A 248,079-nucleotide genomic window follows, 5' to 3' on the forward strand; every position below is an offset into this window, starting at 1 on the left:
AAACCTTTGGTACACTGTAGTTGCACTGTGCTGTTAATATTGTGCCCAGGGGTATAGAGGGAAGAGCTTGTTAGGGTGTGTTTTTGATTTGACAGGGTGAAACGTTCCATGTGAACACACAAGTATGAAGAGTGCAGGTTCCTCTGAAGCAGACAGGTAAATCTGATGCTTCATCAACCTTACCTTCTCTGTCAAGCCACACCCTATCCTAAGGCATGACTTCTATAATGGGATATATCAGGTATTGCTAGATTACTGCACACATAGAATGATTATGAGGGGTCCATTGTTTCATGACTCTGCTCTCTAAGAGGTATGGTCCGTGATCTTGCAACCTTTAGAATGGAGCAGTAGCCACACCATAGACCTAATTGTAGGTTGACTGAAGCCTACTGTACAGAGCTACTCCCATTCGAACTTTGATACTATAGTTATAATCATGCCATTAAATATAGGATAACTCAGAATAATCATTCTATGAGTACACTAAAGGTTATGGTCTGCAAGGGGTATAAGGTCTTACAACCTTTGAAATGTAGAAGGGTTAATAGTATTGGCATACTTGAACACAACATAGGCCTAATTGTAGTAGGTCGACATTGATAATAAAGTTTTTCTACCTATAATCTGAGATTTTAGATGTACGGTCTTTGCATGGTCCCTTGAATACATTTTTGCATAGTAAAATAAATGGGATGCTATTTTTTCAATCCAATGGAGCCAACTTTCCTTGAGATGAGGAGCACGGGGTTTGCATTGTACCAGAGGCGGAGGAATGGGTCTATGAAGGGTCTTGTTTCAAATTCTGTGCTGAGACGCAGGCGGAGTAACAGCAACCACTGGGAAGGAGGATCGGTGGAAAATGGATAGATAGGCTAATTGTAACGTTCTAATGTGCAGGAGTAGCGTTCAAAGTTTAGAGCCCAAGTTTACAGAACAGAAGCTTGGCCATTGTAAACGCTGGACGGTCATGACGAATGAGAATCTGTGGCGATAACAAGGTTTCATCTGTTTCCACTCTGCATCCTTGGATACGTTACGCGCGTGTGGATTCGTTTAATTTCAAGAATGTGTGCGATACAGAGTGCGAGGAGTACTATAGTGCGAGGACCGTAACGACTCTAATGTCCAATTACAATCTAAAGTTGTAAAAATGCACGCAGCTACCAGCCTCTCAATGGTCAGTTTGCTAAGTTTTGGCTACCTATCCATGGAATGGATCAAGCCGAATAAAGAGGAGCACACTCAAAACGACCCCTCTATTACGTTTGAGCCCAAACAACCACCACACATCATATTCATACTGACGGATGACCAAGGCTTCAATGACATAGGTTACCACAACCCGGACATTCGTACTCCAACTCTAGACAAACTGGCCTCCGAAGGGGTGAAGCTGGAGAATTATTACGTTCAACCTATCTGCACTCCGTCACGCAGTCAGCTGATCACGGGCAGGTAAACATAAACCTATACCTAACGTAGCAGACTAAAAATAACCTAGTATAACCTCAGTTTGCGTCAGCATCTGGCTTCAATTTTTGAGCACTTCCTAAAGCCGACTTCAATCTGTCCATATGCACTTGAGCAAGTCACTTAAACATCGTCGCTCGTCGATAAGAGATTCTGCAGAATTAAGAAAATGTTAGTTTTTCTCTTGATCACAACGTTACACTTATTGTTTTATGAAGGCTACATTTTAATCTGTAATTACGGTGTACATCCAGGTGAGGAATTACAATGTAGTTTCCTAATTATACACCTATGTATTGATAAACTACATAAAGTTGTGATGCATCACATCATGATCAAGATGCAGGGTGCGTTTAGAGATAAATATGCGCATGTTAAAATGCATTCCATTATTAGCCAACTGGTGTTCCCCATAGGGCCTCAGAGTCAGAACAGTGCAATGCCCTTACTCACGTAGAGTGCTTATAAATGTCTCCCCCAGCGCTGGAAACAACTGTTGCTATGTAAACGTTCTGCACTAATGAGCTGTCCATAGTGATCTTCATCCAGCGCAACACAGAACAACAGCAGCATTTACTGGAAGTTCTCCTGCTGGCAGCTATAGTCAGTCATAACAGATGAGTTAGTCTGAAGATCATTCATAAGTCAATAAGAATTGTCATGAAATCTAAACAAAGTTGTTTTGTTTTCCCATGGGAAACAGGGTAAATAAACCCTGGCTGACCTGTAAGTCTCAGAAAGCCATTGCACAGACATTGAACCGGGTGTGAATACATATACAATAGAGGTGAGGGATACGCACATATTCCACATAGTCATGCACTTGGTGTACTTTACCAGGAAATAGCTGTAAATTGTTGGGGAAGATAAATGCTGTAGATAACTCACTTTCTACCCCAGGTAGAACATATCCGGCGCCGACAGAGATGGCCGCCTCGCTTCGCGTTCCTAGGAAACTATGCAGTTTTTTGTTTTTTTACGTGTTATTTCTTACATTAGTACCCCAGGTCATCTTAGGTTTCATTACATACAGTCGAGAAGAACTACTGAATATAAGATCAGCGTCAACTCACCATCAGTACGACCAAGAATATGTTTTCCGCGACGCGGATCCTGTGTTCTGCCTTACAAACAGGACAACGGAATGGATCGCATGCAGCGACCCAAGAAAACGACTCCGAAAAGAGGGAAACGTAGCGGTCTTCTGGTCAGACTCCGGACAAGGGCACATCGCGCACCACTCCCCAGCATTCTTCTTGCCAATGTCCAGTCTCTTGACAACAAGGTTGATGAAATCCGAGCAAGGGTAGCATTCCAGAGGGACATCAGAGACTGCAATGTTCTCTGCTTCACGGAAACATGGCTTACTGGGAAGACGCTATCCGATGCGGTGCAGCCAACGGGTTTCTCCACGCATCGCGCCGACAGAAACAAACATCTTTCTGGTAAGAAGAGTGGCGGGGGCGTATGCGTCATGACTAACGAGACATGGTGTGATGAAGGAAACATACAGGAACTCAAATCCTTCTGTTCACCTGATTTAGAATTCCTCACAATCAAATGTAGACCGCATTATCTTCCAAGAGAATTCTCTTCGATTATAATCACAGCCGTATATATCCCCCCAAGCAGACACATCGATGGCTCTGAACGAACTTTATTTAACTCTTTGCAAACTGGAAACCATTTATCCGGAGGCTGCATTCATTGTAGCTGGGGATTTTAACAAAGCTAATCTGAAAACAAGACTCCCTAAATTTTATCAGCATATCGATTGCGCAACCAGGGGTGGTAAAACCTTGGATCATTGTTACTCTAACTTCCGCGACGCATATAAGGCCCTGCCCCGCCCCCCTTTCGGAAAAGCTGACCACGACTCCATTTTGCTGATCCCTGCCTACAGGCAGAAACTAAAACAAGAGGCTCCCACGCTGAGGTCTGTCCAACGCTGGTCAGACCAAGCTGACTCCACACTCCAAGACTGCTTCCATCACGTGGACTGGGACATGTTTCGTATTGCGTCAGATAAAAATATTGACGAATACGCTGATTCGGTGTGCGAGTTCATTAGAACGTGCGTTGAAGATGTCGTTCCCATAGCAACGATAAAAACATTCCCTAACCAGAAACCGTGGATTGATGGCAGCATTCGCGTGAAACTGAAAGCGCGAACCACTGCTTTTAATCAGGGCAAGGTGTCTGGCAACATGACCGAATACAAACAGTGCAGCTATTCCCTCCGCAAGGCTATTAAACAAGCTAAGCGTCAGTACAGAGACAAAGTAGAATCTCAATTCAACGGCTCAGACACAAGAGGCATGTGGCAGGGTCTACAGTCAATCACGGACTACAAGAAGAAACCCAGCCCAGTCACGGACCAGGATGTCTTGCTCCCAGGCAGACTAAATAACTTTTTTGCCCGCTTTGAGGACAATACAGTGCCACTGACACGGCCTGCAACGGAAACATGCGGTCTCTCCTTCACTGCAGCCGAGGTGAGTAAGACATTTAAACGTGTTAACCCTCGCAAGGCTGCAGGCCCAGACGGCATCCCCAGCCGCGCCCTCAGAGCATGCGCAGACCAGCTGGCCGGTGTGTTTACGGACATATTCAATCAATCCCTATACCAGTCTGCTGTTCCCACATGCTTCAAGAGGGCCACCATTGTTCCTGTTCCCAAGAAAGCTAAGGTAACTGAGCTAAACGACTACCGCCCCGTAGCACTCACTTCCGTCATCATGAAGTGCTTTGAGAGACTAGTCAAGGACCATATCACCTCCACCCTACCTGACACCCTAGACCCACTCCAATTTGCTTACCGCCCAAATAGGTCCACAGACGATGCAATCTCAACCACACTGCACACTGCCCTAACCCACCTGGACAAGAGGAATACCTATGTGAGAATGCTGTTCATCGACTACAGCTCGGCATTCAACACCATAGTACCCTCCAAGCTCGTCATCAAGCTCGAGACCCTGGGTCTCGACCCCGCCCTGTGCAACTGGGTACTGGACTTCCTGACGGGCCGCCCCCAGGTGGTGAGGGTAGGCAACAACATCTCCTCCCGCTGATCCTCAACACGGGGCCCCACAAGGGTGCGTTCTGAGCCCTCTCCTGTACTCCCTGTTCACCCACGACTGCGTGGCCACGCACGCCTCCAACTCAATCATCAAGTTTGCGGACGACACAACAGTGGTAGGCTTGATTACCAACAACGACGAGACGGCCTACAGGGAGGAGGTGAGGGCCCTCGGAGTGTGGTGTCAGGAAAATAACCTCACACTCAACGTCAACAAAACTAAGGAGATGATTGTGGACTTCAGGAAACAGCAGAGGAACACCCCTATCCACATCGATGGAACAGTAGTGGAGAGGGTAGCAAGTTTTAAGTTCCTCGGCATACACATCACAGACAAACTGAATTGGTCCACTCACACTGACAGCGTCGTGAAGAAGGCGCAGCAGCGCCTCTTCAACCTCAGGAGGCTGAAGAAATTCGGCTTGTCACCAAAAGCACTCACAAACTTCTACAGATGCACAATCGAGAGCATCCTGGCGGGCTGTATCACCGCCTGGTACGGCAACTGCTCCGCCCTCAACCGTAAGGCTCTCCAGAGGGTAGTGAGGTCTGCACAACGCATCACCGGGGCAAACTACCTGCCCTCCAGGACACCTACACCACCCGATGTTACAGGAAGGCCATAAAGATCATCAAGGACATCAACCACCCGAACCACTGCCTGTTCACCCCGCTATCATCCAGAAGGCGAGGTCAGTACAGGTGCATCAAAGCTGGGACTGAGAGACTGAAAAACAGCTTCTATCTCAAGGCTATCAGACTGTTAAACAGCCACCATTGAGTGGCTGCTGCCAACACACTGTCATTGACACTGACCCAACTCCAGCCACTTTAATAATGGGAATTGATGGGAAATGATGTAAATATATCACTAGCCACTTTAAACAATGCTACCTTATATAATGTTACTTACCCTACATTATTCATCTCATATGCATACGTATATACTGTACTCTACATCATCGACTGCATCCTTATGTAATACATGTATCACTAGCCACTTTAACTATGCCACTTTGTTTACTTTGTCTACATACTCATCTCATATGTATATACTGTACTCGATACCATCTACTGTATGCTGCTCTGTACCATCACTCACTCATATATCCTTATGTACATATTCTTTATCCCCTTACACTGTGTATAAGACAGTAGTTTTAGAATTGTTAGTTAGATTACTTGTTGGTTATCACTGCATTGTCGGAACTAGAAGCACAAGCATTTCGCTACACTCGCATTAACATCTGCTAACCATGTGTATGTGACAAATAAAATTTGATTTGATTTGAGGTACATGAGCACAAACATCTGTTGTTGAGATGGACTGTGGAGAGCTGCAGGGTGAGAGGCCAGTATTGTGAAACAACGGTTAAGGGCTGCTTCATCTGCTCTAGCAAGCAGAGACCAGATAAACACAACCATATGAGCACCAGCTTAGGAAGATAACAACCATATGATCACCAGTTTAGGAAGATAACAACCATATGAGCACCAGCTTAGGAAGATAACAACCATATGAGCACCAGCTTAGGAAGATAACAACCATATGAGCACCAGCTTAGGAAGATAACAACCATATGAGCACCAGTTTAGGAAGATAACAACCATATGATCACCAGCTTAGGAAGATAACAACCATATGAGCACCAGCTTAGGAAGATAACAACCATATGAGCACCAGCTTAGGAAGATAACAACCATATGAGCACCAGCTTAGGAAGATAACAACCATATGAGCACCAGCTTAGGAAGATAACAACCATATGAGCACCAGCTTAGGAAGATAACAAACCATATGAGCACCAGCTTAGGAAGATAACAACCATATGAGCACCAGCTTAGGAAGATAACAACCATATGAGCACCAGCTTAGGAAGATAACAACCATATGAGCACCAGCTTAGGAAGATAACAACCATATGAGCACCAGTTTAGGAAGATAACAACCATATGAGCACCAGCTTAGGAAGATAACAACCATATGAGCACCAGCTTAGGAAGATAACAACCATATGAGCACCAGCGTTGGAAGATAACAACCATATGAGCACCAGCTTAGGAAGATAACAACCATATGAGCACCAGCTTAGGAGGATAACAACCATATGAGCACCAGCTTAGGAGGATAACAACCATATGAGCACCAGTTTAGGAAGATAACAACCATATGAGCACCAGTTTAGGAAGATAACAACCATATGAGCACCAGCTTAGGAAGATAACAACCATATGAGCACCAGCGTTGGAAGATAACAACCATATGAGCACCAGCTTAGGAATATAACAACCATATGAGCACCAGCTTAGGAAGATAACAACCATATGAGCACCAGTTTAGGAAGATAACAACCATATGAGCACCAGCTTAGGAAGATAACAACCATATGAGCACCAGTTTAGGAAGATAACAACCATATGAGCACCAGCTTAGGAAGATAACAACCATATGAGCACCAGCTTAGGAATATAACAACCATATGAGCACCAGCTTAGGAAGATAACAACCATATGAGCACCAGCTTAGGAAGATAACAACCATATGAGCACCAGCTTAGGAAGATAACAACCATATGAGCACCAGCTTAGGAAGATAACAACCATATGAGCACCAGCTTAGGAAGATAACAACCATATGAGCACCAGCGTTGGAAGATAACAACCATATGAGCACCAGTTTAGGAAGACAACAACCATATGAGCACCAGAGGGGGCCGTTAGATAAAGGGGCTCATTCAGACCAAGTGTGGGTCGTAGGAGGAAGGGGCTCATTCAGACCCAGTGTGGGTCGTGGGAGGAAGGGGCTTATTCAGACCCAGTGTGGGTCGTGAGGGAAGGGCTCATTCAGAATCACTGTGGGTCGTAGGAGGAAGGGGCTCATTCAGACCCAGTGTGGGTCATGAAAGGAAGGGGCTCATTCAGAATCACTGTGGGTCGTAGGAGGAAGGGGCTCATTCAGAACCAGTGTGGGTCGTGAGGGAAGGGCTCATTCAGAATCAGTGTGGGTCGTAAGAGGAAGGGGCTTATTCAGACTCAGTGTTGGTCGTTGGAAGAAGGGGCTCATTCAGACCCAGTGTGGGTCGTAGGAGGAAGGGGCTCATTCAGAACAAGTGTGGGTCGTAGGAGGAAGGGGCTCATTCAGAATCACTGTGGGTCGTAGGAGGAAGGGGTTAATTCAGAACCAGTGTGGGTCGTAAGGGAAGGGCTCATTCAGAATCAGTGTGGGTCGTAGGAGGAAGGAGCTCATTCAGATCCAGTGTGGGTCGTAGGAGGAAGGCGCTCATTCATACTCAATTTGGGTTGTGAGAGGAAGGGGATCATTCAGACTCAGTGTGGATCGCAGGAGGAAGTGGATGATTCAGACTCAGTGTGGATCGCAGGAGGAAGGGGATGATTCAGACTCAGTGTGGATCGCAGGAGGAAGGGGGTCATTCAGACTCAGTGTGGATCATGGGAGGAAGGGGATCATTCAGACTCAGTGTGGGTCATGGGAGGAAGGGGCTCATTTGACTCAGTGCGGGTCGTATATGGGAAGGGGCTTGCCTGAAGGAAGTAGAGTGTGTCTGCATGCTTACTGAAGTGCAGACCACCCAAATATCAGACCATGCAAATAACCTGGGCGGCCAGTCAACAGTTATACAGGGACAAGGTACAAGTGTTTTAACGTTGTATAATGTAACTGAAGTACTACACGCTACTAAAAATAGGGAAATGTTCAAGGTTTATGAAAAATGCTATATATTTTTTTATGTAGAATGGTTTGGTATTTCTGTTAGTGGCATCAGCACAGACATCGTAGTGTTTATTATAGTTCAGTAGGGGGCTATACTTGTTCTTCATATTTCTGCAACATTCCTTTTCTCACCCGTAACACTCTTAGAAAAAAATGTGCTATCTAGAACCTAAAAGGATTCTTTGACTGTACCCAGATGAGAACCCTTTGAAGAATAATTTTTGGTTCCAGGTAGAACCCTTTCGGTTCCAGGTAGAACTCTTTTGGTTCCAGGTAGAACTCTTTTGGGTTCCATTCAGAACCCTTTCCACAGAGGTTATCATATAGGAACAGCCAAATAATATTTTTGAACTCCTTTTTTTCAGTGTATCCTCACACAGTATGCCAGTAATGCCCTTCTCCTTCCATTTAAGCAGACTCCTGGCAGAAAACAAACGCTTATGTTTACATGAGTGGTTCCTTAAAGACTAATTGACTTCATTAGTTGCCTTTTATGGCTTGAAAGCTGTAGTCAGGCTGTAAAACAAGCTTTGTCAACCACACTGTAATTAAGTGGTTGGTAGAGCACAAACTACTTATCTGTAATGACAGAGTATCTTCAGTAAGGCTGTTCTCAGCATCATGACTATATTTTGGAATCAGTTCCAGCTGAACGTGTTTTGTACATAATCAATGAGGATGATTAAGATTTGTTATTGGATATTATTTCTCTTTACACAGATACCAAATCCACACAGGCCTTCAGCATTCCATCATCCGGCCTCGACAGCCCAACTGCCTCCCCCTAGACATGACCACACTCCCACAGCGACTGCAGGAAGCAGGGTACGCTACTCACATGGTGGGCAAATGGCATCTTGGCTTCTACAGGAAGGAGTGTCTGCCCACACGCAGAGGCTTCCACAGCTACTTTGGCTCTCTGACGGGCAGTGTGGACTACTACACGTATGGTTCCTGTGACGGACCAGGCCTGTGTGGCTACGACCTCCACGAGGGGGAGACCGTGGCCTGGGGCCGTGGAGGCAAGTTCTCCACCCACCTCTACACACAGAGGGTACGCAAGATCCTGTCCACTCACGACCCGTCCCGCCAGCCCCTCTTCATGTTCCTCTCCCTCCAGGCTGTCCACACGCCCCTTCAGTCACCCAAGGCCTACATCTACCCCTACCGCGGGATGGGGAACGTAGCCAGAAGGAAGTACGCAGCCTTGGTGTCCATCGTAGACGAGGCTGTACGCAATGTCACCTACGCTCTGCGCAAGTACGGCTACTACCGCAACAGTGTGCTCATCTTCTCCACTGACAACGGTGCCCAGCCGTTCACTGGGGGGAGTAACTGGCCCCTACGGGGACGTAAGGGGACCTACTGGGAGGGAGGTGTCCGTGGGGTGGGCTTCGTACACAGCCCACTGCTGCGTAACAAGCGGAGGGTCTCCAAGGCCCTCATGCACATCACTGACTGGTATCCAACCCTGGTGGGTCTGGCTGGGGGTAACATGTCACTGACTGAGGGTCTGGATGGCTACAATGTGTGGCCAACCATCAGTGAAGGCAAAGAGTCTCCACGCCTGGAGATACTCCATAACATTGACCCGCTCCATCGGCGCACTGGCCTGCCCCCATCTGGTTCTGGGCAGGAGGCCCAGCATTTGTGGGACACCACGGTCCAGGCTGCCATCCGGGTGGGGGACTGGAAGCTGCTAACAGGGGACCCGGGCCATGGAGACTGGGTCCCACCACAGGTACTGGCCAACTTCCCCGGCAGCTGGTGGACCCTGGAGCGGAACACTGGAGGAACAGGGAAGTCTGTGTGGCTCTTTAACATTACAGGAGACCCCTATGAACGCAGTGACCTGGCGCTGCAGAGGCCTGATGTGGTCAAACAGCTGTTAGCACGTCTGGCCTACTACAACCGCACTGCCGTCCCGGTCCGGTTCCCAACTGACGACCCCCGGGCCAACCCAGACCGCAACGGGGGAGCCTGGGTACCCTGGGTGGGGGGGGACGAAGACGAGCAGAAATGGAACGGGGTCTACAAAAAGGAGAGGAATAAAAGGAAGAAGAAATGCAAGCTGGGTAAACTGAGATCCTTTTTCAAGAAACTGAATACAAGGATAATGTCCAATAGAATATGAGCTGGGAAAGTGAATGACACTCAGTCACATGTAGCCTTCATCAGGGTTGGGTAGGTAACTTTCTACATGTAATCTGTTACTCCCCAATCCTGACTATACATTTAACACTGCAACAATATTCTGAGCCAGCAATATCCGTTTTCACACCTGTGTGTGCTTGTGAAAAGGGAAAATGATATTTACTATTGTGCATCTCTTTGTCTGTGCCTTTAGATGTTTTTGGATGTAAGACTATTGTGTTCTATGGTATTTGTTAAATGTTCCACTACATCTATACGTAGTGTGTAGCTAAGTGAATTGAACATGCTGCATGTATACTTTGACCTACTCAATTGTGGGTTAATGGACTACTAATTAACTGACCTGTCATGGGAATGTTTTTGAGAATGTCTAAGAAATGAAACAACTTCTTTTTTGTTGTTGTTGATAACCACAGCTAGGGCCTACTCTAGGGTTCCCCAACTGGTGGCCCGCGGAACGAATTTGGCCCGCATGTGATTTTATTTGGCACCCCAAGTATTCTGAGCCCAAAGAAATATATATATATATTTAGAATTTTGTTATCTATCTTTTTACATTTTCTTTTACTGTTGGACATAAAATACTGTAAAAACATCAGACAATCAGCTTGAAGTGGTTTTCATTATGGAAATCTGTTCCAAAGTATTCCAACGCATAATAGAGATATATATGTGATTGTATACAAATGTAAGCAAGGTTTGAAATGTAAATGTTTTAGTCAAATATTATATCTGTCTGGGCCGATTGCGGTCAATTTGCAGTCAAAAAATGATTTGTAATTATGTTCCAACCCCCTGACCCTCCACTCAAGAACAAAATGGTCCCATGACTGAATCTAGTTAATTCAGCCTACTCCCTCTACACACTGTAAATAATGTATTCACCAACCTCTTAGACTCTGCTCTCCCTCTTCAGATTTCCCTCAACACTGCATGACACAAGCTTTCAGGAAGAACTCCAAGAAAACTACTCTTGTTGTCAAAGTATTACAGTGTTACAGTGGCTTTCAAAAACACTTGAAGATTGTAAGAGGAGCAGCTGCAGAGAGACTCATCATCTCAGAAAATAGTTAATGATATCTCTGAATCTGAGGCATCCAAGAAAAACAAAATGTCCAGGAAAAATGCTTGGGCCATTATCTCTTAACTGTTCAGTAAAGCAGATGTTTGTCTCCATACGGGAACTATGGAGAGGGCAGACGTCTCCTGGAATAGAAGACGAAGAGATGACAGACGATCTCTGTCCAGCTGTGTGTGTGTGTGTGTGTGTGTGTGTGTGTGTGTGTGTGTGTATGTGTGTGTGTGTGTGTGTGTGTGTGTGTGTGTGTGTGTGTGTGTGTGTGTGTGTGTGTGTGTGTGTATGTGTGTGTGTGTGTGTGTGTGTGTGTGTGTGTGTGTGTGTGTGTGTGTGTGTGTGTGTGTGTGTGTGTGTGTATGTGTGTGTGTGTGTGTGTGTGTGTGTGTGTGTGCGTGTGAGAGAGAGAGAGGGGGTAAATTGGAGCGGGAGAGAGATAGAGATAGGACAAGTGCATTTATTAAAGACTATAATGCATCTAAAGTGAACCAAGGCTGACTCACTGGCCATTACTACTGTCTGATTAATGACATGGACAGATCTTAATGCACATTATTTGGTCTTTTCACAGTAATGTGAATCTCATAGAGATGACTCTACATAGAGTTAATGGGAGATATTTCCATTTTAGGCCATTTACTCCCCATTCTACTTAACCATGGAGTTTATTGCACTGTCTATTTTGTGCTACCTGAAGAGCTTTTACTATGTGATCTACAATCCTCCCGTGACCTTTACCAGTATGAAAAGGAGCATTGACAAGTGTAAATGTTCATTTTTTAAACTTTAGTTTATTTAGTAAATATTTTCTTAAAACTGCATTGTTGGTTAAGGGCTTGTAAGTAAGCATATCACATTAAGGTCTCCACCTGTTGTATTCAGCACATTGTTGGTTAAGGGCTTGTAAGTAGTATATCACATTAAGGTCTACCTACACCTGTTGTATTCAGCACATTGTTGGTTAAGGGCTTGTAAGTAGTATTTCACATTAAGGTCTACACCTGTTGTATTCAGCACATTGTTGGTTAAGGGCTTGTCATTAGTATTTGAATTAAGGTCTACAGCTAAGAGAAATGTTGATGTGGTAGAGGACATTGTTGGTTAAGGGCTTGTAAGTAGTATTTCACAAAAGGTCTTGTCACCTGTTGTATTCACAATGCATTGTTGGTTAAGGGCTTGTAAGATGATGTCACATTAAGGTGACCTATTCACCTGATTTATTCAGCACATTGTTGGTTAAGGGCTTGTAAGTAGTATTTCACATTAAGGTCTCCACCTGTTGTACTCAGACACATTTTTTACAGGGCTTGTATTTGGATAGTTTCACATTAAGGAACACCTACCTACCTGTTGTATTCAGCACATTGTTGGTTAAGGGCTTTTTGTATTTCACATTAACCACCTGTTGTATTCAGGGCATTGTTGGTTAAGGTGTAAAAAGTATTTCACATTAAGGATGCTGGCCCACCTGTTGATCCAATGCTTCCCACATTGTTGGTTAAGGGCTTGTAAGTAGTATGTCCATTTTGGGTGGGGGGACCATTGTTGTATTCAGCACAGGAAACTGTTGAGTGCTTGTAAAAACACAGCAGTGTTGCAGTTCTGGACACAAACAGTGCGCATTGTTGGTTAAGGGCACCTAACTACCATACCCCTTCAAAGGTCTCCACTTGTATTCAGCAATTGTTGGTTATTTTGTATTTCACATTAAGGTCACCACCTGTTGTATTCAGCACATTGTTGGTTAAGGGCTTGTAAAAATTTCACATTAAGGTCTCCACCTGTTGTCATTACACTGATTAAGGGCTTGTAAGTAGTATTTGACATATAAGGGATCCTAGCCTGTCACCTGTATTCAGCACATTGTTGGTTAAGTCTTTGTCTTGGAAAGAGCAGGTGTTCACCTGTTGTATTCAGCACATTGTTGGTTAAGGGTTTGTAGGGTTTAGTATTTAGGGGTTCCAGGGTTAAAGGTTAGGGCTTGTTGGTTAAAGGTTAAATTCTCAAGCAAGAATTTAGCTAGATTCAGCAATGGTTTGGTTGGGAGGGCTTGAAACTGAATACTATCTCACATTGGCTCCAAGGGTTTGTAACTCACATTGTTGGTTGTTAACCAATTCACCGCCTGGTGATGTCCCCAGACAAGAAAAACTCACCTGTTGTATTCAGTACATTGTTGATTAGATGGTCATGTATTTGTCTACATGATTAGATGCTTCCCACAGTTGTGTAGATTGTATTTTCAACTTGCAGCTATTCAGGAGATAACACTGTTACAAGGGCTTGTAAGTAGTATTTACATGTTAGTTTCATCAGCTGTTGTATTCAATATTGTTACAAAACACAGGTAATAGTATTTGACATTAAGGTCTCCACCTGTTGTATTCAGCATTAGGATTGTTGGTTAGGGCTTGGGTTAGTAGATGTTGACAGTTATTCACCATACCTGTTGTATTAAACCATTGTACATTAAACCATCTACTATTTGTATATCAAATAAAGTGTTACCCAGATTTCTTTCAGATGTGAAATATTGTGTCCAGAGCTAGTAGTATTTCAGGCAACAACAGGTTTTTCACCCACCTGTTGTATTCAGCTCATTGTTGGTTCCCTGCCAGTATTTCAGAGCTTGATTCTATGGTGCACCTGTTGTATTCCCATGGCTGGTCACGGACCCTGCAGAGTATTTCACCCAAAGTCTCCTAATCCCATGTATTCACTCCGTTGTTGGCAGGGCTTGCCTCAGTAGTATCTCACATTAAGGTCTCCACCTGTTGTATTCAAAGCACATTGTTGGTTCTCTGGGCTTGTAAGTAGTATTTGGACCATCAATGTCTCCACTGTTGTATTCAGCCATTGTTGTTAGGGCTTGAAGTAGTATTTCATTTAAGGTCTCCACCTGTTGTATTCTCATTGTTGGTTAAGGGCTTGTAAGTAGTATTTCTGGATTGAAGTGGTCTCTCACCTGTTGTAACAACATTGTTGGTTAAGGGGAACATTTCACATTATGGTCTCCACCTGTTGTAGAAAGCACATTGTTGGTTAAGGGCTTGTAAGTAGCATTTCACATTAAGGTCTCCACCTGTTGTATTCAGCACATTGTTGGTTAAGGGCTTGTAAGTAGTATTTCACATTAAGGTCTCCACCTGTTGTATTCAGCACATTGTTGGTTAAGGGCTTGTAAGTAGTATTTCACATTAAGGTCTCCACCTGTTGTATTCAAACATTGTTGGTTAAGGGCTTGTAAGTAGTATTCACATCCGCTGTCTGTCTACCTACACCTGTTGTATTTGCACATTGTTGGTTAAGGGCTTGTAAGTAGTATTTCACATTAAGGTCTACCTACACCTGTTGTATTCAGCACATTGTTGGTTAAGGGCTTGTAAGTAGTATTTCACATTAAGGTCTACCTACACCTGTTGTATTCAGCACATTGTTGGTTAAGGGCTTGTAAGTAGTATTTCACATTAAGGTCTACTAAACACCTGTTGTATTCAGCACATTGTTGGTGGAGGGCTTGTGGAGTAGTATTTCACATTAAGGTCTCCACCTGTTGTATTCAGCACATTGTTGGTTAAGGGCTTGTAAGTAGTATTTCACATTAAGGTCTACCTACACCTGTTGTATTCAGCACATTGTTGGTTAAGGGCTTGTAAGTAGTATTTCACATTAAGGTCTCCACCTGTTGTATTCAGCACATTGTTGGTTAAGGGCTTGTAAGTCAGTATTCATGGAGCCTGTCTCCACCTGTTGTATTCATGGAGCATTGTTGGTTAATAGGCTTATATCATGGAACCTGGGAATAGTCATATCATGTTGTAACCTGGGAATTGTTGGTTAATCATGGAGCCTGGGGAATAGTCACATTAGGTCTGGAGCCTGGGGTATTCAGTACATTGTTGGAGGGCTTGGGGGATAGTCACATTATCATCCACCTGGGGAATAGTCAGCACATTGTTGGAGCCTGGGGTATTTCACATCATGGAGCCTGTTGGGAATAGTCACATTGTTGGAGCCTTGTGGAATACATTAAGGTCTCCATGGAGCCTGGGGAATAGTCACATTCATGGAGCCTGGGGAATAGTCATATTCAGGAGCCTGTTGGATTCAGTCATGGTCATGGAGCCTGGGGAATAGTCATATCACATGGAGCCTGGGGAATAGTCTTATTGGAGCCTGGGGAATAGTCATATATCATGGAGCCTGTTGTATTCAGCATCATTGTTGGGAAGGTCTTATCACGGAGCCTGGGAATAGTCTTATCATGGAGCCTGGGAATAGTCATGTTGGAGCCTGGGGAATAGTCATATCAAGGAGCCTGGGAATAGTCATATCACGGAGCCTGGGGAATAGTATCATGGAGCCTGGGGATAGTATTCATGGAGCCTGGGGATAGTTATCATGGAGCCTGGGGGATAGTCATATATCATGGAGCCTGGGGAATAGTCATATTGTTGGAGCCTGGGGAATAGTCATATATCATGGAGCCTGGGGAATAGTCATGTATCATGCAGCCTGGGGAATAGTCATATATTTGGTTTGAATAGTCAAATCATGGAGCTGGGAATAGTATATATCATGGAGCCTGGGGAATAGTCATATATCATGGAGCCAGAAAAGAATAGTCAGATATCATGGAGCCTGGGGATAGTCAGATGATCATGGAGCCTGGGGAATAGTGATTTCATGGAGCCTGGGGAATAGTCATATATCATGGAGCCTGGGGAATAGTCATTTATCATTTATTTGGAATAGTCATACAAAACATGGAGCCTACCTAATATTGAATAGTCATGGAGCATGGATTACAAGGTGTATATCATGGATCCAAGCCTGGGGGAATAGTCATATATCATGGAGCCTGGGAATAGTCAAGTCATGGAGCCTGGGGAATAGTCATATATTGGCGCCTGGGGGGACTTAGTTTTAACTGGCTCTCACACACCTTGCGTTTTCCTCTATACAATGCACAGCCTATCAATTGTAGTTATAAAGAGGGCAAAAGATCTGCTCAGACTTGTTAGACCTCAGTTTGAATTCTATCTAAGAGACTTCAATATTTTGTATAGCAAATTCACCCTCTGAATATCCACAAATATCTTTAAACTAAAGTATAAAATTCAATCTTAATAATTTGTATTTCTTCATCTAGAGTTAGCAAAGCTTTTCTAATGTCTTATAACATCTACTGTGCATCCACTGTTCACCTGGACAGTCTTTGTCCAAAGAGTAGGCTGCAGGCATAGAGTCAATTCCATTTTAATTTCAGGGTCAATTCAGAAAATAAACCAAATTCCAATTTGACATTTTCCCAATTGAAAAGCATTGATGAGACTGTCAACACTTCCGGAATTGACAGGTATTGAAATGGGAATTGACCCTAAACCTAGCATTGCATCCTGTCAGAATGGGTTGGAACAGTCTTTGGCAGGTCAGACAAATAGTCAGGTAGTCAGGTGCGATGCAAGTCAGGCAGAGGCAAACTGATGATTGATGGTCTGTCAGATAGCCAAGCAGCTACAGGAGCAGAACTGCAGGAAGGAGCGTTCATACTTTTCCCTGGGGATTAGTTTCATCAGCTGAGACAAAACACTAGTACTAAAAACACTAGGCCACTGAATGTTTGACGACAGGGCCTTTAAGTTTAGATTAGTTGTGGTTAAGTTTTTTGTTAGGGCTGGTTAGAAGATGTTAAAGCAGGGAGAATAGTAGTCTGTATAATCACCATCTACATTTGTAAACCATCCCCTTTGACTAGAATCACCACTGTATCTTACCCAGATTTCTTTCAGATGTGAAATATTGTGGAGGACATTTCAGGCAACAACAGGTTTTCACCCCCTAGCTTGACCTCTGAACTCCCTGCCAGTTCTCTTCCAGAGCTTGATTCTATGGTGCATAAACAAACGTAACCCTGGCTGCACTCACGGACCCTGCAGACAAACTCAACCCAAAGTCTCCTAATCCCATCCATAACCAGGACATCATGCCACAGCCTCACAATCACCCACCATGACTACTGCCAAAGAATATTCTCTGCTCACTAGACTGAAGTCTGGGTTTCCATCAATGTCAGTCACGGCAAACACCCCTGTTGATTGAGAACTCTCTTTCATTCTCCTCTCTCATTCTCTAGAACTCCTCTCTCTGATCCTGCAGGCCCGACCCTAGCTTCTGGATTCCAAAATCCTCAAGACAAAACATGCACTAGTTGGGGAACAAAGGTTATGGCCCACTGGCCTAGAAACATACATTACAGAACATTTACATTACATTTAAGTCATTTAGCAGACGCTCTTATCCAGAGCGACTTACAAATTGGTGCTTTCACCTTATGACATCCAGTGGAACAGCCACTACAATAGTGCATCTATGTCCAGGTGGGGAGGGGGAGAAGGATTACTTTATCCTATCCTAGGTATTCCTTAAAGAGGTGGGGTTTCAGGTGTCTCCGCAGAAGGTGGTGATTGACCCGAAACCCGTCGATTGAGGGAGTTTGTTCCACCATTGGGGGCCAGAGCAGCGGACAGTTTTGACTGGGCTGAGCGGGAACTGTACTTCCTCAGTGGTAGGGAGGCGAGCAGGCCAGAGGTGGATGAACTCAGTGCCCTTGTTTAATGGATCTGACCAGATCCTGGCTAGGCTGGTGGTTCCCTCAGATCCGTAGGCAAGCACCATGGTCGTAGCGGATGCTGAGCTGACTGGGATCCAGTGAGAGAGCGGAGGATCCGGGGTGACGTGAGAGAACTGGGAAGGTTGAACACTGACTGGGATCCTGGCTGACTGACATAACTGAGGCTGTCAACATGGTTGACATTCAAGTGATTTACACTCTTCAGCATCATTACATCATGGAGCCTGGGGGATAGTCATATACATGAGCCTGGGGAGTCTTATATCTGAGCTGATAGTCGGAATCATGTAATCCTGGGAATAGTCATATCCTGGAGCCTGGGGAATAGTCATATATCATGCTGACTGGGAATAGTCATATATCATGGAGCCTGGGGAATAGTCTATCATGGAGCTGGGCAGATAGTCATATATCATGGAGCCTGGGGAATAGTCGTATCATGGAGCCTGGGGAATAGTCGTATCATGGAGCCTGGGCAATAGGTATCATGGAGCCTGGGGAATAGTCGTGTCATGGAGCCTGGGCAGACGGGTAGCTCAGATATCATGGAGCCTGGGGAATAGTCATATCATGGAGCCTGGGCAGAATAGTATATCATGGAGCCTGGGGAATAGTCATATCATGGAGCCTGGGAATAGTCTTATCATGGAGCCTGGGAATAGTCATATATCATGGAGCCTGGGGAATAGTCATATCATGGAGCCTGGGCAATAGGGTATATCATGGAGCCTGGGCAGACGGGTAGTCTTATCATGGAGCCTGGGGAATAGTCATATGGGGAGCCTGGGGATAGGGTAGCTCATGGAGCCTGGGGAATAGTCATATCATGGAGCCTGGGGATAGTCATATCATGGAGCCTGGGGATAGTCATATCATGGAGCCTGCGGAATAGTCATATCATGGAGCCTGGGAATAGCTCATATCTGGAGCCTGGGGAATAGTCACAGCACGGACAGCCTGGGGGATAGTCAGGACATGGAGCCTGGGGGATAGTCATATCATGGAGCCTGGGGAATAGCATATATCATGGAGCCTGGGGAATAGTCATATATCATGGAGCCTGGGAATAGTCATATATCATGGAGCCTGGGGAATAGTCATATATCATGGGAGCCTGGGGAATAGTCATACACATGGAGCCTGGGGAATAGTCATATATCATGGAGCCTGGGGAATAGTCATATATCATGGAGCCTGGGAATAGTCATATATCATGGAGCCTGGGGAATAGCATATATCATGGAGCCTGGGGAATAGTCAGGTATATCATGGAGCCTGGGAATAGACCATGGGCCGTGCAGGCGCACTGGAGCATAGTATCTTGAGGAGCCTGGGAATACCTGGCTCGATGCCCATCATGGAGCCTGGGGAATAGTCATGGAGCCTGGGGAATAGTCATATACCGCATGGAGCCTGGGGGAATAGTCATATATCATGGCGCCTGGGGAATAGTCATATATCATGGAGCCTGGGGAATAGTCATATATCATGGCGCCTGGGGAACCACAGACTTAGTTTTAGGTGTCCTCACACACCTAGTTTTCCTCTACACAATGCACAGCCTATCAAGAGTTATATTAGAGGGAAAAGATCTGCTCAGACTTGTTAGACCTCAGTTTGAATTCTATCTACAGAGATTAGCTCAGCAATAATAGTATAGCAAATGTAGTGAATATCCACATATATCTTTAAACTACAGTATATAATTCAATCTTAATAATTTGTATTTCCAGAGTTAGCAAAGCTTTTCTAATGTCTTCTAACATCTACTGTGCATCCACTGTCTCCACAGTGACAATCTCTCCCACTAAGTAGTTGCTGCTGGCATAGGCTGCTCTCCATTTTGCTTCTCCTGTGGCTCCAGAAAATAAACCAAACATTTGGTCCATTTCCCAATTGAAAAGCATTGATGATTCTGTCAACACTTCCTAATTGACAGGTATTGAAATGGGAATTGACCCTAAACTAGCATTGCATCCTTCATCTGTAGTCAGGCAGACAGTCAGGCAGGCAGACAAAAAGTCACTAACACTGCAAACAGGCAGAGGCACCACTGATGTTGATCTACTAACCTCTAACCAGGACATCAAACACACAGGACAGAACTGCAGGAATAGCCTCAGGAATCCCTGGGGATCCCAATCAGGACAAGACAAAACACTAGTTCTAAAAAGGTAAGACAGCCACTGAATGTCATTAGAACACAGAGGAAGCTATTAAGAACTAGTTGTGGAGTTTTGCTCTTGTTGCTGTGGAACAAAAGACTGTTAAAGCAGGGAAAAGTCGTCTGTATAATCACTTCACATTTGGCCTTTGACCCAATACATGAAGAAACCACAAAATACTTGGACCAGGGAGTGACATTACAGTAGAGGAACAGGCCAGATTCAGGGCACCTGCTCACACCATTTTAATCCAGATAAGAGTAGCACAGCTTTAAGAACTGTAATATCAAATGCTGCTCTGGCTGATTGCCTGCTCCAGATGACTTTTCAAATATCCACTCTCTCTCTCTCTCTGCTCGTTAGCCCACAACATTAGCACAACTTGCTAGGAGGCAGCCGAAATGCACACACACACACACACACACACACACACACACACACACACACACACACACACACACACACACACACACACACACACACACACACACACACACACACTCATCTCCTTAAGAGAGACCAAACAAATTACATAGACATGCATCTTCATATCACTGATAAGTTGCAAGACCTTGGTTTGTTTATTCCTTCCAGGATGGTTATATGAGTCACCCTCAATGAGCCCACACTCTTTGTAGCCCATGTCATATCTTCAATCTTAACCTATCTGATTTTATTGCCAGCCCAACACTCTTAATAGCTAGGCTATCTGCCGCCCTGATCTGAGGACAATGCTTCATGTTGGCTCATGGAGGTTTATTGGCTTCAATTCATTACTCACGAAGACAATTTGAGGGAATATTGCCTTGCTCATACATTTCCATCATGTCATGCTATACATATGACACATACTGTTTCCCAGATCAATCTTGTGATCTTAAGGTGTTTCCATTTACATTCCAAGTTGTGATAAATGAATTAGGCCTAGGAAACCTGTGATCCAATTAGATGTGTGAGAATCATTCATTCTTCAGTGCCTCAGTATTTGCTGAACCGTTATTCAATGTAAATTCAACACATTGATGTGAGTGTCATACCACCTGTCAACACTTGGGGACAGTCATTATCCTGTGTCATATCCCACTCCATTTGTGCTTTGGGTCTTCAACGGGGCAATTATAATGTTTGGTGACGTAATGCACCTTGGAAGTCCCTCTTTTCATCACATGTGGCAAGTTAGCAGCTCTGTGAGATGCATGAATAGATGTGTTCACATCACATCATAAAGAAACATAAACATGAGCAGGTTGTTCTGATTGAGGTGATAGAAACCAACAGGGGATTTCCAGATGAGGATCAACACTGACCAGCCGGTCTCTATCCATCTCTGGGTTAGCTCTGTCCCTGGCTGCAGAGATCTGTCCCATAGACTGGGTCTGACTTCATCCATTGAATGTGGCTCCTGTTGGCTCAGGCTTCCCCAGGTATGTGCATGTGTGTGTCTGTGTCTGTGTGTGTGTGTGTTATTCCAGGGAGACCTGCTGGACATTTTAGATTATATATATGTTGATCCAAACCCTTTCCATTCTCTACAGTTTTCTAATTTATTACTCAGTTTATACAACATTGTTGTCCTAACCAAGTCATTTTTGCAGGTGTCAGTCAAGGAGGAGATTGATGCCTAAGAGTCTGTTGTTGAGATTGTAAAGCATGATACTGTATTCCACCATCTTGTTCATTAGTGAAATATAATGTTTTACTAATGATGCTCATGTTATGGACTGTAGTTGTTTCAGCTCCCAAACAGGAAGGCACTTATGGAAGTCTCTCTAGATGGGAGCATTTGCTAATTGACTGAAATCTAAATGTATAGGGAAAGAAGGCCTACCCCCCCCCCCCCTCCAAGTCTATCACTCTCTGCTTTCTGAGGAGATGCACTCGCAGCCAGCAGACCGTGAAAGCTCAGCCTTGTCCAGGCTTGACAGCAACAAAGCCATGTGGCCAATACGCGGCCTGTTATAGAAGTGAATCACAAAGTCCTGAGCCGGGCTGATACCCTTAAGGGTAGACCAGGCGGTCTGCTGGAGTGGCATTGAGTTACTGACTCAAAGCCACAAGAGGGTAGAACATATTTCCAACGTTGCTAGTTTAGCAGGAGCGTCAGTATACTGTATTTCTATTGGAAGTATGGAAGAGGGGGAAGGGCTGTGATGAAATCTTAATGAATCTCCCAACTCTGTCAGAGACAGACTGTATACGTCAACAAGAAGGAATGACTTAGTCAAGCTTTTAGTTTTTCCCAGTGGGGTGTACAGCTTCACAAAGGGCTGAGTGTGTTAGTGGCTGAATGTGACAAAGGGGCTATGCAGAAATCAAAAGTGACAAAGATCTTAAATATCTTCTTCATGAATAATTAGGATATATTCCCTTTAGGCTATATGTGACATGGTTTCCACTAGACTAGTATCTGGTCATTGACCATGGTGTGTAATGCATTAACCTGCAGGCTATACAGCCTGGTCTCATAGACTACACGTAACATGGTACATGTAAAAACGGGACTCTCAAATTAGCATGATATGATACGTTTGGTATGGTTACATAAGATAGAAGTCAAAAATGGAAGTAGGGTGGTTGGTTGGGGTGGATAGGTAGGCGTATAATGGGAACATCTAGCAACCCAAAGGTTGTGATTTCAAATCTCGTCACAGACTATTTTTGTTAATTAGCAACTTTTCAAATAATTACTACTTTTTTAGTTACTTTTCAATTACTTAGCATGTTAGCTAACCATTCCCCTAACCCTAACTCTTTTAGCTAACCCTTCCCCTAACCCTTTAACTTAACTCCTAAACTTAACCTTAACCCCTAGCCTAGCTAATGTTATCCAGATAGCTAACATTAGCACCTAGCTAGAATTCGTAACATATCATACGTTTTTCAAATTCGTAGTATATTGTACATTTTTTCAAATTCGGGAACATGTTGGACATCCACAAATGAATGCATACCATACGAAATGTAGCATATCATACTAAATGGAGTGTCTCGGATTTATGTACAGAATAATACGAAAATCTCTGAGGTCCAGGTTGGGCTATAAAGTGTTGTAGATGATTCCTCCATGAAGCAGAGCTGACTGTGCTGATAACATGAGGAGTAGGTGGGTGAGTGTGGATTCTGACTTAACCTTCATTGTGAGGGCCTACAGTTGGTTGGTTTGTTATTTTCATAATAATAACATAATAGTACATCAGAGAAATATTTTCAGACCGAAGAAATTAGAGATATTAATGATTCCTTAATCAAAAGTCAAATGACTGGTATCTTAATGTCTTTGGGGCTTGCTTGGTTGCTTGATTAGTTATATTAGTGGATTGAAGTGGATGTATATTTAATCTTTCACTTTGCTAAGTATGTGTGTATGCACATATGTTTACGTGTTTGTGCTCATGTATGTGCTTGTCCATATGTGTGCACTGTTTAAACGCCACCGTGTTAAACTGCCTCCTCCCCTGTCTGTCTGTCTGTCTGTCTGTCTGTCTGTCTGTCTGTCTGTCTGTCTGTCTGTCTGTCTGTCTGTCTGTCTGTCTGTCTGTCTGTCTGTCTGTCTGCTTCTGTCTGTCTGTCTGTCTGTCTGTCTGTCTGTCTGTCTGTCTGTCTGTCTGTCTGTTGCTTGCCTGCCTGCCTGCCTGTCTGCCTGTCTGCCTGTCTGTCTGTCTGTCTGTCTGTCTGTCTGTCTGTCTGTCTGTCTGTCTGTCTGTCTGTCTGTCTGTCTGTCTGTCTGTCTGTCTGTCTTCTGTCTGTCTGTCTGTCTGTCTGTCTGTCTGTCTGTCTGTCTGTCTGTCTGTCTGTCTGCTTGCCTGCCTATCTGCCTGTCTGCCTGTCTGCCTGTGAAGTGTGCGTTTGGAGAGGAGGGGGATGCAGTTGCCATGGCAATGGGGCTGTGTATTCAGGAGTGCAGGCAGAGCTGCGATTGGAGGAACCAGGCGAAGCGGGCGGGCGAAATGTTGGAGCAAAACTGACAGCCAGCATTGCCCCCCTTCACTTCCACTCCGTAGATCAGGATAGTGATAGAGAAGCTTGGCTCTCATCAAGGCTTCCAACCATCCTCTATCTATCGCTTCCAATTGCTTCCGCTCCAAAAAGCACTCGACTAAAGGTCCAGCTGAAACCCTCCACCTCAGAACATGACCACTACCATCTGCACCCGCTTCACTGAGGAATTCCAGATGTTTGAGGAACTGGGCAAGTAAGTTCCACAAGACATTTTTCCTTTTTTTTACTCATACAAAGGGGTATTTGGCATTGCATTTGGGGCCTGTGTGACAATGAAAGATTACCTCTTTGTTCAGTTTGAGTCAGAGGCATTTGTTCACAGCAAGTGAGGGAGTATTGATTAAATATTTGGTGGCAGAACTGAATAATATTACTCTTCTAAGGAAATCCCTTTATGGTAGGAGACCGGAAAGGTGTTTTAGCTGAGGAAATATAACTTCGATGAGAGAAGGGAAGCGTAAAGAGAATGATCAGGTGGGAATGAACTTGTGAGAATGAACGGGTGGGATCAGGTGAGAATGAACAGGTGGGAATGAACAGGTGGGATCAGGTGAGAATGAACAGGTGGGAATGAACAGCTGGGATCAGGTGAGAATGAACAGGTGAGAATGAACAGGTGGGATCAGGTGAGAATGAACAGGTGGGATCAGGTGAGAATGAACAGGTGGGATCAGGTGAGAATGAACAGGTGAGAATGAACAGGTGGGATCAGGTGAGAATGAACAGGTGGGATCAGGTGAGAATGAACAGGTGAGAATGAACAGGTGGGAATGAACAGCTGGGATCAGGTGAGAATGAACAGGTGAGAATGAACAGGTGGGATCAGGTGAGAATGAACAGGTGAGAATGAACAGGTGGGATCAGGTGAGAATGAACAGGTGAGAATGAACAGGTGGGAATGAACAGCTGGGATCAGGTGAGAATGAACAGGTGGGATCAGGTGAGAATGAACAGGTGAGAATGAACAGGTGGGAATGAACAGGTGGGAATGAACAGGTGGGAATGAACAGGTGGGAATGAACAGGTGGGAGTGCCAAATTATTTCTGACATTCCTCGTCTGATAATTATTTCAGGAGTCTTGAGTCACATAGCATTTTCCTAAATGGAGTGCATTTTGAGAGAGTAGTATCATCACTTAGAAGACATAACTGATCTGCCGTAAGTGGCTACCTCTTCACACACTTCAGCTGGAGCTGAAGATGTCTCTCACTGTCATATTGGACCCTAGGTCGAGACAGAGATTCAGCCTGGTGGAATAAAGCGAGAAGACTCGACTTTAATATTGGATATCGGTGCTCGGTGGTTCACATTCATCCTCTAGGTGGTAACACACATACACACACATACACAAAACACGCACATACATTCACACAAAACACACACATGCCTGCCCACACAAAACACACATTGTCCTTCTTTTCCAATATCTTCTGGTAACTTGACAGCTCAATTATTTTGATTGTCTGACAGTTATCAAAGATTTCACACCAGGTAAAATAATATTGAATGGTTCTCCGCCAATCTACATAAATGGAAAAGAGGACATATTGATTTAGCTTACTATATATACACATTCTGTTAATATATAATATGCAATTTAGCAGACGCTTTTATGTGTGCATACATTTTATGTCACGCGTGGATACATTTTAGATATGGGTGGTCCTGGGATTCGAACCTGCTACACTGGCATTACAAGCACAATGCTCTACAAACTGAGCTACAAAGGACCAAAGTACCTGTTTATTGTTAGTTCACAATTTGAAAAAAGTCCTCAGGGGTCTAGGAGTTTAACATTTTAAAGTATGTTGGATTGAAATACTTGATGGTGCTTCATTAAATGTTTGATGGTGCAACGTGAAATGCTTGATGGTGCTTCATCGAACCCCTTGTTTATAGCATTATGCTGTATCTGGTTGTATGCAGTATGTTGTGTATACTGAGGAAGCTGGCTGTATAGTATGTATGCAGAGGACCCTGGCTGTATAGTATGTATGCAGAGGAACCTGACTGTATAGTATGCATGCAGAGGAACCTGGCTGTATAGTATGTAGTGTATGCAGAGGACCCTGGCTGTATAGTATGTATGCAGAGGAACCTGGCTGTATAGTATGTATGCAGAGGAACCTGGCTGTATAGTATGTATGCAGAGGAACCTGGCTGTATAGTTTGTAGGCAGAGGAATCTGGCTGTATAGTTTGTAGGCAGAGGAACCTGGCTGTATAGTATGTATGCAGAGGAACCTGGCTGTATGCATATGTAGTGTATGCAGAGGAACCTGGCTGTATAGTATGTATGCTGAGGAACCTGGCTGTCTGCAGTGTGTATGCAGAGGAACCTGGCTGTATAGTATGTATGCTGAGGAACCTGGCTGTATAGTATGGAGGCAGAGGAACCTGGCTGTATAGTATGTATGCAGAGGAACCTGGCTGTATAGTATGTATGCAGAGGAACCTGGCTGTCTGCAGTATGTATGCAGAGGAACCTGGATGTATAGTATGGAGGCAGAGGAACCTGGCTGTATAGTATGTATGCAGAGGAACCTGGCTGTATAGTATGTATGCAGAGGAACCTGGCTGTATAGTATGTATGCTGAGGAAACTGGCTGTATAGTATGTATGCTGAGGAACCTGGCTGTCTGCAGTATGTATGCAGAGGAACCTGGCTGTATACAGTATGTAGTGTATGCAGAGGAACTTGGCTGTATAGTATGTATGCTGAGGAACCTGGCTGTATAGTATGTATGCTGAGGAACCTGGATGTCTGCAGTATGTATGCAGAGGAACCTGGCAGTATAGTGTGTAGGCAGAGGAACCTGGCTGTATAGTATGTATGCAGAGGAACCTGGCTGTATAGTATGTATGCAGAGGAACCTGGCTGTCTGCAGTATGTATGCAGAGGAACCTGGCTGTATAGTGTGTATGCTGAGGAACCTGGCTGTATAGTACGTATGCAGAGGAACCTGGCTGTATGCATATGTAGTGTATGCAGAGGAACCTGGCTGTATAGTATGCATGCAGAGGAACATGGCTGTATACAGTATGTAGTGTATGCAGAGGAACTTGGCTGTATAGTATGTATGCAGAGGAACCTGGCTGTCTGCAGTATGTATGCAGAGGAACCTGGCTGTATAGTATATATGCAGATGAACCTGGCTGTATACTATGTATGCTGAGGAACCTTGCTGTATAGTATGTATGCTGAGGAACCTGGCTGTCTGCAGTATGTATGCAGAGGAACCTGGCTGTCTGCAGTATGTATGCAGAGGAACCTGGCTGTATAGTATATATGCAGATGAACCTGGCTGTATAGTATGTATGCTGAGGAACCTGGCTGTATAGTATGTATGCAGAGGAACCTGGCTGTATAGTATGTATGCAGAGGAACCTGGCTGTATAGTATGTATGCAGAGGAACCTGGCTGTATACAATATGTAGTGTATGCAGAGGAACCTGGCTGTATAGTATGTAGGCAGAGGAACCTGGCTGTATACAGTATAGTATGTATGCTGAGGAACCTGGCTGTATAGTATGTATGCTGAGGAACCTGGCTGTATAGTATGTATGCAGAGGAACCTGGCAGTATAGTTTGTAGGCAGAGGAACCTGGCTGTATAGTATGTATGCAGAGGAACCTGGCTGTATAGTATGTATGCAGAGGAACCTGGCTGTCTGCAGTATGTATGCAGAGGAACCTGGCAGTATGTATGCAGAACCTGGCTGAACCTGGCTGTATAGTGTGAGGAATGCTGTATAGTATGTATTCTGAGGAAGGAACCTGGCTGAGGAACCTGGCTGAATGCTGTATGTATGGAACCTGGCTGTATGCAGTATGTAGTGTATGCAGAGGAACCTGGCTGTATAGTATGTATGCAGAGGAACATGGCTGTATGCAGTATGTAGTGTATGCAGAGGAACCTGGCTGTATAGTATGTGGCAGACGTATGCAGAGGAACCTGGCTGTATGCATAGTATGTATGCAGAGGAACCTGGCTGTATAGTATATATGGCTGCAGATGAACCTGGCTGTATACTATGTATGCAGAGGAACCTGGCTGCTGTATAGTATGCAGAGGAACCTGGCTGTATGTATATATGCAGATGAACCTGGGCTGTATAGTATGTATGCAGAGGAACCTGGCTGTCTGCAGTATGTATGCAGAGGAACCTGGCTGTATAGTATATATGCAGATGAACCTGGCTGTATAGTATGTATGCTGAGGAACCTGGCTGTATAGTATGTATGCAGAGGAACCTGGCTGTATAGTATGTATGCAGAGGAACCTGGCTGTATAGTATGTATGCAGAGGAACCTGGCTGTATACAATATGTAGTGTATGCAGAGGAACCTGGCTGTATAGTATGTAGGCAGAGGAACCTGGCTGTATACAGTATAGTATGTATGCTGAGGAACCTGGCTGTATAGTATGTATGCTGAGGAACCTGGCTGTATAGTATGTATGCAGAGGAACCTGGCAGTATAGTTTGTAGGCAGAGGAACCTGGCTGTATAGTATGTATGCAGAGGAACCTGGCTGTATAGTATGTATGCAGAGGAACCTGGCTGTCTGTATGCATGCAGAGGAACCTGGCTGTATAGTGTGTATGCTGAGGAACCTGGCTGTATAGTATGTATTTTGAGGAACCTGGCTGTATGCAGTATGTAGTGTATGCTGAGGAACCTGGCTGTATAGTATGTATTCTGAGGAACCTGGCTGTATGCAGTATGTAGTGTATGCTGAAGAACCTGGCTGTATAGTATGTATGCTGAGGAACCTGGCTGAATGCTGTATGTATGCAGAGGAACCTGGCTGTATAGTATGTATGCAGAGGAACCTGGCTGTATAGTATGTATGCAGAGGAACCTGGCTGTATAGTTTGTAGGCAGAGGAACCTGGCTGTATAGTTTGTAGGCAGAGGAACCTGGCTGTATAGTATGTATGCAGAGGAACCTGGCTGTATGCATATGTAGTGTATGCAGAGGAACCTGGCTGTATAGTATGCATGCAGAGGAACCTGGCTGTATAGTATGTATGCTGAGGAACCTGGCTGTCTGCAGTATGTATGCAGAGGAACCTGGCTGTATAGTATGTATGCTGAGGAACCTGGCTGTATGCATATGTAGTGTATGCAGAGGAACCTGGCTGTATAGTATGCATGCAGAGGAACCTGGCTGTATAGTATGTATGCTGAGGAACCTGGCTGTCTGCAGTATGTATGCAGAGGAACCTGGCTGTATAGTATGTATGCTGAGGAACCTGGCTGTATAGTATGGAGGCAGAGGAACCTGGCTGTATAGTATGTATGCAGAGGAACCTGGCTGTATAGTATGTATGCAGAGGAACCTGGCTGTCTGCAGTATGTATGCAGAGGAACCTGGATGTATAGTATGGAGGCAGAGGAACCTGGCTGTATAGTATGTATGCAGAGGAACCTGGCTGTATAGTATGTATGCAGAGGAACCTGGCTGTATAGTATGTATGCTGAGGAAACTGGCTGTATAGTATGTATGCTGAGGAACCTGGCTGTCTGCAGTATGTATGCAGAGGAACCTGGCTGTATACAGTATGTAGTGTATGCAGAGGAACTTGGCTGTATAGTATGTATGCTGAGGAACCTGGCTGTATAGTATGTATGCTGAGGAACCTGGATGTCTGCAGTATGTATGCAGAGGAACCTGGCAGTATAGTGTGTAGGCAGAGGAACCTGGCTGTATAGTATGTATGCAGAGGAACCTGGCTGTATAGTATGTATGCAGAGGAACCTGGCTGTCTGCAGTATGTATGCAGAGGAACCTGGCTGTATAGTGTGTATGCTGAGGAACCTGGCTGTATAGTACGTATGCAGAGGAACCTGGCTGTATGCATATGTAGTGTATGCAGAGGAACCTGGCTGTATAGTATGCATGCAGAGGAACATGGCTGTATACAGTATGTAGTGTATGCAGAGGAACTTGGCTGTATAGTATGTATGCAGAGGAACCTGGCTGTCTGCAGTATGTATGCAGAGGAACCTGGCTGTATAGTATATATGCAGATGAACCTGGCTGTATACTATGTATGCTGAGGAACCTTGCTGTATAGTATGTATGCTGAGGAACCTGGCTGTCTGCAGTATGTATGCAGAGGAACCTGGCTGTCTGCAGTATGTATGCAGAGGAACCTGGCTGTATAGTATATATGCAGATGAACCTGGCTGTATAGTATGTATGCTGAGGAACCTGGCTGTATAGTATGTATGCAGAGGAACCTGGCTGTATAGTATGTATGCAGAGGAACCTGGCTGTATAGTATGTATGCAGAGGAACCTGGCTGTATACAATATGTAGTGTATGCAGAGGAACCTGGCTGTATAGTATGTAGGCAGAGGAACCTGGCTGTATACAGTATAGTATGTATGCTGAGGAACCTGGCTGTATAGTATGTATGCTGAGGAACCTGGCTGTATAGTATGTATGCAGAGGAACCTGGCAGTATAGTTTGTAGGCAGAGGAACCTGGCTGTATAGTATGTATGCAGAGGAACCTGGCTGTATAGTATGTATGCAGAGGAACCTGGCTGTCTGCAGTATGTATGCAGAGGAACCTGGCTGTATAGTGTGTATGCTGAGGAACCTGGCTGTATAGTATGTATTTTGAGGAACCTGGCTGTATGCAGTATGTAGTGTATGCTGAGGAACCTGGCTGTATAGTATGTATTCTGAGGAACCTGGCTGTATGCAGTATGTAGTGTATGCTGAAGAACCTGGCTGTATAGTATGTATGCTGAGGAACCTGGCTGAATGCTGTATGTATGCAGAGGAACCTGGCTGTATAGTATGTATGCAGAGAAACCTGGCTGTATGGTATGTATGCAGAGGAACCTGGCTGTATAGTATGTATGCAGAGGAACCTGGCTGTATAGTATGTATGCTGAGTAACCTGGCTGTCTGCAGTATGTATGCAGAGGAACCTGGCTGTATAGTATGTATGCAGAGGAACCTGGCTGTCTGCAGTATGTATGCAGAGGAACCTGGCTGTCTGCAGTATGTATGCAGAGGAACCTGGCTGTCTGCAGTATGTATGCAGAGGAACCTGGCTGTATAGCATGTATGCAGAGGAACCTGTCTGTCTGCAGTATGTATGCAGAGGAACCTGGCTGTATAGTGTATATGCTGAGGAACCTGGCTGTATAGTATGTATGCTGAGGACCCTGGCTGTATAGTATGTATGCAGAGGAACCTGGCTGTATAGTATGTATGCAGAGGAACCTGGCTGTATAGTATGTATGCAGAGGAACCTGGATGTATAGTATGTAGTGTATGCAGAGGAACCTGGCTGTATAGTATGTATTCTGAGGAACCTGGCTGTATACAGTATGTAGTGTATGCTGAGGAACCTGGCTGTATAGTATGTATGCTGAGGAACCTGGCTGAATGCAGTATGTATGCTGAGGAACCTGGCTGAATGCAGTATGTATGCTGAGGAACCTGGCTGAATGCTGTATGTATGCTGAGGAACCTGGCTGAATGCTGTATGTATGCTGAGGAACCTGGCTGAATGCAGTATGTATGCTGAGGAACCTGGCTGAATGCTGTATGTATGCTGAGGAACCTGGCTGAATGCTGTATGTATGCGGAGGAACCTGGCTGAATGCAGTATGTATGCTGAGGAACCTGGCTGAATGCAGTATGTATGCTGAGGAACCTGGCTGAATGCTGTATGTATGCGGAGGAACCTGGCTGAATGCAGTATGTATGCTGAGGAACCTGGCTGAATGCAGTATGTATGCGGAGGAACCTGGCTGAATGCAGTATGTATGCGGAGGAACCTGGCTTAATGCAGTATGTATGCTGAGGAACCTGGCTGAATGCTGTATGTATGCTGAGGAACCTGGCTGAATGCAGTATGTATGCTGAGGAACCTGGCTGAATGCAGTATGTATGCTGAGAAACACATAATGCTCAACCATCTGAGAGTTGTGACACATCTAGAGTAAGGGTATCCAGAACCCCACTGGCCCCCACCCTCACAGCTTTTCTCTCTCTCTCTCTCTCTCTCTCTCTCTCTCTCTCTCTCTCTCTCTCTCTCTCTCTCTCTCTCTCTCTCTCTCTCTCTCTCTCACACTCACACACACACACACACACACACACACACACACACACACACACACACACACACACACACACACACACACACACACACACACACACACACACACACACACACACACACACACACACACACACACACATCAAGCAGCCAAAACCGCTTACATAATTTAATTTTGGGGGTGGCAATCCAATAGTTTGACATGGACACATTTCATAATGTCATATTTTTTTTGAATGCTTTTCTCCCACAGTTGATGGTTGTACTGAGCTCACAACATGTCTGATGAATGCCCAGAGCTGACATTTAGGATCAGAACAGAGATCTGTTAAGACAGTGACAATACTTATTAAGGCACTGGCAGATTATGAGAATCTTTTCAACTACGGCCTTGTCTTTTTTCACTGATGAGTACTGACAGTAGCACTGAGGAGATACATGATGCACAATGATACAGTGACCAGGGAGAAGCCCAATCTGAACCCATTAAGCAGCACACAATCAAGTTCATGTGTCATTTCAAGACTCACAAGTCATTCCTAGCGCAATAACTCAACTGTTGAATGAAAGAGGCGGCAGGTTTGGTTTGGAACAGAAGCTTGGGCTAGCACTGACCTCATGTCTCTGTGTTTAGTTTGAAATATGGTGTTCAGGCATCAAATCAAATCAAATCGCATTGATCACATACACATATTTAGCAGATGTTATTGCGGGTGTAGCAAAATGCTTGTGTTCCAAGCTCCAACAGTGCAGCAGTATCTATCAATTCACAACAATACACACACATCTAAAACAAAGAAAATGGAATTAAGAAATATATCAATATTTGGACGAGCAATGTCCGAGTGGCATTGACTAAAATACAGTAGAATAGAATACAGTATATATGACATGAGTAAAGCCATATGTAAAATTATTAAAGCTGTAGACCACACTATCTACCTAAATAGTTTTCATCTGTATTTTTTGTTTACATACCACCACAGTCAGAGGCTGGCACTAAGACAGCATTGAATGAGCTGTATTCTGCCATAAGCAAACAAGAAAACGCTCACCTAGAGGTGGCGCTCCTAGAAGCAGGGGACTTTTATGCAGGGAAACTTAAATCCGTTTTACCAAATTTCTTTCAGCATGTTAAATGTGCAACCAGAGGGAAAAAAACTCTGGACCACCTTTACTCCACACACAGATACGCAAACAAAGCTCTCTTTCGCCCTCCATTTGGCAAATCTGACCATAATTCTATCCTCCTGATCCTGCTTACAAGCAACAATTTAAGCAGGAAGCACCAGTGACTCGGTCTATAAAAAAGTGGTCAGATGAAGCAGATGCTAAGCTACAGGACAGTTTTACTATCACAGACTGGACTATGTTCTGGGATTCCTCCGATGGCATTGAGGAGTACACCACATCAGTCATCTGCTTCATCATAAGTGCATCGATGACGTCGTCCCCACAGTAACCGTGCATACATACCCCAACCAGAAGCCATGGATTACAGGCAACATCCACACTTAACTAAAGGCTAGAGCTGCCGCTTTCAAGGAGCGGGACACTAACCCGGCAGCTTATAAGAAATCCTGCTTTGCCTTCCTACGAAATCCCGCTTTACCCTCCCTTAGGAGACTGAAAAGATTTGGCATGGGTCCCCAGATCCTCAAAACGTTCTACAGCTGCACCATCGAGAGCTGACTGGTTGCATCACTGCCTGGTATGGCAACTGCTCGGCCTCCGACCGCAAAGCACTACAGAGGTTAATGCGAACGGCCCAGTACATCACTGGGGCCAAGCTCCCTGCCATTCAGGACCTCTATACCAGGCGGTGTCAGAGGAAGGCCCTAAAAATGGTCAAAGACTCCAGCCACCCTAGTCATAGATTGTTCTCTCTGCTACCGCAGGGCAAGCGGTACCGGAGCGCTAAGTCTAGGTCCAAGAGGCTTCTAAACAGCTTCTACGCCCAAGCCATAAGACTCCTGAACCCCTAATCAAATGGCTACCCAGACTATTTGTATTGCCCCCCTCTTTTACACTGCTGCTACTTTCTGTTGTTATCATCTATGCATAGCCACTTTAATAACTCTACCCACATATACTGTACATATTACCGGTGCTAAACGGTGCCCCCGCAGATTGACTCTGTACCGGTACCCCCCTTTATATAGTCTCGCTATTGTTATTTTACTGCTGCTCTTTAATTACTTGTTATTTTTATTTCTTATTCTTATCCATATATATTTGATTTAGTGTTCCATTATTAAAGTGAGCAGTGAACAGACCGTGGCTCGAACAGACCATGGCTCAAACAGGCCGTGGCTCGAACAGGCCGTGGCTCGAGTGGTTGTTGTACTTGATGATGTTTTTGCACTTCATGTGATATCGGGTGCTGTTGGTGTCCTGGACGGCAGGCAGTTTGCCCCTGGTGATGCGTTGGGTATACCCGCACCACCCTCTGGAGAGCCTTGTGGTTGCTGCCGGTGCAGCTGACGTACCAGGCGGTGATACAGCCCGACTGGATGCTCTCAATTGTGCATCTGTAAAAGTTTGTGAGGGTCTTAGTGGCCAAGCCGAATGTCTTCAGCCTCCTGAGGTTGAAGAGGCGCTGTTGCACCTTCTTCACCACACTGTCTGTGTGGGTGGACCATTTCAGATCGTCAGTGATGTGTATGCCTGCATGGCAATGTTCTCAATCACAAAGCCGAGTAAACTAGTCTCGGAAAACCCAGAACAAAAATATTGCATTATTGCATCAGATGCTTGATTAAACTCTGGGGGGAAACTCTGGGGGTTAGAAAATAATATTTTCTATCTAGACTAACACCATCTATACTAACCAGACTAGTGAAGTCTTCACCCCTCTGAACGTAATCGCTCAGCCAGTTTCAGGCAAGTCTATGGGCCAAAAATCACCTTCTGAAGATGCGAGCACCTGTCCAGCGACGAAAAAAAATCAGCGTACCTGAACAAACTCCTCGTTAGTCAAGGCTTCCCACAGTCTGTCGACAGACGCTACTGACATTTATGTGACGTGCATCTGTTCACAAGAGACTCGTGACCAATCTATCAAGGATCAGGAGCTGTTCTTTAAATATGTTTTACTGTACTACTCAGAAGTGTTTCATGCATAATTGCAAAACACCAGATCAGATATCAATCACAGTATTTTACACTTTTTCCTAAAATATGCTCACTGTGCTATTGTTAGGGAATGGATTTAAGCTATTCATTTTTCAAAATAGACTGTCAACACTTGGTCAACACTTAGCTTGCAGTTTCATTTTGGTCATGAAATGAATGATGCATTAACCATTTTAGTACGAAAACATTACATTCAATTTTTGGAAATCAAAATGAATATTTACTATAACTATGCAGTTCAATATGTATTTTTGTCTCCTGCGCTTCCCAGGGGAGCTTTTTCAGTGGTGCGGCGGTGCCTGAAGGTCCTCTCAGGCCAAGAGTATGCTGCTAAGATCATCAACACCAAGAAGCTATCTGCCAGGGGTAAGTGACTTGCCTATCTCCCAACACCCCGCTTTAAATATGTTTTAACAGTCTATATGGTGGAGACAGTAGAAGTAGGATCCATAGAACAAGCCTCCCCATTCAAGTCAATTATGACATAATGGGTGGATTCTATTTATTTGGTGCAGACAGTAGGGGTTTTGTTCATAAAGATTGTTATTGTATTGTCTTTTGTGAATCCCTCGGTACTCCTCCAAATGTTTCTTTAAGTAGAGCAGTGATATTTCTGCCTCAGTGTTGCCAGAACCCTTTGATGGTACTGACTGACCTGGAAAATGCTGCTGGCTCACAGTTTTGAAATGAAGGTTTGAACTGACTGTTGTTGGTCACAGTTTGATTGGCACATTCATTTTTCAGTCATAAAGTCTTATTTAAAAAATATATATTTCACCTTTATTTAACTAGGTAGGCAAGTTGAGAACAAGTTCTCATTTACAATTGCGACCTGGCCAAGATAAAGCAAAGCAGTTCGACACATACAACGACACAGAGTTACACATGGAGTAAAACAAACATACAGTCAATAATACAGTAGAAACAAGTCTATATACGATGTGAGCAAATGAGGTGAGATAAAGGAGGTAAAGGCAAAAAAAAGGCCATGGTGGCAAAGTAAATACAATATAGCAAGTAAAACACTAGAATGGTAGATTTGCAGTGGAAGAATGTGCAAAGTAGAAATAAAAATAATGGGGTGCAAAGGAGAAAAATAAATAAATAAAATAAAATAAATACAGTAGAGAAAGAGGTAGTTGTTTGGGCTAAATTATAGGTGGGCTATGTACAGGTGCAGTAATCTGTGAGCTGCTCTGACAGCTGGTGCTTAAAGCTAGTGGGGGAGATAAGTGTTTCCAGTTTCAGAGATTTTTGTAGTTCGTTCCAGTCATTGGCAGCAGAGAACTGGAAGGAGAGGCGGCCAAAGAAAGAATTGGTTTTGGGGGTGACCAGAGAGATATACCTTCTGGAGCGCTTGCTACATGTGGGTGATGCTATGGTGACCAGCGAGCTGAGATAAGGGGGGACTTTACCTAGCAGGGTCTTGTAGATGACATGGAGCCAGTGGGTTTGGCGACAAGTATGAAGCGAGGGCCAGCCAACGAGAGCGTACAGGTCGCAATGGTGGGTAGTATATGGAGCTTTGGTGACAAAACGGATGGCACTGTGATAGACTGCATCCAATTTGTTGAGTAGGGTATTGGAGGCTATTTTGTAAATGACATCGCCGAAGTCGAGGACCGGTCGGATGGTCAGTTTTACAAGGGTATGTTTGGCAGCATGAGTGAAGGATGCTTGTTGCGAAATAGGAAGTAAATTCTAGATTTAACTTTGGATTGGAGATGTTTGATGTGGGTCTGGAAGGAGAGTTTAAAGTCTAACCAGACACCTAGGTATTTGTAGTTGTCCACGTATTCTAAGTCAGAGCCATCCAGAGTAGTGATGTTGGACAGGCGGGCAGGTGCAGGCAGAGATCGGTTGAAGAGCATGCATTTAGTTTTACTTGTATTTAAGAGCAATTGGAGGCCACGGAAGGAGAGTTGTATGGCATTGAAGGTTGTTAACACAGTGTCCAAAGAATGGCCAGAAGTATACAGAATGGTGTCGTCTGCGTAGAGGTGGATCAGAGACTCACCAGCAGCAATAGCGACATCATTGATGTATACACAGAAGAGAGTCGGTCCAAGAATTGAACCCTGTGGCACCCCTATAGAGACTGCCAGAGGTCCGGACAGCAGACCCTCCGATTTGACACACTGAACTCTATCAGAGAAGTAGTTGGTGAACCAGGCAAGGCAATCATTTGAGAAACCAAGGCAGTCAAGTCTGACCTTAGAAAGGCAGGGTAGGATAGATATAGGTCTGTAGCAGTGTGGGTCAAGGATGTCCCCCCCTTTGAAGAGGGGGATGACCGCAGCTGCTTTACAATCTTTGGGAATCTCAGACGACACGAAAGAGAGGTTAAACAGGCTAGTAATAGGGGTGGCAACAATTTCAGCAGATCATTTTAGAAAGAAAGGGTCCAGATTGTCTAGCCTGGCTGATTTGTAGGGGTCCAGATTTTGCAGCTCTTTCAGAACATCAGCTGACTGGATTTGGGAGAAGGAGAAATGGGGAAGGCTTGGGCGAGTTGCTGTGGGGGGTGCAGTGCTGTTGACTGGGGTAGGGGTAGCCAGGTGTAAAGCATGGCCAGCCGTAGAAAAATGCTTATTGAAATTCTCAATTTTAGTGGATTTATCAGTGATGACAGTGTTTCTTATCTTCAGTGCAGTGGGCAGCTGGGAGGAGGTGTTCTTATTCTCCATGGACTTTACATTGTCCCAGAACTTTTTTGATTTAGTGTTGCAGGAAGCATATTTCTGCTTGAAAAAGCTAGCCTTGGCTTTTCTAACTGCCTGTGTGTAATGATTTCTAGCTTCCCTGAAAAGCTGCATATCACGGGGGCTGTTCAATACTAATGCAGAACACCATAGGATGTTTTTGTGTTGGTTAAGGGCAGTCAGGTCTGGGGACAACCAAGGGCTATATCTGTTCCTGGTTCTAAATTTCTTGAATGGGGCATGCTTATTTAAGATGGTTAGGAAGGCATTTAAAAAAAAAAAACAGGTATCCTCTACTGACGGGATGAGATCAATATCCTTCCAGGATACCCCGGCCAGGTCGATTAGAAAGGCCTACTCGCTGAAGTGTTTCAGGGAGCGTTTGACAGTGATGAGTGGAGGTCGTTTGACAGCTGACCCATTACGGATGCAGGCAATGAGGCAGTGATCGCTGAGATCTTGGTTGAAGACAGCAGAGATGTATTTAGAAGTTGGTTAGGATGATATCTACGAGGGTGCCCGTGTTTACGGCTTTGGGGAGGTACCTGGTAGGTTCATTGATAATTTGTGTGAGATTGATTGAGTTTAGATTGTAGGATAGCTGGGGTGTTAAGCATGGTCCAGTTTAGGTCGCCTAGCAGCACGAGCTCTGAAGATAGATGGGGGCAATCAGTTCACATATGGTGTCCAGAGCACAGCTGGGGGCAGACGGTGGTCTATAGCAGGCGGCAACGGTGAGAGACTTGTTTTTAGAGAGGTGGATTTTTAAAAGTAGAAGTTCAAATTGTTTGGGTACAGACCTGGATAGTAGGACAGAACTCTGCAGGCTATCTTTGGAGTAGAAACCAAGACTATTATGGTTGCAGAAGTCATCAAAAGAGAGCGCCTGGGGAATTGGAGTGGAGCTAGGCACTGCAGGGACTGGATTCACCTCTACATCACCAGAGGAAAAGAGGAGGAGTAGGATAAGGTTACGGCTAAAAGCAATGATAATTGCTCTTCTAGAACGTCTGGAACAGAGAGTAAAGGGAGGTTTCTGGGGGCGATAAAATATCTTCAAGGTATAATGTACAGACAAAGGTATGGTAGGATGTGAATACAGTGGAGGTAAACCTAGGTATTGAGTGATGATGAGAGAGATATTGTCTGTAGAAACATCATTGAAACCAGGAGATGTCATCACATGTGTGGGTGGTGGAACTAATAGGTTGGATAAGGTATAGTGAGCAGGACTAGAGGCTCTACAGTGAAATAAGCCAATAAACACTAACCAGAACAAGGCATATTGACATTAAGGAGAGGCATGCTTAGTCGAGTGATCAAAAGGGTCCAGTGATTAGTGAGGTTGGTTGGGATCACGGCGATTCAGACAGCTAGCCGGGCCATCGGTAGCAAGCTAGCATAGGATGGAGGTCTGTTTTTAGCCACCTCGTGCGTTCCCGTCGGTAGGATTAGTGGGGTTCCGTGTGGTAGAGGGGATCAATCCAATTCGCAAAAAAAATAGTAGCCGATAAGAGAGCTAACGATTAGCGGACCGCAGATGGGCATTCAGGTAACGTCGCAACGGAGGAGCCAGCTGGATAACTCCCTCGGGCAGATAGCGTCGGTAGTCCAGTTGTGAAGGCCCAGTGGGGCTCCGCGTTGGCAGTAAAAATGGGTCCGGATAGGTGATTGTAGCCCAGGAGTGAATAATGGAACTCTTCAGCTGGCTAGCTCCGGAGTAATTGATGTTTGCTCCGGAATCGACATAAGCCGATAGTCACACGGATAGCAGCTAGCTAGCTGCGAGATCCCGGTATAAATGTCCAGAGCTTGCGGTTGAAATCCAGGGACATGGAGAGAAAAATAGGTCTGGTATGTTCCGGTCCGAGCCGCGCCGTACAAAACTGGCGATAGATTTTGAGCTAAAGGATAGCTGATGACCACAAACCGTGGTTAGCTGAATACTACCGATTAGCCAGTAAAGAAGCTTACTAGCTTCTGGCTTGCTTCTGATTAGCTTCTGGTTAGCTTCAGGCTAGCTTCTGGCTAGCTTCTGGTTAGCTTCTATGGAGGTAAATACGTACATATTTGAGGTAAATAATACTTTCTTTTTTAAAATATAAATTGGTGAGGCGGGTTGCAGGAGAGTGTTTTGAAGATGAGTTTATGGAAAATAAAAAATATATATAAAAAGGTATGCGAAGAAAGTTGTAAATATATATATATACGGGACACGACAAGACGAGGACAAAAGACGTCTGACTGCTATGCCATCTTGGTGACACAATGCTATTATGATGATCTGCTAATTGAATTATAATCTTAACATTATATAAGGGGATGTAAACCAAGATTTGTGATTAGATCCTTTGCTTGACAGCAGGTTTGGAGTAAAATGCTTCCCCAGAGACATCAAACTGCAAGAGCCGTTACTGGTAAATTGAAATGAGACAAACAAGACGTCTTGTAGGAGCAGTGAGTCTTATTGAATAATATTCAGTGGAGCTGAGGCGCCTTAATGTTTAATGAAAGGCTGACATACCAAGTCATTTTGAGGGACCACACACCAGCCAAAAGGTTTCCTCTCTTTTCACTTTTTGAAAATCTGATTTTCTGGTTCTGTTGAGAGATTAAAGACCTACTGTCTGGAGTGTGGGAGGAAGCAGAATGCCCTAAAAGTACAGTAGCAACTCACACCTCCTACACAATGTTCATGTGATATACTGTTCATCAACGTACGTATGTACTGTATCTTATGATATAAAACAGTATAAAAATCTCTATTTATCTTGTGACACTTAAAAAAACAAACACATGCATTGCACACATGCACACATTCATTCAAGTCAAAGGAATCCATCCTAGCTCAATCAAGACATATCATGTCTCCTTGAGATACACTGAATTGCTGTCACGCAGTTGACGTCTGTCTGATGTCTGTCTGTCTGTGTGATGTCTGTCTGTCTGACATCCACTTGCATTCATTCTGCGTCATGCTGGCTGAGCTGAATTGGCCTTCAGGGGCAGCAGCAGAAACACGTTGCCGTGAGCGAAAAGTAGCCTAGTGGTTAAGAGTGTTGGACCAGCAACCAAAAGGTCACTGGTTTGAATCCCTGAGCCTACTAGGTAAAAAGTCTGTTGATGAGTCATTGAGCAAGGCACTTAACCCTAATTACTCCTGTAAGTCGCTCTCGATAAGAGTGTCTAGTAACATGTTGATGTCTCTGCTACAGAGAGACTATCTAAGACTGAGTACAGGAACTATATTTTACGTAAATTACAAATGTACAGTGCCTTCGGAAAGTATTCAGACACCTTGACTTTTTCCACATTTTGTTACGTAACAGCCTTAATCTAAATTGTTTTTATTTTTTATTATCCCATAATGTCAAAGCGAAAACAAGTTTTTAGACATTTTTGCAAATGTATTACAAGTAATAAATATAAATAACTTATTTACATAAGTATTGTGTCGAGGCACAGATCTGTGTAAGAGTACCAAAAAATGTCTCCAGCATTGAAGGTCCCCAGGAACACAGTTGCCTCCACAACTCTTAAATGTAAGAAGTTTGGAACCACCTAGAGCTGTTCTACCATAAAGGCCACTCTACCAATCAAGTGGCCAGGCGGAAGCCACACCTCAGTAAATTAGACTGTAAAAGAGTGGAAGCCTTGGTCAACTTGCATTTTCATTTTGACCATGAAATGAATGATGCAATAACCATTTTAGGTGCAAAAACATACAATTCTAGTAAAAGGAACATGACAGCCCACTTGGAGTTTGCCAAAATATACCTAAAGACTCTCAGACTGTGTGAAACAAGATTCTCTGGACTGATGAAACCAATATTGAAGTCTGGAGGAAATCTGGGACCATCCCTACAGTGAAGCATGGAGGTGGCAGCATCATGCTGTGGGGATGTTTTTCAGTGGGAAACCGAGGGAAAGATAAACGGAGCAAAGTACAGAAAGATCCTTGAAGAAAACCTGCTCCAGAGCGCTCAGGACCTCAGACTGGGGCGAAGGTTCACCTTCCAACAGGACAACGACCCTAAGCACACAGCCAAGACAACACAGGAGTGGCTTCGGGACACGTCTCTGAATATCCTTGAGGGGACAGCCAGTGCCCGGACTTAATCGTCTTGTTTGTCTCTGGAGAGACCTTGAAATAGTGGTGCCGTGACGCTCCCCATCCAACCTGACAGAGCTTGAGAGGATCTGCAGAGAAGAATGGGAGAAACTCCCCAAATACAGGTGTGCCAAGCTTGTAGCGTCATATTCAAGACTAGAGACTGTAATCGCTGCAAAAGGTGCTTCAACAAAGTACTGAGTAAATGTGATATTTCAGTTTTTATTTTGTATAAATTCTGTTTTTGTTTTGTCATTATGGGGTATTGTGTGTAGATTGATGAGGGAAAAAAACGATTTAATCAATGTTAGAATAAGGCTGTAACATAACAAAATGTGGAAAAAGTATTTTTTTTGGTGTTTTCTTTTTGTTGAATTTGACCCCCTTTTCTCCCCAATTTCGTGGTATCCAATTGTTAGTAGTTACTATCTTGTCTCATTGCTACAACGAAAGCCATGCATCCTCCGAAACACAACCCAACCAAGCCGCACTGCTTCTTAACACAGCGCGCATCCAACCCGGAAGCCAGCCACACCAATGTGTCGGAGGAAACACCGTGCACCTGGCGACCTGGTTAGCGTGCACTGCGCCCGGCCCGCCACAGGAGTCACTAGTGCGCAATGAGACAAGGATATCCCTACCGGCCAAACCCTCCCTAACCCGGACGACATTAGGCCAATTGTGCATTGCCCCACGGACCTCCCGGTTGCGGCCGGCTGAGACAGAGCCTGGGCGCGAACCCAGAGTCACAACTAGCACTGCGATGCAGTGCCCTAGACCACTGCCGCACCCCACCTATAGTCTTTTGACCTGGAGTGCCAGGATTAGGGTTTATAATTCTAGTTGCATCATTAGCATTAGCATTAGCATTACTGAGGGAAATTCATGCAGTGATAGACCTACTGTATATTATCAAGCTCCATACAGTGGGCCATAACTGCTAGGCTGCTCAATCAATTCAAAGGCAGTGTTGGGTCAAGTACATTTGTGATTTGGGTCAATAATATAACTTTTACAAACACGTTATAGAGTGTGTAGGTGGTGGAGTGAAGGGAGTGTGACTCCTGATCTAACTAACAACATGTATCACAGAGCTGTATCACGGAGCTGTATCACGGAGTAGTGCACCGGAGTAGTGCACCGGAGTAGTGCACCAGAGAAAGAGACAAAAGATAAGCAGAGCATCAAATATTTCCTCTCCTCCCTCTCTGTGGGCCCATTAAAGGCCCAATGCAGCAGTTTGTTTTATATCAATATCAAATAATTGCTGGTTAACAATTAAAGAAATACCTTAGCTAGAAATACCGAGGCTATGTTTCCATCCAATTGGTGACAGATTTTCTTGTGAATATTCTAAAATCTGCATAAAGAACATCTGAATTCCCATTAGTGGTGTGTTTTCACCAAAATCAAATAAAATTTGATTGGTCACATGCGCCGAGTCCAATAGGTGTAAAATAACAATAATGAGGTTATATACAGGGTGTACTGGTACCGAGTCAATGTGCGGGGGTACATGTTAGTCGAGGTAATTTGTACATGTAGGTAGGGGTAAAGTGACTATGTATCGATAATAAACAGCGAGTAGCAGCAGGGGGGGGGGTGTATCAATTGTTCAATTGATTAATTGTTCAGCAGTCTTATGGCTTGGGGGTAGAAGCTGTTAAGGAGCCTTTTAGACCTAGACTTGGCGCTCCAGTACTTCTTGCCGTTCGGTAGCAGAGAGAACAGTCTATGACTTGGGTGGCTGGAGTCTTTGACAATGTTTTGGGCCTTCCTCTGAAACGGCCTAGTATATAGGTCCTGGATTGCAGGAAGCTTGGTCCCCGTGATGTACTCTGTAGTGCCTTACGGTCAGATGCCGAGCAGTTACCATACCAGGCGGGGTTGCAACCAGTCAGGATGCTCTCGTTGGTGCAGCTGTAGAACTTTTTGAGGATCTGGGGACCCATGTCAAATCTTCCAGTCTCCTGAGTGGGAAAAGGTGTTGTCGTGCCCTCTTAACAACTGTCTTGGTGTGTTTGAACCATGATAGTTCGTTGGTGATGTAGACACCAAGGAACTTGAAACTCTTGACCCACTCCACTACAGCCCTGTTGTTGTTAATGGGGGTGTGTTCGGCCCTCCTTTTCCTGTAGTCCACGGTAATCTCTTTTGTCTTGCTCATGTTGAGGAAGAGGTTGTTGTCCTAGCACCACACTGCCAGGTCTCTGACCTCCTCCCTATCTCATCGTTGTCGGTGATCAGGCCTACCACCGTTGTGTCGTCAGCAAACTTAATGATGGTCTTGGAGTCGTGCTTGGCCACGCAGTCGTGGGTAAACAATAGAAACATAGGAAATATTCCATTGTCTTTGTCAGAGGTCCACATTGGGTAGACATCAATAGAAACATAGGAAATATTCCATTGTCTCTGTCAGAGGTCCACATTGGGTAGACATCAATAGAAACATAGGAAATATTCCATTGTCTCTGTCAGAGGTCCACATTGGGTAGACATCAATAGAAACATAGGAAATGACTCTGAAATAATACAACATTTCAGTTGGATATATTGATTTGTTGTTATTATATGACATGACTATTTTTTATTCCTTAAAGTCATCATCTCATCTCTACTCAGCTTGTAGCACCCAGCCAAACAACCATAACGTTACCTCTGTGCTCCAATACTGTAACGCTTTAGTCATCCTCTCTAGCTAGCCTGCCTGCCTATGCTGCAGAGCTGTCTGACCAAAATTATTGTACTACTTCTTCAAACCCACTATTGTGTTGTCTGCATTCCTCTCTCATTTGGTCTATGCTGTATGTGTGTATCCAGCCTAATGTAACAGGTGTTAAAGTCAATGAATGTATATACTGTATGAAGGTAATAATACCGTTTCTAAACCCAGAGGCGCAACATCGCAGGAACACTTGAGAAACACACCAGGCTGGGGTTTGAGAAGCCAATGAGATTATTTCTTCATTTTCTTGAAATCTAAAAACGCAACCTAGACCACCGTCTTAAGGAGTTGAACATGCTATTATTCCAACCTCGTGAAAGTGACAAACTGACGTTTGAATTTTTCATTGAAAACTCAATGAGTGCTTTTGATTTGATGGCCTTTACATGCGTATTTCGGACGACCGTTAGACCCGCTGACCTATTTCTAAGTTTAGGGATTTCTATTGGAGAAGCAGTTTCTGGCTGCATTCCAAACACGTAAAAGACACACCCTCTCCCCACAGCCCTCAAATGAAGTGGACACTTCTAATGATGTATCATGGCATATGATGAGTTGACACTTGTAGGGCAAGGGGTGAGGGAAGAATCCATTCATTTTAAACGGACCACCCTTGTGTGATGCCAAGGAAAGTTGCCCTATCTAACATTTCCAAAAGCTAACCAAACAAAAACATTATTACTTTTACATAATTACTTTTTGCATGGTAGACTTTACTGAGAATGACTGTGATGACTCAAACATTTGGATGCATTAATATTAATGAAGTAACAATTCCCGCCTTTTCTTCAGTCTGTTGTGATACAGCCCATGTAACAGCCAGCAGAGCTGCTGAAGGCAAGGCTCCTTGGCCAACTGATGGCTCAGGGAAAAACAACATCAACGCTAACATATTTTCTTAAAATGGGTGTACTGTACTGCACTCTTAGAAAACAAGGTGCTATCTTGAACCTAAAAGGGTTCTTCGGCTGTCCCCTTTGAAGAAACCTTTTTGGTTCCAGATAGAAATATTCCCACAGAGGGGTTCTACATGCAACCCAAAATAATTCTACCTGGAAGCAAAAAGGGTTCTCCTATTTTTTTATTTTTTTATTTCACCTTTATTTAACCAGGTAGGCTAGTTGAGAACAAGTTCTCATTTGCAACTGCGACCTGGCCAAGATAAAGCATAGCAGTGTGAACAGACAACACAGAGTTACACATGGAGTAAACAATTAACAAGTCAATAACACAGTAGAAAAAAAAAATGGGCAGTCTATATACAATGTGTGCAAAAGGCATGAGGAGGTAGGCGAATAATACAATTTTGCAGATTAACACTAGGGTGATAAATGATCAGATGGTCATGTACAGGTAGAGATATTGGTGTGCAAAAGAGCAGAAAAGTAAATAAAAAAATAAAAAAAACAGTATAAAAACAGTATGGGAATGAGGTAGGTGAAAATGTACAGCTGCAGCGATCGGTTAGCTGCTCGGATAGCTGATGTTTGAAGTTGGTGAGGGAGATAAAGGTCTCCAACTTCAGCGATTTTTGCAGTTCGTTCCAGTCACAGGCAGCAGAGTACTGGAACGAAAGGCGGCCAAATGAGGTGTTGGCTTTAGGGATGATCAGTGAGATACACCTGCTGGAGCGTGTGCTACGGATGGGTGTTGCCATCGTGACCAGTGAACTGAGATAAGGCGGAGCTTTACCTAGCATGGACTTGTAGATGACCTGTAGCCAGTGGGTCTGGCGACGAATATGTAGCGAGGGCCAGCCGACTAGAGCATACAAGTCGCAGTGGTGGGTGGTATAAGGTGCTTTGGTGACAAAACGGATGGCACTGTGATAGACTGCATCCAGTTTGCTGAGTAGAGTGTTGGAAGCCATTTTGTAGATGACATCGCCGAAATCGAGGATCGGTAGGATAGTCAGTTTTACTAGGGTAAGCTTGGCGGCGTGAGTGAAGGAGGCTTTGTTGCGGAATAGAAAGCCGACTCTTGATTTGATTTTCGATTGGAGATGTTTGATGTGAGTCTGGAAGGAGAGTTTGCAGTCTAGCCAGACACCTAGGTACTTATAGATGTCCACATATTCAAGGTCGGAACCATCCAGAGTGGTGATGCTAGTCGGGCATGCGGGTGCAGGCAGCGATCGGTTGAAAAGCATGCATTTGGTTTTACTCGCGTTTAAGAGCAGTTGGAGGCCACGGAAGGAGTGCTGTATGGCATTGAAGCTCGTTTGGAGGTTAGATAGCACAGTGTCCAATGACGGGCCGAAAGTATATAGAATGGTGTCGTCTGCGTAGAGGTGGATCAGGGAATCGCCCGCAGCAAGAGCAACATCATTGATATATACAGAGAAAAGAGTCGGCCCGAGCATTGAACCCTGTGGCACCCCATAGAGACTGCCAGAGGACCGGACAGCATGCCCTCCGATTTGACACACTGAACTCTGTCTGCAAAGTAATTGGTGAACCAGGCAAGGCAGTCATCCGAGAAACCGAGGCTATTGAGTCTGCCGATAAGAATATGGTGATTGACAGAGTCGAAAGCCTTGGCGAGGTCGATGAAGACGGCTGCACAGTACTGTCTTTTATCGATGGCGGTTATGATATCGTTTAGTACCTTGAGCGTGGCTGAGGTGCACCCGTGACCGGCTCGGAAACCAGATTGCACAGCGGAGAAGGTACGGTGGGATTCGAGATGGTCAGTGACCTGTTTGTTGACTTGGCTTTCGAAGACCTTAGATAGGCAGGGCAGGATGGATATAGGTCTATAGCAGTTTGGGTCCAGGGTGTCTCCCCCTTTGAAGAGGGGGATGACTGCGGCAGCTTTCCAATCCTTGGGGATCTCAGACGATATGAAAGAGAGGTTGAACAGGCTGGTAATAGGGGTTGCGACAATGGCGGCAGATAGTTTCAGAAATAGAGGGTCCAGATTGTCAAGCCCAGCTGATTTGTACGGGTCTAGGTTTTACATTTACATTACATTTAAGTCATTTAGCAGACGCTCTTATCCAGAGCGACTTACAAATTGGTGCTTTCACCGGTTTTGCAGCTCTTTCAGAACATCTGCTATCTGGATTTGGGTAAAGGAGAACCTGGAGAGGCTTGGGCGAGGAGCTGCGGGGGGGGCGGAGCTGTTGGCCGAGGTTGGAGTAACCAGGCGGAAGGCATGGCCGGCCGTTGAGAAGTGCTTATTGAAGCTTTCGATAATCGTGGATTTATCGGTGGAGACCGTGTTACCTAGCCTCAGTGCAGTGGGCAGCTGGGAGGAGGTGCTCTTGTTCTCCATGGACTTCACAGTGTCCCAGAACTTTTTGGAGTTGGAGCTACAGGATGCAAACTTCTGCCTGAAGAAGCTGGCCTTAGCTTTCCTGACTGACTGCGTGTATTGGTTCCTGACTTCCCTGAACAGTTGCATATCACGGGGGGCTATTCGATGCTATTGCAGTCCGCCACAGGATGTTTTTGTGCTGGTCGAGGGCAGTCAGGTCTGGAGTGAACCAAGGGCTGTATCTGTTCTTGGTTCTGCATTTTTTGAACGGAGCATGCTTATCTAAAATGGTGAGGAAGTTACTTTTAAAGAATGACCAGGCATCCTCAACTGACGGGATGAGGTCAATGTCCTTCCAGGATACCCGGGCCAGGTCGATTAGAAAGGCCTGCTCACAGAAGTGTTTTAGGGAGCGTTTGACAGTGATGAGGGGTGGTCGTTTGACTGCGGCTCCGTGGCGGATACAGGCAATGAGGCAGTGATCGCTGAGATCCTGGTTGAAGACAGCGGAGGTGTATTTGGAGGGCCAGTTGGTCAGGATGACAGATTTAGGGTTGTACCTGGTGGGTTCCTTGATGATTTGAGTGAGATTGAGGGCATCTAGCTTACATTGTAGGACTGCCGGGGTGTTAAGCATATCCCAGTTTAGGTCACCTAACAGAACAAACTCTGAAGCTAGATGGGGGGCGATCAATTCACAAATGGTGTCCAGGGCACAGCTGGGAGCTGAGGGTGGTCGGTAGCAGGCGGCAACAGTGAGAGACTTATTTCTGGAGAGGGTAATTTTCAAAATTAGTAGTTCGAACTGTTTGGGTATGGACCTGGAAAGTATGACATTACTTTGCAGGCTATCTCTGCAGTAGACTGCAACTCCGCCCCCTTTGGTAGTTCTATCTTGACGGAAGATGTTATAGTTGGGTATGGAAATCTCTGAATTTTGGTGGCCTTCCTGAGCCAGGATTCAGACACGGCAAGGACATCAGGGTTAGCAGAGTGTGCTAAAGCAGTGAGTAAAACAAACTTAGGGAGGAGGCTTCTGATGTTGACATGCATAAAACCAAGGCTTTTTCGATCACAGAAGTCAACAAATGAGGGTACCTGGGGACATGCAGGGCCTGGGTTTACCTCCACATCACCCGCGGAACAGAGAAGGAGTAGTATGAGGGTGCGGCTAAAGGCTATCAAAACTGGTCGCCTAGAGCGTTGGGGGCAGAGGATAAGAGGAGCAGGTTTCTGGGCATGGTAGAATATATTCAGGGCATAATGCGCAGACAGGGGTATGGTGGGGTGCGGGTACAGCGGAGGTAGGCCCAGGCACTGGGTGATGATGAGAGAGGTTGTATCTCTGGACATGCTGGTTGTAATGGGTGAGGTCACCGCATGTGTGGGAGGTGGGACAAAGGAGGTAACAGGGGTATGCAGAGTGGGTCTAGGGGCTCCATTGTGAACTAAAACAATGATAACTAACCTGAACAACAGTATACAAGGCATATTGACATCTGAGAGAGACATACAGCGAGGCATACAGTAATCACAGGTGTTGAATTTGGAAAGCTAGCTAAAAACAGTAGGCGAGGCTAATCCGCTAGCACAACAAACAGCAGGTAAAATGGCGTTGACTAGGCAACGGGGCCGACAGGTAAGACAAACAAGCAGAAAGGAGTACCGTGATTAATGGACAGTCCAGCGTGCGTCAGCTATGTAGCCAAGAGATCAATGTCCAGGGGGCAGCGGTGGATGGGCAGGGTGGATGGGCAGGGGGGCTGGGCTGGCGAGTGTTATCCAGGTTTTTAAAAAACTAACAATGACTAACTAGCTTGTAGCTAGTTAGCTGGTTAGCGTCTGGAGGTTCTTGAGTGTGTCATAAAAATAAAAATAAGAGTAAAAGTAATAGCGATTCCGTATCACATTGGGTGAGGCAGGTTTCCGGAAGGTATAAACAAATTAAAAATCAAAAAGAGATAGAAAGTAAATGGGGTCAGAGAGTGATTGGGACGCGGTGGTTCAGACGGTTAGCAGGCCTGTGCTAACAAGCTAACAGTTCGTAGGCCCGAGCTAGACAAGGTAGCAGTTAGCGGACCGGAGCTTGACAAGCTAGCCGTTAGCAGGCCGAATTAGCAAGCAGGGAGATAGCGAGGGCTAGAGAGTTAACCTTTGGGGACGTCGCGATGGGGTGAGTCTGTTTATTCCTCTTCATGCGGTGAGCTGGAGATACAGCGATTCAGAAAGCTCGCGGGCCTTGGCCAGCAGATGGATCTTTGGCGATGTCGCAGCGGAAAAGCCTGTTGAAACCCCTCGGACGATTATGTCGGCGGACCAGTCGTGATGGATCGGCGGGGCTCCGTGTCGGCAGTAGAGGGTCCAGGCCAATTGGCAAATTAGGTATTTTTGGACCTCTTCGGCTAGTCGGGAGATGGGCTTAGCTCGAGGCTAGCTCCAGGCTAACTGGTGCTTGCTCTGGGACAGAGACGTTAGCCAGGAGTAGCCACTCGGATTGCAGCTAGCTATTTACGATGATCCGGTATAAAGGTTCAGAGCTTGCGGTAGGAATCCGGAGATGTGGTAGAGAAAAAGCAGTCTGATATGCTTTGGGTAGATGTCGCGCTGGTGTCCTAGTTAGCGTTGAAGACCGCTAGCAGTGGCTAGCTACTAGCTAGTAGCTAGTTAGCTGGCTAGCTTCTGATGAGGGTTCCGATTCTAAAGTATAGAAAAAGCAGATCCGTACCACATTGGGTGATGCGGGTTGCAGGAGAGTATATTCAGCCTGTAGTTGGAAAGTGAGATTAAAATATGTACGAAATATATACAGAAAAAAACGAGGAAAAACTATATTTACACTATACAGGACGGGACAAGACAAAACACACGTCCGACTGCTACGCCATCTTGGCATTGTGATGAGTCTGGTAATATGAGGACAGCCGAAGAACCCCTTTTGATTCATTTTTTCTAAGAGTGTAATATGACACTTTCCCACCTGGACAAAAGGAACGCCTACATTAGAATAATATACTTTGACTACAGCTCAGCATTCAACACCATAGTGCCCTCCAAATGCATCACTAAGCTAAGGACCCTGGGATTAAACATCTCCCTCTGCAATTGTATACTGGACTTTCTGATTGGCCGTCCCAAGGTGGTGAGGGTAGACAACAACACGGAGACCCCTCAGGGGTGTGTGCTTAGCCCCCTGCTGTACTCCCTCTTCACCCACAACTGTACAGTAGCACAGGACTCCAACACCATCATTAAGGTTGTTGACAACAGGACGGTGGTAGGCTTGATCACCGACAACGAGGAGACAGCCTATAGGGAGGAGTTCAGAGACCTGGCAGTGTGGTGCCAGGACAACAACCTCTCCCTCAACTTCAGCAAGACAAAGGAAACGGAGGGCCAAGCATGCCCCCATTCACATCGATGGGGCTGTAGTGGACACTCTCGAGAGCTTTAAGTTCCTCTGTGTCCACATCACTAAGGACCTAGCAAGATCCAAACACGCCAACACAGTCGTGAAGAGAGCACAACAACGCCTCTTCCCCGTCAGAAGACTAAAAAGATTTGGCATGGGCCATCAGATTCTCAAAAAGTTCCACAGCTGTACCATCGAGAGCATCTTGACTGGTTGCATCACCACTTGTTATGGCAACTGCTCAGCTTCCGACTGCAAGGCGCTATAGAGGGTAGTGCGTACGGCCCAGTACATCAATGGGGCAGAGCTCCCATCCATCCAGGACCTCTATACCAGGCGGTGTCAGAGGAAGGCCCTAAAAATGGTCAAAGACTCCAGCCACCCAAGTCACAGTCTGTTCTCTCTGCTACCGTATGGCAAGCTGTACCGGAGCGCCAAGTCTGGGACTGAAAGGCTCCTGAAGAGCTTCTACCCCAAAGCCATAAGACTGCTGAATAGTTAATTAAACGGCTGTCTGGACTCCCCCCACCTACATGTACATAGCACTTCAATCAATCAATCACCTAACAAAACCTACATGTACATATTACCTCAATCACCCCAACTACCTTATACCCCAGTACACTGACTCAGTACTGGTACTCCTTGTATATAGCCTGTATATAGCCTGTATATAGCCTGTATATAGCCTGTATATAGCCTGTATATAGCCTGTATATAGCCTGTATATAGCCTGTAGCCTGTATATAGCCTGTATATAGCCTGTATATAGCCTCTATATAGCCTGTATATAGCCTGTATATAGCCTGTATATAGCCTGTATATATATATAGCCTGTATATAGCCTCTATATAGCCTGTATATAGCCTGTATATAGCCTCTATATAGCCTGTATATAGCCTGTATATAGCCTGTATATAGCCTGTATATAGCCTCTATATAGCCTGTATATAGCCTGTATATAGCCTCTATATAGCCTGTATATAGCCTGTATATAGCCTGTATATAGCCTGTATATAGCCTGTATATAGCCTCTATATAGCCTGTATATAGCCTGTATATAGCCTGTATATAGCCTGTATATAGCCTGTATATAACCTGTATATAGCCTGTATATAGCCTGTATATAGCCTGTATATAGCCTGTATATAGCCTGTATATAGCCTGTATATAGCCTGTATATAGCCTGTATATAGCCTGTATATAGCCTGTATATAGCCTGTATATAACCTGTATATAGCCTGTATATAGCCTGTATATAGCCTGTATATAGCCTGTATATAGCCTGTATATAACCTGTATATAGCCTGTATATAGCCTGTATATAGCCTGTATATAACCTGTATATAGCCTCTATATAGCCTGTATATAGCCTGTATATAGCCTGTATATAGCCTGTATATAGCCTGTATATAGCCTGTATATAACCTGTATATAGCCTGTATATAGCCTGTATATAGCCTGTATATAGCCTGTATATAACCTGTATATAGCCTCTATATAGCCTGTATATAGCCTGTATATAACCTGTATATAGCCTGTATATAGCCTGTATATAGCCTGTATATAGCCTGTATATAGCCTGTATATAGCCTGTATATAGCCTCTATATAGCCTGTATATCTGTATATAGCCTGTATATAGCCTGTATATAGCCTGTATATAACCTGTATATAGCCTGTATATAGCCTGTATATAGCCTGTATATAGCCTCTATATAGCCTGTATATAGCCTCTGTATAGCCTCTATATAGCCTGTATATAGCCTGTATATAGCCTCTATATAGCCTGTATATAGCCTGTATATAGCCTGTATATAGCCTGTATATAGCCTGTATATAGCCTGTATATAGCCTGTATATAGCCTGTATATAGCCTGTATAGCCTGTATATATCCTCTATATAGCCTGTATATAGCCTGTATATAGCCTGTATATAGCCTCTATATAGCCTGTATATAGCCTCTATATAGCCTGTATATAGCCTCTATATAGCCTGTATATAGCCTGTATATAGCCTGTATATAGCCTGTATATAGCCTGTATATAGCCTGTATATAGCCTCTATATAGCCTGTATATAACCTCTATATAGCCTGTATATAGCCTGTATATAGCCTGTATATAGCCTGTATATAGCCTCTATATAGCCTGTATATAGCCTCTATATAGCCTGTATATAGCCTGTATATAACCTGTATATAACCTGTATATAGCCTGTATATAACCTGTATATAGCCTGTATATAGCCTGTATATAGCCTGTATATAGCCTGTATATAGCCTCTATATAGCCTGTATATAGCCTGTATATAGCTGTATATAGCCTGTATATAGCCTGTATATAGCCTGTATATAGCCTGTATATAGCCTCTATATAGCCTGTATATAGCCTGTATATAGCCTGTATATAGCCTGTATATAGCCTGTATATAGCCTCTATATAGCCTGTATATAGCCTGTATATAACCTGTATATAACCTGTATATAGCCTGTATATAACCTGTATATAGCCTGTATATAGCCTGTATATAACCTGTATATAACCTCTATATAGCCTGTATATAGCCTTGCTAACGTTATTTTAATTTGTTATTTTATTTTGTTATTTTATTGTTACTATTTTATTTTTATCCATTTGTTAAATTTCATACTTTTTAACTGCATTGTTGGTTAAGGGCTTGTAAGTAAGCATTTCACAGTAAGGTCTACACCTGTTGTATTCGGCGCATGTGACAAATAACAATGTTTTTGATTTGATTTGACATGTTAAATGGTCTTTGAAATTTCCAGGGCAAATTACCGGAGTAATAGCTATTACCATTCTAACTCAATTATGCCTAAACTGCTCCTTTTCCAGATAAACGCAATGTCATTTCAGGACATTATATATTTTTTATTTTCTTTTTTATTTCACCTTTATTTAACCAGGTAGGCAAGTTGAGAACAAGTTCTCATTTACAATTGCGACCTGGCCAAGATAAAGCAAAGCAGTTCGACACATACAACGACACATGGAGTAAAACAAACATACAGTCAATAATACAGTATAAACAAGTCTATATACGATGTGAGCAAATGAGGTGAGATAAGGGAGGTAAAGGCAAAAAAAGGCCATGGTGGCAAAGTAAATACAATATAGCAAGTAAAACACTGGAATGGTAGATTTGCAGTGGAAGAATGTGCAAAGTAGAAATAAAAATAATGGGGTGCAAAGGAGAAAAATAAATAAATAAAATAAATACAGTAGGGAAAGAGGTAGTTGTTTGGGCTAAATATATATATACATACTGCCAATTCTTGTTTGATATTTACAATGCTATATGGTGAGTTTCTATATGTATTGCTGTTGTGTATTGTATTGCAGTATCACCATTTCACAACCGTTCTATTGAGAACTACACTACATATCTAGGTAGGGAGGAGGAAGGGGAGGGTAGGGAGGAGGAAGGGGTGGGTAGGGAGGAGGAAGGGGAGGGTAGGGAGGGGAGGGGAGGGTAGGGAGGAGGAAGGGGAGGGTAGGTAGGGAGGAGGAAGGGGAGGGTAGGGAGGGGAGGGGAGGGAGGAGGAAGGGGAGGGTAGGGAGGAGGAAGGGGAGGGTAGGGAGGGGAGGGGAGGGTAGGGAGGGTAGGGAGGGGAAGGGAGGGAGGAGGAAGGGGAGGGTAGGGAGGAGGAAGGGGAGGGTAGGGAGGGGAGGGGAGGGTAGGGAGGGTAGGGAGGGGAAGGGAGGGAGGAGGAAGGGGAGGGTAGGGAGGAGGAAGGGGAGGGGTAGGGAGGAGGAAGGGGAGGGTGGGTAGGGAGGAGGAAGGGGAGGGTAGGTAGGGAGGAGGAAGGGGAGGGTAGGTAAGGAGGAGGAAGGGGCGGGTAGGGAGGGAGGGGAGGGGAGGGGAGGGAGGAGGAAGGGGAGGGTAGGGAGGAGGAAGGGGAGGGGTAGGGAGGAGGAAGGGGAGGGTAGGGAGGAGGAAGGGGAGGGTAGGTAGGGAGGAGGAAGGGGAGGGTAGGTAGGGAGGAGGAAGGGGCGGGTAGGGAGGGGGGAGGGGAGGGGAGGGAGGAGGAAGGGGAGGGTAGGGAGGAGGAAGGGAGGGTAGGGAGGAGGAAGGGGGGTAGGGAGGGGGAGGGTAGGGAGGGAGGGGAGGGTAGGGAGGAAGAAGGGGAGGGTAGGTAGGGAGGAGGAAGGGGAGGGTAGGGAGGGGAGGGAGGGAGGAGGAAGCGGAGGGTAGGGAGGAGGAAGGGGAGGGTAGGGAGGGGAGGGGAAGGGTAGGGAGGAGGAAGGGGAGGGTAGGGAGGAGGAAGGGGAGGGTAGGGAGGAGGAAGGGGAGGGTAGGGAGGGGAGGAGAAGGGTAGGGAGGAGGAAGGGGAGGGTAGGTAGGAGGAAGGGGAGGGTAGGTAGGGAGGAGGAAGTGGAGGGTAGGTAGGGAGGAGGAAGGGGAGGTTAGGGAGGAGGAAGGGGAGGGTAGGTAGGGAGGAGGAAGGGGGAGGGTAGGGAGGAGGAAGGGGAGGGTAGGGAGGAGGAAGGGGAGGGGAGGTAGGAGGAAGGGGAGGGTAGGGTAGGGAGGAGGAAGGGGAGGGTAGGGAGGAGGAAGGGGAGGGTAGGGAGGGGAGGGGAGGGGTAGGGAGGGGAGGGTTAGGTAGAGAGGAGAGGAGAGGGGTAGGTAGGATAGGAGGTTAGGGAAGGGAGGAGGAAGGGGAGGGTGGGGAGGGGAGGGGTAGGTAGGGAGGAGGAAGGGGATGCTCCGCCATGTTGTGGCCACAGCTCCATACTGAATGGCTGGCTAGGGGTCTGGTAGAGAGGTGTGTTGTGGTCAGGCCTCCATACTAAATGGCTGGTTAGGGGTCTGGTAGAGAGGTGTGTTGTGGTCAGGCATGAATACTAAATGGCTGGTTAGGGGTCTGGTAGAGAGGTGTGTTGTGGTCAGGCCTCCATACTGAATGACTGGCTAGGGGTCTGGTAGATAGCTGTGTTGTGGTCAGGCCTCCATACTGAATGGATGGCTAGGGGTCTGGTAGAGAGGTGTGTTGTGGTCAGGCCTCCATACTGAATGGATGGCTAGGGGTCTTGTAGAGAGATGTGTTGTCAGCTGGCATGCTGAGGTCTGAGAGGAGGCAGGATGTTTGGTATTCTGTGTGTGAGAGAGTGTGTAGAGGGGAACCACAAACAGACAGCTCCCTGTTGGCCTGTGACTGACTGACAGACTACTCCTTAGTGAGCCCAGAAACCCCTGCTGCTTCCTGCCTGTTTATGCCATTCTCTCTTCCTTTGTTGTTTACTTTCGTTTCAGTGAGTGCCTATTTGTATTCATGTGGCATGTGCTTCCAGGAGAGTACATACAGTGTTTTGTGGAGCACAGTGCAAATTATGTTGTCGTGGCTATCGAACACTGTGCATGCAGGGGAGCACACATTGTATGTTGTTTGCATGTGATTTTGATGTCCCTTAAATTACAGGTGTGTGTGCGTGTGTGCACGTTAGATAGAACCCTGGGAGGAAACAGTGATATCATTAAAAACCCTCAACCAGCTGCCTGCTTGGCCCTCTGCCAGGAGACTCTGCTGACACCATAACATGATTTATTGTAAATAAATATATGCCCTAGCAATACACCCTCCCTACATCCACACTAGAGGAGCTGAATGATCATTCAAACTGGATTCTCCTTTTCTCACCATGTTGTAGCCTGTTCCATTATATCCTGTGGGGTTGGTTGTTAGAGATGGTCTGACTTCAAGTAATTCATGGCGTTTAATATGAGTTCCTAATGTGTAAAATCATAGTCAATGTCACAATAATACAAAGATGAGTTGGTGTGCCTCTGTAAATGACTATGGCAGACATTTCTCCTAGAGATCACAGATATGCAACTGCTTTGGTCCAAAAGGATTTGCTAGGATTTTACATTTACTCCCACGAAGCCTGCCTCTCTACTTTCTCTGTAGAGACTCCTTCTACACGAAGCCTGCCTCTCTACTTGCTCTGTAGAGACTCATTCTACACGAAGCCTGCCTCTCTACTTGCTCTGTAGAGACTCATTCTACACGAAGCCTGTCTCTCTACTTGCTCTGTAGAGACTCATTCTACACGAAGCCTGTCTCTCTACTTGCTCTGTAGAGACTCATTCTACACGAAGCCTGCCTCTCTACTTGCTCTGTAGAGACTCATTCTACACGAAGCCTGCCTCTCTACTTGCTCTGTAGAGACTCATTCTACACGAAGCCTGCCTCTCTACTTGCTCTGTAGAGACTCCTTCTACACTAAGCCAGCCTCTCTACTTGCTCTGTAGAGACTCCTTCTACATGAAGCCTGCCTCTCTACTTGCTCTGTAGAGACTCATTCTACATGAAGCCTGCCTCTCTACTTGCTCTGTAGAGACTCATTCTACATGAAGCCTGCCTCTCTACTTGCTCTGTAGAGACCAACTGGCTGTCGGGTTGGGGACCCTCAGACGTAAGGCTCAGGTGTAATGGTGAGCAGGACAGATTGCATAGAGCAGGGAAAGACATCTGGCGGAGTAGCATTGGAGGATTAAAGGCATTCTGATAATGGACAGCTGGACCAGGAGGAGTAGGGCAGATCATTTAACCCGAATCAGCTGTTCTTTAGTTTAAAAAGGCTTCACACCAAAACGTGTTGGCCTACTGGTGCTGGGAAAATCACTCAAGGTATTAAACTATCCAACTGTGGATTGATTGATTGTCTGTCTACATTGAGACAAACTACGTAGGTTGTCTTCAAGGGTCAGGCCCATGTTCGTCTAGCTGCAGGTTATTGTGCATACAGCAGGAGTGTAAAATGAGACCAGCAATTATCATGGTATCTGTGTCAATGTGTTAATCTACAGTATACTATACATGTCAGTGTGTTAATCTACAGTATACTATACATGTCAGTGTGTTAATCTACAGTATACTATACATGTCAGTGTGTTAATCTACAGTATACTATACATGTCAGTGTCAGTGTGTTAATTTACAGTATACTATACATGTCAGTGTCAGTGTGTTAATCTACAGTATACTATACATGTCAGTGTGTTAATCTACAGTATACTATACATGTCAATGTGTTAATCTACAGTATACTATACATGTCAGTGTCAGTGTGTTAATCTACAGTATACTATACATGTCAATGTGTTAATCTACAGTATACTATACATGTCAATGTGTTAATCTACAGTATACTATACATGTCAATGTGTTAATCTACAGTATACTATACATGTCAATGTGTTAATCTACAGTATACTATACATGTCAGTGTGTTAATCTACAGTATACTATACATGTCAGTGTGTTAATCTACAGTATACTATACATGCCAGTGTGTTAATTTACAGTATACTATACATGTCTATGTGTTAATCTACAGTATACTATACATGTCTGTGTCAATGTGTTAATCTACAGTATACTATACATGTCTGTGCCCATGTGTTAATCTACAGTATACTATACATGTCTGTGCCCATGTGTTAATCTACAGTATACTATACATGTCTGTGCCCATGTGTTAATCTACAGTATACTATACATGTCAGTGTCAGTGTGTTAATCTACAGTATACTATACATGTCTGTGCCCATGTGTTAATTTACAGTATACTATACATGTCTGTGTCAATGTGTTAATCTACAGTATACTATACATGTCTGTGCCCATGTGTTAATCTACAGTATACTATACATGTCAGTGTGTTAATCTACAGTATACTATACATGTCAATGTGTTAATCTACAGTATACTATACATGTCTATGTGTTAATCTACAGTATACTATACATGTCAATGTGTTAATCTACAGTATACTATACATGTCAATGTGTTAATCTACAGTATACTATACATGTCTATGTGTTAATCTACAGTATACTATACATGTCTATGCCCATGTGTTAATCTACAGTATACTATACATGTCAGTGTGTGAATCTACAGTATACTATACATGTCAGTGTGTTAATCTACAGTATACTATACATGTCAGTGTGTTAATCTACAGTATACTATACATGTCTATGTGTTAATCTACAGTATACTATACATGTCAGTGTGTTAATTTACAGTATACTATACATGTCTATGTGTTAATCTACAGTATACTATACATGTCTGTGTCAATGTGTTAATCTACAGTATACTATACATGTCTGTGCCCATGTGTTAATCTACAGTATACTATACATGTCTGTGCCCATGTGTTAATCTACAGTATACTATACATGTCTGTGCCCATGTGTTAATCTACAGTATACTATACATGTCTGTGCCCATGTGTTAATCTACAGTATACTATACATGTCAGTGTCAATGTGTTAATCTACAGTATACTATACATGTCTGTGCCCATGTGTTAATCTACAGTATACTATACATGTCAGTGTCAATGTGTTAATCTACAGTATACTATACATGTCTGTGCCCATGTGTTAATCTACAGTATACTATACATGTCTGTGCCCATGTGTTAATCTACAGTATACTATACATGTCTGTGCCAATGTGTTAATCTACAGTATACTATACATGTCTGTGCCCATGTGTTAATCTACAGTATACTATACATGTCTATGCCCATGTGTTAATCTACAGTATACTATACATGTCTATGCCCATGTGTTAATCTACAGTATACTATACATGTCTGTGTCAATGTGTTAATCTACAGTATACTATACATGTCAGTGTCAATGTGTTAATCTACAGTATACTATACATGTCTGTGCCCATGTGTTAATCTACAGTATACTATACATGTCAGTGTGTTAATCTACAGTATACTATACATGTCTGTGTGTTAATCTACAGTATACTATACATGTCTATGTGTTAATCTACAGTATACTATACATGTCAGTGTGTTAATCTACAGTATACTATACATGTCTATGTGTTAATCTACAGTATACTATACATGTCAGTGTGTTAATCTACAGTATACTATACATGTCTATGTGTTAATCTACAGTATACTATACATGTCAGTGTGTTAATCTACAGTATACTATACATGTCTATGTGTTAATCTACAGTATACTATACATGTCAGTGTGTTAATTTACAGTATACTATACATGTCTATGTGTTAATCTACAGTATACTATACATGTCTGTGTCAATGTGTTAATCTACAGTATACTATACATGTCTGTGCCCATGTGTTAATCTACAGTATACTATACATGTCTGTGCCCATGTGTTAATCTACAGTATAGTATACATGTCTGTGCCCATGTGTTAATCTACAGTATACTATACATGTCAGTGTCAATGTGTTAATCTACAGTATACTATACATGTCTGTGCCCATGTGTTAATCTACAGTATACTATACATGTCTGTGCCCATGTGTTAATCTACAGTATACTATACATGTCTGTGTCAATGTGTTAATCTACAGTATACTATACATGTCTGTGCCCATGTGTTAATCTACAGTATACTATACATGTCTATGCCCATGTGTTAATCTACAGTATACTATACATGTCTATGCCCATGTGTTAATCTACAGTATACTATACATGTCTGTGCCCATGTGTTAATCTACAGTATACTATACATGTCAGTGTCAATGTGTTAATCTACAGTATACTATACATGTCTGTGCCAATGTGTTAATCTACAGTATACTATACATGTCAGTGTCAATGTGTTAATCTACAGTATACTATACATGTCAGTGTGTTAATCTACAGTATACTATACATGTCTGTGTGTTAATCTACAGTATACTATACATGTCTATGTGTTAATCTACAGTATACTATACATGTCAGTGTGTTAATATACAGTATACTATACATGTCTATGTGTTAATCTACAGTATACTATACATGTCTGTGTCAATGTGTTAATCTACAGTATACTATACATGTCTGTGCCCATGTGTTAATCTACAGTATACTATACATGTCTGTGCCCATGTGTTAATCTACAGTATACTATACATGTCTATGCCCATGTGTTAATCTACAGTATACTATACATGTCTGTGTCAATGTGTTAATCTACAGTATACTATACATGTCTGTGCCCATGTGTTAATCTACAGTATACTATACATGTCTATGCCCATGTGTTAATCTACAGTATACTATACATGTCTATGCCCATGTGTTAATCTACAGTATACTATACATGTCTGTGTCAATGTGTTAATCTACAGTATACTATACATGTCAGTGTCAATGTGTTAATCTACAGTATACTATACATGTCTGTGCCCATGTGTTAATCTATAGTATACTATACATGTCAGTGTCAATGTGTTAATCTACAGTATACTATACATGTCAGTGTGTTAATCTACAGTATACTATACATGTCTGTGTGTTAATCTACAGTATACTATACATGTCTATGTGTTAATCTACAGTATACTATACATGTCAGTGTGTTAATCTACAGTATACTATACATGTCTATGTGTTAATCTACAGTATACTATACATGTCAGTGTGTTAATCTACAGTATACTATACATGTCTACTATACATGTGTTAATCTACAGTATACTATACTATACATGTCAGTGTGTTAATCTACAGTATACTATACATGTCTATGTGTTAATCTACAGTATACTATACATGTCAGTGTGTTAATTTACAGTATACTATACATGTCTATGTGTTAATCTACAGTATACTATACATGTCTGTGTCAATGTGTTAATCTACAGTATACTATACATGTCTGTGCCCATGTGTTAATCTACAGTATACTATACATGTCTGTGCACATGTGTTAATCTACAGTATAGTATACATGTCTGTGCCCATGTGTTAATCTACAGTATACTATACATGTCAGTGTCAATGTGTTAATCTACAGTATACTATACATGTCTGTGCCCATGTGTTAATCTACAGTATACTATACATGTCTGTGCCCATGTGTTAATCTACAGTATACTATACATGTCTGTGTCAATGTGTTAATCTACAGTATACTATACATGTCTGTGCCCATGTGTTAATCTACAGTATACTATACATGTCTGTGCCCATGTGTTAATCTACAGTATACTATACATGTCTGTGCCCATGTGTTAATCTACAGTATACTATACATGTCAGTGTCAATGTGTTAATCTACAGTATACTATACATGTCTGTGCCCATGTGTTAATCTACAGTATACTATACATGTCTGTGCCCATGTGTTAATCTACAGTATACTATACATGTCAGTGTGTTAATCTACAGTATACTATACATGTCAGTGTGTTAATCTACAGTATACTATACATGTCAGTGTGTTAATCTACAGTATACTATACATGTCTGTGCCCATGTGTTAATCTACAGTATACTATACATGTCAGTGTGTTAATCTACAGTATACTATACATGTCTATGTGTTAATCTACAGTATACTATACATGTCAGTGTGTTAATCTACAGTATACTATACATGTCTGTGTGTTAATCTACAGTATACTATACATGTCAGTGTCAATGTGTTAATCAATGTACTAATACAGTGAGCATCAATGATACTGTACAAAGTTACACTAATACAATGTATTGGACATACAGTATAATACATTTAAAAGCCATGTAAGGCTACAGACCTGTGTTTTATTATTGCATTGAAACGCAGAGGGGTCTATTATTCTATGGTGTATGTCATTTCCTGTTTGATTGTCATTGTTTAATATATGATTGGAAAATGTTTTTGTAAGGCTCATTGTAGTATCACACTATCCTGGTGTATTGCCCTTGACTTCTGTGCTCAGTGCTGTTGAAGCTTCATTTCTCTTTCATTATACCCCTGTTGGAGGATTTACACAGGGCTGCATGAACTCCATTTCTCCCTCTGTATTTTTACTCAGCTATAGCTTATAGTTCTAGTCCTGGTGTATTCCGCCGGGTTGCTTAGCAACACAATTTTTAAAGTCCAGAGCATATCTTTGCGTATACATTACAGTGGATGGCGTACAGTACAGGGAGGCTGTAGGGACGGAGGAGGAGATTGGCACACGCTTAAAAGCTGGTACGACGGCAAATATTATACAAGGAAAGGACGAGATTATATTTGTTTCATTTCTTATATGTGTAATGGTGCAGTGGAGGCTGGTGAGGGGAGGACGGCTCATAATAATGTCTGGAACGGAGCAAATGGAATGGCATCAAGCACATGGAAACCATGTGTTTGATGTATTTGATACCCTTCCACCTATTCCACTCCAGCCATAACCACGATACCGTCCTCCCCAATTAAGGTGCCACCAGCCTCCTGTGGTATGGTGATACCGCCGAAACAGTACTTACTGATAATGATAAATGCTGCTACTACACAGCAGATGGGTTTTTGTGAAGCTACTGCTCACACAATAAAAGCCTGGATGATGGAGGAGGCTTGGTTTATCTCATCTCTGATGCAATCATGAACTTGATCAAGGGGCAATGGCTTTTTACTGTAAGACTGATACACTCCTCATGATTGGTGAAGGATAATGAGAATGAGCTGTACAGACTGAGCAGACAGTGAAAGAGATTGAGCTGTGCAGATTGAGCAGTCAGTGAAGGAGTGTATGAACAGAGGGGTAGATATTAGGAGGAAAAACGGGGTCTCCCCTGCCAATTTGGGTCACTTATTAATACTGCAGAAAGCCCTCTGTTCTCGGACAGAAAGAGAGCATTTATTTGGCAAAGCAGCATTGTTATCTTGCTGACTGCCCGCCATCTCACTTTCATTAGTGGGGAGAGTAGCTTGTGTCAATGTGACCTCTCTCTCCTCCCCAACCTCCTCCCTCTGTACCATGCCCACCATCACCCTTTCACCTACCACCTTCCTTCCTTCCTTCCTTCCTTCCTTCCTTCCTTCCTTCCTTCCTTCCTTCCTTCCTTCCTTCCTTCCTTCCTTCCTTCCTTCCTTCCTTCCTTCCTTCCTTCCTTCCTTCCTTCCTTCCCTCCCTACCACCCACCTTCATCCCGCCTTACCACCCACCTTCATCCCTCCCTAACACCCACCCACCCTCATCCCTCCCTACCACCCACCATCACCCCTTCCCTCTCATCTACCATCTTCCCCTCCCTCCCTCCCTCCCTCCCTCCCTCCCACCTACCATCTTCCTTCCTTCCCTCCCTACCACCCACCCTCATCCAGCCTAACCACCCACCTTCATCCCTCCCTACCACCCACCCTCATCCCTCCCTACCACCCCTGTAGGTATGAAAAATATCTTTCAAAATCATTTGATGAATCAGTGAATTTGGCCCGTACTGCTATAGCCCATAGAAACGCATTGAATAACACATTCGTACATGGCATAACAGACAGTCCAAAAACATATATCATAAGGAATAAGGTTTTTAAGTATCGTTTTTGAATTGTCATCCAATTGGGAATTCTAGGTGGGATACTCAGGCATCTTTCTAGAGCTATCTTCATTTGATCAATCTGTTGTCACAGGGAACTTTCCTGCACAGCAGGAAATGCTAATTGGAGTGTACTCAATGTTTAGAAAGGCCCCAACAACCCCATACAAAAATGTCCAATAATAATAATAATTCACATTTCCTGTCACTGCAGAATTATTATTATTTTTGAAGCAGGGTCAAATTAAGATAGCACACCTGTAATGTTTCCTGCGTCGTGAAACTATCTGTCTGCGTGTTTGGCTTTCAGATCACCAGAAGCTGGACAGAGAGGCCAGAATCTGCCGACTGCTGAAGCACTCCAATATCGGTGAGTTCTGTAGCAGACCGATCAGGTCATGCAGGCTTCCTCATCCTACTCCCACTCTTTCAGTATATATCATAAGCTCTATGGCAAATACAGATTGGAAACACACAAAAAGTACTATGATCCATAAAAATGTGTTCTATTTCTTTTCATTATTGATTGGCTTGATTCCACAATATCAGTTTTCCTTTGAGTCACATTACACACATTCTTTCACACTACCTATGAAGCAGTTCGGATTGGGACACTTCAGAAATATACCTCACTAGCCTTGGGTCAGATTGTCTTGAGAGCATAGTAAACTTTCAGTTCACTATAGTACAGTATTGACGTCATCTGCTTCCATTGACCTGAATCATGCACCCAGTGAAAGTGCAACAGTCATCCAGAGAGATAGAAAGCTAGCTCGTTATTGTGGTTCCTGAGTGTACAGCTGGCACCATCAGACCACAGTGTGTAATTTACTGATTAACAGGCTGAGAAGCACTTTTCTACTTTTCTTAGCCCCACACGTGTTTAATAATGCATCCCACTCGCTGCCATGGACAAGAGCAGCTGCATTATTAATCCAAAGATATTTTCATCTGTGTTTGAGAGAGAGAGAGAGAGAGAGAGAGAGAGAGAGAGAGAGAGAGAGAGAGCACGGCTCAACTGTATGTCTAAACCAGCCTCTGAGTGGTCAGAGAGAGAACTAATACAATTGTGACCTATGGATGCCCTCAGGGCAGGTTGTATGCTGCTTTGTGATCTGTCAGGGATAGAGAGAGGATAGAGAGAGCATAGAGAGATGATATAGAGAGGGGGATATAGAGAGGATAGAGAGAGGATAGAGATGATATAGAGAGGATAGAAATGATATAGAGGGGATAGAGAGAGGATAGAGAGAGGATATAGAGGATAGAGAGTGGATAGAGAGTGGATAGAGAGGGGGATATAGAGAGGATAGAGAGAGGATAGAGATGATATAGAGGGGATAGAAATGATATAGAGTGGATAGAGAGTGGATAGAGAGTGGATAGAGAGTGGATAGAGAGGGGGATATAGAGAGGATAGAGAGAGGATAGAGATGATATAGAGAGGATAGAAATGATATAGAGGGGATAGAGAGAGGATAGAGAGAGGATATAGAGAGGATAGAGAGAGGATAGAGAGTGGATAGAGAGTGGATAGAGAGAGGATATAGAGAGGATAGAGAGAGGATAGAGAGAGGATAGAGAGAGGATATAGAGAGGATAGAGAGAGGATAGAGAGTGGATAGAGAGTGGATAGAGAGTGGATAGAGAGAGGATATAGAGAGGATAGAGAGTGGATAGAGAGAGGATATAGAGAGGATAGAGAGAGGATATAGAGAGGATAGAGAGTGGATAGAGAGTGGATAGAGAGAGGGATAGAGAGTGGATAGAGAGGGGGATATAGAGAGGATAGAGAGTGGATAGAGAGAGGATAGAGAGAGGATATAGAGAGGATAGAGAGTGGATAGAGAGTGGATAGAGAGGGGGATATAGAGAGGATAGAGAGAGGATAGAGATGATATAGATGGGATAGAAATGATATAGAGGGGATAGAGAGTGGATAGAGAGTGGATAGAGAGAGGGATAGATAGGATAGAGAGAGGATTGAGAGAGGATAGAGAGTGGATAGAGAGTGGATAGAGAGTGGATAGAGAGGGGGATATAGAGAGGATAGAGAGAGGATAGAGATGATATAGAGAGGATAGAAATGATATAGAGGGGATAGAGAGAGGATAGAGAGAGGATCTAGAGAGGATAGAGAGAGGATAGAGAGAGGATATAGAGAGGATAGAGAGTGGATAGAGAGAGGATAGAGAGAGGATATAGAGAGGATAGAGAGTGGATAGAGAGAGGATAGAGAGTGGATAGAGAGAGGATAGAGAGAGGATATAGATAGGGATAGAGAGAGGATATAGAGAAGATAGAGAGAGGGATATACAGAGGATAGAGAGAGGATAGAGAGAGGATAGAGAGAGGATATAGAGAGGATAGAGAGAGGATATAGAGAGGATAGAGAGAGGATATAGAGAGGATAGAGAGTGGATAGAGAGTGGATAGAGAGAGGATATAGAGAGGATAGAGAGAGGATAGAGAGAGGGATAGAGAGAGGATATAGAGAGGATAGAGAGAGGATAGAGAGAGGATAGAGAGTGGATAGAGAGAGGATAGAGAGAGGATAGAGAGAGGATAGAGAGTGGATAGAGAGAGGATAGAGAGAGGATAGAGAGTGGATAGAGAGAGGATAGAGAGAGGATAGAGAGTGGATAGAGAGAGGATAGAGAGAGGATATAGAGAGGATAGAGAGAGGATAGAGAGAGGATATAGAGAGGATAGAGAGATAGAGATGATATAGAGAGGATAGAAATGATATAGAGGGGATAGAGAGAGGATAGAGAGGATATAGAGAGGATAGAGAGTGGATAGAGAGAGAATAGATAGTGGATAGAAAGAATATAGAGGGGATAGAAAGGATAGAGAGGGGATAGACAGAGGATAGAGAGAGGATATAGAGAGAATAGAGAGTGGATAGAGAGAGAATATAGATAGGATAGAAATGATATAGAGGGGATAGAGAGAGGATAGAGAGAGGATATAGAGTGGATAGAGAGTGGATAGAGAGAGAATAGAGAGTGGATAGAGAGAGAATATAGATAGGATAGAGATGATATAGAGAGGGGGATATAGAGAGGATAGAGAGAGGATAGAGATGATATAGAGAGGGGGATATAGAGAGGATAGAGATGATATAGAGAGGATAGAGTGAGGGATAGAGATGATATAGAGGGGATAGAAATGATATAGAGGGGATAGAGAGAGGATAGAGAGTGGATAGAGAGAGGATAGAGAGTGGATATAGAGAGGATAGAGAGTGGATATAGAGAGGATAGAGAGAAGATGGAGAGTGGATAGAGAGAGGATAGAGAGAGGATATAGAGAGGATAGAGAGAGGATAGAAATGATATAGAGGGGATAGAGAGAGGATAGAGAGAGGATATAGAGTGGATAGAGAGTGGATAGAGAGAGAATAGAGAGTGGATAGAGAGAGAATATAGATAGGATAGAAATGATATAGAGAGGATAGAGAGAGGATATAGAGTGGATAGAGAGTGGATAGAGAGAGAATAGAGAGTGGATAGAGAGAGAATATAGATAGGATAGAGATGATATAGAGAGGATAGAGTGAGGGATAGAGATGATATAGAGGGGATAGAGTGAGGGATAGAGATGATATAGAGGGGATAGAAATGATATAGAGGGGATAGAGAGAGGATAGAGAGAGGATATAGAGTGGATAGAGAGAGGGATAGAGAGCATATATAGAGAGGATAGAGAGAGGATATAGATAGGATAGAGAGAGGATTGAGAGAGGGTTAGAGATGACATAGAGATGATAGATAGATATAAGATTGAGATAGGATAGGGAGAGGATATAAAGGGATAGAGAGAATAGAGAGAGGAGAGATGATAGAGAGAGTAGAGAGGAGAGAGGACAGAGAGAAGAGAGAGAGGACAAAGCGAGGATATAGAGAGGATAGAGAGGATAGAGAGAGGATATAAAGGAATAGAGGGGATAGAGAGAGAATAGAGAGAGAATAAAGAGAAGATATAAAGAGGATTGAGAGAGGAGAGGATTGAGAGAGGGATAGAGATGATATAGAGAGGATAGAGAGAGGGGAGAGAAAGGAGAGAGACAGGATAGAGAGAGGATATAGAGAAGGATAGAGTGAGGATAGAGAGTGGATAGATAGATGATTTAGAGTGGGATAGAGAGAGGGATATAGAGAGGATAGAGAGAAGGATAGAGAGTGATAGAGAGGATATAGAGAGCATAGAGAGAGGGAAGAGATGATATAGAGAGGATAGGTAGATTAGGATAGGGAACCAACCATGCCCACACCCCATATAGGCACCTTCAGATCAGATCTATGCCCCCCCCCCCCCCCCCCAAAAAAAATGGCCTCAACATGAGAGTCACACCTACGCTCAGGCTGTGAGAAGGCAAACAGTCCCAACCCCAACTCTTACACTAGCCCAAGCCACTGGCATGTACCAGATGCTCAGCAGGCTCTGCTCACATTTACTGGTCTGAGTCCAAACCACACAACCAACAACATTGGACACTTTATGGAACACAAAGCCTTCACTATCTCATCCTGGAATATCCAAGGCCTGAGGTCATCTGCCTTTGGCCTAAAGAGTAGGAACCTGGACTGCACCACATAAATAAGAAATACAGACATTGTCATCCTAGAAGAAACATGGTATAGAGGAAATGGACCCAATGGTTGCCCTCTAGGTTACAGAGAGATGGTAGTCCCATCCACCAAACTACCAGGTGTGAAACAGGGAAGAGACTCAGGGGGTATGCTAATTTGGTATAGAGCAGCCTTAACCCACTCTATTAAATGAGGAACATTTTAGGAACATTTTACATTTGGCTAGAAATTCAAAAGGAAATGATCTCAACAGAGAAAAATGTCCTCCTGTGTGCTAACCATATCCCCCCAGTAGAATCCCCATACTTTAATGAAGGTAACTTCTCCATCCTTGAGGGGAAAATCAATCATTTCCAGGCCCAGGAACATGTCTGTGGCAAATGCCAGAACTGGACAAGAACCTGACACCCTCAGCACACAGGGGGACAAACACCTACCTGGAGGGCCTCCCGAGTGGCGCAGTGGTAGTTGCTAGCTGTGCCTCTAGAGATCCTGGTTCGAGTCCAGGCTCTGTCACAGCCAGCTGTGACCGGGAGACCCAATGGCCGGTGCGCAATTGGCCAAACGGCTTCCGGGTTTGGGGAGGGTCTGGCTGGCAGGGAGCAGGGATGTCCTTGTCCCATTGCGCTCTAGCGACACCTGTGGTAGGCCGGGCGCATGCGCGCTGACATGGTCGCCAGGTGTACGGTGTTTCCTCCGACACATTGGTGTGGCTGGCTTCCGGGTTAAGCGGGCATTGTGTCAAGAAGCAGTGTGGAGAGGTCAGTACAGGTGCATCAAAGCTGGGACCGAGAGACTGAAAACAGCTTCTATCTCAAGGCCATCAGACTGTTAAACAGCCATCACTAACATTGAGTGTCTACTGCCAACACACTGACTCAACTCCAGCCACTTTAATCATAAAAAATGGATGTAAAAAATATATAATTTAAACAATGCAACTTTATATGTATATACTGTATGGCCATCTCTCATCCATATATTTATATGTACATATTCTTATTCATTCCTTTACATTTGTGTGTATAAGGTAGTTGTTGTGAAATTGTTAGATTACTTGTTAGATATTACCGTACCGTCGGAACTAGAAGCACAAGCATTTCGCTATACTCACATTAACATCTGCTAACCATGTGTATGTGACCAGTAAAATTTGATTTGATTTGGCTTGGTTGGGTGATGTTTTGGAGGACACACGGCTCTCGACCTTTGCCTCTCCCGAGTCTGTACGGGAGTTGCAACGATGAGACAAAACTAACTACCAATTGACTACCACGAAAATTGGGGAGAAAAGGGGCAAAAGTTCAAAAATAACAAGTAAAACACCTACCTGGAGGTGACAGCATTCCCTCCCCCATATGGCATTCCCTCCCCCATATGGCATTCCCTCCCCCATATGGCATTCCCTCCCCCATATGGCCTCCTAGGCACCATTACGACAACATAACAAACAAAAACGGGTCACAACTCCTGCAGCTCTGTCGCACGCTGGGTCTGTACATAGTCAATGGTAGGCTTCGAGGGGACTCCTACGGTAGGTACACCTACTTTATCACTGACCTCAACCCAGAGTCTCTCAGAGCGTTGACAGTCAGCCCACAAACACCCCATCAGATCACAGCAAAATCACAGTCTACTTGAACAGAGCAATACTCAATTATGAAGCATCAAAGCCAAAGTAACTGAATAATATTAAGAAATGCTATAAATGGAAGGAAAGTAGTGTGGAAATTTACCAAAAACAATAAGGCAACAAAAAATTCAATCCCTTTTAGACATCTTCCTGGACAAAACGATTCACTGTAATAGTGAAGATGTAAACTTGGCAGTAGAAAACCTAAACAGTATATTTGACCTCTCAGCTTTCCTATCAAATCAAAAAATGTTAGGCAGAACAATGACAAATGATTTGATGAAGAATGCAAAAACCTAAGATAGAAATTGAGAAACCTATCCAACCACAAACATAGAAACCCAGAATACCTGAGTCTACGCCTTCACTATGGTGAATCACTAAAACAATACAGAAATACACTACCGAAAAAGAAGGAACATCACGTCAGAAATCTGCTCAATGTAATTGAAGAATCCATAGACTTTAACCACTTCTGGGAAAATTGTAAAACACTAAACAAACAACAACACAAATAATTATTTATCCAAAACGGATAAGAAGAAACAGCAAAAACATGATCAAATACTGAAACAAATGTCGTCGGGAGAAGGAGGTGAGGACCAAGGTGCAGCGTTGTACGTGTTCATTTTTATTTATGTCACGTGACAGTACCCCCCCCCTAAAGGTGCGGACTCCGGCCGCAAAACCTGAACCTATAGGGGAGGGTCTGGGTGGGCATTTCACCGCGGTGGCGGCTCTGGTGTGGGACGTAGACCCCACTCAACCTTAGTCTTGGCCCACTTAGGTGGCGCCTCTGGAGTGGAGACCCTCGCCGCTGACCCCGAACTGGGGACCCTTACAGCGGGCTCCGAATAGGAGGAAGACTCTGGTGGCGCCGGACAGGTGGGAGACTCTGGCGGCTCTGGACTGACGGGCGACTCTGGCGGCTCCGGACAGACGGGTGGCTCTGGTGGCTCCGGACAGGAGGGAGACTTGATTCTGGGAGCAGGCACAGGACTCACCAGGCTGGGGAGAGCCAATTCCTCGTAGTGTCGCCGCTCCGCTCTACAAAAACAGAAAACAACTGCCCACCAACACAGGTGGGAACAGGCTACCTAAGTATGGTTCTCAGTCAGAAACAACTATAGACAGCTGCCTCTGATTGGGAACCATACCAGGCCAAACACATAGAAATACAACACACAGAACAAAACATAGAATGAAAAACATAGAATTCCCACCCCAACTCACGCCCTGACCAAACCAAAATAGAGACATAAAAAAGGAACGTGACAAATACAAATCTTAGAATCAACTATTAAAGACTACCAAAACCCACTGTATTCTCCAATTACATTGAATGAACTACAGGACAAAATACAAATCCTCCTTCCCCAAAAGCCTGTGGTGTTGATTGTATCCTAAATTAAATGATAAAATAAACAGACCACAAATTCCAATTGGCTACACTTAAACTCTTTAACATCATCCTTAGCTCTGGCATCTTCCCCAATATTTGGAACCAAGGACTGATCATCCCATAAATTGGCCCCAATAACAACCGTGGGATATGCGTCAACAGCAACCTTGGGAAAATCCTCTGAATTATCATTAACAGCAGACTCATACATTTCCTCAGTGAAAACAATGTACTGAGCAAATGTCAAATTGGCTTTTTACTAAATTACCGTACAACAGACCACGTATTCATCCTGCACACCCAAATTGACAAAGAAACAAACCAAAGCAAAGGCAAATTCTTAAGATTTTTGACTCAATTTGGCATGAGGGTCTGCTATACAAATTGATGGAAAGTGGTGTTGGGGGAAAAACATATGATATTATAAAATCTATGTACACAAACACCAAGTGTGTGGTTAAAATGGGCAAAAAACACATTTCTTTCCACAAGGCCGTGGGATGAGACATGGATGCAGCTTAAGCCCCACCCTCTTCAACATATATATCAACGAATTGGCGAGGGCACTACAACAGTCTGCAGCACCCAGCCTCACCCTACTAGAGTCTGAAGTCAAATGTCTACTGTTTACCAACGATCTGGTGCTTATGTCCCCAACCAAGGAGGAGGAGGGCCTACGGCAGCACCTAGATCTTCTACACAGATTCTGTCAGACCAGGGCCCTGACAGTAAATCTCAGTAAGACAAAAATAATGTTCCAAAAAAGGTCCAGTTGCAAGGACCACAAATACAAATTCCACCTAGACACCATTTCCCTAGAGCACACAAAAAACTATACATACCTCAGCCTAAACATCAGCGCCACAGGTAACTTCCACAAAGCTGTGAACGATCTGAGAGACATGGCAAGAAGGGCCTTCTATGCCATCAAAAGGAACATCAAATTTGACATACCAATTATGATCTGGCTAAAAATACTTGAATCAGTTATAGAACCCATTGCCATTTATGGTTGTAAAGGTCAGGGGTCTGCTCACCAACCAAGAATTCACAAAATGGGACAAACACCAAATTGAGACTCTGCATGCAGAATTCTGCAAAAATATCCAACGTAAAACACCAAAATAATGCATGCAGAGCAGAATTCGGCTGATACCCGCTAATGATCAAATCCCAGAAAAGAGCCGTTAAATTCTACAAGCGATTCCCAGACCTTCCATAACAAAGTAATCACCTACAGAGAGATGAACCTGGAAGAGTCCACTGGAAACAACCAACAACAAAAACTGAGGAAACTAGAATGCTATTTTCCCCTAAACAGAGAGTACACAGTGGCAGAATACCTGACCACTGTGACTGACCCAAATGTAAGGAAAGCTTTGACTATGTACAGACTCAGTGAGCATAGCCTTGCTATTGAGAAAGGCCACCGTAGGCAGACCTGGCTCTCAAGAGAAGACAGGCTATGTGCACACTGCTCACAAAATGAGGTTGAAACTGAGGTACACTTCCCAAACACCATTGTAAATACAACCCATATTTATGTTTATTTATTTTCCCTTTTGTACTTTAACAATTTGCACATAATATGATGTGAAATGTCTTTATTATTTTGGAACTTTCGGAAGTGTAATGTTTACTGTTCATTTTTTGTTTATTTTCTATTTCACTTGCTTTGGCAATGCAAACATATGTTTCCCATGCCAATAGAGCCCTTAAATTGAATTGAAATTTAATTGATAGGGAGAGGGAGAGAGAGAGAGAGAGAGAGGGATAGAGGGAAGATAGAGAGAGGATAGAGAGAGGATAGAGATAGTGAAAGATTGGGAGAGGGGATAGAGATAGAATAGGGATAGAGAGAGGGACAGAAAGAGGAGAGAGGGATAGAGAGATGATAGGGATAGGGAGAGGATATAGAGAGGATAGAGAGAGAAGGGAGGGATAGAGAGAGGGATAGAGAGAGAATAGGAATAGAGAGAGGGATGCAGAGAGAGAATAGGAATAGAGAGAGGGATAGAGAGAGAATAGGGATAGAGATAGGATGTAGATAGAGAGGAATAGAGAGAGAGGATAGAGAGGAATAGGGAGAGAGAGGATAGAGAGAGAATAGGGATAGAGAGAGGAGAGGAATAGAGAGAGAGAGAGAGGGATAGAGAGAGGATATAGAGAGGATAGAGAGAGAGGGAGAGGAATAGAGAGAGGGATAGAGAGAGAATAGGGATAGAGAGAGGATGCAGAGAGGGAGAGGAATAGAGAGAGGGATAGAGAGAGAATATGGATAGAGATAGGATGTAGAGAGGGAGAGGAATAGAGAGAGGGATAGAGAGAGAATAGGGATAGAGAGAGGATGTAGAAAGGGAGAGGGATAGAGAGAGGAGAGGAATAGAGAGAGGGATAGAGAGAGAATAGGGATAGAGAGAGGATGTAGAGAGGGAGAGGAATAGAGAGAGGGATAGAGAGAGAATAGGGATAGAGAGAGGATGTAGAGAGGGAGAGGGATAGGGAGAGGGATAGAGAGAGAATAGGGATAGAGAGAGGATGTAGAGAGGGAGAGGGATAGAGAGAGGAGAGGAATAGAGAGAGGGATAGAGAGAGAATAGGGATAGAGAGAGCCATCTATCAGCCTTCTATTAGCACCAGCAGAAATATTCCTGCTCCCACACAGACAGACTGGGGGGAAAGGAATACATGATCTCGCTGACGATTTGCCCCTGTGGCTGTTGATACATTTTAAAGCCCTTGTGGGAAATGATCCTGCACAGACTACTACTCAATAGGACAAAGAGCATTGTGTCACGGTGTCAAGTTCTCCCCTGATAATGTAGAAGTTGAGACCCTGGTTCTGCCGAAGGGTGGTTGCTTTAGATGTACAGCATAGGTTCTGATATAAGATAGATGGTTTTTCTCCCGCAAATCAGCTGGATGCATTGAGACTCACTGCTGTTATCCAGCGCTTTCTCTCCCTCAGCCTAACCTGCAGCCATCACAGGCTATTAAAGAGCAGACCCTTATCCAGCGCTCTCTCTCCCTCAGCCTAACCTGCAGCCATCACAGGCTATTAAAGAGCAGACCCTTATCCAGCACTCTCTCTCCCTCAGCCTAACCTGCAGCCATCACAGGCTATTAAAGAGCAGACCCTTATCCAGCGCTCTCTCTCCCTCAGCCTGCAGCCATCACAGGCTATTAAAGAGCAGACTAACCTGCAGCCATCACAGGCTATTAAAGAGCAGACCCTTATCCAGCGCTCTCTCTCCCTCAGCCTAACCTGCAGCCATCACAGGCTATTAAAGAGCAGACCCTTATCCAGCGCTCTCTCTCCCTCAGCCTAACCTGCAGCCATCACAGGCTATTAAAGAGCAGACCCTTATCCAGCACTCTCTCTGTTCTCCTGTATCTACTATGTTGATTGACACTGTGCAGAGCGGCAGTTAGATCCTCAGCCTCGTTTTGTTTATCGGCGCATTCTTTACATGGCAGCCTTCCTCTGCAGTAACTGGGGGCGGTTATTCGTCAACGAGCCAAAGTCCACCCACATACAGTGCATTCGGAAAGTATTCAGACCACTTGACTTTTTCCACATTTTGTTACATTGCAGCCTTATTCTAAAATGGATTACATTGTTTTTCTCCCCCTTATCAATCTACACACAATACCCCATAGTGACAAAGCAATTTTCTTGTTCATAATTTTTTTTTTTTTTTAACTGCAATTACACATTTGCATAAGTATTCAGACCCTTTACTTAATACTGTGTTGAAGCAATTATGATTACAGCCTTGAGTCTTCTTGGGTTTGACGCTACAAGTTTGACACACCTGTATTTGGGGAGTTTCTCCCATTCCTCTCTGCAGATCCTCTCAAGCTCTGTCAGGTTAGATGGGGAGCATCGCTGCACAGCTATTTTCAGGTCTCTCCAGAGATGTTCGATCGGGTTCAAGTCCAGGCTCTGGCTGGGTGACTCAAGGACATTCAGAGACTTGTCCTGAAGCCACTCCTGTGTTGTCTTGGCTGTGTGCTTAGGGCCGTTGTCCTGTTGGAAGGTGAACCTTCGCCCCAGTCTGAGGTCCTGAGCGCTCTGGCACAGGTTTTCATCAAAGATCTCATTACTTTGCTCCATTCATCTTTCCTTCGATCCTGACTAGTCTCCCAGCCCATGTCACTGAAAAACATCCCACAGCATGATGCTGGCACCACCATGCTTCACTGTGGGGATGGTGTCAGGTTTCCTCCAGAGATGACAATGTAATCCATTTTAGAATACATTTCTAAAAACCAGTTTTTGCGTTTGTCATTATGTGGTATTGTGTGTAGATTGATGGGGGAAAATGTTAGAATAAGGCTGTAACGTAAGAAAATGTGGAAAAAGTCGAGGGGACAGAATACTTTCTGAATGCACTGTATATAAATTCCAGTCGTACTTTTTCAAAAGCCCTTTCAAGGTCAGCTATAAATACCAGGCCTGGTTTCCCAGATTTTTTAAAGTGTTCTATTGTTTCCAGTATTTGTCTTATATTACCTCCAATGTATCGTCCATGTAAAAAACCTGTCTGATTAGGATGAATAATGTCCGACAATACCTTTTTAATTCTATGCGCTAGTTATTTTGCTATAGCTTTTGCATCACAACAATAAGGGGCCTCCACGTTATTAAATGGACTGGATCTTTGTATTTACCACTTGGGTCCTGTTTCAGTAATAATTCAATCAGATCTTCTTGTTGAGTCTTCTTATCTGATCATCTTCAATTGTTATAGGAGTGGTTGAAACATGCTAATAACGGTCCTCTGAGTACATCAAAAACAGATAAGTATACCTCAAATGGTAATCCATCCAGCCCTGGAGTTTTCCCAGTCTTAAAGGCTTTAATTGCATCAAGAAGTTCCTCCTCTCCAATTTGTCCTTCACATTAGTCTTTCTGTACAGATGTTCATTTTACATTATAAATACATTACGCTGTCATATTGCTTTGTGGGAGAGACAGAGGAGCCATCACATCCCTATTCAGTTAGACACATCCCTATTCAGTTAGACACATCCCTATTCAGTTAGACACATCATAAACTGCACACATTTCCATTGCTGTGGAAGGAACATGCAATATATGTACATTTTATGTCACTCTTCCTTACCAAAACAAATTCAACTGTGTGTTCTGGGATATAGCGTATAATGGAGTTGGAATCAAGTGAACCCTCTCACAACTTTGTATACGTGGATGAGGCTGGCGTCAACCTGACCAAATGCAGAAGGCGGGGTCGGGAATATCATCGGTCACAGAGCTACTGTGGATTTGCCAGGCCAACAGGGAGGAAATATCACCATGTGTGCTGCTATTTCGGAGCATGGTGTCCTAACCCATATCCCCCATATAGGGCCATACAACACCCAGCATCTACTCAACCTTTTAGAGACTCTCTACAGGGCTCTCATCCCTGATGATGAGAGGGGTCTGTTTAGAGAGGATTTGCCAAAGTATGTGGTCATTTGTGATGATGTGAGATTCCATTGATAAAACATCATAAGGCAATGGTTTGTGACCCACCCGAGGATGCTCATAGAATTCCTCCCACCTTTTTCACCATTCCTTAACCCAATTGAGGAGTTATTTTCAGCATGGAGGTGGAAGATGTACGATCGTCAGCCACACACACAGATGACCCTGATGGCTGCAATGGATGCAGCATGAGAGGACATCACAGTAGACACCTGCAGAGGATGGATAAGGCATTCCAAAAGATTCTTTCCACGTTGCATTGGAAGGGAAAATATCCGGTGTGATGTGGATGAGAATATGTGGGCCGACAGACAGGAACGTCTGGATGTGTAGAGACAGCACAACAGTGCTGCGGGCAAAGTTGTGCCTTAGGGGTGGTTTCCTGTGTTTCTTTCTAATTTAGTTTTTTTTTCCTTTGTGCCCCTTGGGTTGTCCAGTCTCTTCCAATCAATAACCCACATACAGTTATATGCAAATAGTACTGTTGAAATTGATATATGCCATAGAAGTGCAGCCTTGTGCATTTTCAATACAGTAACTGTCATCCGAACTGTAGCCTAAGTTTACATCAGGTAATACTGTCAAAGTACACAGTTACATTGACAACATGCCTAAACATTTTGACGACCTTGTTCGTGAACAATGACTCCATGACTTATCATTCTGATGACACTGACATGATCATTGGCATGAATATTTACTTTTGAGAGATGTACTAAGGATTTTTAGTGACTGACTAGCTTTAGGAACATATATATTGTATATTGCAGTTTGTACAAATTGTTCTGAGAAATGCACTTATTATTTTGCACATGTTAGGGATGATGTGAAAAATGCACCAAAGCGACTGAGAAAAACTGTAACCTAGTCACAACCCATAACAAAGGGGCTGGAGTGTCCCTTTGACTGATAGGGAAAGCCTTGCCGAGGGAAACCAACACAGCCAGTGACAGGCCACAATCACCATCAGTAACACCAGATTGGCCGTTTCCTCTGGTAGATCCTCTCTGGCAGCCTGGTTACCTGTCTGTTGAGCTCCAAGAAGTGGAAAGGTGTGGAATGCTAACCAGACCGGTACACAGACTACCTCTCTAGACAAAAAAGCAGCTCAGGATCACACTACTTCCACGACCTTTGCTTTTTTGGCAAAGTTGGGGAGAATTATCTGGGATTGCTGTTTCAGGCTTATGTAATGGGGAGACTGTTGCTAAGCATTGATGTTGGCAGGTGAAGGTATCTATACAGGTGTAGGTATCTATACAGGTGAAGGTATCTATACTGGTGAAAGTATCTATACTGGTGAAGGTATCGATACAGGTGAAGGCATCTATACTGGTGAAGGCATCTATACTGGTGAAGGTATCTATACTGGTGAAGGTATCTATACTGGTGAAGGCATCTATACTGGTGAAGGCATCTATACTGGTGAAGGTATCTATACAGGTGAAGGCATCTATGCTGGTGAAGGTATCTATACTGGTGAAGGTATCTATACTGGTGAAGGTATCTATACTGGTGAAGGTATCTATACAGGTGAAGGTATCTATGCTGGTGAAAGTATCTATACAGGTGAAGGTATCTATGCTGGTGAAGGTATCTATACAGGTGAAGGTATCTATACAGGTGAAGGCATCTATGCAAGGTGAAGGTATCTATACAGGTGAAGGCATCTATACAGGTGAAGGTATCTATACTGGTGAAGGTATCTATGCTGGTGAAGGTTTCTATACAGGTGAAGGTATCTATGCTGGTGAAGGTATCTATACAGGTGAAGGTATCTATACAGGTGAAGTCATCTATGCTGGTGAAGGTATCTATGCTGGTGAAGGTATCTATACAGGTGAAGGTATCTATGCTGGTGAAGGTATCTATACAGGTGAAGGTATCTATGCTGGTGAAGGCATCTATACAGGTGAAGGTATCTATACAGGTGAAGGTATCTATACAGGTGAAGGCATCTATGCTGGTGAAGGTATCTATACAGGTGAAGGTATATATGCTGGTGAAGGTATCTATACAGGTGAAGGTATCTATACAGGTGAAGGCATCTATGCTGGTGAAGGTATCTATACAGGTGAAGGTATCTATACTGGTGAAGGTATCTATACTGGTGAAGGTATCTATACAGGTGAAGGTATCTATACTGGTGAAGGTATCTATACCGGTGAAGGTATCTATACCGGTGAAAGTATCTATACTGGTGAAGGTATCTATACTGGTGAAGGTATCTATACTGGTGAAGGTATCTATACAGGTGAAGGTATCTATGCTGGTGAAAGTATCTATACAGGTGAAGGTATCTATGCTGGTGAAGGTATCTATACAGGTGAAGGTATCTATACAGGTGAAGGCATCTATGCAAGGTGAAGGTATCTATACAGGTGAAGGCATCTATACAGGTAGGTATCTATACTGGTGAAGGTATCTATGAAGGTTTCCAGGTGAAGGTATCTATGCTGGTGAAGGTATCTATACAGGTGAAGGTATCTATCAGGTGAAGTCATCTATGCTGGTGAAGGTATCTATACTGGTGAAGGTATCTATACAGGTGAAGGTATCTATGCTGGTGAAGGTACAGGTTATCTCTGGTGAAGGTATCTATAGGTATATATGCTGGTGAAGGTATCTATACAGGTGAAGGCATCTATCTATACAGGTGAAGGCATCTATGTATCTATACAGGTGAAGGTATATATGCTGGTGAAGGTATCTATACAGGTGAAGGTATACAGGTATCTATGCTGGTGAAGGTATCTATACAGGTGAAGGTATCTATACTGGTGAAGGTATCTAACACACTGGTGAAGGTATCTATACCGGTGAAGGTATCTATACCGGTGAAAGTATCTATACTGGTCGTCTGGTGAAGGTATCTATACTGGTGAAGGTACTATACTGGTGAAGGTATCTATACATACTGGTGAAGGTATCTATACTGGTGAAGGTATCTATGCTATACAGAGCAGTATATCTATACAGGTGAAGGCATCTACTATACTGGTGAAGGTATCTATACAGGTGAAGGTATCTATACTGGTGAAGGTATCTATACCGGTGAAGGTATCTATACCGGTGAAAGTAATCTATACTGGTGAAGGTATCTATACCGGTGAAGGTATCTATACAGGTGAAGGCATCTTTGCTGGTGAAGGTAGTTATACTGGTGAATGTATCTATACAGGTGAAGGTATCTATACTGCAGTCTTCCTCTTGTTAGCCTTTCTATCTCGGCACCTACACACAAACACACATACACACACTCTAACACACACCTGTCCTCTCGTCTCAGTACACACCCACACACATGCACACAGAGCAGTATAACACACTGCCTGCTGGGAGAGGGAGGGGTAGGGGATGGGAGGGATGGGTAGGAGAGAGAGAGGTGGGGAGGGGTGGTGATTGGCACTGGTGAGGAGAACAATGCAACAGAAAGAGAGCAAGAGGGAGAGGAGAGAGGGAGAGAGAAAGAGGAAGAGAGAGAGAGAGAAAGAGGGAGAAAGAGGGAGAGAGAAAGTAGGAGAGGTGAGAGGTAGAGAGAGAGAGAAAGAGGGAGAGAGGGAGAGGGAGAGAGAAAGAGGGAGAGAGAAAGAGGGAGAGAGAAAGAAGGAGAGGGAGAGAGAAAGAGGGAGAGGGAGAGAGTGTATACTCTTCTCTCCATCATGGAGATAACATAACCACATCAATAGGACACCACAAACACTATCCAAGCTTCACTTAAGTAGTTTTAAAAACATCTTTACTTCCTTTCTCTCTTTTCTCCATCCAGTGCGTCTCCATGACAGCATCTCGGAGGAAGGGCATCACTACCTGATCTTTGACCTGTGAGTAATGCACTGCATTGAATCTATTTATTTCATAATTCATCCACTCACACACACAGTGGGAATGATTGACATTAATGACAAAATGATTATTTTAAGGCTGAGAGGTGGCTTGATGTGAGTCTTGATGTGAGTTCTAATCACACTCGGCACATCAGCCTGTATGAGACACAACCACAGTAAATGAATATCTACCATTGAGCTAGGCAGTGGTCCTGATTTCAATAAGCTCCTCAGTAAGCTATACACCAGGGACCCCAGCGACATTCAGCCACAGGCCAACAGGTCACTTAGAAATGTCCTTGTTTTTGAAAGAAAAGCAAGGCACACCTGTATTTGGGGAGTTTCTCCCGTTCTTCTCTGCAGATCCTCTCAAGCTCTGTCAGGTTGGATAGGGAGCGTTTCTGCACAGCTTTTTTCAGGGATGTTCGATCGGGTTCAAGTCCAGGCTCTGGCTGGGCCAATCAAGGACATTCCCGAGACTTGTCCCGAAGCCACAGACTTGTCCCGAAGCCACTTAGCCCCAGTCTGAGGTCCCGAGTGCTCTGGAGCCGGTTTTCATCAAGTATCTCACTGTATGGCCTCCTGAGTGGCGCAGCTGTCTAAGGTACTAAATCGCAGTGCTATTGGCGTCACTACAGATCCGGGTTTGAACCCGGGCTGTGTCGCAGCCGGCCGCGACTGGGAGACCCATGAGGCAGCGCACAATTGGCCCAGCGTTGTCCAGATTAGGGGAGGGTTTGGCTAGCCAGGATGTCCTTGTCCCATCACACTCTAGCGACTCCTGTGGTTGGCCGGGCGCATGCACGCTGACACGGTCGCCAGTTGGACGGTGTTTCCTCTGGCGCATTGGTGCGGCTGGCTTCTGGGTTAAGTGTTTCAAGAAGCAGTGCGGCTTGGCAGGGTCGTGTATTGAAGGATGCATGGCTCTCGACCATATCCTCTCCCGAGTCCGTACAGTTGCAGTTGCAGTTGCAGCGATGGGACAATACTGTAACTACCAATTGGATATCATGAAATTGGGGATAAAAAAATGTCTCTCTACTTTGCTCTGTTTATCTTTGCCTCTATCCTGACTAGTCTCCCAGTCCCTGCTATTGAAAAACACAGCATGATGCTGCCACCACCATGCTTCACTGTAGGGATGGTGCCAGATTTTCTCCAGACTTGACGCTTGGCATTCAGGCCAAAGTGTTCAATCTTGGTTTCATCAGATTTCATCAGACCATCAGATCTTGTTTCTCATGGTTTAAGAGTCTTTAGGTGCCTTTTGGTAAACTCCAAGCAGGCTGTCATGTGCCTTTTACTGAGGAATGGCTTCCGCCTGGTGCTGCAGAGATGGTTGTTCTTCTGGAAGTTTCCCACATCTCCAAAGAGGAACTCTAGAGCTCTGTCAGAGTGGCCATCAGGTTCTTGGTCACCTTCCTGACCAAGGCCCTTCTCCCTCGATTGCTCAGTTTGTCCGGGCGGCCAGCTCTAGGAAATGTCTTGTTGGTTCCAAACATCTTCCGTTTAAGAATATTGGAGGCAACAACTTCAATGCTGCAGAATGTTTTGGTATCATTCCCCAGATCTGTGCCTCGACACAATCCTGTCTCAGAGCTCTACAGACAATTCCTTCGACCTCATGGCTTGGTTTTTGCTTTGACATGCACTGTCAAGTGTGGGACCTTATATAGACAGGTGTGTTCCTTTCCAAATCATGTCCAATCAATTTAATTTAAATTGAACATCTCACGGATGATCAATGGAAACAGGATGCAGCTGAGCTCAATTTCGAGTCTCATAGCAAAAGGGCTGAATAGTTATGTAAATAAGGTATTTCTGTTAATTATTTGTAATAAAATTGCAAACATTTCTGTTCCTAAGTATTCCCACGCATAATAGAGATATACGGAATATGTGATCGAATACAAATGTAAGCAAGGTTTGACAGTTTTATGTTTAGTCAACTATTACATCAGTTTTGGCTTCTTATGGTCAATTTTCAGTCCACAAATGATTTGTAAATATTTTCCAGCCCCCTGACCATCTGTTCAAAAACTGTTTTGTCCCACTGCTGAATCTAGTTGATGATCCCTGCCATAGGCTATGGGTTGTATCTAACCACTAATTATGGCTAGAGAGACCTGTAGTGTTGAGTGTGCTCCGTAGTCTCTGAGTGCACCATAATATATTAGTTCTGTAAATATCACTATTATATGCATTTTAAACACTCAACTGTTTTAATATCTTTCAATGCCTTTCAAGGAACTGTTCATTTCAGTCCCCTGCAGGTGTTGAATGCTTTTCATTACAGAAACTGTATTTATATTACAGGAACTGGAATTATATTACAGGAACTGGAATTATATTACAGGAACTGAAATTATAGTACAGGAACTGAAATTATATTACAGGAACTGTATTTATATTACAGGAACTGGAATTATATAGCAAGAATTGGAATTATATTACGGGAACTGGAATTATATTACAGGAACTGGAATTATATAGCAGGAATTGGAATTATATTACGGGAACTGGAATTATATAGCAGGAATTGGAATTATATTACGGGAACTGGAATTATATAGCAAGAATTGGAATTATATTACGGGAACTGGAATTATATTACAGGAACTGGAATTATATAGCAAGAATTGGAATTATATTACGGGAACTGGAATTATATTACAGGAACTGGAATTATATAGCAGGAATTGGAATTATATTACGGGAACTGGAATTATATTACGGGAACTGGAATTATATAGCAGGAATTGGAATTATATTACGGGAACTGGAATTATATTACAGGAACTGGAATTATATTACAGGAACTGGAATTATATAGCAGGAATTGGAATTATATTACGGGAACTGGAATTATATTACAGGAACTGGAATTATATAGCAGGAATTGGAATTATATTACGGGAACTGGAATTATATAGCAGGAATTGGAATTATATTACGGGAACTGGAATGATTAGTTCTGTAAATATCACTATTATATGCATTTTAAACACTCAACTGTTTTAATATCTTTCAATGCCTTTCAAGGAACTGTTCATTTCAGTCCCCTGCAGGTGTTGAATGCTTTTCATTACAGAAACTGTATTTATATTACAGGAACTGGAATTATATTAAAGGAACTGGAATTATATTACAGGAACTGGAATTATATTACAGGAATTTGAATTATATTACAGAAACTGTATTTATATTACAGGAACTGAAATTATAGTACAGGATCTGAAATTATATTACAGGAACTGTATTTATATTACAGGAACTGGTATTATATTACAGGAACTGGAATTATATTACAGGAACTGGAATTATATTACAGGAACTGGAATTATATTACAGGAACTGGAATTATATAGCAAGAATTGGAATTATATTACGGGAACTGGAATTATATTACAGGAACTGGAATTATATAGCAGGAATTGGAATTATATTACGGGAACTGGAATTATATTACGGGAACTGGAATTATATAGCAGGAATTGGAATTATATTACGGGAACTGGAATTATATTACAGGAACTGGAATTATATTACAGGAACTGGAATTATATAGCAGGAATTGGAATTATATTACGGGAACTGTATATATATTACAGGAACTGGAATTATATTAAAGGAACTGGAATTATATTACAGGAACTGGAATTATATTAAAGGAACTGGAATTATATTACAGGAACTGGAATTATATTACAGGAGGTGTATTTATATTACAGTAACTGGAATTATATTACAGGAACTGGAATTATATTACAGGAACTGTATTTATATTACAGGAACTGTATATATATGTTACAGGCACTGGAATTATATTACAGGAATTGGAATTATATTACGGGAACTGGAATTATATTACGGGAACTGGAATTATATTACGGGAACTGTATATATATTACAGGAACTGGAATTATATTACAGGAACTGGAAATATATTACAGGAACTGGAATTATATTACAGGAATTGGAATTATATTACAGGAACTGGAATTATATTACAGGAACTGGAAATATATTACAGGAACTGGAATTATATTACAGGAATTGGAATTATATTACAGGAACTGGAATTATATTACAGGAACTGTCGTTATATTGTACCTTCAAGAGAATTCTTCTTGCATCTGTTATGAGGCGTCTTCTCTTAGCTGCCTCTTCCCTGTTATTGTCTCTGAATGAATAAGAACAGCTTTGTAAGTGTGACAATGAGCAGCAGGACAAAGTGTTGCATAAGAAGATCTTGATGACAATGCAAGTTGTTCTTAACTCGTCTGAAACAGCAGGATGGTGTTTAGAAGCAGTCCCTTGCTATAGATTCTCTTTGATTAAGAAACGAAAGGAACCTAGTCAATTGTACAACTGAATGCATTCAACTGAAATGTGTCTTCCTATAGTGCGCAAATCATAAAGATCACACTTACTTAATTCTTTGGGATAATACACAGTTACGTAGCGAAAGTTCCGAAACAGACAAAAATGAGAGACTAAGAAAAACTAAATTCCCTTCTATAGTCTTTAAATCTGACACATTTAGGAGAAAACTAGTTTGTCAGAGCCCAATCACTTTGTACTAGCAGGTTTATGAAATAAGCCTACAAATATCAGACTTAATCTACTTATCATTCTGAGTGTATATTTGTTTACGTCATTCGTACTGTATATCTAGCGATACATGGTCAGTGTGTGCCAGTCTAGGTGTTAATCCTGTGAAGGCATAACTGGGTAACATTTAGTTGTCTCCTAGTATCATGTGAAGGCATGACTGGTTAACATGTAGCTGTCTCCTAGTATCATGTGAAGGCATGACTGGTTAACATGTAGCTGTCTCCTAGTATCATGTGAAGGCATGACTGGTTAACATTTAGCTGTCTCCTAGTATCATGTGAAGGCATAACTGGGTAACATTTAGTTGTCTCCTAGTATCATGTGAAGGCATGACTGGTTAACATGTAGCTGTCTCCTAGTATCATGTGAAGGCATGACTGGTTAACATTTAGCTGTCTCCTAGTATCATGTGAAGGCATGACTGGTTAACATTTAGCTGTCTCCTAGTATCATGTGAAGGCATGACTGGTTAACATGTAGCTGTCTCCTAGTATCATGTGAAGGCATGACTGATTAACATTTAGCTGTCTCCTAGTATCATGTGAAGGCAGGACTGGTTAACATGTAGCTGTCTCCTAGTATCATGTGAAGGCATGACTGGTTAACATGTAGCTGTCTCCTAGTATCATGTGAAGGCATGACTGGTTAACATTTAGCTGTCTCCTAGTATCATGTGAAGGCATGACTGGTTAACATTTAGCTGTCTCCTAGTATCCTGTGAAGGCATGACTGGTTAACATTTAGCTGTCTCCTAGTATCATGTGAAGGCATGACTGGGTAATATTTAGCTGTCTCCTAGTATCACGTGAAGGCATGACTGGTTAACATCTAGCTGTCTCCTAGTATCCTGTGAAGGCATGACTGGTTAACATTTAGCTGTCTCCTAGTATCATGTGAAGGCATGACTGGGTAATATTTAGCTGTCTCCTAGTATCATGTGAAGGCATGACTGGTTAACATTTAGCTGTCTCCTAGTATCATGTGAAGGCAGAACTGGGTAACATGTAGCTGTCTCCTAGTATCCTGTGAAGGCATGACTGGTTAACATGTAGCTGTCTCCTAGTATCATGTGAAGGCATGACTGGTTAACATTTAGCTGTCTCCTAGTATCATGTGAAGGCATGACTGGGTAACATTTAGCTGTCTCCTAGTATCATGTGAAGGCATGACTGGGTAACATTTAGCTGTCTCCTAGTATCATGTGAAGGCATGACTGGGTAACATGTAGCTGTCTCCTAGTATCATGTGAAGGCATGACTGGTTAACATTTAGCTGTCTCCTAGTATCATGTGAAGGCATGACTGGTTAACATGTAGCTGTCTCCTAGTATCATGTGAAGGCATGACTGGTTAACATGTAGCTGTCTCCTAGTATCATGTGAAGGCATGACTGGTTAACATGTAGCTGTCTCCTAGTATCATGTGAAGTCATGACTGGTTAACATGTAGCTCTCTCCTAGTATCATGTGAAGGCATGACTGGTTAACATTTAGCTGTCTCCTAGTATCATGTGAAGGCAGGACTGGGTAACATTTAGCTGTCTCCTAGTATCCTGTGAAGGCAGAACTGGGTAACATGTAGCTGTCTCCTAGTATCATGTGAAGGCATGCCTGGTTAACATTTAGCTGTCTTCTAGTATCCTGTGAGGGCAGGACTGGGTAACATTTAGCTGTCTCCTAGTATCATGTGAAGGCATGACTGGTTAACATTTAGCTGTCTCCTAGTATCCTGTGAAGGCATGCCTGGTTAACATTTAGCTGTCTTCTAGTATCCTGTGAAGGCAGAACTGGGTAACATTTAGCTGTCTCCTAGTATCTGTGAAGGCAGGACTGGGAAACATCTAGCTGTCTCCTAGTATCCTGTAAAGGCAGGACTGGGTAACATTTAGCTGTCTCCTAGTATCCTGTGAAGGCAGGACTAGGAAACATCTAGCTGTCTCCTAGTATCCTGTGGAGGCAGGACTGGGAAACATCTAGCTGTCTCCTAGTATCCTGTGAAGGCAGGACTGGGAAACATCTAGCTGTCTCCTAGTATCATGTGAAGGCAGGACTGGGAAACATCTAGCTGTTTCCTAGTATCCTGTGAAGGCAGGACTGGGAAACATCTAGCTGTCTCCTAGTATCCTGTGAAGGCAGGACTGGGAAACATCTAGCTGTTTCCTAGAGTATCCTGTAGAAGATTCATACTCTCGAAGTCTGAACTTAGCAACAGTGAGACAACTGCTTGGGGTATCCCTTTTCTCACATCAGAAATGTACATTTGAGGTGCCTGTTAGGTTCCATGTCAACACACAGTTTTCTCCCAGTTTATTTTTATTTATTTACAATATATAGGGGGGATCGGAAATGATTCAGACAATTACACTGATGGAAGCCACACTATTTGCTGTATTAAAGCTGATCTTTGTCAGTGTGTCTCAGTGGATGATATGGGGGGCATTGGGAAGAGAGTATTTCTCTCATACTGGCTCCATGCTCTCTGGTGGCCACCTTCATCCTCTTCAGCCTAACAATCCTCTCTCTTCCTCAGAGTGACGGGCGGCGAACTCTTCGAAGACATTGTTGCTCGAGAGTACTACAGTGAGGCTGACGCCAGGTCAGTGGAAACACCTCACAAAACACAGGGAATAAACCCAAACACAGATACGTGACAAAGCAATTTAGCGAGTTCAGCGTATGAATTTTCACTGTAATATGGATTCATTGACTTATACAGAGGTCCCAGCATTCCCAAACCAGGAGAGCATCTAAAGGCATATATATATATATATATATATATATATATAGAACCATGGTATACTGTATATCATCTACACCAGGGGTGGGCAACTCCAGTCCTCGGGAGCCTGATTGATGTCACACTTTTTCTCCATCACTAGCAAACACATCTGATTAATCAAATGTCATTCTAAACTGAAGATCATGATTAGTTGATTATTGGAGTCAGGTGTGTTTGCTGGGGCTGGGGCAAAACTGTGACACCAATCAGGCCCCCGAGGACTGGAATTGCCCCTCCCTCCCCAGTCTACAGTGGCGGTCGTTGCCATTTAAGATGAGAGAGGATGATATTTTCTTTTAATGAGCATGGCCTTATTTATTTGACAGATATTGGATAACTGTCATTCATATTCCATTACCCCAGCTCAATGCAACATCAATAGCTTTAGGCTACTACATAATACTCACATTTTCACTATACCCATCATGAGGTTACTACAACCTAGCCTATGAGTGAAAGTTTACAACGTAGGTGCACAGGTCGAGATACATTGAAGTAATCAAGGTGACAGACATTGACACATTCAATACCATTGACACATTCAATACCACCTTGCACACTCTTGCCTGCATGTAGCTGATCTAGGATGCAATCATTAGTCCAACAGTTGCAAATGAGACTTTCTAATGGACAAAATCCCCCACTTACATGTACAAATAACCTCAACTAACCTGCATCCCTGCACATTGACTCGGTACAGGTACCCCCTCTTGTATATAACCTCATTATTGTTGTTTTTCATTTACATGTTTTTATTTTTACTTTGGTTTATTTAGTAAATATTTTCTTAACTCTGTTTTATAAAAACGGCATTGTTGGTTAAGGGGTTGTAAAGTAAACATTTCACCTGTTGTATTCTGTCATGTGACAAATACAATTTGATTGGATGTTCATCCCCGTTTCGTTTACATCCGTTTAAGAAACATTTTTCAACAGAATCGGCAGTATGAATACACCCCTGATCACACGTAAACACAGTTCACTTTCATAGAAGCCACATACAAACAGCACGATCTCTTTGATTGTTGTATTCCTTCTTGCATCTGTACACTCTTCTCCTCTCACTTTTTTCATTCGCTTGTGGACTTCGCTTGTGGACTTGCAGAACATATCATCTTTCTGTGACCAGGCGAAAAAATGTATCCAAGCCAAACCTTCATATCATAACTGCTAACCGCTACACAACATACATCGCTGTCAACATATTAATATCATAGTCAATATAGCTACTAGCAATATAGCTGCAATATAACACATTAGTAAACCCTCTACAATCATGCAGTACAGTGTAGTCAGCAGAAAGCTGATTAGCAGTTATACCGGTGGGCCTCGGTGGCAATATATTAATAAAACCAAAAGCTTACCTTGACTTGGAAGTTCCAGTGTTGGATAGCCATAGCCAGCTAGGTAACATAGCAGCCTTCTCTGTTTGAGCCGGGTGTTTGAGTAGGCTAAACCAGCATTCACTAGCTAAGTAAGTAAGTCTCTCTTGCTTCTCCTTCATTATGAATAAATTAATTTGTTAAAAACTTTTCAACTATTGTTTTTCTCTCTCTTTGCGTCGACTACTCACCACATTTTATGTACTTTAGTGCTACAGTAGCTAGGTGTAGCTTATGCTTTCAGTACTAGATTCATTCTCTGATACTTTGATTGGGTGGACAACATGTCAGTTCATGCTGCAAGAGCTCTGATAGGTTGGAGGACGTCTTCCGGAAGTTTCCATAATTACTGTTTAAGTGTATGAAAGGGGGTGAGAACCATGAGCCTCCTAGGTTTTGTATTGAAGTCAATGTACCCAGAGGAGGACGGAAGCTAGCTGTCCTCTGGTTACACCATGGTGCTACCCTACAGAGTGCTGTTGAGGCTACAGTAGACCTTTATTGCAAAACCGTGTGTTTTAATTGATTATTTGTAATGTGAATATATTTACTATAGTTTTATCTAAAAAGGATAAATGTTTTAATGTTTCACTATTATTATGAAATTGATTGGGGAGGATGGTCCTCCCCTTCCTCCTCTGAGGAGCCTCTACTGATTGTCTAAAGCCTTTCAGTTAAAACTTTGTTGTCATGTCGTCACAGTCAGAGGCCTTTGTTTTGTCTGCAGGTCTGTTATTGGACTGATCATTTGGATTGAACAGCTTTACCTCCGTAAACCTATTCATGATAGAGTATCTCCCCAATTCACCCAACACCAGCTATGGACTGGGCCATTGCTTTGCAGTGACAAGCAACAGGGCCACAAAACAAATTAATGAACAGAAACAAATGGAAGCAGATGGCTGTGGACGTGTAGGAGCGACCTCACATCAGTGTACACACTTCGCCCGGGTTTAGCGTGTCAGTCTCTCTATCTCTGCGGACCGGGTTCTCCCTGCTTCACTGCTCCACTGCTTGATTGACAGCTGAGTCTAGTTGCTAATTATCTTCCCACTGACTCCCAGCCAAACATACAAAAACTCATCAGGCTTTGGCCCGTGCTACTGTGTTGATCGACAGTTTAGGAAAATGAATGGCCAAATCTAACGCCTCTGTGTGTCTTTGTATTATTTTGGAGGTGCATAAGCCATTTTATCCAAAATGCTGTGTGGATTAATGCTGAAGTGAAGCCCATTTTCAATAGCATTCAATTTAGCCTCTCAAAACTCCCAGCTCACTCAGTCATTCAGTTTACTCTCTCTCTTTTCATAGTCATTGTATTCAGCAGATTCTGGAGGCAGTGCTTCATTGTCATCAGATGGGAGTCGTTCACAGAGACCTCAAGGTAAGATTTAATAACAAATAAATGAAAAGACAGACTGCTCATCCACTGCAAGATATCACTTTGATGTCATTGTTATTATCTGATTGATTTGATCAAAAATGGATTTGGATTGAAATATTCTGTACACTCTTAGAAAATAGGGTTCCTAAAGGGTTCTTCGGAGCAAGGGCCCAGTCCATGGCTGTCCCCATAGGAGAACCCTTTTTTGGTTCCAAGTAGAACCATTTTTGGTTTCAGGTAGAACTCTTTTGGTTCCATGTGAACCCTCTGTGTAAAGGGTTCTACATGGAACTCAAAAGGGTTTTTACCTTGAACCAAATAGGGTTCTTCAAAGGGTTATCCTATGGGGACAGCCAAAGAATCATTTTAGGTACCAGATATCAACTTTTCTTCTAAGAGTGTAGTCAGAAACTTCAGATCATACATTTGTTGTTATTTTTATTAATTTAAACACATTTAAAACATTCATTTTAGCCATCCAGGCTCTTTTTAATTTTAACCTTGAGGACACATCTATGTAATGTTTGCTCCTCAGGCAGCAGATAACAGGCCAACAGGCCATTCCTCTCTGCCTTGACTAAGGTTGCAAAATTCCACAAACTTTCAATACATTCCCTGGTTTTTCCAAAATCCCGGTTGGAGGATCCCAGAGTCAGGGGGCAATAAGCAGGAAATCTGGAATTCTCCATCCAGGATTTCTCGAAAACCAGGGAACTTATTTAAAGTTCCCAGAATTTTGCAACCCTGGCCATGACTTTCAGTGTGATTCACCTGTAGGTATGTGGACAGAATAACAAAAGCCCAATCAAACCAATCAGAGAATTCAGGGGACATGCTGCTAAACCCTCTTCTGTCATAAGTCATTTCCCCTGCACACAGTTTGAAGATTATAAAATAGTAATTAATTTACAGTGCAACCACCATCGATCCACGGTTCTGTTGCCAACTTGTCATGTACAGTACATGTAGTCCATATCTCAACGTCAGCTCAAGGGAGTAAAAAACGTAAACAAGCCCTCGCACCATCACCACGGACAGCATTGGTGTGTGCTACAGTATGTCTGCCCTGTTGTAGTGTCAAAGAGAGGCAGATAAATCACAGGTTCCAGTACTGTTTCATTTATTAATACACGTATTCAAGTACCGACTATACACCTACGCATTCAAGGGTTTTTCTTTAGTTTGACTATTTTCTACATTGTACAATAATAGTGAAGACGTCAAAACTATGAAATAACACATATGGAATCATGTAGTAACCTAAAAAAAGGGTTCAGTTACCTCTATATATACCCACACTCTTTCAAAGGTACATTTTTGTTTATTACATCTTTTTCAAAATGTATTTTTTCAAATATTTCTTATGGACTTCTTCAACACTCACACTGTGATTATCATGCACTAACACATGCTGGTACAACGAGAGACCCTTCTGCCCAACAGATATATGTTCCATTCACATGGTTTCACATCTGCCTCCCAGCACCTGGGAACTGAGGGAAGATGAAGTGATAAAATGGATCTGTGTAGGCTGCGATTTTAGGTGTGTGTGTGTTTGTGTATGTGCGCCTGTGTGCATTTGTGCGTGTGGTGTGTGTCTGTGTTTATCAGGGGGTGGATAACATCTCATAGCAGCAGCAGTAGAGTGATTGGCGGCAGGAGGTGGGGTGTTCATTCCTCCGTCTGTGTGGGATAGAAGTGGCTTGATGCTGTATTTATCAGAGCTCTGTCATGCTGCAACCACACAAAGTCATTAACACTATTCAATCTGGCCCAGCCTAGAGTCATGTCTGTCTGCCACCATATCCCTGCTTCTGCTCAGCCCTCCTGTCTCCTTTGGGTGACTGACTGTTGACTGAATGGCTGGTTAACTGACTGACTAACTGACTGCTGACTGACTGAATGCTGACTTACTGGCTGACCTCTCTCTTTCTACGCAGCCTGAAAACCTTCTGCTGGCCTCCAAGTCCAAGGGAGCTGCAGTGAAGCTGGCAGACTTTGGCCTGGCCATCGAGGTGGAGGGGGAACAACAAGCCTGGTTCGGTAATGGCTGATATGAATCGTAATTACACACACAAAAAAGGAACATTTCCTCTACAGCTATTCCGGAGAAATACCTAAACAAAAACAAAGGGGAAAGTTTACATTTAAAAAAATATAATCAAGGTAGGAATAACTAGTTTTGTAGCGCCATGACCACCACAGGGCAAAGAGAGCTGTTTACTGCTTGTTTTATTTATGAATTCCATTGCCACCAGAAATAGAAATACCACAGCCCCATCCAGCCTCATTAGTAGTGAGGCCTGCAGTGTAAAAACATCTTGTTTGAGTAGGATCGACACAGCTCATTTTCCCTCACTCTGACTGCTCTAACTAACCTAACTGACTGACTGGTATAACTAACCTAAATGACTGGTCTAACTAACCAGTCAGACTGACTGGTCTAACTAACTAACCTAACTGACCTACTGGTCGAACTAACCTAGCTGACTGACTGGTCTAACTAACCAGTCAGACTGACTGGTCTAACTAACCTAACTGACCTACTGGTCTAACTAACCTATCTGACTGACTGGTCTAACTAACCAGTCAGACTGACTGGTCTAACTAACCTAACTGACTGACTGGTTTAACTAACTTAGTTGTGGTAGTAGTGGTCAATAGTTATGAGGTTCAGTAGTTGTGGTCAAAAGTTGTTTGGATATGGTTAGTAGTTAAATGTGTGATCAGAAGTTGTGTGGTCAGAAGTTGTGTTGTTGTATGTAATTGTGTGGTTGAGGTCAGGAGTTGTGTGGTTGTGGACACTAGATGTGGTCAGAATTTGTTTGATTGCGATCAGAAGTTATGTGGTTGAGGCATGTCATTGTGTGGTTGTAGTCACTAGATGTGGTCAGAAGTTGTGTGGTTGAGTAGTTGTGTGGTTGTGGTAAAAAAAAAAGTTGTGTGGATATGGTAAGTAGTTAGATGTGCGATCAAAAGTTGTGTGGTCAGAAGTTGTGTGGTTGTGGTATGTAATTGTGTGGTTGTGGTCACTAGATATGGTCAGAAGTTGTGTGGTTGCAGTCAGAAGTTATGTGGTTGAGGTATGTAATTGTGTGGTTGTGTTCAGAAGTTGTGCAGTTGAGGTCAGAAGTTGTGCAGTTGAGGTCAGCAGTTGTGTGGTTGCTGTCAGAAGTTGTGCAGTTGAGGTCTGAAGTTGTGCGGTTGAGGTCAGAAGTTGTGCAGTTGAGGTCAGAAGTTGTGCGGTTGAGGTCAGAAGTTGTGCGGTTGAGGTCAGAAGTTGTGCGGTTGAGGTCAGAAGTTGTGCGGTTGAGGTCAGAAGTTGTGCGGTTGAGGTCAGAAGTTATGTGGTTGAGGTATGTAATTGTGTGGTTGTGTTCAGAAGTTGTGCAGTTGAGGTCAGAAGTTGTGCAGTTGAGGTCAGAAGTTGTGTGGTTGAGGTCAGAAGTTGTGCGGTTGAGGTCAGAAGTTGTGCGGTTGAGGTCAGAAGTTGTGCGGTTGAGGTCAGAAGTTGTAAAGTTGTGGTATGTAATAGCGTGGTTGTTGCCACTAGAAAGGGTAAGCAGTTGTGTGGTTGCTGTCAGAAGATGTAAAGTTGTGGTATGTAATAGCGTTAGTTGTCAAAACGGCAGCTGTTTGGGAAAGTTTGAAAAACACGTGGTAATGCAGTTACAAAAACAGCTGTACTGTAAGTTCCGTATGGAATATTTTGATTCCACACACAGCCAGGAATAGCGGAGAAGTAGCTGAATATCCCATACGCTCTAACTTTTTGTCTAACTTGTTGCAGGAGTGGTCAAAACGGACGTTGATTGCCAAAATGTTACAGAAAATGATGTTGATGCGGTTACTTAAACTGCTGTAACTTTTGATGCAAATATTATTCGTCCAAACTCCAGATTTTTATTTGTATTTGATTTATTTCACCTTTATTTAACCAGGTAGGCTGGTTGAGAACACCTTTATTTAACCAGGTAGGCTGGTTGAGAACACCTTTATTTAACCAGGTAGGCTGGTTGAGAACACCTTTATTTAACCAGGTAGGCTAGTTGAGAACACCTTTATTTAACCAGGTAGGCTAGTTGAGAACACCTTTATTTAACCAGGTAGGCTGGTTGAGAACACCTTTATTTAACCAGGTAGGCTGGTTGAGAACACCTTTATTTAACCAGGTAGGCTAGTTGAGAACACCTTTATTTAACCAGGTAGGCTAGTTGAGAACACCTTTATTTAACCAGGTAGGCTGGTTGAGAACACCTTTATTTAACCAGGTAGGCTAGTTGAGAACACCTTTATTTAACCAGGTAGGCTGGTTGAGAACACCTTTATTTAACCAGGTAGGCTAGTTGAGAACACCTTTATTTAACCAGGTAGGCTAGTTGAGAACACCTTTATTTAACCAGGTAGGCTAGCTGAGAACACCTTTATTTAACCAGGTAGGCTAGTTGAGAACACCTTTATTTAACCAGGTAGGCTAGTTGAGAACACCTTTATTTAACCAGGTAGGCTAGTTGAGAACACCTTTATTTAACCAGGTAGGCTGGTTGAGAACACCTTTATTTAACCAGGTAGGCTAGTTGAGAACACCTTTATTTAACCAGGTAGGCTGGTTGAGAACACCTTTATTTAACCAGGTAGGCTAGTTGAGAACACCTTTATTTAACCAGGTAGGCTAGTTGAGAACACCTTTATTTAACCAGGTAGGCTAGTTGAGAACACCTTTATTTAACCAGGTAGGCTAGTTGAGAACACCTTTATTTAACCAGGTAGGCTAGTTGAGAACACCTTTATTTAACCAGGTAGGCTAGTTGAGAACACCTTTATTTAACCAGGTAGGCTAGTTGAGAACACCTTTATTTAACCAGGTAGGCTGGTTGAGAACACCTTTATTTAACCAGGTAGGCTAGTTGAGAACACCTTTATTTAACCAGGTAGGCTGGTTGAGAACACCTTTATTTAACCAGGTAGGCTAGTTGAGAACACCTTTATTTAACCAGGTAGGCTGGTTGAGAACACCTTTATTTAACCAGGTAGGCTAGTTGAGAACACCTTTATTTAACCAGGTAGGCTAGTTGAGAACACCTTTATTTAACCAGGTAGGCTAGTTGAGAACACCTTTATTTAACCAGGTAGGCTAGTTGAGAACACCTTTATTTAACCAGGTAGGCTAGCTGAGAACACCTTTATTTAACCAGGTAGGCTAGTTGAGAACACCTTTATTTAACCAGGTAGGCTAGCTGAGAACACCTTTATTTAACCAGGTAGGCTAGCTGAGAACACCTTTATTTAACCAGGTAGGCTAGTTGAGAACACCTTTATTTAACCAGGTAGGCTGGTTGAGAACACCTTTATTTAACCAGGTAGGCTAGTTGAGAACACCTTTATTTAACCAGGTAGGCTAGTTGAGAACACCTTTATTTAACCAGGTAGGCTAGTTGAGAACACCTTTATTTAACCAGGTAGGCTAGTTGAGAACACCTTTATTTAACCAGGTAGGCTGGTTGAGAACACCTTTATTTAACCAGGTAGGCTAGTTGAGAACACCTTTATTTAACCAGGTAGGCTGGTTGAGAACACCTTTATTTAACCAGGTAGGCTAGTTGAGAACACCTTTATTTAACCAGGTAGGCTGGTTGAGAACACCTTTATTTAACCAGGTAGGCTAGTTGAGAACACCTTTATTTAACCAGGTAGGCTAGTTGAGAACACCTTTATTTAACCAGGTAGGCTAGTTGAGAACACCTTTATTTAACCAGGTAGGCTAGTTGAGAACACCTTTATTTAACCAGGTAGGCTAGCTGAGAACACCTTTATTTAACCAGGTAGGCTAGTTGAGAACACCTTTATTTAACCAGGTAGGCTGGTTGAGAACACCTTTATTTAACCAGGTAGGCTAGTTGAGAACACCTTTATTTAACCAGGTAGGCTAGTTGAGAACACCTTTATTTAACCAGGTAGGCTAGTTGAGAACACCTTTATTTAACCAGGTAGGCTAGTTGAGAACACCTTTATTTAACCAGGTAGGCTAGCTGAGAACACCTTTATTTAACCAGGTAGGCTAGCTGAGAACACCTTTATTTAACCAGGTAGGCTAGTTGAGAACACCTTTATTTAACCAGGTAGGCTAGCTGAGAACACCTTTATTTAACCAGGTAGGCTAGTTGAGAACACCTTTATTTAACCAGGTAGGCTAGTTGAGAACACCTTTATTTAACCAGGTAGGCTAGTTGAGAACACCTTTATTTAACCAGGTAGGCTAGTTGAGAACACCTTTATTTATCCAGGTAGGCTAGCTGAGAACACCTTTATTTAACCAGGTAGGCTAGCTGAGAACACCTTTATTTAACCAGGTAGGCTAGTTGAGAACACCTTTATTTAACCAGGTAGGCTAGCTGAGAACACCTTTATTTAACCAGGTAGGCTAGTTGAGAACACCTTTATTTAACCAGGTAGGCTAGTTGAGAACACCTTTATTTAACCAGGTAGGCTAGTTGAGAACACCTTTATTTAACCAGGTAGGCTAGTTGAGAACACCTTTATTTAACCAGGTAGGCTAGTTGAGAACACCTTTATTTAACCAGGTAGGCTAGTTGAGAACACCTTTATTTAACCAGGTAGGCTAGTTGAGAACACCTTTATTTAACCAGGTAGGCTGGTTGAGAACACCTTTATTTAACCAGGTAGGCTAGTTGAGAACACCTTTATTTAACCAGGTAGGCTGGTTGAGAACACCTTTATTTAACCAGGTAGGCTAGTTGAGAACACCTTTATTTAACCAGGTAGGCTGGTTGAGAACACCTTTATTTAACCAGGTAGGCTAGTTGAGAACACCTTTATTTAACCAGGTAGGCTAGTTGAGAACACCTTTATTTAACCAGGTAGGCTAGTTGAGAACACCTTTATTTAACCAGGTAGGCTAGTTGAGAACACCTTTATTTAACCAGGTAGGCTGGTTGAGAACACCTTTATTTAACCAGGTAGGCTAGTTGAGAACACCTTTATTTAACCAGGTAGGCTAGTTGAGAACACCTTTATTTAACCAGGTAGGCTAGTTGAGAACACCTTTATTTAACCAGGTAGGCTAGTTGAGAACACCTTTATTTAACCAGGTAGGCTAGCTGAGAACACCTTTATTTAACCAGGTAGGCTAGCTGAGAACACCTTTATTTAACCAGGTAGGCTAGTTGAGAACACCTTTATTTAACCAGGTAGGCTAGCTGAGAACACCTTTATTTAACCAGGTAGGCTAGTTGAGAACACCTTTATTTAACCAGGTAGGCTAGTTGAGAACACCTTTATTTAACCAGGTAGGCTAGTTGAGAACACCTTTATTTAACCAGGTAGGCTAGTTGAGAACACCTTTATTTAACCAGGTAGGCTAGCTGAGAACACCTTTATTTAACCAGGTAGGCTAGCTGAGAACACCTTTATTTAACCAGGTAGGCTAGTTGAGAACACCTTTATTTAACCAGGTAGGCTAGCTGAGAACACCTTTATTTAACCAGGTAGGCTAGTTGAGAACACCTTTATTTAACCAGGTAGGCTAGTTGAGAACACCTTTATTTAACCAGGTAGGCTAGTTGAGAACACCTTTATTTAACCAGGTAGGCTAGTTGAGAACACCTTTATTTAACCAGGTAGGCTAGTTGAGAACACCTTTATTTAACCAGGTAGGCTAGTTGAGAACACCTTTATTTAACCAGGTAGGCTAGTTGAGAACACCTTTATTTAACCAGGTAGGCTGGTTGAGAACACCTTTATTTAACCAGGTAGGCTAGTTGAGAACACCTTTATTTAACCAGGTAGGCTGGTTGAGAACACCTTTATTTAACCAGGTAGGCTAGTTGAGAACACCTTTATTTAACCAGGTAGGCTGGTTGAGAACACCTTTATTTAACCAGGTAGGCTAGTTGAGAACACCTTTATTTAACCAGGTAGGCTAGCTGAGAACACCTTTATTTAACCAGGTAGGCTAGTTGAGAACACCTTTATTTAACCAGGTAGGCTAGCTGAGAACACCTTTATTTAACCAGGTAGGCTAGCTGAGAACACCTTTATTTAACCAGGTAGGCTAGTTGAGAACACCTTTATTTAACCAGGTAGGCTGGTTGAGAACACCTTTATTTAACCAGGTAGGCTAGTTGAGAACACCTTTATTTAACCAGGTAGGCTAGTTGAGAACACCTTTATTTAACCAGGTAGGCTAGTTGAGAACACCTTTATTTAACCAGGTAGGCTAGTTGAGAACACCTTTATTTAACCAGGTAGGCTGGTTGAGAACACCTTTATTTAACCAGGTAGGCTAGTTGAGAACACCTTTATTTAACCAGGTAGGCTGGTTGAGAACACCTTTATTTAACCAGGTAGGCTAGTTGAGAACACCTTTATTTAACCAGGTAGGCTGGTTGAGAACACCTTTATTTAACCAGGTAGGCTAGTTGAGAACACCTTTATTTAACCAGGTAGGCTAGTTGAGAACACCTTTATTTAACCAGGTAGGCTAGTTGAGAACACCTTTATTTAACCAGGTAGGCTAGTTGAGAACACCTTTATTTAACCAGGTAGGCTAGCTGAGAACACCTTTATTTAACCAGGTAGGCTAGTTGAGAACACCTTTATTTAACCAGGTAGGCTGGTTGAGAACACCTTTATTTAACCAGGTAGGCTAGTTGAGAACACCTTTATTTAACCAGGTAGGCTAGTTGAGAACACCTTTATTTAACCAGGTAGGCTAGTTGAGAACACCTTTATTTAACCAGGTAGGCTAGTTGAGAACACCTTTATTTAACCAGGTAGGCTAGCTGAGAACACCTTTATTTAACCAGGTAGGCTAGCTGAGAACACCTTTATTTAACCAGGTAGGCTAGTTGAGAACACCTTTATTTAACCAGGTAGGCTAGCTGAGAACACCTTTATTTAACCAGGTAGGCTAGTTGAGAACACCTTTATTTAACCAGGTAGGCTAGTTGAGAACACCTTTATTTAACCAGGTAGGCTAGTTGAGAACACCTTTATTTAACCAGGTAGGCTAGTTGAGAACACCTTTATTTAACCAGGTAGGCTAGCTGAGAACACCTTTATTTAACCAGGTAGGCTAGTTGAGAACACCTTTATTTAACCAGGTAGGCTGGTTGAGAACACCTTTATTTAACCAGGTAGGCTAGTTGAGAACACCTTTATTTAACCAGGTAGGCTAGTTGAGAACACCTTTATTTAACCAGGTAGGCTAGTTGAGAACACCTTTATTTAACCAGGTAGGCTAGTTGAGAACACCTTTATTTAACCAGGTAGGCTAGCTGAGAACACCTTTATTTAACCAGGTAGGCTAGTTGAGAACACCTTTATTTAACCAGGTAGGCTAGTTGAGAACACCTTTATTTAACCAGGTAGGCTAGCTGAGAACACCTTTATTTAACCAGGTAGGCTAGTTGAGAACACCTTTATTTAACCAGGTAGGCTAGTTGAGAACACCTTTATTTAACCAGGTAGGCTAGTTGAGAACACCTTTATTTAACCAGGTAGGCTAGTTGAGAACACCTTTATTTAACCAGGTAGGCTAGCTGAGAACACCTTTATTTAACCAGGTAGGCTAGCTGAGAACACCTTTATTTAACCAGGTAGGCTAGTTGAGAACACCTTTATTTAACCAGGTAGGCTAGCTGAGAACACCTTTATTTAACCAGGTAGGCTAGTTGAGAACACCTTTATTTAACCAGGTAGGCTAGTTGAGAACACCTTTATTTAACCAGGTAGGCTAGCTGAGAACACCTTTATTTAACCAGGTAGGCTAGCTGAGAACACCTTTATTTAACCAGGTAGGCTAGTTGAGAACACCTTTATTTAACCAGGTAGGCTGGTTGAGAACACCTTTATTTAACCAGGTAGGCTAGTTGAGAACACCTTTATTTAACCAGGTAGGCTAGTTGAGAACACCTTTATTTAACCAGGTAGGCTGGTTGAGAACACCTTTATTTAACCAGGTAGGCTAGTTGAGAACACCTTTATTTAACCAGGTAGGCTGGTTGAGAACACCTTTATTTAACCAGGTAGGCTGGTTGAGAACACCTTTATTTAACCAGGTAGGCTAGTTGAGAACACCTTTATTTAACCAGGTAGGCTAGTTGAGAACACCTTTATTTAACCAGGTAGGCTGGTTGAGAACACCTTTATTTAACCAGGTAGGCTAGTTGAGAACACCTTTATTTAACCAGGTAGGCTAGTTGAGAACACCTTTATTTAACCAGGTAGGCTAGTTGAGAACACCTTTATTTAACCAGGTAGGCTAGCTGAGAACACCTTTATTTAACCAGGTAGGCTAGTTGAGAACACCTTTATTTAACCAGGTAGGCTGGTTGAGAACACCTTTATTTAACCAGGTAGGCTAGTTGAGAACACCTTTATTTAACCAGGTAGGCTAGTTGAGAACACCTTTATTTAACCAGGTAGGCTAGTTGAGAACACCTTTATTTAACCAGGTAGGCTAGTTGAGAACACCTTTATTTAACCAGGTAGGCTAGTTGAGAACACCTTTATTTAACCAGGTAGGCTAGCTGAGAACACCTTTATTTAACCAGGTAGGCTAGTTGAGAACACCTTTATTTAACCAGGTAGGCTAGCTGAGAACACCTTTATTTAACCAGGTAGGCTAGTTGAGAACACCTTTATTTAACCAGGTAGGCTAGTTGAGAACACCTTTATTTAACCAGGTAGGCTAGTTGAGAACACCTTTATTTAACCAGGTAGGCTAGCTGAGAACACCTTTATTTAACCAGGTAGGCTAGTTGAGAACACCTTTATTTAACCAGGTAGGCTAGTTGAGAACACCTTTATTTAACCAGGTAGGCTAGCTGAGAACACCTTTATTTAACCAGGTAGGCTAGTTGAGAACACCTTTATTTAACCAGGTAGGCTAGTTGAGAACACCTTTATTTAACCAGGTAGGCTGGTTGAGAACACCTTTATTTAACCAGGTAGGCTAGCTGAGAACACCTTTATTTAACCAGGTAGGCTAGTTGAGAACACCTTTATTTAACCAGGTAGGCTAGTTGAGAACACCTTTATTTAACCAGGTAGGCTGGTTGAGAACACCTTTATTTAACCAGGTAGGCTAGTTGAGAACACCTTTATTTAACCAGGTAGGCTAGTTGAGAACACCTTTATTTAACCAGGTAGGCTGGTTGAGAACACCTTTATTTAACCAGGTAGGCTAGTTGAGAACACCTTTATTTAACCAGGTAGGCTGGTTGAGAACACCTTTATTTAACCAGGTAGGCTGGTTGAGAACACCTTTATTTAACCAGGTAGGCTAGTTGAGAACACCTTTATTTAACCAGGTAGGCTAGTTGAGAACACCTTTATTTAACCAGGTAGGCTGGTTGAGAACACCTTTATTTAACCAGGTAGGCTAGTTGAGAACACCTTTATTTAACCAGGTAGGCTGGTTGAGAACACCTTTATTTAACCAGGTAGGCTAGTTGAGAACACCTTTATTTAACCAGGTAGGCTGGTTGAGAACACCTTTATTTAACCAGGTAGGCTGGTTGAGAACACCTTTATTTAACCAGGTAGGCTAGTTGAGAACACCTTTATTTAACCAGGTAGGCTAGTTGAGAACACCTTTATTTAACCAGGTAGGCTGGTTGAGAACACCTTTATTTAACCAGGTAGGCTAGTTGAGAACACCTTTATTTAACCAGGTAGGCTGGTTGAGAACACCTTTATTTAACCAGGTAGGCTGGTTGAGAACACCTTTATTTAACCAGGTAGGCTAGTTGAGAACACCTTTATTTAACCAGGTAGGCTGGTTGAGAACACCTTTATTTAACCAGGTAGGCTAGTTGAGAACACCTTTATTTAACCAGGTAGGCTGGTTGAGAACACCTTTATTTAACCAGGTAGGCTGGTTGAGAACACCTTTATTTAACCAGGTAGGCTGGTTGAGAACACCTTTATTTAACCAGGTAGGCTGGTTGAGAACACCTTTATTTAACCAGGTAGGCTGGTTGAGAACACCTTTATTTAACCAGGTAGGCTGGTTGAGAACACCTTTATTTAACCTGGTAGGCTAGTTGAGAACACCTTTATTTAACCAGGTAGGCTAGTTGAGAACACCTTTATTTAACCAGGTAGGCTGGTTGAGAACACCTTTATTTAACCAGGTAGGCTGGTTGAGAACACCTTTATTTAACCAGGTAGGCTAGTTGAGAACACCTTTATTTAACCAGGTAGGCTAGTTGAGAACACCTTTATTTAACCTGGTAGGCTGGTTGAGAACACCTTTATTTAACCAGGTAGGCTAGTTGAGAACCCTTTATTTAACCAGGTAGGCTAGTTGAGAACACCTTTATTTAACCTGGTAGGCTAGTTGAGAACACCTTTATTTAACCAGGTAGGCTAGTTGAGAACACCTTTATTTAACCAGGTAGGCTAGTTGAGAACCCTTTATTTAACCAGGTAGGCTAGTTGAGAACACCTTTATTTAACCTGGTAGGCTAGTTGAGAACACCTTTATTTAACCAGGTAGGCTAGTTGAGAACACCTTTATTTAACCTGGTAGGCTAGTTGAGAACACCTTTATTTAACCAGGTAGGCTAGTTGAGAACACCTTTATTTAACCAGGTAGGCTAGTTGAGAACAAGTTCTCATTTACAACTGCGACCTGGCCAGGATAAAGCATAGCAGTTTGACACATACAACAGCACAGAGTTACACATGGAATAAACTAAACATAGTCAATAATAGAGTAGGAAAATAAAGTATATATAGAGTGTGTGCAAATGAGGTAAGATAAGGGAGTTAAGGCAATAAATAGGCCATGGTGGCGAAGTAATTACAATATAGCAATTATACACTGGAATGGTAGATGTGCAGAAGATGAATGTGCAAGTAGAGATACTGGGGTGCAAAGGAGCAAGGTAAATAAATAAATACAGTATGGGGATGAGGTAGTTGGATGGGGTGTTTACAAATTGTCTATGTACAGGTGCAGTGATCTGTGAGCTGCTCTGACAGCTGGTGCTTAAAGCTAGTGAGGGAGATATGAGTCTCCAGCTTCAGTCATTTTTGCAGTTCGTTCCAGTCATTGGCAGCAGAGAACTGGAAGGAAAGGCGGCCAAAGGGGGAATTGGCTTTGGGGGTGACCAGTGAGATATACTTGCTGGAGCGCGTATCACCACAACCCTACCTGATACCCTAGACCCACTCCAATTTGCTTACCGCTGCAATAGGTCCACTGACGATGCAATCGCCATCACACTGCACACTGCCCTATCCCATCTGGACAAGAGGAATACCTATGTAAGAATGCTGTTCATTGACTACAGTTCAGCATTTAACACCATAGTACCCTCTAAACTCATCATTAAGCTCGAGACCCTGGGTCTCGACCCCGCCCTGTGCAACTGGGTCCTGGACTTTCTGACGGGCCGCTGCTGGGTGGTGAAGGAAAGGAAACAACATCTCCACCCCGCTGATCCTCAACACTGGGGCCCCACAAGGGTGCGTTCTCAGCCCTCTACTGTACTCCCTGTTCACCTCTGACTGCATGGCCATGCACGCTTCCAACTCAATCATCTATTTTGCAGATTACACGACAGTGATTGGCCCGATTACCAACAACGACGAGACGGCCTACAAGGAGGAGTTGAGGGCCATCTGAGTGTGGTGTCAGGAAAACAACCTCTCACTCAACATCAACAAAACAAGGGAGATGATTGTAGACTTCAGGAAACGATGTGGATGGGGGGAGCAGTAGTGGAAAACGTGAAAAGTTTTAAGTTCCTCGGCATACACATCACGGACAAACTGAAATGGTCCACCCACACAGACAGTGTGGTGAAGAACTGTACTCTTCACATGATGCTTTATCATTTCCTTAATGAAAATGAGTCTGGATATTTCAACCTGTCCTTTGTTCACAGTGCGTAAAACCCCAGGCTGGTTTCCTGGGTTTGGAGAATAAACCTCAGGAGGCTGAAGAAATTTGGCTTGTCACCTAAAACACTCACAAACTTTTACAGGTGCATAATCGAGAGCATGCTGTCGGGCTCTATCACCGCCTGGTACGGCAACTGCACCCTCCTCAACCGCAAGGCTCTCCAGAGGGTAGTGAGGTCTGCACAACGCATCACTGGGGAAAACTACTTGCTCTCCAGGACACCTACAGCACCCAATGTCACAGGAAGGCCAAAAGATAATCAAGGACAACAACCACCCGAGCCACTGCCTGTTCACCCCGCTATCATCCATTAGGCGAGGTCAGTACAGGTGCATCAAAGCAGGGACCGAGAGACTGAAAAACAGCTTCTATCTCAAGGCCATCAGACTGTTAAACAGCCATCATTAACATAGAGAGGCTGCTGCCAACATACTGACTCAAATCTCTGGCCACTAATAATGCCACTGTAATGATGTTTACATATGATATTACTCATCTCATATTTATACTGTATTCTATACCATCTACTGCATCTTTCCTGGCCATCACATGGCCATCGTTCATCCATATATTTATATGTGCATATTCTTATTCATCCCTTTACATTTGTGTGTATAAGGTAGTTGTGAATTTGTTAGATTACTTGTTAGATATTACTGCATGGTCGGAACGAGAAACACAAGCATTTCGCTACACTCGCATTAACATCTGCTAACCATGGGTATGTGACAAATACAATTAAGACATAGACAACAACCAAAGCTATATACAGGTGTCAACAGATCCAGAGGACATGAAAACAGAATTAACAGAGGAGTTGGAAAGCTTTTCTGAACAGCACAGTCTTGTCACCCATAGTTTTGAATCTGTTGCGTGGCTCACAGTACCTTCGATGTTTCACCAGCCTGCCCTTTGGCTACGCTGAAAAACACATGGAGCAGAATATGTTTTAAAACTAGGGAACTAGGAATATCTTTTAGAATTCAGCTCCCTTTTAATGAGCCAGAGGACACGTATCCAATATCCACAGTTCATTTTTACAGACACCTCTCTTAGATCAGGATGATTTTTCTAAAGTGTTTTGGGGAACGCCTGGCTGGCTATTCTCCCTCAGGACAGCTGGTGTAGCTGTCACACCCAGCTCTTCTGGTCATTATAATTATACTGTACTCTTCACATGACACTTTATCATTTCCTTAATGAAAATGAGTCTGGATTTTTCAACCTGTCCTTTGTTCACAGTGCGTAAAACCCCAGGCTGGTTCCCTGGGTCTGGAGAATAAATGGAACAATGCGTTCTTCTTCTTTGTCAGATGATTGATATATAATCCATTTGTCCACATAACAAGGCTGGAACATGAGAAGATGTGGTGAATCGTTGAAAACAGCAGTAAAATAAAGTCTCATCACCCCTCAGAAAGAGTCAAAGACCAGACTTAGCACATTGACAGCCTGTCTGGTCAGGGTAGGTAATACGCATGTGGACCTCACACCTCAAATGAAGCTCTATTGAGGGAAATGTGAGGCAGGCGGGACCAGGAACATGTGTATAATGTTATTACTCTCTACATTCCGGGGAATAGAATTATCAGAGCAGATCTCTCTAATACTTGTGACGGAATACAATTTGTCAATTTGTTGTTCTCTTTTTTTCCCCCTTGTTAGATTGCATTTAATAATTCAAAGCGACTGAACTCTCATCACTTTACTGTACTCTATCGTAATATATAATGGATTCATATGGTTAGTGTCACTTCACACTTAAAACAGCATGTGTCTTTGATCAAAGCCTATATCACTATGTCTTGTATAGCATTACGCTTGTACCGGTATGTAGAACATTCTATAGATCTAAACTCTATCAACTTGTTATTTTATTACACTGAGAGTATCCCTTTTAGAGCTTTCTAAAATGGTAAGTTTGCATCCTGGATGCTGATAGGTTGATAGTCGTTAGTTATTGAAGATAATCCAAAGGTAATGCCTGTTAACAGTTCCATTTGAATGATCTATGTACATCCACTGTCCTACAGCCCATCCAGGCAATTCATAAACTTGATCTCCACTGCGGAAAAATGCATCTAGACATTGTTTCCCATTGCTTGTTGCCTAGCATTTGATTTTCAATAGAGCTGTGTTATCTGTGACTCACTGCCTCTCTGTCTGGATGTGATGCAGGCTTTGCAGGGACACCTGGTTACCTGTCTCCTGAGGTCCTGAGGAAGGACCCATATGGTAAAGCTGTGGACCTGTGGGCTTGCGGTAAGCAGGATGACTTTCAGACATCCACCTCTTTCCTGGTTTGTTTCTGTCTACATCTACTGTAAATTGCTGCTGCATAAAGAAAACATGATATAGACTTCACACCTGGTGTGATGTGTTTCCTAGTTTCTTCATCTCAAGCTTTATGTTTTCTCAAATGGCCAGACAGGGGATTGCTTCAGAGCCTAACCTTCTAGAGTTGTGCTGACACAAAACCTGCCCGCCTCAATGTCACAGATTATTTAGTGCACCAGTTTATTTATGGGGTCTGTTTCATCCAAAGGTGCATTGATGAGTCTGTTTCATCCAAAGGTGCATAGATGAGCTCTCAGTCAGAGAAGACAAGGCAGTGTGTCGATCTGATCATAGCTCTCTCTCTATGTCTATATACATACAGTACCATGGGCCTCAGTGCCACAGGCCTCAATACCACAGACCTCAATGCCACTGGCCTCAGTACCACAGGCCACAGTACCACAGGCCTCAGTACCACGGGCCTCATTACCACGGGCCACAGTACCACAGGTCTCAGTACCACGGGGCTCATTACCACGGGCCTCATTACCACGTGCCACAGTACCACAGGCCTCAGTACCACAGGCCTCAATACCACGGGCCTCATTACCACGGGCCTCAGTACCACCGGCCTCAGTACCACCGGCCTCATTACTACAGGTCACAGTACCACAGGCCTCAGTACCACGGGCCTCAATACCACGGGCCTCAATATCACGGGCCACAGTACTATGCGCCTCAGTACCACAGGCCTCTGTGTCAACAAGGTGGCAGAATGAATCTGCTAGACATCCTCTTGCTAGTCTGATGCATGGACAACTCTTACCTAGAACATAGTATGTACAGTATATATAGTGTACATTATAGTATTGGAAAGAGTATGTGTTTTTAATGTTTTGTACGCTCAGTGTATATCTACATCATGTGAATAATATATAAATAATTATATTGACAATACGTAGTAGTACAGCCTCTTTTCACGGTGAGTTGAATAGCTGCTCTTCAGCTCGGCTGGATTCAGCCGTTTAACCCGGTTTGGTTAGATTTCTTTTCAAACTTATTGACGTTTCAAGCTATCACTCTGTGCACATTGGTCTTTTGAAGCGGGTGAAGCTCATTGCTATGCACAGCTGTATTTCCCTGCCTTTTGATATGGGCTTTGTGCTGCTGCTCCCCGTGAGATGTGTGTGGGCTTCATGGCCGATGGGTCTGTGAGCCTGGCAGGCCTCACAGCAGTGAGATGAATTCACAAGAGACATACGGTTGAGGGCTGAGGGGGGCGACAATGTGGGCAGGGGTTCATTCTCAGACTTTTAACGTCCTGACATGTAGCTGGATCTGTATGTGCACATAACTGTGTTTAATGTTAACCCCACAGAGAGACCATTCACCCAGAGAGAGGGAGTTCCCAGTGGTGGTGGTACATACAAGACACACACAAGCTAGCACACACACGCACGCACGCACGCACGCACGCACGCACGCACGCACGCACGCACGCACGCACACACACACACACACACACACACACACACACTACTCCCTAGTGAGCGATCAAAGATAGTATAGTTGTTTAGTGATGTATAACATACTGTATGTGTTGCCAGGTGTGACAGCCTTCTATTGTATAGTGATATATAACATACTGTATGTGTTGCCAGGTGTGACAGTCTTCTAATGTATAGTGATGTATAACATACTGTATGTGTTGCCAGGTGTGACAGTCTTCTATTGTATAGTGATGTATAACATACTGTATGTGTTGCCAGGTGTGACAGTCGTCTATTGTATAGTGATGTATAACATACTGTATGTGTTGCCAGGTGTGACAGTCTTCTATTGTATAGTGATGTATAACATACTGTATGTGTTGCCAGGTGTGACAGTCTTCTATTGTATAGTGATGTATAACATACTGTATGTGTTGCCAGGTGTGACAGTCTTCTATTGTATAGTGATGTATAACATACTGTATGTGTTGCCAGGTGTGACAGTCTTCTATTGTATAGTGATGTATAACATACTGTATGTGTTGCCAGGTGTGACAGCCTTCTATTGTATAGTGATATATAACATCTGTGTTGCCAGGTGTGACAGTATTCTATTGTATAGTGATGCATAACATACTGTATGTGTTGCCAGGTGTGACAGTCTTCTATTGTATAGTGATGTATAACATACTGTATGTGTTGCCAGGTGTGACAGCCTTCTATTGTATAGTGATGTATAACATCTGTGTTGCCAGGTGTGACAGTCTTCTATTGTATAGTGATGTATAACATCTGTGTTGCCAGGTGTGACAGTCTTCTATTGTATAGTGATGTATAACATACTGTATGTGTTGCCAGGTGTGACAGTCGTCTATTGTATAGTGATGTATAACATCTGTGTTGCCAGGTGTGAAAGTCTTCTATTGTATAGTGATGTATAACATACTGTATGTGTTGCCAGGTGTGACAGTCTTCTATTGTATAGTGATGTATAACATCTGTGTTGCCAGGTGTGACAGTCTTCTATTGTATAGTGATGCATAACATACTGTATGTGTTGCCAGGTGTGACAGTCGTCTATTGTATAGTGATGTATAACATACTGTATGTGTTGCCAGGTGTGACAGTCTTCTATTGTATAGTGATGTATAACATACTGTATGTGTTGCCAGGTGTGACAGTCTTCTATTGTATAGTGATGCATAACATACTGTATGTGTTGCCAGGTGTGACAGTCTTCTATTGTATAGTGATGTATAACATACTGTATGTGTTGCCAGGTGTGACAGCCTTCTATTGTATAGTGATATATAACATCTGTGTTGCCAGGTGTGACAGTCTTCTATTGTATAGTGATGTATAACATACTGTATGTGTTGCCAGGTGTGACAGTCTTCTATTGTATAGTGATGTATAACATACTGTATGTGTTGCCAGGTGTGACAGTCTTCTATTGTATAGTGATGTATAACATACTGTATGTGTTGCCAGGTGTGACAGTCTTCTATTGTATAGTGATGTATAACATACTGTATGTGTTGCCAGGTGTGACAGTCGTCTATTGTATAGTGATGTATAACATACTGTATGTGTTGCCAGGTGTGACAGTCGTCTATTGTATAGTGATGTATAACATACTGTATGTGTTGCCAGGTGTGACAGTCGTCTATTGTATAGTGATGTATAACATACTGTATGTGTTGCCAGGTGTGACAGTCGTCTATTGTATAGTGATGTATAACATACTGTATGTGTTGCCAGGTGTGACAGTCGTCTATTGTATAGTGATGTATAACATACTGTATGTGTTGCCAGGTGTGACAGTCGTCTATTGTATAGTGATGTATAACATACTGTATGTGTTGCCAGGTGTGACAGTCGTCTATTGTATAGTGATGTATAACATACTGTATGTGTTGCCAGGTGTGACAGTCGTCTATTGTATAGTGATGTATAACATACTGTATGTGTTGCCAGGTGTGACAGTCTTCTATTGTATAGTGATATATAACATACTGTATGTGTTGCCAGGTGTGACAGCCTTCTATTGTATAGTGATATATAACATCTGTGTTGCCAGGTGTGACAGTCTTCTATTGTATAGTGATGCATAACATACTGTATGTGTTGCCAGGTGTGACAGTCTTCTATTGTATAGTGATGTATAACATACTGTATGTGTTGCCAGGTGTGACAGCCTTCTATTGTATAGTGATGTATAACATCTGTGTTGCCAGGTGTGACAGTCTTCTATTGTATAGTGATGTATAACATCTGTGTTGCCAGGTGTGACAGTCTTCTATTGTATAGTGATGTATAACATACTGTATGTGTTGCCAGGTGTGACAGTCGTCTATTGTATAGTGATGTATAACATCTGTGTTGCCAGGTGTGACAGTCTTCTATTGTATAGTGATGTATAACATACTGTATGTGTTGCCAGGTGTGACAGTCTTCTATTGTATAGTGATGTATAACATCTGTGTTGCCAGGTGTGACAGTCTTCTATTGTATAGTGATGCATAACATACTGTATGTGTTGCCAGGTGTGACAGTCGTCTATTGTATAGTGATGTATAACATACTGTATGTGTTGCCAGGTGTGACAGTCTTCTATTGTATAGTGATGCATAACATACTGTATGTGTTGCCAGGTGTGACAGTCTTCTATTGTATAGTGATGTATAACATACTGTATGTGTTGCCAGGTGTGACAGCCTTCTATTGTATAGTGATATATAACATCTGTGTTGCCAGGTGTGACAGTCTTCTATTGTATAGTGATGTATAACATACTGTATGTGTTGCCAGGTGTGACAGTCTTCTATTGTATAGTGATGTATAACATACTGTATGTGTTGCCAGGTGTGACAGTCTTCTATTGTATAGTGATGTATAACATACTGTATGTGTTGCCAGGTGTGACAGTCTTCTATTGTATAGTGATGTATAACATACTGTATGTGTTGCCAGGTGTGACAGTCGTCTATTGTATAGTGATGTATAACATACTGTATGTGTTGCCAGGTGTGACAGTCGTCTATTGTATAGTGATGTATAACATACTGTATGTGTTGCCAGGTGTGACAGTCGTCTATTGTATAGTGATGTATAACATACTGTATGTGTTGCCAGGTGTGACAGTCGTCTATTGTATAGTGATGTATAACATACTGTATGTGTTGCCAGGTGTGACAGTCGTCTATTGTATAGTGATGTATAACATACTGTATGTGTTGCCAGGTGTGACAGTCGTCTATTGTATAGTGATGTATAACATACTGTATGTGTTGCCAGGTGTGACAGTCGTCTATTGTATAGTGATGTATAACATACTGTATGTGTTGCCAGGTGTGACAGTCTTCTATTGTATAGTGATATATAACATCTGTGTTGCCAGGTGTGACAGTCTTCTATTGTATAGTGATGTATAACATACTGTATGTGTTGCCAGGTGTGACAGTCTTCTATTGTATAGTGATGTATAACATACTGTATGTGTTGCCAGGTGTGACAGCCTTCTATTGTATAGTGATATATAACATCTGTGTTGCCAGGTGTGACAGTCTTCTATTGTATAGTGATGTATAACATACTGTATGTGTTGCCAGGTGTGACAGTCGTCTATTGTATAGTGATGTATAACATACTGTATGTGTTGCCAGGTGTGACAGTCTTCTATTGTATAGTGATGTATAACATCTGTGTTGCCAGGTGTGACAGTCTTCTATTGTATAGTGATGCATAACATACTGTATGTGTTGCCAGGTGTGACAGCCTTCTATTGTATAGTGATGCATAACATACTGTATGTGTTGCCAGGTGTGACAGCCTTCTATTGTATAGTGATGTATAACATACTGTATGTGTTGCCAGGTGTGACAGTCTTCTATTGTATAGTGATATATAACATCTGTGTTGCCAGGTGTGACAGTCTTCTAATGTATAGTGATGCATAACATACTGTATGTGTTGCCAGGTGTGACAGTCGTCTATTGTATAGTGATGTATAACATACTGTATGTGTTGCCAGGTGTGACAGTCTTCTATTGTATAGTGATGTATAACATACTGTATGTGTTGCCAGGTGTGACAGTCTTCTATTGTATAGTGATGTATAACATACTGTATGTGTTGCCAGGTGTGACAGTCTTCTATTGTATAGTGATGTATAACATACTGTATGTGTTGCCAGGTGTGACAGTCTTCTATTGTATAGTGATGTATAACATACTGTATGTGTTGCCAGGTGTGACAGTCTTCTATTGTATAGTGATGTATAACATACTGTATGTGTTGCCAGGTGTGACAGTCTTCTATTGTATAGTGATGTATAACATCTGTGTTGCCAGGTGTGACAGTCTTCTATTGTATAGTGATGTATAACATACTGTATGTGTTGCCAGGTGTAATCCTGTACATCCTACTGGTGGGATATCCTCCTTTCTGGGATGAGGACCAGCACAGACTGTACCAGCAGATCAAGGCTGGGGCCTACGATGTGAGTCAAATCAAATCAAACTTTATTTGTCACATGCGCCGACTACAACATGTGTAGATCTTACCGTGAAATGCTTACTTACAATCAACAGTGCAGTTAAAGAAAGAGTTAAGAAAATATTTACCAAATAAACAAATCTAAAAAAGAATTAAAAAGTAACACAATAAAATAACAATAACGAGGCTATATACCAGTTGAGGTAATTTGTACATGTAGGTAGGGGTGAAGAGTCACATCTATCCTAGGTCCTGTTCTTACTGTAACAATACCCCTCCATTCCATCACTAGTCACGGCTGCTGGGGAAAAGCACAGTGTCTCTTCAGGATTGTGTAACACACCAGTTTCCAAAGAGATGAATCATCCTGAATTCAGTGCCTGATAATGGATTCTTTCTGCTGGGAGGAAAACACATCTTCTACTTTTTCTTCTTCAATTGCAGTCATAGCAGCCCATGGCTCTGTCCTTGAATATCTCTGTACTCTGTTCTTTAATATTTCTGTACTCTGTTCTTTAATATCTCTGTACTCTGTCCTTTAATATCTCTGTACTCTGTCCTTTAATATCTCTGTACTCTGTCCTTTAATATCTCTGTACTCTGTCCTTTAATATCTCTGTACTCTGTCCTTTAATATCTCTGTACTCTGTCCTTTAATATTTCTGTACTCTGTCCTTTAATATTTCTGTACTCTGTCCTTTAATATCTCTGTACTCTGTCCTTTAATATCTCTGTACTCTGTCCTTTAATATCTCTGTACTCTGTCCTTTAATATCTCTGTACTCTGTTCTTTAATATCTCTGTACTCTGTCCTTTAATATTTCTGTACTCTGTCCTTTAATATTTCTGTACTCTGTCCTTTAATATCTCTGTACTCTGTCCTTTAATATCTCTGTACTCTGTCCTTTAATATCTCTGTACTCTGTCCTTTAATATTTCTGTACTCTGTCCTTTAATATTTCTGTACTCTGTCCTTTAATACTCTGTCCTTTAATATTTCTGTACTCTGTTCTTTAATATTTCTGTACTCTGTTCTTTAATATCTCTGTACTCTGTCCTTTAATATTTCTGTTCTGTTCTTTAATATCTCTGTACTCTGTCCTTTAATATTTCTGTACTCTGTCCTTTAATATTTCTGTACTCTGTCCTTTAATATTTCTGTACTCTGTACTTTAATATTTCTGTACTCTGTCCTTTAATATTTCTGTACTCTGTTCTTTAATATTTCTGTACTCTGTTCTTTAATATCTCTGTACTCTGTCCTTTAATATTTCTGTACTCTGTTCTTTAATATCTCTGTACTCTGTTCTTTAATATCTCTGTACTCTGTCCTTTAATATTTCTGTACTCTGTCCTTTAATATTTCTGTACTCTGTCCTTTAATATTTCTGTACTCTGTCCTTTAATATTTCTGTACTCTGTCCTTTAATATTTCTGTACTCTGTCCTTTAATATTTCTGTACTCTGTTCTTTAATATTTCTGTACTCTGTTCTTTAATATTTCTGTACTCTGTTCTTTAATATTTCTGTACTCTGTCCTTTAATATTTCTGTACTCTGTCCTTTAATATTTCTGTACTCTGTTCTTTAATATCTCTGTACTTTGTCCTTTAATATTTCTGTACTCTGTCCTTTAATATCTCTGTACTCTGTTCTTTATATATCTTTAATATTTCTGTACTCTGTTCTTTAATATCTCTGTACTCTGTTCTTTAATATCTCTGTACTCTGTTCTTTAATATCTCTGTACTCTGTTCTTTAATATTTCTGTACTCTGTCCTTTAATATCTCTGTACTCTGTTCTTTAATATATCTGTACTCTGTTCTTTAACATCTCTGTACTCTGTTCTTTAATATCTCTGTACTCTGTTCTTTAATATCTCTGTACTCTGTTCTTTAATATTTCTGTACTCTGTCCTTTAATATTCTAATACTCTGTTTAATATCTCTGTACTCTGTTCTTTAATATTTCTGTACTCTGTCCTTTAATATTTCTGTACTCTGTCCTTTAATATTTCTGTACTCTGTTCTTTAATATCTCTGTACTCTGTCCTTTAATATCTCTGTACTCTGTTCTTTAATATCTCTGTACTCTGTTCTTTAATATCTCTGTACTCTGTCCTTTAATATTTCTGTACTCTGTCCTTTAATATTTCTGTACTCTGTTCTTTAATATTTCTGTACTCTGTTCTTTAATATCTCTGTACTCTGTACTCCTTATCACGTTTTAAAGTATGACCCAGATGCAGACAGTGTTGAAGAAACAATAGTTTATTCCTTAAACAGGGGCAGGCAAACGACAAGTCAAGGCAGGCAGGGGTCAATAATCCAGAGAGGGTGTAAAGGTAGAGGACAGCAGGCGGGCTCAGGGTCAGGGTCAGGGTCAGGGTCAAGGTCAGGTCAGGGTCAGGGGCTCAGGGTCAGGGTCAGGGTCAGGGTCAGGGTCAGGCTCAGGGTCAGGGTAAGGGTCAGGGTCAGGCTCAGGGTCAGGGTCAGGCTCAGGGTCAGGGTCAGGCAGAACAGTCAGAACTGGGAAACTAAACAGGAGCAAGAAACAAACGGGAGCAGGGAAACAAACGGGAGCAGGGAAACAAACGGGAGCAGGGAAACAAACGGGAGCAGGGAAACAAACGGGAGCAGGGAAACAAACGGGAGCAGGGAAACAAAACGCTGGTAGGTTCTACGAACAAAATTAACTGGCAACAGACAAACAGAGAACACAGGTATAAATACACAGGGGATAATGGGGAAGATGGGCGACACCTGGAGGGGGGTGGAGACAAGCACAAGGACCGGTGAAACAGATAAGGGCGTGACAGTCCTTTCATATTTTTCTACTCTGTTCTTTCATATTTCTCTACTCGGTCCTTTCACATTCCTACCCTCAGCCTACAGAATGTTTACCCTCATATATCGTTTGGAAAATGTACCTTTAGGATTATTTTCACTCATTTGAAGATCATCACCAGTTTGAATTCCCACAATTTATTTAAGTAATAAGGCCCAAGAGGGTGTGGTACATGGCCCATATACCACAGCTAAGGGCTGTTCTTACGCATGACGCAACGCAGAGTGCCTGGACACAGCCCTTGGTCGTGGTGTATTGGCCATATACAACAAACCCCTGAGGTGCCTTATTGCTATTATAAACTGGTTACCAATGTAATTAGAGCAGTAAAAATAAATGTTTGCCATACCCGTGGTATACGGTCTGATATGCCACAGCTATCAGCCAATCAGCATTCAGGGCTCGAACCACCCAGTTTATAATTGTATGTTAATACCAAATACTTCCTCGTGTCCTGTAGTTCCCCTCGCCAGAGTGGGACACTGTTACTCCAGAGGCCAAGGATCTCATCAACAAGATGTTGACCATCAACCCTGCCAAGCGCATCACAGCCTCGGAGGTTCTCAAACATCCCTGGATCTCAGTAAGTTCAGAGCATTCTCACAATGATCATCTTGTCCAGTAAGATCCGGCCCGGTGTCTAACCTGACATGTCTTTATTTTTTCCTTTTCTCTCCCTTTTCTCTCTCTCTTTCTCTCTCTCTCTCTCTCTCTCTCTCTCTCTCTCTCTCTCTCTCTCTCTCTCTCTCTCTCTCTCTCTCTCCAGCATCGCTCCACTGTGGCCTCCTGCATGCACAGACAGGAGACGGTGGAGTGCCTGAAAAAATTCAACGCCAGAAGGAAACTCAAGGTATAGTAAACTTCTGGGGCAAGATGAAATGTAGATATGATACTGGAACAGTCCATGTTACTCTCGTTTGACCAGGGTAGGAAAACAATATCACATTTTCTGGGTCACTAGTGATGGGAGTTTGAGTGACGTTGGAAATGTGATGTATCAAGGCAAAATGTCTTTCATTAAACGTGTCCATGCACGGTTCAAGATGAGAGGACATCTCTCTGTTTCATTTGTGTGACGTGAAAACTCTCATTCATTTCATTATGTAACTACAGCGTTTGTGTTTGAACTTTTACATGACCCCTTTTAGGCAGGTCCATTTAATTGTAATTCATTCCGGTTCCGCTTTTCAGAGGAACAAATAGTGACTTTGGAACCATCTGGACACAGATCCCAAAAATGGACTACTTTTTAAAACTATTTGAATACAAATTGTATAAAGCAACTAAGATTTCTCAGGAAGTGACTATTGGATTGGATTCCTTCAACTAATTTTTTTATTTAATTTTACCTTTATTTAAACCAGGCAAGTCAGTTAAGAACACATTCTTATTTTCAATGACGGCCTGGGAACAGTGGGTTAACTGCCTGTTCAGGGGCAGAATGACAGATTTGTACCTTGTCAGCTCGGGGGTTTGAACTCACAACCTTCCGGTTACTAGTCCAACGCTCTAACCACTAGGTTACGCTGCCGCCCATAATGGCAGGGCTGTATCTGGAACTGCATGTTGAAGATAGAAATATAATTAATAGAGCACACACAATCTCCTATACTATTCCAATCTATCTGACAGTCATATTTGATCTACACAATAAATGTACATCTGAACATTCTGTAAATGTCCATTCCCCTGAATCAAATCAAATACAATTTTATTGGTCACATACACATGGTGAGCAGATATTATTACGAGTGCAGCGAAATGCTTATGTTTCTAGATCCGCAGTATCTAACAGGTAATATCTAACAATTCTACAACAAATCCCAATATCTAACATATTCCACAACAAAACCTAATACACACAATCTAGTAAAGGAATGGGATAAGAATAAATAAATATAAAATATATGGATGAGCAGTGACAGAGCGACTAAGATGCAATGGATAGTAAAGAATGATCATGTTTTAAGGTATGACCCAGGTGCAGACAATGTTGAAGAAACAAAAGTGTATTCTTTAAAGTGGCAGGCAAACAACAGGTCAAGGCAGGCAGGGGTCAATGATCCAGAGAGGGTGTAATGCACCAGAACAGCAGGCTCAGGGTCAGGTCAGGCAGAGGTCAATGATCCAGAGAGGGTGTAATGCACCAGAACAGCAGGCTCAGGGTCAGGTCAGGCAGAGGTCAATGATCCAGAGAGGGTGTAATGCACCGGAACAGCAGGCTCAGGGTCAGGTCAGGCAGGGGTCAATGATCCAGAGAGGGTGTAATGCACCGGAACAGCAGGTGGGCTCAGGGTCAGGTCAGGCAGAGGTCAATGATCCAGAGAGGGTGTAATGCACCGGAACAGCAGGTGGGCTCAGGGTCAGGTCAGGCAGAGGTCAATGATCCAGAGAGGGTGTAATGCACCGGAACAGCAGGTGGGCTCAGGGTCAGGTCAGGCAGAGGTCAGTAATCCAGAGTAGAGGCAATGGTACAGGACGGCAGGCAGGCTCAGGGTCAGTGCTGGCAGGAAAGGTCAAAACCGGGAAACTAGAAAACAGGGACTATAGCAAAGACAGGAGCAAGGTAAAATGCTGGTAGAACAAAGTGAACTGGCCCAGACAGACAGAAACTTAGAGATGGCACAGACAGGCATTGGAACTCAGAGATGAGGCCTGGGTCCAGGATGTCCCTAGCAGAGACCAAGCACCTCTCCTCCGGGTCATAACACTCCCAATCAACCAGGTACAGGAATGTCCTGCCCCGAGGTCGAACCTTCAGGAGACGTCTCACCCTGTATGCCGGTTGGCTGTCGATGAGATGGGGGAGAGGGGTGGCCCTGGAAAAAGGAGACAAAGGGCTGTGAGACATGGTTTTAATTCTAGACACAGGAAAGGTAGGAAGTATACAGAGGGCACGGGGCAACAGAGGATGAACAACAGAGGGGCTAATGATCTTGTAGTGGGGGGGAAATGTCTCTGCTTCAAGGGGTGTGGCCACAGGGCTATAGCGGCATGCCAGCGCATCTGGCTTGATCTTCTTGGATACCGGTCAGTGCTGCGGAAGCGAAGTGGCCCGGGACTTACTGAACCCCTCCCGGAGGTCCTGGTACTCCGCGGGGCAGGCGGAGAGGTCCGGGGCAATTTCCAAGCCCCCAGGAAGACATCCCGGGACAGGCAGAGCTGACTTCAGGCAATGAGTGTGGCAGAACGGGCTCCAGCCCACGATGAAACCAGTAGACCTGTCAATAGAGGGATGGAGCCAAGAGAATCCCAATACCACGGGAACCTGAGGAGACTCAATTAGCAGGAATTGGATTGTCTTGCTGTGGTTCCCCGACACTCGTATGTTGATGGGGGTGGTATGGTGGGTGACTCGCCTATAGAGCACCCTTCCAGCGCTCTAACATCCATGGGAATGAAGAGGGGTTGAGTGGGGATGCCCAGCTCAGATGCCAGGGTAATGTCCATAAGACTCATATCGGCCCCCGAGTCGATGAGTTTCTGTAGAGACTTGGACTGGTCGCCCCACAGCGGGGTGGCATGGAGAGGGGGGCGAGTAGGGAGAAGGGCAAAATTGTCCTTAAGACCCACCAGAGTACTCATTCCTACCATTGACCTAGGCATCTTGAAGGGATAGGTAGACACATAATGACCGGCAGTACCGCAATACAGACAACTCTGGGTGTTAAGTCTGCGTACGCCTTCGGTTAGAGACAGCCTAGCCCTGCCAAGCTGCATCGGCTCGGGAAGAGGTAAATCGGAAGTCTTTAGAGGCTCTTTGAGGAACTCGAGTAAACTCGGATTCTCTCGGGACCTTCAGAGTTCATTAGATGCAAGGTGGGATCTTGAGTGAGCAATTGGGACCGCAATCAGACCTCTTCTCCCTCCTACGTTCCCGGAGCCATCCATCGATCTGGATGGTTAAGGCGACGAATGAGTCAAGATCTGTCGGTAGTTTCCGGGCTGCAAGCTCGTCCTTTACTTCCTCCGATAATCCATGCAGGAACGTGTCGAACAGTGCTTCTGGGTTCCAGGCACGCTCTGCTGCTAGCATGCGAAAATCCACCGCATAGTCTGCCACACTGAGGGAGTCCTGCCGAAGCTGGAGTAACTTCCATGAAGCCCCTCTCCCGGACACCGGAGACTCAAAAAAATGTCCCTCCAGACTGAAGCATATGGCCAAATGTTGTTCCCAAATGGCTGTAACCCAGGCGAGGGCCCTCCCAGACATCAGCGTGATGAGGTACACTGTCTTAGAGTGGTCCGAGGGGAAGGAGGAAGGCTGCAGCTCCATGACGAGGGAACACTGAGCGAGAAATGCCAGACAGGTGCCCGACTCTCCATCAAAACGCTCCGGGGAGGTAAGCGAGGTTCCCGGGAAACCAAGGTGATGGCGCTGCTACCAGCTACTGAGGGGCTGGGAGGTTACCGTCGTGGTAGGCTGCTTATTAGACAGCTCACGGAATTGCTCCCGCATTGTATCCAATGCTAGGACTTGACGTTCGGCCACGGCCTGGAACCCTTCCATCGGACCGCGAAGCAACTCCTCTTGCCTACCAATGGTTGCTCCTTGGGAGGAGGTGGCATTGCAGAGCTGGTCCAAGACTGCTAGGTCAGTCATGGCCAGTTCGTACTATCACCTTTTAAGGTATGACCCAGGTGCAGACAGTGTTGAAGAAACAAAAGTGAATGATTTAAACAGGGGCAGGAAAATGACAGGTCAAAGCAGGCAGAGCTCAATGACCCAGAGAAGGTTCCGGAACAGCAGGCAGACTCAGGGTCAGGTCAGGCATAGGTTGGTAATCCAGAGAAGGTGTAAGGCTCCGGAACAGCAGGCAGGCTGAGGGTCAGGTCAGGCAGAGGTTGGTAATCCAGAGAAGGTGTAAGGCTCCGGAACAGCAGGCAGGCTCAGGGTCAGGTCAGGCAGAGGTTGGTAATCCAGAGAAGGTGTAAGGCTCCGGAACAGCAGGCAGGCTCAAGGTCAGGGCAGGCAGAGCTCAATAACCCAGAGAAGGTGTAAGGCTCCGGAACAGCAGGCAGGCTCAGGGTCAGGTCAGGCAGAGATTGGTAATCCAGAGTAGAAGCTAAGGTACAGGACTGGAGGGAGGCTCAGGGTCAGAGCAGGCAAGAACGGTCAAAACTGGGAAACAAGAAAAGAGGGACTATAACAAATAAACTACAAAATACAAATAAACTACAAAATACAACTATGTTCTGCACAGGTCTGATCTACACACTCAACGGCAGTGTGACATTGTTCATGCAGTAATACCAAATACTTTTTAAATTGAGTTTTGCCAATGCAACCATTTTTATTTGGTGCTGGTAAGACATAGCAACTGTGACAGTACTCTAGGTTATTCCCTTGACAGTAAGCAGCAATCCAAACTGTTGATATTACATGTAAGCAAGCTAATCAAGCTGTTGATAATATATTCCAGCCAAGCTTGGTTGCCAAGAACACTGTGGCATAATAAAATGTACTTTTTAATGAATCCTTTTGTTTTTTTATTTCTTATGTAACGATCTATCTCTTCTTATCAGGGTGCCATTCTCACCACCATGTTGGTGACTCGGAACTTCTCAGGTAAGTCCTGTAGAGGTGCCTTGTCAGAACGGTTCTCCTCTCCCTTCTGGAGCGAGAGTGGGCTTATTAATACTAATTATATATGACATTTGTCAGACTTTCTATCCAAAGAGACTTACAGTCATGGATGCATAACATTTCTACATACGGGTGATCCCAGGAATGGATCCCACTATCCTGACGTTGCAAGCTCCATGCATGCTCCATACCAACGGAGCTAAAGACTAGAGAACTGCTTAACAGTGTCCCTAGGGAGGTCACTATTCTAGAGGAGTGACATGGGCTCAGGAGGCTGGCCCTAGACTGGGGGCTCCAAGCCCATGGATCAGGGAGGAGGCTGTCCCTAGAATGGAGGGCTCCAACCCCATGGATCAGGGAGGAGGCTGGCCCTAGACTGGGGGGCTCCAAGCCCATGGATCAGGGAGGAGGCTGGCCCTAGACTGGGGGGCTCCAAGCCCATGGACCAGGGAGGAAGCTGGCCCTAGACTGGTGGGCTCCAAGCCCATGGATCAGGGAGGAGGCTGGCCCTAGACTGGGGGGCTCCAAGCCCATGGAGCAGGGAGGAGGCTGGCCCTAGACTGGGGGCTCCAAGCCCATGGAGCAGGGAGATGGCTGGCCCTAGAATGGGGGGCTCCAAGCCCATGGATCAGGGAGGAGGCTGGCCCTAGACTGGGGGCTCCAAGCCCATGGAGCAGGGAGGCTGGCTCTAGACTGGGGGGCTCCAAGCCCATGGAGCAGGGAGGAGATGATGACAGCTTGTAGACTCACTGGTCATGCATCAAGACACTTCCCCATGCCAATGGACACTCCCTTGTCCCACACTCCGATCGTTACAACACACTAATTCACTGTCACAAGTTAGAATGATGTCTGGGATGTCTGTTCAAAACTGACACAAGATGGACAAGTTGTGCTTCGACTGTAAATCAATAGCTGAACGGTGATAGGGACGATGGAATAGCCTGGCCATCTGCTTACAAACACTAGTTATCACAATGTACAGCTTCGACTGTAAATCAATAGCTGAACAGTGATAGGGACGATGGAATAGCCTGGCCATCTGCTTACAAACACTAGTTATCACAATGTACAGCTTCGACTGTAAATCAATAGCTGAACAGTGATAGGGACGATGGAATAGCCTGGCCATCTGCTTACAAACACTAGTTATCACAATGTACAGCTTCGACTGTAAATCAATAGCTGAACAGTGATAGGGACGATGGAATAGCCTGGCCATCTGCTTACAAACACTAGTTATCACAATGTACATTTGCTGCTTGACAAATGTGCATGTGTTATTATCATTACAGCCCACTTACTGTGGCTGAGCCATCTGCTATTGGGTCCTCAGTCCCTCCATGACTTCACTCAGATGAGCCGTGGAATCCACCACTGCAGGTGGAACATACAGTATTATGTGGGTATGGACCATCACTATGTTGCTGTTATCTGAAATGTTTTGTCAAAATCTTCTACATTCTTATACTCCCCTTGGCTGCAAGGAAGGGCCAGCTGAGATGAAGGAGTCACAGTGGAACGTTGTTAGAAAATAAAGAGGATGGAGTTCCCTCTGGCGTGTAGCCTTGTGTCTTTGGCAGGCTCCCGCTACACCATAAGGTCACACAAGCACAGAATCAATGTAGGCACTCTCACAGACTCAGAGATGGAGAGATCCCCTTCAAAGCCCACACTTTACACATCCCTACCAATCTCCAACCAGCATAAAATAATTGTTCTCCTCTCAGAACTCCACATAATCACTCATATAAAATGTGTGGACCTGAAATGGACAAGGAAAATAATAGCAGTAAGGGTTCATCATTAAATGGGCAGGAATTCTCATATCAATCAGGAATAGACACCCCCACCCCATATCCCCACCTGCCAGGGAATCTTGTCCGAAAGCCAAGCCCCATAAGACTAACCCTGGAGGATCGTAAAACCATCTCAGCACCTCTAAGCACCACCATTCATCTTTCATTTTCCGCTCTCCACTCTTGGTCTTTCTTTACTCTTCAGATAGCCATGGAAAACCACAGTCTGCAGATATACAGCAAGGTTACAGCCTTATGCCTATTTATAAAGTCCTCACTGTTCAGATAGTATGGCTGGAGCCAAATCTGTCCTTTCAGCTTTTAATGGTTGTTTTCCTAATCCGATTGACTCTTATTATGCTTGGGTGGGTCAGAAGTGCTGTGTACCCGCTGGTTCAGGGCCATATTAGCTTTTAAAATGATTAGAGTAGAGAAAGATGATCCCAAGCCAGGGCTTGGGGTTCCCAGAGCCAGTCTATTGCAGACCAGGGGGACCCCCATCGGCATATAGCCACAGTCCCAGCAGCAGGGGAGAGTGGGGTCACGGAGCCAGGGGTCTGGGGGGCCAGGGGGGCTAGGACCTCTCTCACCCACCGGCCAGCCTCTGTAGCAGAGCCCAGTAGCCTCTGTAGCAGAGCCCAGTCTGGACCTCTCTCACCCACCGGCCAGCCTCTGTAGCAGAGCCCAGTCTGGACCTCTCTCACCCACCCGCAAGCCTCTGTAGCAGAGCCCAGTCTGGACCTCTCTCACCCACCGGCCAGCCTCTGTAGCAGAGCCCAGTCTGGACCTCTCTCACCCACCGGCCAGCCTCTGTAGCAGAGCCCAGTCTGGACCTCTCTCACCCACCCGCAAGCCTCTGTAGCAGAGCCCAGTCTGGACCTCTCTCACCCACCGGGCAGCCTCTGTAGCAGAGCCCAGTCTGGACCTCTCTCACCCACCGGCCAGCCTCTGTAGCAGAACCCAGTCTGGACCTCTCTCACCCACCGGCCAGCCTCTGTAGCAGAGCCCAGTCTGGACCTCTCTCACCCACCGGGCAGCCTCTGTAGCAGTGCCCAGTCTGGACCTCTCTCACCCACCGGGAAGCCTCTGTAGCAGAGCCCAGTCTGGACCTCTCTCACCCACTGGCCAGCCTCCGTAGCAGAGCAGTCTGGACCTCTCTCACCCACCGGCCAGCCTCTGTAGCAGAGCAGTCTGGACCTCTCTCACCCACCGGCAGCCTCTGTAGCAGAGCAGTCTGGACCTCTCTCACCCACCGAACCATTGGGAATTTGAATTTTTCTTATTTTATGGTGCTTAATTTCCCTAAAAACTCTTGTTTGACCAGTTGAATGACCTGAGAGAATCTTCAACAAGCCGTTGGGTTTGGATACTCCTAGTGACTCTTCGGCAATATGACCGTCTCATTGAGTTTTTGATCAGTGGAGAACAGGAAGAGGGCTTGATTTGAATACAATATGATATTTTGTTTCCCAGGAGACTTATGGAGACTTATGGATCAGGTTTTCTAAAATGTTCTTCCACCTCTTTTCATTTGACTGAGACTGTTGGCCATGCCCTTTGCCCTTCTCTTTTCATTTGACTGAGACTGTTGGCCTTTACCCTCCTCTTTTCATTTGACTGAGAGTGTTGGCCATGCCCTTCGCCCTCCTCTTTTCATTTGACTGAGACTGTTGGCCTTGCCCTCCTCTCTTAATTTCACTGAGACTGTTGGCCTTTCGCCCTCCTCTTTTCATTTGACTGAGACTGTTGGCCTTTCGCCCTCCTCTTTTCATTTGACTGAGACTGTTGGCCATGCCCTTCGCCCTCCTCTTTTCATTTGACTGAGACTGTTGGCCTTGCCCTCCTCTCTTCATTTCACTGAGAGTGTTGGCCATGCCCTTCACCCTCCTCTTTTCATTTCACTGAGACTGTTGGCCTTTCGCCCTCCTCTTTTCATTTGACTGAGAGTGTTGGCCATGTCCTTCGCCCTCCTCTTTTCATTTCACTGAGACTGTTGGCCATGCCCTTCGCCCTCATCTTTTCATTTGATTCAGACTGTTGGCCTTTCGCCCTCCTCTTTTCATTTGACTGAGAGTGTTGGCCATGCCCTTCGCCCTCCTCTTTTCATTTGACTGAGACTGTTGGCCTTGCCCTCCTCTCTTCATTTGACTGAGACTGTTGGCCTTCGCCCTCCTCTTTTAATTTGACTGAGACTGTTGGCCTTGCCCTCCTCTCTTCATTTGACTGAGACTGTTGGCCTTCGCCCTCCTCTTTTAATTTGACTGAGACTGTTGGCCTTTCGCCCTCCTCTTTTCATTTGACTGAGACTGTTGGCCATGCCCTTCGCCCTCCTCTTTTCATTTCACTGAGACTGTTGGCCTTTCGCCCTCCTCTTTTCATTTGACTGAGAGTGTTGGCCATGCCCTTCGCCCTCCTCTTTTCATTTGACTGAGAGTGTTGGCCATGCCCTCCTCTTTTAATTTGACTGAGACTGTTGGCCATGCCCTTCGCCCTCCTCTTTTCATTTGACTGAGAGTGTTGGCCATGCCCTCCTCTTTTCATTTGACTGAGAGTGTTGGCCATGCCCTCCTCTTTTCATTTGACTGAGACTGTTGGCCATGCCCTTCACCCTCCTCTTTTCATTTGACTGAGAGTGTTGGCCATGCCCTTCGCCCTCCTCTTTTCATTTGACTGAGAGTGTTGGCCATGCCCTTCGCCCTCCTCTTTTCATTTGACTGAGAGTGTTGGCCATGCCCTTCGCCCTCCTCTTTTCATTTGACTGAGAGTGTTGGCCATGCCCTTCACCCTCCTCTTTTCATTTCACTGAGAGTGTTGGCCATGCCCTTCGCCCTCCTCTTTTCATTTGACTGAGACTGTTGGCCATGCCCTTCACCCTCCTCTTTTCATTTGACTGAGAGTGTTGGCCATGCCCTTCGCCCTCCTCTTTTCATTTGACTGAGAGTGTTGGCCATGCCCTTCGCCCTCCTCTTTTCATTTGACTGAGACTGTTGGCCATGCCCTTCGCCCTCCTCTTTTCATTTGACTGAGAGTGTTGGCCATGCCCTTCACCCTCCTCTTTTCATTTGACTGAGAGTGTTGGCCATGCCCTTCGCCCTCGTCTTTTCATTTGACTGAGAGTGTTGGCCATGCCCTCCTCTTTTCATTTGACTGAAAGTGTTGGCCATGCCCTCCTCTTTTCATTTGACTGAGAGTGTTGGCCATGCCCTTCGCCCTCCTCTTTTCATTTGACTGAGAGTGTTGGCCATGCCCTTCGCCCTCCTCTTTTCATTTGACTGAGAGTGTTGGCCATGCCCTTCACCCTCCTCTTTTCATTTGACTGAGACTGTTGGCCATGCCCTTCGCCCTCCTCTTTTCATTTGACTGAGAGTGTTGGCCATGCCCTTCGCCCTCGTCTTTTCATTTGACTGAGAGTGTTGGCCATGCCCTCCTCTTTTCATTTGACTGAGAGTGTTGGCCATGCCCTCCTCTTTTCATTTGACTGAGAGTGTTGGCCATGCCCTTCGCCCTCCTCTTTTCATTTCACTGAGAGTGTTGGCCATGCCCTTCGCCCTCCTCTTTTCATTTGACTGAGAGTGTTGGCCATGCCCTTCGCCCTCCTCTTTTCATTTGACTGAGAGTGTTGGCCATGCCTCTTTTCATTTGACTGAGAGTGTTGGCCATGCCCTTCGCCCTCCTCTTTTCATTTGACTGAGAGTGTTGGCCATGCCCTTCGCCCTCCTCTTTTCATTTGACTGAGAGTGTTGGCCATGCCCTTCGCCCTCGTCTTTTGGGCGTTAGTGCCATTTTTCATCATCCTGTTTCTCTTTGTGTCCCGCGCAGGAGGTAACAAGGCCAACAAGAAGACTGATGGTGTGAAGGTAGGGCTCCAGCTCCACAGGGTTCTCTTCTCACCGTGGAGTAAGCCTGGCCTGGAGGAGGACTTTTGGGGTATATTACACCCGCTGTCCATAAAACATGATTTAAAAATGTGGCCGTTATTCAACATTTTGTGAAAGTTGAAAGCTATTTTCACCTTCTCTGCAAAACTGAATAAATCAAACATGCTCTTTGAAAAGGTAACATCACAGATCCAAGTAGTCAATGGGATTGTGGGAGTTTCAATGTCTGCTCCATTCTCTCTGAACACACCGGCTGGCCCCACCCAAAGCGTGTCCTCCAGTCCAGTCCAGTTCCAGGACAGTACTATGAAATATGTATCTAATGGGATTAGTGCTTTGACAGTTAATCTGTATCAAAGCCAGTAGGAGAGTCTGTCTTTTTATTTGTGTTGTTTGTGAGTGTTCCACTATTATAAGTGTGTTTCTGTAAGTTAGTCTGTGTGAGTTACTATATACATGTATCAGGGATAGGCTCCACTGGTGGTACTCCCCCAGTTCCCGCTGGGGCCTTAAGGAGTAGCCGGTCCAGTCCAGGGTGTCTGATACTGGGATTAGTGGGGCATGCTGCTGATCATACAGCCCTGCCAGCTCTGTCTTATCAAAGACATTCCTCCCTGACCACAGCCCTGCCAGCTCTACCTTATCAAAGACATTCCTCCCTGACCACAGCCCTGCCAGCTCTGCCTTATCAAAGACATTCCTCCCTGACCACAGCCCTGCCAACTCTACCTTATCAAAGACATTCCTCCCTGACCACAGCCCTGCCAGCTCTTTCTTATCAAAGACATTCCTCCCTGACCACAGCCCTGCCAGCTCTGCCTTATCAAAGACATTCCTCCCTGACCACAGCCCTGCCAGCTCTACCTTATCAAAGACATTCCTCCCTGACCACAGCCCTGCCAGCTCTACCTTATCAAAGACATTCCTCCCTGACCACAGCCCTGCCAGCTCTGCCTTATCAAAAACATTCCTCCCTGACCACAGTCCTGCCAGCTCTGCCTTATCAAAGACATTCCTCCCTGACCACAGCCCTGCCAGCTCTGCCTTATCAAAGACATTCCTCCCTGACCACAGCCCTGCCAGCTCTGCCTTATCAAAGACATTCCTCCCTGACCACAGCCCTGCCAGCTCTACCTTATCAAAGACATTCCTCCCTGACCACAGCCCAGCCGGGCCCAGAGGTTTCCTACACTACACACCGCCACACCACCACAACCGCCACACCACCACAACCACTGCCACAAGGGCCAGACCTCCACAACTGTCATACCACCACAAACGCCACACCGCCACAACCGTCACACCACCACAACTGCTACAATTACCACACCGCCACAACCACCACAACCGCCACATCTGTCACAACCGTCACACCGCCACAATCGCCACAACCACCACAACCACCACAAGCGCCCACCACAAGTCACACCACCACAACCGCCACACCACAACCACTGCCACAAGGGCCAGACCTCCACAACTGTCATACCACCACAAACGCCACACCGCCACAACCGTCACACCACCACAACTGCTACAATTACCACACCGCCACAACCACCACAACCACCACAACCGCCACAACTGTCACAACCGTCACACCGCCACAATCGCCACAACCACCACAACCACCACAACCACCACAAGGGCCACACCGCCACAACCGTCACACCACCACACCGCCACAACCGTCACACTGCCACAACCGTCACACCGCCACACCGCCACAACCACCACAACCACCACAAGGGCCACACCGCCACAACCGTCACACCACCACACCGCCACAACCGTCACACCGCCACAACCGTCACACCGTCACACCGCCACAACCACCACAAGCATCACACCACCACAACCGCCACACCGCAACACCGCCACAACCACCACAAGCATCACACCACCACAACAAGGGCCACACCGCCACAACCACCACAACCGTCACACCGCCACAACCGTCAGAACCGTCACACTACCACAACCTCCACAACTGCCACTAGGGTCACACCACCACAACAAGGGCCACACCGCCACAACCGCCACAACCGTCACACCACCACAACCGCCACACCACCACTACCGCCACACCACCACAACCACTGCCACAAGGGCCAGACCTCCACAACTGTCATACCACCACAAACGTCACACCGCCACAATCGCCACAACCACCACAAGGGCCACACCGCCACAACCGTCACACTGCCACAACCGTCACACCGTCACACCGCCACAACCGTCACACCGCCACAACCGCCAGAACCGTCACACTACCACAACCTCCACAACTGCCTCTAGGGTCACACCGCCACAACCACCACAACCGTCACACCGCCACAACCACCACAAGCATCACACCACCACAACCGCCACACCGCCACAACCGCCACAACCACCACAACCGTCACACCACCACAACAAGGGCCACACCGCCACAACCGTCACACCGCCACAACCGCCAGAACCGTCACACTACCACAACCTCCACAACTGCCACTAGGGTCACACCGCCACAACCGCCACAACCGCCACAACCGCCACACCGCCACAACCACCACAACCGCCACAACCGCCACACCACCACAACCGCCACACCTCCACAACCGTCACACCACCACAACTGCTACAATTACCACACCGCCACAACCACCACAACCGCCACAACCGTCACACTGCCACAAGCGTCACACCGCCACACCGCCACAACCGTCACACCGTCACACCGCCACAACCGTCACACCACCACCCCAGCCACAACCGCCACACCGCCACAACCACCACAAGCATCACACCACCACAACCGCCACACCGCCACAACCGCCACAACCGCCACAACCGTCACACCACCACAACAAGGGCCACACCGCCACAACCACCACAACCGTCACACCGCCACAACCGCCAGAACCGTCACACTACCACAACCTCCACAACTGCCACTAGGGTCACACCGCCACAACCGCCACAACCGCCACAACCGCCACACCGCCACAACCGCCACAACCGCCACAACCGCCACACCGCCACACCACCACTACCGCCACACCACCACAACCACTGCCACAAGGGCCAGACCTCCACAACTGTCATACCACCACAAACACACACCGCCTCAAATCGCCACAACCACCACAAGGGCCACACCGCCACAAGGTGTCACACCACCACCCCAGCCACAACCGCCACACCGCCCTCCACCACAAGCATCACACCACCACAACCGCCACATGGAGGTGCCACAACCGCCACCCACAAGGTGTCCGTCACACCACCACAACAAGGGCCACACCGCCACAACCACCACAAGGTGTCCACTCGCCACAACCGCCAGAGGTGTCCACTACCACAACCTCCACAACTGCCACTGGAGGTGCCACAACCGCCACAACCGCCACAACCGCCACACCGCCACAACCGCCACAACCGCAGCATGCCACAACCGCCACACCGCCACACCACCACTACCGCCACACCACCACAACCACTGCCACAAGGGCCAGACCTCCACAACTTCATACCACCACAAACGCTCACACCGCCACAATCGCCACAACCACCACAACCGCCACAACCGCCACAACCGTCACACCGCCACACCACCACTACCGCCACACCACAAGAAACCAGGAGGGCCAGACCTCCACAGTTCATACCACCACAAACGCCACACCGTCCAGCCACAACCACCACAAGGGCCACACCGCCACAACCGTCACACTGCCACAACCGTCACACCGTCACACCGCCACACCGCCACAACCGCCAGAACCGTCACACTACCACAACCTCCACAACTGCCTCTAGGGTCACACACCGCCACAACCACCACAACCGTCCACCGGGAAACCATAACAAGCATCACACCACCACAACCGCCACACCGCCACAACCTGTCACAACCACCACAACTTTCGTCACACCACCACAACAAGGGCCACACCGCCACAACCGTCACACCGCCACAACCGCCAGAATTGTCACACTACCACAACCTCCACAACTGCCACTAGGGTCACACCGCCACAACCGCCACAACCGCCACAACCGCCACACCAGCCACAACCACCACAACAGAAATACACCACCACAACCGCCACACCTCCACAACCACTAAAGGCCAGGCCTCCACAACTGTCATACCACCACAAACGCCACACCGCCACAACCGTCTCACACCACCACCTGCTAGAGAATACCACACCGCCACAACCACCACAACCGAAACCGTCACACTGCCACAATCCTCACACCGCCACACCGCCACAATTCACACCGTCACACCGCCACAACCGTTCACACCACCACCCCAGCCACAACCACCACACCGAACAACCACCACAAGCATCACACCACCACAACCGCCACACCGCCACAACCGCCACAACCAGGGCCACAACCGTGCACACCACCACAACAAGGGCCACACCGCCACAACCACCACAAATAACCCTCACACCGCCACAACCGCCAGAAGGTTCACACTACCACAACCTCCACAACTGCCACAGGGTCACACCGCCACAACCGCCACAACCGCCACAACCGCCACACCGCCACAACCGCCACACCGCTCGCCAACCAGACTGCTCACAGAGGTGTCCTGGGGAGATGACAAAGGCAGTGTTAGCAACACGAACCCCAAACACACACACACATCCTGAGCCTCAAACCCACGTACATGTCCTCCCTCTGCAGCATGGAGGTGTCTTTCTCCTCCCTCCGCAGCATGGAGGTGTCCCTCTCCTCCCTCCGCAGCATGGAGGTGTCCCTCTCCTCCCTCCGCAGCATGGAGGTGTCCCTCTCCTCCCTCCGCAGCATGGAGGTGTCCCTCTCCTCCCTCCGCAGCATGGAGGTGTCCCTCTCCTCCCTCCGCAGCATGGAGGTGTCCTCTTCCCTCCGCAGCATGGAGGTGTCCCTCTCCTCCCTCCGCAGCATGGAGGTGTCCCTCTCCTCCCTCCGCAGCATGGAGGTGTCCCTCTCCTCCCTCCGCAGCATGGAGGTGTCCCTCTCCTCCCTCCGCAGCATGGAGGTGTCCCTCTCCTCCCTCCGCAGCATGGAGGTGTCCCTCTTCTCCCTCCGCAGCATGGAGGTGTCTCTCTCCTCCCTCCGCAGCATGGAGGTGTCCCTCTTCTCCCTCTGTTGCTCCCTCGAGTCTCCATCTCATCCTGTGGGTTCATGTCTAACCTCTTCTCATTTCTCTTCCAGAAAAGGAAGTCCAGTTCCAGCGTCCAGCTGATGGTGAGTGTGATACGCCTGCCTCTTGGCCACGCCTCTTGGCCACGCCTCTCGGCTTTCCACCTAACAGGGAAAGTGATAATAGCTTTAAAAAATCCAAACGAACCAATGAACAAGCGAATAAAGCTGTCATTCAAAATGGAGCTGGACTTTCTTTTTGTTTTTGTGTGTGACCATCCCATCTCTAATGTTGCCTAATCCCGATGCTCTTGGGGGTTCATTGTGGGGGTAACACATCTCTCCTTCTCTAGGTGTTTCCCTCCCTCCCATATCTCACCCTACTCCTAACCAGCTAGACCTCAGAAATAACCAAACAGCCCGTTCTCTCTCTCTCTTAAAGGTGCAGAGAGGAAGGCAGCTGTCTGTCTGTTGGAGGTGTGTGTTGTGTTGACCCGGCTCTTCCACTTCCTGGTGTGGAGAGAATACCACTTTCTATGATTGAGTGTGAATCTCTGAACCCGTCTGTGTGTGTGTCGTTTCTAGGAATCCTCTGAAAGCACCAACACCACTATTGAGGACGAAGACACCAGAGGTAAGGTTCTCCTCTCCTCTCACCTCTCATCGCCTCACCACTAGCAGTCTGAACATGTTAATAGGACAGGGCTGTCAGGGGGAATAGAGCTCTGCTAAACTAAACAGATATCCTACAGGGGTCATATCTGTTGCACACACTCACATATTAAGCTGTTGAGATGTGGCTTTCTCTGGCTCAGGAAGTGATACTCGATAATGCTAAAAATAACCCTAAAACCAGCACAACACTGCTGTGGATAGGTTCACTCTTACTTCAGTTACAGTCCATTTACATGACTGACAACCGAACAGAGGGACAATCTCTGCCTTATGTTTTTCGAGAAGGGTCTACCATGACGATTGGTTACTGTGAAAACATTTCAGTTAATAAAGCAATGCAAATAGCTGCTGTATGGAATTATATTTAATAGCTTGACTGAGGCAGTACTCTCATGAATGAATACGAGTAAGTCAGTTCTATAACGGCTGGTGTTGGAGTTGCATTGCTGTTGCTTATGCCAGTCTGAGCATCCGTGTTCTATGGAATGGAAATAAATAGATAGAAAGCCTGTCTTTTCTCTGTCAGTAAACCTTACACCTCTTACTAAGAGACAGGCCTGCTGTGAGGTGGAATGCTCCTCTTAGACTACAGCAGCTCATTGATCTTTAGGAAACAAATGGATATATTTCAACACTTTATCTCCTCCTACAAGAGTGGTTCGAGAAAATGTCATTGTGATTTCTCCAGACAGGAGCGAGATGCATGTGGCAGAGCTGCAATTAGGGCGATGCAGAGACACTGTGTAGGTGGAGAGTGGGTGATGCAGAGACACTGTGTAGGTGGAGAGTGGGTGATGCAGAGACACTGTGTAGGTGGAGAGTGGGTGATGCAGAGACACTGTGTAGGTGGAGAGTGGGCAATGCAGAGACACTGTGTAGGTGGAGAGTGGGCGATGCAGAGACACTGTGTAGGTGGAGAGTGGGTGATGCAGAGACACTGTGTAGGTGGAGAGTGGGCAATGCAGAGACACTGTGTAGGTGGAGAGTGGGCGATGCAGAGACACTGTGTAGGTGGAGAGTGGGCGATGCAGAGACACTGTGTAGGTGGAGAGTGGGCGATGCAGAGACACTGTGTAGGTGGAGAGTGGGCGATGCAGAGACACTGTGTAGGTGGAGAGTGGGCGATGCAGAGACACTGTGTAGGTGGAGAGTGGGCGATGCAGAGACACTGTGTAGGTGGAGAGTGGGCGATGCAGAGACACTGTAGGTGGAGAGTGGGCGATGCAGAGACACTGTGTAGGTGGAGAGTGGGCAATGCAGAGACACTGTGTAGGTGGAGAGTGGGCGATGCAGAGACACTGTGTAGGTGGAGAGTGGGCGATGCAGAGACACTGTAGGTGGAGAGTGGGCGATGCAGAGACACTGTAGGTGGAGAGTGGGCGATGCAGAGACACTGTGTAGGTGGAGAGTGGGCGATGCAGAGACACTGTGTAGGTGGAGAGTGGGAGTTGCAGAGACACTGTGTAGGTGGAGAGTGGGCAATGCAGAGATACTGTGTAGGTGGAGAGTGGGCGATGCAGAGACACTGTGTAGGTGGAGAGTGGGCAATGCAGAGATACTGTGTAGGTGGAGAGTGGGCGATGCAGAGACACTGTAAGTGGAGAGTGGGTGATGCAGAGACACTGTAGGTGGAGAGTGGGCGATGCAGAGACACTGTGTAGGTGGAGAGTGGGCGATGCAGAGAAACTGTGTAGGTGGAGAGTGGGTGATGCAGAGACACTGTGTAGGTGGAGAGTGGGCGATGCAGAGACACTGTGTAGGTGGAGAGTGGGCGATGCAGAGAAACTGTGTAGGTGGAGAGTGGGCGATGCAGAGACACTGTGTAGGTGGAGAGTGGGCGATGCAGAGAAACTGTGTAGGTGGAGAGTGGGTGATGCAGAGACACTGTGTAGGTAGAGAGTGGGCGATGCAGAGAAACTGTGTAGGTGGAGAGTGGGCGATGCAGAGACACTGTAGGTGGAGAGTGGGTGATGCAGAGACACTGTGTAGGTGGAGAGTGGGCGATGCAGAGACACTGTAGGTGGAGAGTGGGTGATGCAGAGACACTGTGTAGGTGGAGAGTGGGTGATGCAGAGACACTGTGTAGGTGGAGAGTGGGTGATGCAGAGACACTGTGTAGGTGGAGAGTGGGCGATGCAGAGACACTGTGTAGGTGGAGAGTGGGTGATGCAGAGACACTGTGTAGGTGGAGAGTGGGTGATGCAGAGACACTGTGTAGGTGGAGAGTGGGTGATGCAGAGACACTGTGTAGGTGGAGCGTGGGTGATGCAGAGACACTGTGTAGGTGGAGAGTGGGCGATGCAGAGACACTGTGTAGGTGGAGAGTGGGCGATGCAGAGACACTGTGTAGGTGGAGAGTGGGCGATGCAGAGACACTGTGTAGGTGGAGAGTGGGTGATGCAGAGACACTGTGTAGGGGGAGAGTGGGTGATGCAGAGACACTGTAGGTGGAGAGTGGGCGATGCAGAGACACTGTGTAGGTGGAGAGTGGGCGATGCAGAGACACTGTGTAGGTGGAGAGTGGGTGATGCAGAGACACTGTAGGTGGAGAGTGGGTGATGCAGAGACACTGTGTAGGTGGAGAGTGGGCGATGCAGAGAAACTGTGTAGGTGGAGAGTGGGTGATGCAGAGACACTGTGTAGGTGGAGAGTGGGTGATGCAGAGACACTGTGTAGGTGGAGAGTGGGCGATGCAGAGACACTGTAGGTGGAGAGTGGGTGATGCAGAGACACTGTGTAGGTGGAGAGTGGGTGATGCAGAGACACTGTGTAGGTGGAGAGTGGGTGATGCAGAGACACTGTGTAGGTGGAGAGTGGGCGATGCAGAGACACTGTGTAGGTGGAGAGTGGGCGATGCAGAGACACTGTGTAGGTGGAGAGTGGGTGATGCAGAGACACTGTGTAGGTGGAGAGTGGGTGATGCAGAGACACTGTGTAGGTGGAGAGTGGGTGATGCAGAGACACTGTGTAGGTGGAGAGTGGGCGATGCAGAGACACTGTGTAGGTGGAGAGTGGGTGATGCAGAGACACTGTGTAGGTGGAGAGTGGGTGATGCAGAGACACTGTGTAGGTGGAGAGTGGGCGATGCAGAGACACTGTAGGTGGAGAGTGGGTGATGCAGAGACACTGTGTAGGTGGAGAGTGGGTGATGCAGAGACACTGTGTAGGTGGAGAGTGGGCGATGCAGAGACACTGTGTAGGTGGAGAGTGGGCGATGCAGAGACACTGTAGGTGGAGAGTGGGCGATGCAGAGACACTGTGTAGGTGGAGAGTGGGCGATGCAGAGACACTGTGTAGGTGGAGAGTGGGCGATGCAGAGACACTGTGTAGGTGGAGAGTGGGCGATGCAGAGACACTGTAGGTGGAGAGTGGGCGATGCAGAGACACTGTGTAGGTGGAGAGTGGGCGATGCAGAGACACTGTGTAGGTGGAGAGTGGGTGATGCAGAGACACTGTGTAGGTGGAGAGTGGGCGATGCAGAGACACTGTAGGTGGAGAGTGGGTGATGCAGAGACACTGTGTAGGTGGAGAGTGGGTGATGCAGAGACACTGTGTAGGTGGAGAGTGGGCGATGAGAGTGGGCATGCAGAGACACTGTGTAGGTGGAGAGTGGGCGATGCAGAGACACTGTAGGTGGAGAGTGGGTGATGCAGAGACACTGTGTAGGTGGAGAGTGGGTGATGCAGAGACACTGTGTAGGTGGAGAGTGGGCGATGCAGAGACACTGTAGGTGGAGAGTGGGTGATGCAGAGACACTGTGTAGGTGGAGAGTGGGCGATGCAGAGACACTGTGTAGGTGGAGAGTGGGTGATGCAGAGACACTGTGTAGGTGGAGAGTGGGCGATGCAGAGACACTGTGTAGGTGGAGAGTGGGTGATGCAGAGACACTGTGTAGGTGGAGAGTGGGTGATGCAGAGACACTGTGTAGGTGGAGAGTGGGCGATGCAGAGACACTGTGTAGGTGGAGAGTGGGTGATGCAGAGACACTGTGTAGGTGGAGAGTGGGCGATGCAGAGACACTGTGTAGGTGGAGAGTGGGTGATGCAGAGACACTGTGTAGGTGGAGAGTGGGTGATGCAGAGACACTGTGTAGGTGGAGAGTGGGTGATGCAGAGACACTGTGTAGGTGGAGAGTGGGCGATGCAGAGACACTGTGTAGGTGGAGAGTGGGTGATGCAGAGACACTGTGTAGGTGGAGAGTGGGTGATGCAGAGACACTGTGTAGGTGGAGAGTGGGCGATGCAGAGACACTGTGTAGGTGGAGAGTGGGTGATGCAGAGACACTGTGTAGGTGGAGAGTGGGCGATGCAGAGACACTGTAGGTGGAGAGTGGGTGATGCAGAGACACTGTGTAGGTGGAGAGTGGGTGATGCAGAGACACTGTGTAGGTGGAGAGTGGGCGATGCAGAGACACTGTGTAGGTGGAGAGTGGGCGATGCAGAGACACTGTAGGTGGAGAGTGGGCGATGCAGAGACACTGTGTAGGTGGAGAGTGGGCGATGCAGAGACACTGTGTAGGTGGAGAGTGGGCGATGCAGAGACACTGTGTAGGTGGAGAGTGGGCGATGCAGAGACACTGTAGGTGGAGAGTGGGCGATGCAGAGACACTGTGTAGGTGGAGAGTGGGCGATGCAGAGACACTGTGTAGGTGGAGAGTGGGTGATGCAGAGACACTGTGTAGGTGGAGAGTGGGCGATGCAGAGACACTGTAGGTGGAGAGTGGGTGATGCAGAGACACTGTGTAGGTGGAGAGTGGGTGATGCAGAGACACTGTGTAGGTGGAGAGTGGGCGATGCAGAGACACTGTGTAGGTGGAGAGTGGGCGATGCAGAGACACTGTAGGTGGAGAGTGGGCGATGCAGAGACACTGTGTAGGTGGAGAGTGGGCGATGCAGAGACACTGTGTAGGTGGAGAGTGGGCGATGCAGAGACACTGTGTAGGTGGAGAGTGGGCGATGCAGAGACACTGTGTAGGTGGAGAGTGGGCGATGCAGAGACACTGTAGGTGGAGAGTGGGCGATGCAGAGACACTGTGTAGGTGGAGAGTGGGCGATGCAGAGACACTGTGTAGGTGGAGAGTGGGCGATGCAGAGACACTGTGTAGGTGGAGAGTGGGCGAGACGACAGATACAACAATGATCTCTGCAGTGGTTGAAGGTGTTGGGAGGGGGGTTTAAGGAAGGTTAGAGTGAGTGAGAGAGAGAGAGAGAGAGAGAGAGAGAGAGAGAGAGAGAGAGAGAGAGAGAGAGAGAGAGAGAGAGAGAGTGAGAGAGAGAGAGAGAGAGAGAGAGAGAGAGAGAGAGAGAGAGAGAGAGAGAGATGAAAGACTTCCTGAAGTGCATGACAAGGGATATAAACATGTGTACTAGATCATTTTCTAGCTTTGACAGTCAATCACTGGCATAGTCTCTAATAGCTACTGTATGTCAAATATCATCTGCATTCTACTGATTTCTAGGTGGTTCGAATTCTCTCAGTTCTGTATTTACTGAAGAGAAAGAGGGAGTTAGGAGGACAAACTGTGAGGATGTAACCCTCTGTGAGCGTCCCCTCTTCACCATATGCAAGGCACGACCTTGCTTTCCCAACTCTGAGCTGCAACCCAGAGCTGGTGGGAGTGAAGCTCTCTCTGCTGGCACAGTGCATCTCTCAGCGTGGGCAGAGAACAGCCCCCTCACACTCAACAAAGCACTGAGAGGCAGCAGGCAGACACACACACACACAAACAGACAACACACACACATGCACACAACCCAGGTCTGTACAAAAGGTCTACAAAGCTAAATATAAACTGTTGCTATACAGCAGGAACAACACATTTATTTATTCCAGTGCCAGGAATACTGCAGTCCTACAGTCCTACAGTCCTACAGTCCTAGTCCTACAGTCCTAGTCCTACAGTCCTACAGTCCTACAGTCCTAGTCCTACAGTCCTAGTCCTACAGTCCTACAGTCCTACAGTCCTAGTCCTACAGTCCTAGTCCTACAGTCCTACAGTCCTAGTCCTACAGTCCTAGTCCTACAGTCCTACAGTCCTACAGTCCTAGTCCTACAGTCCTAGTCCTACAGTCCTACAGTCCTAGTCCTACAGTCCTACAGTCCTAGTCCTACAGTCCTACAGTCCTATTCATCATGGTGCTTGTTGTCAGCAGTTCTCAGTATAGAGCTGCGTGCCAGAACGGTGTGTCAGAATGGTGTCAGAATGGTGTCAGAGCTGTGTGCCAGAATGGTGTCAGAGCTGTGTTCCAGAACGGTTTCAGAACGGTGTGTCAGAGCTGTGTGTCAGAATGGTGTCAGAGCTGTGTGCCAGAACGGTGTGTCAGAACGGTGTGTCAGTGCTGTGTGTCAGAACGATGTGTCAGAGCTGTGTGTCAGAACGGTGTGTCAGTGCTGTGTGTCAGAACGGTGTGTCAGAACTGTGTGTCAGAACGGTGTGTCAGAGCTGTGTGTCAGAACGGTGTGTCAGTGCTGTGTGTCAGAACGGTGTGTCAGAGCTGTGTGTCAGAACGGTGTGTCAGAGCTGTGTGTCAAAACGGTGTGTCAGAGCTGTGTGTCAGAACGGTGTGTCAGAACGGTGTGTCAGAACGGTGTGTCAGAACGGTTTCAGAACGGTGTGTCTATGTTTCACAGTGAGGAAACAGGAGATCATCAAGGTAACAGAGCAGCTCATAGAAGCCATCAGCAATGGAGACTTTGAGAGCTACACGTAAGTAAACAGACCACATACTGCACCCATTCACTCACTGTTCACTCACTGTTCACTCACTGTTCACTCACTGTTCACTCACTGTTCACTCACAGTTGAAGACATGCTGAATAATAATGACTATATAAAAGATCATGCACTATATAGTCAAAATGTGTCAAATATGTACATTGAAAACACAATGTTAAAAGCACTCTGTGTGTGTACATTATATTACATTACATTTAAGTCATTTAGCAGACGCTCTTATCCAGAGTGACTTACAAATTGGTGCATTCACCTTATGTCATCCAGTGGAGCAGCCACTTCACAATAGTGCATCTAAATCTTTTAAGGGGGGTGAGAAGGATTACTTTATCCTATCCTAGGTATTCCTTAAAGAGGTGGGGTTTCAGGTGTCTCCGGAAGGTGGTGATTGACTCCGCTGTCCTGGCGTCGTGAGGGAGTTTGTTCCACCATTGGGGGGCCAGAGCAGCGAACAGTTTTGACTGGGCTGAGCGGGAACTGTACTTCCTCAGTGGTAGGGAGGCGAGCAGGCCAGAGGTGGATGAACGCAGTGCCCTTGTTTGGGTGTAGGGCCTGATCAGAGCCTGGAGGTACTGAGGTGCCGTTCCCCTCACAGCTCCGTAGGCAAGCACCATGGTCTTGTAGCGGATGCGAGCTTCAACTGGAAGCCAGTGGAGAGAGCGGAGGAGCGGGGTGACGTGAGAGAACTTGGGAAGGTTGAACACCAGACGGGCTGCGGCGTTCTGGATGAGTTGTAGGGGTTTAATGGCACAGGCAGGGAGCCCAGCCAACAGCGAGTTGCAGTAATCCAGACGGGAGATGACAAGTGCCTGGATTAGGACCTGCGCCGCTTCCTGTGTGAGGCAGGGTCGTACTCTGCGGATGTTGTAGAGCATGAACCTACAGGAACGGGCCACCGCCTTGATGTTAGTTGAGAACGACAGGGTGTTGTCCAGGATCACGCCAAGGTTCTTAGCGCTCTGGGAGGAGGACACAGTGGAGTTGTCAACCGTGATGGCGAGATCATGGAATGGGCAGTCCTTCCCCGGGAGGAAGAGCAGCTCCGTCTTGCCGAGGTTCAGCTTGAGGTGGTGATCCGTCATCCACACTGATATGTCTGCCAGACATGCAGAGATGCGATTCACCACCTGGTCATCAGAAGGGGAAAGGAGAAGATTAATTGTGTGTCGTCTGCATAGCAATGATAGGAGAGACCATGTGAGGTTATGACAGAGCCAAGTGACTTGGTGTATAGCGAGAATAGGAGAGGGCCTAGAACAGAGCCCTGGGGGACACCAGTGGTGAGAGCACGTGGTGAGGAGACGGATTCTCGCCACGCCACCTGGTAGGAGCGACCTGTCAGGTAGGACGCAATCCAAGCGTGGGCCGCGCCGGGAGATGCCCAACTCGGAGAGGGTGGAGAGGAGGATCTGATGGTTCACAGTATCGAAGGCAGCCGATAGGTCTAGAAGGATGAGAGCAGAGGAGAGAGAGTTAGCTTTAGCAGTGCGGAGCGCCTCCGTGATACAGAGAAGAGCAGTCTCAGTTGAATGACTAGTCTTGAAACCTGACTGATTTGGATCAAGAAGGTCATTCTGAGAGAGATAGCGGGAGAGCTGGCCAAGGACGGCACGTTCAAGGGTTTTGGAGAGAAAAGAAAGAAGGGATACTGGTCTGTAGTTGTTGACATCGGAGGGATCGAGTGTAGGTTTTTTCAGAAGGGGTGCAACTCTCGCTCTCTTGAAGACGGAAGGGACGTAGCCAGCGGTCAGGGATGAGTTGATGAGCGATGTGAGGTAAGGGAGAAGGTCTCCGGAAATGGTCTGGAGAAGAGAGGAGGGGATAGGGTCAAGCGGGCAGGTTGTTGGGCGGCCGGCCGTCACAAGACGCGAGATTTCATCTGGAGAGAGAGGGGAGAAAGAGGTCAGAGCACAGGGTAGGGCAGTGTGAGCAGAACCAGCGGTGTCGTTTGACTTAGCAAACGAGGATCGGATGTCGTCGACCTTCTTTTCAAAATGGTTGACGAAGTCATCTGCAGAGAGGGAGGAGGGGGGGGAGGGGGAGGAGGATTCAGGAGGGAGGAGAAGGTGGCAAAGAGCTTCCTAGGGTTAGAGGCAGATGCTTGGAATTTAGAGTGGTAGAAAGTGGCTTTAGCAGCAGCGACAGAAGAGGAAAATGTAGAGAGGAGGGAGTGAAAGGATGCCAGGTCCGCAGGGAGGCGAGTTTTCCTCCATTTCCGCTCGGCTGCCGGAGCCTTTTTTCGGGGTAAGATGCCAAAAATAATCATTTGTAGTTGAACTAACGTATGAGACAAATTGAGCAAACGCATCATTTTTAATATACAGTATTTTTGCCTATGTTTTCTCATGTTGGAGTTAAGTTTGGCTCAACTAAAAATCTTAAGTTCAGGTCACAAAAGTTGAGTAAACAAAACAAAAGTCTGTGGAACCAGTTACTTAATAATAATTAAGTTGAAGCAACTAGATGGGTGTTTAAAAAAAACAAGTGTTAGCTATTCAAAATGTTCAGTCCTATAAGGCCATATCAAGGCTGAGAAAATATCTGTCTTATTGAGAACCTACCTCACACATTTCTGGGAGCCTAGTATTTTTTATTGGAGGTGAAGTGCGACATGTAAACACTCCAAACATATTGAGCAACACTGGATATCTCTTTGTGTGTTACTATTACTCGTTACTGTAGCCTATGCTATTAAATCAACTGTAGAATCAATCCACAATGGACTAGGACTAGAACATTCCGTGCCCCTAGCCGAATTGGAGTTGATGACAACGCAAAGATCGTCAATAACCTACAGAGCTGGAGACAAGCAGATCCATGGAATGCCTTGAATGGCCAGTGAGTGGCCAAGCCCTCGTCACACGTACAACTAGTTTATTCATCCAAACCCAGCCCTTACACGGCACCGCCAGCTATTGCACTCATAATAACGGCTGTGAAAATAGCTCAAATATTTCGGACACACCCCTGGACCTATAGCACTACCTCCAGCGCTTAGATTTACCATAAGTTACGTTTGTTAAAATAGATCCCTCTGTGTGAACCATATGAATAACAAGGCCATTGTAATTTCATTCAACTCTAGCTGATGCAGCTCTGAGTAAACAGTAAATGTCTATATCCCAATAGCCTATCTGAAGTGTTTGAGTAGTGTGCCCCTCCCACAAGCCCACTACACCGTGACAGATGTAGTCCTATTCAGCAGCAGTTTGCCTCCAGACTTAGCATCCTGAGGGGAGTAACAACACCCCAGCCTGTCCGTCATTTGTCTGTCACATCTTGGAGCATCTGTTCAAATCCAAGGGAGTAAAATTCCCATCCAGGGTAGGAGGGATCGTTTTTGCTGTGGTTGTTATCCACAGTCATGATAACGCTGTCTGCCAATTACAAAGGCCTGGAAAGAATCTGCTCCCTGCACGCTCAACCCTTTTACAACCATTCAGCGATCTGCCATGGACACGCAGAACACTGACTTTTTCCACAGTATCGAGTCACATGTGCCAAAATACTACGTGAGCAGTAATACCCCATGGAGGGTCAGCCTCGTCGCTTCACTGAAACATTCCAAAGAGCAGTAATACTGCATGGAGGGTCAGCCTCGTCGCTTCACTGAAACATTCCAAAGAGCAGTAATACTGCGTGGAGGGTCAGCCTCGTCGCTTCACTGAAACATTCCAAAGAGCAGTAATACTGCGTGGAGGGTCAGCCTCGTCGCTTCACTGAAACATTCCAAAGAGCAGTAATACTGCGTGGAGGGTCAGCCTCGTCGCTTCACTGAAACATTCCAAAGAGCAGTAACACTGCATGGAGGGTCAGCCTCGTCGCTTCACTGAAGGATTGCAAAGAGCAGTAACACTGCATGGAGGGGCAGCCTCGTCGCTTCACTGAAACATTCCAAAGAGCAGTAATACTGCATGGAGGGTCAGCCTCGTCGCTTCACTGAAGCATTCCAAAGAGCAGTAATACTGTGTCGAGGGTTAGCCTCGTCGCTTCACTGAAACATTCCAAAGAGCAGTAATACTGCATGGAGGGTCAGCCTCGTCGCTTCACTGAAACATTCCAAAGAGCAGTAATACTGCATGGAGGGTCAGCCTCGTCGCTTCACTGAAGCATTCCAAAGAGCAGTAACACTGCATGGAGGGTCAGCCTCGTCGCTTCACTGAAGGATTCCAAAGAGCAGTAATACTGCATGGAGGGGCAGCCTCGTCGCTTCACTGAAACATTCCAAAGAGCAGTAATACTGCATGGAGGGGCAGCCTCGTCGCTTCACTGAAACATTCCAAAGAGCAGTAATACTGCATGGAGGGTCAGCCTCGTCGCTTCACTGAAACATTCCAAAGAGCAGTAATACTGCGTGGAGGGTCAGCCTCGTCGCTTCACTGAAACATTCCAAAGAGCAGTAATACTGCGTGGAGGGTCAGCCTCGTCGCTTCACTGAAACATTCCAAAGAGCAGTAATACTGCATGGAGGGTCAGCCTCGTCGCTTCAATGAAACATTCCAAAGAGCAGTAATACTGCATGGAGGGTCAGCCTCGTCGCTTCACTGAAACATTCCAAAGAGCAGTAATACTGCATGGAGGGTCAGCCTCGTCGCTTCACTGAAGCATTCCAAAGAGCAGTAATACTGCGTGAAGGGTCAGCCTCGTCGCTTCACTGAAACATTCCAAAGAGCAGTAATACTGCATGGAGGGTCAGCCTCGTCGCTTCACTGAAGCATTCCAAAGAGCAGTAATACTGCATGGAGGGTCAGCCTCGTCGCTTCACTGAAACATTCCAAAGAGCAGTAATACTGCATGGAGGGTCAGCCTCGTCGCTTCACTGAAACATTCCATAGAGCAGTAATACTGCGTGGAGGGTCAGCCTCGTCGCTTCACTGAAACATTCCAAAGAGCAGTAATACTGCGTGGAGGGTCAGCCTCGTCGCTTCACTGAAACATTCCAAAGAGCAGTAACACTGCGTGGAGGGTCAGCCTCGTCGCTTCACTGAAACATTCCAAAGAGCAGTAATACTGCGTGGAGGGTCAGCCTCGTCGCTTCACTGAAGCATTCCAAAGAGCAGTAACACTGCGTGGAGGGTCAGCCTCGTCGCTTCACTGAAACATTCCAAAGAGCAGTAACACTGCGTGGAGGGTCAGCCTCGTCGCTTCACTGAAACATTCCAAAGAGCAGTAATACTGCATGGAGGGTCAGCCTCGTCGCTTCACTGAAGCATTCCAAAGAGCAGTAATACTGCATGGAGGGTCAGCCTCGTCGCTTCACTGAAACATTCCAAAGAGCAGTAATACTGCATGGAGGGTCAGCCTCGTCGCTTCACTGAAGCATTCCAAAGAGCAGTAACACTGCATGGAGGGTCAGCCTCGTCGCTTCACTGAAGGATTCCAAAGAGCAGTAATACTGCATGGAGGGGCAGCCTCGTCGCTTCACTGAAACATTCCAAAGAGCAGTAATACTGCATGGAGGGGCAGCCTCGTCGCTTCACTGAAACATTCCAAAGAGCAGTAATACTGCATGGCGGGTCAGCCTCGTCGCTTCACTGAAACATTCCAAAGAGCAGTAATACTGCGTGGAGGGTCAGCCTCGTCGCTTCACTGAAACATTCCAAAGAGCAGTAATACTGCTTGGAGGGTCAGCCTCGTCGCTTCACTGAAGCATTCCAAAGAGCAGTAATACTGCATGGAGGGTCAGCCTCGTCGCTTCACTGAAACATTCCAAAGAGCAGTAATACTGCATGGAGGGTCAGCCTCGTCGCTTCACTGAAACATTCCAAAGAGCAGTAATACTGCGTGGAGGGTCAGCCTCGTCGCTTCACTGAAGCATTCCAAAGAGCAGTAATACTGTGTGGAGGGTCAGCCTCGTCGCTTCACTGAAACATTCCAAAGAGCAGTAATACTGCGTGGAGGGTCAGCCTCGTCGCTTCACTGAAACATTCCAAAGAGCAGTAATACTGCATGGAGGGTCAGCCTCGTCGCTTCACTGAAGCATTCCAAAGAGCAGTAACACTGCGTGGAGGGTCAGCCTCGTCGCTTCACTGAAACATTCCAAAGAGCAGTAATACTGCATGGAGGGTCAGCCTCGTCGCTTCACTGAAGCATTCCAAAGAGCAGTAATACTGCATGGAGGGTCAGCCTCGTCGCTTCACTGAAGCATTCCAAAGAGCAGTAATACCCCATGGAGGGTCAGCCTCGTCACTTCACTGAAGCATTCCAAAGAGCAGTAAATACCCCATGGAGGGTCAGCCTCATCGCTTCACTGAAACATTCCAAAGAGCAGTAATACTGCATGGAGGGTCAGCCTCGTCACTTCACTGAAGCATTCCAAAGAGCAGTAATACCCCATGGAGGGTCAGCCTCGTCACTTCACTGAAGCATTCCAAAGAGCAGTAATACTGCATGGAGGGTCAGCCTCGTCGCTTCACTGAAGCATTCCAAAGAGCAGTAATACCCCATGGAGGGTCAGCCTCGTCACTTCACTGAAACATTCCAAAGAGCAGAAGGGAAGATAACCCATGCTCTTTTTCTCTCCTGTTGTCTCACTGACTCCATCCCTGACTCATATCTGTCTGCTTCTCTCTCTCTCTGTCTCTCTCTCTCTCTATCTCCCCCCCCTATAGTAAGATGTGTGACCCCAGTGTGACAGCGTTTGAGCCAGAAGCTCTGGGTAATCTGGTGGAAGGCCTGGACTTCCATCGCTTCTACTTTGAGAACTGTAAGTATCATTGCTCTCTCCTTGCCTCCCTCCCTCCTACTATATCAATTTCAAAATTCAAATTTTATACACAGACAGTTTCAAGCTACAGGAAACCTGTGTTGAATTGTTTGGGATATATCATCAAATCCCAGAGCTGTACACAGACAGGAGGGCTGCAAAACTCTTGCTATACAGCACTAACAACTCATTTACACTCCCAGTGAAGGGGGAGTATACATATTATACACACTATAGTATAATTAAGCAATAAGGCACGAGGGGGTGTGGTATATGGACAACATACCACGGCTAAGGGCTGTTCTTCCTGGATACAGCCCTTAGCCGTGGTATATTGGCCATATACCACAAACCCCCCAGAGATGCCATATTGCTATTATAAACTGGTTACCAATGTAAGTAAGACAGTAAAAATAAAATGTTTTGTCATACCTGTGGTATACGGTCTGATATACCACAGCTGTCAGCCAATCAGCATTCAGGGCTTGAACTACCCAGTTTATAATATATTTTTTGGAATATGCTTTAATAGTCGTTTATATGTGCTCATAAGCTCTAGCTTATGATTTCCATAATAGGTGACAAAATGTAATTTCTATTTCATGAGATGTGGTTAGGATTACAGGAAGTTGTGGAGAACAGAACCTTGGGGCCATTATCTGTAAGTGAATGTAGTGTTCATTAGCTCCTACAGTGGCTGCAGACTGAATGCTTTTGGCTCATTGTGATGAGTAATGGATGAAGCTGCTCCACTCTAATCCTCTCTTATCAGCCACTGTTCTCCCAGCGAGAGGAAACAGCTCCAATGGGTCTGATTGGACTGATTGGGAAAATGACAGAGCAAGGAAGAGAGAAAGAGAGAAATTAAAGAAGAGAGAAATGGAGGGAAACATAACGAGAGTGAAATTAAATAACCCTCTCAAATATTAATTCTGTAAAGCATTGGTAAAGGAACAGCATCATCATCAGTGAGAGAGACTATGGCTTACCTAGTCATAAACCAGTGTGATAACTCCTGCAGTCATAGAATGACTGATTCATTGACTGACTGTTGTCTTGTGTGTATGTTACTCCTCCCCCAGTGTGGTCTAAGAACAGTAAGCCTGTCCACACCACCATCCTGAACCCCCACATCCACCTTATCGGGGAGGAAGCTGCCTGCATCGCCTATATCCGCATCACCCAGTACATCGACACCAACGGCATGCCCCGCACCGCCCAGTCTGAGGAGACACGCATCTGGCACCGCCGTGACGGCAAGTGGCAGATAGTCCACTTCCACCGCTCTGGATCACCCTCCGCCATCACCAAGTAAGCCAGTGTGGTGAGTGGATCCTCACCTCTCCTCTACTGTCTATACTGGAAACACTCAGCTGGTGGGAGATGTAGCTATTTAATATAGGCCTGCTATCGGATGGGAGATGTAGCTATTTAATATAGGCCTGACATCTAGTGGGAGATGTAGCTATTTAATATAGGCCTGACATCTGATGGGAGATGTAGCTATTTAATATAGGCCTGCTATCTGGCGGGAGATGTAGCTATTTAATATAGGCCTGACATCTGGTGGGAGATGTAGCTATTTAATATAGGCCTGCTATCTGGTGGGAGATGTAGCTATTTAATATAGGCCTGCTATCTGGCGGGAGATGTAGCTATTTAATATAGGCCTGCTATCTGGTGGGAGATATATCTATTTAATATCGGCCTGCCATCTAGTGAGAGATGTAGCTATTTAATATAGGCCTGCTATCTGGTGGGAGATATATCTATTTAATATAGGCCTACCATCTAGTGGGAGATGTAGCTATTCAATATAGGCCTGCCACCTAGTGGGAGATGTAGCTATTTAATATAGGCCTGCTATCTGGCGGGAGATGTAGCTATTTAATATAGGCCTGCCATCTAGTGGGAGATGTAGCTATTTAATATAGGCCTGACATCTAGTGGGAGATGTAGCTATTTAATATAGGCCTGCCACCTAGTGGGAGATGTAGCTATTTAATATAGGCCTGCTATCTGGTGGGGGATGTAGCTATTTAATATAGGCCTGTTATCTGGTGGGAGATGTAGCTATTGAATATAGGCCTGCTATCTGGTGGGAGATGTAGCTATTTAATATAGGCCTGCCATCTAGTGGGAGATGTAGCTATTTAATATAGGCCTGCCATCTAGTGGGAGATGTAGCTATTTAATATAGGCCTGCTATCTAGTGGGAGATGTAGCTATTTCACGGAGGCCTGCTTGTACTCAATGCCAGAGATTCTGTAGCTGTACAGTCATAGGCTTCTGTAATAAGGGTCAGTTTTCTCTTATTCCCTACTATTTGTTGTTGAATGAGGTCAGGCAATCTCTCGTCTTCCCCTCTGACCCCAGCTGAGCTCTAGAGCAGGAGGGTTTGAGTGAGACGTCTGTCTGAGTGACACTGGTGGGTTACCAGCCGGCTTCATGGGGACACAGAGGGACTCCCACTGACCGGCCTGAGGAACCACAAGCCCGCCCGCCCGCACGCCACATCTCATCTCTTTACTTGAAATCAGTTTATGTCTCCTGTCATATCCGTCACAAGCAAATCACATTAGGCTCACACTATGTCACGCTCTCATGTATGTACTGTATATGCTGTGTGTGTCAGGAACATTTTAGCCTTGTTATGCTGTCTCTCCGCTCGTTCTTCTCTGACCTTCTTGGTTCTTGTCATACTACAGTACTTGGCAGAGTCACAATTAGTACAAATGGATCTATGAGTAGGATTCAATCTGTAAAATATAGCCGAGGGAAGTAGGGATACTGAGTGTGCTTTATAATCCCCACAAAATGTGTGAACTAATTACTCCTGTTTGCAGAGCAGAGAAATCCCCCTCCCCTCAATAAAAATGATCCTCAGCCACACCCCCCACCCCCCTAAACATCTTCCCCCGGCTCTAAAGCGCTCGCAGTAATCGGCACCTACAGTTTTCCTTACACTTAAATGTTTTTATTCAACAATGCTCCCTCAACAATGCTCCCTCAACAATGCTCCCTCAACAATGCTCCCTCAACAATGCAGTATATTAATATTTAATAATAACATTAAAAGTCCAGTCAGAAATAAGAAGTAATAGTAATAGTAAGATAAATATGTACATAATAGAACATAATACTGTACGTAGGAGAGCATCATAGCACTTCTTTAGGTTCTTCCAATGAGGACTGAGGGTATATACCATATATCTTCCTCACTTTTTATTGTTGTCAATACAAACCCCCTCTCGCTTGTTAGAGCAGTTGAATTGACTTGCAGCGGACAGTGTAAACTACAGTATTCTGCCTACTTCAGAGTAAGAAGCAATTTAAAAAGACCACTAACACTGCCCCAGGATTTTCTGCAATAAGTTAGATTGGTGTTTTTATACAAAATAGTGTGTTCTTCTGATAAATATTTGTTGTGGATTTAAAAATGACAATTCATTTTAGAGACTTTGTTTTATTGATGTCCCATTCCCTCTATTTCGTCACTCTCCAGTGTTAATATCACTGTTTATTGCATGCAAGTATATACATGAGCTTTGGATCTCTCTGCTTGTGTTTCTATTTCTCAAATCTGTCAAATGTGATATTTCAGATGTACTCTCAGAGATGTATAAATACTTGTATCTTTTTACTGTTCGAAGAATGTCAAAACGGGAAAAAAAAGAACATGACATTGCCTCTTAACTGCAGTATGTGTTTCCCTGTGTGTTAACAATAAATGCCTCACAGAATATTTGATTGTGCGTTGAAAAACTGCCAGATATGAATTTGATTGAAACAAAACGTGTTTACTATTGGCAGTTCAACACAGATTTATATCAAACTTTGTACTGTAAAACAATTTGTGAAAAATCTGCTGAATACGACAAACAAATGTTTTCCCCAAAAAGATTTGATAGAAAAGGATAAAAGAAGAACCGCAACAGCCACATCCTCTAGAACTGATTCTACAGATTGTATACTTGTTTTATACAGTAGTTGAGTATTTTAGTTTGAATGGCCAGGCCTACAGCCTACTGCTTTAAAACAGCATAAGAACTTCCATCACACTGCTGCTCTGATGTTGCTGTTTCTTTCCTGGCACCATTGAACGGAGCACATTGAGGACCTTATGGTACTGTATAGGAGTTATTGTAGGATTGATGTTATTCTGGATATGAGATGCTTTCTTTATATTATTCTGGATATGAGACGCTTTCTTTATATTATTCTGGATATGAGATGCTTTCTTTATATTATTCTGGATATGAGATGCTTTCTTTATATTATTCTGGATATGAGATGCTTTCTTTATATTATTCTGGATATGAGATGCTTTCTTTATATTATTCTGGATATGAGATGCTTTCTTTATATTATTCTGGATATGAGATGCTTTCTTTATATTATTCTGGATATGAGATGCTTTCTTTATATTATTCTGGATATGAGATGCTTTCTTTATATTATTCTGGATATGAGATGCTTTCTTTATATTATTCTGGATATGTGGCTCTTTATTTCTTTATATTATTCTGGATATGTGGCTCTTTATTTCTTTATATTATTCTGCATATGTGGCTCTTTATTTCTTTATATTATTCTGGATATGTGGCTCTTTATTTCTTTATATTATTCTGGATATGTGGCTCTTTATTTCTTTATATTATTCTGGTCAAGTGAAGCGTTCTTTTTATTCTAGACATTTTATTATTCTGGATATATGCTTTCTTTCCTTTGAAGCATGCGAGTTTGTAATGTGCTCGAAGTTAGTGTGTCTGTTTTTGAAAATAATTTTCTGAAGGGTCAAAGTCATCATTTGCAATTGTTATGTAATATACTGTGAATGTGGGTCTGTAAATAAAAAAGGTATTCCACATTTTCTTGTCATATTTTTCTGTATTTTTTATTTTATTTGACCTTTATATAGGCAATCAATCAAATGTATTTATGAAACCTTTTTTACATCAGCCCATGTCACAGGGTGCTGCACAGAAACCCAGCCTAAACCCCCAAACAGCATGCAGTGAAGATGTAGAAGCACGGTGGCTAGGAAAAACTCCCTAGAAAGGCCAGAACCTAGGAAGAAACTTAGACAGGAACCAGGCTATGAGGGGTGGCCAGTCCTCTTCTGGCTGTGCCGGGTGGAGATTATAACAGAACATGGCCAAGATGTTCAAACGTTCATAGATGACCAGCAGGGTCAGATAATAATAATCACAGTGGTTGTAGAGGGCAACCGGTCTTCAGACTTAGCAAAAGCAGGTGCGGTAGAGAGAGAGTCCAAAACAGCAGGTCCGGGACAAGGTGGCTCGTCCAGTGAACAGGTCAGGGTTTCATAGCTACAGGCAGAATAGTTTAAACTGGATCAGCAGCATGACCAGGTGGACTGGGGACAAAAAGGGGTCATCAGGCCAGGTAGTCCTGAGCCATGGTCCTATGGCTCAGGTCCTCCGACAGAAGAGAGAATGAGAGAGAAAAAGAGAGAGAATCAGAGAAAATGAGAGAGAGCGAGAATTAGAGGGAGCATATTTAAATTCACACAGGACACCAGATGAGACAGGAGAAATACTCCAGATATAACAGACTGACTCTAGCCAACCCGGACAGGAAGATCACGTCAGTTACTCAACCCACTCAAGTGGGGCACCCCTCCTAAGGATGGCATGGAAGAGCACCAGTAAGCTAGTGACTCAGCCCCCGTAATAGGGTTAGAGGCAGAGAATCCTAGTGGAAAGAGGGGAACCAGCCAAGCAGAGACTGCAAGGGCGGTTCTTTGCTCCAGTGCCTTCCCGTTCACCTTCACACTCCTGGGCCAGACTGCACTCAATCATAGAACCTACTGAAGAGATGAGTCTTCAATAAAGACTTAAAGGTCGAGACCGAGTCTGCGTCTCTCACATGGGTAGGCAGACCTTTCCATAAAATGGAGCTCTATAGGAGAAAGCCCTGCCTCCAGCTGTTTGCTTAGAAATTCTAGGGACAGTAAGGGGGTCTGTGTCTTGTGACCGTAGCGTAAGTGTAGGTATGTAGGGCAGGACCAAATCGTGAAGATAGGTAGGAGCAAGGCCCTGTAATGCTTTGTAGGTTAGCAGTAAAACCTTGAAATCAGTCCTGGCACTGGAGTAATATGATCAAATGTTTTGGTTCTAGTCAAGATTCTAGCAGCCATGTTTAGCACTAACTAAAGTTTTTTTGTTCATTTTCCGGGTAGCCAGAAAGTAGAGCATTGCAGTAGTATAATCTAGAAGTGACAAAAGCATGGATACATTTTTCTGCATCATTTTGGGACAGAAAGTTTCAGATGTTTGCAATGTTATGAAGATTGAAAAAAGCTGTCCTAGAAATGTCTCTAGCACAGAGGTGCAGTGCTTTAGACCGCTGCCTCACTCAGGAGCCCCTTTTAAGATATCAGTTTTAGTAATGCTATCTATAGGTCTTTAATCATAGTATTATACATTATTGAATTGATTTGATTATGATGACACTTTCCTGTTGCTGTGGAAGAATTGTACAACTTTCTGTTGGCTGGGCTCCCAGCTTGTGCCATTAAACCCCTGCAACTTATCAAAAGCGCTACAACCCGTCTGGTGTTCAAAGTTCTCCCATGTCACATTCACTACAAGACAATGGTACTTGCCTACGGAGCAGCAAGAGGAACTGCCTCTCCCTACCTATTGGCCCTGCTTAAACCCTACAACCCAACCTGAGCTATTCATTCTGACACCTCTGGCCTCTTAGCCCTCCCACCCTTTCAGGTGGGTAGCTCCCGGTCAGCCCAGTCCAAGCTCTTCTCTGTCCTAGCACCCCAATGGCAGAACTAGTTTCCCCCTGAAGCTACAGTTGAAGTCGTAAGTTTACATACATCTTAGCCAAATACATTTTAACTTAGTTTTTCACAATTCCTGACATTTGATCCTAGTACAAATTCTCTGTCTTAGGTCAGTTAGGATCACCATTTTATTTGAAAAAAAAAGTGAAATGTCAGAATAATAGTAGAGAGAATTATTTATTTCAGCTTTAACTTCGTTCATCACATTCCCAGTGGGTCAGAAGTTGCCATTCACTCAATTAGTATTTGGTAGCATTGCATTTACATTGTTTAACTTGGGTCAAATATTTCAGGTAGCCTTCCACACGCTTCCCACTATAAGTTGGGTGAATTTTGGCCCATTCCTCCTGACAGAGCTGGTGTAACTGAGTCAGGTTTGTAGGCCTCCTTGCTCGCACACGCCTTTTCAGTTCTGCCCACACATTTTCTATGGGATTGAGGTCAGAGCTTTGTGATGGTACTCCAATACCTTGACTTTGCTGTCCTTAAGCCATTTTGTCACAACTTTGGAAGTATGCTTGGGGTAATTGTCCATTTGTGACCAAGCTTTAACTTCCTGACAGATGTCTTGAGATGTTGCTTCAATATAGTCACATAATTTTCCGCCCTCATGATGCCATCTATTTTGTGAAGTGCACCAGTTCCTCTTGCAGCAAAGCACCCCCACAACATGATGCTGCCACCCCCGTGCTACATGGTTGGGATGGTGTTCTTCGGCTTGCAATCCTCTCCCTTTTCCTCCAAACATAACGATGGTCATTACGGCCAAACAGTTGTATTTTTGTTTCATCAGACCAGAAGACATTTCTCCAAAAAGTACGATATTTGTCCCCATGTGCAGTTGCAAACCGTAGTCTGGCTTTTTTATGGCGGTTTTGAAGCAGTGGCTTCTTCCTTGCTGAGTGGCCTTTCAGGTTATGTCGATATAGGACTCATTTTACTGTGGATATAGATACTTGGTACCTGTTTCCTCCAGCATCTTCACAAGGTCCTTTGCTGTTGTTCTGGGATTGATTTGCACTTTTTCCGCCAAAGTACATTCATCTCTAGACAGAACACGTCTCCTTCCTGAGCAGTATGATGGCTGCGTGGTCCCATTGTGTTTATACTTGCGTACTATTGTTTGTACAGATGAACGTGGTACCTTCTGGCATTTGGAAATGACTCCCAAGGATGAACCAGACTTGTGGAGGTCTACAATTTTTTTTCTGAGGTATTGGCTGATTTCTTTTAATTTTCCGATGATGTCAAGCAAAGAGGCACTGAGTTTGGAGGTAGGCCTTGAAATAAATCCACAGGTACACTTCCAACTGACTCAAATTAGGTCAATTAGCCTATCAGAAGCTTCTAAAGCCATGACATCATTTTCTGGAATTTTCCAAGCTGTTTAAAGTCACAGTCGACTAAGTGTATGTAAACTTCTGACCCAATGGAATTGTGAACCAGTGAATTATAAGTGAAATAATCTTTCTGTAAACAATTGTTGGAAAAATGACTTGTGGGACTTTTTAATTTTTTAAATATTTTTTTATTTCACCTTTATTTAACCAGGTAGGCAGGTTGAGAACAAGTTCTCATTTTCAACTACGACCTGGCCAAGATAAAGCAAAGCAGTGTGACACAAACAACAACACAGAGTTACACATGGAATAAACAAACATACAGTCAATAATACAATGGAGAGAAAAATGTCTATATACAGTGTGTGCGAATGAGGTAAGACGATAAATAGGTCATAGTGGCAAAATAATTACAAGTTAGCAATTAAATACTGGAGTGATAGATGTGCAGAAGATGAATGTGCAAGTAGAGATACTGAGGTGCAAAGGAGCAAAAAATTAAATAAATAACCGTATGAAGATGTGGTAGTTGGATGGGCTATTTACAGATGGGCTATGTACAGGTGCAGTGATCTGTGATAAGATAGATATAGGTCTGTAGCAGTTTAGAGTGTTTCCCCTATGAAGAGGGGGATGACCGCGGCAGCTTTCCAATCTCTGGGGATTTCAGACGATGCGAAAGAAAGGTTGAACAGGCTAGTAATAGGGTTTGCAACAATTTCAGCTGATAATTTTAGAAAAGAGGGTCCAGATTGTCTAGCCCTGCTGATTTGTAGGGGTCCAGATTTTGCAGCTATTTCGAACACCAGCTATCTGAATTTGGGTGAAGGAGAAATGGGGAGGCTTGGGCAAGTTGCTGTAGGGGGTGCAGGACTGTTGGCCAGGGTAGGGGTGGCCAGGTGGAAAGCATGTCCAGCCATAGAAAAATGCTTATCGAAATTCTCAATGATTGTGGATTTATTGGTGGTGTCAGTGTTTCCTAGCCTCAGTGCAGTGGGCAGCTGGGAGGAGGTGCTCTTATTCTCCATGGACTTTACAGTGTCCCAGAACTTCTTGGCGTTTGTGCTGCAGGATGCAAATTTCAGTTTGAAGAAGTTAGCCTTTGCTTTCCTAACTGCTTGTTTATATAGTTTCCTAACTTCCCCGAAAAGTTGCATATCGCAGGGGGTATTTGATGGTAATGCCGTACACCACAGGATGTTCTTGTGTTGGTCAAGGGCAGTCAGGTCTGGAGTGAACCACGGGCTATATCTGTTCCTGGTTCTACATTTTTTGAATGGGGCATGCTTATTTAAGATGGCGAGGAAAGCACTTTTAAAGAATAACCAGGCATCTTGCACTGATGGAATGAGGTCAATATCCTTCTAGGATACCAGTGCCAGGTCGATTAGAAAGGCCTGCTCGCTGAAGTGTTTTAGGGAGTGTTTGACTGAGATGAGGGGTGGTCGTTTGACCGCAGACACATTACGGACGCAAGCAATGAGGCAGTGATCGCTGAAATCCTGGTTGAAGACAGCAGAGGTGTATTTGAGGGCAGGTTGGTTAGGATGATATCTATAAGGGTGCCTGTGTTTACGGATTTGCACAAAGTAGATGTCCTAACCGACTTGCCAAAACTATAGTTTGTTAACAATCATTTTAAAAGGAGTTGTAATGACTCCAACCTAAGTGTATATGTAAGTAAACTTCTGACTTCAACTGTATATCATGAGATAGAAGATTATGGATATTAGGCTATATTCTGACATTATTATATAAGGGCATTGAAGACAAATCACAATCAGTAAAACAAATTATAGAGCTAGTTAACCAGCAGTTTTATATACATTTTCAACATCAATGATCAGCTAATGGTCTACCCTCTTTCCATGATGTCAATCATGTCTTTAGGAGGCACTGTAACTAGCTTGCTTACAATTTATGATGACTGTGTGTGTTGTTGCAGAAATAAATCTCAAATGTAAACATTTCGCTACAGAGGCAGGGGGGGTTTGAGCTCCTGTTCCCTGACAGGTATGGACACAGCCCTGCAGAGAGACAACAGTTCAGAAGAGCTCTGCATCACCTAAACTAATTTCTTTCCAAAAGGACAATCATGCCTCTGGACTTCCCTACTGGTGTTAAGTGTGTCTTTGACTACATAAGTGGACTTGTAACCGGTTAGGGTTCAGTTGATGTATATTTAATCTGTATATTTCATAGGACCTTTTTACTATGGTACATGCTTATACATACTTATTTCACTGTATATACTGTATGCTAGGTAAAATGTCCAGGTCATCATGTCCCGGTCACTTGCTAGCTACATCCAAAATGTAGCCTTGTAGTTATTTTCCTCCCCAGATAAGAGAGGCCTTGGAAGGGCCCTCCTGTTGTCAGCTTTTTCAGAGTTATCATGTGTAGTTTACCAGCCTCTGTTTTCTCCACATATTTCTCCCTCTTAACTTGTCCCACACATGTATTATTGGAATATAGTCTTGTACGTTTCAGGGTGGAATTCTTTAGTCATTACCTTAAACCTTTTTGGGATAGGGGGCAGCATTTTCACATTTGGATGACACACGTGCCCAGACTGAACTGCATGGAAGAGAGCCAACCAGCCTGAGTATTTGTGTGCCGAGCCTTTTGCCAAATGCAGTTCTTGAGGTGGAGTAACACTGCAAGATCACGATCGAACCAGGGTCTGAACCTGTTTTTAATTCTAATTTTCTTTATTGGTGTGTTTGTTAACAATACCACTGAAAATATCAAAAAAGAAGGTCCAAGCGTCTTCGACAGAGGGGATCAAGCTGATTCTATACCATTTTGTAGAGGCCAGTTCATGAAGGAAGGCTTGCTCATTAAAGTGTTTTAGCAAGCAACTATGACAAATCAGGACAGGTTGTTTCACTGAGCAGCCATTACAGACACAGGCTGTAAAACAGTGATCACTAAGGTCATTACAGAAAACACCAGACTGATACCGATCATGATTATATGTGAGGATAACTTCAAGGCTTGTGCCCCATTCACCTGACCCACAGAACCAACAGCTCCAATACCAGAAGTAAGCGTGAGTGATGTTGTTGCATATGTGTGTCTGACTCTCCTACCTTGGTCTGCTGTAAATATACACGTGAGTGAGATGTTAGTAAAATTCCTGATCTAAGTGATTTCATCATTCTAGATTGCAGCCGGAAGCAACGAAAATAAGCATTGCGATGTGTTTGGACCCAAGAAGGACAGGAAGACACAGTACACATGCATCAAGTGCAAGAAATACATGCAACACACACACAGTAAAACTCTGTCCCTCGTGTGGTGTGTAGACCGGCCTTAATGTGTGTTCAATGGGGCTCGTTTATTATTAGATTAAAATACTGTATGTAAAATGCAATAAACATCAATAGTGATGAAAACCTTGTTTCGTGTATATTTCTTCAAGATAAACATAATTTATTCCACCCATGTCTTGATTATGATATATATACATTTGTATTTTTTTTTACAAATAGTGCTTTTATTGATAAATGTGATCTATCATAGGTCATTTACAAATATTAACCATGTATAATGTCCATATTGCTTGTAATTGATATAAGTCAACATCTAAGTATTTTTACGTAAATTATTATGGCTGTATTGTTTTAACAACCCAATAATGTTGTGGGTCCATCAGACCAGCGAACATTGGGTGAATAACAAAAACATGAACACCCCACAAGGTTTAAGTAATATGGTAGTTAATGCCTAACAATGTCAAGTGGAATAAAATATATTGTTTTTCAAGAAGTATACTTGTGGTTTGCTCTTCACACCAGGCATGTACTGTCTGTCTGTCACCCTGTCAAACAAGCTTGTTGTCTTGTCTACAAGCCTGTCTTTCATTTGTAGAATATCAGCACATTATGATCCGTTCACGTCAATTCGCACAGTTTGGATGGTTATGCTCCTGTAAGACTTCTGCTAAACGTCACTCGTCTTGTGCAGCCTGAAGAGAAATGTATCCTGTGATTACTATAGTTCAGGTGGTGACAGCAGCAGTAGCTGCAGCAGCATAAGGTGAGACATGATATTACACAGAACAGAGGCCTAACCAAGACTTAATAAGACACTAACAACAATGATGCTAATAGTTGAACATGTTCTTCTAATCCAATTTACATTTATTAGATAATATAGTTACCAAATGTACATGAAATAATAATAATAATCAATCCATATATATATGAGAGTGGGTCCACTAATAAGAAGTGTTAAACAAATAATCAAAACTGAGATACATAAAACGTTTGCTTTGCATGAATATGATTATATTGTATTGTGCTTTTTGTTATATTTTCCACTTGAATGCACCTTCAGACGTACATTTATGAAACACAGACATATACTTACATACTGACCCAAGATCATTGCTCCACAGTTAGTGACTCGGCTTGTAATCTCTCTCAAGAGAATGGAACTCATCAATGCTATGGGGCTTTGGGAGAGTCTTTGTCCTTACACCTGGCTGCAGGTGATAGACGTATTCTGAAGTTCCAAACTGGAGAAGACCGGAGATCTAAAATGCATCAGGATTATGTGAATCTAGCCCCGGCCTGCTAGCTGCCTGAAGCCACGCACTGGACTCCTATAGTCACCCGGCTACGCATGCCTCCCCCTTACGTCAATATGCCTTGCCCATTGCTGTTTTGGTTAGTAACTACTGCTTTATTTCACTGTAGAGCCTCTAGCACTGCTCAATACGCAATTTAGTTCCACCTCCCACATACTCAGTGACTTCACCTGGTTTAAATGTTATTTCTAGAGACAATATCTCCTTCATTGTCACTATGCACAGGTTTACCCCCACTGTATTCACATCCTGCCATACCTTTGCCTGTACATTATGCCTTGAATCTATTCTACTGTGCCCAGAAATCTGCTCCTTTTACTCTCTGTTCTGAATGTACTAGACGACCAGTTCTGTTAACCTTTAGCCGTACCCTTATCCTACTCCTCCTCTGGTTCTCTGGTGACGTGGAGGTGAATCCAGGCCCTGCAGTGCCTAGCTCCACTCCCATTCCCCAGGAACTCTCATCTGTTGACTTCTGTAACCGTAAAAGCCTTGGTTTCATGCATGTTAACATTAGAATCCTCCTCCCTAAGTTTGTTTTATTCACTACACTAGCACACACTGGCAATCCGGATGTCCTAGCCGTGTCTAAATCATGGCTAGGACGACCACCAAAACCCCTGAAATTTCCATCCCTAACTAAAACATTTTCCGACAAGATAGAACTGCCAAAAGGGGCGGAGTTGCGATCTACTGCAGAGATAGCCTGCAGAGTTCTGTCTTACAATCCAGGTCTGTGACCAAAGAATTTGGGCTTCTACTTTTAAAAATACACCTCTCCAGAAACAAGTCTCTTACCGTTGCTGCTTGCTATAGACCACCCTCTGCGACCAGCTGTGCCCTGGACACCATATGCGAACTGATTTCCCCCCATCTATCTTCAGAGCTTATGCTGTTAGGTGACCTAAACTGGGACATGCTTAACACCCCGGCCATCCTACAATCTAAGCTTGATGCTCTCAATATCACACAAATTGTCAATGAGCCTACCAGGTACAACCCCAAATCCGTAAACACTGGCACACTCATAGATATCATCCTAACCAACCTGCCCTCCAAATACACCTCTGCTGTCTTTAAACAGGATCTCAGAAATCACTGCCACATTGCCTGCATCCGTAATGGGTCTGCGGTCAAACAACCACCCCTCATCACTGTCAAACTGTTAAGGGAATTTTTATCAATGATGACTAATTATGTATACATTTCAATCAGGACTGACTAATCCGAATACTATTATGTTACTGTATATGTACTAATCAGAATACTATTATGTTGCTGTATATGTATGAGTTTTCTTTCTTGATCCTAGTACTGAATATAATGTGTGTGAATGTGGTCAAGAGTTAGAACAATGACTGTCTGTTCCTTGGTAGAAATGAATTAACGATAACGTCAGACTGGCTAGAATGCTTATCTACACAAGAAGACCTTGACTCATAAATGATATGATCTTAATATGGAGAGACGTGAGAACCATACAGCCTTTGTACTGGAACAGAGATGGCACGGGTTGGTGCTGAAACTAATGACGTCATTTTCAGTTTATAACCTGTGGTAAACTGTATCGTGTTCAGTACTCTCGTGAATAAAGGCTGCTATTTGACTTTAAGACCGGGCTCTGTCGATCTCTATAAAATAAGGGTCATACAAATTCTTATGAATTGACAGTGTTTAATTTTAATTGGGAATTAAAACAGAGGAATTAAATTCCTGCAACACAAACGCTCCCTAAAACACTTCAGCGAGCAGGCCTTTCTAATCGACCTGGCCCTGGTATCCTGGAAGGATATTGATCTCATTCCGTCAGTAGAGGATGCCTGGTTATTCTTTAAGTGCTTCCCTCACCATCTTAAATAAGCATGCCCCATGCAAAAAAAATGTAGTACCAGGAACAGATATAGCCCGTGGTTCACTCCAGACCTGACTGCCCTTGACCAGCACAAAAACATCCTGTGGTGTACGGCATTAGCATCGAATAGCCCCTGCGACATGCAACTTTTCAGGGAAGTTAGGAACCAATATACAGGCAGTTAGGAAAGCAAAGGCTAGGTTTTTCAAACAGAAATTTGCATCCTGTAGCACTAACTCCAAAATGTTCTGGGACGCTGTAAAGTCCATGGAGAATAAGAGCACCTCCTCCCAGCTTCCCACTGCACTGAGGCTTGGAAACACTGTACCACCAATAAATCCACGATAATTGAGCATTTCAATAAGCATTTTACTACGGCTGGCCATGCTTTCCACCTGGCCACCCCAACCCTGGTCAACAGCCCTGCACCCCTCACTGCAACTTGCCCAAGCCTCCCCCATTTGTCCTTCACCCTAATCCAGATAGCTGATGTTCTGAAAGAGCTGCAACATCTGGACCCCTAAAAATCAGCTGGGCTAGACAATCTGGACCCTCTCTTCCTAAAACTATCCGCCAAAATTGTTGCAACCCCTATTACTAGCTTGTTCAACTTCTCTTTCGTATCATCTGAGATCTCCAAAGATTGGAAATCTGCCACGGTCATATCCCTCTTCAAAGGGGGAGACACTGTAGACCCAAACTGCTATAGACCTATATCTATCCTACCCTGCCTTTCTAAGGTCTTCAAAAGCCAAGTTAACAAACAGATCACCGACCATTTTGAATCCCACCGAACCAACTCTGCTATGCAATCTGGTTTCAGAGCTGGTCATGGGTGCACCTCAGTCACACTCAAGGTCCTAAACGATATCATAACCGCCATCGATAAGAGACATTACTGTGCAGCCGTATTCATCGACCTGGCTAAGGCTTTCGAATCCGTCAATCCCCACATTATTATCGGCAGATTCAACCGCCTTTGTTTCTCAAATAATTGCCTCTCCTGGTTCACCAACTTCTTCTCTGATAGAGTTTAATGTGTCAGAGGACAAAACATCTGCAGAGACAAACTGATATCTTTCCGACAGGTAAACCAGGCCAGAACTTGTCCATGAAGACCAATTTGGGTTTCCAATCTTTCTAAAAGAATGTGGTGATCAATGGTATCAAAAGCAACACTAAGGTCTAGGAGCACGGGGACAGATGCATAGCTTCGGTCTGACGCCATTAAAAGATAATTTACCACCTTCACAAGTGCAGTCTCAGTGCTATGATGGGGTCTAAAACCAGTGAGGAACACTGTATATGGCCCAGGAGGCCTGTAAACAGCAGCTATAAAAAGTGATTGCTATTAAAAGTGGCTGCATAGATTTCATGACTAGAAGCTCAAAATATGAAAAATATGTTTGTTTTTTGTGTAAATTGAAATTGCTATCGTAAATGTTAGCAACACCTCCGCCTTTGCGGGTTGCGTGGGGGATATGATCACTAGTGTAACCAGGAGGAGAGGCCTCATTTATCACAGTAAAGTCATCAGGCTTAAGCCATGTTTCAGTCAGGCCAATCACATCAAGATTATGATCAAGAAGAAACCCAGCCCAGTCACGGACCAGGATGTCTTGCTCCCAGGCAGACTAAATAACTTTTTTGCCCGCTTTGAGGACAATACAGTGCCACTGACACGGCCTGCAACGAAAACATGCGGTCTCTCCTTCACTGCAGCCGAGGTGAGTAAGACATTTAAACGTGTTAACCCTCGAAAGGCTGCAGGCCCAGACGGCATCCCCAGCCGCGCCCTCAGAGCATGCGCAGACCAGCTGGCCGGTGTGTTTACGGACATATTCAATCAATCCCTATACCAGTCTGCTGTTCCCACATGCTTCAAGAGGGCCACCATTGTTCCTGTTCCCAAGAAAGCTAAGGTAACTGAGCTAAACGACTACCGCCCCGTAGCACTCACTTCCGTCATCATGAAGTGCTTTGAGAGACTAGTCAAGGACCATATCACCTCCACCCTACCTGACACCCTAGACCCACTCCAATTTGCTTACCGCCCAAATAGGTCCACAGACGATGCAATCTCAACCACACTGCACACTGCCCTAACCCACCTGGACAAGAGGAATACCTATGTGAGAATGCTGTTCATCGACTACAGCTCGGCATTCAACACCATAGTACCCTCCAAGCTCGTCATCAAGCTCGAGACCCTGGGTCTCGACCCCGCCCTGTGCAACTGGGTACTGGACTTCCTGACGGGCCGCCCCAGGTGGTGAGGGTAGGCAACAACATCTCCTCCCGCTGATCCTCAACACGGGGCCCCACAAGGGTGCGTTCTGAGCCCTCTCCTGTACTCCCTGTTCACCCACGACTGCGTGGCCACGCACGCCTCCAACTCAATCATCAAGTTTGCGGACGACACAACAGTGGTAGGCTTGATTACCAACAACGACGAGACGGCCTACAGGGAGGAGGTGAGGGCCCTCGGAGTGTGGTGTCAGGAAAATAACCTCACACTCAACGTCAACAAAACTAAGGAGATGATTGTGGACTTCAGGAAACAGCAGAGGGAACACCCCCTATCCACATCGATGGAACAGTAGTGGAGAGGGTAGCAAGTTTTAAGTTCCTCGGCATACACATCACAGACAAACTGAATTGGTCCACTCACACTGACAGCGTCGTGAAGAAGGCGCAGCAGCGCCTCTTCAACCTCAGGAGGCTGAAGAAATTCGGCTTGTCACCAAAAGCACTCACAAACTTCTACAGATGCACAATCGAGAGCATCCTGGCGGGCTGTATCACCGCCTGGTACGGCAACTGCTCCGCCCTCAACCGTAAGGCTCTCCAGAGGGTAGTGAGGTCTGCACAACGCATCACCGGGGCAAACTACCTGCCCTCCAGGACACCTACACCACCCGATGTTACAGGAAGGCCATAAAGATCATCAAGGACATCAACCACCCGAACCACTGCCTGTTCACCCCGCTATCATCCAGAAGGCGAGGTAAGTACAGGTGCATCAAAGCTGGGACTGAGAGACTGAAAAACAGCTTCTATCTCAAGGCTATCAGACTGTTAAACAGCCACCATTGAGTGGCTGCTGCCAACACACTGTCATTGACACTGACCCAACTCCAGCCACTTTAATAATGGGAATTGATGGGAAATGATGTAAATATATCACTAGCCACTTTAAACAATGCTACCTTATATAATGTTACTTACCCTACATTATTCATCTCATATGCATACGTATATACTGTACTCTACATCATCGACTGCATCCTTATGTAATACATGTATCACTAGCCACTTTAACTATGCCACTTTGTTTACTTTGTCTACATACTCATCTCATATGTATATACTGTACTCGATACCATCTACTGTATGCTGCTCTGTACCATCACTCACTCATATATCCTTATGTACATATTCTTTATCCCCTTACACTGTGTATAAGACAGTAGTTTTAGAATTGTTAGTTAGATTACTTGTTGGTTATCACTGCATTGTCGGAACTAGAAGCACAAGCATTTCGCTACACTCGCATTAACATCTGCTAACCATGTGTATGTGACAAATAAAATTTGATTTGATTTGATTTGATTTGATCAGTGATAAGTTTATTGGCTATATGTCACGCTCTGACCGTAGAGAGCTTTATATGTCTCTATTTTGGTTTGGTCTGGGTGTGATTTGGGTGGGCATTCTATGTCCCTTTTTCTATGATTTGTATTTCTGTGTGTTTGGCCGGGTGTGGTTCTCAATCAGAGGCGGCTGTCTATCATTGTCTCTGATTGAGAACCATGCTTATGTAGCCTTTTTCCCACCTTTATTTGTGGGTAGTTGTTCATGTACTACGTTGGCTTCACGCTTTCGTTTTTGATGTTTATTGTTTTGTTGGCGACATCTTATAATAAAGAAGTATGTACGCTCACGACGCTGCGCTTTGGTCCACTGTTTGCACCTTAGATGATTGTGACAGAACTATCCACCCCCAAGGGACCAAGCAGCGTGGAAGAGAGGACTGGACATGGGAGAACATCCTGGACGGCAAGGGATCCTACACATGGGAGGAGATGCTGGCTGGAATGGATCGCATCCCATGGGAATAGGTGGAGGCAGCCAGGAGAGCGGAGGCAGCAGGAAAAGGGAACCAGCGTTATGAGGGAACACGGCTGGCAAGGAAGCCCGGGAGGCTGCCCCAAAATTATTTGGGGGGGAGGCACACGGGGAGTGTGGCGGAGTCAGGTTGGAGACCTGAGCCCACTCCCTGTGCTTACAGTGGGGAGCATGTGACTGGTCAGGCCCCAGGCTATGGGGTGATGCGCAATGTTATGGGGTGATGCGCACAGGCCGGTGTGCTCGGTGCCAGTGTCCCGCATTTGCCAGGTGGAAGTGGGCATCCAGCCAGAACGGGTGCTGCCAGCTCTGAGCTCGAGAACGCCAGTGCGCCTCCACAGCCCAGTGTATCCGGTGCCTCGGCCATGGAAGAGTCCTCCTCTATGTCTCCCCAGCCTGGTGGGTCCTGTGCCTGCTCCTAGAGCCTGGTCTCCTGTGTGTCTCCCCATTGATTATTTATTGTTTTGTTGGCGACATCTTATAATAAAGAAGTATGTACGCTCCCCATGCTGAAATTTGGTCCACTGTTTCCACCTTAGATGATCGTGAAACTATAACTGCCTTGGAGGTGAGTATTCTAAAATTAAGTAGCTCTATTTTGAGATGTGAGATATCACAATCTCTTTCAATAATGACAGGAATGGAGAAGGTCTTTATTGCAGTGAGATTGCTAAGGCAAATACCGCCATGTTTAGATTTGCCCAACCTAGATTAAGGCACAGACACGGTCTCAATGGTGATAGCTGAGCTGACTACACTGACTGTGCTAGTGGCAGACTCCACTAAGCTGGCAGTCTGGCTAACACCCTGTCTCATTATGGAGCTAGGGGAGTTAGAGACCTGTCTATGTTCGTAGATAAGATGAGATAACCCCTCCAGCTAGGATGGAGTCCGTCACTCCTCAGCAGGCCACGCTTGGTCCTGTTTGTGGGTGAGTTCCAGAAAGAGGGCCAATTATCTACAAATTCTATCTTTTGGGAGGCACATAAAACAGGTTTCAACCAGTGATTGAGATGTGAGACTCTGCTGTAGAGTTCATCACTCCCCCTAACTGGGAGGGGGCCAGAGAAAATTGCTTCTCTTTCTTGCTGATTTACATGCTGAATCTGTGTTGCGCTTGGTAACCTCTGACTGTTTCATCCTAACATCGTTGATAACATGGATAACAATATCCCTGTACTCTCTACACTCGCCAGTTTTAATCTTAGCCAGCACCATCTTCAGATTAACCTTAACGTCGGTAGCCCTGCCCCCTGGTAAACAATGTATGATCGCTGGATGATTTGTTTTAATTCTAATACTACGGGTAATGGAGCGGCCAATAACTAGGGTTTTCAATTTGTCAGAGCTAATGGTGGGAGGCTTCGGTGTCTCAGTCCCCGTATCGGGAGGAGGAGAGACCAGAGAATGCTCGACCCTTGCCTAACGATTGTCTCTGAAGCTGGGCTTGCAGCACGTCTATCCTCGTCGTAAGGCGATCGTTCTCCTGTATATTGAATACAGCGACTGCAATTAGAAGGCATAATGTCAATGTTACAACTAGCTTCGGCTGGTGGAGATCCTGATGAACCATGTCCAGATAAAGCGTCCGGGGTGAAAAAAGTTTAATGGAAAAAGTCGAGCAAGGCAAAAAATGTTATGGTAATTAAGAGTGTAAAACCCGTAAAGTTGTCAGGTAACAAAGTAAGGTTAGCAACAAACTGCACAGCAGCACGCAAACAAGAAGTAAATGTGTGTCTGTTTTTAATTGTTTTTATCTAAAGGGTCAAAATCGAAATTTGCAATTATTTTGTAATATATTGTGAATGTGGGTCTCTGAATGAAAACATATATGTATGTAAAGGTATTACAAAAGTTTTACAGTGTTTTAGAGTTTCAGTAATGTGATCTATACGTCTTCAAGCATAGTATTATTTGAAGTTATAGAATTGATTTGATTATGAAGACACTTCCTGTCGCTGTGGAAGATTGTAACTTTCTTTGACCTTTTAAAAGCGTAAGGCAACTTGATGTTGTCTGGGCTCCCTGCTTGTGACATTAAAACCCTGCAAGCTCCTCCATACCTTCAGGCTCTGCTCAAACCCTACAAACCAAACTGAGTTATTCGTTCTGACACCTCTGGTCTCTTGGGACACTTCAGGAGGGCAACTCCTGGTCAGCCCAGTCCAAGCTCTTCAATGTCCTGGCACCCCAATGTTGGAACCAGCTTCCACCTGAAGCTAAGATAGAAGAGTCCCATCTTCTGAGGCCTCATCCTAGTCGAAGAGTATTTTAAAATATCCCACAGCACCACTCCTCGACTATTTTTCCCCTTACAAGCTCTGACTTTACTGAAAGGGACTTTATTGAAGAAAAAATGACTTACGATGATGGTGGTATGTGGTTGTCCCACTTAGCTATCTTAAGCCCAGGCTTCCCGCTAGTGGGACAAATTCCGGTGAAACTGGAGGGCCCGCAATTCAAATAGATAAACATAAAAATTACGGATATACATTTAGGTACAAATAAGTGTCTTATATCGGTTGAAAGCTTAAATTCTTGTTAATCTAACTGCACTGTCCGATTTACAGTAGCTATTACAGCGAAGGCATGTCATGCGATTGCTTGAGGACGGTACCCCATAAATTCACAAATAGAGATTAAATATACACTTACTTTCTGAAAATCTTCCTCTGATTTGTCATCTAAAGGGTCCCAGCTATAACATGTAGTGTCGTTTTGTTAGATAAAAGTTTAGTTGGCGCCATCGAGTTGAGTAATCCAGTCGTTCAACATGCAGACAGGAATCTGAAAATCTAACCCCTAAACTTTGTTCGTACAAGTCAAAATATGTTTCTATTTACTCATCAGATATCCTAAAATGATATTTCTTACAGAAAGTAGTATGTTCAATGGGAAACCGATTTTAGCAGGTGCATCCTGTCTTTATAGCACACAAACACACATTTCCAAGAATGTGTCCCTGTACTAAAACTGATATTTCTTCATTGTTTTGGAAGTTACAAGCCTGAAACCTTGAACATAGACTGCTGACACCTTGTGGAAGCCATACGAATTGCATACTTGGAGCTAACTTCCAATATGCACTTATACTCGCCATTCTAAGAGGATGGTCTCTCTCAAATAAACATTCAGGTTGGTTTTTCTTTGGATTTTCTCCTACCATATCTATTGTGTTATATTCTCCTACATTACTGTAACATTTCTACAAACTTCAGTGTTTTCTTTCCAATGGTACCAATTAAATACATATCATGGCTTCAGGGCCTGAGCAACATGTAGTTTACTTTGGGCACATCATTCAGGCAGAAATTGAGAATAAAGGGGCCTAGCCCAAAGAAGATTTATTAAAATGAATGCACTAACTGTAAGTCACACTGGATAATAGCATCTGCTAAATGACTAAAATATCAAATGTAAAAAGCCCATTGAGTGAGACCTGCTTCCTCAAAGCAGTATGGCATTTCTCTTCAAACTGCTCCATCCGTTGAGCATGGCGAGTTTCATAAAACCACTTCTGAGAGATGGCACTTTGGTGCTCCACCCACTCTGTTTTCATGTTTATGCCTACAGTATCTGATGTTCTTCCTGTGTTGAGAGCTAGAAGGCAGTTAATGTTGTTTTGAATGAAACACCATAAAGTAGAACATCTTGATATTACATGTAAACCTACTCATTCAAGGGTTTTTCTTTATTTGTATGATTTTCTACATTGTAGGATAATGGTGAAGACATCACAACTATGAAATAACACATGGAATCATTTCATAATCAAAAAAGTGTTAAACAAATCAATCTATTTTATATTTGAGATTCTTCAAAGTAGCCACCCTTTGCCTTAATGATAGCTTTCAACACTTTTGGTATTCTCTCAACCAGCTTCATGAGATATTCACCTGGAATGCATTTAAATTTACAAGTGTACCTTTTAAAACTTAATTTGTGGAATTTCTTTCCTTCTTACTGCGTTTGAGCCAATCAGTTGTGTTGTGACAAGTAAGGGTTGGTATACAGAAGATAGCCCTATTTGGGAAAAGACCAAGTCCATATTATGGTAAGAACAGCTCAAATAAGCAAAGAGGAATGACCGTCCATCATTACTTTAAGACATGTAGATATTTCAATCAGGAACATTTCAAGAACTTTTAACGTTTCTTCAAGTGCAGTCGCGAAAATCATCAAGCACTATGATGAAACTGGCTCTAATGAGGACCGCCACAGGAAAGGAAGACCCAGAGTTACCGCTGCTGCAGAGGATAAGTTCATGAGAGCTTCAGGAATTGCAGCCCAAATAAATGCTTCACAGATTTCAATAACAGACACATCTCAACACCAACTGTTCAGAGGAGACTGTGTGAATCAGGCCATCATGGTTGAATTGATGCAAAAAAGCCACTACTAAAGGATACTAATAAGACGAAGAGACTTGCTTGGGTCAAGAGACACAAGCAATGGACATTAGAAGGTGGAAATCCGTCCTTCGGTCTGATGAGACCAAATTTTTGGTTCCAACCGCTGTGTCTTTGTGAGGTACAGAGATGCTGAACAGATGATCTCCGCATGTATAGTTCCCTCCGTGAAACACGGAGGAGGAGTTGTGGGGGTGCTTTGCTGGAGACATTGTCAGTGATTTATTTAAAATTCAATGCACACTTAACCAGCATGGCTATCACACCATTCTGCAGCGATACACCATCCCATCTGGTTTGCGCATAGTGGGACTATCATTTGTTATTCAACATGACAATGACCCAACACACCCCCAGGCTGTGTAAGGGTTATTTGACCAAGAACGAGAGGGTTGGAGTGCTGCATCAGATAACCTGGTCCCCACAATCACCCGACCTCAACCCAATTGAGATGGTTTGGGATGAGTTGGACCACTGAGTGGATAAGGAAAAGCAGCCAACAAGTGCTCAGCATATGTGGGAACTCCTTCGAGACTGTTGAAAAAGCATTCCAGGTGAAGTTGGTTGGGGAATGCCAAGAGTGTGCAAAGCTGTCATCAAGGCAAAGGGTGGCTACTTTGAAGAATCTCAAATATAAAATACATTTAGATTTGTTTAACTCTCCATATGTGTTATTTAATAGTGTTGATGTCTTCACTATTATTCCACAATGTAGAAACGGGTAAAAATAAAGAAAAACCCTTGAAAGAGCAGGTGTGTCCAAACCTTTGACTGGGACTGTGCGTATGTGTACATTGCCTTCGGAAAGTGTTCAGACCCCTTCACCTTTTTCACATTTTGTTAAGTTATAGTTATTCTAAAATGGATATAAAAAGGAAAATACCCAGCAATCTACACCCAATACCCCATATTGACAAAGCGAAAACAGATTTGCATAAATTACAAAACCTAGAAATGCCTTATTTTTAGAAGTATTCATACCCTTTGCTATGAGACTCGTAATTGAGCTCAGTTGAATCCTGTTTTCATTGATCATCCTTGAGATGTTTCTTCTACAACTTGACTGGAGTCCATCTGTCATAAATTCAACTGATTGGACATGATTTTGAAAGGAACACACCTATCTATATAATGTTGCACAGTTGACAGTGCATGTCAGAGCAAAAACCAAGCCAATAATCGGGGGAATTGTCCGCAGAGCTCCGAGACAGGTTTGTGTTGAGGAGCAGATCTGGGGAAGTGTTTGCATTGAAGGTCCCCAAGAACACAGTGGCCTCCAGTTTGGAACCACCAAGACTCTTCCTAGAACAGGCCGCCCAGCAAAACTGAGCAATCGAATAGAAGGGCCTTGGTCAGGGAGGTGACCAAGAACCCGATGGTCACTCTGACAGAGCTCTAGAGTTCCTGTGGAGATGGGAGAACCTTCCAGAAGGACATCCATCTCTGCAGCACTCCACCAATCAGGCATTTATGGTAGAGTGGCCAGACAGAAGCCACTTCTCAGGCACATGATAACTCACTTGGAGTTTGCCAAACGGTACCTAAAGCCTCTCAGACCGTGAGAAACAAGAGTCTCTGTTCTGATGAAAACAAGATTGAACTCTTTGGCCTGAATGTCATGCGTCTCGTCTGGAGGAAACCTGGCACCATCCCTACAGTGAAGCATGGTGGTGGCAGCATCATGTTGTGGAGATATTTTTCAGTGGCAAGGACTGGGAGACAAGTCAGGATCGAGGCAAAGATGAACGGAGCAAGGTACACAGAGATCCTTGATGAAAACCTGCTCCAGAGTGCTCAGGACAACGCAGGAGTGGCTTCGGGACAAGTCTCTGAATGTTCTTCAATGGCCCAGTCCGAACGAACATCTCTGGAGAGACCTGAGAATAGCTGTTCACCAACGCTCCCCATCCAACCTGACAGAACTAGAGAGGATCTGCAGAGAAGAATGGGAGAAACTTCCCAAATACAGGTGTACCAAGATTGTAGAATCATACCCAAGAAGACTCGAGGCTGTAATCTCTGCCAAAGGTGCTTCAACAAAGTACTCAGTAAAGGGTCGGAATACTTATGTAAATATGAAAAAAATATTTAATACATTTTAGGATAAGGCTGTAACGTAAAAAAACGTGTAAAAAGTTGAGGAATACTGAATACTTTCGGGAAGCACTGTATACATGGAAACACTCCAGGTTACTATTAATTGCATGCAATTGATAATATTTTGTGATTATAATGGAAAATGATATGGTTGAACATATATGAACGCTTTGATGGTTTTCCGACGTCACTAGTCCTGGACTAAAAAGCTATTTCAATAGACATTCTTTATTGATAATGTTTTTTAATTTGAGGACTAGACTTAATCTCTGTCCGGGAAACTGGCCGATACAGTAGTAACCTTCCCAAGTTACCATTACTAACGAAACAAATCTTTACAACAAGAAAAAAGACAAACAGTATTGAATTTTGAAATATATTTTTCCAAAAAACAAATAGCAACATTGGGAACTATTGTCTCTACAATGATTTTGATAATGGTTGTATTGGATCAGACAATTTAATTGTTTTTTCTTTATTTTATAATCTTTCCCAATGCAGTTGATTAGGATTAAAGTTAGTGACCTTTAAATTGTGTTCCTTGGATTATATTTTAGATGTTTAATTGACTCTATTCATCCACCTTAGCTGTAGACAATCATCATTAAATAATATGGCAGTAAATGCCTAACATCAAGTTAAGTGGAATAAAATATGAAGTTTGCAAGCAGGCACAGTATACTTGTGGTTTTCTGTTCACACTAGGTATGCACTGCTTACAAAAGTGTCAAAGTCTGTCTGTCACCCTGACAAACACGCACATTGTCTTCTCTACAAGCCTGTCTTTCATTTGTAGAGTATCAGCACATTATGATCAGTTCACGACAATTCACTCAGTATTTATGGTAGTGCTCCTGTGAGACTTCTGCTAAATGTAACTTGCCTTGTGCAGCCAGAAGAGAAATGGATCCTGTGATTACTATAGTTCTGGTGGTGGCAGCAGCAGCAGCAGCACAAGGTGAGACATGATATTACACAGAACAGAGGCCTAGCCAAGCCTTAATAGGACACTAACAATGATGCTAATAGTTGAACATGTTCTGCTAATCAAATGTACATTTATTAGATAATATAGTTACCAAATGTACACAAAATGATAATCATCAGTTCATATGTATAAGAGTGTGTCCACTAATAACAAAATGTGAATATTTGGTATTGCATTAATGTTATATTTTACACCTTCAGACTTACATTAATGCATCACAGACATACACTTAAATACTTGTTACAAAACCGATTAACTAGCCTGCTATTATTGGTGTAATCGTAAGTCTAGGGGTCTTTGAAAATATATATAATAATTGATCAAGCCTACAAGCAATACAAGACTCTATTATTATGGTAGGATATTATAATATGGTTTTAAATACCTCAATGACCGTAAAGGAAATCACACTACAAACTATCACCCTCATGCATTTAAGGAAATGACGAATATCATTGATATATTGGAACTTGTGGATATATGGAGGCATACATATCCTGACCTAGTGAGATATACATAGCGGAGTCTCAAGCAAGCTCGTCGTCTTGATTACTTTCTTATGTAATTCTCGTTATCACAAAAAGTTTAAAAAGTGTTGATAGGGGATACAATGCAGTCGGACCATCAAATAATTGGCATACACATTACTTCTACAGAATTTTCACGTGGGCGAGGATATTGGAAATGTAATCCAAGCCTATTTGATGATAACTTGTTTTTAAAACTTCTTTGGGATCGGTGTCCCTTCCATAGGCTAATGCGATTAGCATGTGGTTGTAAGTAACAAGAACATTTCCCAGGACATAGACATATCTGATCATGTCAGAAAGCTTAAATTCTTGTTAACTTAACCGCACTGTCCAATTTACAGTAGCTTTTACAGTGAAATAATTCTATGTTATTGTTTGAGGAAAGTGCACAATTTGGAACATGAAAAGTTATTAATAAACAAATTAGGCACATTTGGGCAGTCATGATACAAACATTTTAACAGAAATGCAATGGTTCATTGGATCAGTCTAAAACTTTGCACATACACTGGCCAAAATCTAAATTGCACCTGGGCTGGAATAATACATAAAAAAATATATACAAAAGAACAGTTGTTTTTTTATTTGTATTATCTTTTACCAGATCTATTGTGTTATATTCTCCAACATTCCTTTCACATTTCCACAAACCTAAAAGTGTTTCCTTTCAAATGGTACCAATAATATGCATATCCTTGCTTCTGGGCCTGAGTTAAAGGCAGTTAGATTAGGCTATGTCATTTTACGCGAAAATTGAAAAAAAGGGGAGGATCCTTAAGATCTCAGACAGAAGAATGAAGAACTGACTTTTTCTGACATAACATACTGTAGGTACAGCAGATCCCCTTATTGTATGGGGCACTTTTAAATGTGCCTTTAGGGGGCATGCAGTTACAATAATAATTTTAAAACCAAAGCAATTTAGGTCAAAAGAGTTCGTATTAACAAAGTAAATAGAAGTACTAATTGTACAGATATATGGATAAAGTAATCCCTCTCACCCCCCCTCCCCCTGAAAAGATTTAGATGCACTACTGTTCCACTGGAGGTCATAAGGTGAATACAGATATAAGATGCTAAATGACTTAAATGTAAATGTAAATGTAATAAAAACTGAAACATAAGTTAGAGGAAATACCAAAATAAATGGAGGAACCTATTCAAGAAAGACCAAGTGTAATATATTTAAAAAATGTATTGGGAAAAATGCACCAATTTAAAAAAAAAATATTCAACATAGAATTGCTAACAAAAATAATTTACATAAACTTGTTACAAATGACAGTGTCACCCATGATTCACCAAACAATAATTTGAAAGAGGAAGCAGAGTACTTTAAGCACGTCTTCATTTCAGTCTCCTCCATCTCTATTAACCAAATATATATATATTTTTTTTAAATGTCAAATTAACAGCTGTACAGAAAGACTAATGTGAAGGCCAAATTGGAGAGGAGGAACTTCTTGATGCAATTAAAGCCTTTAAATCTGGGAAAACTCCAGAGCTGGATGGAATACCAGTTGAGGTACATCAATCCTTTTTGATGTTCTCAGAGGATGTTTATTGCATGTTTTACAAACTCCTAGAAAAATGGTAGATTATCAGATAGTCAACAAGGACTGATTTAATTATTAATCAAACAGGACCCAAGTGGTAAATATAAAGATCCAGTCCATTTAATAACGTGGAGGCCCCTTAACTTCAGTGTTGTGATGCAAAAATGATATTAAAATGAATAGCGCATAGAATTTAAAAGGTATTGTCGGATATTATTCATCCATATCACACAGGATTTTAACATGAATGATACATTGGAGATAATATAAGACAAGTACTGGAAACAATAGAACATGATGAATAATAATAATCTGGGAAACCAGGCCTGTTCATAGCTGACTTTGAAAAGGCTTTTGTTAAGTGTGACTGCAATTTATATATAAAAGCCTGGAATATTTCCATTTTTGAGAATCTCTTATACAATGTGTTAAAGTTATGTATAGTGTAAAATAGTAAATAATGGCTACTTCTCTGAAAGTATTCAACTGTCAAGAGGACTAAAACAAGGCTGTCCACTATCGGCATATCTATTTATTATGGCAATCGAAATGTTTGTTATTAAAATCAGATCCAACAATACTATCAAGGTGCTAGAAATCCAGGGTTTGAAAACCGAGGTGTCAATTGTACGCTAATGATTACTGTTTTCTTTTAAATCCACAATCTAGATCCCTTCACCGCCTCATAGAGGATCTAGATCCTTTTTCTAACCCCTCTGGATTACAACCAAATTATGATAAATGTAATACTATATTACCTAGTGAATCACACACAAAACATTTTTTTACATGACCATATAGTTTACCAATAAAATGGTCTGATGGTGACGTGGACAAACTCGGTATTCATATCCTGAAAGAAAGAAATGATCTCACTACAATATGTTACTTGGACATTATTTCACATGATATGGGCCTGGTAAGAAAATACAGATTTACCCAACTCTGTGGATACACGTGGAGACTCCATCATTAACCAACCCTGTGATCTACTGTTGTAATCCCAGATTCTATATTTCAACAATGATGCTAAGTAAATTGGTATCTTATTGAGTAAGGCTTTATAAAGAGAAACAGAATAATGAAGTGACCTACGTGTTTTTAGCGAAGTCCAACCAACTTTAGGATGAAGGAAACAGTGGTGTCAAAACTGTCAGATGTTATAAAACTAAGTGTTCTGTGATAAATTGTGTCCAAAGGCTTCAAAACACTGGTAGCTGCATTCATGTATTTAATATCACCATAGTCTATAACAGGAATAAATGTAGACTGAATGATCTGTTTTCTAAAATGTAATGAAAGGTAAGCCCTATTCCTATAGAAGAAGCCCAACTTAATTCTTAATTTCTTCACTAACTCGTCAATATACTTTTTAAAAGACTTTTCATCAATGCAGAAAAAAATACCTGTCTATTTGTGGAAGAATCACCTTGATGAACTCTTTAGTCATGTCTCAGTTAACCTTGTTTATGGCCTTGTTGTTTATGGCCTTGTTGTTTATGGCCTTGTTGTTTATGGCCTTGTTGTTTATGGCCTTGTCTACATGTAGCGACATGTTCTTTTAATTATATGAGAAAAGAAGATTCAGTTTTATTTGAAAAGGCAAGCCACACAAAATCAAACAGGCCTATTCATATAATGAATATTAATTTGGAGTGCAGAAATGATTACATATTAAAGCATTAGACCTTTCACTAAAGGCTTTAGTCATACAAAAGTTATTCTTAAATCCAAACTGGTTCTCTAGCAGATCAGTAAGAATGTCTCCCATGTTCAAGAATAGCCTTTTGCTGTCCCCTGGGGGAGTAGAGTGTGGAGGTGTATGCTGTATAGTGTTTGTCTATGTCCCTACACTAACCTCGTCCCCATATCATAACATACTGACCTAAGATCCTTGCTCCACAGTTAGTGCCAAGGCCTGTAATCTCTCTCACAAGAATGGAACTCATCACTGCTACGGGGCTTTGGGAGAATCTTTGTCCTTACAGCTGGCTGCAGACAGCAGTAATGAAGAAATACAATTGAAAAAAGGTTTTACTCGTATTCTGCACTTCAAAACTGGAGAAGACTGGAAATCTAAATTGCATCAGGATTATGTGAATCGCTCTGAGTTCTTTTATAATGGAACATTCAGACTGGACAGAGTTATAGAAGAAGACAGTGGAGATTACCAATTGGAAATGCATAATTCAGAGGGAACACTGTTGCGCAAAGTCAACATGCTACTTGAGATACAAGGTACAGAATTGTTTTATTTTTTAGTTTGGACTAAATACTTCATGCATCCTTTTCTTGGTGAGGGGTATTTCTGAAAGGTCACCAGGATGTTAGTACCTCAATGGGTTTGTACTGTAGGACTTGGCAGCAGTAGTACAACACATAGAGAGTATATTGTTACCTCATACAGTACTTTAGATATAATGTTTTAATGAATCAGAGTTAGGGTATTTGAGTGACCTTTTGTGTTTGTGTCTGTCAGCCCTGGTGTCAGAGCCAGTGTTGTCTCACCTCTGTCTGCCTCATGGAGAAACCGTGGTCACATGCTCCTCAGAGGGAGATGGTCTTCAGTACAGCTGGACCCTGAATGGCCAGAATCTGACCAGGAGTGTAGCCTATGACCACTACCAGAACAGTGTCATCATACTGAAGAGTGATGTGACAGAAACCCTGACCTGTATGGTTCAGAATAAAGTTAGCAGCAGCAACTCCACTATTGATCTCTCCTTGGCCTGCCCAGGTAATCTCAGGACAGTTGACATCATTCCCACCTTTTGAATTAAGAGTACAACTCTGTTTCATTTACATGGTCAACAAGTGTTGTGTTCTGATGTTTTCTTTCTAGTTGTCTCTTCCCAGTTTCCTTCAGTAGCTGTGACAGTGTCTGTGGCTCTGACGGTTGGAACTCTCACACTTCTTGCACTGTTTCTTGGTATTAACCATCTATGCAAGAAACAAAGATCCAGATTTGATAATTCAGGTACAATTTTCTAGGCAATTTAGTTTCACGTCCAGAACGTTTTAAATGTTGAATAAACATGACATTTTGTTTAATGTCCAAATTGTACAATAGCTTTCTTTTCATATTTCAGAACGCTGTGACGAGGTTGCTGTTTACGCTGATGTGAAAATAAATCAAGCAAGGAAGCAGAGGCCCCCAGACACAGAGACGGTGGTGTATGGACAGATCAAAATGGCTGTAAACCCAGACGAGGCAGGAAGCCCATAGACTCAAGGGTAGACATTTTACCACATGTAGCTTTGTAAAGCAGTAAAAAGACAAGGGTTGAGTGAACATTATGTGGAAGCACTGATTGAGCAGATGAGACAGACCATCAAACTTAAAGACTAGTGTCAAATGAACACATCAAGATGACATCATGCATCATGTAAGGAATGCTAGGAAGATGCACTGCATGTAGTTTAGAGTTTGTTAACATGAATTACTGTCTCATTTTGTATTGTATATTGTACAATGGTATAACAATTTTAAAGTATTTTGTAACTTTTGTTTAAAACCATAATATCAATGTTTCTCTATTTCAATGTTAGTGAACAAGTGAACGAATGTGACCATTTCCTGTAAACTGAGCTGCAATATCATACTGTAAATGTAATGCTTTCTATCTTTTTAGGCATCCATGTTGTTGTACCAATGTCTATTTGAGATCAAATACTCATTTACAATGGTAATTTAATATATTGTTAATGAGGGGTTTTAAATTCATAAAGGCTTTGTACATATTTTACATTGTTTAAAGTATTCATGTGTGATTTCTTACATATATTGTTGCCGTGAAAACATGATATGGATAACAGAATAAAAGATAATGTAGTTGCATATAAAAAGAAAGGTTTTGTAAACTCATCTTTTTCACAGTGTACTTACCCTTGCATGCTTGGTTATGGAGGTGTGAAGACCCCTGGTGAGACATTAGAAAGCACTATCAATGTAAAATATTGGATTGTTAGAATGTGTAACTTCAAAGTTAAAATATTTAATTGAATTGTTCCTTTTGAATATAAACCAGAAAACCAGACTGCGGCAGCTTTCCAATCCTTGGGAATCTCAGACGATATGAAAGAGAGGTTGAATAGGCTGGTAATAGGGGTTGCGATAATGGCGGCGGATAGTTTCAGAAATAGAGGGTCCAGATTGTCAAGCCCAGCTGATTTGTACGGGTCCAAGTTTTGTAGCTCTTTCAGAACATCTGCTATCTGGATTGCGGTAAAGGAGAACTTGGAGAGGCTTGGGCAAGTAGCTGCGGGGGGGGGGGGGCTGTTGGCCGAGATTGGAGTAGCCAGGAGGAAGGCATGGCCAGCCGTTGAGAAATGCTTGTTGAAGTTTTCGATAATCATGGATTTATCGGTGGTGACCGTGTTACCTAGCCTCAGTGCAGTGGGCAGCTGGGAGGAGGTGCACTTGTTCTCCATGGACTTCACAGTGTCCCAGAACTTTCTGGAGTTAGAGCTACAGGATGCAAATTTCTGCCTGAAGAAGCTGGCCTTTGCTTTCCTGACTGACTGCGTGTATTGGTTCCTGACTTCCCTGAACAGTTGCATATCGCAGGGACTATTCGATGCTATTGCAGTCCGCCACAGGATGTTTTTGTGCTGGTCGAGGGCAGTCAGGTCTGGAGTGAACGAAGGGCTATATCTGTTCTTAGTTCTGCATTTTTTGAACGGAGCATGCTTATCTAAAATGGTGAGGAAGTTACTCTTAAAGAATGACCAGGCATCCTCAACAGACTGGATGAGGTCAATATCCTTCCAGGATACCCGGGCTAGGTCGATTAGAAAGGCCTGCTCACAGAAGTGTTTTAGGGAGCGTTTGACAGTGATGAGGGGTGGTCGTTTGACTGCGGATCCGTAGCGGATACAGGCAATGAGGCAGTGATCACTGAGATCCTGGTTGAAGACAGCGATGGTGTATTTGGAGGGCCAGTTGGTCAGGATGCCGTCTATGAGGGTGCCCTTGTTTACAGATTTAGGGTTGTACCTGGTGGGTTCCTTGATGATTTGTGTGAGATTGAGGGCATCTAGCTTAAATTGTAGGACTGCCGGGGTGTTAAGCATATCCCAGTTTAGGTCACCTAACAGAACAAACTCTGAAGCTAGATGGGGGCGATCAATTCACAAATGGTGTCCAGGACACAGCTGGGAGCTGAGGGGGGTCGGTATCAGGCGGCAACAGTGAGAGACTTATTTCTGGAGAGAGTCATTTTTAAAATTAGTAGTTCGAACTGTTTGGGTATGGACCTGGAAAGTATGACATTACTTTGCAGGCTATCTCTGCAGTAGACTGCAACTCCTCCCCCTTTGGAGAGAACATACAGTTCTATCTTGACGGAAAATGTTATAGTTGGGTATGGAAATCTCAGAATTTTTGGTGGCCTTCCTGAGCCAGGATTCAGACACGGCAAGGACATCAGGGTTAGCAGAGTGTGCTAAAGCAGTGAGTAAAACAAACTTAGGGAGGAGGCTTCTGATGTTGACATGCATGCAACCAAGGCTTTTTCGATCACAGAAGTCAACAAATGAGGGTGCCTGGGGACATGCAGGGCCTGGGTTTACCTCCACATCACCGGCGGAACAGAGGAGGAGTAGTATGAGGGTGCAGCTAAAGGCTATCAAAACTGGTCGCCTAGAGCGTTGGGGACAAAGAAAAAAGGAGCAGATTTCTGGGCATGGTAGAATATATTCAGGGCATAATGCGCAGACAGGGGTATGGTGGGGTGCGGGTACAGCGGAGGTAAGCCCAGGCACTGGGTGATGATAAGAGAGGTTTATCTCTGGACATGCTGGTTGTAATGGGTGAGGTCACTGCATGTGTGGGAGGTATCAGAGGTATGAAGAGTGGAACTAGGGGCTCCATTTTAAACTTAAACAATGAACTAACCTGAACAACAGTATACAAGGCATATTGACATTTGAGAGAGACATACAGCGAGGCATACAGTAATCACAGGTGTTGATTGGGAGAGCTAGCTAAAACAGTAGGTGAGACAACAACAGCTAATGAGCTAGCACAACAACAGCAGGTAAAATGGCGTTGACGAGACAGAGAGGGTCGGATTAACTACACACAGAGCCTGAGTGCGGCTGGGGCCGACAGATAAAACAAACAAACAGAATGGAGTACCGTGATTAATGGACAGTCGAACAATCATCAGCTATGTAGCCAAGTGATCACAGTGTCCAGGGGGCAGCGGTGGATGGGACAGGGAAGCTAGACTGGCGAGTATTATCCAGGCAACAAACAAAAAAACTGGCTGGCTGTGCAGAAGGTGAAAGCCGCTAGCAGTGGCTAACAATGACTAAATAGCTTGTAGCTGGTTAGCTTCTGGAGGTTCTTGAATGTGTTCTAAAAATTTTAAATAATAGTGATTCCGTATCACATTGGGTGAGGCAGGTTACCGGAAGGTATAATCTAATTAAAAATCGAAAAGAGATTGAAAGTAAATATGGGTCCAGTGAGTGGTGGCTGGGGACGCGGCGATTCAGACAGTTAGCAGGCCTGTGCTAACAAGCTAACAGTTAGTAGAGTGTGGTCACTGAGCAGAGGTCAAACTAACATCCCAAACTGTAGTTCAAACTATTTTCATGTTGTAAAGAAGAGGATTTATGATAGGCATGAGAAGAGCATAGCAGAGAGGAATGTGCACAGACAGAGCCCCCACAGACCACAGCAAGAACAAAATAAATAAAAAATTGATGCGAGCAATGAAGCAATCAAAGAAGTGACCTGTGACCTGCTGTGACTAATTCATTTCATTCTCAAAAAGTAGTGGACAATCATCATGAAATAATATGGCAGTAAATGCATACCAACAAGTTAAGTGGAATAAAATATGAAGTTTGCAAGCAGGCACAGTATACTTGTGGTTTTCTGTTCACACTAGGTATGCACTGCTTACAAAAGTGTCAAAGTCTGTCTGTCACCCTGACAAACACGCACATTGTCTTCTCTACAAGCCTGTCTTTCATTTGTAGAGTATCAGCACATTATGATCAGTTCACGACAATTCACTCAGTATTTATGGTAGTGCTCCTGTGAGACTTCTGCTAAATGTAACTTGCCTTGTGCAGCCAGAAGAGAAATGGATCCTGTGATTACTATAGTTCTGGTGGTGGCAGCAGCAGTAGCACAAGGTGAGACATGATATTACACAGAACAGAGGCCTAGCCAAGCCTTAATAGGACACTAACAACAATGATGCTAATATTTGAACATGTTCTGCTAATCAAATGTACATTTATTAGATAATATAGTTACCAAATGTACATGAAATGATAATCATCCGTTCATATGTATAAGAGTGTGTCCACTAATAACAAAATGTGAATATTTGGTATTGCATTAATGTTATATTTTACACCTTCAGACTTACATTAATGCATCACAGACATACACTTACACACTTGTTAAAAAACCGATTAACTAGCCTGCTATTATTGGTGTAATCGTAAGTCTAGGGGTCTTTGAAAATATATATAATAATTGATCAAGCCTACAAGCAATACAAGACTCTATTACAAGACTATACAAGACTATTATTATGGTAGGAGATTATAATATGGTTTTAAATACCTCAATGACCGTAAAGGAAATCACACTACAAACTATCACCCTCATGCATTTAAGGAAATGACGAATATCATGGATATATTGGAACTAGTGGATATATGGAGGCTTACCTATCCTGACCTAGTGAGATATACATAGTCTCAAGCAAGCTAGTCGTCTTGATTGCTTTCTTATTTAATTCTCGTTGTCACAAAAAGTTTAAAAAGTGTTGATAGGGGATAGAATGCAGTCGGACCATCAAATAATTGGCATACACATTACTCCTACAGAATTTCCACGTGGGCGAGGATATTGGAAATGTAATCCAAGCCTATTTGATGATAACTTGTTTTTAAAACTTCTTTGGGATCGGTGTCCCTTCCATAGGCTAATGCGATTAGCATGTGGTTTTAAGTAACAAGAACATTTCCCAGGACATAGACATATCTGATAATGTCAGAAAGCTTAAATTCTTGTTAACTTAACCGCACTGTCCAATTTACAGTAGCTATTACAGTGAAATAATTATATGTTATTGTTTGAGGAGAGTGCACAATTTGGAACATGAAAAGTTATTAATAAACAAATTAGGCACATTTGGGCAGTCATGATACAAACATTTTAACAGAAATGCAATGGTTCATTGGATCAGTCTAAAACTTTGCACATACACTGGCCAAAATCTAAATTGCACCTGGGCTGGAATAATACATTATGACCGTTCTCTTGCATTTCAAAGATGATGGTAGAAAAATATATACAAAAGAACAGTTGTTTTTTTATTTGTATTATCTTTTACCAGATCTATTGTGTTATATTCTCCAACATTCCTTTCACATTTCCACAAACTTAAAAGTGTTTCCTTTCAAATGGTACCAATAATATGCATATCCTTGCTTCTGGGCCTGAGTTAAAGGCAGTTAGATTAGGCTATGTCATTTTACGCGAAAATTGAAAAAAAGGGGAGGATCCTTAAGATCTCAGACAGAAGAATGAAGAACTGACTTTTTCTGACATAACATACTGTAGGTACAGCAGATCCCCTTATTGTATGGGGCACTTTTAAATGTGCCTTTAGGGGGCATGCAGTTACAATAATAATTTTTAAAACCAAAGCAATTTAGGTCAAAAGAGTTCGTATTAACAAAGTAAATAGAAGTACTAATTGTACAGATATATGGCAAACAAAAACTGACATAAGTTATAGGAAATACCTAAATAAATGGAGGAACCTATTCAAGAAAGACCAAGTGTAATATATTTAAAAAATGTATTGGGAAAAATGCACCAATTTTAAAAAAAAATATTCAACATAGAATTGCTAACAAAAATAATTTACATAAACTTGTTACAAATGACAGTGTCACCCATGATTCACCAAACAATAATTTGAAAGAGGAAGCAGAGTACTTTAAGCACGTCTTCATTTCAGTCTCCTCCATCTCTATTAACCAAATATATATATATTTTTTTTAAATGTCAAATTAACAGCTGTACAGAAAGACTAATGTGAAGGCCAAATTGGAGAGGAGGAACTTCTTGATGCAATTAAAGCCTTTAAATCTGGGAAAACTCCAGAGCTGGATGGAATACCAGTTGAGGTACATCAATCCTTTTTGATGTTCTCAGAGGATGTTTATTGCATGTTTTACAAACTCCTAGAAAAATGGTAGATTATCAGATAGTCAACAAGGACTGATTTAATTATTAATCTAACAGGACCCAAGTGGTAAATATAAAGATCCAGTCCATTTAATAACGTGGAGGCCCCTTACACTTCAGTGTTGTGATGCAAAAATGATATTAAAATGAATAGCGCATAGAATTTAAAAGGTATTGTCGGATATTATTCATCCATATCACACAGGATTTTAACATGGACGATACATTGGAGATAATATAAGACAAGTACTGGAAACATGTAACGGTATTCCTGTGGTGAAGTAGAGGCGGACCAAAACGCAGCGTGATTATATTGATTCATGTTTAATAAACAAAGATAAACACGAACACTACAAAACAATAAACGTGGAAAACCAAAAACAGCCCTATCTGGTGCAAACACAGAGACAGGAACAATCACCCACAAACACACAGTGAAACCCAGGCTACCTAAGTATGATTCTCAATCAGAGACAACTAATTACACCTGCCTCTGATTGAGAACCATACTAGGCCGAAACATAGAAATAGCCCAAAACATAGAAAAACAAACATAGACTGCCCACCCAACTCACGCCCTGACCATACTAAAATAAATACAAAACAAAGGAAATAAAGGTCAGAACGTGACAAAACAATAGAACACTATGAACAATCTAGGAAACCAGGCCTGTTATTCATAGCTGACATTGAAAAGGCTTTTGATAAAGTACGACTGCAATTTATATATAAAAGCCAGGAATATTTCCATTTTTGAGAATCTCTTATACAATGTGTTAAAGTTATGTATAGTGTAAAATAGTAAATAATGGCTACTTCTCTGAAAGTATTCAACTGTCAAGAGGACTAAAATAAGGCTGTCCACTATCGGCATTTATATTTATTATGGCAATCGAAATGTTTGTTATTAAAATCAGATCCAACAATACTATCAAGGTGCTAGAAATCCAGGGTTTGAAAACCCGAGGTGTCAACTGTACGCTAATGATTACTGTTTTCTTTTAAATCCACAATCTGGATCCCTCCACAGCCTCATAGAGGATCTAGATCCTTTTTCTAACCCCTCTGGATTACAACCAAATTATGATAAATGTACGATATTACCTAGTGAATCACAAAAAAACACATTCACATGACCATATAGTTTACCAATAAAATGGTCTGATGGTGACGTGAACATACTCGGTATTCATATCCTGAAAGAAAGAAATGATCTCACTACAATATGTTACTTGGACATTATTTCACATGATATGGGCCTGCTAAGAAAATACAGATTTACCCAACTCTGTGGATACACGTGGAGACTCCATCATTAACCAACCCTGTGATCTACTGTTGGAATCCCAGATTCTATATTTCAACAATGATGTTAAGTAAATTGGTATCTTATTGACTAAGGCTTTATAAAGAGAAAAAGCATAATGAAGTGACCTACGTGTTTTTAGCGAAGTCCAACCAACTTTATGATGAAGGAAACAGTGGTGTCAAAACTGTCAGATGTTATAAAACTAAGTGTTCTATGATAAATTGTGTCCAAGGGCTTCAAAACACTGGTAGCTGCATTCATGTATTTAATATCACCATAATCTATAACAGGAATAAATGTAGATGGAATGATCTGTTTTCTACAATTTAAAGAAAGGCAAGCCCTATTCCTATAGAAGAAGCCCAACTTAATTCTTAATTTCTTCACTAACTCGTCAATATGTTTTTTAAAAGACTTTTCATCAATGCAGAAATAAAAAACCTGTCTATTTGTGGAAGAATCACCTTGATGAACTCTTTAGTCATATCTCAGTTTACCTTGTTTATGGCCTTGTTGTTTATGGCCTTGTTGTTTATGGCCTTGTTGTTTATGGCCTTGTTTTTATGGCCTTGATTTTTATGGCCTTGTCTACACATAGCGACATATTCTTTTAATTATATGAGAAAAGAAGATTCAGTTTTATTTGAAATGGCAAGCCAGACAAAATAAAACAGGCCTATTCATATAATGAATATTAATTTGGAGTGCAGAAATGATTAAATATTAAAGCATTAGACCTTTCACTAAAGGCTTGAGTCATACAAAAGTTATTCTTAAATCCAAACTGGTTCTCTAGCAGATCAGTAAGAATGTCTCCCATGTTCAAGAATGGCCTTTTGCTGTCCCCTGGGGGAATAGAGTGTGGAGGTGTATGCTGTATAGTGTTTGTCTATGTCCCTACACTAACCTCGTCCCCATATCATAACATACTGACCTAAGATCCTTGCTCCACAGTTAATGCCATGGCCTGTAATCTCTCGCACAAGAATGGAACTCATCACTGCTACGGGGCTTTGGGAGAATCTTTGTCCTTACAGCTGGCTGCAGACAGCAGTAATGAAGAAATACAATTGAAAAAAGATTTTACTCGTATTCTGCACTTCAAAACTGGAGAAGCCTGGAAATCTAAATTGCATCAGGATTATGTGAATCGCTCTGAGTTCTTTTATAATGGAACATTCAGACTGGACAGAGTTATAGAAGAAGACAGTGGAGATTACCAATTGGAAATACATAATTCAGAGGGAATACTGTTGCGCAAAGTCAACATGCTACTTGAGATACAAGGTACAGAATTGTTTTCTTTTTTAGTTTGGACTAAATACTTCATGCATCCTTTTCTTGGTGAGGGGTATTTCTGAAAGGTCACCAGGATGTTAGTACCTCAATGGGTTTGTACTGTAGGACTTGGCAGCAGTAGTACAACACATAGAGAGTATATTGTTACCTCATACAGTACTTTAGATATAATGTTTTAATGAATCAGAGTTAGGGTATCTCTTGTGTTTGTGTCTGTCAGCCCCGGTGTCAGAGCCAGTGTTGTCTCACCTCTGTCTGCCTCATGGAGAAACCGTGGTCACATGCTCCTCAGAGGGAGATGGTCTTCAGTACAGCTGGACCCTGAATGGCCAGAATCTGACCAGGAGTGTAGCCTATGACCACTACCAGAACAGTGTCATCATACTGAAGAGTGACGTGACCGAAACCCTGACCTGTATGGTTCAGAATAAAGTTAGCAACAGCAACTCTACTATTCATCTACTGGCCTGCCCAGGTAATCTCAGGACAGTTGACATCATTCCCACCTTTTGAATTAAGAGTACAACTCTGTTTCATTTACATGGTCAACAAGTGTTGTGTTCTGATGTTTTCTTTCTAGTTGTCTCTTCCCAGTTTCCTTCAGTAGCTGTGACAGTGTCTGTGGCTCTGACGGTTGGAACTCTCACACTTCTTGCACTGTTTCTTGGTATTAACCATCTATGCAAGAAACAAAGATCCAGATTTGATCATTCAGGTACAATTTTCTAGGCAATTTAGTTTCAAGTCCAGAACGTTTTAAATGTTGAATAAACATGACATTTTGTTTAATGTCCAAATTGTACAATAGCTTTCTTTTCATATTTCAGAACGCTGTGACGAGGTTGCTGTTTACGCTGATGTGAAAATAAATCAAGCAAGGAAGCAGAGGCCCCCAGACACAGAGACGGTGGTGTATGGACAGATCAAAATGGCTGTAAACCCAGACGTGGCAGGAAGCCCATAGACTCAAGGGTAGACATTTTAACCACATGTAGCTTTGTAAAGCAGATATAAGACAAGGGTTGAGTGAACATTATGTGGATGCACTGATTGAGTAGATGAGACAGACCATCAAACTTAAAGACTCGTGTCAAATAAACACATCAAGATGACATCCTGCATCATGTAAGGAATGCTAGGAAGATGCACTGCATGTAGTTTAGAGTTTGTTAACATGAATTACTGTCTCATTTTGTATTGTATATTGTACAATGGTATAACAATTTTAAAGTATTTTGTAACTTTTCTTTAAAACCATAATATCAATGTTTCTCTATTTCAATGTTAGTGAACAAGTGAACGCATGTGACCATTTCCTGTAAACTGAGCTGCAATATCATACTGTAAATGTAATGCTTTCTTTCTTTTTAGGCATCCATGTTGTTGCACCAATGTCTATTTGAGATCAACTACTCATTTATAATGGTTATATAATATATTGTTAATGAGGGGTTTTAAATTCATAAAGGCTTTGTACATCTTTTACATTGTTTAAAGTATTCATGTGTGATTTCTTACATATATTGTTGCCGTGAAAACATGATATGGATAACAGAATAAAAGATAATGTAGTTGCATATAAAAAAAAGTTTTGTAAACTCATCTTTTTCACAGTGTACTTACCCTTGTATGCTTTGTTATGGAGGTGTGAAGACCCCTGGTGAGACATTAGAAAGCACTATCAATGTAAAATATTGGATTGTTAGAATGTGTAACTTCAAAGTGCACAATATTTAATTGAATCGTTCCTTTTGAATATAAACCAGACAATGTCTCCCTGTGAAAAGAGACTATTCTTGAAGTTATTGTGTACTGTATGACACAAACAGACCAACAGACAGTCAAAGAGAGACCATAAAAGTGAAATGATTGACCATAGAGTGTACTTACTTTGCATAAAAGTAATGTGACGTTTCATGCCCTTTTTGATGACATCATACAAACAATTTAAAGTCGTCCTAAGGAAACATAACTAGGAAGACACTGATGTTGTAGGAATAGTAACATTATGGGCATTCAGGTTAAAACGTGCTTATACTGTGAGTCTAATTATTGACCTTTCTGTTGTTGTCTGGAAGCTTTAAATGAAAGGTGTGTCAGCCAATATTGTATTGTGGTCACTGTGCGGAGGTCAAACTAACATCACAAACTGTAGTTCAAACTGCTTTCATATTGTAAAGAAGAGGATTTATGATAGGTATGAGAAGAGCATAGCGGAGAGGAATGTGCACAGGCAGCGCCCCACAGACCACAGCAAAAACAAAATAAATACAATCCCCTCCTGGGTAAAATTGATGCGAGCAATGAAGCAATCAAAGAAGTGACCTGTGACCTGCTGTGACTCATTCATTTCATTCTCGAAAAAGTCAACTATTTTTCCTCTACATTTAGACTTCGGTAAGTTAATTTTGTCAGTATTTGTGTGAATTAATCTTTTCTCCGTCAAATAAATCTGTGTAATAATAAAATGACTGAATGTGATGACCCACAACAGATGTTGATACTTGTGGAAGATGACTGTTTTTACTCAAGTCAGTACTGCTGACACTGACAGATGGTCCAAAAATCCCTTGTTCTCATCAAACTACATGGTAGTGAATAATACCTCACAATGTGTAATAAGTTACAACTTTTGTTCTTGAAACAGGTACTTGTGGTTGGGAGTTCACACCAAGTAACGTGTGACAAAGAAGTGTGACACGCCAAGAAGTTGTGCTGTCAACAAGCTTGTCTTTCATTTATAGTGCTTCTAAAAAGGCAATGTAAACATTTTATATGAATCCTGTTGCTTAACCCTTGCGTTGTCTTAAGGGTCAAAAATTACCCTCCACTATGTTTAACAGCAGAGAAAAAACCCCAAATGAGCTTTTTTCAACTTGAAATGTGATGATTTTTCCTGGAGTGACCCCAACATTAGAACAAGTTCAACATGGGCTTTGTTCATATTTCCATGAAAGCTGTACACCACCAGGGTTCAAAGATTGTATTAGCGCCATTTTTCACCTGGCAGTTATTAAATCATTTACACACCACAAAGACACACACACACACACACACACACACACACACACACACCACATTCTGTGTGCTGCTGATTGAACTCAGACAGAACTAAAACTGTATTGTGCATGTGCAGCATCTCCCCTCCACGACCCCATACATGACTCAAGTTCACAGACAAAATAAACATTTCTTGAAAGCATTGTTTACTAATGGGGAATGCAGTCAGAGGCTATAAAGGTGCTGCAGATGACAGTCCCCCCAGTTCTCTCTTTGCTGAAGCCATGAGTCCACATTTCAGTGCCCAACAGGTCGTAGATCAAATTTTTTCAGATGTCCAGGAGGAACAAGAGAACAATGATTTAAAAGAGGAGGAGGTATCTGAAGAAGAAGATGGGGAGGAATACAACCCAGAGCACGATGCATCATCGCTAATGCCCGAGATGGCATAGCAGTTCAGACGTCTTTTGTCCTCGTCTTGTCGTGTCGTGTATATATATATATATATTTACAACTTTTTTCACATACATTTTATTTTTATTTTCATTCAACTCATCTTCAATACACTCTCCTGCAACCTGCCTCACCAATTGATATGTATAAATACGTATTATTTACCTCAAATCTGCAATCATCCAAGAAGCTAGCCAGAAGCTAGCCAGAAACTCCAAGAAGCTAGCCAGAAGCTAGCCAGGAGCTAGCCAGAAGCTAATCAGAAGCTAGTTAGCTTCTTTACTGGCAACTCGTTAGTATTCAGCTAACCACGGTTTGTGGTCATCAGCTATCCTTTAACTCGAAAATCTATCGCCAGTTTTGTACGGCGCAGCGCGGCTCGGAACATACCGGACCGATTTTTCTCTCCATGTCCCTGGATTTCAACTGCTCTCTGGACATTCACTCCCGGATCTCACAGCTAGCTGGCTGCTATCCGTGTGTCTATCTGCTTTCGTCGATTCCGGAGCAAACATCAATTACTCCGGAGCTAGCCAGCTCCGTCAATCACTCCTGAGCTCCGTCAATCACTCCTGGGCTGCAGTCACCTATCCGGACCCGTTTTACTGCCTACGCGGAGCCCCACCGGGCCTTCACAACTGGACTGCCGACGTTATCTACCCGAAGGAGATCCGGCTGGCTCCTCCGTCGCGACGTTACCTGAACGCCCATCTGCGGCCTGCTAACCGTTAGCTGTCTTACCGGCTGCTCTCAGAATAGACAATCGGACAATTTATTTATTTTTATTATTATTATGTTTCTTCTTGGGCCTCTATAACTATATCTATTGTTTTTATTTTTTTGTTGTTGTGTGATTTGGACTAATCCCCTCTACAACACGGAACTCCACTAATCTACTGACGGAACGCAAGAGGTGGCTAACAACAGACCTCCATCCTATGCTAGCTTGCTACCGATGTCCTGGCTAGCTGTCTAAATCGCCGTGACCCCAAACCAACCTCTCCACTCCCTGGACCCTTTTGATCACTCGACTAAGGATGCCTCTCCTTAATGTCAATATGTCTTGTCCATTGCTGTTCTGGTTAGTGTTTATTGGCTTATTTCACTGTAGAGCCTCTATTCCTGCTCACTATACCTTATCCAACTTATTAGTTCCACCACCCACACATGCAATGACATCTCCTGGTTTCAATGATGTTTCTAGAGACAATATCTCTCTCTTCATCACTCAATACCTAGGTTTACCTCCACTGTATTCACATCCTACCATACCTTTGTCTGTACATTATACCTTGATGCTATTTTATCGCCCCCAGAAACCTCCTTTTACTCTCTGTTCCAGACGTTCTAGACGACCAATTCTTATTGCTTTTAGCCGTACCCTTATTCTTCTCCTCCTATGTTCCTCTGGCGATGTAGAGGTGAATCCAGGCCCTGCAGTGCCTAGCTCTACTCCTATTCCCCAGGCGCTCTCTTTTGATGACTTCTGTAACCGTAATAGCCTTGGTTTCATGCATGTTAACATTAGAAGCCTCCTCCCTAAGTTTGTTCTTTTCACTGCTTTAGCACACTCTGCCAACCCGGATGTTCTAGCTGTGTCTGAATCCTGGCTTAGGAAGACCACCAAAAATTCAGAAATTTTAATTCCAAACTACAACATTTTCAGACAAGATAGAACTGCCAAAGGGGGCGGTGTTGCAATCTACTGCAAAGATAGCCTGCAGAGTTCTGTCCTACTATCCAGGTCTGTACCCAAACAATTTGAACTTCTACTTTTAAAAATCCACCTCTCTAAAAACAAGTCTCTCACCGTTGCCGCCTGCTATAGACCACCCTCTGCCCCCAGCTGTGCTCTGGACACCATATGTGAACTGATTGCCCCCATCTATCTTCAGAGCTCGTGCTGCTAGGCGACCTAAACTGGAACATGCTTAACACCCCAGCCATCCTACAATCTAAACTTGATGCCCTCAATCTCACACAAATTATCAATGAACCTACCAGGTACCCCCCCTTAAACACGGGCACCCTCATAGATATCATCCTAACCAACTTCCCCTCTAAATACACCTCTGCTGTCTTCAACCAAGATCTCAGCGATCACTGCCTCATTGCCTGCATCCGTAATGGGTCAGCGGTCAAACGACCTCCACTCATCACTGTAAAACGCTCCCTGAAACACTTCAGCGAGCAGGCCTTTCTAATCGACCTGGCCGGGGTGTCCTGGAAGGATATTGATCTCATCCCGTCAGTAGAGGATGCCTGGATATTTTTTTAAATGCCTTCCTAACAATCATAAATAAACATGCCCCATTCAAGAAATTTAGAACCAGGAACAGATATAGCCCTTGGTTCTCCCCAGACCTGACTGCCCTTAACCAACACAAAAACATCCTATGGCGTTCTGCATTAGCACCGAACAGCCCCCGTGATATGCAGCTGTTCAGGGAAGCTAGAAACCGTTATACACAGGCAGTTAGAAAAGCCAAGGCTAGCTTTTTCAAGCAGAAATTTGCTTCCTGCAACACTAACTCTAAAAAGTTCTGGGACACTGTAAAGTCCATGGAGAATAAGAACACCTCCTCCCAGCTGCCCACTGCACTGAAGATAGGAAACACTGTCACCACTGATAAATCCACCATAATTGAGAATTTCAATAAGCATTTTTCTACGGCTGGCCATGCTTTCCACCTGGAAACTCCTACCCCGGTCAACAGCACTGCACCCCCAACAGCAACTCGCCCAAGCCTTCCCCATTTCTCCTTCTCCCAAATCCATTCAGCTGAAGTTCTGAAAGAGCTGAAAAATCTGGACCCCTACAAATCAGCCGGGCTAGACAATCTGGACCCTTTCTTTCTAAAATTATCTGCCGAAATTGTTGCCACCCCTATTACTAGCCTGTTCAACCTCTCTTTTGTGTCATCTGAGATTCCCAAAGATTGGAAAGCAGCTGCGGTCATCCCCCTCTTCAAAGGGGGGGACACTCTTGACCCAAACTGCTACAGACCTATATCTATCCTACCATGCCTTTCTAAGGTCTTCGAAAGCCAAGTCAACAAACAGATTACCGACCATTTCGAATCTCACCATACCTTCTCTGCTATGCAATCTGGTTTCAGAGCTGGTCATGGGTGCACCTCAGCCACGCTCAAGGTCCTAAACAATATCTTAACCGCCATCGATAAGAAACATTACTGTGCAGCCGTATTCATTGATCTGGCCAAGGCTTTCGACTCTGTCAACCACCACATCCTCATCGGCAGACTCGACAGCCTTGGTTTCTCAAATGATTGCCTCGCCTGGTTCACCAACTACTTCTCTGATAGAGTTCAGTGTGTCAAATCGGAGGGTCTGCTGTCCGGACCTCTGGCAGTCTCTATGGGGGTGCCACAGGGTTCAATTCTTGGACCGACTCTCTTCTCTGTATACATCAATGAGGTCGCTCTTGCTGCTGGTGAGTCTCTGATCCACCTCTACGCAGACGACACCATTCTGTATACTTCCGGCCCTTCTTTGGACACTGTGTTAACAACCCTCCAGGCAAGCTTCAATGCCATACAACTCTCCTTCCGTGGCCTCCAATTGCTCTTAAATACAAGTAAAACTAAATGCATGCTCTTCAACCGATCGCTACCTGCACCTACCCGCCTGTCCAACATCACTACTCTGGACGGCTCTGACTTAGAATACGTGGACAACTACAAATACTTAGGTGTCTGGTTAGACTGTAAACTCTCCTTCCAGACCCATATCAAACATCTCCAATCCAAAGTTAAATCTAGAATTGGCTTCCTATTTCGCAACAAAGCATCCTTCACTCATGCTGCCAAACATACCCTTGTAAAATTGACCATCCTACCAATCCTCGACTTTGGCGATGTCATTTACAAAATAGCCTCCAATACCCTACTCAACAAATTGGATGCAGTCTATCACAGTGCAATCCGTTTTGTCACCAAAGCCCCATATACTACCCACCATTGCAACCTGTACGCTCTCGTTGGCTGGCCCTCGCTTCATACTCGTCGCCAAACCCACTGGCTCCATGTCATCTACAAGACCCTGCTAGGTAAAGTCCCCCTTATCTCAGCTCGCTGGTCACCATAGCATCTCCCACCTGTAGCACACGCTCCAGCAGGTATATCTCTCTAGTCACCCCCAAAACCAATTCTTTCTTTGGCCGCCTCTCCTTCCAGTTCTCTGCTGCCAATGACTGGAACGAACTACAAAAATCTCTTAAATTGGAAACACTTATCTCCCTCACTATCTTTAAGCACCAACTGTCAGAGCATCTTACAGATTACTGCACCTGTACATAGCCCACCTATAATTTAGCCCAAACAACTACCTCTTTCCCAACTGTATTTAATTTATTTATTTATTTTGCTCCTTTGCACCCCATTATTTTTATTTCTACTTTGCACATTCTTCAATTGCAAAACTACCATTCCAGTGTTTTACTTGCTATATTGTATTTACTTTGCCACCATGGCCTTTTTGCCTTTACCTCCCTTCTCACCTAATTTGCTCACATTGTATATAGACTTGTTTTTTTTTACTGTATTATTGACTGTATGTTTGTTTTACTCCATGTGTAACTCTGTGTCGTTGTATGTGTCGAACTGCTTTGCTTTATCTTGGCCAGGTCGCAATTGTAAATGAGAACTTGTTCTCAACTTGCTTACCTGGTTAAATAAAGGTGAAATAAAATATTTAAAAAATCTTCAGATGAAGAAGAAATCCCCCAGCTCTGAAAGAGAGAAATTATTGTCAAAGAACAGCAACATAACATGGTCCTTGTCACCAGATGACAACCAGGGCAGGATGGCAGCACAACATGTCATAAGGATGACCCCAGGGCCCACAAGACATGCAGTTGCCCATTCCCAGGACATCGTGTTACGGTTTTCTTCTGGTGAAAGAGAGGAGGACCAAAATGCAGCGTGGTTATCTTTATACATCTTTAATGAAAGATGAAAAATGAACAATATACAAAAACAAGAAACGTGAAAAACCGACAACAGTCCTAACTGGTGCAAAACACAGAGACAGGAACAATCACCCACGAAATATCCAAAGAATATTGCTGCCTAAATATGGTTCCCAATCAGAGACAACGATAAACACCTGCCTCTGATTGAGAACCACTCTAGGCAACCATAGACTTACCTAGAATATTTCACTAAACACAATCCCATAACCTACAAAAAAACCCTAGACAAAACACACCACATAAATCACCCATGTCACACCCTGGCCTGACCAAAATAATCAAGAAAACACAAAATACTAGGGCCAGGGCATGACACATCGCCTCAACATTCTACATGTTCATCACACCAGCCATTGAAAAAATCATCCTGGAGATGACAAATTTGGAGGGTTTCCGTAAATATGGAGACAACTGGAAAAGGATGGATGAGATTGACCTGCATGCCTACATTTGGCTGCTATTCTTAGCAGGTGTGTATGGGTCCCACGGCGAGGCTACATGTAGTCTCTGGGATGCAGAGAGTGGAAGGGCGATTTTCCATGCCACGATGCCACTGAAAGTCTTTCACACTTTCTCAAGAATGCTACGATTTTATAACCGTGAGTCAAGACCTGCAAGACGTGTGAGAGACAAACTGGCGGCCATAAAAGAGGTCTGGGAGAAGTGAGTGGAGCGTCTGCCATACCTCTACAACCCTGGGCCTGAAGTAACAGTGGATGAGCACCTGATTTCATTCAGAGGTACATTTTTATTTTCATATCTGTTATTTTAAGTGATTTTCACTGTTCATTTTTATTATGTTCTGCTGTAATGTGATTGTTTTCTGTGACACTGATACTAATTACTGATAGTAATCTTTTCTGTCAAAAGATCGCTGTCTTTTCCGGCAGTATACCCCCAGCAAGCCAGCAAGTATGGCATCAAGATAATGTCGGTTTATCAGTGTTTATCAGTGTCAAAGTAGCCTATTAAAAAAGATTCTGCCAACGTCTCCAGTCATGTAAAATGAAGTTGAATTGCCATACGCTACTAGAAATCTTCCCATGTGTGCAAGTAAAGGCCTTTCCTCTACCGCTCCATGCCATTACGCAAATGAAATGATATGCATGCAATGCTTTATAATAAAGGTGCAATTTATTTTTCATGCGTTATGGTACCTCGGAGCTCCCCAGGTCACTGCCCTCTCTTGCTAAATTTGTTCCGGCAGCATCTGCTTTACAAATTAAGCAATAAACAAAGGTAATCTAGATTCTAGCTACCCACCATATTATTCACGCAAGCCACTAGCCAGCCAGCAAACCAGTCATATATCACGAGTTAGAAGATTTTGGCTATTAGGCTATATTCTGACATTATTATTTAAGGGCATTGAAGACACATCACAATCAGTAAAACAAATATATAGAGCTAGTTAACCAGCAGTTTTACATACATTTTCAACATCAATGATCAGCTAATGGTCTACCCTCTTTCCCTGATGTCAATCATGTCTTTAGGAGGCACTGTAACTAGCTTGCTTACAATTTATGATGACTGTGTGTGTTGTTGCAGAAATACATCTAAAATGTAAACATTTCGCTACAGAGGCAGGGGGGGTTTGAGCTCCTGTTCCCTGACAGGTATGGACACAGCCCTGCAGAGAGACAACAGTTCAGAAGAGCTCTGCATCACCTAAACTCATTTCTTTCCAAAAGGACAATCATGCCTCTGGACTTCCCTACTGGTGTTAAGTGTGTCTTTGACTACATAAGTGGACTTGTAACCGGTTAGGGTTCAGTTGATGTATATTTAATCTGTACATGTCATAGGACCTTATTACTAAGGTACATGCTTATACATACTTATTTCACTGTATATACTGTATGCTAGGAATTCATGACTGGGTACTAGCCATTTTACTTACTCCTGTTTATCTGGTCTTCATGACATCGTTTGTGTGTGTTTTAGCTATTCAGGCCATGAAGTAAAATCTCTCCCCATTAGTTACTCTGGGTCAAGATGGCTGCCAGTCAGTCATTGTTCACCGTCACCCAAAATGGCCAGCCTATGACATCATCACGTCCCGGTCACTTGCTAGCCACATCCGCTTGTTTACATCTTAGCATTATAGTATGCTACCACTAACCCTTAGTCCATTAGCGGCTAACTGTAATGCACATGGGGTTTACACAGCTCTCCGTACTGGCCTAAAGCCTGAGGCCTACTAACCCTGGCCTGCTATCCTAGCGTTCTAGCCCCTATTGTTTATCATATTTTATACTACCCACAGCCTGTTGCCTGCTAACCTAGCATGGTAGCCTTAATTGCTTAAACGGCCTGCTACTACTAGCACATGGCCTAGCTTAGCATGCTAGCCCACTTTCATGTATATACTGTTCTGTGTGTGATATTTTTGTCCATTGATACTAGCATCCATGTATGTTTAGGGATGGGGTGTTCAAAAATAGGGGAGGGTTGTCCAACTTTTTTTTTTTGCTTGGAGGAGGGTTGTGTGGTTTTGGGGGGGGCATAGGGGAGGGTAGTGCGTTTTTTCCCTGGTTTTACATTCACTATTTTGCAAGTTTTACTATATAATTTATTCAATCCATGCAAGAATTAATCATCTGCTCACATGTTCCTGTCAACAGAGACTCTACTTGAGCATACAGTATACTTACTTTGCATAAAACTAATGTGACGTTTCATGCCCTTTTTGATGACATCATACAAACAAACATTTAAAGTCGTCCTAAGGAAACATAACTAGGAAGACACTGATGTTGTAGGAATAGTAAAAAATGTTTGGGTCAAAAACCTCCCACGTAGGGTTATCCAAAAAGGATTTCAAAACAAATGTAGCAATTTTGAACTACCACTAATACACAAGAGCCAGCAAATAGCAAACACTAATGCAACATCAGCTATTCCCAGCAGTGACGCTCAACACTGAACTAGACCACTACAATATTTTGCACGAGCGGCATGGGTGTCAGTGAAGACAAATCCCGGATGAGCCACCACTTATGTTACAAATCCTTTTGGCCCTGCAGTCTAGGGGGGGATGAAAACGAGACCCGTAACATATCTCATACAAATCATAATAGTGAAAAGGAACAGTGAGAACTAATACCCACAAACAACTTAAATTTACCGTCAAACACTTGTGGTTTATTTTAAACACACGGTAATGGGGTGTGGGAAAAGGGGGCTGAGCTGGACCCAAGGAAAGAAATAATAAATATCCAAAAACCCAGAAGCTAGTCTTACCTGCCTCAAGCACAGCTAGCTAACTAACCAATAAAATATAGTGGGTGGTCCACCCAGTTCTAACTAGGGTACTTAGACAAACTATTCCTACGGGTAATGTATGCCCATGGGCGACTTGGCTTTGTACCCCCTTTTCCCACCAACAAACAAACAGTCATGAACCACAACAATACATACTCACATAATTACGGAAAGTGAGAAGTAGGCACCAAAACAAAAGAGAGATAGCTCCTTACAAAGAGGGGGGGGGGAGTGAGAGAGAAGAGAAGAGAGCAAGAGAGTGAGAGAGAAAAGAGAAAGGACACTTTGGGAAAACTACTGACTGGGTTTTTAAATCAAGGGAAAAGGGATGTGATTGGGTAAGGGAAAAGGAGCAGGTTTCTTTAGGGGCGAGTGATTGGCAACTGATTGGCGACACCTGTGACTAGGGCAGAAGGAGAGAAAACAAATACACACACAGGATACTTGTATCTGTAACACTAGCACAGACTGGAATATGTTCCGGGATTCCTCCGATGGCATTGAGGAGTACACCACATGAGTCATTGGCGTTATCAATAAATGCGTCGATGACATCCGTACTGAGCTAAAGGCTAAAGCTGCCGCTTTCAAGGAGCGGAACTCTAACCCGGAAGCTTATAAGAAATTCCACTACGCCCTCCGACGAACCAGTAAACAGGAAAAGCTTCAATACAGGACTAAGATCGAATCTTACTGCACAGACTCTGACGTTTGTCGGATGTGGCTGGGCTTGCAAACCATTACAGTCTACAAAGAGAAGCACAGCCGTGAGCTGCCCAGTGACACAAGCCTACCAGACGAGCTAAACTACTTCCATGCTCGCTTCGAGGCAAATAACACTGAAACATGCATGAGAGCACCAGCTATTCCCGGAAGACTGTGTGTGTAACGGATGTGAAACGGCTAGCTTAGTTAGCGGTGCGCGCTAAATAGCATTTCAATCGGTGACGTCACTTGCTCTTGAAGTAGTAGTTCCCCTTGCTCAGGCTTTTGTGGAGCGATGGGTAACGATGCTTCGTGGGTGACTGTTGTTGATGTGTGCAGAGGGTCCCTGGTTGACGCCCGGGTATGGGCGAGGGGACGGTCTAAAGTTATACTGTTACATGTGATCACGCTCTCCGGAGCCGATGTGAGTGAGACCGTTAAACAGGTCAACAATCATAAAGTCGCAGGGCCAGACAGATTACCAGGACGTGTACTCAAAGCATGCGCTGACCAACTGGTAAGTGACTTCACTGACATTTTCAACCTCTCCCTGTCGGAGTCTGTAATACCAACACGATTAAAACACACCACCATGGTGCCTGTGCCCAAGAACACTTAGGTAACCTGCCTAAATGACTACCGACCTGGTCAAGAACTACAGGAAACGTATGATCTCTGTATTTGCAAACAAAGGTTTATATACCAAATATTAAGTTCTGCTTTTCTGATGTATCAAATACTTATTGCATGCAATAAAATGCTAATTAATTCCTTAAAAATCATACAATGTGATTTTCTAGATTTTTGTTTTAGATTCCGTCTCTCACAGTTGAAGTGTACCCATGATAAAAATTACAGACCTTTACGTGCTTTGTAAGTAGGAAAACCTGCAAAATCGGCAGTGTATCAAATACTTGTTCTCCCCACTGTATGTGAGAATGCTATTCATTGACAACAGCTCAGTGTTCAACACCATAGTGCCCTTCATCAACAAGCTAAGGACCTTGTGACTAAACACCTCCCTCTGCAACTGGATCCTGGACTTCCTGGCGGGCCGCCCCCAGGTGATCATGGTAGGTAACAACACATCCACCAAGCTGATCCTCAACACAGGGGCCCCTCGGGGGTGCGTGCTCAGTCCCCTCCTGTACTCCCTGTTCACTCATGACTTCACGGCCAGGCACGACCCCAACACCATCATTAAGTGTGCTGATGACACAACAGTGGTAGGCCTGTTCACCGACAATGACGAGACAGCCTATAGGGAGGAGGTCAGAGACCTGGCCGTGTGGTGCCAGGACAACAACCTCTCCCTCAATGTGATCAAGACAAATGAGATGATTGTGGACTACAGGAAAAAGAGGACAGAGCACGCCCCCATTCTCATCAACGGGGCTGTATTGGAGCAGGTTGATAGATTCAAGTTCCAACAAACTAACATGCTCCAAGCACACCAAGACAGTCGTGAAGAGGGCATGACAAAACCTATTCTCCCTCAAGAGACTGAAAAGGCATGGGTCCTCAGATCCTCAAAAGGTTTTACAGCTGCACCATCGAGAGCATCCTGACTGGTTGCATCACTGCCTGGTATGTCAACTGCTCGGCCTCCGACCGCAAGGCATTACAGAGGGTAGTGCGAACGGCCCAGTACATCACTTGGGCCAAGCTTCCTGCCATCCAGGACCTCTATACCAGGCGGTATAAATCTTATCTGTATTTTTTTTAAGTGTATTGTTGGTTAGGGGCTCGTAAGATTTGATTTGATGTTCTAACATACATCTTGAGCATGTGTTATCCATTTAGTTAGTGGAAAAGTCAACTGTGACATTTTCACATTGGTAAATGAATTTCGTCAGTATTTTGAATAAATTAAGAAGTGTTCTACCAAATGAATGTGTAATTAGATGATTGAATGTGATGACCCACATCACATGTAGAGATTTGTTGAATATGATTGATCTTTCTAAAATCATACACTTACTGTGCATTAGGAAAAGTATTCTGATCCCTTGACTTTTTCCACATTTTGTTATGTTATGTAGCTATTTAATATAGGCCTGCTATCTGGTGGGAGATGTAGCTATTTAATATAGGCCTGCTATCTGGTGGGAGATGTAGCTATTTAATATAGGCCTGCTATCTGGTGGGAGATGTAGCTATTTAATATAGGCCTGCTATCTGGTGGGAGATGTAGCTATTTAATATAGGCCTGCTATCTGGTGGGAGATGTAGCTATTTAATATAGGCCTGCTATCTAGTGGGAGATGTAGCTATTTAATATAGGCCTGCTATCTGGTGGGAGATGTAGCTATTTAATATAGGCCTGCTATCTGGTGGGAGATGTAGCTATTTAATATAGGCCTGCTATCTGGTGGGAGATGTAGCTATTTAATATAGGCCTGCTATCTGGTGGGAGATGTAGCTATTTAATATAGGCCTGCTATCTGGTGGGAGATGTAGCTATTTAATATAGGCCTGCTATCTGGTGGGGATGTAGCTATTTAATATAGGCCTGCTATCTGGTGGGAGATGTAGCTATTTAATATAGGCCTGCTATCTGGTGGGAGATGTAGCTATTTAATATAGGCCTGCTATCTGGTGGGGGATGTAGCTATTTAATATAGGCCTGCTATCTGGTGGGAGATGTAGCTATTTAATATAGGCCTGCTATCTGGTGGGAGATGTAGCTATTTAATATAGGCCTGCTATCTGGTGGGATATGTAGCTATTTAATATAGGCCTGCTATCTGGTGGGAGATGTAGCTATTTAATATAGGCCTGCTATCTGGTGGGAGATGTAGCTATTTACTATAGGCCTGCTATCTGATGGGAGATGTAGCTATTTAATATAGGCCTGCTATCTGGTGGGAGATGTAGCTATTTAATATAGGCCTGCTATCTGGTGGGAGATGTAGCTATTTACTATAGGCCTGCTATCTGATGGGAGATGTAGCTATTTACTATAGGCCTGCTATCTGGTGGGATATGTAGCTATTTAATATAGGCCTGCTATCTGGTGGGAGATGTAGCTATTTAATATAGGCCTGCTATCTGGTGGGAGATGTAGCTATTTAATATAGGCCTGCTATCTGGTAGGAGATGTAGCTATTTAATATAGGCCTGCTATCTGTTGGGAGATGTAGCTATTTAATATAGGCCTGCTATCTGGTGGGAGATGTAGCTATTTAATATAGGCCTGCTATCTGGTGGGAGATGTAGCTATTTAATATAGGCCTGCTATCTGGTGGGGGATGTAGCTATTTAATATAGGCCTGCTATCTAGTGGGAGATGTAGCTATTTAATATAGGCCTGCTATCTGATGGGGGATGTAGCTATTTAATATAGGCCTGCTATCTGGTGGGAGATGTAGCTATTTAATATAGGCCTGCTATCTGGTGGGAGATGTAGCTATTTAATATAGGCCTGCTATTTGGTGGGGGATGTAGCTATTTAATATAGGCCTGCTATCTGGTGGGAGATGTAGCTATTTAATATAGGCCTGCTATCTAGTGGGAGATGTAGCTATTTACTATAGGCCTGCTATCTGATGGGGGATGTAGCTATTTAATATAGGCCTGCTATCTGGTGGGGGATGTAGCTATTTAATATAGGCCTGCTATCTGGTGGGAGATGTAGCTATTTAATATAGGCCTGCTATCTGATGGGAGATATAGCTTTTTAATATAGGCCTGCCATCTGGTGGGAGATGTAGCTATTTAATATAGGCCTGCTATCTAGTGGGAGATGTAGCTATTTAATATAGGCCTGCTATCTGATGGGAGATATAGCTTTTTAATATAGGCCTGCCATCTGGTGGGAGATGTAGCTATTTAATATAGGCCTGCTATCTAGTGGGAGATGTAGCTATTTAATATAGGCCTGCCATCTGGTGGGGGATGTAGCTATTTAATATAGGCCTGCTATCTGGTGGGAGATGTAGCTATTTAATATAGGCCTGCTATCTGATGGGAGATGTAGCTATTTAATATAGGCCTGCTATCTGATGGGAGATGTAGCTATTTAATATAGGCCTGCTATCTGGTGGGGGATGTAGCAATTTAATATAGGCCTGCCATCTGGTGGGGGATGTAGCTATTTAATATAGGCCTGCTATCTGGTGGGGGATGTAGAAATGTAATATAGGCCTGCTATCTGTGACGAGCCCGCCCGCACTCACACACACATCTCAGCACATCTCAGCTCTTTAATTGAAATCTGTTTACGTCTCCTCTCATATCCGTCACAAGGAAATCACATTAGCGTCACACTATGTCACGCTGAGAAGACTGGACATTTTTAAGGCCTTTGTTGTGTCGATGAACACCCCCCCCCCCCCCCCCATTCATACCCTCTGCACTCACCCACTAGAAAATAATACAGATTATTGCAAATCCTATGTTGATGACTGGGTTCGTTCTTGTATGAAGTTGCTGTTGAATTGCTCTGCCATTATTAGTATTAGTATTATTGTATGAGGTATTCGTGTTTGGGTTACCCCTGTGCTGTGATGTGGGTTTTATATGGTGTGTATTCTTTTTTCTCTCCACTGGCTATCTGGTAAACAGGCTACACTCTAGGCAGTCTCTTCTGCTGATGTGTGTGGGTCTGGTAGTGGTACTCTCTCTATTCTACTCTTTTCCTTTCGGCATGGTTAATACCTGCCTGGCGCCCGAACAAAATCTTTCTTTACCCCTCTCTAATAAATACCGCTACAGAATTGGCGCCCAGAACAGGGACTTGGAACAGAAGAAGTTCTTGCCTATGCAAGTCGCACCCTTAATTCAGCCGAGAGGAATTATTCAACGACTGAAAGGGAGTGCCTCGCTGTGGTGTGGGCTTTGGAGAAATGAAGCGACTCTTGGAGTCTTCTTCAGACAGACTCTTGTGGATCGCCATGATGGCAGCATCCTTCTGCTGTGCTCTCCATACACTCTCATCATCCAGAGGAAAGGAATAATCCAGACATTTAGCGGTAGTATAAGTACTGCACAAGTGAGGACAAACATTGGCAGTCTCTGTAATCCGAGAAAGGGCATCTGGTACAACGTTCAGTTTTCCTTTGCGATACTCAATGATGAAGTCAAACTTCTGCAGTCTGATAGACCAGCGAATAAGACGGCTGTTGGTCTTGCCTGATGCCAGAACCCACTGCAGAGCAGCATGGTCTGTGACAACGGTGAAGATCTTTGCCTCCAAGTAGTAGCTCCATTTCTCCAAAGCCCACACCACAGCGAGGCACTCCTTTCAGTCGTTGAATAATTCCTCTCGGCTGAATTAAGGGTGCGACTTGCATAGGCAAGAACTTCTTCTGTTCCAAGTCCTGTTTGTTGAGCCAAGACTGCTCCAAGTCCTGTTTGACTTGCATCCGTGTACACAATGAAATGAGCATTCAGGTTAGGATGTCCAAGCACTGGAGGAGTAATTAGACTGTTTTTGAGTGCTTCAAATGCACTTTGGCATGCAGGGTCCATTGGAATTTCACCTTTCTTCTTAAGGTGGTTGAGGGGTTCAGCTACCTTTGAAAAATCAGGCACAAACCTGTGGTACCATCCAGCCATACCCAGAAACCGCTGAACAGCCTTGAGGGATGTGGGAATTGGGAATTCCTGCACAACCACCCCCTTGGGCTGGATTAGTATAATAATAAAACTGCATGGTGAGACTATTAACCTTCCTGTGGCAATACTTGCAGATTCAAGCCTTGCATTTGCTGTAGTCCTTGGCCTAGACTTCCTGTTCTTCAGTGGACTGACCATCTCTATGTCCGAACCCTCCTATCGGCTACACTCTGACTATTCCCAGCCTCATCCATTTCAACCTGGTAATGCACTGATTTCAGGTTGGAGCCTGCTACATTATGCAAGGTCCGGACAAGGTCAAGTCAGAGACAGAGAAAATATAAAGAGACAAAGACAAAAACATGTTCCACTAGTGAAGTCTGAGAACCCAACTATCACCCTGATTACCGCCGTACCCCCTTCTATCCGAGAGCAAAAGCAAACCGGATGCTGATTTCTACATCAAGCAAGCGGTGGAACAGGCATGTCTATCGGATGATGAAAGGTGGCAGCTCTCCCAGATGTTGGACGTGAACAGTGAGGTCTGTACTCTTACACTCGGCCGTACAACCGTCTTCAAACACAAAATCTATACCCGGCATGAGGTCCCCATTAAGCAGCGTCCCTACAGGCTGTCCCCCGCCAAACTGGAAATTCTCAATGAACAGCTCAAAAGCATGTTGGAGAATGGAATTGTGGAACCTTCTTTTCCGGATGGGCTTCTCCGGTTGTCCTGATTCCTAAGAAAGATGGTGGATATCGATTCTGTGTGGACTACAGGAAGCCGAATGCCATAACAGAAAGTGATGCCTACCCTCTACCAAACATAAATGACATACTGGAATCTCTGGCAGGAGCATCCATCTTTAGTAATCTGGATCTGAACAGTGGCTATTGGCAGGTGTCAATGGATCCCGCTAGTCAGGACAAGACTGCCTTTGTCACCCCTGCTGGTTTGTACTCCTTCAAAGTCATGCCTTTTGGTTTGAAGAATGCTCCAGCAACCTTCCAACGGTTGATGGAGACTGTCCTGGGAGAACTGAGGGGTAGAAATTGTCTCGTGTATCTGGATGACATCATAATCTACTCCTCCTCTGTTGCGGATCATCTGCAAGACATTCAGTCCGTCTTCGACAGACTAAAGGCTGCAGGTTTGACCTTGAACTTGAAGAAGTGTCGTTTCTGTCTGCCAGAACTCAAGTTCCTTGGTCATGTGGTTAATGCTGAAGGTATCCATGCAGATCCAGCCAAAGTTGCAGCTGTGCAGGAATTCCCAATTCCCACATCCCTCAAGGCTGTTCAGCGGTTTCTGGGTATGGCTGGATGGTACCACAGGTTTGTGCCTGATTTTTCAAAGGTAGCTGAACCCCTCAACCACCTTAAGAAGAAAGGTGTGAAATTCCAATGGACCCCTGCATGCCAAAGTGCATTTGAAGCACTCAAAAACAGTCTAATTACTCCTCCAGTGCTTGGACATCCTAACCTGAATGCTCATTTCATTGTGTACACGGATGCAAGTCAAACAGGACTTGGAGCAGTCTTGGCTCAACAAACAGGACTTGGAACAGAAGAAGTTCTTGCCTATGCAAGTCGCACCCTTAATTCAGCCGAGAGGAATTATTCAACGACTGAAAGGGAGTGCCTCGCTGTGGTGTGGGCTTTGGAGAAATGGAGCTACTACTTGGAGGCAAAGATCTTCACCGTTGTCACAGACCATGCTGCTCTGCAGTGGGTTCTGGCATCAGGCAAGACCAACAGCCGTCTTATTCGCTGGTCTATCAGACTGCAGAAGTTTGACTTCATCATTGAGTATCGCAAAGGAAAACTGAACGTTGTACCAGATGCCCTTTCTCGGATTACAGAGACTGCCAATGTTTGTCCTCACTTGTGCAGTACTTATACTACCGCTAAATGTCTGGATGATTCCTTTCCTCTGGATGATGAGAGTGTATGGAGAGCACAGCAGAAGGATGCTGCCATCATGGCGATCCACAAGAGTCTGTCTGAAGAAGACTCCAAGAGTCGCTTCAATGATAAGTATAGCATAATTCAGGATAAAGTGTATCGAAAAACTCCAAGAGGAGATGGAATACACAGCACCCATTATCGCGTCTTCATTCCCTCTACATTGTGTGACCAGATAATCCAAGCTTATCATGCCAATCCCATGAGTGGCCATCTTGGCGTTTTTAAAACTTATCGAAGACTACAAGAGGTGGTTTACTGGCCCGGCATGTGGGTTGATACCCGGAAGTTTGTACGGCAGTGTGAAGTCTGCCAGAAATACAAACCAGACATTGGCCGACCTGCCGGGAAAATGCAGCAGACCGTGGTGAACCATCCAAATGAAATGTTGGGAATTGACCTCATGGGACCTTTTCCTCCCAGCCGGGGGACACGGAATGAATTTTTATTGGTGGTAGTGGACTACTACACACACTGGGTGGAGTTGTTTCCCCTCCGCAAAGCTACTGCATCAGCCATTGCTCTAATTCTGCGAAGGAGGTTTTTACCAGATTTGGAATTCCAGACCAAATCCTCTCTGACCGAGGTCCACAGTTCATATCAGGAATCTACAAAGAGCTCTGTACCTACTGGGGTGTAATTGCCAAGTTGACCACAGCCTATCATCCTCAGACCAACCTGACCGAGAGGGTAAACCGAACCCTGAAGGGGATGATTGCTTCATTCGTGGGGGATCAGCACACAAGGTGGGATCAGCATCTCCCTGAATTTCGCTTTGCACTGAACTCTGCCGTGCAGGAGACTTCTGGGGTCACTCCCGCCGAACTCCACCTGGGAAGACCACTAAAAGGTCCGATGGACAGGGTCTTGCAAAGTTCAAATGTTTCACCTGACTGCCCAGCGTTTGATGCCGTACAACACCACCACACCTTGCTAGCCAGAGTGGAGGCCAGCAAAACCAAAGCCAAACAACGACAGCTGAGAAACTATGACAAACATAGACGAGACGTGTGTTTTCCACCCCAGTCTCGTGTCTGGATACGTTCCCATCATCTGTCAAAGGCATCTAGAAGTTCACTGCCAAGCTAGCTTCGAGATGGAAAGGTCCATACCGTGTAGTGCAGCAGTTGGGACCAGTGAACTACTTGGTCTGTTTGGAGGACACTGGGGAAGATGTCAGGACAGTGCATGTTGTTGACCTAAAGCCCTGCTACCCTACGGCAGAAGAGCTGGATCGCAGGCAAAAGCAACACCTGCAGGACCTCTTCGTGGAGGACTCTGATGAGGAAGACTTCCCTGGTTTTGTGTAGCAGGAACATGAACCTGTCAAAGCCTGCATCCTCTCTGTTTCTACAGGCATTGTTTTTTCATGGGGGGAGGAGTGTGGCGAAATCTGCTCGGAGCCTTCACCGTGCACTGCCACTTTAAGAGCGCATGAGCAGTAAGGAAGGAGGCGATAAAGAGAGTTCGTTCAGCTCTTTGGGGAGGAGCTATTGGGTGGCGCGACAGTTTGATTGTGTGTGCTGTGCTGCAGAGATGTTTTGTTTTCAGCGTTTGTAGTTTATAATGTAGTTAACTCAATCATCGGTGTGATCGCTTTAGATCGTGGTTGTTTTTGTTTGGGACCGCGCCCGTTATGGATCGCATGGATTCGTAGCAACATTGTTGCGAAGCTTTAACATACAAACCAACAAACCATCGGACAGTCAGACGGTACACGGCAGGCCTGAAGACCACAGCTAAGATTTCTCTTTTTCTCTCTATTTCTCTTCCCTCTCGTTCCAGTGCTTTACCCTGCAACAGACTCTCTATTTTTCAAATGCACTTCCCCTTGAAGTTCATTAGAGCTGGACTATTATTGCCCTGCCAGAAGTATTTTGATGGACATTTTAGTTAAAAGGGAGGTTGCTTGCAAGTTATGTATTGTTATGTGAACTGTATTGAGGTGAGGTGTACTAATGACATGTGGCCGAGAAGACTGGACATTTTTAAGGCCTTTGTTGTGTCGATGAACACCCCCCCCCATTCATACCCTCTGCACTCACCCACTAGAAAATAATACAGATTATTGCAAATCCTATGTTGATGACTGGGTTCGTTCTTGTATGAAGTTGCTGTTGAATTGCTCTGCCATTATTAGTATTAGTATTATTGTATGAGGTATTCGTGTTTGGGTTACCCCTGTGCTGTGATGTGGGTTTTATATGGTGTGTATTCTTTTTTCTCTCCACTGGCTATCTGGTAAACAGGCTACACTCTAGGCAGTCTCTTCTGCTGATGTGTGTGGGTCTGGTAGTGGTACTCTCTCTATTCTACTCTTTTCCTTTCGGCATGGACCTGCCTGGCTGGCTACAACGCTCTCATATATGTACTGTATATGCTGTGCGTATCAGGTACATTTAAGCTTTGTCATTCTATCTCTCCGCTCGTTCTTCTCTGACCTTCTTGGTTCTTGTCATACTACAGTACTTGGCAGAGTCACGGTTGTCGCCGCCGGTCTATTAGCTGCCACCGATCCCTTTTTCCTTTTCGTTTGTTTTTGTCTAATTGTTTTCACCTGTTCCTTGTTTGGGTTTTGGGATGGGTGTTATTTAAGTTAGTTTTGCCAGCTGGTGTTTGTGCGGGCTTGTTGGTTTGGTGATGCATCGTGTTTGTTTTGGGTTTTCGCTGTCCAGTGTTTGTAACTAGGTTTTGGGTTTGTTTAGCGCCAGTGTTTGTAACTAGGTTTTGGGTTTGTTTAGCGCCAGTGTTTGTAACTAGGTTTTGGGTTTGTTTAGCGCCAGTGTTTTAGGGCATTCACCCATGTTTGGACCTGTTACGTTTTGAAGGACATTAAAGCGTTTTTCCCGTTCACTTCGCTCTCTGCATTTGACTCCTCACTCATCACTCACCCGACGTTACAGAAGCCTGCACCTTCAGATGGAGTCAGCAGGAGCAGCGACCACCCCTCTCCCCACGATGGAGGACAGAGTCCTTCATCATACGTCCATCCTCCGTCACATCGGATCAGCAATGGATCAAATGATGGAGAGGATGGACCTTTGGGAGAGTAGTGGTCTCCCTACTACCCCACCTACCCTCCCACCAGCAACTCCACCATCCCCTCCAGCGGGAACCGGTGCCAACACTCTGCGCATCACGCCAGGATTTCTGCTACAACTAGAGCTCTACCTGGCCACCGTTCGGCCTGCTCACTCGGACCTGGAGTTCACCCGCCGTTTCCGGGCTGTGTTCGATCATCCTCCGGAGGGCCGAGCAGCGGGTGAGAGGTTGTTCCATCTCCGACAGGGGACGAGGAGCGCGCATGACTTTGCATTGGATTTCCGGACTTTGGCTGCTGGAGCTGGGTGGAACGACAGGGCCCCGATAGACCATTACAGCTGTACCCATTGTGGCCGGAGAGGGCACACTTCTGGTCGCTGCTAGATGAGTTCATCTGGGAGTCGAGAGGGCAGGCGGACCACTCCTCGGTCACCTCAGGTGAGTCAGCACTACACTCTCCCAGAGATTCCTGTTGGACACATGTTTTTGTTAATCTGTTTCCTTAAGTTTTTCCCCTCTCTCCAGCATAAGGCAATAGTCGATTCAGGCGCAGCGGGGAATTTTTTAGATCGCGGACTCGCTCAGAGGTTGAGGATTCCGTTAGTTAAGGTAGACCCCCCCTTCCCCGTGCACTCCTTAGATAGTCGACCTTTAGGATCAGGGCTGGTCAGGGAGGCCACGATTCCTCTGGAGATGATTACGCAGGGGAATCATAAGGAACGGATTAGTCTGTTCCTTATCGATTCACCTGCGTTTCCGGTGGTACTGGGGATTCCCTGGCTGGCTATTCACAATCCTAAAATTTCGTGGAGACATCGAGCTCTCCAGAGTTGGTCTAATGAGTGTTCAGGCAGGTGTTTAGAAGTTTCCATCGGTGCGGCAACGGTGGAGAGTTCAGACCAGGTTTCCACCGTGCGCATTCCTGCTGAGTATGCCGACTTGGCTATCACCTTCAGTAAGAAGAAGGCGACCCTATTACCACCCCATCGACAGCGGGATTGTGTGATAAACCTCCAGGTAAACGATGCACTACCCAGGAGTCACACGTATCCGTTGTCCCAGGAGGAGACGTTAGCTATGGAGACATATGTCACGGAGGCTCTGGGACAGGGGTACATTCGGCCCTCCATGTCACCCATCTCCTCGAGTTTCTTTTCATGAAGAAAAAGGAGGGTGGTTTGCGTCCGTGTATTGATTATAGAGGTCTAAATTCCATCACTGTGAGTTTTAGTTACCCACTACTTCTCATCATTACTGCGGTGGAATCATTTCACGGGGCACGAAACTGGACCTCAGGAGCGCATATAATCTGGTGCGTATTCGGGAGGAAGATGAGTGGAAAACCGCATTTAGTACCACATCTGGGTACCTCGTCATGCTGTACGGGTTAAAAAATGCTGCAGCCATCTTTCAATCCTTTGTTGATGAGATTCTCAGAGACCTGCACGGACAGGGTGTAGTGGTGTATATTGACCACATCTTGATCTACTCCGCTACACGCGCCAAGCATGTGTAGCGGGAGTGTGCAAGGTTCTTGGGCGACACCTGTATGTGAAGGCAGAGAAATGTGAATTTTTCAAACGAGCCATTTCCTTCCTGTGTTATCGCATTTCCACCTCAGGGGTGGTAATGGAGGGTGATCTCGTCAAGGCCGTGCGTAATTGGCTGATTCCCACCACGGTAAAGGAGGTGCAGCGGTTCTTAGGGTTTGCCAATTACTACCGGAGGTTATTCCGGGGCTTTGGCCAGGTGGCTGCTCCTATTACCTCACTGCTGAAGGGGGGGCCGGTGCGTTTGCAGTGGTCAGCAGAGGTGGACGGAGCGTTCCGTCGTTTGAAGGCGCTGTTCACCGAAACGCCAGTGTTGGCGCATCCGGACCCTTCTTTGGCATTTATGGTTGAGCTGGACACATCCGAGGCTGGGGTTGGAGCCGTGCTCTCCCAGCGCTCGGGTACGCCACCGAAGCTCCGCCCCTGTGCTTTTTTTTCGAAGAAGCTCGTGCCAGCGGAGCGGAATTATGATGTGGGGGATAGGGAGTTGTTGGCTATGGTTAAGGTGTGGAGACACTGGCTTGAGGGGGCTAAGCACCCTTTTCTCATCTGGACTGACCACCGTAACCTGGAGTATATCCGATCAGCTAGGAGACCGAATCCTCGTCAGGCAAGGTGGGCCATGTATTTCACCCGACTTCGTTTTATGATCTCGTATCGACCAGGTTCCCTCAATACTAAGGCCGACGTGCTGTCGCGCCTATACGACACTGATGACCGGTCCATCGATCCTACTCCCATCATTCCAGCTGCCAAGCTGGTAGCACCGGTAGTATGGGAGGTAGACACGGACATCGAGCGGGCACTAGGGGAGCGTTTGTCCCGTTCACTTCGCTCTCTGCATTTGACTCCTCACTCATCACTCACCCGACGTTACAAAGTAGGGATACTGATGGTGCTGCAGCAGCCCATGACAAAAAAATATATACATTATTCTAAAAATAATATATAAAAATAAATAATAATCCCCACAGAACTTTATTACTCCTGTACGAATGGAGAATTCATAATCTATATGATTATAATATGTCTTGCTTGTTCTATGTTGCTATTGTCTATATTGTAATTGTTTTTAATAACCTGCCCAGGGACTGCGGTTGAAAATTAGCCGGCTGGCTAAAACCGGCACTTTTACTGAAACGTTGATTAATGTGCACTGTCCCTGTAAAAATAAAAAAATAAACTAACTAACAATACTTGTCAGCAGAGTGGAGAAACCCCGCTCAACATAAATGATTCTCATCCACATCCCTCCCTCGTAAGACCAAAAAGTTCTCTGGTGTATTCCAGAGTTGGTAATCCACTACCACATGATCATGGCGCCTCAAGAGCACATTTAACGTAGACAACAGAGGAAACCATACTTTCCCCTCACAGGTTTAAATTATTAAATGACTGACTGTTGGTCTGAATAGCCTCTTACCTCATGTGATGATATGACTAGGGCAGCAAACTGCCATTTCTGGGCTTCAATACAATACACAAATACATGGTACCATGTTGTTGAAACAGGTATATTTAACATGGGTACTCAAATACAATGTTATTGGTCACATACACATTTTACAGCAGGTATCACATGTACAGTGATTTGCTTATTTGCTAACTCCCTCAATAATTCTCCCTCAAAAATTCTCCCTCAACAATGTAGCACATTTCTTTATATTATTCTGGATATGTGACACTTCCTTTATTATTTTCTAGATTGGTGACCCGTTCTGTCTTTATATTATTCTGGATTGGTGACCCTTTCTGTCTTTATATTATTCTGGATTGGTGACCCGTTCTGTCTTTATATTATTCTGGATTGGTGACCCTTTCTGTCTTTATATTATTCTGGATTGGTGACCCTTTCTGTCTTTATATTATTCTGGATTGGTGACCCTTTCTGTCTTTATATTATTCTTGACATGTGACGCTTTCTTTCTTTTGAGGCATGCAAGTTTGTAATGTGCTAAAGTAGATGTGTGTCTGCTTTATTTAAAGGGTCAACACTGAAATGTGCAAATATTATATAATATATTGTGAATGTGGGTCTGTAAATCAAAACATATTATTATGTAAAGGTATTGCAAAAGTTTTACAGTGTTTTAAGTTATCAGAGTTTCAGTAATGTGATCTATACGGCTTCAATCATAGTATTAATTGAAATTATAGAATTGATATGATTATGAAGACACTTTCCTGTTGCTGTGGAAGATTTCTTTCTTTTACCTTTTAAAAAGAACGTTGACTTTTTATGTCAAATCATAATATATATCAGCTGATGCAAGAAGGGCTATATAAAATCATTTTGATATTGATTTGATAAGGCAACGTGCTGTCGTCTGGGCTCCCCGCTTGTGCCATTAAACTCCTGCAAGCCCCTCCATACCTTCAGGCTCTGCTCAAACCCTACAACCCAACCTGAGTTCTTCGTTTTGACACCTCTGGTCTCTTGGGCCTCCCACCCCTTTGGGAGGGCAGCTCCCGGTCAGCCCAGTCCAAGCTCTTCTCTGTCCTCTGTGACGGCCCTGAATTTTTCTGAACCGTCTCAGTGCAGCTCCTTCCAATAGGGCGCTTTCCCTTTAATTCCCAATTAAATAGCCAGCATCAGCTGCGCAAAAGTGGGGTTGTGATGGGGACGTGCATGAGGATGTGTTCAACCCTCAGTTCCGAGGCTTCTCTATTCGGTTTGTTTTGTTGCCGTTAAACGTGTGTTTTGTAGCCTAAGAGCGTTTACCCAGGATCGGATCCACTCTTTGCGTCCCTGGACTACACCTCTCCGTTCTTCGTGGCCTTTCTCCGCTGGAGATCTATTGGCGGATTGGATTGTCTGACTGACCGACTGACTACCACCTTTTTGTATACGGTATTTCATTTGTTTGGATGTGATGTATACTGTGATTTATGTAGTTAGTTGTAGTTGAGGACTTAATTAAGAGTTGATACGCTTTAAAGTTCTGTGGTAAAATAATTGTTATATTGATTGTATGTTTAATACTGGGTTTACGCTACACGGAATGAACGGACAAACATTGCGTGACAAAAGTCACTTGAGTTCACTGAACTCCTTTACCGGGCTGGACTCTTTTTAGGCCCGAGGTACAGGACATTTCTGGAGGAACCAGAACTCATTGTGTTATATTATATGTGTGCGTAATCCTTGATGTTGTTAATACAACCCACGCAAAATAATATAGTTGTTTTGGAAGTTCTTTCCAATGTTTTAAGGGTTTATGAAAAGTTTATTTCCATCCTGACTTTTACATGAGTCCTTTGTATTGGTGTAGACTTGACGGACCAGATGGGACTCATTCCCACCCAAACTAAAAGGAGAAACCAATGTTTTCTCTGGTAGGCACAACCTACCTGGCACCCCTATAAATAATAACCTCAAGTCAAAACCGTTACATAAAAAATGGCACCCCAGATGGGACCGCTCAACATTGAGAACTAACCAAAGCAAATATTTTGTGTGGAATTAAAACAATGGATTCACCCCAAGATAAGGTGCTCATCCATGTAATACCTGTCAATGGGAATACACAGGGACATTCTGACCATCAAGCTGACAACACAAATCATAATGTAAATGGAGATAATGGAGTTGATTTGGGCCAGAGCCCTGGGAATCTGAATGCTCGGTCTGAGCCACAGGCCACAGGAGGTCTAACCAGTTACTCACTTATTGACATGGATCTGTGTGGAAGTACTGAGCTAGTCCTCCCTCTGACACCCAACCTTCCTCCATTGTCTGGTTTATCTCCAGAGGTTGTAGTCTTACAACTTCAAGGTGACATCCTTGATATTCGTCGGACTCAACAACATCTCCAAACTCTTATCCACCATAAATTCAAATGTCTGAGGGAAGAGCAACAACAGAGTGCCATGGAATTCAGAAACTCCCTGAGCACTCTAACCCACACGCTGACAGAGCTCAGTGAGAGTGGAAGACGGGAAATGACTGGTGCCATGGACAGGCAGTTTGACTACCAACGAAACCAACTCACTGCCACTCTCCAATGGCGCCTGCAACATCACCACACTGAGGTCCTCAAGGACGTTAATTCTGTTTTTTTCTCCCATGGTTAACACTGTAGACCACTTGCAGACAGAACTCTCTAATTGTGTTAAAATGTTGGATGACGTGTCTGTGGACATGGCCTCCATTAGGCACAACTCCTTACACAGAGTTTCCCTGGTGTCCACTTCAGTTCAGACCACTGAGGTCCAATCTGGCACCTCTGAACAGCCAAGACCAGGCCATGCTACAGCCACCCCTTGCAGGATGCAATCCACCATGCATCCTGGTGTTCATTTTCATGGTCCGATAACTCCCTCCCCCTCTACTTCCTCAATCCCTCCTAGCTCGTTTGTTCATGATGATTTGAGTAGACGTCATGTGGGGGCGATGCCCATTAAATTGCAATTTCCCACCTTTGGGGAAAAAAGATGACATTCCTGATCCGCTAATGTATCTAGAAAGATGTCGCGACTTTCTTGCCCTCAATCCCCTGGCTGACGAAGAACTCCTTGCCACATTGAGGAATGTGTTGCATGGGACAGCTCGAGACTGAATGTCTCCCATGTTCAAGAATGGCCTGTTGCTGTCACCTGGGGGAATAGAGTGTGGAAGTGTATAGTGTTTGTCTATGTCCCTACACTAACCTTGTCCCCATATCATAACATACTGAGTCCTTTGTATTGGTGTAGACTTGACGGACCAGATGGGACTCATTCCCACCCAAACTAAAAGGAGAAACCAATGTTTTCTCTGGTAGGCACAACCTACCTGGCACCCCTATAAATAATAACCTCAAGTCAAAACCGTTACACCTCTCACCCCTATAGGAGGGCAGCTCCCGGTCAGCCCAGTCCAAGCTCTTCTCTGTCCTGGCACTCCAATAGTGAAACAAGCTTCCCCCTGAAGCTAAAATGGCGGAGTCCAATCTTCTGAGACTCCACCTTTTCGAAGAGTATTTTAAAATATCCCACAGCACCCCCCCCCCCCCCTAAATAAAAAAGCCTTTCGCAACTAACAATGACATTTCCCTATTTTCCCCGTTACTAGCTCTGACTTTACGGAAAGCTGCTTTATTGAAGAAAAAATTACTTACTATGACTGTGATATGTGGTTGTCCCACCTAGCTATTTTTTATTATTGTTTTATTTCACCTTTATTTTACCAGGTAGGCTAGTTGAGAACAAGTTCTCATTTACAACTGCGACCTGCCAAGATAAACCAAAGCAGTGCGACACAAACAACACAGAGATACACATGTATAAACAAACATACAGTCAATAACACAATAGAAAAAGTCTATATACAATGTGTGCAAATGAGGTAGGAAAAGGGAAGTAAGGCAATAAATAGGCCATAGTGGCGAAATAATTTCAATATAGCAATTAAACACTGGAGTGATAGATGTGCAGAAGATGAGTGTGCAAGTAGAGATACTGGGCTGCAAAGGAGCAAAATAAATAACAGTATGGGGATGAGGTAGTTGGATGGGCTATTTACAGCTATGTACAGGTGCAGTGATCTGTGAGCTGCTCTGACAGCTGGTGCTTAAAGTTAGTGAGGGAGATATGAGTCTCCAGCTTCAGTGATTTTTGCCGTTTGTTCCAGTCATTGGCAGCAGAGAACTGGAAGGAAAGGCAGTCAAACGAGGAATTGGCTTTGGGGGTGAGTGTGTGCTACGGGTGGATGCTGCTATGGTGACAGGTGAGCTGAGATAAGGCGGGGCTTTACTTAGAAAATACTTCTAGATGACCTGGAGCCAGCGGGTATGGCGACGAATATGAAGTGAGGGCCAGCCAACGAGAGCATACAGGTCACAGGGGTGGGTAGTATATGGGGCGTTGGTGACAAAATGGATGGCACTGTGATAGACTGCTTCCAATTTGCTGAGTGTTAGAGGCTATTTTGTAAATGACATCGCTGAAGTCAAGAATCGGATAGTGAGTTTTACGAGGATATGTTTGGCAGCATAAGTGAAGGATGCTTTGTTGCAAAATAGGAAGCCGATTCTAGATTTAATTTTGGATTGGAGATGCTTAACGTGAGTCTGGAAGGAGAGTTTACAATCTAACCAGACACCTAGGTATTTTTTGTTGTCCACATATTCTAAGTCATAACCATCCAGAGTAGTGATGCTGGATGGGCGGGTAGGTGTGGGAAATCATTGGTTGAAGAGCATGCATTTAGTTTTACTTGCATTTAAGAGTAGTTGGATGCCATGGAAGGAGAGTTGTATGGCATTGAAGCTCGTCTGAAGGTTAGTTAACAGGGTGTCCAAAGAAGGGCCAGAAGTTTACAGAATGGTGTTGTCTGCGTAGAGGTGGATCAGAGAATCACCAGCAGCAAGAGCGACATCATTGATGTATACAGAGAAAAGAGTCGGCCCGAGGTTTGAACCCTGTGGCACCCCCATAGAGAGAGGTGCGGACCACAGGCCCTCCGATTTGACACACTGAACTCTGTCTGAGAAGTAGTTGGTTAACCAGGCGAGGCATTCATTTGAGAAACCAAGGCTGTTGAGTCTGCCGATAAGAATGTGGGGATTGACATATTCGAAAGCCTTGGCCAGGTCGATGAATACGGCTGCACAGTAATGTGTCTTATCAATGGGGGTTATGATATCGTTTAGGACCTTGACCGTAGCTGAGGTGCACCTATGACCAGCTCAGAAACCAGATTGCATAGCGGAGAAGGTACGGTGGGATTCAAAATGGTCAGTGATCTGTTTATTAACTTGGCTTTCGAAGACCTTAGAAAGACAAGGTAGGATAGATATAGGTCTGTAGCAGTTTGGGTCTAGAGTGTCTCCCCCTTTGAAGAGGGGATGACCGTGGCAGCTTTCCAATCTTTCAGGATCTCAGACGATACGAAAGAGAGGTTGAACAGGCTAGTAATAAGGGTTGCAACAACTTTAGTGGATAATTTTAGAAAGATGGTCCAGATTGTCTAGCCCTGCTGATTTGTAGGGGTCCAGATTTTGCAGTTCTTTCAGAACATCAGCTATCTGGATTTGGGTAAAGGAGAAATGGGGAGGCTTGGGCAAGTTTCTGTGGGGGGTGCAGGGCTGTTGACTGGGGTAGGGGTAGCCACGTAGAAAAATGCTTATTGAAATGATCAATTATCGCGGATTCGTCGGTAGTGACAGTGTTTCCTAGCTTCAGTGCAGTGGGCAACTGGGAGGAGGTGCTCTTATTCCATCGACTTTACAGTGTCCCAGAACTTTTGGGAGTTTGTGCTACATGATGCAAATTTCTGTTTGAAAAAGCTAGCCTTTGCTTTCCTAACTGCCTGTGTATATTGGTTCCTAACTTAACTGAAAAGTTGCATTTCGCGCGAGGGTAATGCAGTACGCCACAGGATGTTATTGTGCTGGTCAAGGGCAGTCAGGTCTGGAGTGAACCAAGGGCTATATCTGATCCTGGTTCTACATTTTTATTTTAAGATGAATGCACTAACTGTATTTCACACTGGATAATAGCATCTGCTAAATGAGTGAAATGTAAAAAGCCCATTGAGTGAGACCTGTTTCCTCAAAGCAGTATGGCATTTCTCTTCAAACTGCTCCATCCGTTGAGCATGGCAAGTTTCATAAAACCACTTCTGAGAGATGGCACTTTGGTGCTCCACCCACTCTGTTTTCATGTTTATGCCTACAGTATCTGATGTTCTTCCTGTGTTGAGAGCTAGAAGACAGTTAATGTTGTTTTGAATGAAACACCATAAGGTAGAACGTCTTGATATTACATGTATAGTACCAATCAAAAGTTTGTACACACGTACTCACTCATTCAATGGTTTTTCTTGATTTGTACTATTTTCTACGTTGTAGAATAATAGTGAAGACATCAAAACTATGAAATAACACATGCAATCATTTAGGAACCAAAAAGGTGTTACAAAATGTTTTTTTTTAAATTTGAGATTCTTCAAAGTAGTCACCTTTTACCTTGATGACAGCTTTGCACAATTTTGGCATTCTCTCAACCAGCTTCATGAGATAGTCACCTGGAATGCATTTAAATTAACAGGCATGCATTTTTTAAATGTAATTTGAGGAATTTATTTCCTTATTAATGTGTTTGAGCCAATCAGTTGTGCTGTCAGAAGGTTGGGGTGGTATACAGAAGATAGCCATGTTTGGAAAAGACCAAGTCCATATTATGGCAAGAACGGCCATATCTATTTTATTATTTGAGCTGTTCATCATTACTTTAAGACATGAAGGTCAGTGAGAGAAAAATACATTTTAACGTCCCTTCAAGTGCAGTTGCAAAAACCATCAAGCGCAATGATGAAACCGGCTCTCATTAGGACCGCCTCAGGAAAGGAAGATACAGAGTTACCTCTGCTGAGGAGGATAAGTTCATTCAGTTATTTCAGCCCAAAAAAATGCTTCACAGGGTTCAAGTAACAGACACATCTCAACATCAACTGTTCAGAGGAGACTACGTGAATCCGTCTTCATGGGCGAATTGCTGCAAAGAAACCACTACTAAAGGACACTAATAATAATAATAAGAGACTTGGGTCAAGAAACACAAGCAATGGGCATTAGACCAGTGGAAATCTGTTCTTCGGTCTGATGAGTACAACTTTGAGATTTTTGGGTTACAACCTCTGTGTCTTTGTGAGACGCAGGGTAGGTGGACGGATGATCTCCACATGGTAGTTCCCACTGTGAAGCATGGAGGAGGAGATGTGATGGTACCTTGGTGGTGACACTGTCAGTGATTTATATATAATCCAATGCACACTTAACCAGCATGGCTATCACAGCATTCTGCAGTAATACGCCATCCCATTTTGTTTGCACATAGTGGGACTATCATTTGTTATTCAACAGGACAATGACCCAACACACCTTCAGGTTGTATAAGGGCTATATGACCAAGATCGTGAGGGATGGAGGACTGCATCAGATGACCTGGCCTCCAGAATCACCCGAACTTGATTTAGGATGAGTTGGACTGCAGAGTGAAGAAAAAGCAGCCTACAAATGCTCAGCATACGTGGGAACTCCTTCAACACTTTTGAAAAGCTTTCAAGGTGAAGCTGGTTGAGAGAATTCCAAGAGTTTGCAAAGCTGTAATCAAGGCAAAAGGTGGTTACCTTGAAGAATCTCAAATATAAAATCTATTTTGATTTGTTTATCACTTTTCTGGTTACTACATGATTCCATATGTGTTATTTAATAGTTTTGATGTCTTCACTATTATTTTACAATGTAGAAAATAGTAAAAATAAACAAAAAAACCTGACTAGGTGTGTCAAAACGTTTGACTGGTACTCTATGTATATGTACAGTGTCTTTTGAAAGTATTTAAACCCCTTGACCTTTTCCACATTTTGTTAGGTTTCAGCCTTATTCTAAAATGGATTCCCCCCCAAAATACCCAGCAATCTACACACAATACACCATAATGACAAAGCAAAAACAGGTTTTTAGAAATGTTTGTAAATGTAAAAATAATAATAATCAGAAATGCCTTATTTGCATACGTTCGCAGACCCTTTGCTATGAGACTCGAAATTGAGCTCGGTTGAATCCTGTTCTCGTTGATCATCCTTGAGATGTTTCTACAACTTAATTGGAGTCCATCTGTGGTAAATTCAATTGATTGGATATGATTTGAAAAGGCACACACCTGTCTCTATAAGGTCCCACAATTGACCGTGCATGTCAGAGCAAAAACCAAGCCAAAAATCAAAGGAATCGTCTGTAGAGCTCCGAGACAGAATTGTGTTGAGGGACAGATGGGGCGGCAGGGTAGCCTAGTGGTTAGAGCATTGGACTAGTAACTGGAAGGTTGCAAGTTCAAATCCCTGAGCTGACCAGGCAGTTAACCCACTGTTCCTAGGCCGTCATTGAAAATAAGAATTTGTTCTTAACTGACTTGCCTAGTTAAATAAAGATAAAATCAAATCAAAGATCTGGGGAAGGGGAAGGGTTTGCATTGAAGGTCCCCAAGAACACAGTGGCCTCCATCATTATTAAATGGAAGAAGTTTGGAACCACCAAGACTGTTCCTAGAGTAGGCCGCCGGTCAAAACTGAGCAAACGGGGTAAAAGGGCCTTGGTCAGGGAGGTGACCAAGAACCCGATGGTCACTTTGACAGCGCTCTAGAGTTCCTCTTTGGAGATGGGAGAACCATCTCTGACCAGACGGAAGCCACCTCTCAGGCACATGATAGCTCACTTGGAATTTGCCAAACAGTACCAAAAGACTCTCAGAAACAAGAGTCTCTGTTCTGATGAAAACAAGATTGAACTCTTTGTCCTGAATGCCAAGCTTCTACGGTGAAGCATGGTGGTGGCAGCATCATGCTGTGGGGACATCTTTCAGGGCAGGGACTGGGAGACTAGTCAGGATCAAAGCAAAGGTGAACAGAGCAAAGTACACAGAGATCCTTGATGAGAACCTGCTCCGGAGTGCTCAAGACCTCAGGCTGCGGTAAAGGTACCGTCCAGGCACCGTCCAACAGGACAACAACCCTAAGCACACAGCCAAGACAACGCAGGAGTGGCTTCGGGACAAGTCTCTGAAAGTCCTTGAATGGCCCAGCCAGATTCCGGACTTGAACCCGAAAGAACATCTCTGGAGAGACCTGAAAATAGCTGTGCTGCAACACTCCCCATCCAACCTGACAGAACTAGAGAGGATCTGCAGAGAAGAATGGGAGAAACTCTCCAGATACAGATGTGCCAAGAATGTAGCGTCATACCCAGGAAGATTTGAGGCGGTAAACACTGGCAAAGGTGCTTCAACAACGTACTGAGTAAAAGGTCTGAATGCTTATGTAAATGTGATATTTCAGTTTTTTTATACATTTGCAAAAATATTATAACCTGCTTTTGGTTTGTCGTTATGGGGTATTGTGTGTAGATTGATGGGGTAAAAAAATTTTTTTTAAATATATTTTAGGATAAGCCTGTAATGTAACAAAATGTGTAAAAAGTCAAGGGGTCTGAATACTATTAGAAGCACTGTATACATAGAAACACTATAAATTGCATGTATTGGATCAGAAAATTTAATTGGTTTATGATTATTTTATTATCTTAATTCCTTTTCAGTTATTAAGGATTAAAGTTAGTGATCTTTTAATTGTGTTCCTTGGATTATATTTTAGATATTTAATTGACTCTATTCATCCACCTCATCTCTGGACAATCATCATTAAATAATATGGTAATAAATGCCTAACATCATGGAATAAAATATGAAGTTTGCAAGCAGGCACAGTATACTTGGGCTTTTCTGTTCACACCAGTTATGAACCTGCATGCAAAAGTGTCAAAATCTGTCTGTCACCCTGACACACATTGTGTTGTCTACAAGCCTGTCTTTCATTTGTAGAGTTTCACCACATTATGATCAGTTCACGTGATTTCACTTATGGTAGTGCTCCTGTGAGACTTCTGCTAAATGTCACTCGTCTTGTGCAGCCAGAAGAGAAATGGATCCTGTGATTACTATAGTTCTGGTGGTGGCAGCAGCAGCAGCAGCACAAGGTGAGACATGATATTACACAGAACAGAGGCCTAACCAAGACTTAATAAGACACTAACAACAATGATGCTAATATTTGAACATGTTCTGCTAATCAAATGTACATTTATTAGATAATATAGTTATCAAATGTACACAAAATAATAATAATAATCAGTCCATATATATACACGAGTGGGTCCACTAATAACAAGTGTTAGATAAATAATCAAGAACTGAGATGTATAAAATGTTTGCTTTGCAAAAATGTGAATATTTGGTATTGCATTAATGTTATATTTTACACCTTCAGACTTACATTAATGCATCACAGACATACACTTAAACACTTGTTACAAAACCGATTAACTAGACTGCTATTATTGGTGTAATCGTAAGTTTAGGGGTCTTTGAAAATATATATAATAATTGATCAAGCCTTCAAGCAATACAAGACTCTATTATTATGGTGGGAGAATATAATATGGTTTTAAATACCTCAATGGACCATAAAGGAAATCACACTGCAATCTATCACCCTCATGGATATATATATATACGCATTTCATGGATATATTGGAACGAGTGGATATATGGAGGCTTACCTATCCTCACCTAGTGAGATATACATAGCGTCTCAATCAAGCTCGTCGTCTTGATTACTTTCTTATGTAATTCTCGTTATCACAAAAAGTTTAAAAAGTGTTGATAGGGGATAGAATGCAGTCGGACCATCAAATAATTGGCATACACATTACTTCTACAGAATTTCCACGTGGGTTAGGATATTGGAAATTTAATCAAAGCCTATTTGAAAACTTGTTTTAAACTAGGACAGAAGAATGAAGAACTGACTTCTTCTGACATAACATACTGTCGGTACAGCAGATCCCCTTATTGTATGGGACACTTTTAAATGTGTCTTTAGAGGGCATGCAATTAAATACTCATCGTTAAAACAAAAGCAATTTAGGTCAAAAGAGTTCATATTAACAAAGTAAATTGAAGTACAATTTGTACAGATATATAACAATAAAAACTACCTGTAACGATCTTCTTCATCTGATGAGGAGTATGAAAAATCGGACCAAAACGCAGGGTGGTAAGAGTCCATTTTAATGAAATATAACTGAACACTGAATACAAAATAACCAAAGTGAAACAATGAAAATCGAAACAGTTATGTATGGTAAAACACAGACACAGAAAACAACCACCCACAACCCATAGTGGGAAAACAGGCTGCCTAAGTATGGTTCTCAATCAGAGACAACGATTGACAGCTGCCTCTGATTGGGAACCATACCAGGCCGAACACACACAATGCCCACCCCAACTCACGCCCTGACCAAACTAAAATAGAGACATAAAAGAGGAACTAAGTTCAGGACGTGACACTACCATAGAGGCACAGAGTATGTTGGAGGAATTACTAAAAGAAATGGAGGAACCTATTCAAGAAAGATCAAGTGTAATAAAATGCACCAAATTATTCAACATGTATTAATCATGTAAAATGAACAGCTGTATAGAAAGACTAATGTGAAGGCCAAATTGGAGAACAGGAACTTCTTGATGCAATTAAAGCCTTTAAGACTGGGAAAACTCCAGGGCTGGATGGATTACCATTTGAGGTATACTTATCTGTTTTTGATGTACTCAGAGGACCGTTATTGTATGTTTTATACACTCCTATAACAATGGTAGATGATCAGATAATCAACAAAGTCTGATTTCATTATTACTGAAACAGGACCCGAATGGTAAATTTAAAGATCAAGTCAATAAAAAAATTGGAGGACCCTTACTCTTCAGTGTTATGATTCAAAAATGATATTACAAGGAATAGCGCATAGAATTAAAAAGGTATTGTCGGACATTATTAATTCTAGTCACACAGGTTTTTAACATGGACGATACATTGGAGGTAATATTAGACAAGTACTGGAAACGATAGAACACTGAACAATCTGGGAACCAAGGCCAGATATTCACAGCTGACTTTGAAAAGGCTTTTGATAAAAGTACGACTGCAATTTATATAGAAAAGCCTGGAATATTTCCATTTTTGAGAATCTCTTATACAATGTGTTAAAGTTATTTATAGTGTAAAATAGTAAATAATGGCTACTTCTCTGAAAGTATTCAACTGTCACGAGGACTAAAATAAGGCTGTCCACTATCGGCATTTATATTTATTATGGCAATCGAAATGTTTGTTATTAAAATCAGATCCAACAATACTATCAAGGTGCTAGAAATCCAGGGTTTGAAAAACCGAGGTGTCAACTGTACGCTAATGATTACTGTTTTCTTTTAAATCCACAATCTGGATCCCTCCACAGCCTCATAGAGGATCTAGATACTTTTTCTAACCCCTCTGGATTACAACCAAATTATGATAAATGTAATACTATATTACCTAGTGAATCACACACAAAACATTTTTTTACATGACCATATAGTTTACCAATAAAATGGTCTGATGGTGACGTGGACAAACTCGGTATTCATATCCTGAAAGAAAGAAATGATCTCACTACAATATGTTACTTGGACATTATTTCACATGATATGGGCCTGGTAAGAAAATACAGATTTACCCAACTATGTGGATACACGTGGAGACTCCATCATTAACCAACCCTGTGATCTACTGTTCTAATCCCAGTTTCTATATTTCAACAATGATGTTAAGTAAATTGGTATCTTATTGACTAAGGCTTTATAAAGAGAAACAGAATAATGAAGTGACCTACGTGTTTTTAGCGAAGTCCAACCAACTTTAGGATGAAGGATACAGTGGTGTCAAAACTGTCAGATGTTATAAAACTAAGTGTTCTATGATAAATTGTGTCCAAGGGCTTCAAAACAATGGTAGGTGCATTCATGTATTTAATATCACCATAGACTATAACAGGAATAAATGTAGACGGAATTCTGTTCCTATAGAAGAAGCCCAATTTAATTATTAATTTCTTCACTAACTCGTCAACATGCTTTTTAAAAGACAGCTTTTCGTCAATCCACAAAGAAAATACCTGGCTCTTTGTGGAAAAATTACCCTGATGAACTCTTTAGTCATATCTCAGTTGACCTATTTGTTTATGGCCTTGTCTACACAGGGGCCTGTTCATATAATGAATATCAATTCTGTTAAGGGAATTTTTACCTATAATGACTAATTATTTATACATTTCAATCAGGACTGACTAATCAGAATACTAGTGTGTTACTGTATATGTACTAATCAGAATACTATATATGTATGAGTTTTCTTTCTTGATCCCAGTACTGAAGATGATGTGTGTGTGAATGTGGTCAAGAGTTTAGAACAATGACGGTCTGTTCCTTGGTACAAATGAATGAACTATATCTCCAGACTGACTAGAATGCTTATCTACACTGACTGACCTTGGCTCTAGGCGAGGAGGGAAGGCTTGAGAGCTATAGAGCCTTTCTACCAGTGTCAAGAAGAGACGGAACATTTAGAAAACACTGACGTAATTTTCAGTTTATAACCTGTGGTAAAATGTGTGTGTACTCAGTACTCTCTTGAATAAAGGCTGTTACTTGACTTTAAGACCGGGCTCTGTCCATTCCTATAAAATAAGGGTCTTACAAATTCTTATGAATTGACAAAGTGTTTAATTTTAATTGGGAATTAAAACAGAGGAATTAAATTCCTTCAACAAATTCAGACTGCAGAAATTATTACATGTTCAAGCATTAGACCTTTCACTAAAGGCTTTAGTCATACAAAAGTTATACTTCAATCCGAACTGGTTCTCTAGCAGATTAGTAAGAATGTCTCCCATGTTCAAGAATGGCCTGTTGCTGTCACCTGGGGGAACAGAGTGTGGAGGTGTATGCTGTATAGTGTTTGTCTATGTCCCTACACTAACCTTGTCCCCATATCATAACATACTGACCTAACATCATTGCTCCACAGTTAATGCCATGGCCTGTAATCTCTCGCACAAGAATGGAACTCATCAATGCTATGGGGCTTTGGGAGAATCTTTGTCCATACAGCTGGCTGCAGACAGTAATGAAGAAATAACATTTAAAAAAGATCTTACTCGTATTCTGCACTTCAAAACTGGAGAAGACTGGAGACCTAAATTGCATCAGGATTATGTGCATCGCTCGGAGATCTTTAACAATGGAACATTCAGACTGGACAGAGTTATAGAAGAAGACAGTGGAGATTACCAATTGGAAATACATAATTCGGAGGGAATACTGTTGCGCAAAGTCAACATGCTACTTGAGATACAAGGTACTGTTTAATTATTTTGTTTGGCTAAAATACTTCATGAATCCTTTTCTTGGTGAGGGGTATTTCAGAAAGGTCACCAGAATGTCACTACTTCAATATGTTTGTACTGAAGGACTTGGCAGCAGAGAGTTTTTTGTTAACCTCTCTGGGATATGTGAGATGCTAGCGTCCCACCTGGCCAAGAGAGCGCCAAATTCAAATAAATTACTATAAAAATCTAACTTTCATTAAATCACACATGCAAGATAGCAAATTAAAGCTACACTTGTTGTGAATCCAGCCAACATGTCAGATTTCAAAAGGCTTTTCGGCGAAAGCAAAGGATGCTATTATCTGAGGATAGCACCTCTGTAAACAAAGAGAAAAAAAATCATATTTCAATGCTGCAGGCGCGACACAAAACGCTGAAATAAAAATATAATTCATGCCTTACCTTTGACAAACTTCTTTTGTTGGCACTCCAATATGTCCCATAAACATCACAAATGGTCCTTTTGTTCTATTACTTCCATCCATATATATCCAAAATATCAATTTATTTGGCGCATTTGATCCAGAAAAACACCGGTTCCAACTTGCGCAACGTGACTACAAAATATCTCAAAAGTTACCTGTAAACTTTGCCAAAACATTTCAAACTACTTTTGTAATACAACTTTAGATATCTATTTTCCGTAAATAATCGATCAAATTGAAGACGGGATGATCTGTGTTCAATACAGGAGGAAAACAAACTGTAGCTAGCTTTCTGGTCATGTGCCTCTATCTAACAGTACACTTCAAGTGACCCTCGTTCAAGATGGCCGTACTTCATTACACAAAGGAAAAACCTCAATCAATTTCTAAAGACTGTTGACATCCAGTGGAAGCGATAGGAACTGCAAGAAGGTCCCTTAGAAATCTGGATTCCCAATGAAAATTGAAAAGAGAGTGACCTCAAAAGAAAAATCTGAATGGTTTGTCCACGGGGTTTCGCCTGCTAAATAAGTTCTGTTATACTCACATATTCAAACAGTTTTAGAAACTTCAGAGTTTTCTATCCAAATCTACTAATAATATGCATATCTTATCTTCTGTGGATGAGTAGCAGGCAGGTGAATTTGGGCATGCATTTCATCCGGATGTGAAAATACTGGCCCCTGTCACCAAGAAGTTAAATCAATAGTTTAGATATAATGTTTGCATGAATGGCCAGAATCTGACCAGGAGTGTAGCCTATGACCACTACCAGAACAGTGTCATCATACTGAAGAGTGATGTGACAGGAACTCTGACCTGTATGGTTCAGAATAAAGTTAGCAACAGCAACTATACTATTCATCTACTGGCCTGCCAAGGTAATGTCAGGACAGTTTCCTTCCCACAATGTAAGATTTCAAATGAACTTGACTTGCCCGATAAGATCATTTTCTTGATTGGTTACTGTTGACACTGTTGATTAATCATACTCTCAGAATTCTGTTTGTCTCTTCCCAGTTTTCTCCTCCCAGATTCGTTTTGTAATTGTGACAGTAGGTATAGCTCTAGCTGTTGGAACTCTTGCCTTACTTCTTGCGGTGTTTGTTGGCGTAAACCGTCTCTGTGGGAAACTGAGATTTGGACATACTACTTCAGGTAAAATTATGTCATGTTTGTTTCATGGCCAGAATCGACACCTGCTGTTTTATTGGTCTTCTAACCAGTCTTTCCCCAGGTTGCTCTAATGATGAGGGTGATGCTGTTGTATACACTGAAGTATTCAATACAAGAACAAGAGAAGTCAACCAGAATGCTACAGAGATGGTGGAGTATGGAGAGATCAAAATGGCTGCCAGTCTTAATGAGGAAGAAAGCCCCAAGAATCAAGGGGACATGGAAATGACAAACACCCAGACATATGACACATCTTTTCTGACAACTTTCGGCAGGACTTAGTAGAAACCAAAAATGTAAGAGTGTATTACTTCCTTGTATATGTTTATGTTGTCACCTGAATCTTGAACTTTTAACCCTTTCAACCATACCTCTTAACCAAATGGAGGGACGTTGGTCCGAAACAAAAGATGACTGTTAAATATCTTAATTTTATGATTGTGTGATGTTTACAGTGTTTGGGATCTTTTGCAATATTGTGTGTTTGCCATCTATTCTCCTTCATTTGCTGCTGACTTGGGATTGTACTTTACCTGGCAATGTCAGAGTGTTAAATGCTGAACGTAGGAGAGAAACATTGATGAACATGATAGCTTAACTTCCTTGCAATATCATACTTTTTAAACTTGAAAAGCTATTTTACAAGGATGTCATATCAGATGTAAATATAATTGATTAAATATATTTGTTTGATAAATAATCCTCCTCAGTTTCTCTTTGAGTAACAGCATACACAAACTGCAGCAAAAGTACTCCCACATGCAACAAGTAAACAGCAGATGCATTTATGCATTGAAGTTATGCAGTTATGCATTGAAACAGAAAAACACTCACATGAGTATGTACTGTAAATATCCCCAGCATTCATGCCTCACCAGAACTCTCATCTTCCTTTAGATGAGTTTACTCAGGTTACAGTAAAGTTAGAAGCAGAAGTGCTTCTTTCAGGAGAGAGGAAAAAGGCATCATGACATCTATTCAGACCTGATGCATTCTCAAAACCTCTGTATAGCTTACTCATACGATTGAGGCCCAGTTTAATTGCTTAGATACCTGTCCGCAAATAGAAAACATCTCAGTTGTAACCAAACTAGCAATATGTGTTTTTCAGTAGTCAGTCGTTGCAGTGCATGTTCTCAGCAGAAAGAGCTGTGGTAAAGGTGGTGTCGTGTATTTGGCTATGCCAGGTTAATTGATATGACATGCTATTCCATAAAATCCTTTCTCTGTAATTAATATTACCTCATTGAGTAAATGTAATTAACTAGAAAGTCGGGGCACCACAAAATAATATTTATAGAGCAGTTATCTTCCGAATAAACTCTTAAAGACCTAGTAATATTTTACATCAATAGCAGTCAATATTAATCGTCACCTTATTTCAGTCTCATCTGAAAGTTGTAAATTCTTGGTTATCTTCACAAACCCAAGGCTAACAAACTAGGCCCAGAGTGTAAAATGCATTTCCTGGCCAGCAGGTAATTATTAAAGTTATTAACAATATTATTTTGGTTCAGTCATAAACTTTGTCTTTACACCTGCATAAGAATATATTAAATATCTGTCAGTTAAATAGCAGAAGATAATGTATCATTCAAATAACAGAGACATTTTCAAATATTATAGTGAAGGGCATACAGTAGGCAAGTTTCAGCACCAACTGAGTCAAGGTCTGTGCCCTGCCAGGAAGCCTTGATAAGCACATCAGGTTCAGGCAATTAAGGTGGTCATCAGTGAGTGTCCTAGCCATGAGGCCTTTTGTTGCTCGCAAGTGTCAAAGCTGTGTTGACAGTAGTAGCAGCAGGGCGAGGTAGCTTCCATGGGAGGAAATGATGACTGTGCTTGAATCCAAAAGTGTGGCAAGTGAAGTGTGTGATAACAAATGGAAAATAGTGAAATCAAAGAATGGAACAAAACGAGGAAAAGTTGTAGTAGAAGACAAGGTCCGGTCCAATAATGCATTTCTTATTGGACTGCGTTTTTTTGGACAAGTAGATTCATTTGGGAAATCCATTTGTAATATCGAGGACTGTGAAGAAAGCAGTGGGAAAGGTGGATCCAATCAAGGTGACTAAAAGGGCCTTGTGTTGGTTAAATGTTTTGATAAAGAACAGAAGAAGCTGCACTGGACCTGGATAAATTGTCCACGTCAGAAGTAACATGTATTGATCTTCGGAGCAGGGTGCCTGCCAAAGGAGTTATAGCTAGAGTCTCATTGGATGTAGATGATGAGTACCGTAGTCACAAAATCCCAGAAGTGGTCAGTGCACGTCGCCTGACCCATATGCTAAATGGAAGGAAGGAGAAAAGCCTATCGATATTATTGTTATTTGAGGAGACTCTACCTGTATATGTGAAGCTTGGATATGTGAGGTTTGCGGTGAGGGAAATTGTGTCCAAACCGTTTTAGCGTGGAAATTGTAAAGGATATGGTCACGTGTCAAATGTTTGCAGACGGGGGAAGAATGATATTGAAGAATCTGTTACTGGAAAATGTTACACGTAGTGGGATCATACTCCGGACTTCCTTGAGTGCCATATTAGGGGGAACGAGGTCAGGATCAGGGCTGCTCAGAGGATCTCCTATGAGGAGGTGGTGAAGAGAGTTGAAGGGGCAAGGGGAAATAGTGTTGAAGACATAGCGGTGGATGCATTGCAACCAGTTGCTAGTGTTTTAAGTCAATCGGGTGATCTGGATACACTCAATGTAGAAGGTGGATTTTGTGGCATTTAAAGTCACAGTGAATAAAATAGTACAGCACAAGTGTCTAAGAAGTCAAAGAAGCTAGATATCCTTATAGATATCCTTGTAGATATCCTTATATATAGATCCAAGACTTCATGGCAGAAGCACTACAAGGACTTTTGACGCTAATCAAATCAAATACAATTTTATTTGTCACATACACATGGTTAGCAGATGTTAATGTGAGTGTTGCGAATAATTTTGCACGCCCAATTTTTCAGTTTTTGATTTGTTAAAAAAGTTTGAAATATCCAATAAATGTCGTTCCACTTCATGATTGTGTCCCACTTGTTGTTGATTCTTCACAAGAAAATACAGTTTTATATCTTTATGTTTGAAGCCTGAAATGTGGCAAAAGGTCGCAAAGTTCAAGGGGGCCGAATACTTTCGCAAGGCACTGTATAAGCTATTTTTCAGTCTCTCGGTCCCCGCTTTGATTCATCTGTACTGACCTCGACCTTCTGGATGACAGCAGGGTGAACAGGCAAAGGCTCAGGTGGTTGTTGTCCTTGATTATCTTTTTGGCCTTCTTGTGACATTGGGTGGTGTAGGTGTCCCGGAGGGCAGGTAGTTTGCCCCCGGTGATGCGTTGTGCAGACCTCACTACCCTCTGGAGAGCCTTATGGTTGTGGGCGGAGCAGTTGCCGTACCAGGCGGTGATACAGCCCAACAGGATGCTCTCGATTGTGCATCTGTAGAAGTTTGTGAGTGCGTTTGGTGACAAGCCAAATTTCTTCAGCCTCCTGAGGTTGAAGAGGCGCTGCTGTGCCTTCTTCACAATGCTGTCTGTGTGGGTGGACCAATTCAGTTTATCCGTCATGTGTACGCCGAGGAACTTAAAACTTACTACCCTCTCCACTACTGTCCCGTCGATGTGCATAGGGGGGTGCTCACTCTGCTGTTTCCTGAAGTCCACAATCATCTCCTTTGTTTTGTTGACGTTGAGTGTGAGGTTATTTTCCTGACACCACACTCCGAGGGCCCTCACCTCCTCCCTGTAGGCCGTCTCGTCGTTGTTGGTAATCAAGCCTACCACTGTAGTGTCGTCCACAAACTTGATGATTGAGTTGGAGGTGTGCATGGCCATGCAGTCGTGGGTGAACAGGGAATACAGGAGAGGGCTCAGAACGCACCCTTGTGGGGCCCCAGTGTTGAGGATCAGCGGGGTGGAGATGTTGTTACCTTCCCTGACCACCTGGGGGCGGCCCGTCAGGAAGTCCAGTACCCAGTTGCACAGGGCGGGGTCGAGACCTAGGGTCTCGAGCTTGGTGACAAGTTTGGAGGGTACTATGGTATTAATAAATGCTGAGCGGCAGTTGATGAACAGCATTCTCACATAGGTATTCCTCTTGTCCAAATGGGTTATGGCAGTGTGCAGTGTGGTTGCGATTGTGTCGTCTGTGGACCTATTGGGCGGTAAGCAAATTGGAGTGGGTCTAGGGTGTCAGGTAGGGTGGAGGTGATATGGTCCTTGACTAGTCTCTCAAAGCACTTCATGATGACGGAAGTGAGTGCTACGAGGCGGTAGTCCTTTAGCTCAGTTACCTTAACTTTCTTGAGAACAGGGACAATGGTGGCCCTCTTGAAGCATGTGGGAACAGCACACTGGAATAGGGATTGATTGAATATGTCTGTATACACACCAGCTAGCTGGCCTGCGCATGCTCTGAGGACACGGCTAGGAATGCCGTCTGGGCCAGTAGCTTTGCGAGGATTAACACGTTTAAATGTTTTACTCATATTGGCTGCGGTGAAGGAGAGCCCGCATGTTTTGGTAGCGGGCCGTGTCAGTGGCACTGTATTGTCCTCAAAGTGGGCAAAAAAGTTAATTAGTCTGTCTGGGAGCAAGACATCCTGGTCCGCGACGGGGCTGTTTTTCTTTTTGTAATCTGTGATTGACTGTAGACCCTGCCACATACCTCTTGTGTCTGAGCCGTTGAATTGCGACTCTACTTTGTCTACTATACTGACGCTTAGCTTGTTTAATTGCCTTGCGGAGGGAATAGCTACACTGTTTGTATTCGGTCATGTTTCCGGGCACCTTGCCCTGGTTAAAAGCAGTGGTTGGCGCTTTCAGTTTCACGCGAATGCTGCCATCAATCCACGGTTTCTGGTTTGGGAATGTTTTAATCGTTGCTATGGGTACGACATCGTCAATGCACTTTATGAAACTGGGCTCCACGGCGGATACTGGGCTCCACGGCGGATACTGGGCTCCACGGCGGATACTGGGCTCCACGGCGGATACTGGGCTCAACGGCGGATGCTGGGCTCCACGGCGGATACTGGGCTCCACGGCGGATACTGGGCTCCACGGCGGATGCAATGAACTCGTTTTTATCAGAAAAGAACGTTGTTTAAAATTTCACGTGTCCAGCTTACTATCTACATGGATTTCAGAGCACTCTCGTATGAGTGTACAGGAGTAGTTTTGTCTACATCCTAGTTTGTCCCAGGGATGTCCTTTTCAGCTAAAATAGTGTCCATTTTTAATCAATGAGAATATGAATACATTTTACATGACCACTTAGTACTGACTTTTCAATATTACCCCCTCACAACCTTTGGGTTTGGGGTGTGTCGATCTGTTAAGTACGCCTCTAGGAAGAGTGAACGCAACACCCTACTACAACTCAACTCCCCGTGGAGTGAAAGAGGTATGGGACTGTAGGTGCGAGTAAGGATGACAAAGGCAGAAAATTGACAGTTTTACTGGGAACGGTCAATTTAGCACCACCTGCTGCGCAAACCAAAATACAGGGGGTGGTCCGCCCAGGTCTTACCTAGTGTGTATAGACAGTACAGGTTATGTATGCCCGCAGGCCTCTTGCCTAAGCACTCCCTAGGTGCCTTCTCCTTCCCCCCTGGGAACACCAGAAAAGTACAAAAAAGTTTAATAATCAATACAGTCCTTTGGACATAAACATACCTCCGCAGGACCGCTTCACAAAAACCTGTCTCTCAGCAAAAACCCTGTCTCTCAGCAAAAACCCTGTCTCTCAGCAAAACCCTGTCTCTCAGCAAAACTCTGTCTCTCAGCAAAAACCAACATAGGACATACTAATCATCTGTCTGAGAAACAACCAACATATGATTTAACCCTCAACTCTATCTGAGAAACAAACAACCCAGGATATAACCCTCAGCTCTATCTTAGAAACAACCAACCCAGGATATAACCCTCAGCTCTATCTTAGAAACAACTAACCCAAGATATAACCCTCATATAACCCTTCTGAGCAACAGAACACTGGAGAAGGTGTCTAATGGGATACCGCTGTATCCTGACAAGAGGGCGGGGTCAGCTCCAATTAGCAATGGGGCCGACCAATCAGATGCTTGGGGGAATTTCAGAAAGCCATCCTGAAACACACACACATACAAAACCACACAATCTTTCTTCTGCGCAACAAAGTCTGTAGAATTTCAGAGGTCCCCTACACGTTCAAATCAATCAAATCAAATGTTTTTAGTCACATGCGCCGAATAAAGCAGGTAGACTTTACCGTGAAATGCTTACCAGCCCTTTCTCAACAATGCAGAGTTAAAAAGGAAATATTAGCACAATAAAATAACAACATCGAGGCTACAGTTGAAGTCGTAAGTTTACATACACTTAGGTTGGAATCATTAAAACTCATTTTTCAACCACTCCACAAATTTCTTGTTAAAAAACTATAGTTTCGGTGAGGACATCTACTTTGTGCATGACACAAGTAATTTTGCCAACAATTGTTTACAGACAGATTATTTCACTAATAATTCACTGTATCACAATTCCAGTGGGTCAGAAGTTTACATACACTAAGTTGCCTGTACCTTTAAACAACTTGGAAAATTCCAAATTATGTTATGGCTTTAGAATCTTCTGATAGGCTAATTGAAATCATTTGAGTCAATTGGAGGTGTTCCTGTGGATGTATTTCAAGGCCTACCTTCAATCTCAGTGCCTCTTTGCTTGACGTCATGGGAAAATCTAGAGAAATCAGCCAAGACCTCAGAAAGAAAATCGTAGACCTCCAAAAGTCTGATTCATTCTTGGGAGCAATTTCCAAATGCCTGATGGTACCACGCTCATCTGTACAAACATTAGTACGTAAGTATAAACAACATGGGACCACGCAGCCATCATACCGCTCAGAAAGGAGATGTGTTCTGTCTCCTAAAGATGAACGTACTTTGGTGCGAAAAGGGCAAATCAATCCCAGAACAACAGCAAACGACCTTGTGAAGATGCCGGAGGAAACAGGTACAAAAGGATCTATATCCACAGTAAAACGAGTCCTATATATTGACATAACCTGAAAGGCCGCTCAGTAAGGAAGAAGCCACTGCTCCAAAACCGCCATAAAATAGCCAGACTACGGTTTGCAAATGCACATGGGAAAAGATCGTACTTTTTGGAGAAATGTCCTCTGGTCTGATAAAACAAAAATAGAACTGTTTGGCCATAATGACCATGGTTATGTTTGGAGGACAAAGGCGGAGGCTTTGAAGCATGGGGGTGGCAGCATCATGTTGTGGAGGTGCTTTGCTGCATGAGGGACTGGTGCACTTCACAAAATAAATGGGATCATGAGGAAGGAAAAATATGTGGATATATTGAAGCAACATCTCAAGACATCAGTCAGGAAGTTTCAAATTGGTCTTCCAAATGGACAATGACCCCAAGCATACTTCAAAAGTTGTGGCAAAATGGCTAAATAAGGACAACAACGTCAAGGTATTGGAGTGGCCATCACAAAGCCATGACCTCAATTCTACAGAAAATTTGTGGACTGAAAAAGCGTGTGTGAGCAAGGAGGCCTACAAACCTGACTCACTTACACCAGCTCTGCCAGGAGGAATGGGCCAAAATTCACCCAACTTATTGTGGGAAGCTTGTGGAAGGCTACCCGAAATGTTTGACCCAAGTTAAACAATTTAAAGGCAATGCTACCGAATACTAGTTGAGTGTATGTAAACTTCTGAACCACTAGGAATGTGATGAAAGAAATAAAAGCTGAAATAAATCATTCTCTCTACTATTATTCAGACATTTCACATTCTTAAAATAAATTAATGATCCTAACTGACCTAAGACAGGGAATTTTTACTGGGATTAAATGTCAGGAATTGTGAAAAACTGAGTTTAAATGTATTTGACTAAGGTGTATGTAAATTTCTGACTTCAACTGTATATACAAAAAGTACCGGTACCAAGTCAAGGTGCAGGGGTATTAGGTAATATGTACATGTAGGTAGAGGTAAAAGTAACTAGGCAATCAGGATAGATAATAAACAGAGTAGCAGCAGCGTATGTGAAAATGTTTTTACATGAGGCGTTTGTTGGAATGTCGTGAGTGTGTTGGTAGAGTCCAGTGAGTGTGTTGGTAGAGTCCAGTGAGTGTGTTGGTAGAGTCCAGTGAGTGTGTTGGTAGAGTCCAGTGAGTGTGCTGGTAGAGTCCAGTGAGTGTGCATAGAGCCAGTGCAAGAGAGTCAGATGCCAAGCAGTTTCCATACCAAACAATGATGCAGCCAGTCAAGTTGCTCTCAACGGTGCATCATTACTTATGATACACTTCTGCTCTTAGCAAAAGCACTGCTATTTTAGTTATCAGTTAAACTGACTATTCTCTCATTTATTTAATTTACTTGTTTCAGTCATTTGGTTTGGGTTTTCAGTTTAGTTGTCTAATAGTGGTGGAGCATATTATTCTGTTTTAATGTTACTGCTGAATAAGTATGATAAAAAACTAATCTGTGTTTTTTTACAGAGCTGAGATGTCCTTTGAAATATAAACTGTAGGAATAGGCCTATAGGGGAAATCAGTCACTGATGCAGACATGGTGGCATTGCAGGAATATCCGAATGCTGTGAACCAAAGGGTTGTGAGTTGAAATACCTGCTGAAGACATGTTGAATGATATCTTCTGTTTGAATAAACATACACAATGTAATCAAGTGTGTAAAAGTTGAAAACACAATGTTAAAATCACACAGAGACAGAGAGAGAGAGAGAGAGAGAGATATTGTTTGCAGATGAGGACTCCGTGTTAGCAAAAGCTAGCCACTAGCCTTGCGGTATGGTTTGTAGCTTTTGTGCATGGCCTGACAAATTTTGTCAAACTGTTTTTCAAAATGTGTTTTTCAGTGGTCAATACTTGCAGTCCATGTTCTCAGCAGACAGAGAGCTGTGGTAAAAGTGGCTAACTGGGGTGACTCGGTTCTGAACATAAGTCTGATGTGCTTCGTCAGAGCGAGGGGAAACCACAGAGGTTATACTAGTGGAACATGCATTGTGTGGCTTAGCAGGTTATTATTGTTTTTTATAAGGTTCAGTCTTATGGTCTGCTCTTTACACTGGTATAAGAATAGGTTAAATATACAGTTCCAGTCATAAGTTTGGACACAAATACTCATTCAACGGTTTTTCTTTATTTGGACTATTTTCTCCAATGTAGAATAATAGTGAAGACATCAAAACTATGAAATGATACATATGAAATCATGTAGTAACCAAAAAAGTCTGTATATTTTGTGTGTGAATATTTTATATTTGAGGTTCTTCAAAGTAGCCAAAGATGACAGTTTTGCACACTCTTGGCATTCTCTATGCCAGATTCACCTGGAATGCTTTTCCAACAGTCTTGAAGGAGTTCCCACATATGCTGAGCACTTGTTGGCTGCTTTTCCTTCACTCTGCGGTCCAACTCATCCAAAACCATCTCAATTGGGTTAAGGTCATGTCACGCCTGCTCCCTCCCCCCCTTCCTGGTGCCCGAAGGCGCCAGGCTCTCCAGCATTATGCACTCCTGCAACATCGTTACAAGTATCAGCGTATTATTGGACCCACCTGGACTCAATCTCCTGTTTATTACTTCCCCTATATTTGTCAGTTCCCCATCTCTGTTCCCCACTGCTGCATTAACATTGCTGCCATTTTGTTACCCGTGTGCTAACGCTGTTCCTGTCTTGTTCCTTGTCTGTTCCTCATTAAATGTTTGACTCCATGTACCTGCTTTTCGACTCCAGTGTCAGTCCTTACAGGTCGGGTGATTGTGGAAGCCAGGTCATCTGATGCAACACTCCATCACTCTCCTTCTTGGTAAAATAGCCCTTACACAACCTGGAGGTGTGTTGGGTCATTGTCTTTTCGATAAACGTTTTGAGATTGTGGAAATTACTTTAAGTACTTTTTCTAAATATTTAATTTAGGTGATTTAGGTGATATTTTGCAACATCATACTTTTTTTACTTAACTTTTTATATAGATGATTCATATCTGATGTACATATATGGAAATAAATACTTTCTTTTAAAGTTGGAAGCAGAAGTGCCTCTTTCAGGGAGGAATCAGCATGACCTCTATTCAAAGCAAAAAACACATCCAGGTTTCTAATTTTGCACTATTCCAGTTTACAACCTATTGCTTCAACCTCAGTTGTAGCCAAACTATCAAGATCAAGACAATGAAACGCCTTCCATTGCATCGTTTATTGTCTTTTCAGAAATAACTGATTTTGAAACATGTAGATAAGAAAATAGGACTGATACTTTGCATTGCAAGTACACTGTTTTAGCAAGCTGTGGCTAACTGATGTGAAAATGAAACGGTCTGATGCGCATCAACAGAGCAAGGCAAACCACAGAAGTTAAACTAGGCCCAGAGTGTAAAATGCATTGGGTACTTTAGCAGGTTAGAACTCTATATTTTATATAAAGTGGTTAATGAGTGTGCTTTGCAGAGTAGCTAAAAAAGAAACAGTACAACTTGCATATGAACAGCGTCCCGCAGCCACACCTATTAGTGTTTCTACAGCTCAGTAGCTCTGCCTGGCCTGTGATCAGCCTGCTCTTCATGGAGAGAAGAAGAAGTGTTATTATGTTGTTGACTGTACGTTTGTTTATCCCATGTGTCACTCTGTGTTGTTTTTGTCGCACTGCTTTGCTTTATCTTGGCCAGGTCGTAGTTGTAAATGAGAACTTGTTCTCAACTGGCCTACCTGGTTAAGTAATGGTGAAATAATGTATATATTTTTAAAAGTGAAAACATGAGTAGGACATGGAGGTGAGTTGACATTGTTTACAGTGTCTCTCGTTGTAAGCACAACATATTTTTTTACATTTCTCTGTTCAGTGAGTGAAACTTGTAGAATGTTTGAACCCATATGCTGTGGTTTCATGACTAGTTGGCCATTTCCCCATAGCAGGAAACAGAACTGTCTGAGCGTAATGACAACTACACATTCATTTCATGCCAAACGTTCTAGTTTACAAACATGTCCTCACCCCATACTCTGAGAGTTTTAACATCTACTGGTGGGCTTCCAATGTGGATGATGCTTCTTCACCTCTACATAAGCTATGGTAAGTAGGCTGAATAGTTTTTCTTGATAAGTCCAAAAATATTTTAAACAATAGTTTTTTGCGCATCTATTTTAAAGCATTGAAATGCTTTATTTTCAGTTGTTGCAGAAGACATCAGAGTAGTTGGACGAGTAGGAAACTCCATATTCCTTCACCCTAAAATGCACTTACATGCCAAGATCTCTGACATAAGATGGAAACATGATAATACAGATATGTTAATAGCTAGAAATGGTACGCTTGTTAATTTAATGGATAGGTGTGAGATCTTTCGAAATGGTTCACTGAAGTTTAATGAAGGACTGAAAAGAGACAGTGGAAATTATACTGTTCATCAATACAGTGAAAATGGAGGCCGTTTATCCGAGCGGCACATTGAGCTCAGTATTCTAGGTGAGTTGTTTGAAATTACACAATTCTTCAATTTGTCAGGGAAGTTTTAGCACAAACATACACGTCTATGTTGATTAAAGAGGCAATCTGAAATTCGACCAATAACAGTGTCCACCCAGCCATTGTTTTGGTAAACAGCTGAGGGATGGGGTTGTAAAAATGTATCCACTCTCAAATTCAGACTGAGCTATGGATGCACAATATCAAGATTATTGTTTAACAATGTTTTAAACTATACAGTCTGTTTACAATCACATTGTTTATAAACAATGGAGTAAAACAGGCTTATATATTGGTTTCTGGTGGGGTACAACAGTTGAACTAAGCTCTTAAATAATAGTCTTCAAGAATCAATGGGTATATCATTCATTTAAGTCCAAACATTGATGTACCCGCTTGCAAATTGCCCCTTTAATGTAATTTCAGTTTTTATTTTATTTTGGCTTTCGTTCATTTATTGTTAATTTATTTGCTTAATTTTGACTGAAAATAATATTCTCTGTTGTAGCTTGTTGATTGACTTTGCACTGTGTGAGTGTATATTTGTGTGACACGATTGATTTACATTTCAGAACCTGTTTCCAAACCAAAGGTGAGAACCTCCTGTACTTTTGATGGGAGAGTTGTTCTGACCTGCTCTGTTGATAAAGGAGACAGAGTTGTGATGATCTGGACCGAGCAGCCATTTGCCTGGACAGGGTCCAATCAGACCCTGAGCTCAGGTCCTGTTCTATTCCTGGACAGCCATACGCCTGGAAAGATGACCTGTGTGGCAATGAACAAAATAAGTGAGGAAGGCTTCAGCCCAGTTGTCCCAACATGCAGAGGTACAGTAACTCCTCATGGACTTTCTGCATACTATTGGTCCAGAACCGTTCTCTCTGGACAGTACAGTAGACCTGCCCATTACTTGTCCTTTAATTGAGTAGCACGGTATGTATTGAACCAAGCTTTGAAGGCACAAATATGAATCAGGGGATAGGGTACTACAGAACACAGTACCTTTTTAAAGATTCATGAATATATTTAGAATTAAACTGTGGCATTTGTTTCGGGAAAAGGTCACAGGTCAGCTGTGGCTGCATTTGGTCTCTTTGCATTTGCACTGACGACACTGGCCGTCGCCATTCTACATTTGAAGAAGAGGCGTCAGAAAAAGAGAAAAGGTCAAAGTCAGACTGAATGTAAGTATCTACTTTATGCGTTTTGTTGCATTTCTATGGAAAATTCACATGGTACATTCAAATGGAACATTTACATAGAACATTCACATGGAACATTCACATAGAACCTTCACATGGAACATTCCCATGGAACATTCACATAGAACAGTCACATAGAACATTCACATAGAAAATTCACATGGAACATTTACATGAAACATTCACATGGAACATTCACATGGAACATTCACATGGTACATTTACATGGAACATTCACATGGAACATTTACATGGAACATTCACATGGTACATTTACATGGAACATTCACATGGAACATTCACATGGAACATTTACATGGAACATTCACAAGGAACATTCACATGGAAAATTCACATGGAACATTTACATGAAACATTTACATGGAACATTCACATGGAACATTCACATGGAACATGTACATGGTACATTCACATGGAACATTCACATGGAACATTCACATGGAACATTCACATGGAACATTCCATTTCCCACACTGCACTGTTGTGTGTTTAGATGTGGAGGAGAACAACTACATTGAGATGCGTGGGGATTTATGCAACAAATGGCCACAGGAGGAGACCACAATCCACCTGGACCAAGACACCTCCCATTACGGTAACTCACAGTAGAGAATGACACACAGTACATACCTATAACAGTTTATTAAGTGATAGTTAAGACTTAAAGTTAGTGCATTCATCTTAAGGTGGTTGGTGAGACAACCACATATCACAGTCATTTCATCATAGTTTGTCTACAGTAACAAGTATTTTATTTTAACACCGCTTTCTGATTATGAATGTATATTGTGTACGATGTTGAAATTGTCTTTCCGCAGAATTCTGCAGACCTCTTGCACCTGCTTCCAGCCAGAGAAAGAGACGACTATCACTGGAGTTGAATGATATCTATGTATGAAGAACAATGTGTTAATGGCATTTCAATAGCATCGATTTGTTTTCCAATGTGAAGTATGCAACTACGCACCATAATTACTGATCATTTTTTACAATTCATTATGGTGTATTTCTGCGATAGATGTATTTTTGTTGCATAGTCGTAGAGCCTAGAGAAGCGACATATAGGGCATTATTTCACCTGTATTTTGATATTGTATCATACCCGTACTGACTTCATTATCAGACTGGACCACTAGGTGGAAGCATTACAGTATGATAAAGAAACAGGGTGACGAGAGGTGAGAAGAAACATCACAGGATTACTGTCATTACATCAATAGTTGTTTCAAAACATATGGACGCTGCTGGGACGACTGTAAATTATTCCATTTCAAACTGTTCTAGTTATTATTGTCTAATGTATGTTTAACTTCAAAATGTCCAGATAAAAGACTCCTGAGTGGCACAGTGGTCTAAGCCACTGTTTCTCAGTGCTAGAGGTGTTACTACAGACCCTGGTTTGATTCCAGGCTGTATCACAACCGGCTGTGATTGGGGGTAGCTATCTCTCCAGTAACAGGGTTGGAGTTAAAACCTACAGGAGGGTAGATCTCCAGGAACAGGGTTGGAGTTAAAACCTACAGGAGGGTAGCTCTCCAGGAACAGGGTTGGAGTTAAAACCTACAGGAGGGTAGCTGTCCAGGAACAGGGTTGGAGTTAAAACCTACAGGAGGGTCGATCTCCAGGAACAGGGTTGGATTTTAAACCTACAGGAGGGTAGATCTCCAGGAGCAGGGTTGGAGTTAAAACCTACAGGAAGGTAGATCTCCAGGAGCAGGGTTGGAGTTAAAACCTACAGGAAGGTAGATCTCCAGGAACAGGGTTGGAGTTAAAACCTACAGGAGGGTAGCTCTCCAGGAACAGGGTTGGAGTTAAAACCTACAGGAGGTTAGCTCTCCAGTAACAGGGTTGAAGTTAAAACCTACAGGAAGGTAGCTCTCCAGTAACAGGGTTGAAGTTAAAACCTACAGGAAGGTAGCTCTCCAGGAACAGGGTTGAAGTTAAAACCTACAGGAAGGTAGCTCTCCAGGAACAGGGTTGAAGTTAAAACCTACAGGAAGGTAGCTCTCCTGGAACAGGATTGGAGAGCCCTGGCACTACATCAGTGCAGTTTCATTACAAGTGATGTTAGAATGAAGAATGTAAATACATGTAAACATGTTTACTACACGTTTTTTTAAATTGTCAAATAGACTACATATACATACATATAATTGTTACATTTTTACTGTGTAAATTGCAATGTCAGCTTAGTAAATTGATTGTTTTTCAACCTAATCTTAGCCAAATTTCATTTATTCATACCATTGCTACTGGTAATCCTGAAGAAAACACTAGCATAATGTCACCTATCTACAGTATATAGTCAATTCCCCAATTGAATTTACATTTTGGCACACAAAGTGTCATTTAGCAGTGTACCAATGGCTCTAATCACAAATTGATTTTCATTGCGGATCTTAGTAAATAGGTACAAGGACTTTATTACAAAGTACGTTTTGAGAAGACCACATTCTTATCTTCTCAATGTAGTAAAGTACATATTTAGATTTATTTTGAACTAAAATAAATGTTTGGATAGTTAATGACATTTGCAGGTAATTTTTTCATGAAATAACTATGTAAATAATTAGTAGCTTAACTAGTTCACATCAATTGTAATAATAAAAGTACATTTACTCATTTCAAAACACATTATCCGAATGGGTTATTCTAAAATTGGAATAAAAAAAAACATTAAGGTATTTCAAATGTATTTCCCTTGATCTTCAATAGACTTGTGTAATAAAGAAGGACGTACGTGTATTCTGCACAGAAATAAATGATGATCTAATAGGGTGCAGATAATGCTGTAGAAATAGCTAAGGTCATTGTAAATTCCAAATCTCAGGAAATATTTAAAGTTGAGAAATAGTTGCTAAATATTTTTCTAAATATATGCACCATAAAGTACCTACTTAACTGGCTAGTGTTTTGGTAAATAAGCAATCAGTACTCCATTTTAATATATCATTTTTGGTATGATGTAAAAAGTAACTAATTATATCCAAAGCAATGAATAATGATGTTTATATTTGGATTGTTACCATTTGGGTTGTCTGCTTTGTAACAGACTGTAAAACCTGATTCCTCTAAGTAGGAAATGGACCTAGAACTCTCCCAGTTCCTCTTACTGTCACATAACAACCAATTAAACCTCATTGGACACCCAAGAGATGTCTGCATCTGTCACAGTAGCCTTATCGACATGGGTAAGCTACCGTCCTGTAGGTTTTAACACCTAAAATGTAGACATAACGAGTCAAGTTACAGACCACATTGCTAGGCCTAAGACATAACAAGTCAGGTTAGAGACAATGTAGATAGGCCTAAGACCCCTAGACATAACGAGTCAAGTTACAGACCACATTGCTAGGCCTAAGACATAACAAGTCATGTTACAGACCATGTAGATAGGCCTAAGACCCCTAGACATAACGAGTCAGGTTACAGACCATGTAGCTAGGCCTAAGACCCCTAGACATAACGAGTCAGGTTACAGACCATGTAGCTAGGCCTAAGACCCCTAGACATAACGAGTCAGGATACAGACCATGTAGCTAGGACCCCTAGATACTGTATAACAAGTCAGGTTACAGACCATGTAGATAGGCCAAAGACCCCTAGACATAACGAGTCAGGATACAGAGCATGTAGCTAGGACCCCTAGATACTGTATAACAAGTCAGGTTACAGACCATGTAGATAGGCCAAAGACCCCTAGACATAACGAGTCAGGATACAGACCATGTAGCTAGGACCCCTAGATACTGTATAACAAGTCAGGTTACAGACCATGTAGCTCAGACCCCTAGACACTGTATAACAAGTCATGTTAAAGACCATGTAGATAGGCCTAAGACCCCTATACATAACGAGTCAGGATACAGACCATGTAGCTAGGCCTAAGACCCCTAGACATAACGAGTCAGGATACAGACCATGTAGCTAGGACCCCTAGATACTGTATAACAAGTCAGGTTACAGACCATGTAGATAGGCCTAAGACCCCTGGACATAACGAGTCAGGATACAGACCATGTAGATAGGCCAAAGACCCCTATACATAACGAGTCAGGTTACAGACCATGTAGATAGGCCTAAGACCCCTGGACATAACGAGTCATGTTAAAGACCATGTAGATAGGCCAAAGACCCCTATACATAACGAGTCAGGATACAGACCATGTAGCTAGGCCTAAGACCCCTAGACATAACGAGTCAGGTTACAGACCATGTAGATAGGCCAAAGACCCCTAGACATAACGAGTCAGGATACAGACCATGTAGATAGGCCTAAGACCCCTAGACATAACGAGTCAGGTTACAGACCATGTAGATAGGCCTAAGACCCCTAGACATAACGAGTCAGGATACAGACCATGTAGATAGGCCTAAGACCCCTAGACATAACGAGTCAGGATACAGACCATGTAGATAGGCCTAAGACCCCTAGACATAACGAGTCAGGATACAGACCATGTAGACAGGCCTAAGACCCCTAGACATAACGAGTCAGGATACAGACCATGTAGATAGGCCTAAGACCCCTATACATAACGAGTCAGGATACAGACCATAGATAGGCCTAAGACCCCTAGACAAGAGTCAGGTTACAGACCATGTAGACAAAGATAGACATAACGAGTCAGGATACAGACCATGTAGATAGGCCAAAGACCCCTAGACATAACGAGTCAGGATACAGACAATGTAGCTAGGACCCCTAGATACTGTATAACAAGTCATGTTACAGACCATGTAGCTAGGACCCTAGATACTGTATAACAAGTCATGTTACAGACCATGTAGCTAGGCCTAAGACCCCTGGACATAACGAGTCAGGTTATAGACCATGTAGCTAGGCCTAAGACCCCTGGACATAACGAGTCAGGTTACAGACCATGTAGATAGGCCTAAGACCCCTAGACATAACGAGTCAGGATACAGACCATGTAGATAGGACCCCTAGATACTGTATAACAAGTCATGTTACAGACCATGTAGATAGGCCAAAGACCCCTAGACATAACGAGTCAGGATACAGACCATGTAGATAGGACCCCTAGATACTGTATAACAAGTCAGGTTACAGACCATGTAGATAGGCCTAAGACCCCTAGATACTGTATTACATGTCATGTTACAGACCATGTAACTAGGCCTGAGACCCCTAGACATAACGAGTCAGGTTATAGATCATGTAGCAAATCAAATCAAATCAAATCAAATTTATTTATATAGCCCTTCGTACATCAGCTGATATCTCAAAGTGCTGTACAGAAACCCAGCCTAAAACCCCAAACAGCAAACAATGCAGGTGTAAAAGCACGGTGGCTAGGAAAAACTCCCTAGAAAGGCCAAAACCTAGGAAGAAACCTATAGAGGAACCAGGCTATGTGGGGTGGCCAGTCCTCTTCTGGCTGTGCCGGGTAGAGATTATAACAGAACATGACCAAGATGTTCAAATGTTCATAAATGACCAGCATGGTCGAATAATAATAAGGCAGAACAGTTGAAACTGGAGCAGCAGCACAGTCAGGTGGACTGGGGACAGTAAGGAGTC

General features: G+C 43.5%; 4 protein-coding genes and 2 long non-coding RNA genes across 8 annotated transcripts; all 6 read left to right on the top strand.

Annotated features, from left to right (window-relative positions):
- Nucleotides 1-783: 783 nt before the first annotated feature.
- arsib (arylsulfatase family, member Ib) lies at nucleotides 784-11,174 on the top strand. The gene is made up of 2 exons (XM_029689066.2): nucleotides 784-1,458; nucleotides 9,009-11,174. Exons 1-2 carry the CDS (start codon nucleotides 1,154-1,156, stop codon nucleotides 10,420-10,422), a joined length of 1,719 nt encoding a protein of 572 aa, XP_029544926.1. The 5' UTR covers nucleotides 784-1,153; the 3' UTR covers nucleotides 10,423-11,174.
- A 13,272-nt stretch (nucleotides 11,175-24,446) lies between these two features.
- Nucleotides 24,447-152,600, top strand: camk2a (calcium/calmodulin-dependent protein kinase II alpha). The gene is made up of 19 exons (XM_065004914.1): nucleotides 24,447-24,508; nucleotides 35,809-35,903; nucleotides 65,372-65,431; nucleotides 81,955-82,009; nucleotides 89,158-89,223; nucleotides 92,100-92,172; nucleotides 94,113-94,215; nucleotides 108,287-108,370; nucleotides 114,282-114,376; nucleotides 117,680-117,802; nucleotides 117,986-118,069; nucleotides 122,746-122,788; nucleotides 128,425-128,462; nucleotides 133,689-133,721; nucleotides 134,202-134,250; nucleotides 140,922-140,997; nucleotides 147,636-147,730; nucleotides 148,813-149,041; nucleotides 150,072-152,600. Exons 1-19 carry the CDS (start codon nucleotides 24,447-24,449, stop codon nucleotides 150,115-150,117), a joined length of 1,509 nt encoding a protein of 502 aa, XP_064860986.1. The 3' UTR covers nucleotides 150,118-152,600.
- Nucleotides 152,601-177,545: 24,945 nt separating this feature from the next.
- On the top strand, nucleotides 177,546-179,876 carry LOC135562361 (uncharacterized). The gene is made up of 3 exons (XR_010459874.1): nucleotides 177,546-178,784; nucleotides 178,890-179,024; nucleotides 179,137-179,876. It is a non-coding gene; the product is annotated as an uncharacterized LOC135562361 (long non-coding RNA).
- A 7,632-nt stretch (nucleotides 179,877-187,508) lies between these two features.
- On the top strand, nucleotides 187,509-189,512 carry LOC135562362 (SLAM family member 7-like). Its single transcript, XM_065004578.1, has 4 exons — nucleotides 187,509-187,869; nucleotides 188,102-188,356; nucleotides 188,462-188,596; nucleotides 188,709-189,512. The coding sequence occupies exons 1-4, from the start codon at nucleotides 187,545-187,547 to the stop codon at nucleotides 188,843-188,845; spliced, it is 852 nt and encodes a 283-aa protein (XP_064860650.1). The 5' UTR covers nucleotides 187,509-187,544; the 3' UTR covers nucleotides 188,846-189,512.
- Nucleotides 189,513-223,602: 34,090 nt separating this feature from the next.
- On the top strand, nucleotides 223,603-230,515 carry LOC115119307 (uncharacterized). Of its 2 annotated transcripts, XR_010460002.1 has the most exons (4): nucleotides 223,609-223,931; nucleotides 227,861-228,190; nucleotides 229,667-229,804; nucleotides 229,884-230,515. It is a non-coding gene; the product is annotated as an uncharacterized LOC115119307 (long non-coding RNA). The 2 variants fall into 2 exon arrangements; XR_010460001.1 differs by having other exon boundaries at nucleotides 223,603-223,931; nucleotides 227,861-229,804.
- A 10,229-nt stretch (nucleotides 230,516-240,744) lies between these two features.
- LOC115119301 (T-cell surface antigen CD2-like) lies at nucleotides 240,745-243,879 on the top strand. Of its 2 annotated transcripts, XM_029648076.2 has the most exons (6): nucleotides 240,745-240,918; nucleotides 241,018-241,311; nucleotides 241,884-242,138; nucleotides 242,373-242,495; nucleotides 243,028-243,129; nucleotides 243,353-243,879. In XM_029648076.2, exons 1-6 carry the CDS (start codon nucleotides 240,831-240,833, stop codon nucleotides 243,430-243,432), a joined length of 942 nt encoding a protein of 313 aa, XP_029503936.2. In that variant the 5' UTR covers nucleotides 240,745-240,830; the 3' UTR covers nucleotides 243,433-243,879. The 2 variants fall into 2 exon arrangements, with proteins under 2 accessions (XP_029503936.2, XP_029503937.2); XM_029648077.2 differs by lacking the exon at nucleotides 241,018-241,311 and having other exon boundaries at nucleotides 240,751-240,918.
- The last annotated feature ends 4,200 nt before the right edge of the window (nucleotides 243,880-248,079 follow it).

Source organism: Oncorhynchus nerka, linkage group LG19 (genome assembly GCF_034236695.1).
Source record: "Oncorhynchus nerka isolate Pitt River linkage group LG19, Oner_Uvic_2.0, whole genome shotgun sequence".
Lineage (NCBI taxonomy): Eukaryota > Metazoa > Chordata > Actinopteri > Salmoniformes > Salmonidae > Oncorhynchus > Oncorhynchus nerka.

Coding starts and splice junctions, on each gene's coding strand:
- camk2a (XM_065004914.1), top strand. CDS start 24,447: ATGACCACTACCATCTGCACCCGCTTCACTGAGGAATTCCAGATGTTT. Junction 133,722..134,201: donor GTTCCAGCGTCCAGCTGATG/GTGAGTGTGATA, acceptor TGTCGTTTCTAG/GAATCCTCTGAAAGCACCAA. Junction 147,731..148,812: donor TCGCTTCTACTTTGAGAACT/GTAAGTATCATT, acceptor CTCCTCCCCCAG/TGTGGTCTAAGAACAGTAAG.
- arsib (XM_029689066.2), top strand. CDS start 1,154: ATGCACGCAGCTACCAGCCTCTCAATGGTCAGTTTGCTAAGTTTTGGC. Junction 1,459..9,008: donor AGTCAGCTGATCACGGGCAG/GTAAACATAAAC, acceptor CTCTTTACACAG/ATACCAAATCCACACAGGCC.
- LOC115119301 (XM_029648076.2), top strand. CDS start 240,831: ATGTCCTCACCCCATACTCTGAGAGTTTTAACATCTACTGGTGGGCTT. Junction 240,919..241,017: donor TCACCTCTACATAAGCTATG/GTAAGTAGGCTG, acceptor CTTTATTTTCAG/TTGTTGCAGAAGACATCAGA. Junction 241,312..241,883: donor CATTGAGCTCAGTATTCTAG/GTGAGTTGTTTG, acceptor TTTACATTTCAG/AACCTGTTTCCAAACCAAAG.
- LOC135562362 (XM_065004578.1), top strand. CDS start 187,545: ATGGCCTGTAATCTCTCGCACAAGAATGGAACTCATCACTGCTACGGG. Junction 187,870..188,101: donor CATGCTACTTGAGATACAAG/GTACAGAATTGT, acceptor TGTGTCTGTCAG/CCCCGGTGTCAGAGCCAGTG. Junction 188,597..188,708: donor ATCCAGATTTGATCATTCAG/GTACAATTTTCT, acceptor TTCATATTTCAG/AACGCTGTGACGAGGTTGCT.